This window comes from Dreissena polymorpha, chromosome 9 (genome assembly GCF_020536995.1).
Source record: "Dreissena polymorpha isolate Duluth1 chromosome 9, UMN_Dpol_1.0, whole genome shotgun sequence".
Classification (NCBI taxonomy): Eukaryota; Metazoa; Mollusca; class Bivalvia; order Myida; family Dreissenidae; genus Dreissena; species Dreissena polymorpha.
Genome location: NC_068363.1, coordinates 27,517,618 through 27,805,975, shown reverse-complemented (window position 1 = coordinate 27,805,975; position 288,358 = coordinate 27,517,618). Strand labels below are relative to the sequence as shown.

The window sequence follows — 288,358 nt, the reverse complement described above, 5'->3', positions numbered from 1 at the left end:
GCAAAATCGAATTATAGATTTTGTAAAAAAAGCAGTTTATCAAAATTCTTGTATTGAAATGGGTCCACTTTCTCAATGGTATCGTATACAAATTGGTCTGCTAGTTCAAAAATCTTGTATCAAAATGGGTCTACTTTATCAGAGTTCCGGTATAAAAATGGGTCCAATTTCGGAAGTTTCAGTGGGAAACACCTATATTAAAATTTGGGAAATTACCCCCCCCCCCCTCCCGGGCTCCGTCCGTTATTTTGCAGAATACCCACCCTTGATTGTTTCCTTAGTTTATTTGAAACAAGCGGCATGACGTGTTTTAATTTATAATAATATCGTGCATTTATGTGCAGCAGTATGTAGTATTAGAAACAAATAATAATTATTAGACAATGACACACGGCAGAGTTGGGACGGACGTCTATAATCGGCCTGCTGCGAACATAACGGTCCGGGGGTTATTATGTGGTGTTTTCGTTTTTATTACGTATCATACTATTGTGTTCCTTCACTGATCTGTATTAAACTAGCTCTACGTACTTTTATTTTCATTCAATTGATTACGGAAATAATGACGTATCTAATATGACGTAATTTCTGTGACGAAACACACGAGTTTTAGCTCGACTCTCTGGATTTTATGGATGTCAATTCGGACAAGGAGCTTTATTTAACAGTTTAATATATTTGGGCATCGGACGAACCAAAAACGTTATTTCGGCGTGTGTGCTGTAATGCATAATTGGAGGCTTCGATAGGTATACAATAATTGTAATCTCTCCGACAAGTATAATATCATCTAGAACGTTTTCAAATAAATATAGATAAACGGATGGAAAAACATAAAACAGAATATCACTCACATATCGTTACTATAAATAGTAACAAAATGACCTTGCGAGCGGGCCGTTATTCGTATCTAGCGGGCAAATATAAATTCTATTTGCCCGCTGAGCCGGGCCAAAGTTTCATATCAGAAAAGAATGGGATCGCGCGGCTTAATACTTATTAAAAATGCTTGAAATTTACCGTTCCAAGGCGGTGACCCCAGCTTTATTCTTATTTGTGTTTATGTTGTTTTGTATTGTGCCGTATTGTCCTGTTTTGTACTGTTTTGGCAATCGGTCAATTGCCTTAAATAATAGACCTACTAATTGTTTATAATAATAATTCAATACTACTCCAGCAGCTGGAGTTTCACTTCTTTATGTTATACTGAACAAAATGGCGACTGGCGTTCACATTCAGTCATTGCCTTAGCCAACGGTGATCAATAAAATTAAGCCACAACTCAACGAATGGATCAAACATAATTATTATGACACGTAGCACACAATTTGGATAATACAAATATCGATTGAAACTGAAATTCATCTGTGTGTTAAATCAATGCCTCTATTTTTGTTTTAACAAGGTTCGTCAAACAGCAAAATTTATAGTAAACTACACACCAACCTCGATGACAATTTAAAGCCGGTTCTTATAATAATAAAATAACAAAGATTTGTAATTCCATTTTCTGTTATTCCATCCGTTTATCTATTTTGATTTTAAATCACACTATTTGAACCATTGTCATGATTGTATCGAATGCTAAACACTGTCACCATAAACACGATTTACGAAATCGAATATCGAAGTGATTACAATAATTTTATTTCTATCGAAGCTCCCAAGTATGCATGACAAACACAAAATCCGAAATACGTTTTGGAATCGTTCGATTCTTAAAAAAATATTTACTTGTTAAATAAAAACTCTCTACGTCCGAACTGTTGTCCTAAAATCCAGATAGTCTATGTAGTTTCGTCATTGAAATTATGTCACATGAGGTACGTCATAAATTGCGTAATCAATTGAATGAAAATAAAAGTACGGAAGGATGTAAACATTTTAGCGCAGGACCAAAATAGTATGATATGTGATATAAACGATAACACACGGCAGAGCTGGACCGGACGTCTAAAATCGGCCCTAGCCGCATAATGGCCCTCGGGCCGTTATGTCGGCAGTGGGCCGATTATAGACGTCCGGCCCAGCTCTGCCGTGTGGTATTGTCTCAATAGCACGCCGTTGTTATTTTATTATTAGAAGCATCGGAAAGAAGTTGTGTTCGAGGTAAGTGTTTGGTTTACTAAATATTTTGCTATTTGATGAATCCTGTTAAAGCTCATATGTAGACACCAATCTTATATACAGAAGGGTTCAGTTTCTATCGATATTTGTATTATCCAAATTGTGTGCTACCTGTCATAATAACTATGTTCGATTCTTACGTTGAGTTGTGGCTTAATTTTATTGATCACTATTGGTCTAAGACTGAATACGGACGCCATACGTTCAGTTGAAGCCGCGTGATCCGATTTTTAATGATATGAAAAATCGGGTCAAAACAATTCATATTCGCCCCCTCTATCAGGGTGCAGGATCACGTGACTTTGTGGGGTTCCACCTTTTAACTTTAATGGATGTTTACACGACGGTAAATGGTGCATAATTTTGAATAACTTTTAAAATTATTTTTCTTAAGAATTTCAACTAGTGCGTAAATCATATTTTTATGCTGCTTATGACAATATGAAATATATCGGAATTACTTTATTTTATGAGCCGATGTACGTGTTCAAAAATTCGGAATCTACTGCATTCGTTGTACACGCTTATGCTTTACGCAACGTGAAATTTTGTTAACGATTTCAGACGTGTTCAGTGATTTATTCTTATACCTATTAAGATATCGGTACAAACTGCAAGAGAAACTGTCTTTTATGCACCAAAGATTTTTTTAATGTATTTAAATTACTTTAGATATTTGCAAACATAAAGTTCTTAACTGTGAGTTTACATTCTGTCCAGCCCGTGTGTAAAAACCCGAGAAACCCCGTTGATTCTGCACCTTGATATACGAATAATGATATACGATACAAGATAAGTATTGATGCAAAGCATCAAAGGGAATTTCAGTGTAAAAGGCACTCAATGAAGTTACATGGAACGATGTTTTTTCTACCGTAAATATTAATATATTGGCCGATTATTTTCAACAAAATAGGAAAAGATACTGGTATAACAATTATCTATGACTTTGAGTTATTACCCCCAAATAACCATTATCTATGATGTTGTGTTATAACCCCCAAATAACCATTATCTATGATTTTGTGTTGTAACCCCCAAATATTTCATAGTTCAATTTATTTACATTGGTTTCCTTCTTTTTACTGGCATCCGTGTGCAGTTTTCATTAATGAAACAGAACTGTGTAGATTTAAAAAATCTGCTTCATCTTGTAAGCGTAATTTCATATTTTTCTCAACTTCAAGGGGAGATGATTCTGAACTTATTCTTACGTTGCTCATTTGCGATAGGGTTTGAGTACTCATTGATATGCAAACACTGTAAAAGTTTTGATGTGTTTACGACCCCCCCCCCCCCCCGACCCTCTCACGCATATATTTCATGGGCATAATAAAAACAAAATATGGTTACAATAAAACAGCATATTTATTAAAACTGAAATGTCTACATCAAAACAAATAGTTAACATAGAACACAAATAAAATAATTTGATTCTACTTGTGCTCGAACCTTAGGCCTCTCACATGTGAAGCAAGCGTGTAACCACTACACTACGGAACCGCTTGAAAAATCACCTTCTAGCTAAGATATTAATAAGTGACTGTAGTGTAACGGTTATCAATAAAGCAATGACCGTGTAATCGCTGTCGTCTTGTAAAATTGAAGAAAATACGCGTTAACCAAAACTCGAACAGCAAAAGTCTGCGCTATTGTTAAAAAAAAAAATAAATATATTTTGATTATGTTTTGTTTGTATACAAAATCAGATAGTTTCACCGGTTCGCTTATTTGACCAGTCCCTGTGATCTTTTATTATTGTCCAATCCCTGTGATCAGTTATTGATTAAAAGAATTAGCTTTGAATTATTGGCAATAAATGTTGTAGTAAATGTTATAGGCAAAAATGCAGTACTAATTTACACTAATTTACACAAAAAATCACCACTATGCAAGATATTCTGAGAACAAAAATATATACATTGATCCGTAAAATAACTTCTCCTCCCATAAGCGAAAAAAACGTATTACATACGAGTCGCCGCACTTCAGTGCAACGCCAATAATAATGCATTAATGAAATGATATACTGAGCATAAAAGGAAACTCATTCTAATATCAAGAAATAAAATTTAATTTCTAAATAACTTGATAACTTGAGTTTTTATGGAGACTTTCAATGTGTCTTTTGTTCGTTTTTGTTGACGTTCGCTGCTCTAACCATCCGTAGCGGGAGCGTGTTTGCAAGAAAAAAAAAAGAATACAAAAATGCAATAAATTCAGATAAAACGATAATACATCTTATTGGACAGTTATTTCAATAAACAGCTCAACTTCAATACGAAGACAAGAGCTTAAGTAAGAAAACAGCCTCCTTTGGATTGGTAATCTCCGAAAAACAGTTTTTCGATTCACTATTTCTATCAAGGAAGCCTACGCCATCTACAAAAAATGCCTCCAGTGATTTTAATTTCCAATTGTGATTGTTTATTTCAATTTTAAATCAGACTTAAGATTTTCATTTGTTTCTTACGTATTAAATGTTGTAATTACAAAAATCATTTCTGATTTTTTTAAATAATCAAGTAGGTTTGATTTCGTACTTCAGCTTGTTCAAATCTGCATTGTATACGTGTGTAAAGATAAATTTCTTAAATTCAGAGATGAAGCATCGGTCCAAAGAATTCAATTGCAATTAAAATAGTATTATAGAAACAAAATAGAAAAAAGGAAACTCCGACGATAGCCGAACCGGGGTCTTTTCGAGGTAAATGATATCATCACAAGTATTATTTGTTTTATTATTGTTCATGCGTGCTAAACGCGAGCATAACGAGGCAATAACCGTACACTTAAAGGGGTACGCTTCAATCCATTTAAATCGCTTCTAGTGCGGAAACAAATATATAGCTCGTTACGGTAGTTCAATATATTTATTCGTAGGTAGGTTCCAGGTTATTTTTGGTGATGTATAACCAATATACATTGTTTCACAGTGACAATTTAGCATTATTCCTTGTACGAATTGTTTGTATCACTTATATGGACTACTATGGTCCGTTTGTTATGTCAATATTTTATGTAAGAACGAGTAAAGTGGTGCAGTGTCAAATTAATTAATCATGAGATTGTTTGTTTAATATGTTTGTTAGATATATGCGTTTATCACATCTTATATTGTACGCAATAGGTATTGGTCTTAATTTATTAAATACGTGACAAATACAATACTATGTATTACTTGTGAAAGGGAGATCGGTTTCCCGGGTTGTGACAAGGAAGTAATTTATCACTTTTGGAGTGTTTTTCTTATGGTCAGTAGTCGCGTTCTTACCAGTTTATGCTTCACCCTCGCACTCACCTTCTTCCTCGACGAAAGCTTTCTCATACACGGCTGTGACGTCCTTGAAATGTTGGTACTCGGACACTGTGAAGTGTATCTCGTCCATGTGCTCGCCGATGTACAAAGAAAGTTGATAGAGCTCTTGTTCGGGACGTACCTGTGCTGGCCGACTACATGCGGTCATGATGGGAAGATGAGATACCTGCCATCACGTTGGTCACGTACAGAAATCATTTTCTTGGCGTACAACATATTCTGAGTTAGCTCACGGAAAGTGAGAATTATGTACTGTTGAAAACAACGAGTTGTGAAAGGGGCAAATCCACGCATGACACAGTGGAGACTGAGAAAGGACACAGGACGAAAGATGTATATACTTGCTAACCATTTCTTCGATACAACCTAAACGCTTGTTTCGTGTAGGTGATCGTCACGTGCGAATTAACATTTATTACTACTGATTTAGCTAATAGTATCCACTTGGCTCAGTATGCGTAATTTAAAATTAAAAATGAAGACAAATACAAATTCCCCTAAATCACCGACCATATATTTTCGTTTAGGTGGTCAACATTTACACAACCATTAATAATATTATTTCATGTCCATTATATATATATCTATTATATCTCCATACTTTTTATCACCAATGTTGAATAAGCATTTATTTACCCCACTATTGCATGTCTTATGTTTGTTGTTTGTCTATGTACTAATGTATTTTACAATAAAGTATTTTGACTTCGCTGTTTAAAGACATCGGCGCTTATCTGACACAGGAATCAGTGACAGGCGTTGACTCTAGAAATAGTTACAGAGGCATGATGGTTCAAGGCGCCATACATGTGGATGGTGAGACCGCATGTTATACTTTCTCAACTCTTTAGCAGACCGTATCCGATGGTAGAACCTGTTATTTTCGAATCGTGTTCCGATTGAAACAGAGCGCAAAACAGCATATCATAGCTGACAGACTCTCGACAAATTATATAAAACATTGAAATTGAAGGACCAGACTAGTTCAGTTACATTAATCAAATCCTGGCGTTCATGGTGGATTGATTGTACAAAGCATTATAGGTGGTATTCGTTACAAGAGTTGCGTCTGGACCGATATCAAAATACACCCAGACTATCGATTTAAATACAACCGATACTTCATTTATTCGTCAGATTGCAACAGATCGTACCAGAATGTGACGTTGCGCTTGCGTAATATCAAATGCTATCATCACGATTATGTAGAACAATTATCAATCTCGATAAACAATTTAGCGCAATTGATCTTGTTCGAATTTTCCACGATAGTCAAGATTGACAAGATTGTCTTTAAAATATCATCATACCTGATTAAGTCTGATAGAGTCATCATGATTAGTTCACATTTTAAACTATAATTTCAATCCTTCGGCCAGTATGATACAACCTTCAATCGTGAAGAAAATTTCTTAAGTTGAAACCTAGCATTAAATCGACCTGTATAAATATTGCGATGTGATTTTTACGATTTAATTTGCTACCGTGATCTCGATAAACAATTTTTGCAGATAATTATGTTATCGTTTCGGAACGTTAAAATTGTATCTGAGATTAAAGAGAGGACCGAACCGAAACTCTGATTTAATATGATACCATAATCAAATTTATATCACGATTTCATTCGTGAAGCGAACCTAGCTTTATTAAAAAGATCCTGGAATTTTCGAGACTAACACACGTTTTCTGAAGGATACTTTTAAACAATTGTTGAATGACTTATATTGAATTACTTTATTAGTATTTTAATAGAAAATCACACATTTACATACACACTTTGAATTTGTCATTGCAAGCTAGAATTACTTTTGCTAAAAAAAATATTTTGAATGTATGATTGGGCCGAGCACGTTTCGTTTTTAAATAGGTTTAGTATACCTCATATGATAACGTTCTCAAAAGAAGTGAATACAATTCGCCTAGTATATGTATCTATGGAGATAATGATAGAAAACCGTATCGCTACGTGATGGATGCCTTTATTAAAATTATGATAATATATAAATGTCTAAAGAGTTTTAGATAAGGGATGGCATTTAAAAAGAAGTTCGACCCGTCCGCATCGAAAGGTTCATTCATCTTAAAGCTTTGCAATTTTATAAATAGATTAAAAATTTATTTTATGTCTTTCCTGATTTTTGTCTGGACTTGAGTTAATCCAAGCTTATTGAATTTAGAGTTCAGAAGAGTGAACTGTTTGGATCGAGTGATTGGTCGAGATACTGTGCTCGAGAGTAAGATTGCAAACGTAGCTTTTGCAAATCACGTTTAATGTTTCATTATCGAAACGTATCTTTATTTTTGTGATTTACATTCAAATGTGTTAACGATTTATGAAACAAACCATCTTTCAAACGAGATTGTATGGACATTAACTGGGACGAAACCCCAATTCAATATACGTGATAACGTAAGATAGATTTTTATCAAAAAGTGATTGCAACAAGCTTATTAATAAACATAGCGCGTCGTTGAACGTAAGTTTTCCAGTCAATCGTTTACATGTACACATACAACCAACTTTAAATAAACTGTGAACATGCACAAGTAAAAGCTTTATAGCATTTGATAGTACTTCGTTTTCAAAACGAGTAATTGTCTTGAACATTTTTTATACATTTGAAATTTCCTTTAAAACAATAATAATAAGATCATAAATAAATTATCACTATTATTTTGCCATAGATAAAATAGGTAAATTTATTAAATTATAAAACAATAGGACTATTACATATTGTCAAACTATTATCAATTAGCATAATATATTTTATAATTATTTTGATTTTTTTCGAATGGTCGCTGCTTCATGCTTTTAAAATGGCTTTTTAGAATGAAATTGACCTTCAGGTAGATTTGAAGTATGTTAATGTATAGTAATTGTTATTGAACGGACTGACATTAATATAATATTATGCGTGCATTCTCATTTTGCATATTTAATAAACCTTTCAAACAGAAATTACAAAGCCACATCAGTGCACATACTATGTTCGATAATTCATTCGTTTGTTGGATATTGTTTGCTGTTTTAAGCACATATTAGGTCATATCGTGGAGATTTAGTTAACCTTACCATGTGTCCTTGGGCGAACTTACGTACTCAAGTGCTCTAACGACTATGTGCTCATACATACTTTCGGGAATCATCAGGACATTTTTACCGTACCTAACGAACAAACATGCCTAAGCTTATTGATTTAGAGGAAAAACAATAATCAAAAGAGAAAAATAATATGTTCATGCTTCTAATCATGTGAAATCACGTCCGTACACATAACATCATTAACTTAGGAAAGGAAACAACGAAATATAAAGTTTGGTATGATATACATGTGAAATTAAAGAGCATGGTGTAATTAAAGAGCATGTCAAGTTTTGAATATATCTGCTGAAACGTAATGTTATAACCCACAAAGGTTTTACTGTAACAGAAAGTTTTTTTAAGATAAGTAGTACAGAAAATACACGTCGAATATATTTTAAAATATATTTCTTTTTATATTTGATCGAGAATGTAAACCGCCTCCCATTTTCGCTGAATAGGTCAAGTTCCCCACGGGTACTACTTCCCCTACCCCCACATTTTTCGTACCCATTTTTTGCATATTTTTTGTACCCAAAATGTTCGTACCCATTTTGTTTTCGTACCAAACTTTTCGTACCCACATACACAATTGTGGTGATGTAGATAAACTTAAATTGATGGTTTCATAGCAATCCTCTTCATAAGCATTGCCATACCAGTACTGTCAGTACTTTAGTTATGATAACACGTTTTACCAGTCGGAATATTATTACTGGATGAGTGGGTCCGAATGCTTATGTAGAGGTTAACAATTACAATTGATTGATTAATGTTTAGTAACTGCTCAGCTCGTGCACAATAAGGGTTTACATTTCATACAGATCGGCTTTTATTCGTGATTAGTTTAAAGCGTTTAGAGAGCATTTTGTGTATGTTAAACAAACAAGTCATTTCACGAGCATAAAGTACATTTTTGTATCTACACTGTTAAAAAAAGAGTGTGTCTTTCGGCTTATTGTCGTGGTTTGGCCATGGCAGGTCCCGCCACCCCTGGTATTCTTTGTGTTTCACAGCATGTGCTTGTCCCATCCGATTTCGGTATTTGAGTACACCATAGCTGGCCCAGGCATATTTTACCTCGTCAATCTCTTCCTCTTCTTGACGCATATTAAGGCTTGCAAATTTAGCTTCGTCAGGTCCTGCATTCACGTTAACGTTCGACTTTTAAAGCAGTTTTCTGTTTTTTATTATTCTGTCGTAAATCTGGACAAAAACTTAACAACAATGTGACAATTTTGGGTACCACTGTTTGGTATTTAATTCATTAAAAGCTCTGCCACCTTCTTCTCTTTGAAGAAAGTTTTCACTTGTTTCGCTGTTTCTGTTCCTAGTTTATTTGCGTCTGTATCTGGTATTCCTTTGATCTTTATATTGATCTTTAATCTTTATATTGTTCCGTTTGCTGTATTGCTCAGCTTCATTTTCATCCTGTTTTATCATTTCTTCTTCTCTGTGTGCCTTGCGTATAATTAAGTCGCTCTCTCGAATATTTTGCCCTCTAAAACGTCCCTTATGTTAACTTGTGACTTTAAAAGCTCTAAAAAGAGGTGTTTCATTGTTTCTCTATTTATAATAGTTCTTTCTTATTTGGTTTCCATTTTCATCATCGCGGATTCTACTCGTTCTAGCTTGCTGTTCATTTGTTTCATCTGTTTGATGTCACAATCTGTTCATATTCTTTTGCTTCGATATCTTGTTCATGTATCGCATCATCAATGTTATTTCCTTTCTTATGTTGTTGTTAACGGTTGCTTTTATTTTGCGTCGTGTATTCCGACATACTGTTTTCTAGTTCAATTGTGCTTGAAAACGCTTCGCTTCTTTTTCTTTTACTTTATGTTTCGTTGTCTTGTTCGTTTTTGCCTTTGTATTCGTCTTTGTTATATTCTCGTCGCTGTTCATCTTACTTGCCTGATTGCTTTTGCACCGTATAATTTCGGATATACACGTCTAGGATTGTATTAATTAAGCACTTTAAAAAAGTCTATGTTTGCATATTAAGCATCATTACGCATCATTTTATATTAAATGACAGCATACCTTGAAGTAAGATATTTTTCCAAATCCAATAGTTTTAACCCTAAATTTCAATTTTTTCGATTTTTGTTTGTTTCCAATGAATGATATTTGAACCTTCACAAAGGGTTACACATCAGCAGCAATATAATTTTATAAGTGGAAAACTAATAAGCAAAACACTATACAGTTTTTTTACGTGAAAGTGTGTCTCCTTCTATTTGGCAGATATAAATTGTAGGAAAATTACTTTTTGAAAAATCTTATAAATTCACTTGTTTTGCTGATTAAAAAAGGGCGGGAAAAATATTTTTACTTGTCGTTAGTTACGAAACAGCATTCTCCACTGATAAGAAATTTGAACAAATACTATATGGAAGGGCCTCATGCTATGCTTGGCAATTTATATTCCTATGGATATTTTATTAATTAAATTTGATGGTTACATTCCCACACTACTCATAGAAGCAAAATTCCTTTCCTTTTATCTCTGATGTCGTTATTCTACTATGAAATGGATTATATGTGTAGTTTGTGCAACAAACAGTCAATTTAACACAATCTACATGTAATCTACGTCAAAAGTATTGCTGGATCCAAGTGGACATTTTCACTCATTTGATTTTGAGGCAGAAGATCATTTTTATTCTTTAACAGAAGACGGGACCACTACTGGATGGAGATTTTTTAGTAATTTGAACATACACTGCAAAAACAGGTTTGTATAAAATAAATCCGTTTCTCTCAAAGCAAACTAAAATTGATGCAGATAGCTTGATTTCTTTATTGTAATTCGATTCTTTATTTTTAATTTGTGTTTTACGTTCATGAACATACAAATTGTGACCCGAAACTATCTTTCTGCGGTCACTGTAGTGTATTATGTTGTATTTCTTGTTCCTTGAATTTGACGTGTTAAACTATGTAAATGAAAGCATTGCTTATGTCTTGCTCTGCCCTGGTTTGAAAGCAAGTCAACAATCGCACAAATACCATTTGTGGTAATTTCATGTATCCTATATGAGCTTGCAAGAGTTAGTGCATGTTATTAGGAACAAGGCTGGTTGCTGAACGGTTGTGAATCGTTTATTATAGTACTGTTCTTTTTTCGCGATCGAAGTTCCGAGTTCTGTTTTTTTTAGAAGGCCTGCATTTGGGCGAATATAATGCTCTAATTTGACTGTTTTTTATTCCAATTATATATATAAAACATATTGATCTTAAAAAATGATCATTTACTTGCACAATCTGACATTAAACAAAGGGCGCAAGGAAAATGCCATTGAAATGTTGCCATTTCCTTATGGGGCCTTATGGGAATAGAGGATTAAGTGTGAACTTATGACAACAAAATATGTTACGGTTACACCGATTTGAAGCTGTAAGACGACATAACGTTATGATCTATATGAGTAATTTGAACGAATTAGCAAATTATGCCATTTTGCTATAGCGTTGTGTATATGATTAAAATTAAACATTCTGACTTTACAGAATTTCTCAGCATAGCTCTTTAATGTGCAGCTGTGTTGTACATGGCTCTCAAACGCACTTGTATGGTGGTATAGAACTGCCATGTAGAACATCTTCATTGTTTAAAAAAATATAATTTCCAAGAAAATAGCCTTAGCATTAACAAATAACATATGCATTATATTCAAGTAAGCGAAATACTACTCATGGCAAAGATAAAAATATGTTTGTTTATTGATTATCATAAATCGAAATCGGACAAACAATGTAACGCTTGTTATGATTATCATAGATCTTTTTTTTAATTACCTTTATAGTATCTAAACTTCCGTATTATTCAAACGCCTGCAGAGATAACTAGTAGCCCTCTCTAAGTCAAGGTGAGAGTGTTTTTTTCAATTTTTGTTTCAAAATGGTCACAAACATCACAGTTTCGATAGTAAGTTGATGCAAAGATCTTTTTTCAATAACGATTGAAAGTACCCAAAACTGACGCCAAGATTTTAGTTTCAACGTACGGATTTTTAACGAATTAAAATGTTACTTTATAATTTTCGCATAAGAAAGAAATATGGATAGCCCCGACGCACATATAACTAAACACTAATCATAATGTACATGTATAATGATTTACGTAACAAGGAATTCAACAAACAATAATTTACGTTTGTTTAAGGTATTGCTTGAATGCTTCGGGCACAATCTATTGAGTAAGATTTATATTTTATAACATAGCAGTCCCATTATATGTAATGTATCCCAATTGTAGGAACCTTTATGTTATTTCCTATTAAAACAAACATTGTAATAACGAAAAGCAAACTGTTCAATATTCGTAACGTGTAGTAAATCGTGTTTGAACTTGTTTTTTTACACTATTTTGGTATCGTATGGTTGGTCTATGCCACAATACCCTTAATAGTTATATTGGCCAATTAGTACGAATTAAAGCTTTATTATTAAACATTTATTCAAATGTTATACTTAATTCGCATAATTAATGATATATGTTTCAATATGTATTTAAACATAATGTTAACTGTCCATAGGCATTAAAATATCCGAGTTTTATGTTGAAGACCACAGAGGAGAATAGTACCCTTCAGTGAAGCTATACGCAATGATTATAAAATATTTAAAGGCGCATCTGTTGGAACATTGCAAATCACCTGATGTTCCAAATCATTTCTTTAAATACATCATTACCGTACCAGGAGCATTGGACTTTGGAGCAAATGATTTTATGTTTTATTCAGCATTTCAGGTATGTATTCAACGATAACAAGGGGCAGAATGTACTTTAATAACTGGTATAGAGAATTTTTTCCATATATACGTTTAAACGGTTTTGTTTATATATTTAACTTTCAAATATTGTCTGTTATTCCATGACCTTGGAGTGTTGAGAATAATTAACGCATTATTATGGCCTAAACGAGTGTTTACAGGTTAATTGGTGTGTGCAAACATATAAGGGGCCTATTGTTATTAGTTCATCATACTATTTGCAAACATTAAAACCTACTAAGAATGTCCAGACATGATATTGGAAATGGTATAGGCTGTTGTTTAGCTGATCATGCTCGGCAACTTATGTTTTCCCTTTTGGATAGTTTACAATGTTTGAAAACCCGTTATTATAAAATAGTATCTTGCTACTGGACAGGTCTGTTGAAAATATTTTCACGGTTTCGGGCGAGCTCCACAGGAACCTTTATGGCTCGGTTTTTCGCTTTTCGCTCTGTTTTGTGTCATCGTTTCTTCCTTCAATTCAAACGCAATCAGGATTACGCACAGGGACAGTGGATTGAGTGTATGCATACCGTTTCTTGCTTTAGGATACTTCATTATTATTTCATTCATTACCTGTAGTCGTTGACTTAGATTTTGTTTAAGCGTGGCATAAAACTTCATAATAAAACTATATCGAAACTGTACAGTATTGTGTTCAATATTGATTGTTGAGACAAAACTCATATCTGTACATGAAGATTCAAAGTACGTCTTTTCGAGCTGCCAATTATTTACCCTGAATTTGATTAGGAGCATTAGTTTAAAGTCTAATTAACACTAAATAATATCAGTTATGAAACATATCAGTGGATAAATATGTAAACCATACCATCGTTAACGCTGCATTAAGTTTTGATTTTAAGTTTCACTAGTATTATTATATTACACCTGACATTGTGTTTTTCGCCCGCTACCAATTTGCCCATGCAATCCTCGATGAGCGGCAGGCAAACGTTAGCTTTAGCAGTCCCCTCATTTAATGCCCGATAGTCAATACACCGCCGGACTGAAGCATCTATTTTACTAGTGACGATCTGGTGCCATCTCTGAAATGCTTAAATGACGCTCAAATTTAAAATCCTTTTTAAAAACTCCCTTTCCAGAATATCAAAACAATCCTTTGTTCATCTCGCGCGCTGCTCAATAAGTTTGCCATACCCCTATCGATTGTATTGTTGCAATCAAATAACGTACCAAAGCCGAAATCATTCCGTGCGAAAACGTCTTGGTATGAGCACAGGCACGTTAGCAACTGCTGACTTTGTTATTTATAAAGTTGCGTGATGGATATCAACTTTCTTAAATGTTGTGGGATGCTAGTTTATGTTTTCCCGACTGCATCCGATGCTGTATGATTATCACAACATGTCCTCGTCTGCATTAGCTGGATTGGACACCTGTGTAAATACAAAAATATTGAGGCTGAAATAATCTTTATGGTAACTGGTCATTTCGCATACAGTCGAATTCAGTGTAATTTTATTTAAAGCTGTGTAATTGCCCATGATCTTGAGGAAACTCAAACTCATTACCGGGTCACTGTTGGCTGCACTGACTGTTTTTAGGCATAAGGCACTTGCTGGGTAAATGCAGTAGTCACTAGCCATTTGAAATTGATGGTAATCACCCTTGCAACTGCATGTCATCAATATTTGAAATTGATGGTAATCACCCTTGTAACTGCATGTCATCAATATTTGAAATTGATGGTAATCACCCTTGCAACTGAAATTGATGGTAATTGGGGTTCTTACCCCTTCAAGTATCAGCTTGTCCGACTGCATGCCCATCAAACTATAATGATTTAAACGTGAGAATAACTTGCTGTAGGTACTTGATATTCACTTTTTCACAGAACGAATGTGTATTTCATCTCGGAATTGTAGAGAAAACACAAAACATATTTATTTTAGGCATACATAATTACCAGACGTTTTGTAAATATATTAGATGTTCTAAATCAACTTTAAAGAGTCATCTTTATCAATACAAAAAAGAACAGTGTTCCCTACCAGTATTAATATGTTCTTGGCTATTTTAGTTACCAATGGTAACAGATGGCTTGTGACTTCATTCATAAATCCAGATGATGCACACCAGCTGCATCACAATACGATAGATAAAACACATGTGTACATATTAATACTTTTAAGCGAATATTCTCCTCTTTTGTTTTATCTAAAAACACGTAAATGCTATAATTTCATTTGTATTTTAACACTCATGAAATGTGTTTAATATATAACATGGCGCTATATTCTATGAACTTTTGTTATAGTTACGTATACATATGGTTTGTTCTCCTCAATAAATGGTAATACCATAACGATTATATAATGAAAGATAAAATAATCATCAGAAAATTATTGATTCAATACTTATTGTGTGTGCATCGGTTTAGGTCGCGCTTTTAGGCTCCGGATATAATCAAGAGTTTAAGTAAGTAAACGGAGGAATTACCTCACGATATTTGTATGTGCGTGTGTGTCGGAACATAGACTATGCCCCTGCGATACGGGTTACGTAAAAACGTAAGTATTTTTTATGTAATTTATGGATTTGAGTACAACATTCTACAAGATTCTACATGTAAATTATGTACGCTTTGAATGCATTGACTTTTACAAATCGAGGTTATATAAGCGGATTAGCAGTCACGATTTCCGCGATATTCAACAGAGAAAGTGCATGTGTTCCAGATAGGACAATTATCCCCCAGGATTTACCGTTATCTGCTTAGTATATGTAACTCGTTTAAAGTTTAAATCAGCAAGAGCATAATAACATAGCATTGTCATAGTGAACAATGGGAATCGATATCGTAACGTTCAGAGAGCGCATTGGGACGTTTATAAGCAAGGGGCAACGGAACACTTTCCACGGGATTGATATCGATTACCGCGCATGTGTTAATTCTTCGGATATTGCATATCGTGCACTTGCAATGAGTTTGTTTGTCATGGCGTATTTGTGTTACCACTACTGCCTTGTGACTGCCGCTTATAGTGCGGCGTTGTTACATATGCCCGACAAGGACAACTGCCGCCTCCACCACATCGCAATGCTACAGCAACGTATACGCCTACTCCATGGCACTGTATATCTCGAGACTGAGTTCGTAGCTTTTTGTGTACGATTTCCGGTTTAATGGCAAACTATGTTGCTAATATAGCACAGCGACTGTTTTTGCTCTCCTCTGACGTTGAACTTAACCAAGGGCCAAACGATCTCGATTTGAAGCTTGATAACCTTCTCCAAGCCGTAGCAGCATCAGAGCGTAGAATGTTGTCAGAGATGAAACTGTCTAAAAGACACATAATGGACGTGTTCAACGCTATCCGCATTTACATAACGTACATAAAAAGTGATGTAGATCAGTTAAAATGTAAAAATTAGAAGATTAGCCAAGATCTTCATTCGCTCCATTCGAAAAAGGCTTCCATAACAGACATTGCCGTCAGCAACGAATGTCGAGTAACAGATATTGAATCTTCTTTAGAGATCATGCAACTTGACATAGACGCCCTGCATGACCAGATTGGTAGTAAAGACAACACTATAACCGCTCTTTTTGATGAAATAGAGCAAATCAAACGAAATAAAATAATTACAGCTCGATCAGGGTTGGCGATGATCTTACCTTCAAACAACGGAAAACCTTGAGATCAATACATAAAATGGGTGAAACAGGAAACTTCTTCGAGGGGAAACTCCAAGTCAAAGACAAGCCTATAGAGCCAAACACTAGCTGAACATTCAAAAGCCCTACACAGCCCGTCTCCGATGACTTGCCTGGAACTGAACTAACAACGCCCCGGGGGAAGCGCAACAATAGGTATTAGGCCGACGCCCGTCTGACACTAGAAACGCTAATAATTGCTGCTGGAACATAGACGGTGCCAAAACTAACCTAGAATTTAGTGACGTGCTTCAATATTTAGAGTCATTTAAAATATTTTGCTTATAAGAAACATGGGAGATAGATGATAGTTTTATGGTAAGCACTTTTCCAAACTATACATCATTTCATATTAATGCTTTTCAATATGAAATTAACGGTAGACTAATGGCTGGAGTCTCGGTGTTCGTCCAGTAAGTCTTTGAAGGATTATATAAAACAAATATCTTCCTTATGCAAATTTTGTACCTATCTATAAGATCACCGAATTATAAAGTTGAGGACATCTAGGGTATACAATTGCTTGAACACTCGTTATGTAGTCTGGATGTTGACTTTGGTTATTACCATTTACTTGTCATGGGTGACCTTAATGCGCGGTTTGCAGACAAAAACGATTTTATAGCTAACGATGAGCTCGACAGGTCCCTTTTTGAGAGACCGGTCGGACGTTTTTTCCAGTTTCGGCGATAAACGGACATCATGTGACACAGTCTGCAAATCCCAGGGCCGTTGCTTACTTACGTTTTGCAAAGAGTTCTTATTACTTATTGATAACGGTAGATTAGGGGAGGACAAAGGTATAGACGGCTATACGTATTAGAGTAGCAATGGCAAAAGTGAAATAGTTGTTTACATATATTAAGGATTTTTCAAATGGCGAACAAAGTGAATCTTTTCACCTGCCTCATGAGTTTGGTTTGATTATTGCTATCGATTGTCAACAAGGTAAACCTCACAATTCAAAACCCTACACTTAATATGTTTTTAACGAATTTACATTACCAAATCTGAAAGAGAATATAAGAGCTGTATTTAGTGCTGCGACTGTTAACAACGCTATAAGTAAAATTAGAAATATGTCGGTTGATGTCAACGAGATTGTATATTCGATTGCGATTGATATCAAACACTATGATGTGTTCATGAACGCAATTCCGTTACTTTCCGTCACTTTTCACCGTGGTTTAATTAGGTCTGTCGTAGCCTTAAGTCGGATAAGCTGAAAGCACTTCGAAACTTTCGCGTTACTGGATCAGATGTCGGTTTCAACTTGTACATAGATTCAAAACGTCGCTTAAAAGATGTATGTAAGAAAACTAAATACGAATTTTATAGCACAAAACTCGATGACCTGGTTAAAAGTGTTTAATGTCCGCGATCATTTTGGAAAAAAAAATCTTAACCGAGAGACAAAACGCCATGAACACCGCGAATATATCCGAAAGTGATTGGTACGTACGAACACGTTGAATCCTTGGTAAGCGCGAATTTAAATGGCGGGATATTCATGTTAATCTGTCCAATAACGAACTATGCAAAATCGAAGACGCTTTTTTCAAAGAGGAAATAACGGAAAAAGCAATACTTAATAGCGTAAAAAGCCTAAATGCGTCAAAATGCGCCGGTCCAGATGGAATACCCCCTCAGTTGTTCATCCAAGCGCACGAAACCGTTATGCCAGTAATATTAGCGCTTTTCAGTCGAATATTCTCCACAGTTATATACCCAGATGGCTGAAGTACGGCCAAAATAATCCCAATCCACAAAAAAGATGATATCAGACAGACAGACAGTTTATTTCGACTTGTACAAAGTACATCGTCAACAACACATAATGATAACAGTACAGTTTGTCAATTGTGATAGGAACAAAGGTTTATACAAATTTACAAATCATTTACTAAGCAAATACAGTGGCGTGATTATAAATTAAATATAACAACAACAGACAAGAAAGAAAAAAAAAAGAAAAAAAATGAAAAAAGAGGATGAACAATTAAAGTATTCTTGCATTTAGAATAGATGTTCGTACTTTAAGTGATTCTTTTACATAAAGGCATATATTAATTAGTTCTGTTTTATTATTCGTTTGCAGTAAACTTAAATATTTATACATAGATGGTCTTATATAATAACATGCCTAAATGTATTTTTTTTCTAATGTTTCCAAACGTCGGGCAAATACAAATAAAGTGAAATTCATCTTCAATATCGGTCGAATCGCAACAAATGCAATATCGAAGGTTCCTAGAAATGATTTGTCTCGCATAACGACCGGTTTGAATATGTAATGGGTTGGCTGACCATCTAAGTCTAGTAAAAAGGTATCTCAAACTTCTTAGGATAATGTCTAGGTAGGTCTCATATTCAAAGTTGATTTTAAAACTTCGATAAACATCTAGCATTTAACTGTTGTTTAATGTCCCATACCAGTCCTGTGTAAAGTGATCATATACTCTGCGTTTAAATTCCTCTACAAATGTATTTATATCAATATTAATATTAGTTACATCATCAAATACATAACTGAAACCATAGTCATCAAGCATCTTTTTAACATTAAATATCCAATTATGACAGCCTTTGTGGTAATCTGAAACGGTCAAGTTATATACAGTTTTAATAATGATATTTTTTTATCTACGTATATTAAACCAATATTTAATGACACGTACATATCTATTTATATACATGGGATATCTACCCAGCTCACCATAAACACATGCATTACACGTGTTAAGCTTAACCTTTAATAATCGTTCACAAAATTTCAAATGAATTCTTTCTAATTCCTTAGATTTAGTATAGCCCCAAACTTCCGAGGCATAGTTTAAAATAGAACCAACAAAAGCGTCAAATAGTTGACAAAGTATTTTGGGCTTTAAATCATAGTCATGACATTTAGATAATAAGATATTCATTGCGTGTATTGCTTTACCCGTTAGGTGTTCCTGATTCAATGTAAAACTCCCAGTATAATTAAAAACAACTCCTAGATAATTAAAATCGTTCACTGCTTGAATGACATGTCCATTGTAGGTCCACTTTTCATTGGGCAATAATCCGCCTCTTTTCCTAAATACCATAATCTTTGTTTTCTCTGTATTAATTTTTAATTCCCAAACATTGCTATAATAATGTAGACTATCTAAATGATTTTGAATTTCATCTGGCGATTTACCTACAATGGCCATGTCGTCAGCAAATAACAGTAAAATCAAGACAATGTCATCAATATGCAATCCGGATTGTACATCATTTTGTAAAAACAACTCGAGATCTTCTACAAACAAAGAAAATAATAAAGGGGACATAACCTCCCCCTGACGAAGCCCCACTGCATATGAAAAATAGTCAGAATATGAAGACAATGACTTAACACAAGATTTAACTTTTTTATACATATCCCGAACAATCCTAAGAATTTTACATGCATGAGCTTGTGCTCAAAAGGGTTAGCGCCTGAAAGACTGAGTCCACCAACTCTCTTAACGATATTCAACTCATCCGTTATCCCAAAGGCCCTATATGGCTATGAGCTATGGAACAACAACTCACAAAGTGATCTTGTTCAACTTTCTATTGCACATAACTTTTGCCTGAAACACATGCAAGGGTATGACAGAAGCATCTCAACAGATTATTGCCTGTCAACCCTTAATACCGTCCCGATAGTGAATGAACTGGAAATCAGAAAACTAACATTTTTCGGCCAAATATGCAGATTGAATCCTAAATATCTAGCGAAAGATATCTTCAATAATAGACTTATACGTCACATTGAACTAGAAGGCAAATGCATCGGTTATATCCCTGATGCATACAGGATACTACAAAAGTACGACTTAATGAACGTCTTACGATCATACGTCCAGGATGGAAATTTCCCCACAAAGCGACAATGGAAAAAAATAGTTGAGCGAAAAGTCGTAATGAGCATTACGAACGAAATACAGAGTCGCATCAAAGGCAACGATCAATGGGGAGTAACTGCGCATGTAATAGACTCCAATAATTACTCCCCTCTATGGAGAGTAGCAAAAGACAACCCAAGAATAATTAACGTGTGTAAAACTATAATGAATAGCATTGGTATGTCTGTGTCGAGACAGTATGTACGAGAATGCAGACATTGTTGCCTGAAAACCGTTAATCTCGTAATTCATAAGTTGTCTTATTGCCACCTGTTAGAGGATAAGCGAAAACATTTATGGACAACTCTAATTGAATGCATCGGTATAACGGAATTCTCGCGCTTCATCCACTTAAGTGGATTAGAACAAAGTGCATCGTTGCTGAAAATGATATCTGAAACTGTTGACTCATATTTTGTGCATTTTAAATTGTGCAAGGCTGCTATTTGCATCCTGAACTAGTGTTAGACGCTCTGAGCCAGGTTTTGTGTGTTTTTGTTTTGTTTTGTTTTTTACACATATGTTGACATTTCTATCCATCTATCTATATTAGTGTATTACAGTCTATATTAGTGTATCTTAACACTATATAGCAGCCTTCCGTGGAAGGCGAAACCTATGACACATGTAAAGTATATTCGTCTATTACTAGTATGTCTTTATTTTCGCTTTCGCTTTAAGACATATCCTCGGCGAATAAGTTACACTGAAAAAATTTTATTTTAATTATTATTTCAATGTGATTATTTTCATTAGGAATTAACAATTATTTATCATCTACATAGTTAGTTATACTTATCTTTGTAAATAATTTAATTGAATGTATTGATTTGTTTCATTTATGATCTCATGTGTGTGTATATACTTGATTGTACTTCCTTGCTTGTATTATATGTTATGCTCTTCGTGAATGGAGGAAAAATAAAAGTCTATCTGTATGCCACATTTATACATTTTTAACCATAATGCATTTCTATATATAGTATCAAAACATTTCATCATGTCCACAAAAATAATATATGATCTCTTATTTTCAAATAAATAATGTTTAACAAGAGAATGGAGAATAAATATTGCATCAGTCGTAGACCGCCTTTTCCGAAATCAGAATTGGGCGTCCGAAATAGTGTTATTTTCACAACAGATATTTTCAATACGATTGTTTAAAACGGTTGTAAAGAGCTTAGATAAACAGCTAACCAAAGTAATCCCTCTATAATTATTAACATCTTCTTTTAACCTTTTTGTGCAGAGGGACAATTATTCCCTCGGTCCATTTTTCAGGATAATACCCTGAGTTCAATACGCAATTAAATAAGTCACATACATGCAAGGCTAATATATCAACACTTTCAATAAAATACTCGTTCAAAAGATAATCACTACCGCAAGATTTGTTCCGCTTCAATGACTTAACAGCATTAATGATCTTTTCAACTGAAATTTGATCATCGAGCTCAGGGTAAACATGATTAGGATTATCAAAATCATTACAACTATTAACATTTTTAGCATCATAATTCTTATCATTTGAAATATCTGTGCTTAAATTTTCAAAATACTTTTTAAACTCATCGAGAGTTATTTTGGAAGATGTTTTTGCAGATTTAGATTTAAAATGTTTCCAAAATTCTCTGGGCCTACTTTGGCGTAAATTTGCCAATTCTGACATACGTTTATTATAGTCTGCGTGCTTTTTCTTTCTAACGATATTTTTATAATTAGTTTTTGCATCACACAAATTAGACCTGTTTGTATCGCTTTTGTCAACATAAAACAATTTAAGCGCTTCCAAATACATATTACGGTCGACAATACAATCATGGTCAAACCAATCTTTATTCCTTTTAGTATATCCTTCAAAATAAGTTTCGTGTGAATAAAAACAATCTTTGGCAAACAATGGATCTGCAACATCGCGAATAGTATTAGAAAACTTATCAACCAAAACGTTAATTGAGTCCCTGTCAGGGCAATTTATATTATGCACAATATCATTAAAAGTTGGCAATATTCGAATAATCCCCGAGCGAAATTGTTCACGCAGAGAGTCATTCCATTTATATTTAGTGTCTGATTGTTTTTCTTCGCTATGCAATCTGTTATTGCATAACAATGAAAAGCATAACGGTGCATGGTCACTCCATTCATTAAAACGTTGTAAATAAAATTGTTGTATCTGTGAGAAGCTACTTTCTTTTGTTAAAAGATAATCGATCACTGAACAACCAATATTTGACAAAAATGTGAACTGATCGCTATTACCAATGCGACCATTTACAATGCGAAACGATGCGCCCTTACAAATATCGAGCAATTTCATCCCGTGACTGTTGAGTGATTTATCTAATGAGGCCCTGTCAGGGATATCAATTCGCCTTCTAATTATAGAGGAATCTCACTACTAGACATATTTGGCAAAATATTTACTAACATAATAAATAGACGTTTTACCTTTTTCGCAAATGTTTACTCAAAAATAGACGAGGCGCAAGCGGACTTTAGGGCGGGTTATTCAACTACCGACAACGCCCTAGTGCTTCAGACTTTGATTTATAAAACCTTATCGAAAAAAGCGTCGGAAACTCTAATAAGCGTTTATTGACTTTAAATCCGCATTTGATTATGTGGTGAGAGACAAGTTATGGGAAGTCTTAATTCATTCGAATGCCACAGGTAACTTACTAAATGTGCTAAAAGGGACGTATAAAACCGTGAAAGCGCGCGTTCGTACTAGCGTTGGATAAACGGAGCAATTTGAGAGAAACATAGGCTTAAAACAGGGCTGTTTGGTTTCGCCGAAATTGTTTACATTTTTCATAAACGAACTCATCACGTACCTAAAAAATAAAGGCATACGTGGAATTCAGCTTAAACCGTGCGATATTGAAATTTTCACCCTTATGTTCGCTGACGACGTTGCACTTCTGGTCGACACAGTTGTGGGCCTACAAAGACAACTGAACCTACTTAGCGATTTGTGTACAGATTTTTATTTACCTGTAAATATCAATAAAACTTAAGTTGTAGTTTTCAAGAACGGCGGACGCTTAGCAACAAATGAGAACTGGTTCTTTAACGGTAATTGTTGTCCTTGGAACAGACATTCATTCATGTCGGCGTATCATTTTCCTCGTCCTTGTCACTCACGCATATGGCTGAAGCAAATAGTATTGAAGTCAAACGGGAAATAATCATTATTCTATCATCTGTGTCCAATTATGGTCAACTGCCAAATTCAATTTTCTTTAAAATGTTTGACTCAAAAGTCGTGGCGATTTTACTTTACGGTTGTGAATAATATGATTGTTGCGCTTCAAGTCGAGAGATTACATAGAACAAATACAATGTTATGTGTGTAAAAGATATGCGTGTTTACATGAAAGAACACCTATTTCTGTCACACTTGGTGACTGTGGTCGTTTAAAATTCTGGCTTAAAATATGACAAATGCCTGACTCTAGATATGTACGAAAATGTTACAATAATTTGCTTGATACTAAGGACAATCTAACTGTGAATTGGGCAATGGAAATTAAACATTTATTGCATGAAAACGGGTTTGGATACGTTTGGCACAACGTTCATGTTCCGCATGTAAGCACTTTCTTAAACGAATTTACGATGCGTCTTAGAGACCAATACATCCTATCATGGAGAGAAACTATTAACAATTCACTAAAACTGAGTGTGTATAAACATATAAAGTCATCGTACATTCATGAAAGGTACCTTGACATTCAATGCATACGAAAATACAGGCATTGTTATTCGCAATTTAGATCAGGTAACCATGAACTTGATATAGAGAGGGGCCGGTATTCTAATAATCCCAAACAAGAAAAATTTGTAAAGTTTGTAATTCAAAACAAGTTTAAACGAAATATTATTTTGTTCTTATCAATTCTAATCTGTCCAATGTTTAAGGATATAAGGGCACGATTGATTCATAGTAAATTTCGTTTAAATACCAATGTATTAAAAATTCTTGTATTAATGTCAAGTCAAAATGAAACTCATATTAAGGACCTAGCATCGTATATTTATCTTGCTTTAGTTAGACGTAAGGAGTTACTTACGTTGTAGGGTAGCTACTTATCTTTTACTACCTTGTTCAATATGCTAAATCTAAACAAATTAATGCATGATAATGTTATGTGCACACATGCTTTTGTATATATGCAATTATGTTATATAACTTGTGTCAGGGGCCGGTGGCCTGCATATCACAATAAACCTTTGTTGTTGTTGTTGTTGTTGTTGATTCCATTTGTCAAATGACCTTTTCAAGAAGATTTGTTATAATCCCACAGTGCAAACCTTTTTTGAAATAAACGTTACTATTAAAGACTTTCCCTTTCTCGTTCAGCCTGGCGTATCGTCCGTTCATGAAATACAGACAAACTTACATACTTGTACATACAGACAATTAAGCTATTTAAAAAGTCTTATCAATAATTGAATTAAACCAGTCATGGTATATACATGTATAATATTCAAAATTTGCTAAGGATCACTTTTTATAGTATGCGTAATTTGAAGTTCACCCGTAGCTACATTCAGCCAGCGTCACGCATCAATGATAAATCAATATATAAAAATAAATCAAAAGCACACATTCTTATTTCAAAACCTGCAAAATAACAAATTAAAATGAACGTTATCCAAAATTGAAGATAATGTGTATATAAAAAGTGATCCTTATCAAATGTTGAGTAGTGTATTTAATTTACAAACAAGAAGACGATCAAAGAAAACAACCTGCGATTTATTTACTCAAACATTTAATGACTTGCCCAGGGCGAAATATGGCATCTTAATACTTTGTTTGCTGTATCAAGTAATGGATATGCTAATTTACCCGACCTCCAAACGAAAACTTAGCTTTATTTACCACAAACCTTATGCCGAGTATTCTCTGTATTTTAATGATCACCACGCTGTTGATTTATAAACCAAATAGAATGTTCTTCACTTTGCCAATTGCCAATACATTGGCAAAAAACACGGCTATTTCTAGGTATTATGCCGTTTATTTCGCCTGCATGCTAATGAGCTGTTTAATTTACACGGTTGTCCTTTATCATTTGTTATAAAGCGAAACCATTTATTAATTAATCGCTTATAAGAAAGCATTCATCAATAATGAACACAGCGGTTCAGAAACATAAGTCCGCAAAGCTGTTATTTGGGATAGCCGAAGCTTTTTAGCTTTGTCACATATTGTTCACAAATGCTTGGTACAAGTAGAGAAATGAGTTAATCCGTTGTTAGAAAGCTTTGTGAACTTTCATCCCATGACCAGTCCTTGACAAGCCATGGTGGAGAAAGGCTCAGTGACTGTGCTGTTGGCGTTATTGGGACTCAGTCTCTTAACCAACCGCCGCGTAAAATGCGCGGCCGGAAGTTCCATATCAGGTGAGAACATGTTTTACTTTCTAATGTAAATACAACTTCAGACTTAATATTTATTTTTAATTAAGCATTGTTTAGCAATGCCGATAATGAGGTATACGCAATTTTCCTCTTTGCTTACTATTCAATCATATCATTTGCTTTTTTAAATCAACTTATGTCAAGCGGTTTTAAGCAATGTTTATTTCAAATAATGGCCATAGTATTATCGAATTGTTCACGGTTATGTATAACAATTTTGATAGATATATAATATAATTTCATATTGTTCTTTATTAACCAATAACTTTTTCTTAATTGAAAATCAAATATTATACCTGAGTTATTTATATGAGATTGTCGCTATAATCAGTAAATAGAGAGATACATTTGTTATGCAAATGCCCACTTGTATGAAATCATACTCTCTGACGCGCTTATCTTTTCATGTTGTTTCATAAATGCATAACGCCAGCGCAATTGGACGCTAAACTCTGGGGTATTCCTCTTGGACATAATTTATTCAGTTTTTAACTAAATCTCAGGGGTTTTTTTTGTTTTGTAACTAAATTACGATTCTTCTTGTCACCATGCATATTTGTTTATTGTTTATCGAAATCATGCAAATAATTTGTTACTTAAACTGCACGTCAACAAGAGTTATCTTATTACTAAATGTATGCTTTTGATATTATAATAGTTTTCGTCGCTTACGACATTGTATTTAACAAATAGAGGAATTTTCTTGGGAACGAAGCAGTTCGCCTGAAAAATATATAGTTTAACTCAACATATTCATAAGTACAAAATAATTACTTATTTTGTTATATTTTTTCAACGTTATAATTAGATGATCATTATGACCGCAAACGTTGTGTGGAGGACATGATTATACAGGTTCAGTAATAACGTTCAATTTAATTATTTTTACTGTTTATTTTTAAACAAAGACGGTTTTCATAGTTTCCAATTGTATTATCTTAACAAAGTGTTATATGTTTACAGTGGGTATGTACGATTGTGTAAAATATTTATGAATTTATATAAAATGTGTAAAAAAAATTATTATACATATATTTCAATATAAATTAAAATAAAAGTTAAGAAGCACATGTGTCGAAAAAGCGAAATAAGCCAGATATTTAATTCTGAAATCGAAAATGTTTGTACAGTCGAATTCGCCAGTATGTCTATCATGCATGTACGATGTGAATCTAAATTTAGTTTTACGGATCATTTTAATTTCCTTCAACAATATCTATTCATACGACACACGAACACCAACTCCGATCCTAATAAAACTACGAATGCTTCGGTTATTGCAGGAGATTATGTACGAAGTATCTTCGTCACCATCGGCTCAGGCGTTAATTTGTCTCTGCTGCATGTTATGAAATTTGTCTTCAATGTATACATTTTTCTGGCCTATTTTGTGTTATTGTAACATATGTTTTATCGATATATTACAATTTAACACATATCAAAATCGTGCATACCTACATTAAAATGATGAATAACAAAACAAATATAAGCGAAACAATATGATGATTACGAATATTATTTTGATTGAAAGCTAGTTTCGGATTAAAAGTGGACATAATTGCAAGTTACTTTAAAGCCATATATGTAAATACACAATAATTTAATAGACGCACCAAGTCATAATGGGAATAAATGGTATCAATTTCAGTGATTTCTGTTTCGTTTGTAGCAAATACATTTTATTTTGTAAGTTCAAAATTGCTCGGTGCGAATTGAAAATATACTTAAGTAAAGTTAAACGTTCGGTAATAAAAAATTTCTGAAAAGGTTTTAATTAGTTGGAGAGTGTATTTTTTAATAGACCTGTTTTATTTGAGATAAATGCTATACCTGATACATGGCGATCTGAGATGTTATAACAAAGATACGCCCATCAGTCAGTAGATACATGCTATTCCTGATACATGGCGATCTGAAATGTAATAACAAAGATACGCCCATCAGTCAGTAGATATATGCTATTCCTGATACATGGCGATCTGAGATGTAATAACGAAGATACGCCCATCAGTCAGTTGATACATGCTATACCTGATACATGGCGATCTGAGATGTAATAACGAAGATACGCCCATCAGTCAGTAGATATATGCTATTCCTGATACATGGCGATCTGAGATGTAATAACAAAGATACGCCCATCAGTCAGTAGATATATGCTATACCTGATACATGGCGATCTGAGATGTAATAACACAGATACGCCATTCAGTCAGTTGATACATGCTATACCTGATACATGGCGATCTGAGATGTAATAACACAGATACGCCATTCAGTCAGTTGATACATGCTATACCTGATACATGGCGATCTGAGATGTAATGACACAGATACGCCCATCAGTCAGTAGATATATGCTATACCTGATACATGGCGATCTGAGATGTAATAACACTGATACGCCCATCAATCAGTAGATACATGCTATATATGATACATGGCGATCTGAGATGTAATATCACAGATACGCCCACCAGTCAGTTTAAGATAGTTTGCTTCCGCACATAAATTATTCAATACTTGTTAAATGACATTACGTTCATAAAATTGGTTGCATCTACAATTCATTAGTTTTCGAGCGCCTGTTCATTGTGATTGTTCAGCTATGAAAATTTGAGTGAATTCAACAAACATGAGCCGCGCTCTGTGAAAAGAGGGGTTAATGCATGTGCGTAAAGTGTTGCCACAGATTAGTCTGTGAAGTCCGCACAGGCTAATCAGGGACGACACTTTCGGCCTAAACTGGATTTTTAGCTAAGAAGAGACTTTCTTGAAACGAAAAATATCATATTAGCGGAAAGTGTCGACCCTTATTAGCCTGTGCGGACTGAACAGGCTAATCAGAGACGACACTTTACGCACATTCAAACCCTTTTTCACAGAGCGATGCTCATATATTTTGATATATTATATTACTGGCAGTTCAACATGACAAAGAGCCATGAATCTGTCGAAATTGGTCGCAGCCACCATTGTTTTCTTTTACAAAAAAATCAAAATTAGCGTCATTAAGCTTTCAAAGCTGTAACGTAATCTACTAAGCAGTTACATGTGAGTTATTGTATATCATTGAGTGGATAAAGATAAAACGCAATCGTTATTTCAAAGATGGTACCAGCTAAAATTCCTTTGTAATCGGTCTTCTACGCAATTCAGGCTTTTTAGTTGTAAACGTTTGAGCGAAATACAAGAAGCATTTCGGGAGAAATCGAGCACACAATTTCGCGACTTACGAACGTGCGGAATGATAATGTTTGCTTAATATATCTCTGAAATCTTTAAAACTTTATCCAGTAAATTATCATCTAGCTGTTATAATTAAAATGCGAAACTATGTTCATCTATAAATAGCGTAGAAACAAATATGCCCAAATGCTTGATGGAAATTCTTCTTAACAAAAACTATCACTATAAGTGTGATGTGTTTATATAATTACTTGCAACATATGCAAAGTCTCGTTTTCCAACTGTATTCATTGCAGTGTTAATGATGATGATGATGTGGTTTTGATGATGGTCAATAAATCTAATAGTCAAAACTGGCGTGCAAAGTATATAAGTGAACACTGGCTCAAACCTGGTTCGAACCGAACATTGAATCCTCCATGAACAAACATAAATAAGCCCATCTTTGCCATTTAAATCGATGAATTATAATTTACAAAAACATTGGAGAAAAATACTCTACATACTTTAAATATATACGTGTATGGTGAGTATTTTTCTTAAAGAGCCCTTGGCTTATAACCAATATCCCATGGCTACATACGCTAAAAGCCGGAAAAAAATAAAAATGACTATGAAATATATTTTCATATTTTATAACAGAAATAGCTGTGTAGTTGTTTTTTTATATTTAAACCATGATTGCGTTAGACTATTTTGTAGTCAAGTTCCACATTAGTATAAGTGAAAACAAAATCGTTCCCAATACAAAGCACAAAAACACGAAAATGCAAAAATATGCCTATTTAAAAATGCGTTTTGTAGGAAAGAAAAATATACTTTACTACGATTGCGCAGAATGGGTGCTACTATTTGTTAAAGATGTTGTCGATGATATTTTTGTTTTTTCATGTTGATGAAGGTATGGGCTTATTATGTTAGTATTTTTAATAAGAGCATAATAAACTCGAAAGTTTTTGCCGTTTAAGCATATTCATAACAAACCAGTGTCGTATAAGTGAGCATCGGATATCATTAATTGCTCCTCCTCCCTCCGCCCCCTCATAGACCTTTTTTCTTCCAATACGACATTATCGGAAATGACGCGGATATGACCTCTTTACAAATATATTCACGGACGGGCAATCGATATCAGCCTACTGCATTGTACGCTGTTTGTCAAACAGCTGGTATTATAGGATAATCGGTTATTAATCCCCTTAGGCCTGAAAGAAGCACTTCATGCATCAATGACGTCTATAGTGTGGCGTATGTAACATATCAGTTTGACACTAAACCGTCCACAAATTCTAGGAAGTACTGTAAATTCATGTTGGCCGTGCTCTGTGAAAAGGGAGTTAATACATGTGCTGAAAGTGTCGTCCCAGATTAGCCTGTGCAGTCCGCACAGGCTAATCAGGGACGAAACTTAACGCTCTTGTGGTATTTTTCGTTTACAGAAAGTCTCTTCTTAGCAAAAATCCAGTTTAGGCGGAAAGTGTCGTCACTGATTAGCCTATGCGGACTGCACAGGCTAATCTGAGACGACACTTTACGCACATGCATTAAACCCCTTGTTCACAGAGCACGACTCATTCATATTTGTCGGCACGAAGTTTTGAGTGCTTTTTTAACTAATTTTTCCAATGACACGTAAATTCGCGAAATTCTGTTATTTTAAAACGAATTTTCGTCGATCATTTTCCTATTTCTGTGGTTTATTCTTGCATTAGGAAATCTACTAATATTCATACCTCAAAAAAGGTGGGGTTTTACAATATCATATAAAGTCACACATCAGCGAGTTTAACTTTCACGTGAAAAACTTATAGTATGAGTTGCAGAACTAAAATACTGGAAACGGTGATGCAATACAATCCACTGTCTAAACTGATTTCATCTGCGAACCGATTCTATCGGCTTTAATAAACATGAAAATAGTGTCAATAATAGCAACCCAAATGCCCTTCTTTCTCATTCAATTTTAGAAGGCTGTTGAAACGTCTGCAAAAAAATGTACACCGCTTTGGGAAAACGGGGCTTAATGCATGTATATTCCGCAAAGGCTAATCAGGGCCGACACTTTCCGCATTGACGGGATATTTGTTAGTAAGAGACTTCCTTTAAACCAAAAATTTCCATAAAGGCGGAAAGTGTCGTCCCTTACCGGTAGCCTGTGCGGACTTCACATGCTAGTTTGGGACGACACTTGGGACGCCCATGCATAAAGGCCAGTATTTGCAGGGTAAGGCTTATTAAAACCCTCATACCACTTTGTAAACGACTCATTTTAGCATTATCTGTATGATAAGCGTGTTTACAAACGGACATACGTACATGCATGCATACATATCACAGGTCTCACGGACGGAAAGACATGACGTTAAAGATCATGCGCGCGAAATTAATCGTTTTCGGCGTCGACTGCTAAGGCACTTTAAGAGAGTATCATTACAATTGAACCAAGGTATTTTTCTTCAAAAAGAACACACCATTTTCGCGGATTTAGAAGGCATGAGCATGCGCACACAAATGAGGTAATTTACTAACTAATCTATTTCAGTAACATTCAAAACAATCGCGTCTCTTGAATGTGTATTTATACATAAGCAAGCAAACGCGTTAATCAAAAGTTACATCGATATGATTATTAACCTAGGCAAAGTACTCTTCCTTTATTTTCAGAACTTTGATTAGGCTATTAATCATATTTATGTAATTTTCGGATAAACGCGCTTATCTTCCTTCTGTTACAAAAACAAAATAATCCCCGACATTGATATATTATATATTTGAATATTCGACCACGTTAATTACTTCAATGTTGTTAACTAATCGCGCGTGCAAAAAACATGGTATATTGACGTACTTTAGTAAATAGACGTAATTTTCTAATGGTTCTTGGTAATCCAAATTACCAAGATACAAGCAGTCCGCTGTAACGTATGGTCAAAGCCTTCTGCCTCAGTGTGTTTGAATTGTTTTTAAGTAAAGCATTTTCGCTAAGTATGCCATAAAATTATCCCATTTCCGAATATAAACATGCAAAGTCATCAAGTTACTTTTTATCACCTTATTTCAACTCACATAAAATCATGCAAAGCCATCAATTTTTATATCTGCTCTCATTGCTTTATAAAAATTTTTATATGCAAATCGTTTATTTTTTACATATAACGTATTGTAATAGTTTATTTCATCACGTCTTAGCTCAACAAGAATTGAATGGACCTGTTCACAGATGTTCATGTATTCGCTTACAAAACAAGAATAACAATAGTATTACATAATGATAAAAAAGAAGTTGAAGTACTTGCATGCGCGTATGTGGTTACTTACCTTAACAGCGACCGTCGGAATCACTTTCTAACGCGCTACCAATGGGGCATTCATGATTTTAATATATTACCTAACGCCAGGGTATTAACAATTTTTTATTCTTAAAGCTTTATGGGTTTATAATTATCAATACAATAAAGATAGTATTATTTTTTTCCCGTGTCTTAAGAGTTCTTTTGCTTGTTATATATAATACAAACAATATATTTTTAATCTATCAACGGTATAAGTAAAATTACAGTATGTTTCCACTGTGCACAATTGTAAACTTTATATACCATTATTTTTTGGAAAAACATATAATAGTTTTTCTTGAAGAATAGTTTGTAATAGTTTTTAACTTAAAATGATATATGCAAACTGGTCTCGTGCTTCCGAGGTTTTAAAGTTCCACAAAATGTTTCAAGTTTAAATGATTTACTAAAGTATTGACTAGCTCCACGTATTCTCTGACACCTATTTATTATTTATATTTTTTCCAGGCGAAGGACTCTCGCAAAAAGACCTCGACGCGCTTGCAGAAAAACTGGACATTAAGGTTAAGGTCGTTACCAACATAATCCCATCCGCTCCAAATCACGTTGTCAAGTTAACGCTCGGTAACCATGGTAACGAAGACATACCCAAACAGGGCTGGAAAATGTACTTTTATAGCATGTTTCTCCTTTTCCCAGGCGTGTTTCCAGGATTTCATCACAACGACCTTGACACTGAGCATGTTCGAATCAATATGGTTCAGGGCGATTTATATAGCTTGGCGCCGATGGCTGGATTTCAACCGATTTCACCCGGTAAATCTGTGGAATTCAACATCAGCGCTAGCCTGTGGTCTGTCGCGAGAACGGACTTTATGCCTCGGTGGTATGTAACCTCTGATGACGTCAAAATTAAGCCGCGTATCGTGAAGTGCACTGCGTCTGAAGACCTTGATTTCGTCCAACCATTTGAGGACCTACTCCAGCGGAAGCGGTGGAAAGGGGACCAGTATGAACCCTTCACACCGGAAGTGAGGATGGAGAAGCTGAGATTTAGCCCCGAGAACGTGGTAGGTAATATTGAGTTTCAGTTTTGTTTGGAAATGCAAAGAACCTGAACCCGTGCGTAGATAAATACATAATAAGAACTTCACTTATATCAAGGTATACACAATTTTTGTTGTTTCACATGACGTGCCTTTTTAGTTAAAAGTAAAAAGGTATACATGTATGTGCATAAATAAGCAAACAGTCACGAGTTTGTCCTTGAATGTATAAAGTGTATGCCTATCGGCATATACTTTGGTCTAAATTAACTTTTAAAACTATATGTACATGTTAAATGTGCAACTGATATTACAACTTAATCTTGTCGGCATAAATAAATAAACTTTTAACAGGTAAACATTAATTGCATTTGTTTAGTTTTATTAAATTGTTCTTTTAAATAATACATCATGTTACGATCTTCATTCAAATGGGACAAACAAGATTCTTTAAATTAATGTCGATAGGCGCCAAAATATGTCTGCAGGATCACAGCATTTTTATTGTATTTTCGTTTAAAGGCAATCTCTCCTTAACGAAACTCCAGTCTATGCGAAACGTGTGGTCCCTGATTAGCCTGTGCCGACTGTAACGGCTAATCAGGAAAGACTCTTTACGCACATGCATTAAGCCCAGTTTTATAAGAAAACTTATATGTAATTATAGGCCTCTCTACTGTTAAATAACGAAGTTCCGAAGACATATTTCCTTGGGGAAAATAATTAGTTCAAATACAATTTGTATAATGCTCTTTGGAATATAAATGTATTTCATCTGTATTACTAGATCTACATCATTAATGATTATTTTGTTTTGGATATGTTTTCCTGTTTGCAATAATCATTGGATTTCACTATAAGCTGGATTGTGTTTTTTATACATGTAATTTGAATGTGAAGCCTATTTTACAGTTATTTTGTTTTGCGTTACTTTTTGCTTATTTTCTGGGAAAAATTCAAGATCACACTAAATATTTCTTTTCTATGTATATTGATACTGAGTATGTGATTATACGATAATTTTAAACGTGATTTGCAAGCAAAACAAAATAAGTTTTTATAGTATGGAATTTATGAGACGCATTACAAATAATATTTAGGCCACATACATACTAAAATCAACAAATACTTTGTAAAATAAAGTTTACCCATAAAAAATTCTCGAGATTGGCTTCGGGCAGCGTCGGAAGTACGACGTAGTTCACACGATGTTCGGATATTGTCGCGGGAAATAAAAACGAGCATTTTGTATGTCGTTAAATCTTTGTTACCGGACCACATCTAGCGTTAAAATTTTGCTATAATTGCTAAAAGAAAGAAAACACTGATTTTGTATGGGTTAACTTTATTTATTATTTTTTTACGAAATATTCGTTGATTTTGAGTAACTATGTGACTTTAATAGGTCCCTAAATTCGTCATTCCGACTCCAAAGTCACTACAAATCAACGAGGACAGGCCTACGACGTCATTTAATAAGAACACGTGGAAAGTGTACACGTCCAACGGACTGTTCTCGGAGATGACTCAGTATATCAAAGGTAAAATGCTTGTTTAAAGTCTAAACCTATTTATTATGGCTCGATTGCGTCATGCTGATTAACCGCTCTCGAGTCCGTTTCCTGGGCCTAGAACCAGTACTTGGTGTCTGTGGGAGTGATCTAAAGAACGCTCTCCTAGTGGGGATCGAACCCGTGTGATGCCGATCGCTAGGCGGACACCATATTCACTACGCCACGGCGCCCTCATATTGCTTGTATTATGAGACACGCTCTCGGAAAACTGGACATAATGCATTCCCACACACGTTCCTCTTGTATTGCAATATCCGTTTAAAAGCGTCATCCCTGATTAGCCTGTGCGGACTGCACATGCTCATCTGGGATGTAAATTTATGCAAATTGATAAAGACAAAATTTCCCAGAACTAAGCTTATCATAAGTATCCGGTACTCTGTGTAATTTATATGGGCAGTGTTCTGTGAAAAAAGGTTTAATGCATGTGCGCAAAGTGTCGTCCCTGATTAGAATGTGCAGGCAGGGACGGTCCTGCTCATTTTTGTGATATGTTTCGTTCAAGAAAGTCTATTCTTAGCAAAAATCAAGTTTATGCGACAAGTGTCGTCCCTGATTAGCCTGTGCACACTTAACGCACATGCATTAAACCCCCTTTTCACAGAGCACGGCCCATGTTAATTAGAAAATGACTATATTTAATTCAGTTATGCTCTCGTGTGCACACATTTTGTAACTATTGCACGTGTATATAATACAGTAAAAAAATCAAATTATAAAAAATCAAAGTATAAACATTGCTTTAATTAATGGATTAAGATAAGTAAAAGTGAATGAGTACACTGTTTAAAAGCAAATATTGACATTATTATATTTTAATCATGATATTTTTATTGTCGTTTTGTAATACTCGTAATAATGTACACATTTCTTTCAGCTGTTTACAGGCAAATGTAAACACATATTTATTAGTCGGCATGACATTTCGTGGTTTTTCAAAAAAGATTTTTACAAAACGTAATGTCCTTCGAATTACCATGATTTCACGGTTGATTTATTGTAGCGGATTTAGGGAGGCAATACTAATTTTATTATTGTTAAATGTATTATCGAAAGTGTCGCATCCATTAATTTCTAATAAACTTGCATATGATTTTTACGCAGATGAGCTCGGCGTGAGTATTACAGACACGATAACGCCAACTTACGCTAACGTCATTGTCTTATCATACGCCAACGAATTTGAAAAAGAAGGATACGCGTTAGACGTCAAAAACAGCATCATAACACTCACTTCAAAAGACGCGGCTGGGATGTTCTATGCTGTCCAAACATTAAGCAGCGTAATTTCCGGTACAAAAGGGCGCATACCGGAACTGCGAGTTGTAGACGCGCCGCGCTTCCGTTGGCGTGGGATGCAAATTGATGTCGCCCGAAACTTCCACAGCGTCGTCGACATTAAACGACTGGTCAAAGCGATGTCGATGTACAAGATGAACGTGCTACATCTTCATCTCACGGACGATGAGGGATGGAGACTGGTGATCGACGGACTTCCGGAACTCACCCAGGTAAGCTACGAACATTTCTGGAAATCACATACGCAATTAACGGAAGGTAGGATGTCGCCGTGTCATAGAGGATATTGTGTCTGCCTATCGGCCGGGAGGTCATGGGTTCGATCCTTGTTTGGGAGCGTTATTTCGATCCTCCTAATAGACATTAAGTACTGGTTCTATCCAGGTAAAGGGCTCGAGAGTGTTTCAATATATCTTATGCGTTCGATGCAATCGAGCTTAAAAATAGGTTTAAACTTATCAACGAATTCTGGCGGAAATCACATAGCTTATTAACGAATACTTCCGACGCTGAAGAAATTAAGCAACGAGCATTTCCAGTCTTGTCGTTCTTGCAAGTCGGTAAGAGGGGCATAGTCAGTAATGCTGATGGAAACGTACTGATAATTTCTTCTTAAATTATGCATTATCTGAGACATGAGTATTGTTTGAAGCGCTCGTAGTTTCCCATTCGTAACCCACAATATCGATCACATGCGGAGGACTAAAATTTGATAATAATAATATTTACTTAAGAATACTTGGATACGATTTTAAAGAGCATATACCGATGTCTTAGGTTGGCGGGAAAAGGTGTCACGATTTGTCCGAGACCGAGTGCCTCATACCTCAGCTTGGTTCTGGGCCGTTCCCGGACGATTCCGGCTCCGGATTCTATAACGCCGCAGAATACAAGGAACTACTATCTTACGCTAAGAAACACCACGTAAAAGTAGTCCCCGAATTCGAAATGCCGGGGCACTCACATGCCGCAGTTGCGTCTATGGAGAGTCGATTCCGGAAACTGAACGCTACAGGAAATTGTACTGCCGCCTCACAGTTTCGTCTGAAAGACACTCGTGACTCGTCGTTTTATGCATCCGTGCAAAATTGGATGCATGACGCGATCAACCCGTGTATTGAGTCAACCTACAGGTTTATTGGAAAGGTCATGGACAGCGTTAAAGGTGCGTATGAATATCCTGCAGAACTTTATCTGTTTTACACCACACACCCCTCCCCACCCCACACACCCACACACAACGAGTTTCCAGCATTCACTACCCACATGTATGACTCAAGTATGTTGAAGCAAAACATCGACTTAAAGAGGCCAATTCACACTTTTGTAAAAACAATATTTTGACAAAATAAAAACAATGATTCAGAATCGCAAAGTTTCGTTGTAGTTATAATATTTTTGAGGAAACAGTAATGCGGAACATTTACATACACTAAAATATCCACTTAAGGCATCTTTTGACAATTTATAAACTTGATAAATATAAAGCGTTGCAATGCGAAACGATTTAATAATTTTGAGGGGTCTGTTTGTGTCGTTATATTTTGTGATACTACGAGGATTGCTTATATAGTATAAAATACGTCACTCATTGTATGAGCTCAGATGGCCGAGTGATCTAAGCGATAGACTTTTACTCCAGGTGTCAGTGGTTCGAGCCCTGTTGAGGGTTGCTTTTTTTTCTTTCTTTAATTGTATTCTTGTTTGTTTTTTACTGAGCATTTTAGATACAATGTTTACATTTATCAATATAAAGCATTAAATGACAAACTCCAATACATGCCAAAATCTGTGAAAAGGTCCTTTTAAGGGAAGAAATCCTAGCAAACTCGAAAGCGTAATAATTTATAAACTTGCTTTATATATTAAATCAATCAATCGCGAAAATTGTATATTCGGCTCCGCTCAGTCAGTTGTCAGGTTTCAATAATTTGTTTCGACACAGTTAATTCAAAGCGCTTCGTTATGGAGCATCCACCAGTATCACTGATATTCTTGTTTGTGGAGTGTCATTACCTTTGGGTTACAAATGTGCCATATTCTAAGAATGTTTTCGCTTCAAATAACAAGACAATTGTTTATATTCCTACTTGACCTTTACATCAAAAGAACTAGTTCGCAGAGTTGTAAAATAACAATGCAAAAAAACGGCATAGATTCAACACAGATGGTTTATATCATATTCAAAATCATTCATTAATGGACGATGGAAAAGACAATATAGCACAATGTTAGTACATTCGATTTTGACCCAAAGGTCCCGTGTTTGAATGCCGCCGAATGGAATGTCTTGTTCAATATCTTTTTCTGGAATTTTGTTTTAATTTTAATGTTTTTAAATTAATGTATTTATGATAAATCAAATCTGCGATAACTAAGTCCCTTTTATAACAAATCTTAAATAATAAAATCCACAAATTTGCGCTCACTTAGTTGTTTTCGGCTCTGGTACTGGTTAAAAGTATGTCGGGTACTCTTAAGTACACAACAAAGCACCGGGCAAAGGAAACTATACTAAATGAACCCCGGAGGATGACCGGGCTCCTTTAAGCGTCATTTGCACACCCTTGGGTAACCTTAAGAGCAGTGCACTTAAGTAGTACCTGTGTCGACAATGACCAATAGAGCATTGTTTTCACGGCTGAAGGGACACGTACACAAAGTATTTTAATAACGAATCATAACGCGTCAAAAGCTCGTAGGACACGCACAAGAGCGTTTAAATTGTCATAATTTGTTATAAAATCGTTATTAAATTCCCAGCCCTGCACGCGGACATTCAGCCACTGGAGATCTACCACTTCGGAGGTGACGAGGTGGCTCATGGCGCCTGGGCGACGTCCGACGCGTGTAGCCGCTTCCTGCGTGACAATCCTCCGTATAGGGTCACACATGGTAAGGCGGGACACTTACTGGACTCGATGTTGTTTAAGGGGAATAGCGGGAGACAAAACCGCATTATATGTTCAAAGTAAGATTAGGGTAACACACGGTCAGTCGGGTGAATTTTTGATGTTCAATTAGGAAGGTTTTATAAGGGAACAAACTGTAAGAGGAACTGTACGGTTAGCGCAGTGTTTTGTAGAACCGCTTCACCTTATAAGGAAGTACTATTTCTTGAAAGGAGATAAACTGCTATATAAAGAAAATAGTAAGTTATATTGGCCGCTACGTCACATGGGGTTTGCAACGCCCCCTCCCCAAAAGGACGGATTATATATTGGAAATGATTTTTGTTTTCTGAAAGCCACATATTTATCAAGTATTTTGCACGATGGCGTTTGTAAAGCGACAGCAGTTGGATGGGTGGTTGTAATATAAACTTTATTTCGTGTTCAATGTTCAAACTGTCTCATATTGATTATAGCCATATACTATTGTATATGAGTAATAATGAAAAATGTTAAAACATGTTAACTTGAGTTATTGTCCAATTTTACTTGCACGATTAAAAGCAAAATCTTCCATTTGTCGTTTGACTACTATAATCTTTGCTCCAACAACATTAGGTACTTTGACAAATATGTTTTCGTAAATTACTGAAAATCACATTTTACCATTGTGCATGCTGAATAAACATAAGGTGTTGGTTTTGTGTGTATTACGCAGGAGGTCCAATCCGAGCCAGAGGCTCCATTATGTGTGCACCCGGAGTGTGCCACACGCGCTCTTACATAATTAACTTTCTAGACTCACGCAAGGAGGGACGAATTTTGAATTGTAGCTGCAATTTTCAGTTTTTTCTTTGGTATTGAAAGTGTTGTTGTTGCTGGTTTTTTTTTCACCAAACTCACATTCGCCCTTGAACGGGCATTGAAACCAGGTCGACTAGATGAAAAGCGACTGTACCAACCACTGCGCTAGCCGGACAGTACTATACGGTGTTGGTTAATTTCGTTTTCCAATAAAAAAAATAGTCATTAAAATTCCCACTAAGGGGGGGGGGGGTTCTATTGTCTGCTACTGGGTCTAACAATTATTATATACATGGTCATAGACTGAAGATGCAAATTCTTACTTCGGAGATAGTTCCTTCAAATTTCGAGATTTGCAGTCTTTTATCATTATTAACATAAGCTAAACAAATTAAACAGTTTGTTGAGCTAACGTAACGATATTTCATGTTTGTAACAAGTTATTTATATATAGTATGTGTTCATATCAGCAAGCTACATGCGTTAATGGTATGTTAAGATTGTTTATGTTTGTAACAAGTTATTTATATCAAGTATGTGTTCATTTCAGCAAGTTTATGTGTTTCGATTTTTTATGTGATACATGTGTTGCATGTCAAATTTGTTTCAATAAGGCATCACGTAATAAAAATTAAACACAGCAGTTACAGTTTTGAGTAACCGAAATGAATAAAAAGGCGTACTCCGTTCCAGGTCTGAAAAACTACTTCGTTTCTCGCCTCGCCAAAATGGCGTCGGAACGCGGCCTGAAGCTAGCAGGGTGGGAGGACGGATTCTGGGACGGCTATGATCCACTTCCGGTTGAGGACCTCAACCGGCAAGGAGAGGTGTATGTAAATCCCTGGAACAACATATGGGAGTGGGGCAGCGGAAGTAATGCGTATAAATACGCAAACGCCGGCTACAAGGTATTACATTTCTTTGTGTAATAGTTTGTACATCTTTAGTAGCAATCTTAGTGGTTAAGAGGGGCGCAGACAGAGCAAGAGTAGCAATCGGTTGAGGAAGCGGAGCCAAGTGAATCCCTTCCTTGCCAGTAAGATTTCGTTTGAGACGATTTAACATTTTTAGAATTGAACCTACATGTCTCCTTTGTATCCGGAGCAAGATCTTAACTTCTGTGTTAGCTTTTCATCAAACATTTCACTGAGACTTTGGGTGACAGTGCTAGCAAATATGTTGAGTCCCAAACAAATATGTTTGAGTGACCTGTGTTTTGAAAGAGTAATTGCGGTTAAATTATTATTATCGTTTTAGTCTTTAAAAAATACTCAAATTTATATAGATTAATATACCTCATATTTTCAACAGTCTCCGTGTAATTTCATTTTATATGGAAATGCGGAGGTTAATTACAACGCTATACAAGATAAGTATTGATGCAAAGCATCAAAGGGCGTCGGGAATTTCAGTGTAAAAGGCTCTGGTTGAAGTTACATGGAACATTTTTTTTACTGTAAATATTAATATATTGGCCGATTATTTTAAACAAAATAGAAAAAGATACTGGTATAACCATTATCTATGATTTTGTGTTATATCCCCCAAATAACCATTATCTATGATGTTGTGTTATAACCCCCAAATAACCATTATCTATGATTTTGTGTTGTAACCCCCAAATATTTCATAGTTTATTTTATTTACATTGGTTTCCTTTTTTACTGGCATCCGTGTGCAGTTTTCATTAATGGAACAGAACTGTGTAGGTTTTTAAAAAATCTGCTTCATCTTGTAAGCGTACTTTCATATTTTTCTGAACTTCAAGTGGAGATGATTCTGAACTTATTCTTACGTTGCTCATTTACGATAGGGGTTGACTACTCATTGATATGAAAACACTGTAAAAGTTTTAATGTGTTTACGAACCCCCACCCTCTCACACATATATTTCATGGGCATAATAAAAACAAAAAATGGTTACAATAAAACAGCATATTTATTTCAACTAAAATGTCTACATCAAAACAAAAAGTTAACATAGAACACACATAAAATAATTTGATTCTACTGGGGCTCGAACCTTGGGCCTCTCACATGTGAAGAATGTCACCACTACACTACGGAACCGCTTGAAATATCACCTTCTAACTAAGATATTAATAAGTGACTGTAGTGTAACGGTTATCAATAAAGCAATAACCGCTGTCGTCTTGTAAAATTGAAGAAAATACGCGTTAACCAAAATCGAACAGCAAAAGTCTGCGCTATTTTTAGAAAAACCACAAAATAAATATATTTTGATTATGTTTATTATGTTTTGTTTTTATACAAAACCAGAGAGTTTGACCGGTTTGCTTGTTTGCCCAGTCCCTGTGATCTTTTATTATTTCCCAGTCCCTGTGATCAATTATTAATTAAAAGAATTAGCTTTGCATTATTGGCAATCAATGTTGTAGTAAATGTAATAGGCACACATGCAGTACTTATTTACACTAACTCACACAAAAAATCACCATTATGCAAGATATTCTGACAACAAAAATATATAAATTGATCCGTAAAATAACTTCTCCTCCCATAAGCGAAAAAAAACACACAAACGTATTACATACGAGTAGCCGCACCTCAGTGCGACGCCAATCATGCATTTCTTTTTTAAGATTAGTTGACATTTTTTTCAATTAGTCATGGTACGTCAATTATTATGTTAATTTTGCGTCCCTGTCACAATGAATTATGAATTACATATCATAATTACGCAAAAGCGAACACTGCAACGTCTCCATATTTCAGTATCCTAGTCTACAAATTTAAGTTGCCGGAAATAAATTAATGAGTGAACAAATATTTATTGTTACATGCTGTTACATATAATGAATACAATATTTGACGGAAATGAATACAACCGTCTAGGATGTCAAGTCCAATATGCAACCATACGCTCTTTGAAGAAAAGAAATATACTTAAACGAAAACAATACAATGAACACGGAAAATATCGTCCCTCGAGTGTGAATATTCTAAAAAAGACCATACTATAATCATCAGAAGCACATAATGATGTAGATATTGTTCTATGAATATGTTTGCATTAATCTAATGTTCTAGATGATAAATAAATAATGTTTTAAAATGTGGTTAAGTATATGCTTTCATTTTATTAACTTATTTATGATTATTGTAAAATTATTTATATTTGACGTCAGGAAATTTCGTAGTTTAATAAATGGTAATTTTGTTTGCGAGTGAATTCGTTGATATGTTAATGTGTAAAGAGGAGGAACTCGCGCCAGTCATTTACGAAATCAACGAAAATGAATGTCCGACGAATAACAATTATTTTACAGTATATTTTATTGTAAGATATATTTATACGGATCACTCGATGAATAAGTGAAGTAAATGTAATTATGATTGTTTCAGGTAATATTGAGTCAGGCTACGAACCTCTACTTCGACCATCCCCAAGAACCGGATCCGGAGGAACGGGGGCTCTACTGGGCCGCGCGCTACATCGACACGCGAAACGTGTTTGACTTCCGCCCGGAGCGTCTCTATGACAACATTCGGGTTGACCGGAGCGGCTTTCGGATGGCCAAAAAGGACATCTGCGGATATGACATGTCGGGATGTACAGCGTTGGAAAAGCCAGAGAACATAATTGGTTCGTGATTAAATTAGTCTCGTCTGAGAAAACTGGGCATAATGCATGTGCGTCAAGTGTCGTCCCAGATTAGCCTGTGCAGTTCGCATAGGCTAATCAGGGAAGACACTTTCCGCCTAAATTGGATTTTTGCTAAGAAGAGGCTTTATTTAAACGAAAAATGTCATATGCACAGGCTAATCTGGGACGACACTTGACGCACATGCATTATGCCCAGTTTTCTCAGACGAGACTAATTTACGAATATGCATAAAGTGCAGTTTCCCATCAACAATAAACATGGCTTTTCCTTTACAATATTTTGCTAATGTATTCCCAAAACCGTTGACAAAGGTGTAAAAGCTTATCCATTTAATCAACTCGTGAAACGAATTATATTAGGGAGGATCAAAAATATATATATATAATTAACATATTTCATTATATCTAAATTAAGGCGTACCCTTCTATGGAAATCCACTAATACAAACGTATCACCGAAACTGAAATACTTGCTGAATTGGTAACACTTGCACTTGGAATAATTATTTAAATGAAAAATGTTTCACAAATGACAACATGTTAACGAAACATTTTTGTTAAAAATCATGTTTTATCCCATCATCAGACGTGCATTGTCGAAATAAACCACTGTGGAATAATTTTTCCTCTATTTCGGCATTGCTGAAATATAGCTGTCACGCGCGGCGGAGAATGGTCATATTACTCGTAATCAACTATAAAGTAATCATTTTTATTAAAATCGAATCAGATGCAACAAAACAAACAATTTGATACCAAGATGTAATATATTTTAAATACATAATGCAACTCAAACAGCAAGAAAACATTATTTACAAATATTAAGTGCGCGTACTCGTGACGTCATTATTAACACGTCATACGACACAATGCATGTTCTTTCACGCTAAAGCTGCAGTTGTTTAGTGGTTTTTTTTTCATTATTTCTTAATTGCTGATCGTTTTGTAATGTATTAGGCTCGGCACGATTAAAATAATGAAACAATGTTTGCTTAAAATAACTTTGGGATTTTCCGTGTAGTTCGATTTTCCTATTCTTATTTTAAAGAAATAATTTACGACTAAGAAAATTGATGGGATAAATCGAATACTAGGTCGGTGCCGAATAAAGCAAAAGGCTCGTGGTTAAGATTTTCTAAGCCTCGCAAATTAAACTTTGCTTTATTCGGCACCGACCTAGTATTCTCTATTTATTTGATTGTTTTGAAAACCGGCAAACCGACAAAGATTCACCATCATATGACTGATTGATATTTTCTGTGGTATAAGTATTTTGTAATAATTTGTTATAATTGGAATGTTTCGGAAAAATCGTAATGTAGTTTTTTTTTATAATTTTGTATTATTTTATATTATATTTGTCTTCAAATAAGTTTCGGTATACTGCAGTGTACAAGGTATTACCAGGAATAACTGCATTGATTAATGCGTAAACAATTTTGGTGTGTGTCAGTCACTCATACATGAATGAAATCGTTTACAAAAACACGTTTGATTTTGTTCTCGTTTAAGAGGCATCGGATTATAAGAGGCATACAATTTTTTTATTGAAAAAGTTGCGTCTTGTAGACTGGAAAATACGAAAACAACTTCAAACAATGATTTGATATTTACGTCATGCAAGATGTAACTACAGATTTTTTTAATATCAATTTAATCAGAAGAAACAGTTTGAGGAACAGCTTTTCCTATATATTTGGTCCCTTATTTGCTAAGTTAACTCCAGGAATGCAGGGCGCGCTATGGAGCGAGACAGTGCGCACAAGTGACGAGTTAGACTACATGATATTTCCGCGCTTGGTGGCGCTGGCAGAACGCGCCTGGCACAAGGCAGCGTTCGAGGAGGCGACAAACGTCACTTCCGACGACGAATGGAAGTCGTTCGCCAGAGCAGTCGGAGAACGAGAGTTCGCGCGGTTGGAAAAAATTGGCGTGAAATACAGAATCCCTCCGCCAGGTGGTAGGTAGGTTAACGAACGCGCCCACATGTGTCAAGTCCTTATTTTTTTATAAGAAGGAAACGTCTCATGACTTTGCCCCGGAATGTTGTATCGCAAGACTTGAATATGTGAGGTTGTCATGCACAAACCTGCATTGAGACAATTTCACACAATCAACGAATGTGATGCAAACAATTGGAACAATTCAACTTTGAAGTTTTTCATTTATTTCATACACTCTTACGATAAAAAGAACATTACCAGTAACCAAGGAAACAGAAGACGTATACATTCCGAACATTGAGATTATTACATTAAATTAATGGAGTTTTCGTTTTCATGAATACTCTTGTAAACGAAAATCCAGCTTGCATAGGCTAATCTAAAACGACACATTACGCACATGCATTAAGTCCCGTTTTCCCAGAGCTCGGCACATAAATGTCTTTAATTTCCTATGCAGAGTATTGCCAACCGGACAGATCGAAGTGTCGACAACGTACCCGCAACTGGGAGTACAGTACAGTGCGGATGACGGAGTCACGTGGCAAAATATCGTGCCGAACAGTGCCACTCATATCACTTGGAATAACGGGGACGTGTTGCTACGAGCAACGTAAGATTCATCTGTATTTTGACTTTGTACTTTTATTTTAAAGGGACCTTTTCACAGATGTTGGCATGTTTTGAAGTTTGTCATGAAATGCTTTATATTGATAGATGTAAACATTGGATATAAAATGCTCCAGTTTAATATCAAGAATAAAATTAGAAAAAGAAAAAAGGTAACCCACAGCAGGGCTCGAACCACTGACCCCTGGACTCCTGGAGTAAAGAGTCTACCCCTTAGACCACTCGGCCATCCTTTTGTCTACAATGCCAGATGTAATTTATACTTTATATAAGCAATCCTTGTAATTTCACAAAATATAACGACAACAACAGAACTCTCCAAATTATTAATTCGTTTCGCGTTGCAACGCTTTATAATTTTCGGGGTTTTAATCTTCAAAAGATGCACATGCTTGCTATTTTAGAGCATGGTAAATGTTCAGTATTACAGTTTCCTCACAAATATCATAACTAAAACGAAAAATTGCGAATCTGAAACAACTTTTTCAATTTTGTCTATTGACCCAAACGTGAAAAGGCCCCTTTAATTAACATATAAATACGAAACAAAATAACAACAGAATTATTAGATTTTTACAATCTTTACATTAGTATTATAAACGTCTTATCAATATAAACATCATATCTACTAATAGTTTAAGATTACTGCATGCACATTTGTTAAGAGCCGTAAATTATCAATATTTTAAAATCAAAATTAAATACCTCGATCGATTGGAAGCCTTTGTATTATTGAGGCTCCAGTTCTTGTTTTGGGTATCGCTAGCTCTTTGTGTCCTGAGAAAACATTTTGAGAATGCTTCAAGAAAATGGATCCTTCACGGGAACTTCCGACCACTAGGCGTATACCATATCCAGTTCACGACCGCCACCTCATGCACAATATTTTTAATTGAACATCGGTTCCTGCCAAGACTTCCAAGTTGAAATATTGTATTGAAACTTCATGTAAAGCTATCTTGTTATAACAATACATTGAGTGTAATTTTCTATTGTGTTAATGGGTTCGGGCTCATAGTTACTAACATAGAATACTGGTTTACGTTCAATAACTCAAGAACGAATATATTTATTGTTATCATACCCCTTACGATTTTTATGATGTAAAGGCCATGCTTGGGTAGGCATATGACACACATTAGACCAAGGTTAACATCACTTGATGTGCAGTCTAGGCAACGACTAATGGTGTCTGGGTAATAACTCTTTAAAAGCATGAGGTATTAAAATGAAACTTCGTACATTTTTACATAAACCTGACTTGACATTACAAATAAGAGTTTGGGCATGGTCAATGCCACCGATATATATCATAAAACAGACCCACTGCTAAATAACTAGCATTTATATATGGTCATGATAATATTCACTTGAGATCATGGTTAAATGGATTGCAGAATATTTAGGGTCAAAGAAAACATTGCTGAAAATAGGAAAAATGTTAAAGTAGACGAACGGTTTGTGCTCAATAACTTAAAGCCAAATTAAGCGTGTTTAAAGTTCCTTTTTGTGGGTGTTTTATTTTAATTGTTTTCTTAAATCTTATTTAATAAAAGTTCAAATATTCTGTTTGTTGTAGAAATGCTGCCGGGACGCGCTTCAGTCGGGCAGTAAAACTATCACGAGGTAAAGCAAAGTTTCGAAAACAAAACATTGACATATAAAAATATACGATTATGGGTGACGTATCGCGGCAACTTTTAATGATCATATCACAGATTAACAGTGTGTTGTTATAATACCACTCCAATACCTTGAGAAAAAGAAGAATATATATTTCGATTACAAACATATACGAATATACATTTTGAAGATGAAAACATAGCATCATGATGCGATAAAATGGCACAATTTAAATTCCATGGAAACTCGACTTTAAACAATATCATGCGCATATATCTTTACAATCTTTTTCAAAGATTTATCTTAGATACGCTTTTTAGAGGTGGTTTGACAATAAGAAACATTACTGTGCTCCAGACGGTCGATAGTTTGGACATCGAATTAAAGATTAAAAAATCGAATATTTTCGAACAATGTTAAACGAACTTTACGAATTTTCGAATATCATTAGCTCGGCTGTTTTCGGAGAAAACCCGAGGTATTGTCATAGCCAGCTCGTCGTCCGCCGTCCGCCGTCTGACGTCCGCCGTCCGACGACCGCCGTCCGCCGTAGGCGTCGTGCTAAAACCTTAACATTGGCTCTAAAATCAAAGTGCTTCCACCTACAACTTTGAAACTTCATATGTAGATGCACCTTGATAAGTTCTACACGCCACACCCATTTGTTGGGTCACTAGGTCAAAGGTCAAGGTCACTGTGACCTCTAATATAAAACTTTAACATAGGCTCAAAAATCAAAGTGCTTCCACCTACAACTTTGAAACTTCATATGTAGATGCACCTTGATGAGTTCTACACGCCACACCCATTCTTGGGTCACTAGGCCAAAGGTCGAGGTCACTGTGACCTCTAATATAAAACTTTAACATAAACCTTTATATTCGCTCTAAAATCAAAGTGCTTCTACCTACACTTTTGAAACTTCATATGTACATACACCTTGATGAGTTCTACACGCCACACCCATTTTTTGGTCACTAGGTCAAAGGTCAAAGTCGCTGTGACCTCTAATATAAAACTTTAACATAGCCTCTACAATAAAAGTGCTTCCACCTACAACTTTTAAACTTCATATGTACATTCACCTTCCTCATTTCTACACGCCACACCCATTTTTAGCTTGGATGTTTTCGGAAAAACACGAGGAATTGTCAGAGCCAGCTCGTCGTCCGCGGTCCGCCGTCAGCCGTCCGCCGTAGGCGTCGCGCTAAAACCTTAACATTGGCTCTAAAATCAAAGTACTTCCACCTACAACTTTTAAACTTCATTAGTAGATGTATATTGATAAGTTCTACACGCCACACCCAATTTTGGGTCACTAGATCAAAGATCAAGGTCACAGTGACCTCTAAAAAAATATTCTGACAAGCTTTCGCAGCCGAGCGTTGGCACCCGTTATGCGGTGCTCTTGTTTTCGTATTATCTTCAATCCCTAATTTATATGTGTAAATATGTTTGTATAAAACCAATATTAGGACTCATTTTCCATCAACAATGCTACGCTTCTTGATTGATATAATATGGTTATGATGGAATGCCATGGGTTTCCACTACCGCAAAGAGCATGTACATGAAGTGAATGTGCGCCCTTTTTACACATTTATGGACAATAAAATAGACACATTCACAAGCCATATTGACATTTTATGTTTTGTTCATTTTGTTTCAGTACCTGATGTTATACCATCGGTTTAGGACTTCATGAAATTAAACCGCATAGGCTGACGTCATCTGACGTCGAATCGGGAATCGACACTTGGGGAATAAAAATCATAATGAAGCATAAATTGTGTGACGTTGCCAAGATAATTCAAGATAAGTATTATGCAAAGACAAATATATTCGTAACAACGGATAGTTTTTGTGATGTTATAAGAAAAATTTCCGGTGATGTTTGAGGAAAAGCCCATGTGGCGTTACATGTGCCACGAAATCTATTGAAAAGTCAATGTGACAGTGTCTTGACGACGCCAATTAAAATTGTTGTGAATGACGTTACATGTTATGTTAAAGTAACGGGAACAATTTTTATAACGTCACATTGACAATTCTGAATATATCAACTTGATGGTCTTAGTGACGTCACATATTATATAGCATTTATCTCTGGGAAAACATTTGTGTGTGATTACTTAGTTGTTTTTATTAATAAATTTTATTTTTGTCGTATTTATTTGCTATTAAGAACGTACTGGGATTTTTATGCTAAGGTTTGTTAATAAACATTTCATATACTGAGTTTTATGCAGAGTTTACATTTCCAATAAAGATATAATATCATCTTGTTATCTATAAATAAATACCCTCAAAACCGTATAGATATGAAATTGCTATTTTAATCTTTGAAAATTAGTAACATGTAGACAGGAGCCGGTTCTTTTCTAGACTCGATGTCGGAAAATGATAAATATGTTTATTTTTGTTGTCTGTATCCTATCACAAGACTCACATTATTGCAAAACACACACAAATAAGATAAACCTAGCTGGTTTGAAAATAGACTGCAAACGGCTGTCACGCTCAGCTTGAATGTAGTCTTATTGTTTATTTTCATGAAATCATTTGGATTTCTCAAGTAATTGTGTAAGTGGAAACAGATTGTATAGTTTAGTTATCTTGCCTTTGACCCGACTTACCCAATATATTACCTACAAACACAAATTCAGCACCACTAATCCTTCAAAATAAAGGTTATTAAGCGGCCACCGCAGCATAGTAGAGGCGTCAACCAAATGACACAAGCCCAAAAAATTCGAGTCGGAGTAGCATCATGTGACCTGCCGTGTATTGGTACTGACACGTATCCTTTGTAGTGACGTTGTAGTTGACTCAGTTATCGGTACCGTACACTTCGTCGACGAGTTTGACGCCCTTTCCAGATTTGATTTTCTCTAGTACCATTTGATTTTCTCTAGTAACATTTTCGCAACGCCCGCTGTGCGTTCTCAACCTGTGAACTGAATTGTTCACGTGTCCCGTATCAGAACGTTGTAAATACACACAGGGCGCTTGCAGTATTTATAAACAAAATAACCATAAAAAGTTGTTTTATGTAGTTATGACATACCAAGTGCATTGTCCAACAAGGCTTTTGCAAACATTCATATGTATTTTAATGCCTAAATTGTTAAACACGATGATGCTTGCTTACTAATTATTAACATTTCATTTCATTGTTTACCTATTAAAAGATAAATAGTAAATACTTATAATCAGATAAATATGCTAACGTTCTTCAATCAATATATTAATGTATCACCTTCTGCGTTACTTAATTAACAAGTAAACTTCAAAGTAAACTGTCGTTTCTGATATATGCAATATACTAAAAATAAGAATGTTCTGTTATTATTTATTAAAACATTTATAAGAACGATTATTTTCAGTTCAGACAACTAACAAACACCAATCTTAATCATAGACCTGCGAATTAAATTGCACTAAAATTCATACAACTAGTGTTTAAATTAATTTGTAAAATTTCGCTTGCCCGAAAAATAAAAAAACAACTATCTAATTAAATTAATTTCAAACTATGTGACACATATTTGCAATTTGCAATTTATTAAGTATAATACAGCGTTCTTGCTTAATACTATATTTAAATTTAAAGTCCCAGTGTATTGTATTTTGTTGTTGTTTTGTTTATACGTTCATGCCATCTGCTGTTAAAGAGAGAACATGCATTTTTTTATTAAAATATATATTAAAAGGTAGATACCGTCGACATACCTTTTTGATATTTTCTAAAAATATGCAGGTTTTTTTTTACTCCTGTTAATTTAAAAAATGCTAATGAATATTGTTAAATGTCATCATAAATTGTGTGTTATCTCGTTGCGTATCCTTTTGATGAAAACACACGTTTGACTGTCGCACATAAACGGCCCTATTCTAAGTAAACATTTATCAGATGTCTTCGAATTACTAAAGAATTGATTATGTAATGTGTCATCCGTTCAAACGAAGCAGTAATGCAAGTTTATTTCAAGTTAAATGAGAAAAAATCTGTTTTGATTGTCTTAAGAACTATCCTCTTCATTGAATGCATAACTTATAACAATACCATGTATGGAGTTAGGTAGTGTTATTCGCAACTGCCTATGCCGTAGTTGATGAAACAGATCATGCACTGATCAATTTATGAGCTGACATTTCTTGGAAAATCTCTGGTTTATATCGTTTTACTCTAATGAGAAACTTGTATTCAATTAGAAATGCTCGATTGTTCAAAATCACTTTTCATGTCGTTGTTTTGCACTTTTGTCGTAATTTAATTAACAACATGAGTGTAAACGAACTTCACAATTAAAACCCATCAATATTAAAAAACTCAAGTATTTGGTATGTGCGTTTGTGTTTAACGCATGTTGAACACAGACATACTTATCATATATTAGTAATTGATGAGTAACTGCGATCATTTTGATAAGGTCAATGCTACTGTAAACAAGATGGCGCGTTATATGGAAATATACGCCACGTGGATTCGATTTTTTCTTTCTTCTCACAGCTACTTCAGGAACATGGATTTAGATCAATATCTGAGGAAGTTCCAATCAGGAATGTTTAAATGTATTTGAAGTTGATCGTTTTCACACATTTTGTTTTAAGATTAAAATTGTGCAGTTGTATTTTTGTCGGGTATTGCTTCCAAAATGCATTATCGGATTAAGAAATGTTTGTTATAAATAGAAACATAATATTCGACGGCGTATCACACGTAAAAACTGAACGAATTATTGTCCAGCGATAAGTTCAAATCCTAAAATTGTGTTTTTTCATCAAAATATTCAAGGTTCTAGCCTTCCCAATATATTATTCAGATGAATATTTTGACCATTCTTCATTAAGATTGAGTCATTAATGTTGCTTCTAGAGCGGTATAAGCTTTTACCAAAGTTCGAACCGGTGACATAGTTTTTGTACATATTATGCAAACCAAACTTGTCTTGAATTCTATCAGCTAAATCGAGCATGCGACCACTAGATGTGAGATATAGATTTAAGGGCCTAAAGCCTTTGTGGAAATTGCCAATAGAGTTGTAAAGATTTGTGCCTAAAGAAAACTGGCACCGTGAAGTATATAACAAGCACATATGTTTTAAAAGCGTGGTAAAACTTCGCCTGCAAACTAATTATGTATTCATTACACAACTAAACTGCATATAAAAACGCGTATACATCTAACTATTTCTACTTAAACGAGTGCATAATCTTTTATAGAGATTCAATTAGAATGCTGGCTTTATGTAGTGTATCGTTAAGTACATTTGAATGCAATATCAAAGAAAACTATGAGTATAAAATGGGATTTGGAGACCTTTCAAAACGGTGAAACCCAAAATGCTTGGCACTCGCCGTCCTAATGCGGTGAACTCAGTTTTACTTTTGTGTGTTTATGTATTACTGTGTCTTGTCTTGTGCAGTTTCCCTGTATCTCACTGTTTGGCAACTAGTTCATTTAGAAAAGACTATAATCTTCATTACGTGTTATTTCAGGTGCAGCTGAAGTTTCACTTGGTTTTTTAATCTATAGTCCAAAAGGCCTCATCATTATATTATGCAAAACTATGCAGTCAATTGCAAACAAAATGTGCGGATCAAGACAACAACAAGGAATTTTGGCGTGTTCAAAACATCGTTTTGGACAGTCATGGCTAATGTAGTCTACTCGAATTTGAAGTAAAGTCGACACTATCAACATGTCATAAAGTGTTTTGCTAATGTGAATTGGTATAAGTTAAATGGTAGCAAACCATTACCGAATTACCGAATTGAGCTCAATTGTACCATTTGCTACATGTATACATTTAAAAAACTGAATAATTCAAATTGTGCCTTTTTATTGACATGTTGTTTATGTAAAGAGGCATCAGTAAAGCGAAGTTGATTATTTGGTAAATATATGTTAACAGGGACACACCAAACTGAGACAATCAAACAGGTCATTTTGTTTTGCAAACCGTCCGCGTGCGGCTAGGTTTTGAGCTATAATCCAAAATTAAAACCTTTTATAACAGCTTAAAACCTAATTGAAAAGCCATCTAAATAGTCCCACTCCCATTATTGATATTTATTCTTGATGAAATGATCATTTTTAACTTTTCATTTTCTTTCAATATTTTATATTTATTTGGAAAGAAATTGATTGGCAATACGCGTGTTGTTGTGTTTTATGTTACTTCCTAGTACAATACATTTATCTTTTATTCCCATTGTGTCTTCACTGCGCTTTGGACACTTCATTATTTGTACAAAGAGTTTTTATCGCTTTTTCTTTATGTCCAGAGAATTCAATCCCGTGGTCAGGTAGATCTGATAGACATGCAGTCTTGCTTACTAGGGAAGTTCAAATGGATCATGTTTTACTAGTGCCACCTTACGAAATGTGTTGTCTTAATGCCACTTACTTCGAACGAAAAGATGTGATAACGTCGTATGCCAACTCTTTTATATTGTTGTACTGTTTGGGGCTGCATCAATTCTACAGAGCGTTTATGGATCAGAAGTTTGTTGCCAAACTCAGTATGGTTAATGGAAAACCCAGACATCCACAAAGCCAGGGGTCTGTTGAAAAAGCCATCAGTGACACAAAAGACATCCTTGTATCGCGGATGTGTGACAACAATGCTCGAGATTCGCATGTCGGGCTCAAGTTTACGCAGCAGCATATAAACTGTCCCATCGTGCCTTAAAGCCCCAGTTTGCGGAATATATCGTTGTTTTGCATATAAATCGTATAGCGAGTAATAAACTTTACATAAATTCACTGAAATATTTTTTTTTATCGAGGTTGACATCAAAAACCTGATCGAAATGGGTTTTGAATCGATAAAATAATATATAAATGATCATAAATACATGCAATAGGAAAAATCATTGCAACGTCGCGAGATATGAAAATTATAATGCTATTATTTGCATTATTAGCATATGGAAGATAAATACATAGATTTAGGAAAAACGTAGCGTTGCAACTCAGTTTCCGTCTGTAACAGATGTATTCGCATTTGTTCTTACCTTCTCTCCGCTAAATTCGCCCCTAACCGTCATATTGTTTGTTAAGTTTTGAAGTGACGAGTCGAATCATGAATATTAATCAGGTCGTTTTCGTACTTTCCAGTACTCGACACCAAAATAAAAATCGCTATATTGTTTGTTTTCAATCGATTACAACCGGATTTTCAGTGGTATGCTCAATAAAAATACGTCTTCTTACGATTCTGCCCAAATGTATAGTTATGACCGGGGACTTTAATTAACAAAACCCAAATATTGTACTTACGTCTTCCCGCCTGCCAGATGCAATCATTTAAATACTTCAATAGTTTTAATACTGCAGCCTTTAAACAGTAAACCGGAATTACCGATTCGTCAAAACGTCAACTTGTATATATGTTTTCGCTTTAAAAAATGATACCAGTACGAAAATGTATTGATAAATTATAATTTGAATTGAATGAATTCGTATTCAGTCCATATTAAAGACCAGTGTCAAATTTACTTTAGCTAGCTTTAAACCTTCTCGATTCCCGGTAAGAGACACATTATCTTATTCTTTACTGTTCTTATTTGAATAAAACTTTTAAAAAGTTTAGTGTCAATGCTTTACTATATAACGATGTTATGGCTAATTGGTCACTTCAATCATATTCGTCATATTGCATTATAGCAACAAATGATACTGTAACATATGAGTATGAATGAAGCAATATAATCGTTCATTTTAAGGTTTTCTCATATCTTTTAATTAAACAAAATGCGTACAAAGCCTTTTTATTTAAAACGAATGTTTACACAACAAATGACAAAGAAACAAATGACAACACTAATATTTGTAAAGAGTGATTTTAAACAGAATGCTGTTTTAAACATCATCGAAGATAATGTTATTATCTTAGTCAGAAATGTTTATTAAAAATATCAAAATAAAAGATTCAAAAACAGTTGGCAAGAACATTCTTAATATTCTGCTAAACTCAAAAAGAGATTTGAGTTCCCACTAAGCTGAGTATTTAGAATTTCGGTCCGTTTACGAACAATTTGGAATCTCAGCTATAGGAATATGCACATATTCGTATTGAATCTTAGTGTTGAGTCAGACTAAACACTTATAAACACTTCTTTGAACATCCAATTAAGCATGATGGTCAACACATAGAAAATATTAATAAAAGCAACTAAATTTCTTTCAGCATATTGATTGAGTATGATCGTGATAATATGCCCTAATTTTAAGCCATTGTTAACAACAATTCTACCACGGCACGTGACTTGTTTTCTATATACAAAGAAGGAAAACTACTGTTGGTTATTACCCCGATATACCAACGGTTGTTTAAAGTGACATCACTTTGATTGTCCGCGCACTATTTATGAATGAAGACGACGTCATTTGATTTTATTTGTTGTAGTGACGTCACGTTTTCGCGGAAAAGTGGAGGACGTTCGGTTAATATAATTCTTATTTATAAACTTTAAATCGCGGATAACTTATTAATGAAATCGTGTTAGAATCGAAATAATCGACGGGTAACCGTTGGTTATTGCGGTATTAACCAACGGTATGTCATTCCGATGCTTGTTATCAAACCACTCGGGCTACGCCCTCGTGGTTTAATTCCTACGCATCGGAACTCGATACCGTTGGATATTACCGCAATAACCAACGGTAACCCGTCGATTATTTCTTAATTCTACCACGGCACGTGACTTGTTTTATATACAAAGAAGGGAAACTACCGTGGGTTATTACCCCGATATACCAACGGATATAAGTATGACGTCACTTTGATTGTCCGCGCACTGTTTATGAATGAAGACGACGTCATTTGATTTTGATTGTTGTGGTGACGTCGCGTTTTCGCGGAAAATTGGAGGACATTCGGTTAATATAATTCTTATTTATAACCGTTAAATCGGGGATAATTTTTTAATGAAATCGTGTTAGAATCGAAATTATCTACGTGTAAGCGTTGGTTATTGCGGTAATCACCAACGGTATGTCGTTCCGATGCTTGTTATCAAACCACTCGGGCTACGCCCTCGTGGTTTAATTCCTACGCATCGGAACTCCATACCGTTGGTTATTACCGCAATAACCAACGGTTACCCGTCGATTAAATAACCCACACTTGATTCCCTTCTTTGACTATAGAAAACAAGTCGCGTGTAGTGTTAGAATTGCAAATTCTATAGTTAAGTGTTGAGATATCAAACTCGTTTCATGTAAATGTTCTAGTTGTCATTAAATCAAATAAATTTGCGTTGTAGAATTATCAACAAACAACAAACTAAAATACACATCTTACACATAATATTAAAGGCATATGACTTTGAGAGCACATACTTTAACAAAAGTTAACGATACTTGCGAATAGCACACTTAAATAATATGCATCGGTATAAATAAAGAATAAAAATCAAACCAAACAAAATACTGATTATGTCATGTATCAGGTATACATAGGTAAAACAATCAACAAGAGATAATTTCAAACCAACTACTGTATTTAATGGCGTTTTTGAAAGGCTTTAATAAACTGAGCTCATGGTTATATTTTGTCGACTCGACTCTTTGAATACTGAGTGCAAAAGAAGATAAAAAAGATCAGTTGTGCCTTTAGATAAAACAACATAATTTAATAAATATATATGTTCCTATTAAGTGAATGACATAAAAAAATAAAATGGATACGAGGACACACACCTACATGCATCTTTTCAATAATTATGGTGGATCTAGTGTAAATTAATACTATCAATCATACACAAAAAGAACTAAATCATTTGTCATGAACACGATACATACACGATTATATTGACATTTCATTGAAGCAGTGAGACAATGGGGATTAATTTTGACTAAACCGCATGTTGTATTATTGTAAGGCTCAACAATCAAATCTTTAATACGATATTAAATTTATACTTCTCTCTTTTCATAATCATCTTCTATAAAAAAAATGCAACATACATTAAACACATATACATACCCTAATTCAAATAGTATCGAGATAATATGGTCTCATGCACACTTAAATCAACTTAGCAATACATCATCACTCACTGAATATATATTTGACGCATTATCATGTCGATTATTTTGAACCAATGATATTTGAACGTTTGATGAACTTTTTGTTCAATGCCGAATGACTTTTTTATAAATACCCATGTAAACATCAGCAAAACTGGAAAACATATATGTTTGATACAAAGTTACCATTTCATACGTCTTTAACAATACCTCATATGCATACATTCAAATATTCGAATTATTATTTATTTCTAGTTTAGAAGTTTGAACGATAGTCGAATTTAAATATACACACGGTATAAACAGACACATAGAAAAGTAATTGAACTTGTAAGACATTCAACTAAAACAATAATAAACATTTAAGAAAAAATGTAAAAAAATAAATATGGATTGTATGAATTAGACGGTCAAAAAGTGGACATAAAACATAGCTTTTTGAAAAAAATAACACTATTTAAAAATGAATAAATATAAGCAATTGCTAAAAAGGTGAAAGGTTAAAGTTATGCAAAGTATATATGACCAAATGCAACTTGGGTGAATGTTCATATTTCGACTATCAAAATCATGTTTAGTTAGTCAGTTTAGCTACATGTATTTATTTTTGTTTTTTATCCAGCAAAATGTTATAATAGTTTCAGTGGAGTCATAAACATGTTACAGTTAATCTCCTTGATGCCTCACGAATTTCATTTTAGAATTAATCATGTTTTGTCCGCCACGTATGATACGGTTTAGAAGATTGATGCAAGTATTTAATAAATTAGAAGTGAACTAGATAGGGATATTAATGTGTGAATAATTACAGATATAAAACGATTGTTTTTCAGTATTTTTGTTTACTTTTGGTGTTAAATTAAGTTCTTTTTTATGTAAATTACCCGTTTTAATTTTCAGGTTAATATAGTTGAATCTTTTAGTTCCTGTACATCCGTGAATTCAATTCACCATACATCAAACTAACCCAAAACCTGTGAAAAAAAATGTTTTTAATGTTTTATTGTCAATTAGTAAATTCAGTCTTTGTTTGATGATGAGAAAATGATACTTCTTTCGTATGTTGACACCATGAGGTCAATCAGATCAAGAAGGTCGGTCGTTTTTCTTCCTGAAACGAGTACACATTCAAAGTATTCCATTATTGTTTAACATATCGGAAGTGTAACATGAACATTTGTATTAGGCTTCAATGAATGTACGCTCTATGAAACATATTCATTTACTCACCCGAACCATTAATGTGTCCTTCATATTGTTGCACAGTACGCTGTATCGATTTCAATAAAGAACATGCACACATTTCCAATAAACAGAAAGCGTTCTTCATGAGCTCATTCGGTTGAGTTTGGATGAAAAGTATTTTGGGGTGATCTGGAACGCTTAGAATTTTGCCAATCAGTAAAAGTCCAGTTAAACAGATGTCTGAATCTTGAAGACAATTGATACCGGCTATTTGCATAAAATTATCAACAACATCAACATCAACCAATGCAAATTTATTTCTATATTTGATATCATGTGCAATATCTAGGACCATTCGTTTCCGAGGCCTTTCATTTGAACCAGAAGCAAAGTGATGGCGAAACGTCTCTGTTGTGTAGACCTGAACAGACTTCGCGGAAACGAGGTCTCTCAATTCTTGACCTAGACCAGGAATATAAGGAAAATCCCGCTCGCAAAGTGTAAGTATCTCTTTAATAATTTCACAGCTGTTCGACATGGAACCAAACATGTCGATCCGGTATTCAAATGTGATTATGTCAGAACCCATACGAGGGTCATATGTTAGGTGTATTTCATTAGGTGGGAATGGGTCCCTGTCGCTAAATGGCGGCTCGTCTGATAAGTCTGAAATGAATGCGTATTTTGCAAGTGCATAAACTCATTTAGATATTTGGAAACGATTTGTTTTTTTGTTTGCTTATTTTTTTTGTTTTACTTCTTAACGTATATTTACTATTAAGAGATGCGATTGATAGTTTATATCCGTATGGAAGCACATAAATACCATATATATTATTGTTACATACTGTAATTACTTTTTTGTATCAAACTGAGCTTATCGGTTTTATAATAAATGTTCAATGCTTCCAGAAAGTACACATACCATATTTGCCTTCATACAGTTGTAAAACCGGACTCACTTCATCAGTATGGTGCCCTTTTCCTCTTACCCACTACAAAAAATATTAAATACGTTAATTCGGCAATAAACAGTTTAATAATTTAGAAATAGTATTTTATGTAAAATTCACACTGATCTCATATGGTAAACAATGACAATGAAGAAAGAATAAATTGCCATCAAACGTTCTGTATGTTATTTTTATTTGTATCACACAACATCGTTATCATTTTTTTTAAAGCAAGAACTATTTTGGATGTATTTAGAATAACAAAAAAACACGAAATTTTTGCAACTTATTCAGAAAGTGTGTCCTGCCAAAAAGTCAATATGATTCAATTAATAGAAAGTAATACATTTGATAGCATCATTAATGTGCACAAAATTGAAACATTCTTTATTTTAACACTACAATGTGAAATCAAATTAAGGGATTTTAATATAATGATTTATTCGTAATGAAGAAATTCTTGCAATACCGTAAGCAGACGGCGCATTCCTCTCATAAATGCCATCCTAGTTCTACGTGTATCCCGTTGAGCCTTTAAATCTTATAAACAAGCTCATAATATATACCTCATACGGCTGTATGTATTTATATTATATAGTTCATAAATTGATTAGTTACGCTAAATTAGACTGACATGTATATACACTTGTTTAAAACCACAATGTTATTTGTAAAATCAAAATTACTTAGAGCATTCTTGTGTTACACATTCGTATTCTAAATTATTGGTAATTAAAATTAAAATTATGTTACACAATTCGAATACGTAATGTTAATATAAAATTTTAACTTAATATGTTAGATCGTTTATAATAAACAAAGCGCTGATCTGGTTTAGAACGTGCTAATGTCATTGTACACTGTATGAACTTACGTTATGACTTTAATTTCTCGGTTTCTTTAAATATTCATAGATACAGTCGTTGTACAGTTTCTAACATTGGAACATCAGCTTCAATGACTGAAATGTAACGTTTAAATAATGTTTACTTATAATTCATATGGAACTTAAGTGATGAAGTAAACAAGCAAAGTAAACAGCAAATGTCATATTGCGATGCAATAACAAATTGCAATTTACTTACCTGAAACTGGCTGCTAATCTGAAACTGGTAAGAATGCCACGCATGCTTACAGGAATTAAAGGTGTTTCATATTTATATATTTTATATCTTATTTCATGAGAGAATCAAAATCTAGCCTACAGCGTCCTTCTAATCAATGACCGGTTGGCCGTCCAAGTACAGGGTATACTCTACCAGCCAAGCACGTTGAACCCTTGTCCCTAGCAACCTTTATCTGTTTAACAAGTTTCCGGCGCGTGTCTGATGCCGCATTCAGGAATTATCAAAACATGGAATATGCTATACCCTTCAGTGGTTTCTACTCCTTTGGAACTCGTTCGTGATTCTGAAAATATCAGGACAAATTTCCTCGATTTTCGGGATAATGGGCGGTTAGGTGAACGATGCACTCGCTCAAACCGGGTGGAATTCTACATATCGTTAGAGAGCTTCTAGGCTGACTCCATGTGCTCCTTAAGCTTCCGTTCCGACACTTCCACTGGCTCGTTTCCGGTTGAAATGTCTTCCGAAATGTTCGTAAAGATAAGGTTGTCTCATCGACTACATTTCGAGATAGGTCACCCCCTCTTTAAGCTCGTCACATTGTCTATCAAGATAGCTGACCCTGGTAAACATCAAGGCAGAACCCACATCACCAAATTCTAGCCTATCTTCTTATCGGCTTGCCCGCTCTTCTGTGGACTCAGCCCGATCCTAAATTGCATCCACACCGTCCTTATTTCGTTTGCCCAAGTTTATACAATATCCTCTAGCCATAGGATAATCTCTAGCTTCTTTACCATTGATTGAACCGCAGAACGAGTATCTGTATGGTTACAGTCAGAAAATTGATGACGGTTTGCCACCATCACACGTCATTCCATCCCGTACGTCAATTTCGTCCCCAATACAAAATTTTTCACATGTGTCTTTCGGCTTTCTAAGCTCTGTATTAACACTTCCATGTAAAACCAAGTTTACTTGGTGATAAAGAATCGCTTATCATGACAAAGTCAATTTGCACGATTTCTCACGAGCCTTTATATTGATAAGTTGTTGTGTTGATCCTTAATAAATAACCATGTTTTCATAACTAATTTGTTATCTATGCCTGTTAAGAGGCTATCGCATAATAGTAGTGGTGGTAGTATTAATAGTTGTAGGAGAGGGAATATTATACCGTTTACAGTTAAATTACGTTCGTAATTATGAAAATACACATCTATGAGATGAACGCTGCAATGAACGATCAACAGTATAGTTTCTTAGACCATTATCTAGTAAGATAATTAAAATATACACGATAGTGCTGGACCTATGTGTGTTAGATGTTCGTATGTTTTTTGCGGATTGACGCGCTTTTTGAGTGACGCATTTGACCAATTATTATTTGATCCAGTTATTATGAATTAGTTTCGAAGCAAAGCTGTGTCTGGTTAGTCAAACCCGAAGTTCTCTAAATGTGAATATATGGTATTTTACAGTGAGAGTGCCACTCATTTAGCATTCCGTCCACGACTGTTCCCTTTTTTTGATCGAAATTCAGTTCGCACGTTCTATAAAGCTTGCTGATCGATATCAGGCAAGTTATCTATTTTCGACTTTGCCGCTTAATCATAAAGTTGGCTTGCTTTACGCAGATTGATCTTAATAAGTGTTAAGCTATTTAAAGTGCACATGTCATTCATTGAGTTTATGGATATGCTTCTTCAAATTTATTTTTATGCGATAAAAGTATTACTGAAGTAATAACATGAAAATAACGAACTCCAACTAATAATACAAATAGGTATGATACCACAAGAAAATGAGCACAAAGAAAAAGCAAACGTACTTAACGCTTAAAGCAGCAATGTAATACAGCAGTGATGCTTATAGAGAATACTAGGTTAGCGTTGAATACAGAGAAGTTTATGTTGCGAGGCTTAGAACGCCGGAAGCGCGAGCCTTGGCGAGCGCTTTCGGTGTTCGAGCCGAGCAACATAACCTTCTCTGTATTCAACGCTAATCCTAGTATTCTATTTATCCCATTTGATTTTTTCAACGTGACATTTAACATAAATAGATCTAAAAACCTTAACAATAATTTTAATTCAGTCATAAAAGCGCTTAAAATCTAACAAATGTAACCATGGGTAGTGATATACATGTATTTGTTCTGGTACGCAAAATAGTCTTTAAAAAATTCACACACAAACTGTAAAACAAGTAAAAATATCACCATATGCCTACATTCAATTTTACGCAGTATGCGAATTTTAACACATTACGACCGCGAAAAGAAGATTTTACTTTACTAGAATTCATTTTATTTTCGAAAGAAAATGATCAAAATCCAATATGGCGGCGATTGCTCCTGACAAAATGCTGTCGATGTCAACATACATGTACACCATCGACGACCTACTTCTGGCTACCATAACTTTAAATGTCGCTTTTTATGATTTTTGACTGGCGCGACTTTGTACAGGTCTGTAAATACTAAAAAACTGTACGCTGAAGTTTCTTTAGCTATCGAAGACCTTGACAATTTTGACGAGTAAACAGACAATTGCAGCGACTGACACTTTATTTGACAAAATATACAGGGCAATACGTTTTCCGACTTCGGACGACGAATTTAAGGACGCGCAGAACGTGTTTTTTATATAATGTTATGGGTATGCCGTGTGTGATCCGATGCATCAATGTCGCCCATGTTAAAATAATTTCGCCGAGAACAGGGAACGACAAAAATACAAACAAAAATCAAAACACGTAAGAACTAGTATCTTACCTTTAGTTATCCTTTAAAATCCGTCTAATAATCCATTTAACTCAATAATTGACGATTTTGCATCTAGGGTCTTTAATAATTATTTTAGCATAGTTAAATAAAGACCCTTATGCCATTCTATCACTTTATTCAAATGAGTTTATGAACGTATATTGATAGGTCTTTGGTTGAAGGTCGTATAATTTTGAAGCTTAAGTTTTGTCGACTTTGTTTCTTATGAAAAATCATTCAGTGGTAAAGTAAATATAAATCAAAAAATAACAAAACAAAAATCGTGTAATTTATATTTTATTTCAACATTTCTTTTGGTGAATATGTCATATATATATTTTTCTGCAAAATATGCACATTTTCTTCTAATGGGTGACCTTATAATTCGATCAATGAACCAAACAATATCGACCTAATTTTAGCGCATATCGCATGACGTCATTTAAAAAGTAGTCCGTGCACGCGACAGGTATATTCCACAGTGTTGAAGACAGGCAATTCTAACACGGCACGTGACTTGTTTCCTATAGACAAAGAAGGAAATCAAGCGTGGGTTATTCTGCAATAACTTATGGGCGGAGCTTAATGTTTCGAAAATAGTTCCGAATAAATAAAGAAAATATTGCAGTAAAATGCACGTGCTAAAACCAGCTCTAAAAGAAATGTAATAAATGTAGCATGTATACAAGTGTAATGAAACAACTAATTGTATATTTGGTGATTATTGGCATAACCACGCCTACAAAGAATGTTATTTGTTAGGAAACGTAATTCATAAAACATTTATAGCATGTCAGCTTTTCAGTAGCATCAATAAACGTGACGTCATTAAAGTTCTACGATTGTTGTTTTCAATGAAAGTGACGTCATTTGCAAAATATTTGTAAATGAAAACGACGTCATATGTTTGTACTATTCAATGACGTCACTAAATAGTGAACTTTGTACTAAGAAGTGCGGAGTATTGAAAAATATAGTTCACGTCCTAAAACTTGAACCAAATCAATTAGAATCGTGTTAGAATCGAAATAATATTTTTCTATGATGGTTAGTTGTCGAATAACCCACAGTAAGTTGTATAGATGCGTGTTTTCAAATCACTCGTGCTTCGCACTCGTGATTTAATTCGTACGCATCTATACTCCTTACTGTGGGTTATTCAACAACAAACCATGATAGAAAAATATTATTTCTTAAGTATATTCCACAACGTGTTATACCGTCAATGTCGCGGTGAAAATGGGATAAATTATAATATCTAACGGTTTAAGTCCTGCTGGATGATGAATAACACAACTGACTACTATAAATAGTGTCTAATAAGTAGATGTATTGTCCAGAATGTGCATATAACTATCTTACTACTGGCAATGGACATGTAATGCCTATACCTCAATAGATGAACTCAAACAGATTAAGGGGCCAAAAGTCGTGTGGTGAAATGTATATAGAGTTGACACGACTTGGGGCTAAAACGAACGTTCACCCCTTTGATGTATGCAACAAAAACATGTACATGAAATTCCTGGTGAAAACTTCAACTACAAAAGTATCATTTAATTTATAATAAAACTAAACTTCACATCAAAACACGCATATATCTAACAATTTCTCAGCACTTAATCCATTGCATTCTCAACATGTGCGTGGTTATTATTCATGCAAATGAAATGACTAGACGTAAAAACCAGGAACAGATATAAAATGTTCTCTAAACAAGGTCACCGTAACAATCTTGATGCTTCCTTAATCTGAATGTCGTCAAACTACTTATAAAATTACAGCAAAGTGTGATTGCATAAATTTATATATCTTTCCAATATTAACCAATATTTAATTTATAGTTTTCTTTCTTTTCATAACAAGTTGTTTTTTCTCTTACGATTTTCTTGTATAATATTCTTGCTGTTAGTCATTGGTCGCCCTGTTAAACCTTTTGGGGTTATGACTTTAAAGAACACAAACATCACAAACATACAATTTTAGAGGCCATTGGGTGTAGAATAAAAGCACTCACACACAAACAAGCTTAAACAAAATAGTCAATATTATAAATATACTAAACGCCATTATATAAATTCATATGAGCACCAATATGTATCATGGTATTTAATCAATGTATTGTCAGTTGTTTTCAGCTAAGACATAGTACAGTTTTGTATACATAGTAAATGATTGAACATATGACAAAATAAAGAATCCACGACAACACACAATAACAAATCCATGACATGTCAAGGTAAAGTATCTGTGATATCTCAAAGTATAATACTCATGATAAAACAAAATATACTATGCGATCAAGTACAGAATCAATTAAATATAAAACCATTGTGCACCAAAGAACAGAAACACAGATATGATAACTTAAAAATATATTCAACCTCATTCTAGAAAAACTGGGCCTAATGCTTGGACGTAAAGTGTCGTCCCAGAACAGCATGTGCAGTCTGCTAAGGCAAATCAGGGAGGACAGTTTCCACTTTTATGGAATTTTTCATTCGTCCCTGACTGACTGCACAGGCTTATCTGGAACTACACATTACGCAAATGTATTAATTTCTCTTTCCATAGAATTAGGCTAATTTACTAAGGCACCCAAAATGTCACAAAGTGAAGAATCCAGGAAGTCACACAACCGACTGTGTGACAAACACGCATGACTTGGACCTCTCGTACTCTGTGACGTTGATGTCAAAGTGTTTCTGAATGGTCCGTTTTGGTAGGAGAGGAGTATGCTGTCTCCTTTTTTCTCGTTGAAAGGTCAACTTGACCTGAAGAGACGTGGCCAGGTCTGTCATGCCAAGGTGCTCTGCTCTCTCTGGTGGGTTGTAGAATTTCACTTCTTTTGTGCCGTCTGGTTTTGTCTTCTCGTACTGCAAAAGTACACATGAACTTTATGTTTATTTAAAATATTATCTTTTAGAGCATTTAGTGCATTTTGATTTGTTAGGAATATTCAAAAATTATTTTTAAACAGCAGTATGGATCGATATGGATTGATAAAAGGACCTTTCAAAAGAACATGCTTTTTTTCAATCTTTTCACTTCAGTCAAAGACATGACATACCAGCAAATCATTTGAGCCTCATTATGCGAAAACGGAGCTTAAATGTTCTCCCAGCTTGGCTAGAATTCGGTAAAGGCTTATCAGGGAAGGCAATTCCTAAATTGCATTGTATTTTTTGTTTAAAGGAAGTCTCTTCTTAGCAAAAATCAAGTAAATGGGTAAAGTGTCGTCCCTTATCCCTTTCCCACTCAGAAGCAAAGAAAAAATGGCTACGTACGAACAGCAAAAAACCAGAAACAGCCTGAGAGTAACTTGCAGTCTGTTCAGGTTTTATGCTGTTTGCTGCTCATCAGTATCTAAGGATAGAGACAAAGCCTTAAAACTTGAATTTAGTAAGAAAGGTCTTTAATTAAATATAACTTTCTAAGAGACTACAAATGCATGTAAATACGTTTCCCGGTGGTAAAGGGTAATAAGCACATACTTAGCTGGGATGACACAATAACCACACACATCAAGCCCCATTTTCTCGTTTATAGGTCTCTGAGGTGTAATGGCTAAGGTGTCCACCTAGCAATCGGGAATGTCACAGGTTCGATTCCCACTGAGGGAGTGTTCTCTAAATCTCCCCCCCAAAGACACCAAGTACTGGTTATAGACCCAAGAATTGGACTTGATAGCGTTTCAATAAGCCTGAGGCTTTTGATGCAATCAAGCTATAACAAGACTATTGCCAAGCAATATATGTCCCCTACCGGCTCCACCATTTTCAGAAATAACACCATTGTCAGAATTTTTTATTTTTTTTATATTTGTTGCCATAGCAACCAAGATTTGTGACGTAGGAACAAAATGAAATGACGTGCATAATGTCCATATTGACATCTATCCATGTTTCAAGTTTGATTAACAAATATGCAGAACTTTTAAAGTTATCGCAGAATCCAGAAAAAAACACCATTTCCAGCAGTATTTCTAGTCTATTTGTTGCCATAGCAACCATAATTTTTGACCTAGGAACAAAATGAAATGACGTGCATAATGTCCATAATGCCATCTATCCATGTTTCAAGTTTCATGAACTTTTAAAGTTATCACAGGATCCAGAAAAGTGTGACAGACCGACGGACTGACGGACACACAGAGCGCAAACCATATAAGTCCCCTCCGGTGAAACTGGTAGGGGACAATAAATAGGAATAAACTAAAGTACCTTTTCTTTCCTGATCAAGTCAGCACCAATGTTGGCCAGATAGGAAGCAATGTCTTCTTTTCCGTAGTCTACAGCGAGAAATATCAGGTCTCGATAAGATGGCATCAGCGGGGAGAGCTGTGAATAAATAAGAGCCTACATTCAAAGATCCACTATATAAAAAAGTGTTTCTTGTCGTTGTTATTACAAAGTTGGAGCCAGAATTAACCCTTTCCCACTTAGATACGTATTTTGACGCATTTGTAGTCACTTAAAAATGTAAATTTAATTAAAGACATTTCTTACTTTATTAAAAAATTGTAGGCTTCATTTCCACCCCTTAGATACTGAGGAGTTGCAAACAGCATAAACCCTGGTTTTATGCTGTTTGCCCCTAGCCATTTTCACTTTGCTTCCCTCCCAATCTTAAAAGAAAATATTTTTCCCAAATGACAGCCTGAAAGTTCCTATTTGAAGAATTCAAAAAAATAAATTCATTGTAACATTTTGTTCAAATCCCTATTCAGCACTACATGTTGAAATGTATTTGTTAATAAAAAACAAAGCACCAAAATTCCCCAATGAAAGTCATCACAACACGATTTTTCAGAGTTCGAAGAGCCAAGGACCCATTCCTAAACTGATGGAAAAACACACTGTAAAACTACATAGAAAATAGTGTTGCTCTTGTTTGAATAATGTTAGCAAATAGAAACTGTTGTAATTTCTATAATTCTGAGAATTTCATCTTCAAATGTCTGAATTGATTTGAGTTATACATATAATCAATTTCTACTTTAATATGAAACAATTGAAAACATTAGTTTGATTTGATAAAATTTATAAAATAAACACACATGACTCTGTCAGAAGAAGAAATATTTGTAAACCAAAAAATTAGAAACCAGATAAAAATCCTAGATTTCTTACCACTTTATGTAGAGCTACAATCGGAAAGTTGAGTGTGCGTATATATTCTTGGAACTCTTTAAAGCCTTTCTTCTTAGCTCGAATAATCTTCCTTAGGTCTTCATACTGGAAATACAAGAATGTCATATAGGAAAATTATGTTTCAACAAGCAAATTGGTTGAATTTATATCCCCCCCACCACCTTTTCCACATTTTATATTCAAACACCTATGAAGTTTCATGTTGAAATCTTATAAAATTTCAGAAATATAGCCCTAACACGATTTTTACAGACGGACTGATAGACTGACTGACGGACGGATGGAAGGCGCCAAAACTATATTCCCCAGCCTTTGGCAGGAGATACTTCAAAAGGAGCCAAAAGTCTGATAATATGAAAGCAAGAGTTATGTTTTTTTGCCATTGTACTGTCCGTTTAATGATTTACAGCGATTACGTTAAGAACACTGTTTATAAAGACTCTCAACACATATGTAAAGCTGTATTGAGTATCTCTACGAGACTTAAGAGTTATGAAGTTATTGTATGCAAAAGTAAATCTGAATTTTAGAGTAAAAAAGTACAGGACATTATTCTGCTAAATTGCAGGCAAGAATCATTGAACTTGTCAGTAATCTCACCCAATGACACCAAACATATGGAGTTTCAATTGAATACCTGCAGTATAAAACAGTGATGAACAGGTGAGGCATGTTTACCTTGAGAAATGTTAGACTCACCAATCAAATAACAGAGTTGCACCAAAAAACATACTCCCTGCAGGATTAATATTTATTACTATTTTGTCATAGATAACTTTAAAGGTCCTTGTAAATCAAACACACAAATAGCATAAATATTTTAATTGAAACATCTCAGAGGAGATAATGCTACCTTGTCGACAAGAACAAGCTCCAGGGTCATCCCATAGACAGCTTTCTGTTCCTTCTCCAGCCATCCATGTCCCATGTGCTTTGCTGCAAACTCGTCTCCGGTAAGGCCAAGCTGAAGTCAGTAACCAGACAACGAAGATCACCAAAGGTACATTGAGCCGCTTTCTGGGTATACATGTCTTAATACATGTCCTCAAAGCGTCATCCCAGTCTGCACAGGCTTATCAGGGAAATACTTTTCACTGTCATTGAATTGTTTTGTTTAAAGGAAGTCTCTTGTAAAGAAAAATCCAGTTTAGGCAAAATGTGTCGTTTTTAATGGCCAGTGACTGCACAGGCTAATCTGGTACAACACTTAATACTCAAGCATTCAGCCTATGGACTGCACAGGCTAATTTGGGACAACACTTTACCCTCAAGCATTCAGCCTATGGACTGCACAGGCTAATTTGGAACAACACTTTACCCTCAAGCATTCAGTCTATGGACTGCACAGGCTAATATAGGAAAACACTTAACCCTCAAGCATTCAGCCTATGGACTGCACAGGTTAATTTGGGACAACATTTTCCCCTTAAGCATTCAGCCTATGGACTGCACTGGCTAATCTAGGACAACACTTAACCCTCAAGCATTCAGCCTATGGACTGCACAGGCTAATCTAGGACAACACTTAACCCTCAAGCATTCAGCCTATGGACTGCACAGGCTAATCTAGGACAACACTTAAACCTCAAGCATTCAGCCTATGGACTACACAGGCTAATCTAGGACAACACTTAAGCATTCACCCTATGGACTGCACTGGCTAATCTAGGACAACACTTAACCCTCAAGCATTCAGCCTATGGACTGCACAGGCTAATCTAGGACAACACTTAACCCTCAAGCATTCAGCCTATGGACTGCACAGGCTAATTTGGGACAACACTTTTCCCTCAAGCATTCAGCCTATGGACTACACAGGCTAATCTAGGACAACACTTACCACTCAAGCATTCAGCATAATTATGGACTGTACAGGCTACTTTGGGACAACACTTTACCCTCAAGCATTCAGCCTATGGACTGCACAGGCTAATTTGGGACAACACTTAACCCCCAAGCATTCAGCCTATAAACTGCACAGGCTAATCTAGGACACCACTCAAGCATTCAGCCTATGGACTGCACAGGCTAATTTGGGACAACACTTTACCTTCAAGCATTCAGCCCAGTTTATACTGAATGAGTCTCATATGATCTTACCCAGGCGTTTCAAGGAGAGCTTGCTCAACTTTACTTTCTCCTGCCAGAGTTTGTTTCTTATCCTACGGGACACATAAACTGTGATTTCAAGTTAAAATCATTTTTCTTTATTTAATAACTGGGACCTTGACTGTTGACCTTGAGTAAATCTGCCCAATATGAAAATAATCAAAGCGCTGTAGGCGCTGAAGGCCTGGGGCTAGGTTTAGTGTGACGTAAAATGCATTTAGGATGAATTTCTCCCTTTGTCCGAATTTATACGGATTGACCCTAGCAGTTGAGTGCAGAAGCTCAGAGACTGCAACAAAAGACAATATATGTGTATATACTACAGTGTACATAGACAGTGGAGGACAACACGATACTGGTTGTGAGAACGATAACCTTTTGTTCACTCTACAGATCTGGTAGAGGTTAGTCTACATAGGCGGTGAAGATATACAACAACATCATGGCCGCAAAAAAACTGTTATTGCTGGCGTCAAATAAATACCTTTAAATAGCCTAAAATAGTTTTCTATTACATAATTAACAGATCAGGAAAACACTCATTCTTCCTTTGTAATGTGTATACAAAAGAAAATCCACTTAAGCCCAAGTTTCACTTTTGCCGGTAGAGCCCCGGTCCATCCTGTTTGCTAAAGCCGGTCGACCAGCGAGGATCGGGATGATTCGCAGACATTTTTCAACGCAGTCACACTATTTCATGGTGCCGCCCAGGTTGAAGCCAGTCAACAGCCCGTCAGAGTCCCAGTCAACCCGGACTGGCTATGGTTAATCCCGGTCAAGCCCCGGCAGAGCCCTGGTTGTCGCCGGTAGTGCCAGAGTGAAAGCCGGCAGTGTTCCGGCATAGCCCCAGTTGTCGCTGAAAGTGCCACGGTGAAAGAAGGCAGCATCCAGGCAGAGCCCCGGTATACCATAACACCGCCGGCACTCACAGTGTCTATACCGGCATCAGACCCTGGCAGAGCTACGGCAATGCCCCGGTTTCACCCCGGTCATCGCCAGTAATGCCCCGGCAAAGCTCCGGTGAATGCCCGTGTAATTCCAGCAGAGCGCCGGTTTTCGTATTTACCGTAGCTATACCGGGACTCGAACGGCATTCATTAAAATGAAAGAAAAGAAAATTGTATGAAAAGTTAACACTTTCTGCGCAGATTGAGGGTGTTGACATGTTGATTTTCTCTTATTTCTTCGCATATTTCTAAGTATTGTGGTATTCTGCATTGATCATTAAAGTTTAAATACAATTCACCGTACAATAAATTTTTGTTTGACATTTTCAGTTTTGAACCCCCCAATTTTTTTTCTCCATTTTTTGTGAACCATTCATTTACAAAATTCACTCTCATTCATCTAAATGTTGAACAAACACCACTTTTTTTAGTATGTATTAATAGATAAATGCATAATATATACAAATATGATAGTTTATAACAAAAGGAATAAAGAAAAAATTAACAAACAAGTGATGTGCATCATCCTTCGAAATCGAGAAAAATTGCAATCTCGAGTCACGAGTCTTTTTTTAAAATAAATTGTCAAAAAAAAACACGGCAAAAAGAAATCACAATCTTCGAACATAGAAATCATCTACAATGTATGCTCGAATGAAAAATAAAGAAAACAAGAGCTGTCAGAGGACAGCGCTCTCGACTATTCGAGTGCTTGACAGTATAACATAAGCCATCATGGGAAAATTGTTCAAATTATTCAATAAGGTCAAGGTAATAGTTCAGGTATATTTTCAGCAATCTATTGAACATTTGTAAAGACATAAAGCAAACTAATAAGATTTTTTTTTTTCAAGTTTGATAGCAATAGCTTGGGTGGGATGTTTGGACGGTCCTTCAAAAATAAAGTAAATAAATATTTGTTGTTTTTTTTAAACCATGTTTCAAAGAAAAAAATATTCTTTTTGGGTTGGGTAGGGGGGGGGGAGGTGAGCGGGGGTATAATGTGGGGTGTGGTCATTTATTAGACAATCTTTCAAAAATAAAAATAAAAATAAATTTTGGGGGGCGGGGATTCTGGGTTGGGGCGTGGGGTATTGTTTTGTTTGGGTCGAGTCCATTGTGGTATTCAGGTAAGTGTTGTCTTGTCAAATTATGAAATAAATTGTTTCGTACATAAAGAAGTTATGGCAATTTAACTAAAATTTATTCTTGTGACCTTGAGAGTCAAGGTCATTCAAAGGTCAAGGTCAAATTTAACTTGCCAGGTACAGTACCCTCATGGTAGTAAGAAAAAGTTTGAAAGCAATGGCTTTGATACTTTAGAAGTAAAGTGGATCTAAACACGAAATTTAAGAAAATATTCAGTTACTAAGACAAAAAAGGGCCATAATTCTTACAAAATGCTTGATACAGTTGTCTGCTCTTGTTTATAGATTGGGGTCATGTTGGTAAAAAAGTTGGAAAATATGACAGCAATATGTCAAGGGATATTGAAAATATTTGAGGTTGTACGCAAACTTTAACATAGATTTATCAATAATATGCATATTCTAAATGGAAAAGGGCATAATTCTTACAAAATGCTTGACACAGTTGTCTGCTCTTGTTTATAGATTGGGGTCATGTTGGTTAAGAAGTTTGCAAAATATGAAAGCAATATGTCAAGGGTTTTTGAAAATATTTGAGGTGATCAATAATATGCATATTCTAAGTGCAAAAAGGGCCATAATTCTTACAAAATGCTTGATATAGTTGTCTGGTCTTGTTTAAAAGTTGGGGTCATGTTGGTAAAGAAGTATGCAAAATATTAAAGCAATATGTCAAGGGACATAGGAAATATTTGGGGTGGTACGCAAACTTTAACATTAATAATATGCATATTCTAAGTGAACAAAGGGCCATAATTCTTACAAAATGCCTGATACAGTTGTCTGCTCTTGTTTATAGGTTGGGGTTATGTTTGTAAAGAAGTATGCAAAATATTTAAGCAATATGTCAAGGCACATAGGAAATATTTGGGGTGGTACGCAAACTTTAACATTTGCACGCTCACGCCGACGTGAGTAGGATAGCTCCACTATAAATATTTCATATATAATAGTTGAGCTAAAAATGGGGGTTACCAGTGAAAACTAAAAGTTCCCGCTTTACAATGAAGGTAACCCCCCTTTTCCAGAAACGCCATACTGAATTTGAGATTTTTATATGTGATCATAAAGATGAGCTAAATGTTCAAAAATTATTATAAATAGATAAAAAAAGAGGAAAAGCCTATAATAAACTCATAAACATATAAACATACATACATCTAATATATAATGTGTGAGATGGAACCTACTCAGTGCAGTAAGATATGCTAACCTAGTTTGAAATTGCACGTGAAATGCGTTCTTCTATAAATAAGACTTGAAAATGTTACAGGGAAATAACAACATAAATAATTAAGTAACAAGGCACATTTAATCATTCAATCAAACACGTTTAAAGGAAAATAGATTTATCAGTTTATCAATGACTAGTGATACTAGTGATATTAAACATTAAACTTATTATGACAAACAAAACAAATACACGTTTGTCATGGTAGTTCTTTGAAGAACTTCGACAGGTTGGAATAAGTGTCTCCAAAAGACGCTTGACATTGGTGACCCTGGGCTGACCGTCAGAGTTATTCATTATGAAAATGTTCTTGAGACAATTGCGTTCAAAGATGATTTTGAGATGCATACGGTTGAGTCCAGAGCCATCTATAATATTTATGTTGTTGCAGCATTGAACACATGACTGTAAACAAGAACACTCAGTGACTGCAAGTTCCTAGCTTTTTTCTGGGTTGAATTTGTAGTCCATAATCTGTCTGGTTTCATTTTCCTCCTGCACAGGTAATCAGCATACAATGTATCACTGAAAAGATAACACCATTGTTCCTTTGAAGTTGATATTTGAATAGTACATGTAGTTATATTCAGGCAGGTTCATAAGAACTTCAATAAGTTTCAGTCGAAGAAAATCATGCATAATTGTAAATTGTGTATGAATAATTTTAACCATTTTTATTTATTACAATAAAAACCTTTGGTCTTTTCTTATTTATTTGGCTTCAATAGGCCTTCTTAAAGTTGTTTCTATAAATTGACAATATTGTCTTTATGTTATTTAACAAAACAATCATATACAGATGTCAAATACATAAGCACTTGTATAGGAGTAAGAACTGGCATTAGTGTTTCATGAGAAGTGTGACATAATCCATTATGATATACGTCATCGTTTTTATTTATTCAGACATTCACGACATAGCATGTCATTACACCCTTTTAAACTGGATCAATAAGTAAGTGAAAACACCACATATATACATTCTTCATCCAAATGTTAATACCAAATACATCATTTCATGTATTATCCCTACTGGATATGAAACTGACTATTAAAGTTACATTTTATTTATTAGTTTAAACATTGGTTCTACATTAACAATCACATAAATCAGTGAAATACCTACTTCATTTCCATCTTATAAGCCTGTCTGCTATAAAGGAGATAGTTGAAACTTGATGAATGGTCCTTCCCGCATGTATTTCCATTTTCTTTAAGTTCAATTGATCATTGGAACATACAGTGTTGACAAAAAGTAATTAACCGTTCCTGGACCACCAATGTTGTTGATCATTGCTGAAAAGATAATCAATATGAAGCATTTTAATTTGAATAACCATAATACATAATTTAGGAGCTCATACAAGTAGCAGTCATTGGCATATCATTTTCAGAATAGTAAACTAATTTTAGTATTTGGGACATAATATACTTTTTTGTTGTTTTTTTGAGGAAAACATCATTACTTGGTCATAAAATTCAAATATGCTGTCCTTGATTTCCATGCATTTACAACATAACTTTTTCCTTACATGGCATATTTTCTTTTTCAAAATGAAAGCAAATATGAGCCTGATTATGTGGTCAAAATCACTGACAGGGTGCACTTTTCCTACAAAATCTACTTTACTCCAATTATGAATAATGAAACTGTTATACTTGAAAAATTTTTGGCATAATCCATGTACCTTCCTGTTCCAAGCTTTGTGCAAAACAAGGCATTCCTTTCTTGAAAAGTTGAAGACTCTTCTTTACGTGATGGGTTTTGCCGTACGATAACCCGTTCACATGGCTACAGTCATCACACAAGCATAAATCCACTTTATCCCCTTTTACTTCTCACCAACAATATAAAATGGTGTAAGTGACACGGGTTCTAAACGTTATTCTTCACAGTGGTCAAAATTTTCAACCGTTTGACATCGTATTTCCAGGAATCGTTTTCTTCATAAATATCAACACTGCCATGCATTAGTTGACATTTATCATTAACTCCAGTCACATTAATATGAACAATAATAACACTTTTATTAATCTTTCTCTTTCAATATAGCAAATTGCTTTTTCTTTAAACGACCCAATCTCTCAGGTACAATGTTGGCAATATTTGTTGTCATTGTATTTAGCTTGCGGGTGCTACATTTAGTAATTCATAGCGTATTTATAGAATATTTGTAGTTTTCCTCACATTCCCGGATAACGTACGGAGTGACGGATATGTACGAAAGAAGGCGATATTGCACGAAGTTCATTAGAGTGCTAATACTTTAAAAAATGTATCAGAAAAAAATATCTTCTTACTGTCTCCGTAGACAATCGTATATGTTCAGCCTAGCTAGACCGTCAAGTGAGGAACTTATTCTCGCATGAATATGCAAACACTAATAAAAACTATGTAGCACCCAATGCTTAGAAATTTTGCTTCAATAATATTTTTTTACATGTTTTATGACACTGTCATGTTATATAGTGATGTTCTGTATTTACAATGCGGGTTATTGAGACCTGCGAAGAACTTCTTTGCAGGGACCTATTTGTTTGTATAGGTCCCTCTTCTTTGACTGCGCATGAATGACCGCCAAGTGGTAAATCAGACTTTTGGGAATTCATTCATTCGTGGATGTTTTGGCAGCCAGCCAATCTGACTGTCTCAGAAATTTGTATCATTACTATGGCCTTAGGGCTTCGCCCCAGGCCAAAAATGAAATTGTTGTACAATGTATGCTTTCATCACAATAGCTCACTCTTTCCTGACATATTAAGTCAAAAAGATTTGTCTTCATACAGTAACAGTGACATTGACCTTCACCACACCCAACCCATGTGCTGCAATCCCTTGACATAAGGAATCTATCAAATAAGTTTCAAGGTTCATTACAATGCTAAATTTATTTTTAAATTGTAGAGTAAAAACAATTCTTCACAATAATGACTTTATTGCTTTTTTATTCAAACTTTTGTTTTGTGAAATATTTTTTGTGTTATCTATATTCTCACATTTTGTCACAATATACGTAGCATGTATTATGTTAACTGTGAACCAAAATATAGATATGTTCCGTTCTATCTACTAACATTGACCTAGACCTTGAAAAAATACCCTCCATATGCAATCCAATGTTATATTTGATTAGGCATTCATGTGCATAGTTTTAATACAACCGATCAATGTATTATTGAGTTTCTGAGTGAGAGTCATTTATCTATAATATGCAACAGCGACTAGGACCCCATCTACATCTCAAATTCAGTTATGAAGGAAAGCATCTATGTTTTATTGGAATCCATTTTGCTATTATTAGTAATCTAGTAATCTTGACCTTGAAAACCACACCCATCCCATAAGTAATCCCACGTGAGAGTACAACAGTTTATACCGTATCCTTGATACTTGTGTCTGCACCCGCATCTACAAGTGTCTCCCTGACCTTCTTGCCAAGGTCACCTGGCAGGCAGCATGCAAAGTGGTACGCAGTCTGATTGCACTGAAAGTGAATAAATAAACAATATTAGTGTAGTCCCGTTCTGAGAAAAAGAGGCTTTTCATGTATGTCCATAATGAATAAACAAAGTTATTTAAATGAATGACCCTTGTTCTTGGAAATAAGGGTAAAATTCATATGCATAATGTGTCTTCCCATATAAGCCTGTGCAGTACACTCAGGGTTATCAGGAAAGACATTTTGCGCCTAGACTGAATTTTCTTTGAGAAGAGACTTTCCTCAAACAAAAATTCCACATGCTCAACTTTACACACATGCAATAAACTACATTTTCACTGAGCGCAACTTATATAAATATAAGGTTTAAAAAATTTACGTTTGTAAAATCTCTTTTTTTAAAGTTAGACATATGGAAATAATATTTAACAGAAAAGCATAAAACAGACAGTACATTCACACTTTAAATAACAAGTATACCTCTTGACCTAGTTTTTGACTGCAAATGTCCCATTTTTCCAATCAGCCTAGACATCATCAAGACAAAATTTCTGAGAACATTTCATGAAGATTGGAAACCTAATTGAGATGTTAATTGTGATATCAAGCCTTTTCTTCAATCTATGTAATGATTTAGGTTTAATTGATACATTAATTCCAAAATTGGCTCAGATATCATTGGGACAATTTGTTCTCAGGTGAGCTAAAAATAGAAGTCATATGGGACAATTTATGCTCAAGTGAGCAAAAATAGAAGTTTTATGGGACAATTTATGCTAATGTGAGCTAAAAATAGAAGTCATATGGGACAATTAATGCTCAGGTGAGCTAAAAAAAGAAGTCATTTGGGACAATTTGTGGTCAGGTGAGCTCAAAAATAGGAGTCATAATGTTGTGTTTCTTACACAGTCCAAGGCGTCTATGTTGACATCGTACTGTAGACAAACCAGCATCTCAGCAATGTCATCTCTCCCAAATATCACAGCCTGCATCAGCGGTGTGCGTCTAGCCTGAAATATCACACACATTTGTTCACTGCTTAAAATATCAAATGTGTTTTTTTATTGTTTAAAATATCACATGTGTGTATCAATTGTCTAAGTTTTCAACTTAAAATTTATAATTGTTGTATACATCCTTAAATATCACATCTGTTTGGTTTTTGTCTGAAATATCATTTAGGTGTTCAAACTTATAAAACATCACATTCTTTGTTAATTGTTTGAAATATCACATATGTTTGTTCATTTTCTGAGTTACCGCAAAGGTTAATACATTCTGCAATATCCCATGTATTTTTATTGTCAATGATATCATTCTTTGTTTTTCAATTTTCTGGAACATCATATGTTTTCAATGTATGAAATTTCCCTTTAAAACTTACAGAATAATGCTCCACACATGAACATTAACTTAAGGGCAATAACTCTATTGAATTATATTCTGCAAAAGAATTGGGACAGACTGATGGAAGAACATACAAAAGAAACGATAGAGACACATCCATAACTACAAGCCTCATTTCTTGGGCATGCACAAATATTTCTTTAGTATAAAACAAGAGATGAGTTTGTCAGAAACACAATTCCCCCTATTGCGCCGCTTTGAAGCCATATATTTGACCTTTGACCTTGAAGGATGACCTTGATCTTTCATCACTCAAAATGTGCAGCTCCATGAGATACACCTGCATGCCAAATTTAAAGTTGCTATCTTCAATAGTGCAAAAGTTATGACCAAGGTTAAAGTTTTGATGCCGCTTTGAATATCAAGTTGCTATCTTCAATTTTGCAAAAATTATTCATTATTGCAAAACTTTAACCAAGGTTAAAGTTTTCCACAGAATGACAGACAGACAGACAGAGAGGCCAAAAACAATATATCCCCGATCATTCGATCCGGGGGCACTTTAACCAAGGTTAAAGTTTTCCACAGAATGACAGACAGGCAAAAACAATATACCCCTTATCATTAGATCTGGGGGGCATAAAAACATGTTTGTAATTTGCACACTTGACAAGAAATCATATTTTTTCAAAATTCACACAATTAATGCCTTACTTAAATTAAGCAAATTAAACACAAGGAAGTGAATTTCGCATACCAGTTTTTCATATTGGCTTACTAACATTATAACATTATGTTACTTTACTTACTTATCCCTTTCCCCCATAAGAAGCAAAGTGAAAATGGCTTTTGCAATCAGCATAAAGCCAGAACAGCCTGCGAGTAACAGTCTGTTCAGGTTTTATGCTGTTTTCTGCTCATCAGTAGGGGTCGGAACTGAAGCCTTTAAAACTTAAATTTAGTAATAAAGGTATTTAATTAAATGTAACATTCTTTGGGAATATAAATGCGTCAAAATACGTATCTAAGTCACGTAGTGGTAAAGGGTTACCTTATTTTTTGCAATCACAATCAAGTCTGGTGTAGGGGAGGAGTCAATTATTCTACGGACCTCGGCCTTCGACAGTTGCTCCACGGCGTGATGAAGTTGCCGCACCTCATCCTAGCCAAAGATGATTAAAATATGAAAATAACAAACCCGTTTTACAGGGAAAACAGGGCTTAATGCATGCACGTAAATGTTGTTCCAGCCTTTGCATTCCGCACGACAAATTACGGAAGACTCTTCCCGCCCATAGAAGAGACTTCCTTTATACAAACAATACTTCAAAGTGGAAAGTATTTCCCTGATTATTCTGTGCGAACTGTACAGGCCAATGTTGGACGACACTCTATGAGAATTCATTTAGAATGGCTAAATTATAAAAATCTTTGCCTTGCTCTGTGAAAACGGGGCTTAATGCATGTGCATAAAGTGTCCACCCATTATTAGTCTGTGCAGTCGGCACCAGCTATTCAGAGAAGACACTTTCCACTTTAATTGAATTTTAATTTTTTAGAAAGTCTTTTCCAAACCAAATCCAGATTAGGCTGAGAAATCATACCTGCAAATCCCACCACTGTTTTATCATTTCTACCAGTTTTACTATGAACTATTCATTCTTTGCAGCTAGTTGAACACAAACACATGTCTCAAATAGACTCAAAATGATTAATATTTCTGAAGTCAACTAGCCAATAAACAATGAAAATATCCCATCATACAAAACATGAAAAGTGGTCAAATTGCTACCAAGAAAATAATTTTACTGTAGTACAAAATGTTAAGGGTAATATAAATTAACTAAGCACAGTAAAGCCTCGTTCTGGGAAAACTGGGCTAAATTAATGTGCTTAAAGTATCGTCACAGTTTGGCCTGTGCAGTCTGCTAAGGCTAACCAGGGGGTAAACTTTCTATCCTAACTTGATTTGTGTTAGTTTGAGACCACCTTGAAACAAAAAATATCAAAATATATCACAACAAAATACCATATCAAAACATAACACAACAAAATACCATACAAGTGGAAAGTGTTGTCCCTGATCAGCCTATGAAGACTGCACAGGCTAGGCTGGGACATCACTTTTCACACATGTATTAACTCCCTTTCTTTTCCAGAGCGCAGCTCATTTTCTAGGAATAGTGAAAGAGGGACATGCCTGGAATCTAGGTAACCACTGTATGAACTAGGAATAGTGAAAGAGGGACATGCCTGGAATCTAGGTAGCCACTGTATGAACTGGAGGACATCATCTGTCTTGTTGCCAGCAGCGTAGATAAACGTGTCTCGATACTGGAAGAGTATAACAAAGTTAGCGTAGATAAACGTGTCCCGATACTGGAAGAGTATAACAAAGTTTTATTGTGTGCTTTTCAGTAAAATATTTAATTTTATTTTGTAAAGAAATATCTAAATATATAAGGGATATATATTTTTTACAAAAAAATCACATAATATTTCAATCAACAATATCTCTATATATAACTTATCTTGACACATACACATGCATACAGAATATTCATTAATATTATATTGATAATTATAAAGCAGTGTTTTCTTGATAACTTAGCAAATTTCCTCACAATCTTAGGTATAAGGTTAAAGTACATAGCAATCAATAACAAGAGGGCCTGTAAGGCCCAAAGTCGCTCACCTGAGATAACAAGATTTACATATTATTGGGACAAATCTTCTGACCAAGTTTCATGAAGATAAAAAAATAAACCTCTAGAGTGTTAACAAGATTTTACTATAGCCATGTAAGGAAAAATGCCCCACCCCCTGGCATCCATGTTTTTCAACCAACCGGCATCATTTTTGAACACTTCCAAGATATTATCGGGATGAATCTTCTAACCAAGATCGGACAGTAAATGTGGCCTCTAGAGTGTTAACAAGATTTTACTATAGCCATATCAGGAAAAATGCCCCGCCCCCTGGAAGCCATGTTTTTAAAGCAAACATAATTATTTTCGAACTCATCCAAGATAAAATTGAGACAAATCTTCTGACCAAATTTCATGAAGATTGGACAATAAATGTGGCCTCAAGAGTGTAAGCAAGGTTTTACTAAAGCCATATATAGCCATATAAGGAAAAATGCCCCGCCCCTGGTGGCCATGTTTTTAAAGCAACAAAAACCATTTTCAAACTCATCCAAGATATCATTGGGACAAATCTTCAGACCAAGTTTCATGATGATTGGAAAATAAATGTGACCTATAGAGTGTTAACAAGGTCATACATTTCAATAAAATTTAAAATAAAAGTTAAGAAGAACATGTGTTGAAAAATGCGAAATAAGCCAGATATTTAATTCTGAAAAAAAAAAATGTCTGTAAAGTCGAATTTGCTAGAATGTAAATCATTCATGTACGATGTGAATCTTAATTTAGCTTAATGGTTGTTTTTAAATTCCTGCAGCGATGTCTATTCATATAACACACAAACACTAACTCTGATCCTAATAAAAAGACGAATTCTTCGGTTATTGTAGGAAAATATCTACGAAATATCTTCGTCACCATCTGCTCGGGGTTGCTGCATTTTATGAAATTCGTCTTGAATGTCTTGCCTATTTTGTGTTATTGTAACATGTATTAATCAATATATTACAATTTAACACATATAAAAATCGTATAGTCTCGCTTTAATCATTGGCAAAACGATGCCATATTGTACAGAATCATCAAACAATAAAAAAAATATTCAAAAGTTTGATATCTTCCAGAATGTAAAACTACCATTTATAATTAATTCCACTTAATCTTCTTGTGCTTAAAAAAAAAAAAAAAAAAATGGAGACAACTCTGTCAATTCAACATAATTTTTCAAAAGCCATTTTTCAGTTACTTCCCTTGACATGCTAAACTAGAGTGTTCACAAGCTGCTTTACTATATAAATATAAGGAAAATTACCCCCCCCCCCCAGCGGCCATGCTTTTTTACCGATCCAAACCATTTTCGAACTCAACCGTCATATCCAGTAAACACATGTTCTGATCAAATTTCACGAACATTTGACCAAAAATGTGACCTCTAGAGGGTTCACATGTTTTCACTATATACATATAGAGAAAACTGCCCCGCCTCCTGGCGGCCATGTTTTTTCACCTATCTGGACCATTTTTTAACTTGTGCGAGATATCAATGAAACCAGTGTTTTTACCAAGTTTCATGATGATTTGGGCAAAAATTGTGACTTCTAGAGTGTTCACAAGGTTCCTCTATGGCCATATAAGGAATACTGCCCCGTCCCCTAGTGGCCATGTTTTTCAACGGACCAGAACCATTTTTTAACTCAACAAACATATCATTTAGACAAACATTTTGACAAAGCTACATGATGATTGGGCATCAAATGTGACTTCTACAGTGTTCACAAGGTTTTTCTTGTTTTGACCTAGTGACCTAGTTTTTGACCCAGCATGACCCATATTCGAACTCAGTCAAGGTATCAATGGGACAAATGTTCTGACCAAGTTTCATGAAGATCAGCCAATAAATGTGGCCTCTAGAGTGTTCACAAGGCAAAATGTTGACGACGGACGATGGACAAAAGGCGATCACAAAAGCTCACCATGAGCACGTTGTGCTCAGGTGAGTTAAAAAAATTGTATCTTTGATATTGAGCCACTCTTTGAAAACACGGCTTAAATCCTGTGCATAAAGAATCGTCCAAGATAAGCAAATGCAGTTTTCACAGTCTAATCAGAAACACACCTTTTTGCCTAAACTGGATTTTCACTTAAAAGAGACAAGCTTTAAGACTATCTTTCAATTAAATATAGTATAAACAAGATGTGTTTGTGAAACACAATGTCCCCCTATATGATGTTTGACCTTGTAGGATGACCTTGACCTTGACCCTTCACCACTCAAAATGTGCAGCTCCATGAGATACACATGCATTTCAAATATAAAATTGCTAGCTTCAATATTGCAGAAGTGACATTACATGAGCAATTTTGACCCATATATTTGAGCTTGAAGGATGACCTTGACCTTGACCTTTCACCACTAAAAATGTGCAGCTCCATGAGATACACATGCATGCCAAATATGAAGTTGCTATCTTCAATATTTCAAAAGTATTCATAAAATTAGCGATTTGGGCCACATATATTTGACCTCTGACGTTGAAGGATGACCTTGACCTTGACCTTTCACCACTCAAAATGTGCAGCTCCATGAGATACACATGCATGCCAAATATCAAGTTGCTATCTTCAATATTGCAAAAGTACTCATAAAATGAGCGATTTTGGCCACATATATTTGACATCTGACCTTGAAGGATGACCTTGACCTTGACCTTTCACCACTCAAATTGTGCAGCTCCATGAGATACACATGCATCCCAAATATCAAGTTGCTATCTTGAATATTGAAATACTGCAAAAGTGTACATAAAATGAGCAATTTTGACCCATATATTTGACCTTTGACCATGAAAGATAACCTTGACCTTTCACCACTCAAAATGTGCAGCTCCATGAGATACATATGCATGCCAAATATCAAGTTCCTATCTTCAATATTGCAAAAGTTATTGCAAATGTTAAAGTTGGCGCAAACCAACCAACCAACAGACAGGGCAAAAACAATATGTCCCTCACTACTATAGTGGGGGACATAAAAAGGGAAGTGTTGTCCCTGATTAGTCTGTGTGGACTGCACTGTTTAATCTGGAACAAAACTTTATGCAAATGCATTAAGCCCCATTTTCCAAAAGTGAGGCTGATACTCTTTTTTACATACATTGTGTGTGATCATAAGACTCTCATATCCATCGATACATGCATTGTGTGTGATTATAAGACTCTCATATCCATCGATACATACATTGTGTGTGATCATAAGACTCTCATATCCATCGATACATACATTGTGTGTGATCATAAGACTCTCATATCCATCGATACAACCATTGTGTGTGATCATAAGTCTCTCATATCCATCGAAACATACATTGTATGTGATCATAAGACTCTTATATCCATCGATACATACATTGTGTGTGATCATAAGACTCTCATATCCATCGATACATACATTGTGTGTGATCATAAGACTCTCATATCCATCGATACATACATTGTGTGTGATCATAAGACTCTCATATCCATCGATACATACATTGTGTGTGATCATAAGACTCTTATATCCATCGATACATACATTGTGTGTGATCATAAGACTCTCATATCCATCGATACATACATTGTGTGTGAGCATAAGACTCTCATATCCATCGATACATACATTGTGTGTGATCATAAGACTCTCATATCCATCGATACATACATTGTGTGTGATCATAAGACTCTCATATCCATCGATACATACATTGTGTGTGATCATAAGACTCTCATATCCATCGATACATACATTGTGTGTGATCATAAGACTCTCATATCCATCGATGCATACATTGTGTGTGATCATAAGACTCTTATATCCATCGATACATACATTGTGTGTGATCATAAGACTCTTATATCCATCGATACATACATTGTGTGTGATCATAAGACTCTCATATCCATCGATACATACATTGTGTGTGATCATAAGACTCTTATATCCATCGATACATACATTGTGTGTGATCATAAGACTCTTATATCCATCGATACATACATTGTGTGTGATCATAAGACTCTTATATCCATCGATACATACATTGTGTGTGATCATAAGACTCTCATATCCATCGATACATACATTGTGTGTGATCATAAGACTCTCATATCCATCGATACATACATTGTGTGTGATCATAAGACTCTTATATCCATTGATACATACATTGTGTGTGATCATAAGACTCTCATATCCATCGACCGCCATCTGTGTGAGAGTGTCACAGTCCGAGTCTCGAATGATCCGAATATAGAACTGAAAATATCATCTAAATATAGAACTGAACATATGATCTTAATAAAGAACTGAAAATATCTAAATATTGAACTAAAAATATTATCTCAATATAGAACTGAAATATTATCTAATTATAGAACTAAACATATGATCTAAATATAGAACTGAACATATGATCTCAATATAGAATTAAAAATATTATCTAAATATATTCAGAATGGAAAATAAAAAGGCTCTCATAGCTATTGTGCTTCCCTTAAATTATGCTTGTCTATAAAACCAAAATGGAAGACTATTTAACAAGTAACTAACTAAATGACAGTTCCCCGTGGTGTAGTGGATATGGTGTCCGCCTAGCAACTGGGTTCAATCCTAACTGTGGGAGCATTCTTTAGATCTCCCCCAAAGACACCAAGAACTGGTTCTAAGCCGAGTAAACAGACTTGCAAGCATCGCATAAGCCTAAGGCTTTCAATGCAATCGAGCTTAAATAAATAGGTTTAAACTATTTAACTAGTCTGAAGGGTTATCAAGGCCACTATGTACTGTTTCATATGAGAATATAAATCTAGAGTAGCCTTTCCTTAGGAAAACCAGGCTGAATGCATGTACGTAAGTGTCATCCGAGATTAGCCTGTGCAGTGTGCACATGGTAATCAAGGAGGACACTTTTTGCCTGAACAGGATTTAAGTTTTGAAGAGACAAATTTGAAATGAAACATATCAAATAAGAGGAAAGTGCTTGATTAGACTGCGGACTGCACACTGCAATCTGGGACAATACTTTACACGCATGCATAATAGTATCTGAAAACTTTTGTTTCATCAGTAATTTGCATACCAGTATACAATAATTTGATTTTCAATTGAGAAAATTGCTTTGTTTTCAACTAATGTTTGGTATAAAGATTTTTCTTTAGAATACTGTGAGTGCATTGTGATTTGTTATTGTTCAGTGTTGTGTTTCATATTTTCAATTGCATTTTTCCAATTATAATTATGTCAATTAATTTGAGTCGGTAACATGATGTTTCGGTCTTATCCCAGTCTGGTCCTGCAAGTTTTTTAAGTCCTTATGACCAAATGTCCTGGTGACTAAAAATACTTTAGGGAATGTCTGTGTATTAAGCCCTGTTTTCCCAGAGCAGATGTGAATTGAACATTCTACCTTATCGATCATGTCTACCACATCACGACGCCTGGCAAACCTTGCTATGTCCCTGGGATTACATCCAGTCTGAAACATACCAAACATACCAAACATACAGAAACATACCAAACATACTTAAACATACCAAACATACAGAAACATACCAAACATACAGAAACATACCAAACAACAGAAACATACCAAACATACAGAAACATACCAAACATACTTAAACATACCAAACTTACAGAAACATACATAACATAAAGAAACATACCAAACATACAGAAACATACCAAACATACAGAACCATACCAAACATACAGAAAAATACCAAACATACTTAAACATACCAAACTTACAGAAACATACCAAACATACAGAAACATACCAAACATACAGAAACATACCAAACATACAGAAACATACCAAACATACAGAAATATACCAAACATAAAGAAACATACCAAAAATACAGAAACATACCAAGCATACAGAAACATACCAAAAATACAGAAACATACCAACCTTACAGAAACATACCAAACATACAGAAACATACCAAACATACAGAAACATACCAAACTTACAGAAACATACCAAACATACAGAAACATACCAAACTTACAGAAACATACATAACATAAAGAAACATACCAAACATACAGAAACATACCAAACATACAGAACCATACCAAACATACAGAAAAATACCAAACATACTTAAACATACCAAACTTACAGAAACATACCAAACATACAGAAACATACCAAACATACAGTATCATACCAAACATAAAGAAACATACCAAACATAAAGAAACATACCAAACATACTTAAACATACCAAACATACAGAAACAAACCAAAAATACTTAAACATACCAAACTTACAGAACATACCAAACATACAGAAACATATCAAACATACAGAGACATACCAAACTTACAGAAACAAACAGACTTACAGAAACATACAAAACATACAGAAACATACCAAACATACAGAAATATACCAAACATAAAGAAACATACCAAACATACAGAAACATTAACATACTGAATATATTGGGAATATTGAGCTACTATTTCAAAATTTGCATAGCATAGCAACAGATATAGTTAGAACATTGGGCTAACATGGCAATATTTACAAACACATGTAATGGAAACATTAACATACCATATCAACAGCTAGATATACAAATGTAGCGTGAAAATTAACATACCCTCACCTAAGATAAAGTTTAAGCATTTAAATACCTTTGAAACAGATATGGTGAAAAAATTAATATACCATTGCATAAAACAAAGAGTAAACATAAAAATACCATTGCACAATATTCTTCAAGAATGGCAATACTTTACTGTCACTTTGCCATGGTTACTTACACAGTCTCTCTGTGTGATATCTGTGCCCTTGGTCAACATATACTGGAAGACATCTATAGGCATCTCCCCGTTCACTTTGTCCAAGGTGTACATGAATGCAGTTCGACCACGCTGAAGTCAGAACATAAGTGATGCCCGTTAGAATGAAATTAAGTTACTGTTGTTGTTGTTAAAACTGGGCATAATGCATGAGTGTCAAGTGGCATCCCAGATAAGCCGGTTCAGTCCACAAAGGCTTATCAGGGACAACACTTTCCGGTCTCAGAGAATTTGTTTCACTGCACACACTAATCTCGGATTTTCACCATGCTTGAAGCCCAGTTTTAGCAGAGACCGGCTTAAATGACATTGGTGTTGTTGTTAAAATCATCCAGCAAATTAATATGTTAACAGACAATAACAAAAGTTCATGACCTTTGACCTTGATATGTGACCTTGACCTTTCTTACAGGAGAATTGGAGCTTCACCAGACACGTTGGATGGACAAGGCAAACAATAATTCAGTTATATAACTATTCTGTGAGGCATGTTTAAGATACAAAGAGAAACATGAAACCTGGATGGACAGTACAACACCCACCCAACCGTCCACCAACCTGCCAGTGGAGGGATAGTGCAACTACTAAATGTCCTCTTCTATAGGGCTTTTTTGCCTGATTTTGTTAAGCGGCCCTTGCCCCTTCAATTTGTGAAAAAATGAGTCACGAAATTTTCAAAATTGTTAAAAAAATGACTCTCAAACTTTTGAAAAAAAAATAAAAAAATTTGAGTCGCTAACTTTTAAAAATGATGAAGTTGAGTTGGTTGAGAATGAGTATAGTAAAAGCATGCTTAATACTTGCATAATATTAAAATGTCTTTAAATAATCACTAAACTATTTAATCAAATTTCGAATTGTGAAATGGCCGTCTTTGACAGTTTTAGACCACAAAGTCTGATATTCACAACTAACAAGATCTGTCAGAGGACAGCGGGCTCGACTATTCGAGTGTTTGACAGTATAATGTAAGCCATCATGGAGAAATTGTTCATATTCAATAATTTATTAGATGATCTTTCAAAAATAAAAAAAGGAAACAAAATATATAAAAAAATTGTTGGGGGGGGGGGGGGTAGGGGGTTTGAGAGGTGGGTATAATGTCGTGTGGGGTCATTTATTAGACGATCTTTCAAAAAAATAAAAAAATAAAAAAAATTGGGGGGGGGTGTAGGGGGGGTTGAGAGGGGTAATAATGTGGGTTGTGGTCATTTATTAGATGACCTTTCAAAAACAAAAAAAGTACAAAAAAAAATTGGGGGGGGGGGATGGAGGGGAGGGGGGGCAGGGATTCTGGGTTGGGGTGTGGGATATTGTTTGGGTGGAATCCATTGTGGTATTCAGGTAAGTGTTGTTTTGTCAAAGTATTAATAAAATCTGATTATAAATAAAGAAGTTATGGCAATTTAAGCAAAATGTTCAATTATCTAAGTATAAAAGGGGCCATAATTCTGTCAAAATGCTTGATACAGTTGTCTGCTCTTGTTTATAGGTTGGGGTCATGTTGGTAAACAAGTGAGCAAAATATGAAAGCAATATGTCAAGGGACATAGGAAATATTTGGGGTAGTACGCAAACTTTAACATAGATTTATCAATAATATGCATATTCTAAGTATAAAAGGGGCAATAATTCTGTCAAAATGCTTGATACAGTGGTCTGCTCTTGTTTATAGGTTGGGGTTATGTTGGTAAACAAGTATGCAAAATATAAAAGCAATATGTCATAGGACATAGGAAATATTTGGGGTAGTACGCAAACTTTAACATAAATTTATCAATAATATGCATATTCTAAGTATTAAAGGGGCAATAATTCTGTCAAAATGCTTGATAGAGTTGTCTGCTCTAGTTTATAGGTTGGGGTCATGATGGTTAACAACTATGCAAAATATGAAAGCAATATTTCAAGGGACATTGAAAATAGTTGGGGTAGTACGCAAACTTTAACATTTGCACGCTAACGCTCACGCCAACGCCGGGGTGAGTAGGATAGCTCCACTATATATATTTCATATATAATAGTCGAGCTAAAAATGACCGTTTTGTCAAGTATTGTGGCCTTGCTAGATTTGTGAAATGTTTGTGTCAAAATTGTGAAATGGCTGTCCAGTGCCATTCTAGAAGAAGGAAATAAAGCCATGTTCTAGGGGCATAAAAGTGAACCTGGGAAACATTTAATGGCCTTTTTTATCTTTTGTGAATGGTTGGGATAAATAAAAACTGTGAATTAGTAGAACATAGTTCATGTAACAAGCCTTTCAGAAGAGAAAATTCTTCGACGAGCCTCATTTCCGGGAAAAAATGGTTTGATGCATGTGTGTAAAGTGTCGTCCAGCTTGCACAGACTAATCTGGGACTACACCCTCTGCCTAAACTGGATTTTCCATAAGAAGAAACTTCTTTTTAAAAAAAATACCACAAAAGCAGAAAGTGTTGCCCCTGATTAGCCTGCACAAACATGCATTAAGCCCTGATATTGTTGGTGAACATCACAAAAGGATTACATTCACAAAGAATCCTCATTTTTGTCTTAAATATTTTCACTTAAGAGCAATCTCATGTATTTCATTTCTTTACTTAATAACCCGAATAATGATGAGTCAGATGTTGCCATCTGTTATATCACACTTTCATTATGATGATATTTTGAAGTTATTCTAATGTACCGTAAAACAGTTTGTGTATGAACATCTTGATACTAGAATGAGACATGCTTTGTGAAAACTGGACGGAATTCATGTGAGTAAAGTCTCATCCCGACTTAGCTTGTACAATCTCCCCAGACTTATCAGGGGCTACGTGAGTAAACTTTCATCCCGACTTAGCCTGTACAATCTCCCCAGACTTATCAGGGGCTACAAACTTAGCCAGTACAATCTCCCCAGACTTATCAGGGGCTACACACTTAGCCTGTACAATATCTCCCCAGACTTATCAGGGGCTACACACTTAGCCTGTACAATCTCCCCAGACTTATAAGGGGCTACAAACTTAGCCTGTACAATATCTCCCCAGACTTATCAGGGGCTACACACTTAGCCTGTACAATATCTCACCAGACTTATCAGGGGCTACACACTTAGCCAGTACAATATCTCCCCAGACTTATCAGGGGCTACACACTTAGCCAGTACAATATCTCCCCAGACTTATCAGGGGCTACACACTTAGCCAGTACAATATCTCCCCAGACTTATCAGGGGCTACACACTTAGCCAGTACAATATCTCCCCAGACTTATCAGGGGCTACACACTTAGCCAGTACAATCTCCCCAGACTTATCAGGGGCTACACACTTAGCCTGTACAATATCTCCCCCGACTTATCAGGGGCTACACACTTAGCCTGTACAATATCTCCCCAGACTTATCAGGGGCTACACACTTAGCCTGTACAATATCTCCCCAGACTTATCAGGGGCTACACACTTAGCCAGTACAATCTCCCCAGACTTATCAGGGGCTACACACTTAGCCAGTACAATCTCCCCAGACTTATCAGGGGCTACACACTTAGCCAGTACAATATCTCCCCAGACTTATCAGGGGCTACACACTTAGCCAGTACAATATCTCCCCAGACTTATCAGGGGCTACACACTTAGCCAGTTCAATCTCCCCAGACTTATCAGGGGCTACACACTTAGCCTGTACAATATCTCCCCAGACTTATCAGGGGCTACACACTTAGCCTGTACAATCTCCCCAGACTTATCAGGGGCTACACACTTAGCCTGTACAATATCTCCCCAGACTTATCAGGGGCTACACACTTAGCCTGTACAATATCTCCCCAGACTTATCAGGGGCTACACACTTAGCCAGTACAATCTCCCCAGACTTATCAGGGGCTACACACTTAGCCAGTACAATATCTCCCTGACTTATCAGGGGCTACACACTTAGCCAGTACAATATCTCCCCAGACTTATCAGGGGCTACACACTTAGCCTGTACAATCTCCCCAGACTTATCAGGGGCTACACACTTAGCCAGTACAATATCTCCCCAGACTTATCAGGGGCTACACACTTAGCCAGTACAATATCTCCCCAGACTTATCAGGGGCTACACACTTAGCCTGTACAATCTCCCCAGACTTATCAGGGGCTACACACTTAGCCAGTACAATATCTCCCCAGACTTATCAGGGGCTACACACTTAGCCTGTACAATCTCCCCAGACTTATCAGGGGCTACACACTTAGCCTGTACAATATCTCCCCAGACTTATCAGGGGCTACACACTTAGCCTGTACAATCTCCCCAGACTTATCAGGGGCTACACACTTAGCCTGTACAATCTCCCCAGACTTATCAGGGGCTACACACTTAGCCTGTACAATATCTCCCCAGACTTATCAGGGGCTACACACTTAGCCTGTACAATATCTCCCCAGACTTATCAGGGGCTTCACACTTAGCCAGTACAATATCTCCCCAGACTTATCAGGGGCTACACACTTAGCCAGTACAATATCTCCCCAGACTTATCAGGGGCTACACACTTAGCCTGTACAATATCCCCCCAGACTTATCAGGGGCTACACACTTAGCCTGTACAATATCTCCCCAGACTTATCAGGGGCTACACACTTAGCCTGTACAATATCTCCCCAGACTTATCAGGGGCTACACACTTAGCCTGTACAATATCTCCCCAGACTTATCAGGGGCTACACACTTAGCCTGTACAATATCTCCCAAGACTTATCAGGGGCTACACACTTAGCAAGTACAATATCTCCCCAGACTTATCAGGGGCTACACACTTAGCCTGTACAATATCTCCCCAGACTTATCAGGGGCTACACACTTAGCCAGTACAATATCTCCCCAGACTTATCAGGGGCTACACACTTAGCCTGCACATTATCTCCCCAGACTTATCAGGGGCTAAACACTTAGCCAGTACAATATCTCCCCAGACTTATCAGGGGCTACACACTTAGCCAGTACAATATCTCCCCAGACTTATCAGGGGCTACACACTTAGCCAGTACAATATCTCCCCAGACTTATCAGGGGCTACACACTTAGCCTGTACAATATCTCCCCAGACTTATCAGGGGCTACACACTTAGCCTGTACAATCTCCCCAGACTTATCAGGGGCTACACACTTAGCCTGTACAATATCTCCCCAGACTTATCAGGGGCTACACACTTAGCCAGTACAATATCTCCCCAGACTTATCAGGGGCTACACACTTAGCCTGTACAATCTCCCCAGACTTATCAGGGGCTACACACTTAGCCAGTACAATCTCCCCAGACTTATCAGGGGCTACACACTTAGCCAGTACAATCTCCCCATACTTATCAGGGGCTACACACTTAGCCAGTACAATATCTCCCCAGACTTATCAGGGGCTACACACTTAGCCAGTACAATATCTCCCCAGACTTATCAGGGGCTACACACTTAGCCAGTACAATCTCCCCAGACTTATCAGGGGCTACACACTTAGCCTGTACAATATCTCCCCAGACTTATCAGGGGCTACACACTTAGCCTGTACAATCTCCCCAGACTTATCAGGGGCTACACACTTAGCCTGTTCAATATCTCCCCAGACTTATCAGGGGCTACACACTTAGCCTGTACAATATCTCCCCAGACTTATCAGGGGCTACACACTTAGCCAGTACAATCTCCCCAGACTTATCAGGGGCTACACACTTAGCCAGTACAATATCTCCCCAGACTTATCAGGGGCTACACACTTAGCCAGTACAATATCTCCCCAGACTTATCAGGGGCTACACACTTAGCCTGTACAATCTCCCCAGACTTATCAGGGGCTACACACTTAGCCAGTACAATATCTCCCCAGACTTATCAGGGGCTACACACTTAGCCAGTACAATATCTCCCCAGACTTATCAGGGGCTACACACTTAGCCTGTACAATCTCCCCAGACTTATCAGGGGCTACACACTTAGCCTGTACAATCTCCCCAGACTTATCAGGGGCTACACACTTAGCCTGTACAATATCTCCCCAGACTTATCAGGGGCTACACACTTAGCCTGTACAATATCTCCCCAGACTTATCAGGGGCTACACACTTAGCCTGTACAATCTCCCCAGACTTATCAGGGGCTACACACTTAGCCTGTACAATATCTCCCCAGACTTATCAGGGGCTACACACTTAGCCAGTACAATATCTCCCCAGACTTATCAGGGGCTACACACTTAGCCTGTACAATATCTCCCCAGACTTATCAGGGGCTACACACTTAGCCTGTACAATATCTCCCCAGACTTATCAGGGGCTACACACTTAGCCTGTACAATATCTCCCCAGACTTATCAGGGGCTACACACTTAGCCTGTACAATATCTCCCCAGACTTATCAGGGGCTACACACTTAGCCTGTACAATCTCCCCAGACTTATCAGGGGCTACACACTTAGCCTGTACAATATCTCCCCAGACTTATCAGGGGCTACACACTTAGCCTGTACAATATCTCCCCAGACTTATCAGGGGCTACACACTTAGCCTGTACAATATCTCCCCAGACTTATCAGGGGCTACACACTTAGCCAGTACAATATCTCCCCAGACTTATCAGGGGCTACACACTTAGCCTGTACAATATCTCCCCAGACTTATCAGGGGCTACACACTTAGCCAGTACAATATCTCCCCAGACTTATCAGGGGCTACACACTTAGCCTGCACATTATCTCCCCAGACTTATCAGGGGCTAAACACTTAGCCAGTACAATATCTCCCCAGACTTATCAGGGGCTACACACTTAGCCAGTACAATATCTCCCCAGACTTATCAGGGGCTACACACTTAGCCAGTACAATATCTCCCCAGACTTATCAGGGGCTACACACTTAGCCTGTACAATATCTCCCCAGACTTATCAGGGGTTACACACTTAGCCTGTACAATCTCCCCAGACTTATCAGGGGCTACACACTTAGCCTGTACAATATCTCCCCAGACTTATCAGGGGCTACACACTTAGCCAGTACAATATCTCCCCAGACTTATCAGGGGCTACACACTTAGCCTGTACAATCTCCCCAGACTTATCAGGGGCTACACACTTAGCCAGTACAATCTCCCCAGACTTATCAGGGGCTACACACTTAGCCTGTACAATATCTCCCCAGACTTATCAGGGGCTACACACTTAGCCAGTACAATATCTCCCCAGACTTATCAGGGGCTACACACTTAGCCTGCACATTATCTCCCCAGACTTATCAGGGGCTACGCACTTAGCCTGTACAATATCTCCCCAGACTTATCAGGGGCTACACACTTAGCCTGTACAATATCTCCCCAGACTTATCAGGGGCTACACACTTAGCCTGTACAATCTCCCCAGACTTATCAGGGGCTACACACTTAGCCAGTACAATATCTCCCCAGACTTATCAGGGGCTACACACTTAGCCTGTATAATATCTCCCCAGACTTATCAGGGGCTACACACTTAGCCTGTACAATATCTCCCCAGACTTATCAGGGGCTACACACTTAGCCTGTATAATATCTCCCCAGACTTATCAGGGGCTACACTTATTTTTGCTAAGAGGACACACACAAAAAACACAATTTAAGAGGATAGTGTTGGTCCTGATAAGCCTGTGCAGACTTCACAGGCTAATCAGGGATGACACTTAACGCACATCCATTAGGCCCCATTATCCCAGAGGGCGGTTTAAACTTGTTGGTGACAATCGGCATAAGTACAACATACCTCATCTTTGAGAGTGAAATCAGCCCCTGATTTCAGGACGTACCACATGATATCATGAGGGACATCTTTGTGAAGAACCTCGTAGTATAATGGTCCCTGAAATATCACACTTTAATATGTCAAGAAATGCATGTACTTCATGATTATTTGCAATTTTGAAGAGCAATGAGCTGTCTGATACGTGAGAAGCTCAGTGATTTTTTAACCAAAATTACAGCCTCTAACAGGCTGTTTCCAAATAGCATAAAGTAACCTTTTTATAACAATGTTAAAAAAAAATGACAAACTTTTCCAATAAACTTAATATTTGAATAATTGAGTTTATTGTACAGCGATATAATACAGAAGCACTTTATAACATACATTTTAAAATGCAGTTGAGCATGCAGCTTTAAACAACCTGAATACCGTTATTTACAGTCATATTAACAATTTATCATTTTTTCGAATTTCATAATTTATCCGTCTATTTTTCCAAGAACAAAAGGCACAGGCTGTAAAGTATAAAGCAAAACAATTCACCTGAGCATTGTTCTGGGTAAATGGGTTTAATGCATGTGTGTAAAATGGGTTTAATGCATGTGTGTAAAATGGGTTTAATGCATGTGTGTAAAATGGGTTTAATGCATGTGTGTAAAATGGGTTTAATGCATGTGTGTAAAATGGGTTTAATGCATGTGTGTAAAATGGGTTTAATGCATGTGTGTAAAATGGGTTTAATGCATGTGTGTAAAATGGGTTTAATGCATGTGTGTAAAATGGGTTTAATGCATGTGTGTAAAATGGGTTTAATGCATGTGTGTAAAATGGGTTTAATGCATGTGTGTAAAATGGGTTTAATGCATGTGTGTAAAATGGGTTTAATGCATGTGTGTAAAATGGGTTTAATGCATGTGTGTAAAATGGGTTTAATGCATGTGTGTAAAATGGGTTTAATGCATGTGTGTAAAATGGGTTTAATGCATGTGTGTAAAATAGGTTTAATGCATGTGTGTAAAATATCTTATCCCACTTTTACAGCGAAATCGGTTGATTAAAGCCCCGTTGATTAAATTTCATCTATAATCAACGGCAAGGCTATAATCAATGGCACGAAATGACGTCATCAACTGCCGAACCGGGACTACTTTTTCCCACGCACCTCTTCACCTGTATTTGCCAAGTGCATCAATAATAAAAACAATCTCAAATGTTTGTCAATCTTAATGACCTTAAAACAAAGGAAAGTAGCAAAAAACGAGTTTTTTGTCATTTATTGTCATTAAAACCTAGTATTAGGTAAATTTAACACTATGCAAATAGGTTCTGTTGTTGTTGCTCCCCTTTGAAGAAGTCAGTTCGAGTTGCTCCCCTTTGACCGTAGAAAACAATCGTCTGGACCAAGAAATCCTGTGTTCATTTACAAGATGTACTCGGATATGCGTCCATCTGATTTTTCTTTAAAGCATCTTTTCTACCTGGCAATACGCACAAATGACACTGCATCCCGGTGATTCTTGCGTCAACAATTGGGTGTCAACAAGTTTGGTCAGATGCTGAAGGCCATGGCAAAAGACGCCGGCTTTCTCAAGCACAAGAGAATAACGAACCACTCAGTTCGCAAATTCCTGGTCCAAAAACTTCGAAATGCAAACATTCCACCCACTGAAACCATGGCCATAACAGGGCACAAAAATGTCCAGTCCATAACCAATTATTCCAACATATCTGTTGAACAGCAGCAAAAGTGTTCATTCTTGCTCAGTCCAGTAAATGTAACAATCCAACAGATTCCTCTTGTTCACCTTCACGCACTGAAACTATGGCCAAAATGCAGCCTAGACAACCGATGTCTACCGTCGAACAAGTTGATCTTGATGTTCGCCCCACCCAGTCACTTCACTTGCAAATGTCTTTCTCTAGTTCGAACAACTTTGCCTCACAATTCTTTGGTGCCACTTTCAACATTCAAAATGTTAATGTATATAATTAGCTTAAATACAAGTAATCTTTGTTATTTTGTCACGAAATAACCACATATTATAACAAAGAAGGAAATATTGTGCACCTCGTGATCGACTCGATAGTTTGATATCGAAAGTGAATTGTGTGTGGTGTTAGGCTACGTTGTAAACAAATGTAGTTCCTTGTATATAACAACTTAATGCCATATTGATATCATAAAACTTAAAGATTTGCAATTCAATATGATTAAAATTGTAATAAATAACGCTCGACACTTTGTTACAGAACGATATTCTGATTAAAAAAAAAATGCTTATTTCATCAGCGGTTATTTTTGGAACGCGGAGTAATACACTGACCTTGGTTACACTACAGTCATTATCAAAGTACGACAAACACTCATGAAAACTTATTTTGTTTAAATAAAAATAGTTTACTGAATAAAAAGTGGGATAAATAGAATAATAGGTTAGTGTTGATTATAGATCAGGTTTATCATGCTCGGCACGAAAACGAAAAAGCACTCGCCAAGGCTCGTGCTTTTTGTTTTCTAAGCCTCGCATGATAAACATGATCTATAATCAACACTAACCTATTATTCTCTATATCTCAGATTATCCTTGTGCAGTTTGCACCGGCTTCACTGGGCCGACACTTTCTGACTCAACTGAATTTTTGCTAAGAAGAGCCTTACATAAAACAAAAAATGCAATAAAAGCAGAATGTGTTGTCCTTGATTAGCCTATGCTAACTGCACAGGCTAAACTGGGACAACAAGTTAAGCACATGCATACAGTCCAATTTTCAAAAAAACAAGGCTAATTTGATTTTAACCAAGCAGCCAAATTTTGTATTTATTATCTCCCCTCCCACCGAAGGCACAAAGCGTTGTCATGGAATCACGTTTTCTGAGCTTATAGAAATTTGCAATAATACACATGCTATGCACTAAACCAAAAATGTAAGTTTCAGATGCATAGTGGATATGGTGACCTCCAAGTGATCAGGGAGTCATGGCTTTGATCCCCACAAGCATAGTGCATATGGTGACCTCCAAGTGATCAGGGAGTCATGGCTTTGATTCCCACTCAGGGAGCGCTCTCATCAAGATTCTCCCCGATGACATCAAGTATTGTTGTTTCCCAGAAAATTGACTCCAGAGTGCCTTAATAAGCCTTAGGCTTTCAATGCAATCAAGTCAAAATAAACTAACTTCCAAAGTACCAAAGTTACCCTTTTCCACTAAGAAGCAGTGAAAATCGCTATTTGCAACCAGCTGCGCATTAAACCAAAAAAGCCTGCGAGTTATTATCAGTCTGTTCAAATTTTGCAGTGTTTGCTGCTCAACAATATCTTAGGGTTGGAAATTAAGGCATAATAACATGAAACTAGTAAGAAAGGTCTTAAATTTAATTTGAATTTATACGCGACTACAAACACGTCAAAGTCATAATTGAGTAGCAAAAGGTTAACATCAACAATGCACTCATCTGTCCAAGACAGTAAGATGACTCCTAGATGGACCTACCCAAAAGTAGTTGTTGACCCGTACACTGGTGTTAACATCAGCTCCAGCATCACACAACATCTGCACAAACCGAAGGTCCCTAAACTTGATGGCATACTGAAGTATGTGTCTCTTCACCGATATCTGAAATGTCAACATACTAGAACAATATTGATAAAAAATTCAACTAAAGCTTGAATAAGCACAGGTTTCCAAAAAAATTGATTACAAAAAAGATTCAAAGCTTTTAATCAGTAGATGATTTTTTTATGTGTAAAGGTCAATATTGATTTTGTTTGGCCTGGATCACTGATGTCTATCAAATTAATGCCGCAGCATGTATAAAAGCAAATCTGCATACCTCGTTGAGGAAGTTAACACGACATCGAGTCTTCTTCAAAGCCTCTCGTACTTTGCCATGGTCACCTTCAAATACCCCACAGATCATGTCCTAGGAAAACAAAGTGATGAAGGATTGAAATTATTTGCAAAACATAGTGATGAATGGTTGATTACATTTTATCTTTATTCAAATCAATATGAGCCTTGCTCTATTAACCCTTTGCATGCTGGGAAATTCGTCGTCTGCTAAAATGTCGTCTGCTGAATTTCTAAAAATAGGATTTTCTTCGATTTATTTCAAAGAATATTATCAGAATAGCAAACAGTTTGGATCCTGATGAGACGCCACGTTCTGTGGCGTCTCATCTGGATCCAAACTGTTTGCAAAGGCGTTCAAAATTCGGTTCCCGCACTGAAAGGGTTAAAACTGGGCTTAATGCGTGTGTTGTTCCAGATTAGCCTGCATAGTCAGCACAGGCTTATCAGGGATGACAATTCTGCTTCTATGGCAGTTTTGTTTAAGAAAAAATCTCTTTAAAATGAAAAATCCATTTAAGGCAGAAAATGTTGTCCTTGATTAGCCAGTGCAGACTCTATGAAGACCCTTCATCCACATGCATTAAGCCCCATTTTCCCAGAAAGGCTGATTTAGATGGATGGATGGTGTCTGTTTTAAGCCCCTTACTCTAGATTTTACATTCATGAGAACTGATTCTACCCATGACACACAGTATTGAATTATCTTAAAAGAACCTTACTAATACTTTCAGAGAAATCAAGAATTCAAAAAGTTTTAAAAAAAAAACACATTGGGTAAGGTATATTTTGCTGATTTTATATTTGCAAAAGAAATTGCGCACAGACAATTCCTGTATAAAATATATTTTGGGAACATTTTATTTTGATGTGTTCATGTGTTCATCAATGATGACAACAATGTCATGGAACTTCAAACAAAACGTACCGAGGTGGCCATGTGTTCATCAATGACAACAACAATGTCATGGAACTTCAAACAAAACGTACCAAGGTTGCCATGTGTTCATCAATGACAACAACAATGTCATGGAACTTCAAACAAAACGTACCGAGGTGGCCATGTGTTCATCAATGACAACAACGTCATGGAACCTTAAACAAAACGTACCAAGTCGGCCATGTGTTCATCAATGACAACAGCAATGTCATGGAACTTCAAACAAAACGTACCGAGGTGGCCATGTGTTCATCAATGACAACAACAATGTCATGGAACTTTTTAACAAAACGTACCGAGGTGGCCATGTGTTCATCAATGACAACAACAATGTCATGGAACTTTTTAACAAAACGTACCGAGGTGGCCATGTGTTCATCAATGACAACAACAATGTCATGGAACTTCAAACAAAATGTACCGAGGTGGCCATGTGTTCATCAATGCAGACAACAATGTCATGGAACTTCAGACAAAACGTACCGAGGTGGCCATGTGTTCATCAATGACAACAACGTCATGGAACCTCAAACAAAACGTACCGAGGTGGCCATGTGTTCATCAATGATGACAACAATGTCATGGAACTTCAAACAAAACTTACCGAGGTGGCCATATGTTCATCAATGATGACAACAATGTCATGGAACTTCAAACAAAACGTACCGAGGTGGCCATATGTTCATCAATGATGACAACAATGTCATGGAACTTCAGACAGGCCGCATACTGACGGAGTGTCTGCTTATTCTGAAACAAGTCCAGTGGGCATGTCAATGTAGATCAACATTGGGTAGGTTCTGAGCCTCATTCTGGGAAAACAGGACTAAATGCATGCGTGTTAGTGTCATCCCAGATTGGCATTAGCAGTGCATACGGGCTAATTAGGGACCACACTTTCCGCCTAGACTGGATATTCGCTAAGCAGACACTTCCTTTAAACAAAAGATACCATCAAAGCCCAAAGTGGCGCCCCTGATTCGCTCATGCATTAAGCCAAGTTTTCTCAAAATGAGGCTCATTTCCAAATTCTAAGTTAAAAAAATCTTCCAAAAATTTTTTTAATAATTTAATGCAAGCATTACAACCACAATCAAACAATTACTTATTTTCTCAGTTCCTAACCTTCCAAGAACAGCGAAGGATTATCTAGGACGACACCCAAATGCATTAAGCCCAGTTTTGCCAGAACACGGCTCATATTCACTGTAGGCTGATGAGTATTTTCAACTGCTGATGAAGCCCTTGATGAAATATTTAGTTCTTTTGTGAAAGCTCCAGTGGCTTTAACATTGTTGTCATTTAAATAAAAAAGTTATCACTTACATTTATTTATTATTATCCACTTTTGGTCAGCTAATCCATATTATCTTTACCCCCTCCCCCCCCCCCATTACTAAATAGCTTCAATTAACGTACATATTTGCAATCCACACGAATCCAGCATCGTAGCAGCTGCTTGATTTTGGGGATGTCATGCTCTTTCACGGCTTGGAATATGCCCGGCTGAAGAAGAGGTAAAACAGAATAGATATGTGAGGAATAGGGATTGACATGTTATTAATAACCATATTATGAAACAACTTAACAATACAAACCATGTTGCATCATGTGGCATATACTAAAAACATCTTAGGTTAGCATGTTCTTTAGTCATTCAATTTTTAAGACTGCATTTCATTTTTAAGCTTTATTCTATTGTAACATTTGTGTTTCATATGCAATCCATTTTTACAGTGTATTCCAATTTTTTTTTACATTATCATCCACGTATTCTCTATTTTGCATTGCATTCCATTTTTTACATTGTATTCCATGTGTAAATAAAATTCAAATTACTGATCTCTAAAATACACATAACGATATTAAAACTGATTCTATAAACAATCATAAAATTACCAGTGTGTATTTATTAACAAAAATCCAAAGTTATACTTTTTTAATATCGAAAAATGTTATCATTAAAAAAAGAAAACAAAAAACACCAAAGAACATTTTCATAAATATGAAATATTAAAGTATTAATCAATCTAACAACTACCAAAAGCAAGTTTTAGTTCATTTCATATTAATTCAACAAAAACAAGAAGTTCTAACTTGCTTTCTAGTTTGTAAGTTATTGATTAAAAATTCTGCAATACTGCATATTGCCCATTCGCACTCTAACAAACAATACATTAGTACAAAAACAATAATTATCAAAACAAAACTATTAGGGAAATGCACAGTTTCCAACGTAGTAAACATAGACGGTGTTGTACTTAAGGGACTTACTGATTGTTTCTAGAAATATTAACCCCTCACCACTTAGATACGTATTTTGATGCATTTGTAGTTCCTTAGAATGTTTAATGTAAATTAAGACCTTCCTTACTAGAATCTAACCCTTAGATACTGATTAGCAGCACACAGCATAAAACCTGAACAGACTGCAAGTTCTGGTTTTATGCTGTTTGCACAAAGCCATTTTCACTTTGCTTCTGAGTGGGAAAGGGTTAAATAAAAAACACTTAAACAAGATGCTTTTGTTTTTTATATGACATATATAGCTGATATTAAAAAAAATAATCTAGATAATTTTTTCCATTAATTCTTAACTCATAAATATACAGCCAATAAGCCCCTTTTTCTGTCAACACAATGACATCCTACATAAGCTTCTATCTTCGAACCATTGACAAACAATAAATACTTACACCCTCTTTATAATTAGGCCCAAACAACCGCTATATAAACAGTGAAATGGGAAAACCTTATCTAAGCACTATTAATCCATTTATATCAGACAATTCACAATACTGAATGTTTTACCGTAATTTTGTTGTTTGCCTACAACTACAATATTTGACAAATAAAAACAATGATTTGCCGATTATATGCATTATCCTTACTTTTAATGAAGGTGTTGAACATTGATAAATCATTGTTAATTTCCTTTTAGAGATGAGGTTTAATTGTACAAATTTTCTTTGAAAGGTACAATAGTCACTTATTATTCTTGTTTCACATTAAACTCTTACTTAAACTATATCATTATAGCACATATGGCACAACTAATTTATAAAAGCTAAAGAATAAAATTCAAAACAAACAACCGTATGATCACATATGAACCTCACTCTGTGAAAAGGGGGTTTAATGCATGTGTGTCAAGTGTCGTCCCTGATTAGCTAGTGAAGTCCCCATAGGCTAATCAGGGACAACAACACTTTCTGCTTTTATGAAATATTTTGTTTAAAGAAAGTCTCTTCTTCGCATAAATCTAGTTTAGGCAGAAAGTGGGGTCCCTGATTAGCCTGTGCGGACTGCTCATGCTAATCTGGAACGAAACTTAACGTACTTGCATTAAACCCCCTTTAATCAGAGCAGGGCTCATATAAAACTAAATGTTTTATCTCTATAGATGCCATCATTTTAATACAGAATCCACATGATTATAATTACCATCAGAACTCACAATCTGCAATCTTTCTCAGAATTAACAATGAATGGATTTAAGAACATCAATTTGTTTATGAATATGGTAATATACTGAGACGGGCTCTGGGAATACTGGGCATAATTCATTTGTGTAAAGTCTTCATTTCCAACCCTAAGATACTGATGAGCAGCAAACAGCATAAAACCTGAACAGACTCTGGGTTTTTGCTGATTTGCTTTAGCCATTTTTAATTTGAGTCTGAGTGGAAATTGGGTTAATTGGTAAGAAAACCATGTTAAAATGCTTAAATTCTTGCCAAAACTAAACTGATAGCATAATAGTAAAGATATTGCATTGCTTTCAATGACTGTTCCAAGGCAGTGACTCCAGCTTTAATTATAATAAGAGCCTCATTTTGATAAAAAAAACTGGGCATAATCCATAAGGATAAAGTGTTGTCCCAGAAAAACATGTGAACAGGCTAATCATGGGCGACATTTTCCGACTAGACTGCATTTTTTGTTTAAAAAGAGACGTTATTTAAATGTACAAGTACATACAAACAGAAATCATCACATTACTAGACAACGATTTTGTTTGCCCAAATGGGAAAAGTACCAGTACAAGCTCATTTAGGAATTATGGGTGCAAAAAAACTGAAATTGGAAAAATGCCAGTTGTGAAGCCTTCAGATTGGGAAATTGGAGTACATTTGATTTGTTTCTATGAAATACTTTAAAATTAATAACAAAGTGTTGTAAAATTGTCAATTTTATATAAACTAAGCTCAAATTGTAGAGAATTGAAAATAAACTAAATGTTTCATTATATTAACCAGATTGTTTTTTTCTGGAAACCTTCAATTGAGATTTTTTCTGACAGAAATCAGGAATTTTTTTAGTATTTTCCCATTGGGAAAGTGCTATTTTCCGTTACTTTATAAAGAAGGACAAACATCGCTACTATAAAACAACTTACCAGGGCTGTTAAATTACTTCATAAATTAAAGCATCTCTTCTGTTATTTATGATACAGATAAATGATAAAGAACCTATGCTTATCAAAATAATCAAGTTAAAAATGTATTTACCATTAAATCACTCTTTCATAGCTAGGACTATTGCAAAATGGAATTAAACATATTAAATGTGAATTCTGTGTGCGACTAAAATTTCAAGTCACTACTTAGTTTCTTTTTTTATGAAAAGCTTATCTATGTGCTTTTCAGGTACCGGTACCCTATTTTAACATCTATTACGCAAAGTTCCTACCTCACATTTCAATTTAAAAAATTGGTGTGCTTTAAACAAATTCAGTGGTAGGCCAAAAGTTTTCTTTATAAGAAAATGTTTTTCTCATTTTTTGCATTTAATTAAAATTAGGTGCACTAATGCATGATATTGTGTAGTACATGGTAAAGTACCGAAGAAGCGTACAGTAAAAAGTATGAGAGAGACAGAGTTTCCTGATTATAAAAACACAAAACAATAAATGGATACTACAGGCATATCACGATTCATGTGCATAAAGGGTCGCCCCAGATAAGCCTGTGCAGTCCACCTAAGCTAATCACTGATGACACTGTCCACCTTAAGTGAATTTTTGCTTAAAAGAAACTTCCTTTAAACCAAAAATTCCATAAAAGTGTCATCAGTGATTAGCGGACGGCACAGGCTAATCTGGGGGGGGGGACACTTTTGACACATGCATTAAACCCTAGTTTCCAAAAGCACCCATCAATTTAAAGGCATGATCACATGAATTTTCTGATTATAAAAACACATACATGTATATATATATATTTATAAAAAAACACACATATATATGGGTGCCCAACAGGCTTAGCTCAGTGTTCATGCGACCTTCATCGCCATGGTGTAATGGATTATGGTGTCTGCCTAGCGATCTGCAGTTCACGGGTTCAATCCCTAGAGTAGGAGCGTTCTTTGGATCTCCCCCAAAGACACCAAGTACTGGTTCTTGGCCCAGGAAATGGACTCGAGGACTTTTCAAACAAGTAGTAATTAATTAAATGCAATCAACCAAAATAAATTGGTTTAAACTAAGTGTTCATGCCTTTTACCTTCAATCCAAATAAATAAGTTTTTGATAAAGAAACTCTCTGATTATAAAACTGCATATATGTACATGGGTGAACAGCAGACACATGTCAGTGTAGTCTAACCTTGTATCGCTCAATGATCATGTGCCAGTATTTGTTCTGGGTGCCAAGCTGGTCTGCCCTCTTGCCATCCTGAATGAGATACAAACAAACTGCCGCTTCAAAATACAAATACATGCCTGACTTTTGCTATTAACTTTATAATTTGTGAAAAAACAACAACACTGAATCTATTTACAATAAGTTTTTTTCGAACAACTGCATTTGTTTTTATAAGTTTTTTAATTAAGAGTTTTGCAAAAAGAGAATGCGTCAGTGATAAGCTGTAGCCTTCATAATAAAAACAAGAGCTATCTCCATAGGATGACAAAAGCCCCCAAAAAAAGCTTTGATAGAAGTTATGAGCATTTTTCTAAAACAAAATGCAGATCTCAAAACCTAAACGCGGACCCTAAGTTCAAGGTCAAAGGGGTAAACATTTGTGTGCGTATGGAAAGGCCTTGTCCATATACAAATGCATACCAAATATGAAGGTTAGATCAATAGCAACATAGAAGTTATGAGCATTTTTTGAAACCTAAACGCAAAGTGTGACGGAGAGACAAACGGACTGATGAACGGACAGTGCGATCACTATATGCCCTCCTTCGGGGGCATACAAATTCACAAGATACTAAATGCTTTACAGGGACCTTTTTCACAGATTTTGGCATGCATTGAAGTTTTGGAATTAAATGCTTTAAATGCTTGAAATTGATAAATGTAAACAATAAAACTAAATAGCTCAAGTAACAAGATGCGTTTGTGAAACACAATGTCCCCCTATATGACGTTTGACCTTGAAGACTGACCTTGACCCTTCACCACTCAAAATGTGCAGCTCCATGAGATACACATGCATTTCAAATATAAAATTGCTAGCTTCAAAATTGCAGAAGTGACATTACATGAGCAATTTTGACCCATATATTTGACCTTGAAGGATGACCTTGACCTTGACCTTTCACCACTCAAAATGTGAAGCTCCATGAGATACACATGCATGCCAAATATCAAGTTGCTATATTCAATATAGCAAAAGTTATTGCAAAATGTTAAAGTTGGCACAAACAGACCAACCAACCAACCAACCAACAGACCAACCAACAGACAGGGCAAAAACAGTATGTCTCCCACTACTATAGTGGGGGACATAAAAAGAAAATAATAAAATTAAAGGAAGAAAAAACGTAATCCTCAACTGGGCTTGAACCGCTGACCTTTGGAGTAAAAGTCTAGCACCTCTCAGCCATCCGTGCTCATTTAAAGAGTGTTGTAATTCATAATTTATATAAGCAATTCTCGTAATGTCACAAAATATAAAGATAACAACAGAACTCTCCTAATTATTAAATTATTAAGCGTTTGTAACGCTTTATAAAAAAAGTTATCTTCAAAAGATGCTTGTAATGGATATTTTAGAGAATGGTGTACGTTCAGGATTACTGTTTCCCTGCAAACATCACAACATCATAACTAAAACAAAAATGTGCAAATCTGAAAAAAAATCATTTTTTAAATTTACCAAAACATGAAAAAGTCTCTTTATATAACATTATTTTATCAAGTTCTATGCACCTTTAATAAGATAGATTTCTTGCTGTTTGTTATAGCCTGATGAAATATCATGGCAAGGTTTGGGTCCCATGGGAAAGAATATAAACACATTTTTAGAGGACTACAATTAAATAGTGTTGTTATAGAGGAGGGTTCTTCACTTTATACATTTTTTTGGATCTGGTAATGCATATAAGCAGTGGACCAAAAAAATTTGAACGACTTTGAAAGAGGGTCATGGTCTTGCAAGGATCATTTTTGTGAAGTTTCATAAAAATCTGCCAACCAATTAATGAGATGATTTTGCTTGAAATGTGACAGAGAAACCGCAGTCCTGAAACCTCACAATGTCAGCTGACAAAAATAGTAAAAAAAAATACAAATGGAACTCCATCTGGAAAAACAGAATTAATGCTTGCATGTATAGTGTCATCCCAGATTAGCCTGTGCAGTCCACACATGCTAATCAAGAGCGACTCTTTCCTCCTTACCTGGGTTAATATGGTAAAGAAGAGACTTCCTTCAAATAAAAAAGTCAATGAAAATTTGAAAGTGCAGAAAGTGTTGTCCCTGAAGCGATTTTTTTCATTCTTTATAAAGTACTGGAAACGGAAATTCTCAAGCGGAAAAATTTACCTATTTCCCAATTGCTAACCAAAACATTCCCATTTGAAAGTTTCAATTTTTTTATTTTATTTTTAAAGAAATAAAATGCAATATTTAGTTAGTTAACCTATGCAACTATATGGCTTGAATATAAGTAAATATAATATTGACAACTTGACAACACTTAGTTATCAACTTTAAAGTATTTGGGAGCAGAAAATCAAAGACACCGATTTCCCAATATGAAGACTTCATGATCAGAATTGGCCAAATTTCATTTTTTTTGCACAAATTTTCCCAATAAGGAAGGTACCGGTACTTTTCCCAATTGGGTAACAAAAAAATCAGTGCCCTGCTTATTAGCTTGTGGGAATTGCACAGGCTAAAATGGGACAACACTTTTTGCACATGCATTAAACCCTGGTTTCCCAGAGCAAGGGTCAAATACGGTTCGTGTGAGTTTACATTATTCTTGATGGCTGGGTCAATTCCACACATCATCAGGTCAGTCACTTACATTATTCTTGATGGCAGGGTCAATTCCACACATCATCAGGTCAGTCACTTACATTATTTTTGATGGCCGGGTCAATTCCACACATCATCAGGTCGGTCACTTACATTATTCTTGATGGCCGGGTCAATTCCACACATCATCAGGTCGGTCACTTACATTATTCTTGATGGCCGGGTCAATTCCACACATCATCAGGTCAGTCACTTACATTATTCTTGATGGCCGGGTCAAGTCCACACATCCTCAGGTCGGTCACTTACATTATTCTTGATGGCCGGGTCAATTCCACACATCATCAGGTCGGTCACTTACATTATTCTTGATGGCCGGGTCAATTCCACACATCATCAGGTCGGTCACTTACATTATTCTTGATGGCCGGGTCAATTCCACACATCAGGTCGGTCACTTACATTATTCTTGATGGCCGGGTCAATTCCACACATCATCAGGTCGGTCACTTACATTATTCTTGATCGCCGGGTCAATTCCACACATCATCAGGTCGGTCACTTACATTATTCTTGATGGCCGGGTCAATTCCACACATCATCAGGTCGGTCACTTACATTATTCTTGATGGCCGGGTCAATTCCACACATCATCAGGTCGGTCACTTACATTATTCTTGATTGCCGGGTCAATTCCACATATCATCAGGTCGGTCACTTACATTATTCTTGATGGCCCGGTCAATGCCACACATCATCAGGTCGGTCACTTACATTATTCTTGATGGCAGGGTCAATTCCACACATCTTCAGGTCGGTCACTTACATTATTCTTGATGGCCGGGTCAATTCCACACATCATCAGGTCGGTCACTTACATTATTCTTGATGGCCGGGTCAATTCCACACATCATCAGGTCCGTCACTTACATTATTCTTGATGGCAGGGTCAATTCCACACATCCTCAGGTCGGTCACTTACATTATTCTTGATGGCCGGGTCAATTCCACACATCATCAGGTCGGTCACTTACATTATTCTTGATGGCTGGGTCAATTCCACACATCATCAGGTCAGTCACTTACATTATTCTTGATGGCAGGGTCAATTCCACACATCCTCAGGTCGGTCACTTACATTATTCTTGATGGCCGGGTCAATTCTACACATCATCAGGTCCGTCACTTACATTATTCTTGATGGCCGGGTCAATTCCACACATTATCAGGTCAGTCACTTACATTATTCTTGATGGCCGGGTCAATTCCACACATCATCAGGTCGGTCACTTACATTATTCTTGATGGCCGGGTCAATTCCACACATCATCAGGTCGGTCACTTACATTATTCTTGATGGCCGGGTCAATTCCACACATCATCAGGTCGGTCACTTACATTATTCTTGATGGCCGGGTCAATTCCACATATCATCAGGTCGGTCACTTACATTATTCTTGATGGCCGGGTCAATTCCACACATCATCAGGTCGGTCACTTACATTATTCTTGATGGCCGGGTCAATTCCACACATCATCAGGTCGGTCACTTACATTATTCTTGATGGCCGGGTCAATTCCACATATCATCAGGTCGGTCACTTACATTATTCTTGATGGCCGGGTCAATTCCACACATCATCAGGTCAGTCACTTACATTATTCTTGATCGCCGGGTCAATTCCACACATCATCAGGTCGGTCACTTACATTATTCTTGATGGCCGGGTCAATTCCACACATCATCAGGTCGGTCACTTACATAATTCTTGATTGCCGGGTCAATTCCAGACATCATCAGGTCGGTCACTTACATTATTCTTGATTGCCGGGTCAATTCCACACATCAGGTCGGTCACTTACATTATTCTTGATGGCCGGGTCAATTCCACACATCATCAGGTCGATCACTTACATTATTCTTGATGGCCTGGTCAATTCCACACATCATCAGGTCGGTCACTTACATTATTCTTGATGGCCGGGTCAATTACACACATCATCAGGTCAGTCACTTACATTATTCTTGATGGCCGGGTCAATTCCACACATCATCAGGTCAGTCACTTACATTATTCTTGATGGCCGGGTCAATTCCACACATCATCAGGTCGGCTACATGGCAGCTCTCTCTCTGCAGGGCAGTCACGTGCAGTGCTGTGTTGCCATGCTGCAAGCAGATTTGAACGGATATTTCAACCCTTTCCACTTAGATACATGTACTTTTTTGTTATGCATTTGTAGTCCGTTAGAAATTTTACATTTATTTAAAAACCTTTCTTACTAAATTCAAGTTTTAAAGGCTTCATTTCAAACCCTAAGTTACTGATGAGCAGCAAACAGCATAAAACCTGAACAGGCTGCGAGTTACTCGCAGGCGGCTCTTGCTTTATGCTGGTTGCAAAAGCAATTTTCACTTAGCTTCTAATGGGGGAAAGGCGTAAAACAGTGCTCAGCTAACCTACTAAACTATTGAAGGTCACCTAGCAAGCTGGAGGTCACCTGTCCAATCCCCACTGTGGGAACATTAATTAGATCTCCCGGAAGGCATCAAGTATTGGTTTTACCCAGGAAACATACTCAAGAGCATTTTAATAAGACTTACACTTTCCATGCAATTAAGCTAAAATATTTAAGTTTTAACAACTTACACTATTTCCGGGTATAAAGCTGGGTTTAACCATTACCAAGTGTACATACTTGTGCCAATAACAGAGAATGGTCCTACTTAAAGAGGTAGTTGAAGATTGGTCATACAAATAATTTCATGACTAATAGTCACACAAGATACGTGGGAGGGCTTGGTATTGAACTTGCAATCCTCATACATGTAGTCAAGTGTTCTCATATATGCAGTCCTATATTATATTTATGCGTTAAGTCTGGGACAACACTTAAGGCACATGTATTAAGACCAGTTTTACCAGAGAGCGTCTCAGATCATTGGCTTACCCGATTCTGAGCTCCAAGGTCAATGCCATGTGCCACCAGCGTGTAGAATACCCTGGGTCTGTACATGGTGCACACATAGTGTAGGTATGTGTTGTGTTTCTGTAAAACATTGAGATATGTTACTGGCAGAATGTTTGATATAACAAGCAAATATAATATAAATGGGTTGTGCTACATGAAAAGGGGGTTTAATGCATGTGTGTAAAATGTCGTCCCAGATTAGCTTGTGCAGTCCCCACAGACTAATCAGAGATGACACTTTCCACCTAAACTGGTGGTTTGCAAAGAAGATACTTTTTTTAAACTAAAAACACCATAAAAGTGGAAAGTGTCCCTAATGCACCTGTGCAGACTGCACAGGCTAATCTGGGACAACACTTTACTCACATGCATTAACCCCCCTTTCCACAGAGCACAACCCATATTATATTAATATAACATAGAGAAAAACAGGTTACTGCCCGTTGGTAGTGTAAAATATCAGTTGAGGATAAGAATAAAAGAACTAGCGAGGCTTGCCTAGACTGGCAATCCAAACATGATGATGCCCAGTCTGATATATTACATAAAGATAGGGCAGTACCCTGTTTTTCTCTCTATTATATCTCTACATAAGAATTAACAAAATATATTTGCTTTGATGGTTGATTTTTAGCGGTAATGAATATAAGGTTTGATGTTTGACATGAGGGCACTTTGATGTTTTTGTTGCTTTTTGTTTCTAAGCTTAAGTATATTACACCTGGGTATCAAAGTGTTTGTTTGTGTGGATCTCATTCAGTTTGACAAATAATTATGACTGAAATAGGTTTTATTAATATAAGCAATATTTTAACTCAGTAGGTTGGAATATGTCGACCATGATTATTGGACTTGCATCAACAAGACTGTCTTTACAAATGCAAGCATGGTCAGTACATTTTGACAGAAATGAACATAGTTGTAATGAATAACCAATCAAAACCTTGCATAAAAACAACTAATAATTATGATTTGACATTCCAACTATGGCACCAGCCTTCATGGTTGAATGCACTATGAGCAGAACTCAGAATTCTTGCAAAAAGTAAATGGGTATTATAGCGAAACAAGATTTTAAATTGACTTGTACTACACATCAGTAATTAAGGTAAAATTGAATAAAATTGTTAAACAGTGTAAAAAGTCAAATTTTGTATCCTACTTTCAACTTCTCCACACATTGTTATTAATTTTTAATTTAAAAAATGTTGCTTAATTTTTTCTGCAAGTAATATGTTAAAGATGTGTCGTAGGAATTAACATTTAATTGATGGTGCATTTATTCATTTGTGCATTAAGTATAACCTATTTGCAATAATACATATAAGCCCTGCTCTGAGAAAACCAGAATATATGCATGTGCGCACAGTGACGTCCTAGATTAGCCTGTGCATACTGCACAAGCTCATCCAAGACAACAAATTGTACTTTTAAGGATTTTTCTTGTTTGAAGAAAGTTTCTTCTGAACACAAATCCAGCCTTGGCAACAAGTATTAAGTATCAAGCCTTGGCAACAAGTATTAAGTATCCAGCCTTGGCAACAAGTATTAAGTATCCAGCCTTGGCAACAAGTATTAAGTATCCAACCTTGGCAACAAGTATTAAGTATCCAACCTTGGCAACAAGTATTAAGTATCCAGCCTTGGCAACAAGTATTAAGTATCCAGCCTTGGCAACAAGTATTAAGTATCCAGTCTTGGCAACAAGTATTAAGTATCCAGCCTTGGCAACAAGTATTAAGCTAGTATCCAGCCTTGGCAACAAGTATTAAGCTAGTATCCAGCCTTGGCAACAAGTATTAAGCTAGTATCCAGCCTTGGCAACAAGTATTAAGCTAGTATCCAGCCTTGGCAACAAGTATTAAGCTAGTATCCAGCCTTGGCAACAAGTATTAAGCTAGTATCCAGCCTTGGCAACAAGTATTAAGCTAGTATCCAGCCTTGGCAACAAGTGTTAAGCTTTTGCAGGCTGTAAGACTAATCTTAGACGATACTTTATACACATGCTTTAAGCCCCATTTTCCCAGATTATGGCTCATATAGGTCTGAGAAGGAAATCTTTGTACTTGTGTGTTTTATTTAGAGTATAACATCTCAATATTTATTTCAATGCCAATTATATTTTTCAAAATCATTTTTTATTTTATTCATTAGTTTGTAAAACATGCATTTTTCACATATTCCAGCTTTAAGTCATTTGTATAGCATGCAACTATGTCTATCTCACACCAGGTTTTTAAATGCCAAAATGGAAGTATTTAATAAAACTTTAAGGTAAAAAACTGCGCTTAATACTGTAAAATACAATATTAGGAGCTAAAAACGGCTTACCCTATCCTTAAACAAGATGTTTGCACCTTCTTTAACCAGTCTGTTGACTTCATCTGCATCATCAGCGTGGATGGCCTTGCCAATTGGCGTCTAAATAGATGAAACAAATAAAAACAACTGAGCCCTGCTCTGGGAAAACTGGGCTTAATGCATGAGTGTAAAGTGTTGTCCCAGATTAGCCTGTGCAGTCCTCACAGGCTAATCAGGGACGACACTGTTCATCCTAAAGTGGATTTTTTGTTAGAAGAGAATTCCTTTAAATGAAGAACATTCCATAAAAGTGGAAAGTTTCTTTCCCTGATTAGCTTGTGCGGATTGCACAGGCTAATCTGGGAGTGCACTTTACACACATGCATTAAAGCTTATTTTCCACAAATGAGGCTCAATTAAAAGATCATTTTTTACAAAACATATTTTTTCATTTATTCATTGAATTTTAAGTTTTAAAACCTGTTAGGTGATATACTTTTAATGACACATATACAGCTTAGCTATATAAACTTTTTTTCATCATGAATCTCTTGCCTTTGGAATGAGGATGGCTCGGGTTCAATGCCCACTGAGGCCTTGAGACTTCCTAGCTTTGTTAAACAAATATATCCAGCAATAACAATTAATATGCAGTCTAAAATAATATCTGTTTCCCGTACTCTATTAAAAAGAATAACAACAACAGATTTTAAATGATCTCAAAGGAAACAAGTAAATTTTCCACCTTGCTGTTAAATACTGGAAATAACTATTAAAGTAATTACATTTATGCTTGACATCAGTAGCAACAAAGACTGTATTTTTAGGTCTTTGGAAGCAGTTGTAAAATAATGGCTAAAAAATCTCAACAATTTTGATTCGACTACCTCCCACTGTGTGGGGTCATAAAAGATTATACATACTGCTGCCAGATCCCACATTTGCCCCGCCATTGTAGGTGAACTTTGTCATCAACTGAAAAGTTATACTTCGTTTGTTTTACATTTCTTGAGAATTTTCTAATTCACACGATCAAATTACAAAAATTTACTTATTGAAACATCATGTCAAACCTGTTCAGTCATCATTTTGATTGGAAAACATTAAGTGACAATAAGTGTTTGTACTAATTTTGACATAAATTATTAAATAAATCGTATTATAGACAAATTAACACCAACATACTTTTTTAAAATGATTTTGGTTTCCAATTGGCATTTAGTTAACATGTGTAGCTTATTTTGACCACAAGTTTTAAACCAAAAAATAACAGCTATAGAAGATGAATGATATTCTGAGCAAATAAAAAACATATAAACAATCATAAATATGTCATAATTTACAATTTTACAAATAAGTCAGCGGTCAAATCTATATTAATTGATGAATCTATAGGAAAGACTGATATATCTCAATATAAATCATATGTGAGTAATCTGCGTTATGTTAAAGCTATCCGAAATAATTCATCCGTTTAAATATAACACTAAAGACGTTGTTTATAACGTCATGTTTGTCATGGAAAATATGCTTTCACACTATAAAATTACATAACTATACAAGACTATATATACAATTCATAATATAACAGTTTCTTTAAAGAAATATACCGCTTTATGTATGGGAATGCCAATTTAAAATGAAATTATTCTGTTTCCATCGTAAACAAATGGTTACACAAACATATTTTTGTGCTTTTCGCAAATTGAGGTTAACTATAACTATTTGTTAACAACTGGTGACCATAAAAAGTATATTCAGGCAAGTGAGAAAAGTATATCGATAACTTATTTTGATCGAAATATATATTAAAAAAATAGTCAAAGGACTGTACGATCCGGATGTAAGCCAATTTATAAAGACATTCTTTCACCACCCGTCGCATAATAATCATGTGTGACTGCCGCGACTAACGATGTGCTAGATGTAGATGGGCAACATTCCTTATTTATACGTAGGAAGGTCAAAAACAAATATAAGAAAACAGTGCCTTGGAGTTCGTTCAGCTTATATATGGAATAGTCAAGCCGATAGTATTTTAAATGCAAACACACTTAATACTTTTTAAAAAGTAGAAAAAATGGGGAAACTCAGGACCTTAAATACAATGATTTTAAAGCCGAAATAGTTATACATATAACCGGAAATGACAAAATAATGTTTAACATATTCCAGTCTGACAGGAGAATCCACTTTGACCCTGCATTGGAAAACAACAATAAGCAACAATACGTATGTTTTACCTGTATGTTTCACATTCTCCAATAATGGCGTATTGAATCACGAGAATGTACAAGAGCGGCAAACATTGAACCATGTTCTGGAAAAACAGGGCTTACTGCGTGTGTGTGAAGTTCAACGTATTATTTACACTTGATGTTTCATAAACAATTTAATATATGCTTATAAATGCAGAAGAGCAAGTTCTTAATTTTGTTTTGTGAAGCAAGCTTCACTGAAGACATCTTACGCATAGAAACATAGAAAGGCACTCACAATTATTCATTCAATACAAAACGTAGTGTACATACGAACACACTGGCGTAATACAAAAGACTTGATGCATGTGTCTAAAGTCTGGTCCCAGATTAATATGTCCTATCTGTAAAGGCTAATCAGGGTTAACACTTTCAGCCTCAATGGAATTGTTCGTGCGAAGAAAGTCTCTTCCAAAGAAAATGCGGTCAAGGCGGAAAGTGTCGGCCCAGATTAGCTTGTGCAGTCCGCACGTTCTTATCAGTGACGACATTCAACTGGATTTTCCTTTAGACGAGTCTTCTTTAAAACGATAATTGTTCATAAAAGCAGAAAGTTACCTCCCTGAATAGGCTGTGCAGACTTCACGACGATACTTAGGGTAACCATATGCTAGATAATTGTGGTGTACAATATTATGTATGTCCTATCAGTCCAGGCTTATCAGGGTTAACATTCTCCGCTTCTATGGAATTGTTCGTGCGAAGAAAGTCTATTCTTAGAGGAAAATGCAGTCAAGGCAAATTACTTTCTAATAGGGGACGACACATTCCGCCTTTACTGGATTTTCTCTTAGAAGAGACTTTTTTTAAATGATCATTTTTCATAAGAGTTGAAAGTTACCTCACTGTAAAGGCTGTGCGTAGTTCACGACGATACCTAGGGTAACCGTATACTAGATATGTGTGATGTACAATGCTATACTCTCTAACAAATAATATTGGTTTGCTGGAAGATACGTTTTCAGGTAACGATACTCGTGTTTTATGCCCCCCTTCGAAGAAGAGGGGGTATATTGTTTTTTGGCCTGTCTGTCTGTCATTGTGTGCGTGTGTCCCAAAACTTTAGCCTTGGTCATAACTTTTGCAATATTGAAGATAGCAACTTGATATTTGGCATGCATGTGTATCTCATGGAGCTGCACATTTTGAGTGGTGAAAGGTCAAGGTCATCCTTCAAGGTCAAATGTCAAATATATGGGGGGATAGTGTTGCACAGACACATCTCTTGTTTTTAATTCTTTTCTCGATGTGTGTACATGGAAAGCATTGCTATTCACAAAGCAATCACTGTGTTGTTTCAAGATTGGAGATGATTGTGGGAAATTTGCTCGAAGAATAGTTACAATCAAACAAAAAGTAGCCGTACAAAACGTTTACAAAACCCACTGATCTTTGATTCGTGTAAATTTCATTTCTACATATCGCATTGAAAACAACAAAACCATTCCAAACTGGATGGTGGGTGTCACAAAACTGACCGGATGACTGGGTGTCCTCTAATCATAAGGCGGAGAAAGTGTCTGAAAACTAACAGCTGTTGGTGTCACAAAATGGTCATAGTATTTGTTACCGATACAAAAGACCTGTATCAACATCAAAGGTACAGTAGATGTCAGTAGATCTATCAGGGTTGGGGTATTGTTTGTAAGCATTCATAAAATATATCAGTTCAATTGTTTTTAAAGGAACTAGTATAGTATAAAAGCATTCAGGAGATAAACAATTTGAAGACATTAAGCAAAAAATAAAAACATTATTTGAAATAATAGTTGACAATTCACATAGTAAGGAATCGCAAAATACGCATGCTCATAAGATTGAGTATTGCTTATGTGTCACTATGATCGATTATCAAAACCTCTATTCTTATGCACACCCATGTTTTTAAATCAGGCTTAAAATAAACGCCTACTGACAATGCAGTCATTTGTGGTCTGGGCGTAGCCCCAAGGCCATAGTAATGATACAAATTTCTGAGCTTATCAGAATTGGCTTTCTGCCCAAATCCAAATTCCAAATTGTCCGAGTTACCACTTAATTCATGCGCAATAAAAGTAGTTCTTCGCAGATCTCAATAACCCGCCTTGTAAATACAGAACATCACTATATTACATAACAGTGTTGCTAAGCATTGGCTTCGACATATATTTTATTGTTTGCATATTCAGGCGAGAATAAGTTTCTCACTTGACGGTCTAGGCCGAAAAGATACGAGTGTTTACGGAGACAGTAAGAATAATTTTTTTCTGAGACATTTTTTGAAGACATTATATTTGGTTTTAATAAACCTATTTTAAAATATTGTTATTTTATTTTGCGTTAACAAGACATTCCAGAAAAAAAGGAAAAAAACAACAGCAAATATTCACGATCATTCTCAGAAATGACGAAGTAACCGGGTATGGTATTTCACTGCCCAGATCGAGCGCGCAAATCGAGCGCAAAAAGTTCTACGTGAGACAAATTACACAATCTGTACACAGTTCTTTCTCAGAGTTAGTGGATTTTCTTTTGTATACACATTACAAAGGAAGTATGAGTGTTTTCCTAATCTGTTAATTATGTAATAAAACGCTATTTTAGGCTATTGAACGTGATTTATTTGACGCCAACAATAACAGTTTTTTTGCGGCCATGTTGCTGTTGTTGTATATCTTCACCGCCTATGTAGACACACCTCTACTTGATCTTTCGAGTTGAACAAAAGTTTTTCGTTCCGACCAACAGTATCGTGTAGTCCTCCAACGTCTGTGTACACTGTAGTTTGTACACATATATTGTCTTTTCTTAAAGTCTCTAAGCTTTTGCACTCAACCGCTAGGGTATATCCGTATACATTTTCGGACAAATGGTGACATTCGGACAATACTTCTTCCCAAGCACAATAAATCTAGCCCCAGGCCTTCAGAGCCTACAGCGCTTTGATTTTTCACAGCTTTGGTATGCTCAAAGGCATCTGTGCGACAGAAATTTTCGAAAAAATAGAGCTTACTTGATACTTAGACGTCGATAGTGTGACAGCGGAAGCTATGACATTTAACGTTGGCATCTCATCTAACGGCGACGTCGACGGAAGTAATGTTAATTAAGCGGATATAGAACCGAAGGGTATAACTGTAGAAATATGTTTCATTTTAATTCAAGGGAAGTAATACAGTGACAGCAACAATATGAGTTGTCGTTCTTACGCGTTGGTGCTAGTGAAGGTACGTTGTTTGTTGAGGCACGAGAAATTGATAATGTTCTGAGAAGGATTTCTTTAAGTTGCAAGCGTCTTATACGTTTCACAAAATAATCATTTGTGAGACATTGAAACATTAATAAATATGTACATTGGTTTTGGTCATATTTTCCTAACGTAAAGCAATCGCCATTTCTTTACGTTTTCAGAATATTTAAAACTGCGGTAAATAAAAAAGTAATGCATTTGCAAACATGTATTTGTTTTACGATGACACTCGACTACTAGTTGATTAATTTCATTGCAAAGATATACATGCAGCAATCTAACTGTAATTATTTCACTTGACCGCACACGCAATCACCCATGCTCGCGTGCACATGATGTGAGATGATCCTGGTCGTTCACTGATCATGTATATCATCACTGTATAAGATATATTACGTTATACGTCGTTATAAATGTAAACTCTTACGTAATGAGATCCGTTAGGTTGAACGTCATAAGTTTTGTCATGCATAGGGACCCGACACAAAAAAACAAGAAACCGTCGGAGACGGGTGATGCTCCCCAAAGGTTTGTTTGTCACATTATATGTATTTATTATCGTTGTGTGAATGAATAAACTGGTTATACAGGTTTTTGAAGGTGATATATGTCCAATGGTGCGGAAATCAAGATTTCCTCGTGCACAGATTTGTAGGTTTAGTCATTCGACAGGCAAACAGGGTAGAGCGAAGACTTGATTTAAATCGTTTTATTTATTTTCTCAACCACATTTAATTGTGAAATTTGATTTATTTTTGTGTCGTATTGGAGTTGGCAATTTATTAATATGGGCAGTCAGGATGAGAGGAGAGATCGCTTCGCCGGCGGGGACAGGGCTGGCACAGTAAATGGACACACGTAGCGACCACGTGGTAGCGGTCAAGAAGGTAGGCCCTCGGGGATAGAGGAGAATTGATTGACGTGTTTGGTTTACATATAATACGCACATTGTGAAGAAAAGTAAAATGTAGTTTACTCAAAGTTATGAGTAAATTTATTATTCTCTATTCTCAAAATACTATTAAAATCTCATCATCATTATAACCCATATCATCATCATTATCATTATCAAACAAATAATAAACCAAAGACAAAATAGGAGTGAGTGCTTGTATTTGACAGGACTTTCGAATTCCAGCTCACCATTCCGCTTCTAGCAGAGAATCAGTCCTCTCATCGAAAATCTCCTTCCGAATACTATGTATTTCGCAAATGAACGCCTAAACTACTTTATCACCCTTTCGTTTTCTTGCTCCATAACTTTGCCTGTCAAAAACAACCCTCGAATGGCGTCTCACTAGATGTGCAAATCATATATACCCCAAAACGAAAAACTCGTGCGCTTTCGCGCTAAAACATGCACACAAAACCCGTGCATTATACGCGCTAAACCATTACCATAATCTCTCTTCTAAATAACAAGTATTAAACCATACTATACCGTATTTATCAAACCGAGAATAATTTCATTTAAAGAGAGGCATGTCCTTTTTTTTCGGAAAATCATTGGTGCCAATCCTGATATAATTGACTGTATTGTCGGCGCTTACACATTACCATTCTTACAATTACCTGAAAAATGTGTTTCTGGAAATAACCAATCAGCTTTAAAGCAGATAGATTAGCAGATGTTAACGAGTCGGTGCAGGATATGTAAAATAATGGCTGTATTGAAGAATTAAAAGACATCCCTCATGTTGTTAGTCAATCAAGTGTAGCCTTGAATGAAGCCGGAAGCTGGATTTGTGATCAATGAGGACAAGTCAATATAAGTACCAGTTCAGAGGCTAGAATGGGTAGAATTAATCTGGGATAGCCAAATGTTTTCTTTTGAAATTCCCGATAGAAGAATAACTGATTTTAAAAATACTCTTTTAAAGGTATTTTCTTCCATGCCAATAGTTTCGGCAAGGGCTTTAGCTAGATGTACGGGGAAAATTGTTTCAATGATGCCTGTTATAGGTAGTTTGGCAAGGTAAATGACTAGATATCTTTATTCTGAAATCGTTTCTAGACCGTCATTGCATAGAGTTATAGCCCTTGAACCAGATAGCTTATTTATTTCCGAATTTATATTTTGGTTAGGTCGCATAGATGGCATACAATCAAGACATTTTAGTAATACTACATGTGTCGAAGTTTTAAAAGTTTACAGTGATGCAAGTGGGTTTGCTGGTTGGGCTTATATTGTTGATATGTAAGGTTTCATTTTTCACGATATATGGTTAAATGACGATTGCAATACAAGTTCTACTTACGTGCCTATGGGAATTTTTTAAGAGGGGGGGGGGGGGGCTGTTAAGAGGTTTTCTGACTCTGAATCACGTGTAAAGTTGGTAAAGGTAGGAAGTTCTAAACTTGAGTAACATGATCTAGCACTAAGCATTTTTAGTATGTGTTTGAAGATGAATATAGGACTAGAAATACAATGGGTTCCAAGAGAATTAAACTCCATTGCCGACAGTATAAGTAAAATGAGCAATACAGATGAATGGTAAATCTCACGAGATTTCTTTGAGTATTTAAATGGTAGCTCGGGTCCGTTTTTGATTGATCGCTTGGCTACTTTTAAAAATAGAAATACTTAAAGATATAATTCAAAATTCTTTGATTTTGAAACGGAAGCAGATTGCTTTACACAGTTATGGAGTGCCGATTTGAATTGGTTGATGCCCCTATTTATCTCGTAGGAAAAACAATTTTGCACTTTCTAGAATGCAACGCATATGGCGTTTTGGTGGTACACAGATGGCCTAGTGCAGCATTTTGGCCATTCTCATTTGAGGCTGGTAATGTACAAATGCACTTTGAGAAGGATATTATTGTGTTTGACAAAGGGCAAACTATTTGTATGAGTAATAACCACTCTGTTTCAGTTCAAGACCTTTTTCAAGAAATGTTCTTGCTATTCGAATTTAACTATACTATATGTCGTTTATATGTGAATCGGTGATATGAATGGTTTGACTGTTTTGCTATACTTATGGTATAGTTGGGATTTTTCACGTGTTTATATGTGTAGAAATGATTCAATGGATGTTGTTTTTGTATAGCCATTAAGTATGTATAGAAACCATGTTGGTGTATGTCCGTTTGCACCTGGTGCTTACGAAGTCGTGTACAGTACACGAGGAATGGAATATTTGCAAAAAAGAAAGCAAAAACAGTACTTGCAAAAAAGAAAGCAAGGGTTAACAATAATAGTTTTAAAAGTATAATACTTGCAAAAAAGATAGCAAGGGTAGTATTTATTTCAAATTGGAAAACACTTGCAAAAAAGAAAGCAAGGGAAACGGTTTTGTTACAGAAAGTCAATTTAAAATGTTGGTGTGTGTGTTTCGTGTCTGTCTGCCTCTGGGGTAGACGCGATTGTGTGTGGCATTTCGTGGGCTCATGGGGTTGTGGGATCGTGTGGTCGTTGTAATTCTGGTCTGGTTGTGTTTTCTGATGATGGATTGAAAAGGGCCAATTCTGGGCCGCTGGTTCGGAGGTGCTTAGTGACTAAAGCTGATGTGTAGAGGCTTTGATTCTTTGATTTGAGATTTGTAACGGTGTGTTTGGTGCGTTTTTTGGGGGGGGGTTGGCGGTTTGGGGACTTTGAATTGAAAGGATGCGATACAAGATTTTTTGAGGATTGTGCTATAATTATTATTTTCAAAAGTAAAATGGTTAATTTGTGCAAGGGCGAACAGGTTTTGACATTTTGTAAAACAAATGCAGTTTTATGCCCTGTCTTCTACTTGAAAAAATGTATCTTGGTAGAAACTATTCTAGATATTGCAATATATGTTTCGTTTAGAAACATAACAAATTGTAAGAAAATGAATAAATACATTTTAGTTGGCTCAAAGCAGATGAGTTACAGTAGACAATTAGATGTTTTGCACCACATCTTTCGTGAAATTTGACTTAAACCTAATGTTCACGGGTTGCATTCATTTCGGTCAGGGGAAGCAACTGCTGTTGCAAATAGCGGTGTATCTGATAGTGTTAAAAAAGCATGGGCAGTGGAAGACTGTTGGCGCTTAGGATCGCTGCGTGAGAGAATCGGATGAAACACAAACAATTGTTTCTTCTCGTTTGGATTTGTAAATATATATGGTACTTGGTGTTGTATGTTGTTAGTTGTGCGTTGTTTTTTTGCCCCGTTCTTTTTCTGTCGATAAAATACCCTGCTTGTCATGACACCTAAACAAATGTGTTTGTTTTTATTCTAAATGGTTAGATGATAAATAATTTATGTTTGTCATAAAATGTAATGGAATATAAAACATAAATGTATTTATTATCGTTGTGTGAATGAATAAACTGGTTATACAGGTTTTTGAAGGTGATATATGTCCAATGGTGCGGAAATCAAGATTTCCTCGTGCACAGATTTGTAGGTTTAGTCATTCGACAGGCAAGCAGGGTAGAGCGAAGACTTGATTTAAATCGTTTTATTTATTTAAGCTCTGTTTGTGTGTTGATGTTAATATTATGTTTTATGTGTTTCAGTGAGTTTTATGAGAGCAGACGGATGACTGACTTGAGATAGAAAGGGGCATTGGTTCCGGACATTTTACCATGGGATTTACATAGTTTTCTAAAAAGAATACTTAACGTTTACGATATAGTAACAGCTGATTATTTGTAGATTTCTCTAAAATTAGAGGTTTCAGGAGGTGATGAAGGCACCTAGACACCGGTCTTGAGCCATGGGTCCTCATACGTCCCCTTTGCCATTAAAAGAAAAATGAAAAATGAGCAGTAGGGTTGCGTATCCCGCTCGCGGTTACACCTGAATCGTTCGTTATCACCTATTATTGTTTGGGGTGTACGTGAAGTCATGTGCACTTCTCTTAATTGATGGTAATGCATAAATCTTGTAATTATCGCAGCTGCTTTTATCAAAACTAATGCTTCACTTTATGTACTTTTCGCAAATAGGCGTTGTGGATGGGCATAGGGGGCGTCCTCGGTGCTTTTTGGGCATCGGCGGCGGACGGGCGGTTGTTAGGGCCGTGGCGTCCTTGGTTGGGCTTGTGATTTTGAATTGTGTAGTTAAATTGTGCAATTGTATGATTTTGAGTTTAGGCTTGACGTCTGATGGGTATTAATAATATTCAATTATTCACATGTAACGCATGAGCATGTTTAATGAAACGTATAACGACATGTTCTACAGAATGGATTTAGTATCGTTTCAGTTCTTAAATATATGAGAAGGATGTCGCAACGTTTACTGACGTCTCGAGACTCTTCAACTGAGCGGTGCCATTGGGGTCGATATCTGTTGCTCATTGAACACATACGATCGTCAGAAGATTTGTTTCTTGCATTTATGTGTAGAAAGCCCTGGCAAATACAAACACCCACTCCGTGCGTGTGTTTCAAGAAATAAAATACCCTGCTTGTCATGACACCTAAACAAATGTGTTTGTTTTTATTCTAAATGGTTAGATGATAAATAATTTATGTTTGTCATAAAATGTAATGGAATATAAAACATAATGCACTATATATTCAGATAAAAGGAAAAGTAGTTGGGGGGACAAGAATTGCACTATATGTACAGTTTATAGAAAATTTTAGAGGGCCATAACTCTGTGAAAAATCATCCGACCAGAACCGGCTGATAATATGCACATTTCCTCTTGGTAGTTAAGCTTCCCATAAAGTTTAATTGAATTCCGGTCATTAATTGCTGAGAAATAACCCGGACAAAAATTGTGCACGGACGGACGGACACACACACGCACGGACAGACGAAGCGGCGACTATATGCTCCCCCCCCCCCCAAAAAAAATTTGGGGAGCATAAAAACATGTATGATATAAAATATATAGACATGGACATATTGGTAAAATTACACCGAATTAGTCCCTTTATAATATTACGTCTTATTCGACCCGTTACGTAAGTACTTCAAAATCTTTAAACTCGTTACGTTTAATCGCCATTACACTCGACAGACTGGTTACGATACAAGTTCATGAAATAATTGACCAGTCGCCAAATTATCGATCGCTCCGCCCACATAGTCACGTGGTCTAGTGATTAGAAAACTCCGACAAGCAGATCGCAATTATAGCGGATTACGTGAGGGAAATTCTATTTCTATAATATAAATTATTAAAGCCGCACACTAAACTAAACTGCTTTGTAAAACGTTAATACAATCATAAATACTTTAGAGAGAAATGGCGTAATCAAAATAAATGAGTTAACGGCAGACTGACATTCAGAAGCGTTTCTTATACATATCATATAGGGAGTTGATGAAAAATCCGTTGTAAACATGAGCATTTATTTCATATTGATTTTGAACTTGTATTCAACCGTCTGACAGTGAACCCGGTGGCAATTCATATATAATTTTGAAAATATTTTTATTAAATGCAAATGACATATCCATATCATGATGGGTTTTTTGTTTATTAAAAATGTTTAGATCTTTGTTTTATTGTGTTATTTTAAAAAAGACACCGATTTTTTTTATTTAGATATAAATTAAATTTTGATTGTAACCATAATTTAATACAGGCCTAATTTCGTGGTTTCATTAACAGATAGTCTAATCTGCATTTTATTTCATTTATGTTTAATGCGAACCTGTTACATTTCACTATCAAAAAATGAAATGTTGGTATTACGGTGCTGTTCACGAGCATTCGAATTGAATACATTTAGCATATTATGCATTTGCTTATTTAAAACAAGATGGCCCTTATATGTTAATTGCAATTTTCACATTTCTCCCCGTATTAATATATGTTGTATTAGAAATGTTGTTGTTGTATTATAAGCCGTACATTTTACTTGAAGTCGCTTTAAGCTGGCTAAGCCGCGTTGAAATTACCTTTTTGTTGTTTTTACTTTAGTTAAAACAATATTTAAGTTAAGGTTCATGTAGAGGCTTCATTTTGAAAAATATGGGACCCCAAGCATTGAACTCAAATTTGACTAAAGGAAGAGTGCCACATTGAAAATGTATACATATATGCTTTAAAGGATGTTTTTCCTTCAAACTGCTACCAATTTTGTACATCAACGTATCATACCATCCACAAAATCAATCAAAATACAAAGCGATTTTAACACTAAAATATACATTATTTTCAAAAATCTGAATCCTGTTTATTTCACGTATTTCGGCGGAAAATTATATAACTAGTGAATAATATCGACATTGACGAGGGCAAGTTACGCTTAAATAGTAAAAAAAGTTTACATATCTAGAAATATCAAAACTCGAACACATGTCATTTCATCACCATGGGGGCAGCCATTTGTAAATTCATAACATAGAAAGAAACATGCTAAAAACTAACTCATCGCCTAATTGACATTCCAAACGGTTGACGATGACAAATGCATTGGATTGTAATCTTTCCGTTGATGTTTGCAAACTGCACGATCAGACCTCAAAAACACTCAAAAGAATAACTATGTAAGAAGCATTTCACCAATGTTTACAATTGTTGTCGAATCACCATACTTATATTATTGCGCATAAAATAGTACGCTTACAGACTGACAGAAAGATCGATACGTAACTCCGTTAAATTCATCACGGTATACTATTCTATTGATAATATATAATAACACATCGCTTTAACAATCTAAAAGGAGAAATAATTGTTTTAAACAAAGTTTTTAATAACGAAAGTGAAAACAACGGAAGTTAGATGGATATTCTGTGAGATGCACTTCGGCTCCAGAAAAAACAATACCAATAAACTAAAAAAGACGTGTGGGGGACAATTTTCAGCTGGAAAATATTTGAAATAGGGTAAGTGATGATATCTCTACGTGGTCATTTCTGTTATTGAGTGCGATCTCTTGCTGATTAATGTTAATAGTTGTTTTACTAGTTGCGAACCAACTGTCAAAATATGTTTGTGTTTTCTCAGGTATGTGTATACACATACCCGGTTTTCTCACTACTGCACGTGGTTTCGACCGATTTGTTTTGCACGTTTTTCTACGGAGCACAGCGATGGCCACGCTTTCAAAATGGGTAGAAGTAATCGAAATATAAAATCAATCGGTTTGCCAATTTCTTTATAATTCTTTACAATTTTATATGTCGTCTGCAATCTATTTCAATTTTAGATGGTTTAAATTTGCAATTTGGTTGAGAGGTAAATAACAAAATTGTTAAGCCTTTGAAAAAGAATTGTGACTCTTACTATCCACCATACCTGGATTTTTAAAAAGTAGTTACGTTTTAGTTATTTTTAGAACTTTGTTTAGGAAATTTATCCAAAATAGGCAGTTGAATAAAAACTCATTTGTTGTTTTATGACAATAATTTTCTGTGAAATGTTGCTAACTTGACCTTGTATATGTATATAGCTTTTAGTGTTTTTCCCAGGCCATTTTAGCGTGGCGAAAAGCCACGCCGCCCTCCCGGATCGCCACGCTGCCCTTTTTAAAGGCAAATTTCGCCACGCGCCCTTTTTTTCAAAGGCAAATTTCGCCACGAAATTTGCCTTACGATCTAAGTTGTTCCGCAAAATCAGCTTCCTTGATTGTCTGTGACGCTCCGACTGTGCTTGATTTACTCGAGAGGCGTCAACGTCTAATCGACTATATTTAATTGAGCAGATTTAATCTATAACAGTGCTCGATTAGGTCTTACTGGCTGCCCCAAAGCTGTGAATTAGTCATGCGTGAATAACCCCGTGTCAGTATCAATCGATAATGCCGGAGGCTATGTTATACCAAGCGCACTTTTCGCTCGGCAATGTGTACTCCTCCACGATATAATCATTACTTCGGAGACATTTGATGAAAAACTCGATGTTATTCTTGTGGCAATTGTGCTTTGCATGCATTATTCAGTTATATCAAAACATATTTTTTTACGCATAATTACTTTTAAATTCACAAACAAATTTATTCTTTATCAATTTCGTCTTTAAGATAATTAGATCTAATTATTGAAATAATTACCGAGACGTATACCAATTTAACAAAATACTAATCGCGTATACGATATAACGTTGCTATGCGCACCTGTCGCTTACATCATTTGACATTTTATCAACATGGCGGACTATACAGAATTAAATTGTGACTCGGCAAAAATGGCAAATAACGTCGTAAACGATCGAACTAACGATGGAGATTATACATTAAGAAGGAATAAATGAAATGTCTGTGATAATCAACGATACATAAAAATGTTTTAGATAGCAACAACATAATTTATTTATTTGTAATCTACTCGGTGGATGTATGTCACGGAAACGAGTGTTTGCATATTGTTAGAGATCAATTTACTCGCAATGTTATTTTAAACATCTGTCGAGATTATTGTTAGAAAATGGGATAAGACAAACATGGTTTCATTTATATGTTAGTGGATCTGTGTATAATCAGATTCATATGCATATATTGCTTTATTATGTTTGTCGTGCTGTACAGTTTATTGAAACAGCATGGAACTTAAATGTTCATTGCAAGGTAAATATATTAATATAAATCATAGTAAGTTAAATACATCTATTACCATTAAATGTGCTTGTTTATATGTTATTTTTTCCACAACTGCTTCGTGGAGCAAATAACATGGAACGTTTTTGCCCTTTTTTGCCTAAACTGCGCGCTAAAATGCCTTTTTTGAAAGTAATGCGCCATGCCCCTTTGCCCTCCTGGGAAAAACACTAGCTTTGTATTTATTCAACTTAAGGTAGTGCATATCCTTCCTAACTTTAGATTGAGATTTTGTAAATTAGTGTAAAAATGTATTGGTTTTAAACCAAAATATGAATAAAGCACACAAATATTGAATGTTAAAAATGTGTTTATGTTATTCTATCCGTCTTAAGCTTTAAAATGATATATAGTTTGACCATATTGTACCACATTGAATGAAGAAAAACCAAAGCGAATTTTTAATGAAATTTATCCCCCCCATGAACCTTAACAATTTATAATGATTTCCCTTGTTTATGATCCGCAGAAAATAAATATATAATTGGAAATCATTTAAGTAATTAAATAGTTTTCTTTTCTTGTGTACAGTAACTAACAATGCCTTAATGTTCCTTCATTCTGAGATCCACGCAACATACTGTTATTTATTAATCATCGACAATTACGCTGAGATGTATAAGCACGTGTGGCAATTATTATGTTGCCCAAACTGCTTAATAATATTGTGCATCAAACGGTATAACACGTTTTATAGAACACACACCTGGTGTGGTTAAACTATTAATTGTGTTTGTTTTCTCAGTACTCGTTCATATGTTCAAGAAATAAAGATAAAATAATAACCTTTTATAAAGTATGTATAGCACCTACAATTTTGAATAATGATCGAACAGTAATGATCATGCATTTGATACAAAATCTGTGTAAACTCTTAAAAATTGCGTCCATTCCATATGTACAACACGCTTTGTTTGTCGGACAAAATGGCGGCCAGATAAGCGTTGCTGAGGGGTGTGTGAAAAATCGATATCTGATTAACTGATCGAATAATGTGGGCGGAGCGATCGATACTTTGGCGACTGGTCAGTTAGATACGTTATTTTCAAGTCTCCAGACCCGATTTGATAAACTAGATTAGACCCGTTTTATACGTCAGCACTGTACTACCTGTTATGCTAATGTGTTATATTTTATCATATTACCAGATGAAACTTGATAGCATAACAAGCCTCGCGCTAACATGGTTCTAAGCCTCGCATGATAAACTTGATCTTTATCCAAAACTCACATAATGTTCTTTATATACCTGTTATATTAAACGGTTTAACATCGGTAAATTTTCGTTGAAAACACGAACGCAAGGGGATGCGATATCTTGCCCATCAATGGTTATCATAGGAAGTGTTATTTATCTTCTTGTCCGAAATCTCAAGCTGGATCTTTCAGGATTTTTTAACTGTTATGTTGTTTGTTGTTTGCACCCTTTCTTTATTTGCGTATTAAAACATGATTGAGACAGAGTGGGTTTTGTGTTTATATAGTAGCCGATTTTATTTTCCAAATAATTTTGTTTTTATGTTTTTTTCGGTGTTCTTTCTGTGAAAATATGATATTTTAATCTCCGCACATGCTTATCTAGGACGACCCTTTCCGCGTTCATGGTATTTTTTCATTTAACGGAAGTCGCTTCGCGAAAATCCAGTTTAGGTGGACAGTGTCGTTCCAGATTAGCACCTGGGGCGACACTTCACGCATATGCACAGATTACACAGAATGAGGCTAAATTGATCTCGTCCCACCCAGTCTCATCAAACTGAGGAAGCTGTCAGGAATGACGTCAATATTTGCAATAAGTAAACTGCACAGCCCTATGAGAGATTAAATGACCGTATTGATATGAATTAATGCTTTTAAAACGGCGAAATTCCATGCAACAAATAATTATTAGTATAAATACGTATATACACAGTTCCATTGTAAACTTTACCCCCCCCCCCCCCCCTCCATCCCGTGTCCTTGCATAAATTGTAATAGTCAACGTTAGCTCCTGTAGAATTGGTAAAGAATTAAAATACATGCAACCATTAAACATATTTATTTCACGCATTGAACAAATACACCGTTATGTAATTATATATTATATATTATACATATAACCGAACAGGTTAACATATAATCTATTCTTGCTGTACAGTTGTAATAATACACGGTATTGCAACTTGCACTCTTGATGATTGCCAAATTGAAGCGAAACTTTGCTAACATCCTTTATTTATCACAAAGCGATAAAAAATGCAACCTTGCAATTACGCCTGCGCTGCAACCGGAACGATATGTATGAACGATAGGAGATAAAAGTATGGCGATATTGCCCACATATTAAAACATATGCAAACGTATCAAGATTAATTATATCGTTCAATAACAAAATCACCTATTAAAACAAAACAATATGGTTATGAAATACAATCAAAACATGCATTCAAGTTACCAAATTCTTTCTTTTATTCTGACCAATATTATATTTTATCTACATTCTAAAGAGTTTTCATTCTTTTCGCCATTCTATTGTATACACATTTAGTTGTTTTATATATTTTTATATATTCAGTCGAAAAAAAGGTACATTTTGAGCTTCACGTCTAGAAACGATCGAATTCTATCACAAGTATGTCTATTGACATAACAAATCAACACAAGACTCTCGTCATGCGAAAATGGGTATTATGTCTTATGCGGCCAGCGTAGCTTCAGACCAGCTTGTGCATCTTTATAGAAAGATACACATCCTCGCAGACAGGTTTGGAGACACATATGGCGCATATGGCATAAGACCCTTCACCACATGACGCGGCAAAACTATAACATCAACGAGGCAATACACATCAAATAGCGCTTTGAAAATTCTTGCACATATTGCTAGAACATCAGTAATTGTTTGGCAATTTAAATAAAGGGTTATTATAGTACACATTTTTGAACATTCATTTTTTACATGCAAAACACCAACGTATTTCCGCAAACGTTTGGCTTTGTAAATACGTCCAGAATCAATATTATTATCTATAAACAATAATCTGAACATCACGCACGCACAGGCGCTCATGATATACATACTGAGAGGCCAACATTATGTGTGCAAATCAAAGCTTGTGCAGTAATCTTATAAATTTAAACATGTGACCTCTGCAATATTTCATGATATAGCTCCTTCATGAGCGTGTATTTTAGATTCAGCATAAAAATTCCCCCACCGTACTTCAGGGACCTATACTCATTTGTATCTTTTGTACTTGGACCTTTTGCATATGATCTCATAATACATGACAACAAATACAAAGAAACATAATAAACACTTGTTTGTTAACATAAATGATTTTAACAGACAATATAACAGATAATGATCAACCCACTTACTTCTTAGTCGAATGAATATAATTTTTAATGATATTTGAAGACGATTAAAAATTAATTTCAAACTTTTGATAATGCGGTGTTACTATAACACAGTTTCAATAGTATACAGTGCCTGTCCATTCACGCAATACTTATCCATTACTATTCCATATATAGAATATCTTAAACTAATCATACATAAAAAACAATTAGTAATCATTGTCAATTAAATTCGTAGATTTTCCTTTAAACTACAGCAAATAATAACATATCATTCTAAATATGAGTATATACATATGTATGGGTTTCATTTGGCTACCTTTGTAACATAACATATTTCATATGCTGTTTAACTCATCGAAGTGTTTAAAGGGGCCTTTTCACAGATTTTGGCATTTTTTAACTTATTCATTAAATGCTTTATATCGATAAATGTAAACATTGGATCGTAAAAGCTCCAGTAAAAAATCAAGAATAAAATTAAAAAAAGGAAAAGAACATTGCCCGGACCAGGTTTCGAACCAGTGACCCCTGGAGTCCTGCCAGAGTCCTGAAGTAAAAACGCTTTAGCCTACTGAGCTATTCCGCCGATTACACAAACTTGATATATTTTATACCTTATATAAGCAATCTTCGTAGTTTCACAAAATTTAACGACAAAAACAGAACTCTCCAAATTATGCAATCGTTTCGCGTTGCAACGCTTTATAATTTTTAGGTTTTAAAATCGTCAAAAGATGCATATAATGGCTATATTAGACCATGGTAAATGTTCAGTATTACTGTTTCCTCACAAATATCATAACTAAAACGAAAATTTGCGAATCTGAAACAACTTTTTTCAATTTTGTCAATTTACCAAAGCGTGAAAAGATCCCTTTAAAATCCATTTAAAACTACAATAAATCTTTCGGTAAATAAAAATAAATCGTAAGTGTGTTTACCAATATAAGCTATATTTTGAAACGATATTTTAGCACTGACTTTGGCTTTATTCTTTGAAGACAAATGTGCAGCTTAAATAATATTAAAATATTTGTTAAAAACAAACAATTAATAAAGAATGATCGTTTCTAGCAAGAACACACAATATATTTTGCAAATACCACAGTAACTATTTTTTTTTACCGGAAATAGTTTGTTACGTGCGATTCTGTATACTTTTATATGATTGTATATGCATACAATGTAAGCAGGAATACATTTCCAAAATAAAAATGCTATTTACATTTACAAACAAAAAATAAAGCAACTAGTGTAAAATGCACACAGATATCAAATTCAATTAATATTAACACTTTAAACGGCATAAAGGCCTTACATCATATTTATTATCCGTATTACAAAATTTATGTAAAAACAGTAACCAACAAACATGTAAACATAGTTTGCGTATGGTTTCTGTAATATATCAAGGAACATACATAGTACATCAGACATATTAACAGTTTCAGCAGAAACACATAGAAAACATGAAATATATACAATTCAAGTACAAAGAAACACATAGAAAGCATGTATTTACAGTTTCACACGAAACACATTGATAATAGGTAACTCATAAAATAAACTTTTCTAATTTCCTGCCTGTGTGAAAAATGTCGGGTGTTTTTCAAAAAGCCGTCCTCAGGTACAGGGTCTCAATCAGTGTGTTATGAAATATTTCAAACATTTCCATTCTGCCAGTTTTTACTAAGATCTTGACATTAGGTATGTCCCATAATAATAGTTTAGATTTCGTCTATAATTGAATCAACTCCGAACACAACACAGTTCAACAACTCACACTCTACAGGATGACCTAATGCAGATAGTTTGATCAACAAACTGTACAGCCACTCAGAGGAGCATTCGCCTGTTTGAAGACTAATACATTGCAATGATGCAGGCAGCTGGAGAGCACAATCACCAAAATACGTTCCATATAACAAAATCTTTTCTAATTTAATGAGTGTTGGAAGAATATCTAACGTTTGCGAAACGCAATCATCATTTCTAAGGCCTAGTATCTTAATACTTGTGTCACGAAATATTTCAAACAATCCCTTGCTGCCATTTTCTACCAATATCTCGATATTGGACATGTCACAGGACAAAAGGTTAGATCGCAAGTCAGATACAAATACAGTTGAATCAGCGCCGCAATGTTCTCCATGTGATTGCACCATAACGTTAAAAAACAGTTCACACTGTACATGATGATCTAATTCAGAAAGCTTGATTAAAAAGCTGCACAGCCACTCAGATGAACATTTGCCTGACGCAAGACAGATAGATTTCAATGATGCAGGCAGCTGTAGATCACAATGACCCGTATAGGTTCCCCATAAATAAAGCTTTAATCATTTAAGTGTGGGTAGAATGTTTGATGAATGTGAAACACAATCAGCAGTTCTCAGGTCCAGGATCCCTATACTTGTGTCACGAATTATTTCAAACAGTTCCCTGCTGCCATTATTAACCTGGATGATAATATTAGGCATGCCAAGTGCCAATAAGACAGATCGTAAGTCCGATACGTGCATATTTAAATCAGCGCCGCAATGTTCCGCACGTGATTGCAACAAAAAGTCGCACAGCTCACACCTTACAGCATGATGTAATTCAGTAAGTTTGAGTAACAAGCTGCACAGCCACTCAGAGGAACATTCGCCTGTTTGAAGACTGACACAGTCTAGTGATGCAGGCAGCTGGAGATCAAAATGACCCGTAAAGGTTCCCCATAAATATAGCTTTTCTAATTTGCTGAGTGTGGGTAGAATATCTGATGAATGTGAAACACAATCAGCAGTTTTCAGTTTCAGGATCCCTATAGTTGTGTCACGAAATATTTTAAACAGTTCCTTGCTGCCATTGTCTACTATTATCTCGATATTGGACATGTCACACGACACTAGTTTAGATCGCAAGTCAGATATATGTATATTTGAATCAGTGCCGCAATCTTCTCCACGTGATTGTACCACAAAGTTCCATAGCTCACACTCGACATGATGATCTAATTCAGAAAGGTTAATTAACAAGCTGCACAGCCAATCAGGGGAGCATTCACCTGTTTGAAGAATGATACAGTGTAACGAAGCAGGCAGCTGGAGAGCACAATATCCCGTATAGGTTCCCCATAAATGAAGTTTTTCTAATTTACTGAGTGTAGGCAGAATGTCTGATGTTTTTGAAATACAATCAGCAGTTCTCAGGTCCAGTATCCCTATGCTTGTGCCACGAAATATTTCAAACAGTTCCTTGCTCCCCTGTTTTACTGATATCTGGATATTAGACATGTCATATGACAAAAGGTTATATGTAAAGTCAGTTACATTTACATATGAATCCTCGTCACAATATGCTTCACGTGATTGCAGTATGAATTCACGAAGCGTACACATTATCCGACGATCTGATGTAGACATTTATAACACGAGGATTCTCTCCAACGCAAAATTCAACATTCTACACTCTACGTGATGATCTAAGGCAGAAAGATTGATAAACAAGCTGCACAGCCACTCATAGGAGCATTCGCCTGTCTCAAGAATGATACATTGTAACGATGCAGGAAGCTGGAAAGATAAACGACCCGTATACGTCCCCCATAAATGAAGTTTTTCTAATTTACTGAGTGAGGGAAGAATGTCTGATGTTTGTGAAATGCAATCAGCATTTCTTATGTCCAGGGTCCCTATACTTGTGTTACGAAATAGTTCAAACAGTTCATTACTTCCATTGTTAACAACAATTTCAATTTTAGACATGTCACACGACAAAAGTTTCAATCGATAATCAGATACATGTTTTTTGGAATCAGAGCCGCTATTTTCTCCACGTGATATTACTACAAAGTCCCAGAGCTGACACTCCACATGATGATCTAAAGCAGAAAGCTTAATCAACAAGCTGCACAGCCACTCAGGGGAGCATTCGCCTGTAACAAGACTGATGCATTGTAAAGATTCAGGCAGATGGAAATCGCATCGATCCATATATATTCCCCTTAAATACAGCTTTTTTAGATTCCTGAGTGTGTTGAGAATGTCTGATATTTGCGAAATACATTCATCATTTCTCAAGTCGAGGATCCCTATACTTGTGTCACGAAAGATTTCAAACAGCTCCTCGCTGCCATCTTCTACTAATATCTCGACATTAGACAAATCGCATAGCACTAAATTCGAATGCAACTCACATACAGGTGTGTTTGACTCAGCGCCACAATTTGCGCCATGTGATTGCAACACAAAGTGCCACAGTTCACACTTTACAGGATGATCTAATGCAGAAAGCATGATCAACAAGCCGCACAGCCAGTCCGGGGAACATTCGCCTTCCTGAAGATATGCACCGTATAACGATGCAGGCAGCTGGAAATCAAAACGACCAGTATACGTCCCCCTTAAATGAAGGTGTTCTAATTTACTGAGTGTAGGGAGAATATCTGATGTTTGTGAAATACAATCAGCAGTTCTAAGGTCTAGGATCCATATACTTGTGTCACGAAATATTTCAAACAGTTCTTCTCTGCCATTGGTTACAACAATCTCAATATGGGACAAGTCACACGACAAAAGTATCGATCGCAAGTCAGATAGCTGTATAAAAGCGCCGCATTCTTCTACGCTTGATGACAATACCACCTTTAACAGCCTACATACAACAGGATGATTTAATGTAGAAAGATTGATCAGCAAGCTGTACAGCCACTCATAGGAGCAGTTGAATTCTACGAGACTGATACATTCTAACGACGCAGGCAGCTCGATAGCAAAATGGCCAATATACGTACCCCATAAATAAAGATCTTTCAATTTACTAAGTGTGGAAAGAATGTCTGATATTTGGGAAATACAATCAGCAGTTCTCAGGTCCAGGATCTGTACACTTGTGTCATGAAATATTTCAAACAATTCCTTGCTGCCCTGTTTTACCGTTATATTGACAGTAGACATGTCACATAACAATAGTTCAGAATGCAAGTCTGATACATGTATATTTGAATCAGCGCTGCAATATTCTATACGTGATTGCACTACAAAATTCCACAAAGTACAATGTACACAAGTATCTAATGCAGAAAGCTTGATCAACAAGCTGCACAGCCACTCAGAAGAACATTCGCCTGTCTCAAGAGTAATACCGTGTAACGATGATGGCAGCTGGAGAGCACAACGACCCGTATACGTCCCCCATAAATGTAGATTTTTTAAGTTACTGAGTGTTGGAAGAATGTCTGATGTTTGTGAAACGCAATCAGCAGTTCTCAGATCCAGGGTCCCTATACTTGTGTCACGAAAGATTTCAAACAATTCCACGCTGCCATTGTTTACTAATATCTCGACATTAGACAACTCGCATGACACTAGTTTCGATCGCAAGTCACATACAGGTATGTTTGAATCAGCGCCACAATCTGCTCCACGTGATTGCACTATAAAGTCTCGTAGTTCACACTTTACAGGATGATTTAATGTAGAAAGCATGATCAACAAGCTGCACAACCAGTCAGAGGAGCATTCGCCTGTCTGAAGATATACACAATGTAACGATGCAGGCAGCTGGAGATCAAAACGACCAGTATACGTCCCCCAAAAATGAAGCTTTTCTAATTTACTGAGTGTAGGGAGAATATCTGATGTTTGTGAAAGACAATCAGCAGTTCTGAGATCAAGGATCCCTAAACTTGTGTCATGAAATATTTCGAACAGTTCTTTGCTGCCATTGGTTACTACAATCTCAATATTAGATAAGTCACACGACAAAAGTGTAGATCGCAAGTCAGATACCTGTATATCAGCGACGCGTATGTCTACGCTTGATTGCACTTCAACATTCCACAGCTGACATACAACAGGATTACTAAATGCAGATAGCTTGATCACCAAGCTGCTTAGCCACTCAGAGGAGCAAATGCATTCCACGAGATTGATACTTTGTAACGACGCAGGCAGATTCAGGGAACAATGGCCAATATACGTTCCCGATATAAGAAGCTTTTCTAAATTACTTAGTGTTTGAAGAATGTCTGATGTTTGTGAAACACAATCAGCATTTCTCAGGTACATGTACCCTATACTTGTGCAACGAAAGATTTCAAACAGTTCTTTCCTGCCATTTTCTACCATTAGTTCAATATTAGACATGTCACATGACAAAAGTTTTGAGCCCAGGTCAGATAAATGCATATTTGGATCTGCGCAACATGATTCGTCAACAGAATTCAATACAAAGCTAGAAAAGGCGCAGCTGATAGTATGATCTAAGGAAGAAAGATTTATCAACAAGCTAATCAGCCACTCAGAGGAGCATTCGCCTTCCTCAAGACCAATGTATTGTAACGATGCCGGTAGCTTAAAAGAACAAAGACCAATATATACCCCACATAAGGTAAGTTTTTCTAATGATCTGAGTGTTGGAAGAATTTCTGACGAGTGTGACAAGCATTCAGCAGTCCTCAGTTGCAGGGTATTTATACTTGTGTCACGAAATATTTCGAATAGTTCTTGGCCGACATTTTCTACGATGATCTTTATATTAGACATGTCACATGCCAATAGTTCCGATCGCAAGTCAGTTATAGTCGTATTTGAATCAGCGCCACACGTTTTGTCAATTGATTGCACTACTAAGTTGACAAAGATGCATGTGACAGTATGCTCTAGTACCGAAAGATTGGTCAACAAGCTGATCAGCCACTCAGAGGAGCATTCTGCTACCGCAGTACCGATGATTTGTAACGATTCAGGTAGCTTTAAAGCACAACGACCCACATATGTCCCACTAAGCGTAAGCGTTCGTAATTTACTGAATGTGGGTAATATATCTGATGCTACTATAGTATCATCAAACGTAAGAAGGCTCATGTTTACGATAGGTGTACATCGAAGCAAACCATACAGGTCATTACTACCATGTTTCACGTCTACTAAGATATTTGACATATCAATTGGCAAAAGTTCTGACTGAAATATGGATGTACTGCAATCGGTTACATTCACATCACACATCTGTAATACTACTAAAGATCGTTTCAGGAAAGATAATTTTACAAGTATCCTTTGCAGGAATACAGAAGTACATATAATTTTCGTCAAATCTAAATATTTTAATTTCACAGGGATTTGGATTTCTTCGTTTAATGTTGAATCTTCTATGTTTAAATACGTTAAATTAGTGAGGGATGCAAGAACATCAGATATTGACGATACGTTGAGTATTCCGATAAAATGTACCTCTTTCAGCTTTAAATCACAAAATGCTTGATGTACTTCCGGAGTTACTCTGGCCTTTACACGCTGAAGACAATTCCTCGACTGTTGAAGGACTGTCAGTAGTTCGCTTGATTTTATTGCATTACTTTCTAGAATAAGTGTTCTGACATTGGATACGTTGCCAATTAACAGTAAGTGTAATGCATTTGATTCAGACTCGTTCAGATATGTATTAAAAGTAAAGTCCTTACACTCCAAACAAATATCCTTCTGACCGCTGGCTTTAGCCTCCATGAACCCAGCAATCATCATGCGCTGGAATAAGAATGCTAAAGTTAGGAAATGTGAATTCTGGTCCTTCTCATAAGATTCAGAGTTCCGAATGATTCGAATTGTTTTATAATCAGTGTTAAATGCTGCCATTAACTTAGTGTCAAAATGCCGTATATACCGTCTTAGTGCACGGTTCGTGTCATTGAGGAAGTCTTCATCAGTCAGACGGGCAATAAGTCTATTAGCTGTCTCACAGTTCAGCCCGCACAGATAAACTATTATCTGGCTCATTTCTAATACATTGTACTTATTTTTGCTCAGTTCATTTTCTATAGCATCCGTCTTTGAATGTGCTATATGCAATGCAGCTAGGAATTCCTGGATCGTCTCATGTTGAAAACACATTTGTGGACTACTTAAAGATGCCGATGAATTATACAGTACCGTCAATAAGCCAGCGTCGAGGCAGAATTGAAACTGCTCTTTGGACATAAACTCCAATATTTCCCGTTTGGAAAACAAGAGGGATTTCTCTGATGAAAACGTGAAATGAAATGCAGCCTTAGCAAGTGCATTTAAAATCTCGCGTTGTGGTTCAATAAAGCTCGTGTTCGACAAACACGGAAAGGAAGTACCTTTTCTAAAGTACCCTTCCTCTGCATTTCCTTTCTTAAAACGTAGGTCGAGTAGAATACAATTTATTTCACACAGTGAACCTTTAAAATCGCTATCGTGGATCCACAAGTTTATTAACATTGTCTGCAACCAGGGTGTCGTAAGAAGCTGCATCAATTGACGTTCTTTAACGTACTCAATGAAATCAGTTTGTGTCTTTTGCTTCGCAGAGTGAAGACTGATTAGAATGTTATTTGTTAACTCCTTTGGATCAGTTATCCCTTTTATTTCAAAATGTCTGTCTATTTCAGAATCCTTGATTCGCTCATCCGCCATTACCCATGGTCGTGTTGAAATTAACGATACGCATTTTGTACAGTTTGCTATTAATGGTGAAACGTATTTATGCAAAGGATCAGTCCACTCGTTCAAACCATCCATAGTTATGATGCAGGTCTCTCGTTCCAGGATTTGGTGCAAAAGTTTAAATATAACTTCGCGTTTATCACCCATGTAAATAATGTCGATTATTTGTGTTTTAATCATCTCCACCACTTCACGCTGACCCATTGCATCTCTCAGTGATATGTGAAAGAGAAACTGGAAGTCATTCAATGTATCGACATCACTAAATGTAGCCTTGTGATCAGGCTTTTGCGAAGATGCCTTATCGCACCAGTCAAGAGCAAGTTTGGTAAGGAATGTAGTTTTCCCAATGCCTGGGTCTCCTTGAATAAACACGCGTCGGTTGATCTTTTCATCTTTAAAAAATATATATCTGTATTGTTGAATCGCGTTTTTCATTTCCTTTCGAGACCCGTCTTTCTAAAGTTTAATATGGCATAATATTGGCGACACGAAAATGTCCCAGATAGGTTTGTCATGACCCTCCCGTAGTGGGGAAACAGACACAGTATTTTTTGAGGTTGAATAAAGGCGTATTAAATCTCCGCGAAACTCTGAAATTACAAATGCAGCTTTTAAAGGGACTGTCAACCAGATTGACGAAAAAAGAAAAGTTTTAAAATACCGCCTTTTTGTAAATTATTCGTTTAAATTGATTTAAATATCACGACTGGTATATTACATAACTTGAACAAGAGCTGTCACCATAGGATGACATATGCCCCCTATAAACGCTTTGATAGAAGTTATGAGCATTTTTCAAAACCTAAACGCAGATTTCAAAACCTAAACTCGGACCCTAAGTTCAAGGTCAAGGTCATAGGGGTCAAAATTGTAGGACATAGAAGTTATGAGCATTTTTCGAAACCTAAACGCAGATTTCGAAACCTAATCGCGGACCCATTGTTTAAGGTCAAGTTCACAGGGGTAAAAACTTGTGTGCGTATGGAAAGGCCTTGTCCATATACACATGTATACCAAATATGAAGGCTATTTCTCAAGGGACATAGAAGTTATGGGCATTTTTCGAAACCTAAACACAGATTTTGAAACCTAAACGCGGACCCTAAGTTCAACGTCAAGGTCACAAGGGTCAAAATTTGTGTGCGTATGGAAAGGCCTTGTCCATATACACATGCATACCAAATATGAAGGTTATATCTCAAGGGAATAGAAGTTATGAGCAATTTTCGAAACCTTAACACAGATTTCGATACCTAAACGCGGACCCTAAGTTCAACGTCAAGGTCACATGGGTCAAAAGTTGTGTGCGTATGGAAAGGCCTTGTTCATATACACATGCATACCAAATATGAAGGTTATATCTCAAGAGACATGAGCATATTTCGAAACCTAAACGCAGACGGACAGACAGACGGACAGTCCGATATATGCCTTCGGGGGGCATAAAAAGTTGTTAAGTTTCATATTGTCAGTATATTCGGTAATAAAATTGAACGATGTGAAATCGAACGTACATCGCGAAAATAGGTGACATAACGATATACACACTATAAATAACGCCAGTAAATTGATTATTTTATATATAAAATATATATACATTTCACTACGCTTGCGCAATTTGTATTCCTGGGTTAACTACGTGATGATGATGATCAATTTACTTGCGTTAATTATAGTTAACAGGTAGTTACCAGGGGACCGTTTCTTGTACAATGCGTAACTTTACGGACGAAAATTTACGTACGTATAAAGTTACGTACGTTTTTCCGAATGCGTAAGTGCGTTTCTATAAACCGAACGTAGCCGAAAACTTAGTTGCTTTGCTTCAATACTCTCTAAAAAGGAGTTCGGTGAATGCGAGGACCTTTGAGAAAGCATTTGACAGTATCGTCTGTAAACAACGATTTCACTTCAAACATGGAAGCAGCAGTTAAAAGAGAAAGATCAATTGGTCGATGCAAGAAATAAATGCTTTAGTGGACGGTTTTGTGGAGCACAAAGATGTATTGGAGGGAAAACTGTCAAATAAACAGACATATAAAGAAAAGATCGATCTTTATGAAAGGATAACAAAAAGGTAAATTTTAAAAAGACGTAGGCCCTAACAAAGGTAGCAAGATTGTTCTCATTAGTTTGTATTCGTGAATTTGTCATATTTTACGACCATACTTCTACGAAAATGCATAATAATAATATTACATTAGAATACATTAATGGAGTTTGAAAAAAACAGAGACGTATATAACATCTACGTCTCTGGAAAAAAATAATAACGAATGTTACAATTTGATTGCCAATTTATTTTAAGTATCTTTAATTTGACATCTACTGTTCAACAACAGAGTAAGTGAATACCCAACAAACGTACAAAATCTTTGACATCTGCATAGTTTACTTTCGCTAGCTAAACCTTGACAGTAACGGTACTCTTTTAATTGAACAGTGTCAACAGTCAGTCACTCACTCAAAGATCGATGGAAGAAGTCAAGAAGAAATTGTCGGATCTTAAGACTGGCATAAGGCAACAAGAGAGGAAGAGATTAAGGGAAGCTCGGGCCACTGGAGGAGATCCAGCCATCCCTGATCTAAAAGACTGGCAAGAAAAGGTACACATTATGATTTACATGTACATGTGAACATGATTAAAAAGACCTCTTATGGATTATAAGTAATGCAGTCACACTAATTACGGATATTATGTAAAATCAAAATATATTGTGTGTTTTTATAATTAAAACTGCAATATGTTAATCAATGTTTTCATCTTTTCATTAAAAAACATTGAAAACAGTGTGATATATATGTATTGAGTTCTTTATTATCACTGTGTAATATGGCTGTCATATGATCCATGTTCCTTTATCATAAAAACATGTCCTACAGACTTTACATTATTATTCACAATAGTTGTTATGTTCCTAAATGCGGCAAGTCTAAATATGATATTAAGACATCATTTTAGCTACTGAGTGCACTTACGAAGGTGTCTATTGAAGGATTTTCTGGAATTGACAACTTCAAAGGTAAGATAACTTCAAATCAGTATAATTTCATCAATTGTAGTAAAAAATAGATCACAAATAATTACTGTCATACATTCCATTTGTGTTGATAATTTTAGATTACAATGTGCTCAGTTAGTTGTTGAAAGTTGATTTATTTTAAAAGTTTAATTCATTATACCTCCTTGTTTTAGCAAAACAGATGTAAATTGAAAATAAAACAATTCAATAAAAAAATTCAGTTCAGACGACCTTTATTACAAAAGAAGACGTCTCTGAAGGTATTTGCAAATATTTAAGGTTAATCTTTCACTGAATATGTATTTTCTTTAACCTCGTTAATATTATTACATGCATGTAATAGCTTTTGAATTGTCATGCTCACATTATGTAGCCAAATAAAATATATATATATATATATATATATATATATATATATATATATATATATATATATATATATACATGTATTATCTCCCTGTAATAAGAAATTTAATTTGTATTTGTTTAAGCTAAGATATAAATTAACATGCTTTATTAAATGCAAGATATCCATTAACATACTTTAGTAAATGCATTAAAGTTATTTGACATACTAGAAAATATACAAGACAGTATAATATTCATAATTTAAGGCTTAACTTAAATCCAGTTGTAATTATAAAATGTATTATTGGTAAATTAAATGTGGAATAGTATTTAACTTTTAAATATGTACAAAGTGATTGTTTTATGTTTTATATTCAGATTGCCCAGGTTCATCAAAAGATGACAATGCATCTAAAGCAATAATGGTGCCATACATTGAAAAAGAAAGTGAAGCAGGTAAAGGTATAACTTGAGCATACACATGAATATTCAATTTGTGCAGATCGTAATATTGTTATTAAATATTTTTGGGGGTTAATAAATAACCACTCAAATATCTTTATATCATTATTCATATATAGCTAGTTACATTGTGGTAAAAGAAAATAAGTTCTGTAAAAAAAACATTTGCATTATTTGTTATTATAGAAATCATTACATATTTCTTGTATATGTAGTTGAAATATACTTACAGTAGGGTGAGCTATAAGGCATACATGTTATTCCTTACTATATGACCTAGCCTTTATAAAGATGAGGTAGGGTGGTTGCCTTGTAACAAGGAGTTATCTGGTTCGATCCCTAGTCATGTTTCAAAAGGGGTAACGTAGTGTCGTGAACAATTATCTATTAACATATTTAACTATAAACTTCTTTTCTTTGTTTAAATGCAAAATGACATTATTTTTTAACAGAATCGTCAGAGTCATCAAAATGTGCAAAAAGAAAGACTCCGGTCGATGAAAAAGGAGGTACACCAGACAAAGGTAAAGGAATACAAGCGGGGTTTGAAACAGACTCTGTTATTTTAATTAAAAATATTGTTATTTTGTCAAATAAATTTGTATTTGTACAAAAGGCATATTACATACTTTAGTGATGGCCTTAATATATTAAATATTCAAAACCAAACACAGAATTGTTGTTTTAACCGATTTAATACCCACTTGGTATTTAATAACACACTGAAATGAAACGTAATTAAACATTTTATAATATTTTTATTTAAATTGTTCCATAATAACTACATAAAATGCTTATATTAATGCACTATTATATTTAAGCCAGAAAAACAGATAGAAATACAACCAACAACAACATATTTGGAACGAACAAATGTTTCTTTTTCTGAGAAAACTGGGCTTAATGCATGTGCGTAAATTGTTGTCCCAGATTAGCCTGTTGTGCAGTCCGCACAGGCTTATCAGGGACGACACTTTCCGCTCTTATGACATTTTTCGTTTAAATGAAGTCTCTTCTTAGCAAAAATCTAATGTATGCGGAAAGTGTCGTCCCTGATTATCCTGTGCGGACTGCACAGGCTAATCTGGGACAAAACTTTACGCACATGAATTAAGCCCAGTTTTCTCAGAACGCGACTCAAATGGACAATACTTTATGCCATAACCATAGTTTATGCCTTTGATTTAAATTTAAGTCTTCCATTTTTGTAGTATGATGTCCTTTTTTTGTTAATCAGTCAATCATATGATGTAATGACAATCAAAGTACTGGCAGTACTGGTGTGACGATGCTTTTGAAGAGGATGGATATAAAACATCAATTTAAGTTTATCTATATCACCACAATTGTGTATGTTGATACGAACATTTGGGTACGATAAAAAATTTGGGTACGAAAATTTTGGGTACGAAAAAAAATTTGGTACAAAAAAAATTTGCGTACGAAACATTTTTGGTACGAAAAAAAGTTTAGGGATACGGGGGAGTAGTACCCGTGGGTAATTTGACCCATTGAGCGAAACTGGGAGGCGGGTCACATTCTTGTTCTTGTTCATTAAGTATGGCAATACCTTCATGATGATTCTCAAAAGTAGGTATGAGCACATAGCCGGACCATGTGAGCTCATTCGTATGAGCACTTGACTATCCGAGTTCGCCCACGAACATATGGATAAGTTAACTAATAGCGAAATGACCTTATACATATATATGCTGAAATCTAACAATCGAACGAAATATTAAACATGGTATGTACACTTAGGTGGTTGTGTAATTTCTGTTAGAATATCGTATTCAATATGTAAATTTTAAATGATTGTGCCCGCACTTGAGTTTGTTGCCTTGTTTGAGTCTATACGCGCCTAGGCTGCACCCAGTGTGTGTATTTGTGTTTTTCCAAGGTAATGAGTAAACCTCCGCGCTGAGGCTGCATAATGTTGGGACCCGGAGTGTGTCCAGCACTCCTACCTAATAAGATTAGATTGACGACAGTTGGGGCGAATTTTGAATGATAGCTGCAATTTCCAGCTATTTGTTTTGTACTGAAATACTTTTAAATTTTTTTATATGGTCAAATGCTGCGGGGGGGGGGTGCGATTATCCGGAAAAAAACACCTGTCCGGAATGGTGACCACAAAACAGACAAATTATAACATTGCGCCGGGAGCGGGAATCGAACCGGTGTCGTAAAGGTGAAAAAGCGAACGTCCTTACCTCTGCGCTAGCGGGACGGACAATTACGCAAAGAAATGTTGTTTTATCTATATATATATATATATATATATATATATATATATATATATATATCATAGCAGTGCAGCGTTTACAATTTGCAGGTTCGAAATTGTTCGCATTCTTTAGTTTTGTGATCACGTAAAAAGTTAATTTTACATGTTTTTATTCGCAATTTTTTTACTAAATCGAGAACAAATATCAAACAGAATAGAGAAATTATATAGTTGTTTCATTGGTCCATAAAAATAAAATGGATGTAAAATTACTATTTTGAAATTAACGTTCTGATACACTTATTGAATCTGTTTCCCCAGGATACGCTGTTCTATTAATATTTACCTTTATCAACACGAACGACAACTCTGCTAGGAGAATGTTATCAATGAAAATCAACGAGCAATCTCCTACGCAGTGGCGAATGCCAAGGGAAGTAACTGAAAAATCGAGTTATCTCAATCGGACTGGCTCGGTCTTTTACATAGGTCGCCATTGTAGGTCGCCATTGTGAAGATTTTTTTTACTGGTTATCAAACCTTAGACGATGCTGTTCCAGCATCGTCAAAAATGACAAATTTGAAGTTGAATATCTTTAGTTGCTATAGTGAACCTGCAAACTAATTGATGAATATTTTTTATTTAACAAGAAATTTGACAATGCTACGAAGTAAGAATTTCATTTTTTACCAAATAATTCAGCTGAATTAAATGTACTCTGCAATCAAGGTCTGCAGAAAAGCTGCCTAATCAGAAAATTACAGCACAATAACACATGATCCAGATTCAATTAACTGAGTGAAAATAGTTATTCTATTTTTAGTTACAATGACCTTGATCACACAGGTCCCAGATGCAATCCCATCAACATAATTATGTATGTAAGCTACCTTGCTAAATTGCAAGTCAGATTTATGGAACTTTATCAGTAATCCCACACAATGACCCCCAAAACATGTGAGAAGTTTCAATTGACAACTTGTAATAGAAGCAATGATATTGAGATTTTGCATGTTTTCGAGATACCAAAGTTTGGATGAATAGTATAGCTGGAAATATTCAGTAAACAATCTGTCATAAATTATTGCTATCACATACATGCAAAGAAATAATAAATGTTTTTCAGATGAAGAACAAATTCTGGCGGTAGAAAAAAAAGAAACTCGAGATAATGCGTCAGCAGTTACAAGTACAGGCAGACATCCGAGATGAGCTTCACAAGATTAACTGTTTTTTTCAGTTCTATAAGCAGTGTCATTAATTTGCCCACTCACAACCCAGAACAATAGTATAGTATTCATAAAATGTTAGCAAAGTAAATGGTAGTGTTCAAGTACTCATATAACTCATATGATATGCAAATATTTATGTCAGTTTATACCATAAAAATTTAACAACTTTAAATATATTGTCAATATCCTCCTTTATTGAAGAATGATAAATGTAAGTTCTAAAATATTCAAATGCACTTTTGTCATTTACATCTTTGAAAATTTACATTTTAACCTGCAAATTATTTTTTGTTTTTTGTTTTGTTGCTAGAATTGTTGTTGTTATACATAGACAAGCAAAGGTGTTTAATGAAGACTAATTTTAGAATAAATGCACGACACTTTATCGCGTTTGTACACCATTGGCATTAACTGATCCATTGTAAACTTGGTCATCATGGTCGTCCTCCTCAAATATGGCTGGTAGGGGCACATTCATGTCCTTGCACAGATTGTGAAGTTTCATGCACACACTAACAACTTGTGCAGCTTTTGGTGGCTTGAATAAGAGGCATCCTCCACTTTTGTGTAAACATCTATAAAGACAATATTGCTTGTTTAATTAAATTAAAATTTATATTTGACATGACCTTTATATTTGTCATTATGAAAAAAACTATTTAACAGGTGGCTTTTTTTTCAATTTTGTATAATACAGTACCCTCACATGTAAAAAGTAATAATTTTATAACTGTCTAACAAGGGATTAAAACTCATGTTACATTGATAAATTTTATTGTACATAAACTTGCCTTTACCTCGATTTCAAAATTCCAAAGGCCCTCTTCAGCACCAGTCTTGTTTTTACATGGGCATGGTTGTACCCTGTCTCTTGGGGTGTGCTCCGTTGGCCAATTGGTGTCAGCAGGTATGGTTTTAAGCCATAACCACTTTCTCCTTACAGCCAGTTTTGGTCGGTAGTTGTCAGCCACTGCTTCAACGCACAGTTTTCCATTACTGTGCTATCATGAACTGATCCTGGCCATTGGGCAACAACATCTGTGAATCTGTAACATGCATTTCATTTTAAATTTCATTAATTAATCTTATTAATTTCTGCTAGCATGGTAGTATGAAATAAGCTTTCCTAAATTGTAAAGAATTTTCAACAACAATAATATTGTGTTATCAAAAGCAAAAATGAGATATTATTATTATTTATATATAATGATATTGAAGTATTTGTTATATAGACATATGTATCTTGTTATGTGTGAAATATGATCTTGCTTTATGTTCATCTTATTATGTAATGAAACATGGAATGCATGTTATAAGTTTATGGTGTATAAATGTATTTGTTACTTTTATTGTTACTCCCTATTGTTGTTAATTCTGTGCTGAAAAAGCAACCAGTACCATTTAATGTTTAAGAAACAAATAGGCACGCTCTTTTTTATCCATTATTATCAATGATAAACTGTTAATGGAAAGAACACTGATATTTGAATTGTATAAACATAATAAATTGCAAATATACAATAGAGTACCTCATTTGATGGTCCACCACAGCTTGAACATTTAGGGCATGATATCCCTTCCTGCATACATAGACTTCTTCGGCCTCACTGGGTGCAATGATGGGAATTAGAGTCCCATCGACAGCACCAACAACTTTTGGAATTTTTCCAATCCTGAAGCATCCAGTCTTGACAATTCTTAATTCTTCATTTGATGTAGGGAAATTGATTGTTTTTAGTTTTCGGTCTAGCGCTGCGACCACCTGTAAATAAAAAGTTCTAAACTTCTAATGACATACAATTGTTATAATAACATTTCAATTAAGCCACATGTGTTAATGCGGTTTACGGCGAAATAAAAATAATTTAAAGATAGTAATTCAATATTTATTACAGTACATATTAACTAATCACCATAATCAAAATTTTCAAACCTGTTTTAAAACAAGCCATAATGAATTTTCATCATAAATTTAGTTTTTATTGCAATTATTCAGTAGCATTAAACAACAGTACTGCGGAATGTATGAACCAGTAAAATGTAACATTAACAGTTTGTGTATTTAAATTTTGACTATAACCATTGGTCTAACTTAGCCCAGTGAGTGGGACTTGGGCCTTGAAGGCCGGAAACAATCTCGGCACCTAAGCAACTGAGCTGGTGGCAGGTTGTAAAGCAAACACTACAGATACAGTTTTGTACACTGTACTCATTGAGGACAAATTAATACTTTCATGATATTCATACAAAGAAATTGATCTTGACACTGAACTTCTGCTTATCTCATGCAAATTTAGGGTTAGAATTCCCAGGTACGTCTATGTATATTAAGCTTTCCTGGGGTACATAAGAGTACCCAGGGTACATTTGAGTAGTATCTGAGCCGACAATGACCAATTGAGCAACAATAATTTAAAATTTATAGATTTTTTCCTCCTTAAGCTATTCAGCTTTTAGTATTGTGTAGTTTTATATAAACAGGTTTCTGTCATACTTCGTTTTCCTAAAATTTTACGCGCAATAGGATTTTCCATTTTATCACTTTTACATTGTATGTAACGGGATCTTCATTAATTGTCGTATGACAAATTATTTAATTCTTAATACCGGGCAGTTAATAATTCTGTCGTTCTTCGATTATTGGTCATTATGTGCACCAAGGTAAAACTCCGAGGTGAAACATGCTGTTGATTAAGTCCGATAGAGAAATATTTGTTTGCTGTTATTTTTCTTTTACATGTTTTTGTTCATTTGTTTATTGATTCTATTTAAGTATTATTTGTTTATGTATTAAATAGTTCTGAAACTTCATACATTAAATGCATGATGTGTTCTTCAAAATGGAAAATGCTGTGACAACAACTACACGAGCTAGTCTAAAGGCTAGAAATTTCGGAATCTGCAGAGCCATACGGCTAGTCCATTGTCTAGCCGTACCGGGCCGTACGGCTAGCCTCTTGACTAGACGTACGGGGCCGTAAGACTAGCCACTGCCATATATAATTCATATATTATAGTCGAGCTAAAAGTGCAATTTTACTCTATAATTTAGAAAAACAAATTGTTTTACACATTAAAATGTTTAGTGATAAATCACATATTATGTACATTTCAGTACATGTTTTCAGTGATTTCAAATAACTAGTTCTTACTTTTCAATACATGGTTTCAGTTATTTTAATAAATGGTTCTAACTGTACATACCTGTTTTAAACTTTAGTTTTTATATTATAATTCTGTAGAATGTAACAAATATTATCTCGACAATAACCATTGGGCAAAGTAAGGCAAGTGTTTGGGCCTTGATAGAGGCAACTATCAACTGAGCGGGCGACTGGTTGTAAAACCAAACACACAACAGTACAGTACTCTTTAATCAGTTAGGACAGTATAATATTTTCATGATATTCTTACCACAGAAATCGATCTCGACACGGAACTCCTGCTGATCCCTTGTAGATCCCCGACTTCACTATAGAAATCGCCTTTAGCAAGGTATCTCAAAGTAACTAACACCTGAAACAATAACAATACACAGTTTGTGCCATAAAAAAATAAAGAGACAGCCGTATAAACATTAGTAATCATATCGATCAATAGTGTTGTGCCGGTGCCCGGCCTACAAAACGCGACCATACCTTGTGACTGGGAACCAGTGACAAATTGGTATAGTGCATGCTGGGCAGCACGAGATAGTACGGTCTCTTGTGCACGGGACGTTGAGGTGAGTAGATGTGTTTATGTGCCTATGTCCCTATGTGAGTATTGTGTGTGAAATTGTGAGCCTGCGTATAGGTTATATTGTATTCTATTGTATTATATTGTATTTTATGTGTGTTCAATACGTATTACCTTGGAGGGCCATTCCCAGAAGATAGTAGTGAGTCTGTGACTGTGGATGTGAGTCTGTGAGTTGTAAGTGTTTGCCTGTGATTGTGTCAATGACACGTATTTCCCTGGAAGGCCATTCCCAGAAGTAAAGTGCCATTCCATGACGTGGACGATCCGTAGCCGACGAGTGTCCACCCGACGAGCCGACACGTGAAGCAAGCCGACGAGATTCTTGGAAGACGACGAGGACGTTTGGTGCCATCCTGACGTGGATTCCAGTTGATGTCAACGTGAGTATTATGTTTAGTGTCGTTGCTAGTGATTGTTGTTATTGTTGTAAAACCTGCGAATAGCTAACCGGGTGAAAACACTACAATATGCATATATTACTGTATGATTGAACCATTAATATTAATACAAATTTGTAAACACACTTAAGTTATACACTGCTAGTAAATTGTTTGCAACAATAAAATAAAACTTTTACCCATGTAAACAATGAATCAATAACAATCATAATTTCACTCAGCTTTCGTCGAGTTAGTTTGATAAACTTTCAACTTGTGATGAATATAGCCATGTTAAAAACGAAAGTCGAATGAATTGTCAAAAGCAAAATCGAACAAATCATAACAACAATCGCTTCGAACATGTTGAAATTCTTGTGTAGCAAAACTTAAATCCTCTACACAACATACCGTTGTAAACAATCAACCCAGGATTTCCGTTACAGAAATTTCCCATGCCCTACCGTTTTACAAGGTCTAAATATAGATAAAGGGCTTACATAAACTAAATAGATGTAGCATTCTTAAAAAATTACCAAAGCAAAATAAATAAATCGCATTTTTATAAGAAAATCGCAAATACCTTCGTCATTGAATCCAATGCGTGGTTGCGCTGAGTGCATTCCGATATATCTTCTTCGATTAAATTGTGCACATATATTATCGCTTCCCGTGACAGTCTGTATCGTTCAACGATTTCTAAATCTCTTAATTCATCAATTGGGATGATTCTTATCTTATAAATGCGAGGAAGACGTGTGCGTCTGCGAAATATCGGTACATAAGCCGCCATATTTACGCAAAATAACCGAGTTGCGCGAGCCTTTGAGCAACCGTTACTTTACGTGCAAACTTACGTTATACGTAATTTTACGAAGTTTATAGAAACGCTACTAACTTAACGTTTTGCACTTACGCATGATTTTTGAACGTACGTAGTTCTAAGAAACGGCCCCATGGTAGACATACCCAGTAAAATTGTATAACCTAATATACTGAAAAAATGAAAACTCAACAACTTTTTTCAAGTAATATAATACAGTAGTCGTGATAGTTTAATCACTATAAACTAATAATTGTAAAAAATACGGTATTTGAGAACTTTTCTTTTTTCGTCAATCTGGTTGACAGCCTATTTAAACATTTTTTTTATATAAAATCCAATAGGATTGTTGCAATAATCATTTATCATGTACAACTTGTTTTCAGGACATGTTTTATTGCTGTTGTGTGTTTGAATATTTGTTGGGAAAGGGTAAAATATAATGTTATTAGGATTCTGTCGACACGTTATCCATATTGGTATAACGGTTAAGATGTGCATATATTAACCGGTTAATACCTTCAATATAAGCAACATTACTGTAGCAATAAAATATTCACCACAGTTCATGAATGTGCTTTAAGCCATATATTTTTTTTAAAGATAAACTCCTGGCTAAAGCATAACATGTGATGTATAAATTAATAATTTACTAATATTTCATATACATTATATTTGTGCTGAAAAGCCATTATGGACAATTATACAATTACATGTATGTTGCATTCAAGATCGTAAAACTTAATTTGGTCGTCAATGAATGTCAATTTGTTTGTGTTATGTTTTATATTATACGACCTTAGTCGTTAATTGGTGCACACTAAACTTTATGAGCCACCATATCATTAAAAAAAGATTTATATATGTATGCCATTGTAGTCATTGAGAATACTTGGGAGAAATGATCACCCCATAACGAATAACATACGGTTAACAAATGCTGGTACAGAAACATAAAAACACTAACCAACGTAAATCAGCGGTTTTCTTTATAATATTGGTTTTAAATGCTGTTATTTAATTTCATATCTGAAACACCGACATACAAATGTTAAAGATATTGAATTTACAAAACTTGCATTTTGTAAGTTACTTATCCGTTTACTTTTATATTATACTCATCGTTGTTTTCGACTTTTTTCCTGGCCGTGACAGTGTTATCGCAAGACAACGGATCAGCAAAACATATTTGACTTTCCCTTTCAATTTTAAATATGCAATTAGGCTTTGTTTTTTAAAGTAATATGTAATATTCCTGCAGGAAAAAGTTTATGAAGCAAACGTCAATTATCCTCATACGTTCTCGAACAATGCATGAAGTATGAAGTTATAATTACGCATGTTAGTATGTATTTATTTTTAAATGCATGTCTTATTAGGCTTATACATTAGGATTGATCACAGTGAATTACGCTTCTCAATAAAAGCGCGGATATGGGTCTAATAACAATCACACAAGAAAAACATGCACAGAGGACGCGTTCAGTCCGCTTTTCCTGTTGTAACATTTATCTTTTTAGTTCCAAGCGGATCAAGCCGCCATCAAAATCTCTCAAATTAAAGGATTCCAATGGCCACAACACAGGCAGCTGTGTTAGAAATTCTCCCACTTAATGAAAATTAATTTTAGTAACATCGGCCATCACCTTACGGGACATTAATGAAACAGCTCACTACATGAGCCTGTAAACGACAAACGTTCAACAGGGTCTCCACTCTAACTCCATATTAAGTAAACTTCTTGAGCGCAAACGTTGCATGTGTTTTAGAAAAAGTGATATTGGACTGGTTCAAAATGCAACTCCATGTTTGAAGTGCATGTCAGCTTGAGAAAGAAAATATTGAATACAACTGATCATCCGAATTTCCTTAGTACACCATTGAGGCATAATTCTGCTTACTTTCAAGAAAGACTTATGGATCTTGATGTTGGCCTCACACGAAGAAGTTTTCAGTGATTATCTTGTATAGCAACATATATATTTATGTTTTGCACGAAGAACCTAACCGGTATTATACCCTGCATCCAAACCTTAATCCGACTTTCAAAAAGGGGGCCTAGTTCTGTTTAAAGACTCACCCAGTCATACGTTCGATCATTCACATATGTTAAGTTTTATTTTCATATATGTATTAGATTCAGAGGTAAAGCGTTGTTGGAAGTTAATGTCACCTGAATTTGTATCAACAAAAGGGACATAATTCTGTTTAAGTATAGTTTTTAGTTATGTGCTTTGGTCAGTATCCTCACGTGACGGTCAAGACACATGTAAAGATTCAATCGAATTGAGTATTTGTAGTAGTAATACATATTTGTTCTTGTTGCATTGAAACTTGCATATAAATATCAACGTGCAAGCAAACCTAAAACTGATTTCTGAAAGTACAAGGGGGGGGGGGGGGCATAAATCTACCAAAAGGCTGGTCTACGAAATGGCCAGTGAACTTCAATACTTATCTCATGTATTACAAGTTTCAATTGTATATATGTACATGTAGTAGAAAGAGTGTAATACATTTTTTAAAATACAAACCTTAACCTGAATTTCCTTAAATGCAAAGTACAAAAGTGGGATTAATCTGCTTAACGGTTCATCACAGTTATAGGTCTTGGTAACGTTTATATGGACCATCAATATTGTCTTTCTATAGCTTTAGTAGATATACGGAACGGTATCCTGAAAATTCTAAGAACTAAAACGGGCAATTCTGCTAAATTGCAGTTCATAATTATGAAAATTTGTGAGTGACCTCCCAAAATGACACCGAACAAATGTGTGCATTTTCTAGTGAATATCGGTCGTAAAAATAGTATTATAGATATGTTGCACGCTTACCTTTAAAATGGCATTAAGCAGCGATTGACCCCGACGAATGGAAAACAGAATTAATAGCACTATTCAGTTCATAGTCGAGCTAACACGTATAAATATAAATTATTTGACAATATTTTGTAAGTGCAAGTTTTACCCCAAATTTAAATTTAACAATGATTACTGTATATCGTACCATACACCAAACTATAAGCACCAATTCACTTTTTGATAAAATTTATAAATAAGAAGATACGACAGCCGATATAACATATCAACAAAACTAAATCAAAACAATTATATGCTTATTCTGGTATTTGAAACTTGTATACACATTTTTAGCAGAGTTGCTTTTAGGATTTAACGGTCTTGGAGATCAAATACACAAACAATTTATATTTATAGAATTTTATACAATTTAACAATTAAAATTTTGAAGGAATGTCAAAGCGGCGGCGACTATATTCCCCCTCCCCCCTTCCTTGGAAAGCATACACATATTTCAAAAACGATTTTGGAAAAACCTTACAAACCAACAGTAAATGCAAGTAATCAATAGGATAAAACCCTGTTTGCCAAGTATCATTCAGGGGTGTTTATGTTTATGGGTGTTTAACTTGTTTGTTTAAATTTTAGCAAAAAAACGTACATATGGTTTTGTTTAAATGTTTTTATGTTGGTGTGCCTTTCTTTTTTACCCTTACCAATTATAAGTAACGGGACAATTTGTCAATAACACTATTTGCGTTAAAATAAAAACGGCCACAATGTGACATTTCGTTTTTACAAGGTTTTAACTATTCTCACCTTCCTTCTGTTCCTCATAACGTTGATTCAATGTGTCATTTACATCCTTTTCGGACAATGGCAGATTGTCTAGCTGAATCTGAAACAAAACGGAATTGACACTGACAATCTATTTCAGGTTTTCTTAGAACAAAGCCAACATACTTCTACTATGAAACTATATTTTACTATTAAGGAAAAGACAATTACAATAATATGAGCTAATACAACACGGATACGACTCTCTAAATGTAACGTATTTATACCAACTTACCGTATCAAAGCATGATAATACTATATTGATTGATTATATTGATTGACTATATTGATTTTGATAATTCAATCGTGTTTAAGTAATAAGGAACATTACCCGAGTAAGGTATGCCCGTGCATCCACTGCCGGTTGGAAGTTATTCAGGTGTGCAGTATCATTAAGGAGATTCAAAAGACAATCGAAGAAACTGATCATAACCTGATCATCTGTGTTCATGTCATGTTTATGCCGAAGCTCGTTAACAACATCTCGTGCCTGTAAGAAAAGTAATTTATTCACAAATTACTCCAACACATGCTCTGGTGACAATGAAATAAGTCAACTACACATACGTCAAAATTACCTTCGTGCAGATGTTAGTATTTTGCTGACTAAGATCATCGGTAAAATATTTCTGCATCCAGGTACAGTTGTATATGGCACCAATAATTCCATTGAAGTCTGTCTCGCCGGCACTTGCCTTATCTTTGTAACCCGTGGGAGGCATGTAGCACTTTGCTAGCTCCCAAGAGTCAGTGCACCATTTTGTGATATTCGTATTTCTCCATGACGGGCCTTTCACTGGGGCTTGTTTAAAACGATGGTGGTACCAAATTTGATTACCTATTTCTGAACACAGAAGGCATTGTTTGGAAAGATCAGTACATGAAATACACGTCGTCGTTTCAAGTATACCGTGTTTAGCATGAATGTCCTGTCGTATATGGTTGTAAAATGCTTTAAATCCGAGGTCGGCTAATTGTGCAAGAACTTTACGAGTCGTATCATTTGCAATCCAACACTTTAGCCAATTCTGTTCCTCTTTCTTCCTTAACCTTTCATCCATTTTCACTATAAATACCTCAGCGAAACATTGACGAGAACTTAATGACAATTACATATGTAAATTAAAACTTTATAATTGTTTTTGGAAGTACAGATATATCTTTTTTTCTAGTAGTAAGTTCACACGACAAATATTTGGCTGATTTTTTCTAGTGTATGTTCACACGACAAATATTTGGCTGAGTTGCAGTTTTGATTCTTGAACAGTTTTCAGATTGCTAGACGTATCGTCTGCAAACAGAATACACAGTTCATATTATGGACATGCTTTACAGTTTAAGATTATTTTACCATCACATTATTTACGAGAGAAAACTCTCTAACAAACCTTACGTTTAACACGTGAAACAAAGTTGACTTAAGTCTTAACTTAATATACCGGCAAGGGGCTATTTTTCCTAAAAAATCACATAACATCACAAATAATTTATTTCAAGTTATTTCTATTTATAGTTATACGGGCGTGAAATAGATTGAAACGTTAGCTGTTAATTGTTATGACAATGACCCAATGCCAAACCAAACAGTATGACAAATATGGCATGTAATAGACATCACGCGCAAATCAACACCAACTACACAAACATGAACAACATTAGCGCATTGTAACATAAATACAACCATCCTTCCTACTACTATACTAGCTACTCATGCTATACCCTACATGCCAACATAACACTAAATATGATTTGAAAGGTAAATGAAAAGCATTAAGGGTTTAAATCATTTTTAAAGCATGCCAAACGTAACAATAAGCATTAAAAACCATAAAACATTGATCTCATACAAGGTAACTAGGACAGTCATAAATGTAAAGTTTATTTTTATTATATTCATTTATAATTATTCTCTATTTAAAAAAGTTTCTTTGAAGTTACTATACCCAACCTAGTTTTTTACTTGTTTAGGTTATATTTGAAGCAAGCATAAAGCATAGTTAATGATAACAAATGCCCCTTATTCGTTTGGCAATATAATCTTGATAAGTGATACGATGAGTGTTTAGAATACGTGTTATAATACTGCTCAAACACTACACGGTCTGGATGTGTAACCATTACACATTTAAAGTGTTGAATGTAGCATGAGATAGCGGTGTTTTTTTTTTAGATTCTCAAGTCAAAACTAGCCAAAGACCCAGGGTTAAGATAATTTAAATACACTAACGAAACCAAGCAAACCAATTTTGTTCTTCTCTGAAATCGTTATGCACAGAGGTATAAAAATTGTTATGTTTCGTCATAAAGTGGTCCTTAATGATTTGTTCAAGAAGTGTCTTATCTGAAAATACAAGGCCCAGAAGTTAGTATATGAAATGTTAATTACATTTTTAAAAAGTTGTATTTACCAAGTGTATTCAACAGCAACCATGGGGCCACAACTGGCCTTGCCTACGGGTTCAAACGGGTTGTATATACTTATATAGTAATAAAGCTTTTATAATGCATATTTTCTTCACAAAACACCAAAGGCCCATCTTGGCTATCGTGTCTTTGACTTTGCATGACTCAGACGTGTATTTTATTAAATAAATTATGTATTACTCCGCCAAAGACGATCCCAAGCCCGATGTGTGGGCGTAGGGCTAGCTACCATACTCTGTCGAATCCTTATTTGTACAGAAACGCCAAACAGAATAACAATATACCAGTAGAAGGTTTACCTTTAAGCCGGACGGTGAGAGCCAGTGCCAACTGGAAGCTGCCAAGCCGAAAACCAGCATCTCCATGAGGACCACAACCACCATCGGTACATGAAATTTCAGAACCATGCACGAGACCGGGAAGAAAGCACATGATGAGGAAGTTAAAACCTCACCATCCTAGGAATGAGTGATAAAAGGCGGGTGAGTTCCGATTGTTCTCGCGTCATAAGCAGGAGGATTCAGCACACACCCAGGGGGTAGCCCTAAAGCTGTCCAAGTTGGCACGGAGAACGCTCATCGGGTGGGGGGCGCACGGACCACGGATCATGATCATAACGGCCTCTTTCCATACAAAGGAGATGTTCAACATGGATATAATTCAGTACTACGCCCCGACGAACGACAGTGAAGATGACGAGGACAACTTCTACAAACAAAATGTGAACCTTCATACAAGACAGACAAATGAGAAACATCTTCATTCTAATGGGTGACTTTAACACCAAGATCGGAAGTGACAACAGAGGATATAAGGAGATCATGGTGAATCAAGGATTACGCGAGATGAACGACAACGGTGAAAGATTAGCCGACCTGTGCACCACAAGTAACCTGGTCATCGAAGGAAACGTTTTGCCATCACAGAAGGATACGCAAGTTAACTAGGTTGTCACCACACCTGTAACCGGAGAACCAGATCGACCATATGTTCATCGCAAGGAAGTTTCGTCAAGATGTACGTATCAAGCGAGGAGCAGACGTGGCTTCTGAACATCATCTCCATGGCGCCCGATTGAAACTGAAGCTGAAACAGGGATGGACAGGGGGACCCAAACAGTACCAGCGTTACAAAAAGGCTGGGCTAAAAGACACCTGGAAGCAAGAAGATTTCAAAATCACCCTCTCCAACAACATTCAGATCATAGAGGATCTGCTTGAAGAAACGTTTGATAGAGCAGAAGTGTCAGAGAGTGAAAGTAGCAGTGACCTCAACATGCCAAGAAGTACTGAGATCCAAGTCATACAGCACAAGGAGTGGGTATCAAGAAACGATTCATAAAGTGAAAGAATGACGAGGAAAGAAGGAACGTATCAACCACAGCAGAACATTAGCCGAAAAAGTGAAATCACAAGAATAGTACACTGACGCAAAAACGAGTGCCAAGCGAAGTATAAGAGCAGACAGCGTAATTACCAATATACGCTTGCAATAGAACAAAACTTAGAACCTGTACGCCATCACCAATAGTAAGAAAGCCAAGTCAGAGAGGTCAGTAAGGAGGAAAAGGGAGGAGTGAAAACAGATAAATAAGAGCAGAAGAAGAGGTAGATTGAGAAATTGCAAGAGCTACTCAACTGGCCAGCTCCTGCGACTCTCCGCCCCGGAGATTTCACCAGCTGCATGCGATCTGCCAATCAAGTACTGTGCTCCTACGAATGAATAGATCAGCAGCGCCACCAAGCAACTGAAGAACGGAAAATCTGCATGACCTGAAAGCATAAGCGCTTAAGGCAGACGTCGAAAGCAGTGTGGGGCTAATTTACGCGCTCTTTAGCAAGTTTTTGGATGAAGACGCAATGTCAACAGAGTGGAATTAAGGTTACTCATCAAGCTCCTCAAGAAAGGCGACCAAAGTTCCTGCTCCAACTCCAATCATGCTGTCATCCAACCCAGGAAAAGAGTTTAATCACATCCTGCTGACCACAATGAAAGACGCAGTAGACTCACATCTCCGTGAATACAGGTATTCATCAACACCTTCCTTAAGATCCGCTGGCCAGACATGATTTCCAACGAAGAATTATTTAGCCGAATAAACCAACAGCCCATTGTAAAAGATAGATAGGCCACACCCTTCGTAAGACTGCATGCAACACGACAAGGCAATCTCTCATCTGTAACCCCAAATTAAAAAGGAAGATAGGGCGGCATACAAACACTTGGTGCCGATGTCTGGATTCAGATGCTAAGCAGATGGGTAAAACGTGGGGAGCAGCTGGAGAGACTCCCCCAGAATCAAGACACATGGAGGAAGTTGGTGGCCTATGACCCAGACGGGACCACAAGCGAAAATGAGATGATATTATAAGGTATTGATGGCCCTTTTTACATGTTTAAGTCATGCCACTGGCTTGAACATACTAGTCAGTATAGCTTGAAAATAGACACAAATCTTAACTTAATTTACGCACTTTTTGTATCCTTAAAGTATTAGTTACTCTTGAATCAAACTTTACTGTGGCTTTTTGTGAGAAAAATCACTAAGTTGGCCGTGATTCGACAATGAAAGCATAAATTTCAGTATTGTTGGTATCATAGCAGCGAACTAGAAGCTGTGGCCTGCAAACGACCACAATACTTACAACGGTGACTAGGAAGCAAACATAAAATGATAATGATGATGTTATGCTCACAAAAGCTTATACTTTTGGTACATTTTTCATACACTTCTAAAACTGTGAGGTACGATTGGTACGTAACTATGAATATTAACAAATTAGGAAAAGTTTTAAATTATTTTTATACTTTTTTACATTAAACATGTTAGGAAATTATAAGAATATTCAACAGTAATCGTTTTTGAATAATAAACGAAGGTCAATGATATCCTAAAGTGTTTGGTGATAGAGACATTTGTGGCATTTTTACCTACGCGACCTATCGTACATGTAAAACTAACTAACGGAGACAGATGTTTCCGCCTAGCTTCAGGGTTATACCTTATATTTATTAAATGCTTAAAGCATATGGTTATCTTGCGGTCAAACAATGAAGACCTAATATTAATTACTCACAAACTGCCTGAAAAACATGTGTGGGAGGAAAATATAGACCAATTCGACAGAATGGTTAATAGTTTAAATGTTTAATGACCTAAACCAGTTGGTGCGGGTAGTCACTTTGTCCACTGTGGTCATTATGTATAAGGCCTGGACGAAATTTAACATGTGGCGCCATTTCTTTCGAGAATCGCACAGGACTACATCCCAATTTTTTGGCGTCAGTGGAGTGCGGGACGGAGAGTAATTTTCTTGTTGAAGGGACTTATAATTTGTTGGAATATCTGTTTTAATAATGAAATAAGAAGTAGAATCTAGAAAATATCAATATATAGGCATTTCTTCAGAAAATAAATTGCCATAATACAAACAGGACTTGTTACCTTATTTTGAAATCTTCGGGTAGTTTAAAGGTTGAAGTTACAAGAAACAATAAACACCGCGTGACTTATAAACGAACCTGGAACTTTATTACATACTCAATAGGGATGGGTCGAGAAACGGGCAAAGGGCCACACATGTATTAACAAGAATTTACGACTTACATAATATAATAGTTCCATTTTTATTATTTAAAAATAGTTAAGATTGGGTTCACTCTACGTTTTTCATAACAAATACGTATAGATCATTTGGATTTCTCAAACAAAACTGTATCTTGATGTTTCAAAACCATTTAAAAGGGGCTAAAATGCAAACTTGGATGCAAAAAAACATTATTTGTAATAAAGCAGGCTTATACTTACTATGATTACTAAGATTGTTATTTTTTTTTAACATTCAACGTAATAAAGCAGGTATGTATTTACTAAGATTACTAACATTGTTAATATTTTAAAATTCATACATTTAACGATTTAATGATTTTTTTTAAATTTGAAATCGATTGCTACGAGGTAAATTTTTATTTACAAGTCAGTGCAGATTAAAGTATTTGTTGCATAAATGTGAGATTAACAATGCCTTTAAACAAAGAAGCTTAACCTGCAATGCTCTGACTTAAACGTTCCTAAAGTTTAAATATTGTTTAAATCGTTTGGAGTTTGCTACATACATACACATGCCTATGTGTTGTTTACGGTATTATTGCATCGAAAGTTAATGCAATGTGCGTGTTTTCTTGTTGAAGAAAGTGTGTTTACATCAAAACATGTTAATTTTTCAACGTATGTAGATTTTGAAAAAAGTGACAAAAGTTGAACGACGAACACAACCTTCGCGATGCAGACGCACGAACGTATACAAACATGCATAAAACGTGATTATCGTTCAAATATATGTGAATATCTTTATATGCGGAGACCATTTTTTCGCTTTGAACTGAAAACTGCAGATATCTTTCGTTAACCAGAAAAATAATGTTATAAAATATCACATTAAGCTTTTGAATAATTTCGCGCATTAGAGCAAAAACTCAACCCTGGCGTATATGTGGATTAATCGTCAGACAACAAGATAATTTGGCGAGTTTAAATGGAAGATAGCAATTTACACAATATTTCCGGTTACATTGTACATTTCTAATTCAAATAAATATACCATATATTAACTAAATTAAATAATAACAATAAACTTACAAAGTATGGTGAATTCCAGAGCTCATTTATTGTGCCATTATTTTTAAAATAACTATGATGAACTCGACCTATGCAGCAACTTTTTTTAATACAGATGCAGTTTCCACCCAATCGCGTGCTGAAAAACACCCACTCACCTGACACAACCACGTGATCAATAAGCTAGTCACTGATTGGTCAGACAGCATTACGCACAAAGGATTGTTGTTTCAATGCGTTACTGTGTGTAGAGAACCGAGTTTGAAACTGGTTTATCTGCTAACTATCTTTAAAGTCGTGTAACAGTTTGGCGTTCAACGTACGTGTTTCAATTTTATCAGGAAAATGATAGTGTTCGGGTGAAAACTTCAGTTTCGAGATAGATAGACACAAAGTAAATGCGTTGATTATCACATCAAATTCTTGAGTGTTAACATTATCGACATAACCATTAAATATCTTCAATCAATGTTAACATTTTTTAATATTATATTTTTTGCAATGCGAAACAATGGCAATATATTTTAAACGATATATTATGTCAATATCTTTCTGAAAAGAAACGGATTTGGTTTCTGGAATACTGCACTTAAGTACATATCATTCATAAGTGTATTATAACAATAATACAAGTGGTACACCAAGCAGATCCCTGTTTAACTATGTAAAGATCCAATGGTTTACACCAATTTCTGACATGTTCACAAGAGCAACCACGCTTTTTTACTTATGTGACACTTCAGTGCTCTTTATCATTATGTCACCAGACATATATTTATATTATGTATGGTAGATTAACGTGTAGATTTATATAAAATATTTAATGAATAACAATTCTTTGTAAAGGTAGCAGTATTTTAAATTAGCCGTTATTACCGTCTTACTAGATATGTAGTAGTTACTTTAAGTAATTTTAGTTGATGACAATTAATTAATCTCACAAATTACTCGTGCAGCATATACACCAGTTCTGAGTTGATTTTACAGTTTACCAATCAAATAACTAATTTTTAAATGCATTAACCAATCAAATGTGTCTTTTCAACATGGGGGTGCCAAAAAGGCACATTATTACATCAGTATGTGATCAGCTATTTTACAAGATACTGGCATTTGGAGATAGCCGACAATGACAAAGAGAAATCGGTTTTTCAAGGCGAAAGCTTGGGTCTCTACCAGTGCACCCGTATGCCATTTTGCCTCTGAAAGGCTCCAGCAACCTTTCAAAGGCCGATGGAACCTTGCATGGGTGATTTGAACCTCAAGGAGTGCCTCATCTATTTCGATGACATAATTTTGATTTCCCCCACGTTTGAAACTCTTACAGAAAGACCGGAAGCTTTGTTTAAACGTTTTGCTGCTCATAAAATGAATCTTAAAGCTTTTAAATGTGAGAATTTGTTAGAAGAGGTGAGCTATCTTGGCCACATTGTGTCCAAAAATGGTATCAAAGCTGATCCCGCCAAAACAGAAGTCATTAAAAAATTGACCTGTTCCTAAATCAGTAAAAAAAGTTCGGAGATTCTTGGGTTTTGCTGGTAACTACCGGAAATTCATTGAGCATTTCGCACAGGTTGCACGCCCATTAAACAATATTCTTATTTGCAGTTCTAGATCAAAATCCAAGAAAATAGTCACTTCCAAGTTTATGTGGGGAGAACCACGGCAATGGGCATTTAACACTCTTATCGAGAAGTGTATGCTGACTACACCAAACCGTTCAATGTGCACAGTGATGCCTCCGCCGCTGGGCTTGGTGCAGATTTGTTCTAAAATCAGGATGGGTTTGTCAGAGTAGTTGCATTTGCGAGCCGAAGTCTGAGGACATCCGAGCTGAATTACCATTGAAGTTAACTTGATACGGTCGAAACCCGTTTGCTCGAACTCGCATCAAAGCACCGATTTTGTATGCCTATATATTCATATAAAATTTTGTCGGATGGCGCGAACTCGCTTGGCTCGAATTATCGGTTGGATCGAACTGTTTTCACAGTCCCGGCTACAGTTTTTACACGTTCTTTTGATCGGATGGCTCGAACTCGATTCGGGTCCCAAAAAGTGTTATTCGATTAGGACCGCTTCATTTAAGGCACGCACAAATTGATTTAACTCCAATCGCATAAACTGTAAATCGATTATGACCACTTGTTTAAAGGCACGCAACAATTGATTTAACACCTGTTTGCTAACATGTCATCGACTCAATCGTTAATTGATTTGAGTAAAAGATGGCATTTTGTATAAAACATGTTCTTGTAGATGCTTTATCATAATGGCTGCAACGGCTAAATCGCTAAAAAGCTTCGTTTATCGACGACTGCTACGGAACGCAACAAAGACGGACATAATGTCACTCTTAAAAAAATATAAATAAATAAAGGAATATACTTCTGTCCCGTATGTAATGTGTATACAGTGCGGATGCATGTTTCGTTCTTTAGTGCTCTTTGTTACTTAAAAATGTGCTACGCAAAAATGTGCTGATTATTACTAAATGCTATTTGTTAATTGTATTTGTAACTGTTTTAAATTATTCATAAACTAGGCCCAACCGTTCTTGAGTTATCGTCTGACAACCACCTGGTGGACGGACAGACCGACCGACCGACCGACAGACAGACCGACAGACCGACATGAGCAAAGCAATATACCCCCTCTTCTTCGAAGGGGGGCATAATTAAAGTATTAAGTATATATTTATTTCTTATTAACTTATGAATTCAAAGGCAGTAAGTAGTGCGAAGTAGTACGGAGTTTAAGCAATATGTTTACTCTTCAACTGGAGGTGAAAATGTAATACAGACTTGTTCGTAATCAAAAGTTGATAAGAAATCGGATGGCTCGAATTCCGGATGGCTCGAATTCCGGATGGCTCGAACTATTGTTGCCGGTCCCGGCGAGTTCGAGCCATCGGGTTTCGACTGTATTTTAGCTCTTGAATGGGCGGTCAGTGAGAAATTCCATGATTACTTGTATGGTGTCCCGTTTGATGTCTACACAGACAACAACCCACTAATCTATGTTGTGACAACTGCGCAATTGAACTATTTTGGACATTAGGTGGGTACCTGAGCTGGCAAACTACAACTTAAAATTAAATATCGAAGCCGACGCCCTATCACGACTTAATACATATGAACATAAAGCGACCCCTGAATAATGTTCTGTACGACAGGACGTTGAGCAGACAGTGTAAGCAGGCAGCACTGATACAAAACCAAAACATCAGTATTTAGACCAAGATAGATTTCAGGCCGTCTTGACAGTTCACACTGTAACCAACAAGAGCAGCATTCTGTAAAACAGGATGTTGTTCAGGTTGTTTTGACAATCCATACCGAGACCAAGCCTGAACTCATACAGCATGAAAAAGCAAATGATAATCATCAAACTGCAGTTATTAAGACTAAAGACTGGATAAACAGGCAAGAATCTGACTCAGTTTTATCAGTAGTGCGGCAGTTTGTGGCGTTGGGATCTCTACCTTATCCAGCTCAGAAAAGATCTCTGGACCCATAGGTTCAGAAGTTCAGCAATTTATTCCATAAACTTAAACTGCATAAAGGCATTCTCTTTCATTCACGTGTAGTTAATGGTGATGTTAAAAATCAACATGTGTTGCCTAAGTCAGCACAATTTACAATGTTCAACGCCTAACATGATGACCTTGGACATCAAAGTCATGACCGATCACTGAGTGTCTTTCGAGATCGATTTTACTGGCCAGGAATGGTCAAAGATGTCACACAGTGGCTAAACGGATGCCAGCGTTGCATCCGACGTAACACTGTTCCACATCGAGCAACAGGTTTGTTTATTATTTGCTTGTCTGTCCCAATGGAATTGTTGTGTATTGATCATCTTTCATAAGAAATGACTTAGGTAGGATTTGAAAACATCTTGGTTATTACCGACCATTTTTCAATCGCGACGAAAAACCAAACCGCCTTAAAAACGGCACATGCACTTTTCCATAACTATTTTGTGCATTACGGATGCCCGGAAAAGTTGCACAGTAATCATGATCAAAATTTCCTTTCAAATATCATACAACGACTTTGTAAAATCGCCGGTGGCGGTACCCGGCGAACACACACAACACCTTACCACCCGCAGGGTAACGGTCAGTGTAAATGAGTCATCAGTTGCATCCAAGTCTCCAGCAGACTTAAGTTCAGCGAGACTTCAAAACATCACCATCATCCAGGTCTACACACCTACAGCTGACAACGGAGACGAGGAGATTGAGCAATTTTATAAAAAATTAAAACGCATCGTAGTAAAGATCCCCAAGAAAGACACCCAATTGTACCCAGGCGACCGGAACGTTAACGTTGGACCAGACGCATACCAAGACTGGTAAGGGATAGTATGTAGATTAAGCTTAGGCGAGACAAACGACAGAGCTTCTTGAGTTCGCCAGAAGCCACCAACTCACCCTGACTAATACGCTGCATCCACACAAACCGTCTAGAACAGCGGACCTGATATGCTTCAAACACACACAAGTACACAACCAGATCGATTCCATACTCGCGCCGCAGAAAGATAAGATATATAAGATAAGATAAGCTTTATTTAAAGTCGGCAAGACAGCAACATATACAAAACATTAGCTCATGTGAGCTTTTGAACCGACTATTGTACAACAAGGGTATATGATAAAACAAGTGTAAACCAGCTACAATGTTAAGAGGGTAAGTTACATGATAGTTACACAATTGTAAAGGAGGCTTAGTATTAAGTAAGAAGGCATCATAGTGCACCTAAAAAGTAAAGCATCAAGCAGTTTAAATTAAAAAACCATGATAAATGCCTATCCGCTTATATATAAATGGCTAAATGAGTATCATCTCTATAAGCTAATGGGATGACATAAATAAGTAAAACAATTAAAAAGACTGTTTAAAAATTCTACAATAGGAAAACACAGAGAGACTTGGCACATGAAGCAGATTGGCAGTAGTCATGATTTGCAGCACAAATACAATACATAGCTATAGGCGATTTAAAATTAGATATAAGCAACGACATAAAATCGACACAAGCAACACCATGCAAAAGGCAAAATACACAGGCATAGTATATGAAATACTACATTGACTGCTAACTTAAACACAAAGGGGGGGGGGGGGGAATATGACCGTGCAAAAGGCAACACAAAAATACATATAAGCACATGAGAAATCAAAGCGCTGAAGGCACTGAAGATGTTCGCTATTGCATAATTTAACACGCAATTCATTTTTGAAAATCAATCGCAAGTTTAAAATGAACACACGCCATTCAACTTTATAAAGTGTGTGTCATAGCGCACGGGTCGAATTTTGTGTGCACTTTTTATCATCCTTATTATTTCATAGAAATTACTAAGACAAAATAAAAACATCATGCTTTTTTGGAAGTTCTGAAAGCATAGAAAGTATGATGAAAATGGTTATGAAAACTCAATATAAAGAAAATTTGCAGTCACCATCATATTGAAGGAATATTTTTCTTATATCAAATGACTATCTCACCAAGAATATACATTCATAATGAAAGTTCCGTGTACAAAACTTTTGATTTTTGACACCATATACAAATTCAAAATATACAATAATCTTCGTATATTGTATATGGAGGAATAAAAGTATATAAACATTGCTGCTTATGCTTTACTTGTTACCCGAGCAGTTCACACGGTGTCAACAACGCTAACATAAACATAGGTATAGAGCACTAATGCGCTTTTAGGCGTAGCTGTTTCAGTTTTCATCTTAGTGACTTATACATAACGCCAACAGACACGCATGAATATTTTCGAATATTTAATAAGCTGATTCGAGATACAACCTCTGAATTTTTTTCTACATCACTGCGTATGTGCTCAATTCAAAGGATGTAGCACTGTTCAGTGTAAGGAATTCCGGACTTCTCTCTGTATGCTCAAACGACACAAATTGTGGCCCTGTTACAATTAAGCGTTACAATCCATCTCGCAGAATTTCACTTTCGCCTCCAAGACTGAGAAAACAATCATTAGCGAAATAGTATAGTGTCACGATAAGAGAAAATCGTTTAATTATCATACCACAATGTTTGCCGTACTTGGTCAGCACGTCTGTAAATCATTCCTTAATGTGCGGATAGGCTGCCATTATTAACAAGTTTGCTATTTTGAATTCAATTTTGTATCAAAAAGCATTGTTCTTAAATGTGGCATTTTCAATTCGCAATGAGATTTGTAATGACCCTCGTCATGCGAAAATAGGTCTTATTCCATATGCGCCCATCATATAAATAGCCCACTCAGCTATCCCTCCTTCTGGTAAGGAGAAACATAACATATTGAGTGATTTTAAAGCGAACAGCATCGCCTATGGCCTGACTGCGCAAAAGAACATGTTGGGTTTAACAAACGCTTGCCGAAACGCATAAGACCCATTTTCGCATGACGGCGCTATTGACGTGTGATTTAAATGTTTCGAAAGAAAACTGCGTTTAAATCAAATATAAACATACGATATATTTCGATAGATGAAAAAAGATACTCATAACAAGGCATATGAGGACACATATGAAGTGCTCTCCCGTAGTATATGTTTTATTTACTCACACTAATGTGTGGTTTGACAATGCTAACACACATTTCATGTGGTGAATATGCAGCTTACAAGTGAAAAACACAACACAATAAGTAAAATTTTGTTTAATTGTATTTAATTATTTAGAAAAGTAAATTGCTAACTTTATTTCAAAGTCAGCGTATACGCCGACTACATTTTTAAAAGACATTTATTGTTATAAATATATTTAATATGATATATTTAGTTGTTTTCGGTTTTAGCGATTATAAATCATTTTCGAGGTGTCCTATAGTATGCCTGTAGTAATTGATGAACTCGCATCCAACTGTCTATGTATTGAGAACTGTGAATATAAACAAGCTAAACCTTCTACTAACCTTCACCTTTTGCGTTACTAGCACCCGTAAATACAAAAGATCGCAGCTATCTGTTCAGAACCAAAGAACGTTTTTAGAAATACCCGCTGTAGTAGCATGAACGAGTTTATGAAACAGGTCATTCGTATTATTATTATAAATTGTTTGTTATATTCGGGTTTAGCGATTATGAAACTTTTTTTTTTGTTTTTGTCTATCGTATCGCTGAAGTTATTGTTGAACTTATGTTCAACGTTTTATAAATTGAGAATATAAATAAGCGTCAACTTTTTCCCGAATCTCTCAATTTACGACCTGTACTACGTCATTGAGTTGTATGTGAGAGCGTAACCTATTGCGTTGTTATAACCCGTAAACTTTCCTTTGTTTATCGACAGGCGCATCTATTAATAGCCTCATATCATGAATGCCAAAACGCCCGCGAAAAAAGAACCACGTGACCAAATAGGACGCTAAAAACGCAAATACCATGCGACTACGACTTTTATTATCGCTCCGCAATTCCTTTGAAGCCGGAGCCTTGTGGTTGCTATTACGTAAAGAATTGACCTCTAACTGAAGTAAGCAAAGGAAACGCAGCATCCATTCGACCCATTCCTTCTATGTGCGAAGGCAGATTGAATTTTACTAATGTATGGTTTGCCTATTATAACACACATTATAATGCGGTAAATATGCGACTAACAAGTAAAAAACACTATTATTAAACTTTTTTTTTGAATTAAGTTATTTAGAAACCAAAATTCCAAACCTTATTTCAAAACAGCAAGACTAAATTTTTTAGAGAATATTCTTTTTATATTTAAATGTTTTTTAACAGTTTCAGCGATAATGAAACATTTTTTATGTTGTCTATCGTATCCCTGTAATAATTGTTGAACTCGTGGTCAACGTATTATTAATTGAGACCTGTGAATATAAACAAGCGTAACCTTATATTAGTGCGTTATTCTCACCCGGACTCCCCTTTGTGTATCGCCAGCCGCAGAGTTATGAATGAGCTGAGCGAAAATACTACGTCACGCAGACGCAGCAGAAAGTGGACTATTTTAATCATTCATAAACAATCTCCTCCGCGACACGTACAATACGATCATTGTTTATTGATTCTTTTCTATAAAACACCGTTCGAAAATATTGAATGTAACACGATATTAATATAATGTTTCCATTTGTGAATACACATAATTGGAGTTCTCAAACCTCTTGCATAAATTATACAACTCTTTCTTGCGCGGATACGCAAGCGGGTATTGGGTTAATCATACCTAGGCCGTATCGACCTGAATTTCACATCAAGCACTTAAGACGGTCGCTAAAGCGACCATCTAAAAACCACATAGACTGCAAGCTGAGGCACAAAGGGGGATACAGAAATACATATAAGCACATGTACAATACCACAAAATACAAAGCTGAAACACAAAAGGGGAAAAATATGAAACATGCAGCAAGCAAGCAATACAAAATATATAAAGCACAAGAAATACCACATTTACTGCAAGCACAAAGGGGGGGATAAGAATATGCAGCAAGCTAAACAAAATACATATAAGCACATGAAAATGTGAACTCCAAGAACTGCTCGTCGGTCCTGTTGGTGCTCACCTACCCAGAATCACAGGCTATGCATTTGCAGTCTTTGCCGCTCCAGCTGGAGATCAGGGTCTTAAACTTACTAAAGCTGGAGCAGGTTCTGAAGTGATCTGGGAGTGAGTTCCACAGCTTCGGCGCAGCGTACTTAAAGGAGTTCTTGCCATAAGAAGTGGTTCTAACCGCTGGTACCTGTAATAAATTGGAATATCTAAAATTTATACCTGTTTACTTTTTTACGACAAGGTCTAATTACACAGGAGGGGCAATGTTGTTGACTATTTTATAAGTTTCTATAGCCATGATTTTCATGCAGCGATGGTATGTTTGCCTTTGAGAGTAACATTGAAATACTTGAGGAGTAATCATCGTAAACAAATCAGAGTGCACGCTCTTGAATCTTTTCCATTTTTCTAGTATTGCTTTCTGAGCAAAAGTGCCATGCCAAAGAGCAAAAGTTAAAATTTGATAAAACATAAGTATAAAATATAGTGAGCTTATTTAGTTTGCTAAGGTTGTTAACAATTCTTTTCAAAACATTGACCTGCTGTGCAGCCTTTTTACATATATTACTAACATGAGAATCAAATTTCAGCTTGCAGTCAATGTCCACTCCCAAGAGTTTGACGACTTCATCACATGATATACTGAATCCATCTAAATCGAAAATTGGGGATCTGCTGATAGTTTTTTGGCCTACAGCTATAGCCTGAAATTTGTCAGGATTTGCCTGCATACAATTGAATTTGAACCAGTCAATTAAAATTTTACTTTCATCTTGAAGTACTTGTTTCAGTTCATGAAAATCAGGGGAGTGGAAAGAGAGCGTATTATCGTCGGCATAGTTGTACAGAGTACCTCTTTTAATAAAGTAAAAAATATCATTTATAAAAATATTGAATAAGAGGGGGCCTAGTATAGAACCCTGAGGCACACCCTTGTGAATGTCTTCCCAGGAGCTAACAATACTTCCTATTTTAATCTGCTGCTGTCTGTTGTATTGCTGCTTCTTCCTGTATTTGCGCGATGATTATCTGAGATATTAACTCTATGATTCTACATTCTCAAATCTTTTCTATAAAGAAGGAATGTAGTTGACAATTGTTAATAGTTTTATTTGATCGTTCGTCAAAAAGTTGTAATTCTGTTACTCTTGTATCTTCAATGCAATTGAGTAATTAAATAGTAATTAAATTGAATGCGTTTTAATTCCCTTTTATTATTGTTTAATTTGAGTTACAATGCTATGACGTTAAATTTTATTTACACTTGAATGTATTATGAATATTGCTGGGCCAAGTGTGAGGTTGAGCGCTCTATAACCAGGTTTAAACCCCCAATGCTTTGCATTGACCGTTCCAAGGCGGTGACCCCAGCTTTATTCATATTTTGTGTTTATGTTGGTTTGTATTGTGCTGTATTTTGCTGTTTTGTACTGTTTGGGCAATCGGTCACTTGCCTTAAATAAAGGACCAACTAATTGTTTTTAATGAAAATTCAATACTGCTCCAGCAGCTGGAGTTTCACTTCTTTATATTGACAGGTATGATTTTAAAAGTTTGACAGAGTTTTCTGATACACCATAAGCCTGCAGTTTATGGAGTAGGATATCATGTGGAAGACAATCAAACGCTTTGGAGAAGTCCATTAGAATGGCAGCAACATATTCATTGTGATCTAATGCAAATTTCAAGTCTTCTAGTAATTTAAATAAAGTAGTCTGGCATCCATGATTTTTTCTAAAAGCGCTAAGGAAATTATCAAAAATCTTATCAAAGTAAGAGGACAATTGTTCACTAAGGACCTTTTCAAAGATTTTTGATGGGATGGGAAGAATACTGACTGGTCTGAAGTTTGATTTATCTAAAGTGTCTTTCTTTTTAAAGATAGGTGTAACCTGGGCTTTTTTTCAATTGGTCTGGAAAGATACACGAGTCAATGGATTTGTTTACAAACTTAGTAATAGGTGTAACAAGAGCCTCTTTGCCAGCTTTCAATAATTTCACAGATATCTTATCTACTCCTGTGGCCTTTTTTGAGTCAAATTTGTTTATAATTTTCATAACCTTACTTTCATCAGTATGTTCAAAACTAAACTGTATTTTTGAGATTGTATTCATTTTCTCTTCAATTTGACATAAGCTTGGGTGGTTTTCACAGTCAAAAATATAATCTTTGCCTATGTCCTTAGCTACATTTGTAAAAAAACTCATTAAAAATTTCAGCAACTTCAACATTTTCAGTTACAATAGCATCATTTTCACTTAAAATAATTTTAGTTTGATTGTTTTTTTATTTACGCAACGGTCTATCATCAACAAAGCGAACACAAGAACCTTTGCTATCGCATACATTGGCAGTGACCATGACTGGCAAAGAGGCTCTTGTTAATGGCAATGGGAGTCTCTTCATCAAGCTGAAGTTGAAGAGCAAGCGCATCACAAAGAACCCTCACGTTAGACTTGACTTGGAGAAATGGAAAGATCCTGTGATAGCAGAGGTATTTCAAGCACATATAGGTGGTAAGAAGCCCTGAACATCTTAGACAATTACATCGACTTCATAACCAACAACATCAAGGATGCCCTATTGTCATCTTCTGAATAAGTTCTTGTGATTTAGAGAATGAAGAACAAGCCATGGGTGACGACCGAAATCAGGGACCTATGTGACACAGAAGAGAGCTGAATAATGAGGAGTACATCAGCCAGGACTCAAATTACCAGAGAGCGAACAGGTAGGTGAGGACAAAGATGAAAGAGGCCAAGGAGGAATGGATTGAAAAGAAATGTATAACATTGACAAAGACCAAACATGACCAAAGGCAGCAGTAAGAAGGCCTACGGCAACCTCAAAACTGAATGGGTCAGTGAATGTCATAAACTGAGAAGAAGAATGGATGTCATGAAACAAAACGAGAGAGTGGTTGTCATAAAATTAAACGGGAGAGCGGGTGTCATACAACTTAACGGAAGAGTGGGTGTCATAAAACTTAACAAGATAGTGGTTGTCATAAAACTTAACGGGAGAGTGGGTGTCATAAAACTGAATAGGATTGAGGGTATCAAAAAACTGAATGGAAATGTGGGTGTAATGAAACTGAACGGGTTATTGGATGTCATTAAAATGAACGGAACAGTGGGTGTCATAAAACTGAACAGGAAAGTGGGTGTCATAAAACTGAATTGGAGACTGGGAGTCATAAAAATATAAGGAAGAATGGGTGTAATAAAACTGAACGGGATAGTAGGTTTCATAAAACTGAACGGTCAAGTGGGTGTCATAACACTGAATTGGAGAATGCGTCCTATAAAACTGAAAAAGATAGTGGTTGTCATTAAACTGAATGTGATAGTGGGTGTCATAAAACTGTGCAGGACAGTGGATGTCATAAACTGAATAGGAAAGTAAATGTAATAAAACTAAACAGGAAAGTTTGTGTCATATAACTATATGGAATAGTGAGTGTCATAAAACTGAACGGTAGAGAGGCTGTCATAAAACTGAATGGACGAGTGGCTGTCATAAAACTGAACAGACGAGTGGCTGTTATAAAACTGAACGGGAAAGTGAGTGTCATAAAACTGAACGGGAGAGTGGTTGTCATATAACTGAACGGGATAGTGGGTGTCATGTAACTGGACGGGAGAGTGGTCGTCATAAAACTGAATGGACGAGTGGCTGTTATAAAACTGAACGGGAGAGTGGGTGTCATAAAACTGAACGGGAGAGTGGGTGTCATAAAACTGAACGGACGAGTGGCTGTTATAAAACTGAACGGGAGAGTGGGTGTCATAAAACTGAACGGGTGAGTGGTCGTCATAAAACTGAACGGGATAGTGGATGGCATAAAACTTAACAGGAGAGTGGATGTCATTAAACTGAATTGGAAAGTGTGTGTCACAAAACTATAAGATAATATGTGCACCATTAGCCTGAAAGGTGGAAGTGAGTGGCATTGGAGTAAATGTGAGAGTAGATGTCATTAAATTTAACTGGGTAGTGGGTGTGATAAAACGAGGGAGGGTGGTGAATGGTTAATGATATAATACCCCCGAATTCCTGTGTTCCAGAACCAATACATATTTGAGTGGGGGTGTACGTCACTTGGTCACGTTAGGAGAGATGTTGTGTGGAGGCCCAGTTAGCTCAGTTGGGAGAGCACTCGCCCTGACAGCAAGGTGTCCTGGGCTCGAGTCAAGAACTGGTTGCACAATTTTCTCTCCCTGTGACAGTTTCGTCCCAGAAAACAATGTGCGGACTTAACGACTATACTTAAGGTTAAAGAACTTAAAGACTTGTTTTTAGTTAATAATACTAGTTGTGTTATTCTTTTCTTGTTCTGTGTGAAAGGAAAGCTTTGATATTTAAAAAGAAATCACTGTTATGTTTTAAGATAGGATACTACAGGGGGAAACTTGAGCGAAGAATGGTTACAATTAACTAAAAAGTAGCCAGAAATAAATTGTGAAAAACATTGAAGTTTGATTCGTGCCAAGTTCTATACCCACGGACTGCACAGGCTAATCAGAGATGACCCTTAACGCAGATGCATCAAATGTCATCTGCCCAGGACAAGGCTCATTTGTGGATGCCAGAGTCTGCAAGACTTTCTCTTAAGGGATCTAGTTTGAGTATCCCCACCCATGCAAAGGACCCTTACAGTACAATACCTGTCAGGCCCTCCCTACACTTGACCTGATGTTCTCTGTTATTTATTTTTTTTTAAGTTTTCACTATATGGATATTTAATTTTACTGGAATAAACTAGTAAGAAACCTTGAGGTAAAAATATAATTCACGCAAAACTAGCACATTTCAATGTTTAATGAGTAGATCACGGCAATATACATCGATATACTCATAGAAAATAGTACATATATAAATAAATTATTCATTCACTCGATTAGTGTACTTAAACTTTTCAAAACAATTACTGTTTGATACCAAAAGTACCTGGCATATATTGAAACACAAATAGGTCTAGAAACACCTTTCCTTTTGATACAAAACATATACCAGCTTCTTCACAAAACAATTTTTGCAACATAAACTTAAAAATATAAGTGTCCGTTTTTTTAATATGCAATAAAAATGTTTTTGTTGAAACGAATATGAACTATACAATCTGAAATAAATTTTTAATAAACCATTTATATTTTGCAAGAGTTTTGACAGCTATATCCTTTTAAAATGTGTGTTTCTTATCATACATGAAATGCATGATAATGTTGAAAAGAATCTTCAGTCTCAAATTATCAAGGCATAAACAATTAAACTGAGTCCTCCAAAAGCCAGGCCATATTAACGAATGTGTTCCTAGATTTAAGTTCAAATAGCTTGTTCAAACTATTTGGAATCTTTACTGATATTCATTAATACTTATCAATTTTTTATTTACACTAAATGTAACATAGACCATTTAATAAATGCCTATCAAATCATAAGAGCAAGAATTTGAGCCTGACCCCTGGAAAACAAGATGTGCTAATCTGGGACAGGGTTAGGGTTAGGGTTAGACCCCTGGAAAACAAGGCTTAATGTATGTGCTAATCTGGGACAACACCTGGAAAACAAGGCTTAATGTATGTGCTAATCTGGGACAACACCTGGAAAACAAGGCTTAATGCATGTGCTAATCTGGGACAACACCTGGAAAACAAGGCTTAATGTATGTGCTAATCTGGGACAACACCTGGAAAACAAGGCTTAATGTATGTGCTAATCTTCGACCACACTTTTCCATTTAATGGTATTTTTCATTTAACCCTTACCACTTAGATTAAGTATTTTTACACATTTGTTGTCCCTTAGAAAGTTAAATTTAAGACTGTTCTTACTAATATCACATTTTAGAGGCTTCATTTCCAACCCTTAGATATTGATGAGCAGCAAACAGCATAAAACCTGTACAGGCTGCCAGTTACTCGCAGGCTGTTCTGGTTTTATGCTGTTTGCACATAGTCATTTTCACTTTGTTAATGGCAATGGGAGTCTCTTCTTAACTATAATCTAGTCCAGACCGAAAGTGTCGTCCCTGATTAGCCTTTGTGGACTGCACAGGCTACTATGGAACTACACTTTATGCACATGCATTAAGTCACCTTTTCGATAAGTGTGGAACATCGTATATTGTTTTGTAAAGCAATCTTCATTGAAGGTATCAAACGACTAGAATGTCTCTAATAATTATGCCAACAAAACAAATCATTTAAAAATACAAAAACACTGGTGGAAACCTAAATACTTTTATCCCACTTTTACAGCGAATTTGGTTGATTAAAGCCCCGTTGATTAAATATCATCTATAATCAACGGCAGGAAATGACGTCAATATTTCGATGAAATGACGTCATAAATCCAGCGAAATTATCCAGTCAAACTAATTTTGTTTAAACAAAAAGGTTTACAAAATAAAAAGTGGGATAAATAGAATAATAGGTTAGTGTTGATTATAGATCAGGTTTATCATGCTCGGCACGAAAACGAAAAAGCACTCGCCAAGGCTCTTGCTTTTTGTTTTCTAAGCCTCGCATGATAAACCTGATCTATAATCAACACTAACCTATTATTCTCTATATATCATACAAAGAACTGAATGTCTTTATCTACAGTGCAATGTATTATACTGCTCTGACAGTAACAATTCAATCTCGTTAACATCATCTTAACTCACTTCAAGAGTGGTAATCATGATTTTATTCAAATGAGATAGAGGGAAAAAAGGTTATAAAAGACACAATTTGCACCACATATTTATGTACATAATCAGATCTACTTTTTACATTTGTATAAAGACTTCCATTGGAAAATCAAGTTCAAGAAAAAATGGGGACAAATTGATTATCAAATGAGGTTAAAACAACAAAAACAATACACATAGGTAGGCCACTGACACTAGTATAAGAAACATTGTGGAAAGAATAAACAACAGCTAAGTTTCTAACTGGTTCAATGATACTTGGATACAGTTTCAATTCCAGCAACTAGAGACAGTGCCTATTGTTGTGGCAGATGGTAGCAGTTTAAAAAAAATAATATTTAAGCTTTATAGAACTTATGACCACGACTTGATAAAATAATATTATGACAATTATGACCACGACTTGATAAAATAATATTATGACAACAATTTAAAGAATCCAGTATTCTGTTTTATCACAAAAGCTAGCGTTGACTACAAAAGGGGTCTCTTTTAGCAAAACCTTATGAAAACAAATGCAGTCGTTTTGAAAAAAAAAAGTTAACAAATTCAGTTTTCTTATAAAATAAGTAGCGAAAGCAAACATGTAATTCAAGTCTAACACATTCAATATGTGTTTATCCTGTATTGAACAAGCAACCGGTCACTTGTTTTAAATAAAAGACTACTTGATGGTAACTGGAATATTTGTCCTTCAAATGTTTCCAGAGTTTCATTTATTTAATATGAAAATGTAAACATAGCCAGACTTTCACTATCACTGCACCAACTGTTGAACAAAAATGAAAAAATCTCCTTTAACACAACTTGAAACAAAACTGAGAAAAATATTGCACAAGTGTCAACAACAAAATATAGTCAATAACATACATGTATGGAAAAAAGACAGAATCAAGCAAAACCAAACTTTAGCCAATGTTATAGAATTCTTATGACCATTTAGTAATACATTAATTCACAATTTTGATTGTGTTATTAAAGTGAGATACCACCAATTAGTTGCAGCAATCTTCAACCATTGTGTGTTTACTTGATTATAATCATTTATACATATTTTTTCCCTTCAAACATTACTCCGTAGGGTTAAAAAGACTACATGCCAGAAAAAAATACTCATAACTTCACACATTTCCCATCTTGTGAAAATAAATCTACTTTTACCATGAAAAATGGAGCATCTATAAGTGCATCAAAAAGGTGGGACAGCATAACATGTATAATATAGTGGGTTGAGTGGGAAACTGTTGTATTTACTTAACATTTTTATAGTTTCATACTAAATCCATATACTCTTAATACAAAGGTTAAGTGACTATATACATGTATTTAAATTGTTCATAATTTACAGCAGCATAAATAAGCAATGACCATCAAATAACTACATCCTTGTGAAAAGAATACCTTTAAAGTTGAGACATTGTTTGTATAAAACATATCACTTAATATAACTGGCTTCATATAAAATGTTGGATTCCCTTTCCCATTTATACCTAAATACCTGCTTATTACCTTTAGGGAGATCTAAAGATTGCTCCCTCAGTGGGAATCGATCCCGTGACCTTCCGGTCTCTAGGCGAACACCATGTCCATTAAACCACGGTGACCTTTTTACTTATTTTGATCCTACAGCTTAACATATTTACTGACCAAAAGCACCAATAGGCATTCACTGATTACATTGCTTCAATTGGCACATCACTTTTGTGTCATGGAATTTTAATGTTATTTTTAGCATCAAGTTCAAGCACTTCAAACAGTTAATCAACATCTTGCATTTGAAATGTATGAATGCAGACTTATTTTGCATTATAGTATACAATTGCTTAATATGATTTTATTTACATACATGTTTCTAAGATAAATAACAGAATAACACGGAAAAAAAGACACCTTGACATTCATGTCATAGAATGATACTAGCTTCTTTGAATGGCATGGTCTTTATGAAATCCAGTGTGCAAGCAGCCAAATACAACATAAATAGGTTGTACATTGTACAAGCATTACCATGATTATTATTACAAATGTGTGAGAGTTGCACAAGCATATTTTTTTGTACTATGAATCTAATACTGTGGCACGACAGATATTATTATACCTCACAAGGACATTCTCTTCGTAAATTTCCATCACAATAACTCAGATCGTTCATACATTTTGAATGTTATTTAACACATATGTTAAATATTATTATTACCATGGTAACTCATAATACAATTACCTGAATATTCAGATCTCATATGTTGTTTATGGTTTGATCAACATGAGGTATCAATATAATAATCTTTAAAAATTATCTTCCTTAAATTTAGAATGCACATAATATTTCATTACCAATCAGGTTTATTACATGGTGAAAGGTAAATCACACATCATTTTGATCTTGAACTTCAAAAATTCATTTAATTTATTACATTAAGCTTTATTGATCATTCTGATAGATTTCCTAGCCATATTAGCTTGAAAATGGTTTAGTATTGTGTTTTGTAAAAGAAAAATATCCATGATGTTTTTCATATTTGTTTCATCTCACTTTGTGATTTAATAAAAAGATTAACATCTGTTGAAAATGTCAAAAGTTTGCACAGACATATTGATGACACATTTTCTTTACTGATTATGTGTATTTGGGGACAAACATATACAGCAAATTTAAATAATATTCCTAGCATTAAAACTTTCTCTACAGAACAATGTACAAAAATCTGTGATATAAAATTCAGTTTAACATAAATACGATACAGAACCTCTATATTGTCTCCTGTGGGCAATAACTACAGCTAGACGCTATACTGCATGCCGCAAAGTCAATACCAAATATGATTGCCCAACACTAAACATAGTGGGATATCTAAAATTCGCTATGACAAGAGATGCAAGTGATATAACTCAAAGTCTACACCTTAACAGAAGAGTTGGTTGAATTTCCACATTAGCGATTTACTGATGCAACAACAGGAGGTCTTTTCAAAAAGTCAGACGAAGGAGCACCGCAGCACTGTGGCACTGTAACACTTCCACAACAACAGCTTCTCTCACTTAAACAGTATCTTTATAAAACTGTCCGAGTCACCAGTTAAGTACATTGTAAAACTCACCTAATTTCTTTCTTACAGTTAATTACAAACTGTCCTTTCTAATTTCCAATTGCCACCAGCTGATTTGTCCCTCCACAGCAAAAGAGCCAATGCCAATTGTCAGTTCATTCAATGATTAAAATAAGTTTTAGAGTCACTACCATGATTTCCTATCCACAAACAAGCCCCTCCCCAGTTGTCAAACAAAGCTGCCCACGCTGATCCTAAAAACCCTAAACCCCACCACTTTTGTAACCTGACCCTTGTTGCCCATAAACCACCCTTCCTTCCTACAGTGTCAAATATTATATGCCAAATAAATAGGGTCAAGGTTATCACAAGGAATCTGTCACAAACAAGCCCCTCCACTTTCGAAACACGGATCTTAAAACCCAAGCCCCACCCCTCTGTTGGTCGTTTACCAGCCTCCCACCCTTCAATGTCACATATTATAGGCCACGTAAATCGGGTCAAGCTGATCAGCAAGGAATCCGTCCCTTAGGTGCATCCTTTGTTTCTCCCCACGGGAGTTAATTGGTATCACGCCTGGATCAACCACCACCACCACCCCCACTATCAGGTAGTGTTCCTCTACGACTGCATTCGTTACCAAGGGAACCAGGTCAAGAGCCTCATTTTCGTTGCCGTCCAGTTCCACGACCACCACCAGCAGGTTGGTCCAGGTGAACACAGCACTGTAAAGAGATGGCGAATGTAAGTTTGTTTTCACATACCATACTTAAACATGTATTACCCTCATTTTTATACCCGCAAATTTCAATTTTACAAGTTGGTGAGCTTTATACACTGATTCAACTGATTAAGCAATAGCAAAATGAAAATTTTGTTATGTAGAAGCACTGTATGGAAATGGAAAATGTAAGTTTTGTTTAAACAAATAAGCCTCTCTTTTGAAATCTTTGTCTTATGCCTTGAAGAACTTTATCCCATGCATGTGGGTAAAGTGTCCTCCCAGATTAGCCTGGGCAGTTTGCACAGGCTTATTAGGGACCACATTTTCATTTTTAATAAAAAGTTCAACCTATAGAAAGTCTCTGTTATACAAAAATCCAGTGTAGATGAAAAGTGTCATCACTGATTAGCCTGTGCTGACTGCACAGTATGGCTTATTTCAAAAGAAGTCTTACAACTGAAAAAGTAACATTCAAATGTAGAGTGTGCTACGCACCATTCACAGATCTTGCGGTGAGATCTCAGTACACTGGTCTCTATGTCGATGGGGTGGAACCTCATGCCCCGTAGCATGACTGTCTCATCCAGGGAACCGACCACAAACAGGGCGTCATGGCGACCTGCAGAGGATACAAAAACACTAAATATCTGAGAAAATGTAACATCATTGCAACCTGGAGGAGACAAAACACTAAATCAATGTAGAGGGATACACAACACTAAATATCTGTAACAAGGGACAAAATTGTCACAAAACCAGGTTTTCATTGTGAAAAAAAAATCTGATAAAGGGAGACAACTCAAACTGAACTTTTGAAATGAACAAACAAAATTAACCCCCTTTGTAAGTTTGTTTTAAAATAAATCTATTTTTAGTCGTGGCGACCTTGACATTGGAGATATTGACGTGATTCTTTCATGCGACACACCGTCCCATGATGGTGAACAAATGTGCCGAAATGATTTTAAAATCTCATAATGAATGACATAGTTATAGCCCAGACAAGCTCATTTATGGCTATTTTTTACCTTTGAACTCGAAGTGTGACCTTGACCTTGGAGATATTGACGTATTTTTTTCGCGCGACACACCGTCTAATGATGGTTAACAAATGTGCCAAATGATTTTAAAATCTCACAATGAACGACAAAGTTATGGCCCGGACAAGCTTGTTCCGCCCGCCCGCCAGCCCGCCAGCCAGCCAGCCCGCCCGCATTCGCCAATCTAATAACCAGTTTTTCCTTCGGAAAACCTGGTTAAAAAACCTGGTTAAAAATGTAACATGAGGACTTACAGAGGATACAAGACACTAAATATCTGTCGAAGGATGCACACCACTAAATATGTGTGAAAATGTAACAGCGGTAAATATCTATGGAAGGATATACAACACTTTATATCTGTGGAAGGATACACAACACTAAAATGAGTGGAAGGATATATATAATTAATCTCCATCAAAGGATACACAGCACTAAAAATTTCAGGATGGATACCAACAACTTATGTGGAAGCACACAAAACTCTAAACATCTATGGAAGAATATACATTATATATGTATCCAATCCTGTAGAAGGTGATTAAACACAAATATGTTGAGGTGTAAGCGGCAGCCATGTTTCAAAGCCTGTTTATAATAAGTCTGTCTTCATGTCACAATAAGAAGCTTTGGCATATCACGTTCCTTTTTTTTCTATCATAGGCACATAAAATTCACACGTACTGTAATATACACAGAATCAGCTTTCTGCACTTTTCAAAACCAGCACAATTTTATTCAAATGATAGCGTGTGTTTGATAAAAACTTTCTACATCGCACTATTAAAAATCAAATGCTCACCTCCGTCGCTCTGAGTGAGCTCGGTGCGCCGCACGAAGCCCAGGTAGCCTGTGCGCGCGTATGAGGACTGGGTGTCGCCCGTGGCCAGGCGGGCATCGAAGTGGTCCGGATGTAGGGACTCATCCCCGTATATCGTGAAGTAACCGTTGGCATTGTGTGGACTGCTAACCCAGATCTGGCCGAAAACAACATTTCATTTAGTTTGGTATCAAAATTTTGATGATGTTGACTAATGGATTTTTTGCTATTTTTAGATGGCAGATTGTGAAGTAACAATTGGCAGTGTGCACTGCTCATCCAGATCTGGTGGGGAAAAAACACGGGCTTGTTGTTATAAATGTTTCCTACCAGTATTTGCATTGGTTTCCTTAATAGATTTATGGTTTGTTTTTTTGCCATTAACCGTGACCATGGCGTGGAATGGTAACTCAGACCTTGAGGAAAAGAAAAGAAGATTTGTTTTTACATTCAGTTTCGTATCAAGATTAATATAGATTTTCTTATTTTGTCTTTTTCAACAGTATTTCAGTCATGTAATGTGTTTGTTTTATAAATTCAATTTTGTTTCAAGATTTGAATTGGTTAGCTTATTTCTAGGGCTGTAACGAATACACTAGGTGACGAATACGATACGTATCACGAATACAGGGTGGCGAATACGAATATTTATTCGGGAATATGAATTTCAATGAACAAAAGTAATACTGACAACTTGACATGACATTATATAGTATGAAACTATAAGTATTTGTCAATTTAATTAATTGAGTATCATTGCATACTGAACAAAACACTGACTAGAAGTTCTACAAACGACGTGTATTTGGCAGGCGGGTCAACGATATTTATAGCATTCCCTTTGCTAGGCTCCATGTTTGTTGATAAGTTGCACAATAATTGTCGTAAAGATAAACAAAAAAGAAATTCCATCTGCTAATTCTTTGTGTTTATATTTGAGCATCAAATCACTTGTATTTGCCCGCCATTTTTGTTTATAATCTCACTGTGAAACATAGTGGGTGGGGTAAACATGATGAAAAAACGCTGGAATAAGGAGAACATTTTAATATAAGGGTTTATTGTATGAACCTTCATTTGTAAGGTAAGATTAGATGATTAAACTTTCAAACTCGAAACCACGTTGTTTGTATTTGTCAAATATTTGATTCGGGAGGTGGCGAATAACAAATACGATTCCCCCACAGCCGTATTCGAGTAATTTGAATGTATCGTTACAGCCCTACTTATTTCGATTAATATGTGTTTTTTTTGTCATTAACAACAGTTTTTATTAGTCATTTCAGGGCGGTTATTTAGGCACATGAAAATTGCTACAGGAACACAACACAATCTGGACATCATGAACACTAAAAAAATCTTTGAGCCATGCTCTGTGAAAAGTGGATTTAATGAATGTGCGTAAAGTGTCGTCCCATATTAGGCTAATCAGGGGCGACACATATCGCTTGTATAATTTTAACCCACTTTTACAGCGAATTCTGTTGATTAAAGCCCCATTGATTAAATATCATCTATAACCAACGGCAGGAAATGACATCAATATTTCGACGAAATGACGTCATAAATCCAGCGAAATTATCCAGTCAAACTAATTTTGTTTAAATAAAAAGGTTTACAAATAAAAAGTGGGATAAATAGAATAATAGGTTAGTGTTGATTATAGATCAGGTTCATCATGCTCGGCATGAAAACGAAAAAGCACTCGCCAAGGCTCGTGGTTTTTGTTTTCTAAGCCTCGCATGATAAACCTGATCTATAATCAACACTAACCTATTATTCTCTATTTTTCTGTCACAAAAAAGTCACTTCAAAGCAAAAATCCAGTTTAGGCCCAGTGTTGTCCGGGATAAGCCTGTGCGGACTGCACAGGCTAATCTGGGACAACACCTTACAAATATGCATTAAACACCGTTTTAACAGACCACAGCTCATTTATATTTTACCTTAACAAAGGATTATATCAATCCATCTGTCAATTGGGTACTGCTGTCAATTGAATGCAGCTGTATGAAGCACTACTTTTTTCAGCTAAATTCAGACAACAACTGCTACGTTACAAGCCAGTGATTTTTTTAGCTGTATATTTTACAGCCTATGCCTTTTTGAAAGGGAAAAAAGTTAGACCATGAAAATGTGAAAAAATAATCAGAATTAATATGAAAATAAATAACAGTATACCAATTGTTTATAAGTCCATGTTTAACTGCTTCCTAAGATTTATATTATTAAGTGCTGGGGAATTAAATTGCTGTACAATAAACTCAATAAACCAAATATTAAGTTTATTTGAAAAGTTTGGCATATTTTTGGGTAAATTTTGTTCAGATATTTGGGGGAAAATGTTACTTTTTGCAATTGGGAAACAGCCTGTTAGAGGCTGTAATTTTGGGCAAAGAAAATGACTGCAAGCCTATGACTCACCTCTCCCAGGTGGGAGTCTGCACACTGACCCCGCGTCTCTGGGTTCGCTATGGCAACCTTCACCCCTGGCAACAGCTGAAAATAGAACACACAATATACACGTTTAAATTGCTGTAAAAGAGAAAGGATTACATGCAAAAAGGGCCACGCTGATATATAATGGGCCAGTAAAGATATTGAGAGATCTTGCCTTGGATAGTGGCTGTTCCGGAGATCGTTGAAAGTTAATTTTGTTTATACCTTGGGGGTGTACTGCAAAAGACAAATATATATGAGCCTTGCTCTGTGAAAAGGGGGTTTAATGCATGTGGGTATAGTGTCATCACAGATAAGCCTGTGCAGTCTGCACAGGCTAATCATGGACATTTCCGCCTTAACTGGATATCTGCTTAGAAGATACTTTCTTTAAACAGAAAATACCATAAAAGCAGAAAGTGTCGCCCCTCATTACTCTGTGCTGACTGCACAGGCTAATCTGGGACGGTACTTTACACACCTGCATTAAACCCACTCTTCACAAAGCACGAATCAAATACATACATACTAGCTAGTTCAATTTTGCCTTGAGTAATTGTCCTGTTTTAAATTTACAGATAACATTTAAGCCTCACTCAGGATAATAGGCTTTATCAGGGCTTACTCTGCCAGACTTTATCAGGGCTTACTCTGCCAGGCTTTATCCCAGCTTACTCTGCCAGGCTTTATCAGGGCTTACTCTGCCAGGCTTTATCAGGGCTTACTCTGCCAGGCTTTATCAGGGCTTACTCTGCCAGCCTTTATCAGGGCTTACTCTGCCAGGCTTTATCAGGGCTTACTCTGCCAGGCTTTATCAGGGCTTACTCTGCCAGACTTTATCAGGGCTTACTCTGCCAGGCTTTATCAGGGCTTACTCTGTCAGGCTTTATCAGGGCTTACTCTGCCAGGCTTTATCAGGGCTTACTCTGCCAGGCTTTATCAGGGCTTACTCTGCCAGGCTTTATCAGGGCTTACTCTGCCAGGCTTTATCAGGGCTTACTCTGCCAGGCTTTATCAGGGCTTACTCTGCCAGGCTTTATCAGGGCTAAACTCTGTCAGGCTTTATCAGGGCTTACTCTGCCAGCCTTTATCAGGGCTTACTCTGCCAGGCTTTATCAGGGCTTACTCTGCCAGGCTTTATCAGGGCTTACTCTGCCAGGCTTTATCAGGGCTTACTCTGCCAGGCTTTATCAGGGCTTACTCTGCCAGGCTTTATCAGGGCTTACTCTGTCAGGCTTTATCAGGGCTTACTCTGCCAGCCTTTATCAGGGCTTACTCTGCCAGCCTTTATCAGGGCTTACTCTGCCAGGCTTTATCAAGGCTTACTCTGTCAGGCTTTATCAGGGCTTACTCTGCCAGGCTTTATCAGGGCTTACTCTGCCAGGCTTTATCAGGGCTTACTCTGCCAGGCTTTATCAGGGCTTACTCTTCCAGTCTTTATCAGGGCTTACTCTGCCAGGCTTTATCAGGGCTTACTCTGCCAGCCTTTATCAGGGCTTACTCTGCCAGCCTTTATCAGGGCTTACTCTGCCAGACTTTATCAGGGCTTACTCTGCCAGACTTTATCAGGGCTTACTCTGCCAGACTTTATCAGGGCTTACTCTGCCAGGCTTTATCAGGGCTTACTCTGCCAGGCTTTATCAGGGCTTACTCTGCCAGACTTTATCAGGGCTTACTCTGCCAGACTTTATCAGGGCTTACTCTGCCAGACTTTATCAAGGCTTACTCTGCCAGGCTTTATCAGGGCTTACTCTGCCAGGCTTTATCAGGGCTTACTCTGCCAGACTTTATCAGGCCTTACTCTGCCAGCCTTTATCAGGGCTTACTCTGCCAGGCTTTATCAGGGCTTACTCTGCCAGGCTTTATCAGGGCTTACTCTGCCAGACTTTATCAGGGCTTACTCTGCCAGGCTTTATCAGGGCTTACTCTGCCAGACTTTATCAGGGCTTACTCTGCCAGGCTTTATCAGGGCTTACTCTGCCAGGCTTTATCAGGGCTTACTCTGCCAGCCTTTATCAGGGCTTACTCTGCCAGACTTTATCAGGGCTTACTCTGCCAGGCTTTATCAGGGCTTACTCTGCCAGGCTTTATCAGGGCTTACTCTGCCAGGCTTTATCAGGGCTTACTCTGCCATTCGCCAAATTAGCCAATTGCTACAAATTGACTTATTTGGCTAAAGAAAATTCTATTTGGCTCCAACTTTATCTTCATTTAAACCTAAAAATAGCCAAAAGTAGAAGAATTTTGCTTTTGCAAGGCGAATTTGGCTAAGGAAATTTTTTAGCCAGGGGAAGCCCTGTTTATGCATTTGCGTAAAGTATAGTTAAGTGCTAGATTTGCCAGTGCAGTCCATACATGTTAATCAGGAACGACACTTTCCGCTTTTATGGCCTTTTTTGTTAAAATGAACTCCCTTCTGAAAAAAAATCCAGTTAAGGCGAAAAGTGTCATCCCTATTAAGCCTGTGCAGACTACACAGGCTTCTCTGGGATTACACTTTAAGCATGTGCATTAAGCCCAATTAGACAGAGTGAGGCTAATTTGTATATTGTGATCATAGCTTTAAGATCTCCAGTTGTTTATGCTTATTCATCATTTAACCATTTACCAATAAGATACGTATTTTCACGCATTTGTAGTCCCTTAGAAAGTTACATTTTATTAAAGACCTTTCTTACTAGATTCAAGTTTAAAAGGCTTCATTTCCAACCTTTAGATACTGATGAACAGCAAACAGCATAAAACCTGAACAGACTGCCAGTTACTCGGAGGCTGTTCTGGTTTTATGCTGTTTGCACATAGCCATTTTCACTTTGCTTCTGAGTGGGAAAGAGTTAACTATCTGAGTTCCAAATGTTTTTACAAAAGCACTATTTAAGGTATTGCCAAACAATATCATCTCTGAATAAGCCCCTTAAAGCCACATGGACAATAGGCAATGACTCCCTGACAAAGAGATTTATACCTTTTATGTATGAATTTACAAAGATTTTTTTACAAAATGTGTGTCAACTTACTAAAATGATCTTTAATTACATATTGCATTTTGTATTCATTTAAACACTAACGCCCAGTGGCATTTACTTGTTTACCTAAGATCTGCAGATCAAACAGGACAATCCTTTCCAATTAACAAGAATTTTATTATCTGATGGAATGTAATTCACTGAAGGAATGTTTATACTAAAGGACTTTTATTTAGCTGAAAAAATTTCATTCACTGAAGGAATTATATTCATTAAAGGAATTTTATAAATGAAATGAGTGTTACTTTTAGATGGAGTTTTACTCATTGAAGGGATTTGTTTCAATGCAGAACTTTGTTTCACTGAAAGAATGTATTTACTGAAGGACAGATTTATTCAACGCAGGAATTTTCCATGCATTTTCGCTAAGGAGCTCTAAGAGTGCAAGCCCTGGGGTGGTTTCCCAGAAACATCTTAAGTCATTTTTTAAATAATTTAAATAAACTCAGCCACAAAATGTCAGACTTGCACCCGTGACCCACATGTAGTACCTTTCAAATGTCAAACCTTTCACATATCAAACCTTTCACACGTCAAACCTTTCACATGTCTTTCACATGATAAACCTTTCACATATTATACCTTTCCAGACTCCATGAGACACAGGCTATGTGGACTTCCTTTTTCCACGAGTGTCACCCTGTCGTTACGTAGTGCCCTCAGATCCACGAATACTGTTGTAGGGTCTGGACACGCTGCACCCTGCAAACATGCATGTTCTCATCACTAATCCTGTTAAATACACTATCAATTAAATACTTATATTAAATGCTTATATTAAGTTACCTTTAATAAAGAATGCTGTATATCCTTTAATTAAATCAAATTCTTAACAAGAATGTCCAATTCCTCTACTGCACCATGTCCCCCATATATTTTACCTTTGACCTTGAAGAATGACCTTGACCTTTCCCCACTCAAAATTTGCAGCTCCATGAGATACACATGCATGGCAGATATCAAGTTTCTATCTTCAATATTGCTTAATTTATGGCCAATGTTTAAGTTTGACACAAAAGAACAAACCAACAGACAGGGCAAGAACAATATGTCCCCCAGTATAGACTGGGGGACATAAAAACAATTCATTGCAGCCTCGCTCTGATAGAACATGGGCTTAATGCATGTGCATAAAGTGTTCTTTAAGATAAGCTTGTGCAGTTTGCACAGGCTAATCAGGGACCACACTTATAGCCTAGACGGATTTTCAGATAAAAGAGACTTCCTACACACACCCAAATTCCATAAAAGCAGAAAGTGTTGTCCCTAATAAACCTAGCCAGACTTCACAGGCTAATCTGGGACAGTATTGCACGCACATGCATTTAGTCCAGGTTTCAAGAACAGTGCTCAAATACACTATAAATGAATTGCTTATATTTATGTGCCTTAATATACTATATAGAATGCTTTACATTTTTAAGTTTAAGCAAATTTCTAAGAAATAATTGATTTATGTCTTTGTAGAGCTTTTAAACATTTTTGAGTATTTGGTAAAATTCTACGTACAAAGTCCTAAACCTCACTCAACTGAGGTCACAAAACAAAACAATTTCTGAACCAAAACTCATAAACATTGAGGAAACAAGAGATGTGTTTGTCAGAAACACATTGCCCCCTATTGCGCTGTTTGCTGCTAATCAGTATCTAAGGTCAGGAAATCAAGTCTTTAAAACTTAAATCTAGTAAGAAAGGTTTTTCATAAATTTTACTTTCTGAGGACTACAAATGTGTAAAAGTACGTATCTAAGTGGAAAAGGGTTAACTGAGGTGACAAAACCAAACAATCGCTTAACTAGGGATGTAATTTGAAAGCCACCTCAGAGGAGGAAAATACCAAAAACTCTTACAGGGTTCAATTTTACTCTTCATTTGTTCACAGATAAGCAAAGTTTATACCGGTTAGTAAAATAAATATTTGTAAAAAACAAAAATTGACATTGAAAAGGAGGAAATGAAAGGACCAGAAATCAAAAACCTTTAAACTAAAACTCATACATGTCGAGAAACTCAAAACTCACTATACGACATGCAGATAAAACAAAGGTCCAGGTACACCTACAGGAAAGGAGATCTCAGTGTTCACTCCACATCCAAAGCATGTGCTTACAGCCTGTTGCGGGTGTCCCAGGTCTTTAATGCATATGTGTAACAAGTCCACCCAGATCAGCCTGTGAAGTCTGCATAGGCTAATCAGGAAACTCTTTCTTCTTGACAGGATTTTGGCTAAGACTTCCTTAAAACGCAAAATACAATAAAAGCGGAAAGTGTTGTCTCCGATAAGCCTGTGCAGAGTTCACAGGCTAATCTGGGATGACACTTTACGCACATGCATTAAAGACCCTTTTAGACACATGCAGATAAAACAAAAGTCCACGTACACCTACAGGGAAGGATATCCCGATGTTCACTCTACATCCGAAGCTGGTGCTTACAGCCCGATACGACAGACCAAGGTCACCGAACAGCTTCGTAAACGAGGAGGTCAGCTGGATACGTGGCCGCTCCTCTGCAATAACGCAGCAGATCCGCACGCAGGAGAGGTTCAAACCCTTGGCCTGTACACAGAGAAAAATAAATATTACAGGATAAAAATTATTGTTTGTTGATAGAACAAGAGGGCCTGAAAGGCCCAAAGTGGCTCACCTGAGATACAAAGGAACATTCCTGTTCTATGCAGCCATTAGAACGAATGTTCTGACCAAGTTTCATGAAGATTGGAAAATAATGTGACTTTTATAGTGTTAACAAGTTTTTACTATAGCTATATAAGGAAAAATGCCATGCCCCCTGGCGGCCATGTTTTTCAACCAACAAGAACCTCTGCCAGTAGATAGTGGAGAAATAGTATCAGTGAGTTTGCGAACTCTTCACCTGTCAATAGAGAAGTGATTTTATCTTCTTTTTTTTTACATTCTCCTGTTTATAGGGGATACATATTATCAAGGGGTTTGTAGATAGTTAAAAAATCAAGGGGTTTGAAAGACTTGACCTAGTGGTCCCGCTTAAACCAGTTTCGAACATGGCTTACATTTAGTGAAGATAAAATTTTGACCAAGTTTCAATAATATTGAGTCATAAATATGGCATTTAGACCTGAAATATTTTTCTTAAATTTGACCTAGTGACCCAAGTTTTGATCACACATGACCCAAATTCAAACTTGGCCTAGATATATAATAATTCATGTTCTGATCCAGTTTCATGAAGGTTGAGTGGTCAATGTGGCTTCTAAAGTAGCAACAAGGTATTTCTTAAGATTTCATTTAGTTATGACCTAGTGTTTGTACAAACATGACCCAGATTTGAACTCAGCCTAAATATTGTCAAGATAACAAAATATTTGGACAAAGATTCATCAACATTTGGTCATAAACATGGCCTTCAAGGTTGTTTAAATTTTGCTTAAGAATTGCACTGATCACCGATTTTTTAGAAGCACATCACCAAGATTGGAACAATGCCTAAATATTGTCGAGATAGACATTCTAACTAAGTTTAATTAAAATTAAGTAATAAATGTGGACCCAAGAGTGGTAACAAAATATTTGTAACAATGAACAGGTGACGTTCAGTAAGACAAACACAGCTTTACACTAAGTACCTTGACCTTGTAAACTTTAGAATTAATAATTACCTTAAGAGTGGCAGTGGATGTACCCAGTCCCCTTGTACAAAGGTCCATAACTCCGTACGAGCAGAAAGTGTCTCGCACTGGAATTGCAAGAAAATAGTTCTTCATAGAAAACATACAGGCATTAATTTATTTAATATTTAGCAAATCAATTTATCTTCCAAAAAATCCTACAAATATCCTCTATATAAAGCACCTTTTAAAAGTTTCTAAAAGAAATGGAAAATATTATCATATTAAAGAGTGCTTTACAATGCTTTATTAATGCACATTTCACTAGATTAAAAGTTCAGCAGACTTAACCATTTATTTGATGCGTTTGTAGTTCCTTAAAAAATCTAATTAAACTTGTAATCTTCTTTACTTCAATCAAGTTTTAAAGGCTTCATGTCCAACCCTAAGTTACTGATGAGCAGCAAACAGAATAAAACCTGACCAGACTGTGAGTTACATTTTCACTTTGATTCTGATGAGAAAATGGTAAAGTGGTGGAACTGTCAAGAACAAATCTGTACTCATGAAAGACAATTCTGGAGTATTGCTTCCGAAACTTTTGTATCAACACATGTTTGCTTTACACAAATAGCAATATAATATATTTTATGCTGCATTTTGTTTAAATAAATAAACTGAAGCAACTTCTATTTAGTTTTTATATAAAATAATGAACAAACCACAATTCAATTGGGTATTTTATTATATTTGTTGAACCTTGATATCAGAAAACTTGGCTTATTAAGTCAATGAATGTGTGTTAAGTTTCATCCCATATTAGCCTGTGCAGTTTGCACAGGCTAATGACAGCCGGGACTTTTCTATTTTATTAAATTTTTGGTTTAAATAAAGTCTCTTCTGACTATAATCCAGTGCAGGAAAAGTGGTGACCCTGATTAGCAGGTTCGGACTGCACAGGCTTATCTGGGACGACATTTTACGCAAAAGAATTCAGCACAGTTTTATCCAAACAATGCTCATATATCCTGCATACCTTTGTATTGGCTGACAGCAGTTAGCCACACTGCAGGGTTGGCCTCTACTTCTGATGGCGGTACCAGGATGGAGTGGTGACCAGAGTAGATGCTGAAAACAAAAAAAAGCTACATATATACTTTTACTCCATCTTACACTTCAGTCATTTGTAATTAAGTACTAGTTCAAAACAGAGAACAAAATTTTATCTTTATGCAAGTTTCTGCAGTAACACATTTTTTGGCCAAATTTGATGTCTGAAAGCAACAATACCTATTATAGCTATAAATGTGGGTTAAAAATTGTCACACATTAACCTGCACTGTCCGTACAGACTAATCAGGGATGACACTTTTCGGATATTATAGAACTTTTGTGTTTAAGGATATCTCTTCCAAACACAAATCCAGTATAGGGGGACAGTGATGTCACTGATAAGCCTGTGCACACTGCACAGGCTACTCAGGCATGTTGCTTTACGGTCATGCATTCAGCCCAGTTTCACCAGAGCTTGAACTATGTACATACCTAGCTAAACTCCACAAGGCAAATCCCAGTCCGCTGTATGGATCCAGACACAGACAGGCCTCTCTGCTCAGGTAGAACTCACACTGCAGCTTGATACAGCGACACAGTGCTGTGGCCGCAGCATGAGACATCTGCAATAGTAGGAACAGTATGTACACAATATAGGAAATGGACTTGAGAGCGCTTCAATAAGACTTAGTCTTTTGATGCAATAAAGCTAAAATATATAGGCTTAAAATAAACAACCTTCACCACACAGCTATTCAACTGATAACGCCCCAACAACTGCTCAACTGACCTTGACCCCAGCAAGCATGCCAGTGGTGGAGACACTGAAGTCCAGATAGCACAGCATCTCAGGTGTGGGGGCCTTGTAAACAGCGGTCAACTTCTTCTTGGGAAGGTCGTCAGAGTCGAGCACGGGCGGCCACGCCTTGGGGTCAACCACTGCTATAGCCTCCTGGGGAAAGAAAGAGGAGAACTGGGGTTATGTGGATTAAACATTTGCACATTTAGTGTTTCATTGGCCATTGCCACAGCCTCTTGTGGGCAGATTGAGAAAACATAGTTTAGTGTACTCAGAAAAAATACCTATCAAAGTAATACAATTGAAATGTAAGCAATTATTAGTATTATTTTGCTCTAAATTTATTTATATTCTTATATTTTCTTCTCAAAAGAACACATTAAACCAACAGAATATCTCTATTGTCAGAGAGAATCAATTTGAAGTTTGTACTAGATGTCATGAGTATAACTTGTGACATGTCAAATATTAAAATAGCATTTTAATTATTATTACACAAGACAACAAGGGTCTTATAGGGTTGTTTGTTTCACTGCTGTCTCATTAATGTAAATAACCATGAGTTTACCTTTGATCTTTACCTCTTAGGTTACCATGGGGCAGCATATATGTTGTGCACCTAGCGATTTGGAGGTAACATAAAGTTCTTTAAATCTCCCCAACAGTCACCAAGTACTGGTTTTACCCACTAAATGGACTCAAGAGCCCTTCAATAAGCTTTAAGCAATCAAGCTAAACTAAATAGTCTTAAACTTGTGTACCTTAGCCCTGAGTAGTTTGACTATGTTGGCGTTGGTTAGTATGGCCGCAGACTTGGACACCTCTACTATCATCTTCACGGTGGGGAGGGTGGTGCTAACATTCTGAGGGTGGGGCGGTCGTATCGTCACTGGGACGCAGCCTGCAAGATAACATCCCTTTCTCGCTCATATGCGCAGAAGTGTTCACTTTATATCTCAAACGAAATTTCGTAGCGGGAGCTGCAATTTTGTGATCCTGCTAAGGAATTTCTTAGTAAGTAAAATCAAGATAAAGAGCAAATATCAATACAAAATAAACGCTTATCACTTTCTTGCTGATAGGCTGGAAAGTGAGCTGCATTAAAAACAAAACAAAAAACAGTAATAAAGGGTATGGAACAGCGAAAAATACCTGTCTAAGCATGGACGTCTCTATCTTAATTGTCATGTGATTAACACCCTCTGGGTACAGGGTAAACATATGGTGGAGATTTCATGGCTTATATGGGCCTTTCAATGTTAAGCATTTTCAAGAAGTTGGTAGAAATAGAATAAATTGAGCCTTGCTCTGGGATGCACAGGCTTATTGCATGTGCAGTCCAAGGTAAGCCTGTGCAATCATGTGCCGTACAAGGTAAGCCTGTGCAAACATGTGCCGTCCAAGGTAAGCCTGTGCAATCATGTGCCGTCCAAGGTAAGCCTGTGCAATCATGTGCCGTCCAAGGTAAGCCATGTGCCGTCCAAGGTAAGCCTGTGCAATCATGTGCCGTCCAAGGTAAGCCATGTGCCGTCCAAGGTAAGCCTGTGCAAACATGTGCCGTCCAAGGTAAGCCTGTGCAATCATGTGCCGTCCAAGGTAAGCCTGTGCAATCATGTGCCGTCCAAGGTAAGCCTGTGCAATCATGTGCCGTCCAAGGTAAGCCTGTGCATTCATGTGCCGTCCAAGGTAAGCCTGTGCAATCATGTGCCGTCCAAGGTAAGCCTGTGCAATCATGTGCCGTCCAAGGTAAGCCTGTGCAAACATGTGCCGTCCAAGGTAAGCCTGTGCAATCATGTGCCGTCCAAGGTAAGCCTGTGCAATCATGTGCCGTCCAAGGTAAGCCTGTGCAATCATGTGCCGTCCAAGGTAAGCCATGTGCCGTCCAAGGTAAGCCATGTGCCGTCCAAGGTAAACCTGTGCAATCATGTGCCGTCCAAGGTAAGCCATGTGCCGTCCAAGGTAAACCTGTGCAATCATGTGCCGTCCAAGGTAAGCCTGTGCAATCATGTGCCGTCCAAGGTAAGCCTGTGCAAACATGTGCCGTCCAAGGTAAGCCTGTGCAATCGGAGGAATATTTTTTTTACCCGTTTGAGCCTTAACATTTAGTTCTCTAGATTGATTCCTGACTCACCCACATACAGACATCCGTAGTAGAGGCTATGAGTTCAATACCCAGTCTAGACTGACTGTACCCCTGACAGCCAATACTACTCACCCACATACAGACATCCGTAGAAGGCGGCTATGAGTTCAATACCCGGTCAAAATTGATTGTACTCCTTACAACCACTACTACTCACCTACATACAGACATCCGTAGAAGGCGGCTATGAGTTTAATACCCAGTCTAGACTGATTGTACCCCTGAAAACCACTACTACTCACCTACATACAGACATCCGTAGAAGGCGGCTATGAGTTCAATCCCTGGTGGGTAGAGAAGGGCAACGTGAGCGCCGCTGTTCAGCCGGCCCTTCTCCATGAGAAGGCAGCCGATACGCTCAGCGCGCTTGTGAAGCTGGGAACAAGTTATTGACAGCTGGACTTGAACCTGCAACCAGGAGAATTGTGAGGCGTGCTTAAATGTGAAAGACACCAAACAGAGGCCATTCTTGGACAGCTGATTATCGAAGATTTCATTAAACTTTTAAGTTTTTAACTCTACTAAAAAAAAAGTGTATATAATGGGCTTAAAATGCAGCGTTACTGGCACCTTATCTCTTCTGCATTAAATCAACATTAAATACACATTTAATAATGCTTAAAAATGCAGCCAGAAACTAACTTATAACAGAAGAATTTGTATTTCTTTCTTCTTTTTTTCTGCAATAATAACTTCAGTGTGTTGCAAGTGTATTGCTCCTCTAGAAAAATACATCAACAACAAGAGCACCGCATAACGGGTGCCACGCTTGGCTGCTTAAGCTTGTCAGATTTTTTTTTTTTTTTTAGAGGTCACAGTGACCTTGACCATAGACCTAGTGACCCAATAATGGGTGTGGTGTGTAGAACTCGTCAAGGTGCAGCTACATTTGAAGTTTCAATGTTGTAGGTGGAAGCACTTTTATTTTAGAAGCAATCTTCATAACCTTAACAAAATGTTAAGGTTTTAGCGGACGACGGCAGACACGACGAGCTGGCTATGACAATACCTCGGGTTTTCTCCAAAAACAGCCAAGCTAATAACATTAGTATAGCTGTCTTTTTTGTAAGTGAGTTTAAATTTTTTTTTTTAATGCATTTATACACTTTTCATTTATAAATGCAGAACAAGTACAGAACAAGCAAATTCGTTGAATTGATATCCCCCGCCAATATGCTTCTTGACACAAAAGTGTTATAATTGACACTCAAAAAAGCATTTTTTCAATATACAAAGGGCCATAACTCCGTAATTAACAGATGGTGTACAATGCCATTTGGCGTGCATCATCCTCTTATCCATATATATATACTCATACCAAGTTTCAATGAAATCTGCCAAAGCACTTCCAAGATATGGCTCCGGACGGACAGAAAGACGGATAACGCCAAAACAATATCCCTCCGCCTATGGCGGGGGATAAAAAATACACAAAAGTATTAAATGTGCATTAAATACGGTGCAAATACAGCTGTTGATTTTTATGCACATAAAATAAAAATTAACCAAAACGAAATAACCATAGACTAACATAAAGTGTTTTTTTAAACAAGGTCACAAATCTTACGCATTTATTTTAGCTTCTTTTTTACATTTATGTAGCACAAAACTCATCACGGCAGGGAATTGGGGAACTAAAGGGATGGAATTCTAAAGGGTTTGAATTTCACAATTCATAAGGAAGGACTCAATACATATATAAAATCTATAGGAAAGTGCTTATTCTAATAAATATTATGTCTATATATAGACAGTACATAAAACCTGATGATTTATTTATCGTAATTTTAAATACAAGAATTTTGTAAACTTACTCTACCAATTTGTAAGCTTCCAGAGAAAACACAACTAAAGGTTAAACAGGAGGGCCTTAAAGCCCTAGATCTCTCACCTCAAATATGTAGGAAACAAACTGTGATGTGCAAATTTTGTAACATATTATTTGACCAGTTTGTAAGCTTCCAGAGATAACACAATGAATGGTTAAACAAGAGGTCCTTGTGGCCCTAGATTGCTTACCTCAAATATGTAGGAAAATAACTGTGATGTGCAGATTTTGTAACATTTCTGTAGAAATTGTGTTTTTATATTGGGGGTTTACCCTGAATGACACAAATTAGATATGTTCTGAGACATATAAAAGTTTTCACTTTATATTCATAAAAAAAACAAGTAACCCTATGGGGAGGCCAAATTTGATTTGTTATTTTGTTCACAGTACAAGGCTATATAAATCTTGTGACAACTGGGCGTAGGTAGTTTTGACCACAGGGGCAAGATTTGAACAAACTTACTGAAGGACCGCAATATGATGTTAAGTGTATTTAAAACTTAATCATTTAATGTTATAAATTCATAGTGATAATGAAAACAAATTTAAATGCATCTTACCAGGTTAAGACAGACCAGTGGAAACCAGGAAGTAAATTCCATGTTAGAAGGAAGCATAAGGTCACAATATACTAAATACTTTCCCTATATAATTCAATGATAATTCAACAACTTGAAGTGAAAATAAATGCAACATTTTGCACATAGAAACCCCATAGCCATACCTTTTCTTACAGGGCATTTTTAGCTGAATTGTTTTAAGCAATAAAAAAGATATGTCATGTATAAACCAAGAAAGAACTTGACACAAATACAATTTCACTGTTTTTGCAAATTCTTTTTTCTGGCCGTTTTCTAGCGGAATGTAACCTTTTTCAGTGCAATTTTTTACTTTAGTCTCTAACTTTATCATATCTCTAACATAATCATATTTCAGTGATTAAGTAGTGAACACCTATTCATGCCTTATCACTATCTCCAAAAGATAAAACCAGAACAAAAGTGTAAAACATGGCTTTCAGTAAACTATGATTTTTTTAGAGAATCATGTTACCCATGACATGACCAGTTTTGACCTGAGGAGCATGATTTGAACAAACATAGAGGACCACTAGAGGATGCTACACAGCAAATATTAAACCCATGACCCCTGTGGTCTTATAGTAGAAGTCTTTTGAACTTGTTTTTTTTTATAAATATATTTGAAGCTTCTGTGACCTTGATATGCAATGGACAAGAAATATTTAAACAACTTTGTAAGAGATTTACCTGAAATTCATTCCTGTAAAATTTCATAAAATATGCAAAGCAGCTCAGGTGGAGAATTTGTAAGAAGAAGAACAACATGGTATCTATAAGCTCACTCTGAGCACTATGTGCTCAGCTGAGCTAAAATGTTTAAATGAGATTAACAACTGACACTATTTATTGATTGTTCCATCTTCCTGTTATTGATGCATGCAAAAAAAACACTCACACACCATGTAGAAAAATCTGCACCAAACATTATTACATGCTTCCCTGTTGTTACTGTTTTTGTTGTTAATTAAGCCAAAGATGTTTCATAACCACAAGAAAAATAAGCCGCACCAAATGTGAGGTGTGGTGCTCAGGAATGATACATTTCAGACAAGGCAGCCAATCAAATCATCTGATTCAAAATAGGATAGCCAATGCAATGCAAGGAATAAATGCATTCCAATTTATGATTGGTTAAAACATGACCAGATGACATGTGCATATCAGAGAGGCAACCAATGAGAATTGAGGTTACAAACAGGTGTTAGGTGTTGTTACCTGGGGAGGCCAGGCTTTGCCTGACTGACCATGCTGAAGAAATTAGCAGTAAAAATAAATAAGCCTCACTTTTGGAAAACGGGGCTTAATGCATATGCGTAGTGTCGTCCCAGATAAGCCTATCCAGGGACAACACTTTCCATCTTAACAGGATTTTTGCTGAGAGGAGATCTCCATTAAGCCAAAAAAAAACTTAAAGCAAAAGTGTCATCCCTGATTAGTCTGTGCCAACTGCACAGGCACAGGCTAATTTAGGCCGACACTTCACTTACATGCATTAAGCCGGGTTTTCACATCCCTAGGCTCCTTTAGAAAATAAACTCTACAAAGAAGGAAGAAACACAGAAAATAAAAAAAGAAACAAGAGTTAACATAATGAATTCCATTTTTAATTCAATCCTCATGCAGGCATTGATTTAAAAAATGCCGCAGAGACAAAGAAATCTTAGTGACATTGACAACTCAGCACAACATAATTAAAACAAACTTGAAACAAGACATTAACAAAAATATCGAAGAGTGTTTAAACAATAGTTGAACAGTAAAAGGGTATCAAAATGGACATCACTTTTATTTGAGCCTTGATCTTGCAATACAGGCTTTAATTAATGTGCGTAATGTTTGTATACTAGATTAGCCTGTGCAGTCGCACAGACTTAATAGTGACGACACTTTCCGCCTTAACTTTATTTTTCGTATGCAAGAGACTTTTTTTAACAAACAAAAAAAGGAAAGTGTCATTTCCGATTAGCCTGCGCAGATAGCACGGGTTAATCTTGAATGACACTTAACGCACATGCGTTAAGCCCAGAGCAAGGCTCAATTTCAAATTGCTCAAAGGGAAAACACTCTTACCTTAGAGTTGAGCAAAGTAAACAGATTGTGGTCCGGAGTTGTCTGTGCACGATACTTGAGTATCTCTGTCAAGAACTGGTGCTGAAACAGTATAAATGTAAAAAAATTCATGTAACTTAAGACTTAAAGTATTGCATTCCTTACAGGCTAATTAGTGACAACACTTTCCGCCTAAGAAACTTTCTTTTATTACTAAAGCAGAAATGCAGTCCCTGAATAGCCTGTGCAGACTACACCAGGCTAAATGCATGTGCATTAAGTGCAGTACGCACAGGCTAATTAGAGATAACACTTTCCGCCTCAACAGGAATTTCACAAAGAAGAGACTATAAACAAAAAGTTCAACAAAAGCCAAAAGTGTCGTTCTCGATTGGCCTGTTCAGACTGCACAACGCTGATCTAGGAAGATTCTTTATGAACATGCATGAAACCAGATATTCTCAGAGTGCAGCTCATATCAACGTATTTGTCTTACTACTGATATAATTGATACATACAAACATATAACCTATTTTTTTTTATTGAAATCAATTGGTCCATAGTTTAAATACTACTATTATCAATCAAGGAACAACATTTTAATGCAAACATTCTAGAAACCCACACAAGTTAGTACAACTAACAAGGAAGTTCCTACATGTAGACCTTATATTAATATGGCTTAATACTCAGTTAACATCATGTACGAGTATAAAATTATCAAATTACAGTTTTCAAAAACAAATCAGCTGATATTCTGTTTTTAGAACACATAAAATTAAAATCTTAAAACTGACTTATTTTAAGTTGTGAGCGTTAGCTCACGACTTTTACAGAGCATGTTTTGCAAATCAGTATGTGCTTAGAAGCCTTAGCTACGCTAAGAACCGTAACTCACTATGCTAGGAACGATTACCGCTCCCTGTCTGCACTGCAGACAAAGAATGCTTAGGAGCGTCTGCATCTACTACTGCGGTGAGTGTATTTACCAGCTTGTAAGACGACATTGGCCAGTCTAGTGTTTATCATTGAAATCTGTATATATTGGCTGCTTTTAGGGAAAACAGGGCTTAATGCATGTCAAACAAGCAAATTCGTTGAATTGATATCCCCCGCAAATATGCTTCTGGACACAAAAGTATTATATTTGACACTCAAAAAAGCATTTTTTCAAGATACAAATGGCCATAAATCCGCTATTATCCGATGGTGTACAATGCCATTTGGTGTGCATCATCATCTTATCCATATATATACTCATACCAAGTTTCAATGAAATCTGCAAAAGCACTGCCAAGATATGGCTCCGGACGGACAGACGGAAAGACGGACGGATGGAAAGACAGACGGAAAGACGGACGGACAACGCTAAAACAATATCCCTCTGCCTATGGCGGGGGATAATAAGATAAGCCTGTGCACACTGATTAGCCTGTGCAATGCGCACAAGCTAATCAAGGACGACAACAGGGAACAACTTCAGTGCCTTCAGCGCTTTGATTCCAATATGTCGCCCCTTTGGTGCAAAAAGGTGCCATGTGCCTTCTAATTTCAATGTCATATGGTATTTTTTGCACCAAGGGGGCGATATCAATGGTTTTATTCACAAAGCAAACTGTTAAATTTAATGATTTTATGATATAGATACACAGCCCATCACTCACTTTCTTAGACCCGTCTCCCTCCTCGTCAGCCATACTCAGTTCCCTCCCCTGAGCCCAAGCCATACGGGCCCCTTGCACAATATTCCCGACATGCACCGCGCTAGGCGTGACGTCCCTGTCCGGCCTGTGCTCCCGAGGCTTAGGCAGGTTGGTGACACAGGTGTGCGGGCACATTAACACATTGGCGGGATGCAGGGAGCCGTCCAGGAACTTCTTGCGAGTCTCGTGCAGGTGGATACCACCCAGGGGCGTCTGAAAAAATAAATAAAAAACATCAGTGATAAAACTTTGTCAATGTTTGTTACTCTTTAGCATGTAATTTTGTATCCATTATTGGCTAGAAATTATCTGTTCGGGTCTGCAATGGCTGCAAATTTATAGGACCTCTTGACAGCCAATAAATTTGACTGATGGTATAGGTAGATACAGCCAAGAGGCGTCTGGAACAATGGAGGACTGTTACTGGTACATATATCTTGAGAATAAAAACGTGACTGAAATTTGTTTCAGTGATCCAGCTAGGCTTAAATGGCAAGGTAGGTACAGAGAACTGCTTTCACCAGGTCCTGTCCTGCCCCCTTGAACCTCATGCCCTTTTTTGATTTGATCACATAATTATGAAGATAATTTTTTACTTTAAGTTACAATTAATATACTCATTGTTATCAGTAAAACTATTTCTATTATTTATTGAACCAATATTTTAAATGAAAATAAATGTAATTTGTAATATATTTGAATATAACACATGCTACTATGAAAATATTCGAAAAGATAACAGAAGCACACCATCTAAACTGCCCTGTTGACAAAAGATCACCCTTTCCTTCTAAGATCCTTGCTGGATCAACAATTGTTTAATTAGATTACATGTATATATTGTTATTACATTACAGGTATATATTGCTATTACATTGAAGAAATATCTTGCTATTTGATTAAATAAATATCTTTCTACAACATTACAGATACATTTCCCTTTTACATTACAGGTGTATCTTATCTTGTTGTACTTCCAATGTTCAGCCCCCACTGTCCTTTTCAGCCTTGGCCCTTTTCATCCCCCATGTCCTTTTCAGGCCCCCTGGCCCTTTTCTGGTCACCCCGGCTCTATTTAGGTCACCCTGAAAAGTCATGCCCCTGTTGTCATTTTCAGAACCACTGGCCCTTTTAAGTCCCCTTCCAATTTTTAGGTCACCCTGGCTCTTTTCAGGCCCCTGTGCCTGTTTTCAGGGCCCCTGACCCTTTTAAGCCCCTGCAAATTTGTAGGTGACCCTGGCCCTTTTCATGCCCCTGTGCCTGTTTTCAGGCCCCCTGGCCTTTTTAAGCCCCCTGCCAATTTTAAGGTAACCCTGGCCCTTTTCATGCCCGTGTCCATTTATATGCCCCCTGGTCCTTTTAAGCCCACTGCCAATTTTAAGGCCACCCTGGCCCTTTTCAGGCCCCTGTGCCCATTTTCAGGCCCCCTGGCCCTTTAAGCCCCCTGCCAATTTTTAGGTCACCCTGGTCCTTTTCAGAACCCTGTGCTTAGGTGACCCTGGTTCTTTTCCGGGACCAGCGCCTGTTTTCTGGACCCCAAGCCCTTTAAAGCCCCCAGCCAATTTTAAGGTAACCCTGGCCCTTTTCATGCCCGTGTCCATTTATATGCCCCCTAGCCCTTTTAAGCCCCCTGCCAATTTTTAGGTCACCCTGGCCCTTTTCAGGCCCCTGTGCACGTTTTCAGACCCCCTGGCCCTTTCAATCCCCATGCAAATTTTCAGGTCACCCTGGCCCTTTTCATGCCCCAGTGCCCTTTTCATGCCCCCTGGCTCTTTTCAGGCCCCCTGCCCCTTTTCAGGCCCCTCTGCACCATTTCAGGGCCCGCTTGCCCTTTTCAAGTCCCCCCCCCTCACGAAAGGTCTGGACTTACCTTTGGCAAGTAGTTGGGAGGGACCAAGGCCAGACAGTACACCCCCACTTGGTGTATGCTATCTACGGCCTGTAACACGCGGGACATCCACTGGAAACTCTCCTCCTCCGGGCAGTCCGGCCTCTGCTCTGCTATGATCACTATCCGCTCATCCTTCAAGACTTCTATGGAGAACACTGCTATCCTGTATGTGGAGGAAACATTTATCCATTAAGCAATGCTTATCAATGTCTCAGTTGTGTGATCAATCAATTGCGCAATAGTAAATAGCAATCCTTTAACACTTCTATGAAGAGTCCTGCTATTCTGTAAGTGGAGGGGGGGGGGGGAATTGATAAGAACCAATTATTAACATGATATATGAGCCTTGCTCTGTGAAAAGGGGGTTTAATGCATGTGCGTGTAGAGTCATCCCAGATTAGCCAGGGACGAAACTTTCCGCTTGTATGATATTTTTTGCTACTCAGTTTTGTATCCAGTAGGGATAAATATAAATTACACAGAACAAATTCCACTCTTGTCTAATATATTTCGCCTACATAGGCTTTTTCAAAGTTTGTTTTAACAAATAAACTACATTTTCTTTCTGTTTCTCAACAAAACCAACTTTGAAAAAGCCTATGTAGACAAATATATTAGACAAGAGTGGAATTTGCTCTGTGATATTTTTTGTTTAAAGAAAGTCTCTTCTTAGCAAAAATCAAGTTTAGGCGGAAAGTGTTGTCCCTGATTAGTGTGTGCGAACTGCACAGGCTAATCTGTGACGACACTTAACGCACATGCATTATAAACCATTTTCACAGAGCATTTCTCATATATTTTTTTACAAATAATATAATGTAAGTGTATATTAGATCAGCTCGTTTTTATGAAGCACATTTCGGGTACATGTAAGAAACAGCAGTTATATATCACAGAAATAGCCCTTTAATACACATCACAGAAAAATTGTACATGACTACATAAGGGCCATGATCTGTGAAAGGGAGTTTAATGCATGTGCGAGATAGTGTTGTCTGAGATAAGTCTGTGAAATCCGCACATGCCAATCTGGGACGACACAATCTGTTTTTGTAGAATGTTTTGTTTTAAGTTACTCTCTTCTGAATAAAAATCTAGTTTATGCAGAAGTGGCAACCCTGATTAGCCTGTGTGGGCTGCACAGACTAATACATGATACCATCTGCCCTTTTTCAGGCCTGCTGCCCCTTTTAAGGCTCCATACCATTTGTTTAGTTTTGCTGAAATCCTAAGTAACAAGAGCACCGCCTTGCGGGTGCAGACCGCTCATCTATTTTCTTTTTAAAGGTGAAGGGACTCTCATTTTAATCACAAAGGAGGGAGGGGTGGAGTGAAGAGGGGTGTATAGTGTCGGGGCATGGACATTTATTTACATTATCTTCCAAAAATGCGGAAACAAAATGAAAAAAAAATAAATAAAAAAATCGGGGGGTGGGGGGGGGGGTGGGGGGTGGGGGTTATTCTTGGGTGCGATGGTTCGGCAGTATTTCAAACATAAAATAATAATTTGTGGTTTTTAACCGTTTCAAAAAAAACAAACAAATAAATTGGGGGGGGGGGGGTATAGTGTAAGGGTGTGATGGTCATTTGTGAGATGATCTTAAAAAAAAAAAAAAAAAAAAAAATAAGGGGGAGGGGGGGATTGGGGGGGGGGGGGTTGTCAAAGTATCAATCGAATCTAATCATAAATAAAGAAGTTATGACAATTTTAGCAAAATTTAATAATTTGACCTTGAAAGTCAAGGTCATTCAAAGGTCAAGGTAAAATTCAACTTGCCAGGTACAGTAACCATATGATAGCATGAAAGTATTTGAAGTTTGAAAGCAATAGCCTTGATACTTTAAAAGTAAAGTGGATCGAAACACAAAATTTAACCATATATTCAAAGTTACTCAGTCAAAAAAGGGCCATAATTCCATAAAAATGACCACCAGAGTTATGCAACTTGTCCTTTTACTGTACCCTTATGATAGTTTGCGAGTGTTCCAAGTATGAAAGCAATATCTATGATAGTTTAGGGGTAAAGTGGACCAAAACACAAAACTTAACCAAATTTTCAATTTTCTTAGTATAAAAAGGGCACATAATTCTGTCAAAATGCCCGTCAGAGTTACATTACTTTGCCTGCACAGTCCCCTTATGATAGTTAGTAAGTGTTGCAAGTATGAAAGCAATAGCTTTGATACTTAAGGAATAAAATGGACCTAAACACAAAACTTAACCAAAATTTTCAATTTTCTAAGTATAAAAAGGGCACATAATTCTGTCAAAATGCACGCCAGAGTTATCTAACTTTGCCTGCCCAGTCCCCTCATGATAGTAAGTAAGTGTACCAAGTTTGAATGCAATAGCATTGATACTTTCTGAGAAAAGTGGACCTAAACGCAAAACTTAACCAGACGCCGACGCTGACGCCGACGCCAAGGTGATGACAATAGCTCATAATTTTTTTTCAAAAAATAGATGAGCTAACAAGAAAAATACAAGGGTCTGAAATAACTGTTCCCTGTGGATAAACTTCATGGGTTAAAAAGGGAACATTGTTTACAGTGCCCCCTGCCCTTTGTTTAATATGATAAATCTGTAAGTGTCAAGACAGATGATAAGCTCACCGTCCTCGGTAGATAAACTTCATGGGTTCCACAGCGAGCACCGTGGCGATGATATCGTCTGTGTTGTGGCGTCTGTTGGAGATCTGCATCAGTCCTTCCTTGCTGCCGCACACAAATACCAGACCTCCCTGAATACAGATATATAGAATGATAGGTCAGTGTATGTTTGTACTTGAATTCATTCAATGACTTTTACACTGTAAAGATTTCCAAGAAGTGAAACTGAAAATGGAAGGCAAAACAATACAGCGTTCAAGATAAGCTGCGTATCAGCGTAAAATACGCATTAGAAATATCACGATACGCTCAATTTATTATTTCCGCGCGTACATTTAAGCAAGCCAATCTAGACTTACGCAAATGATGTAAATTCTGCGTACAACGTAAACAAAAAATATAAACAGCTGATTGTCTTTCGCCAAAATATGAGACTGGTTATCGTACAAATTAGAGCTAATTTGTGCGCTGGATTGTAGAAATAGTTAGCCAGTCGGTATGTATACTCTGTATCATATAGACGCATGGTAAATTTAGTATTAATTTATTTAACAGACAGTCAAGCGCTTATGTGTTTATTAAATTACATGAAGAGGTCAGCATGGCTTCTTGGAAGCCAAAACAAATTACTAATCTCAAAGTAAAATTGATTCTTTTTATACGGCAAAAGTTGTATCGAGTAAAAACATTGTACTGCCAATACTGTCCATTTAAGATGAAATAGGGTCACTTATACTCACATCAATTGTCGTCTCAGGTACCACTTTAAAGCATACCCGGTACAGAAAATATACTAAAAGGTACCTCAGAGTATGGCCAGGTGAATTTAAGCATATTTTCTGTACACGTGGTATATTGCAGTATATTTAAGAGTACCTGGGATGCTTTTAATTAGTACCTGAGACAACCAATCAAGTGTCACTTACTGGTCCCAGGAATCCCAGAAGGCCTGTCCGCACGTACAACCGGTCCCCAGCTAGCTGACCATCACCATTCAATGGCTGCACCTGCAAAAAGGGAACCAGCTTAGGAACCATCTTAGAAAAACATGTGAGCCTCGTTCTGAGAAAACTGGGCTTAATGCATGTGTGTTAAGTGTTGGTCCAGATTAGCCTGTACAGTCTGCACAGGCTAATCAGGGATGGCAGTTTCAGCTTTTTATTGTATTTTTCGTTTAAAAAAAGTCTCTTCTAAGAGAAAAGGCAGAAAGTATTGATCCTGATTATGCAGTGTTGACTCACCAAAAGGTCAACACTTTTGTTTGGTTTACTTAAACCTTTTCTGATATTGAGTTCTAGGCAGCTTACTCCTCAAAGATACAAAATATTAAATGACTGCAACAAATAGAGCAAGTGTACCTAACCAAAAACTCATGCATCTTTATATCCATCATTGGAAGCCCCTACACAATATCAAGGCCATGCAAATGTACTGATTGCTATCAAATTGTATTTTACCCTAAGACCTTCTTATTCAACAAACAAATCATGGAATGGAACATTATTACCTGAAAGTGTTGGAACATAGGCAAAGTAAAATAGTAAAACAGGTCGCCTTAGCATCATGGATATATTGTCCGCCTAGCAACCGAGAGATAACAGTCTCAATCCCCACTGTAGACTTTCTTTCGATCATTCAAGACACCAGGTACTGGTTCTAACCAGGAAACAGAGTAAAGTGTTTTGATAAGACTTAGGCTTTTGATGCAATCCGGGGACCAGGGCTTTTTTTTTCTGTTTTTGTAAAGCGGCCTTGGCCCCCCATTTTGTGAAAAAATGAGTTGCAAACTGTTTACAATTGTGAAAAAATGAGTCGCAAACTTTCTAAAATTGTGAAAATTTGAGTTGCGAAAAACGGCCATTCTCACAAAAGGAAAAAAAGCCCAGGGTACAATTAATAGGATTAAACTAAACTTGGCCCATTATACAATACCTGGAATGTATTAGAGGTGATGCCCTGTAGGCCCCAGTATTTCACGCCAGTGTAGTTGGAGTAGACACACAGTTCACCGACCTCGTCTGTCTTACACAAGTAGGTCGGTCCATCCACCTTCACCACCACCATCACCGCTGAAATGGGAAATTCAAGATCATTCAACCTCCACAAAAATAAGTGATACCACAGTACCTTAAACATATTTGCTATTTATATATGATTGTCCACTAAATATCCAGTCCTGAGCCAATTTAATACCAAAATTGTAAGTCAGCTACTAGATATTCCATGCTTACGCCTGACAGGCTAGTGTAAATCTCTATCATTGGTAGCCCGGTATAATGACAGATATCCCTTAACAAGATTTCATTGGGACAAATGTTCTAAGCAAGTTTCATGATGATAAGACTCTTAATGTGGGCTCTATAGTGTTAACAAGGTTTAACTACAGCCATATAAGGAAAAAGGCCAAACTTTTGGCCATGTGTTTCAACCAACCGCAACGATTTTCGAACTCATCAAGAATATCATTGGGACAAATCTTCTGACCAAGTTTCATAAAATCGGACAATAAATGTGGCCTCTAGAGTGTTAACAAGGCAAATATTGCCGACGCACAATGCACACATCACGACGGACAAAAGGTGATCACAAAAGGTGTGCTAAACACACAGTTGCCATAGTTACGGCCCCTCACCTCCAGGCATGACCTGCCCACAGTCCTGTAAGGTTAGAGAGGTCAGGCTGTTCTCTGTATCCACCCTGACTACCCCGTGACTCAAACCCTGCATGGACAGGATGCCCCGCCCTGTGGCACTGGAACTGGTTCTACCCGGCCTGAAAAGGGAGGCAAATAGGTAATAATGAGAAAGGGAGGTTTCACGAAGGTATAATGGTGTACTTTGAGTTGATATGCAAAACACGACTGTTCAGGTTCGATCCTTTAATTCAACTGCCCGTCAACAACAATACAAATATATATGACGTCAAATAATAATAATAATAACGCGCTAATACGCGGCAACCGCCAATCAACGTTACGTCTAAAATCTCATATAATATTCACGACAGGAGGTAATGGAGGTAATAATGAAACTGATTAAAGGGAAGAAAATGAGGTAATAATGAGAAAAGGGAGGCAATTGAGGTAAGAATGAAACTGATTAAATGGAGGCAAATGAGGTAATAATGAGCAAAGGGGGGCAATTTAAGTAAAAATAATTGATTTTGATAAAAGGGAGGCAAATGAGGTAGTAATGACAAAAGAAGACACATGTGGAAATAATGAGACTAATTACATGTTCTTTGGGCTTATTCAATACATTGTCCTGTTGGACTGGATCTTGTTTTACCCAAATGCATTTGCATTCCATGAAACCTAAGATCTGTTCTAAGGTGTGTCTTAGACAGACACACAATGCCCCATACTGTGCCGCTTTGATACATTTTTTTATCTTTGACCTTGAAGGATGACCTAGACCTTTTATTTCACCACTCAAAATGTGCAGCTCCATGAGATACACATGCACACCAAATATCAAGTTGCTATGTGAAGGGACATAGAAGTTATGAGCATTTTCTGAAACCTAAACGCGAAACCTAAATGCAAAGTGTGACGGAAGGACAGACGGAAAGACAGACGGACGATCCGATCGCTATATGCCCTCTTTCAGGGGCATAAAAAACTTCATCATTACTACATTTAAGGATCACTCTGGGAAAACAGGGCTCAATGCATTAGCTAAGTGTGGTTCCAGACCAACCTGTGCAGTCCGTGCAGGCTAATTAGAGACGACAGTTTCCACTTTAATTAATTTTTTTTGTATCAAGAAGTTTATTTTAAACAAAAATCCAGTCTCTGCGGAAAGTGTTGTCCCTGATAAGCCTGTGAATACTGCACAGGCCAATTTTAAAACAATTCTTTATGCACATGCATTTATCCAAGTTTTCCCACAGCATGGTTCAATAATGATTTTACTTAATACTAAGCAGTGTCATCATATGCGCTGTGGTGAATAATGACACATACCAAACTTCTTACCTGCGCACTGAGACAGTGAGGGCCTCTGATGAACTAGCACAGGGACATATAGACTCTGGCTTCAAACCTTTTGACTGGAACGCGTTGAGGAATGCATCACACGAGGTCAGAGACCCTACAAACAGAGACGATGTAATAACCAGGGCCTGTATACACCAACTCATTCATAGACTTACGCATTAACCCTTTCCCACTCAGAAGCAAAGTAAAAAAGGGTACGTGCAAACAGCATAAAACCAGAACAGACTGCGAGTAACTGGCAGTCTGTTCAGGTTTTATGCTGTTTGCTGCTCATCAGTATCTAAGGGTTGGAAATGAAGCCTTTAAAACTTGAATCTAGTAAGAAAGGTATTTAATAATCACATATACTTTGCTTACAAATACAATAAGAACAGACATAAACTAGACACTTGGTCATATGGCATAAAAAAATAAATCCCCTTAAGAGGTCACTGATTCAATCCCCAGTGGGAGAGTTCTTAAGATCTGCCCCAAAGACACCAAGAACAGGTTCTTCTCAAGAAACGGATTGACAGCTTTCAAGCTAAAATAAAGAGGTTCAAAACTAAAACTTACAAGGGTTGGCCCCATCGCCAACAAATAGAAACCTATTGAAGTTGACCCAACACACATACACACTACTAAAGAGGGGACATAATAATCTCTACTTACAATGGCTGGCCCCATTGGCCACCAGAAGAAACCTCAGGGAACTTAAGTTGACCCTATATGACCCCCCGACACACACACAAACACACATTACAAAGAAGATTAATAATCACTTCTTACAAGGGTTGGCCCCATCGGCCACTAGAAGAAACCTCAGGGAGCTAAAGTTGACATCCTTGTGGTCTTTCTGTGCCAGCAGGCCCCAGTGCATGTCCCGGGACTTCACCACCCCTACTGCAGCTGAAACACAGAAAATATTTTAGGTCGCCGTCAATAAGGTGTCTTCCTAATGACCATGCTGACACATTTTAAAGTTTTCTTGGAATTTTTGGTATAAAAGAAGTCTGTTCTAGACAAAAATCCAGTAAAGGCGGAAAGTATCGCCCCTGATTAGCCTGTGCAGGAAAGCATCGCCCCTGATTAGCCTGTGCAGGAAAGCATCGCCCTTGATTAGCCTGTGCAGGAAAGCATCGCCCTTGATTAGCCTGTGTGGACTGCAAAGGCTAATACGGGACGACACTTTATGCACATGCATTTAGCCCAGTTTTCCCAAAGCTTATTTGTGCCTGTAGGACCTAGTGCATGAACCAGGATTTCAACACCCCTACTGCAGCTGAAACACAGGGGACAATTGGAAAATGTATGACAGATACACACAAATGGAAATTCTATTCTTCTTGATTTTCTCACAAAACAGGGGGTGGTTAAATTAACATACTCATGCTTTTCCTGAGTATGGTTATGTTAAGTGTTAATACTTAATGACAGAAACTAACAATTGTCCTTTAGGAATCTGAAGTAATAGGATAAAAGATGCAGAAATCCTCTGATCCTTGTTCCAGGATAAAGAGGCGTTCTAGATAAGCCAGTGAAGTCCGCATAGGCTAATCAGAAATGTAACTTATGCTTGTATGAATTTTGTTGTTTAAAGGAAGTCTCTCATACTCATCAATCCAGTTTAGGAGGAAAGTGTCATTCTGAATAGCCTTTGCAAACTTGCACAGGCTATTCTGGGAGGACTCTTAACGCACATGCATAAAGCCCAGTTGTATATTAGAATGTATTAAGCCCAGTTGTATATTAGAATGTATTAAGCCCAGTTGTATATTAGAATGTATTAAGCCCAGTTGTATATTAGAATGTATTAAGCCCAGTTGTATATTAGAATGTATTAAGCCCAGTTGTATATTAGAATGTATTAAGCCCAGTTGTATATTAGAATGTATTAAGCCCAGTTGTATATTAGAATGTATTAAGCCCAGTTGTATATTAGAATGTATTAAGCCCAGTTGTATATTAGAATGTATTAAGCCCAGTTGTATATTAGAATGTATTAAGCCCAGTTGTATATTAGAATGTATTAAGCCCAGTTGTATATTAGAATGTATTAAGCCCAGTTGTATATTAGAATGTATTAAGCCCAGTTGTATATTAGAATGTATTAAGCCCAGTTGTATATTAGAATGTATTAAGCCCAGTTGTATATTAGAATGTATTAAGCCCAGTTGTATATTAGAATGTATTAAGCCCAGTTGTATATTAGAATGTATTAAGCCCAGTTGTATATTAGAATGTATTAAGCCCAGTTGTATATTAGAATGTATTAAGCCCAGTTGTATATTAGAATGTATTAAGCCCAGTTGTATATTAGAATGTATTAAGCCCAGTTGTATATTAGAATGTATTAAGCCCAGTTGTATATTAGAATGTATTAAGCCCAGTTGTATATTAGAATGTATTAAGCCCAGTTGTATATTAGAATGTATTAAGCCCAGTTGTATATTAGAATGTATTAAGCCCAGTTGTATATTAGAATGTATTAAGCCCAGTTGTATATTAGAATGTATTAAGCCCAGTTGTATATTAGAATGTATTAAGCCCAGTTGTATATTAGAATGTATTAAGCCCAGTTGTATATTAGAATGTATTAAGCCCAGTTGTATATTAGAATGTATTAAGCCCAGTTGTATATTAGAATGTATTAAGCCCAGTTGTATATTAGAATGTATTAAGCCCAGTTGTATATTAGAATGTATTAAGCCCAGTTGTATATTAGAATGTATTAAGCCCAGTTGTATATTAGAATGTATTAAGCCCAGTTGTATATTAGAATGTATTAAGCCCAGTTGTATATTAGAATGTATTAAGCCCAGTTGTATATTAGAATGTATTAAGCCCAGTTGTATATTAGAATGTATTAAGCCCAGTTGTATATTAGAATGTATTAAGCCCAGTTGTATATTAGAATGTATTAAGCCCAGTTGTATATTAGAATGTATTAAGCCCAGTTGTATATTAGAATGTATTAAGCCCAGTTGTATATTAGAATGTATTAAGCCCAGTTGTATATTAGAATGTATTAAGCCCAGTTGTATATTAGAATGTATTAAGCCCAGTTGTATATTAGAATGTATTAAGCCCAGTTGTATATTAGAATGTATTAAGCCCAGTTGTATATTAGAATGTATTAAGCCCAGTTGTATATTAGAATGTATTAAGCCCAGTTGTATATTAGAATGTATTAAGCCCAGTTGTATATTAGAATGTATTAAGCCCAGTTGTATATTAGAATGTATTAAGCCCAGTTGTATATTAGAATGTATTAAGCCCAGTTGTATATTAGAATGTATTAAGCCCAGTTGTATATTAGAATGTATTAAGCCCAGTTTCATACCCCTAAACATTCCATTTAAAAAGTTGGTGTTCATTATACATTGATGCAATAAATTTCCACAGACTTTATAGAATTATTCATTAGAAAACTTTCGACTTTGGAAAATCGGGTGTGCGTTCTTCATGGTTGCATGTAACACATGATAAAGTATGATAATGGAAATAAAATAACTTGTGCAGTGTTTTAATCCAATGCATACCTTTGTATTTTGTAATCATTTTCATCCACGAGGCAGGATCCACCTTCATGAGGGAGTACGGAATAAATATCACATGCATGCCGTTAAACACACTCTGAAATTGGAGAGTAAGGAAAGGTTAAAGGAAATTGTTATCAAATTGTAATCTAATTGAGCCATGCTCTGTGAAAAGGGGGTTTAATGATTGTGGGTAAAGTGTTGTCCCAGATTAGTCTGAGAAGTCCGCACAGGCTAATCAGGGACGTTACTTTCAGCTAAACTAGATTTTGCAAGAAGAGACTTTCTGTAAACAAACAAGATATGTGTTTGTCACAAACACTATGTCCCCTTTCGCGCCACTTTGAAGCTATATATTTGACCTTCGACCTTGAAGGATGACCTTGACCTTTCACCACTCAAAATGTGCAGCTCCATGAGATACACATGCATGCCAAATATCAAGTTGCTATCTTCAATATTGCAAAAGTTATTGCAAATGTTAAAGTTGGGGCAAACAAACAAACACACAAACAAACCAACAGACAGGGCAAAAACAATATGTCCCCCACTATAGTGGTGGGGGACATAAAAATATCATCAAAGTGGAAAGAGTCATCCCTGATTAGCCTATGCAGCTAACGAGAGATTTCATTAAAGAGATTATGTTATAGGTCATAAGTGATTGTTGGTGCTGTTTCCAGGCATATGTGTTTTTGGCCCTTAGATTGAAGATACTCTAAAGTGTCCCAAGTCATATAGTAAATACTGGTACATCTAGAAAATCATATCTAGTAAGACATTTAAATGTTACCCAATTTTTCAATATCCAAGTATCTTTTGAATTGTTTTAGATTAAAAGACAAAGAGAAATAAAGTATGAACATTAAAACAATTGCGGTAACATCTGTCGTAACACATTGTCACATAAGAAAATAATACCCACAGGGGCTAACCCATATCATCAAAACCTAATTTGAGCCTTATTCTGGGAAAATGGGGCTTAATGCATGTGCATAAGTGTTTTTTCCAGATAAGCCTGTGCAGTTAGCACATGCTTATCAGGGACGTCTTCACAAGCTTATCAGTGAAAATACTGTTTGTCTAAACTGGATTTCTTCTAAAAAGAGACGTTTTCAAACAAAAATGACATAAAAAGAGAAAGTGTTGTTCATGATAAGCATGTGCAGACTGCACAGGCTAATCAGGAACAACATTTTACGCACATGCATAAAGATAAGATTTCCCAGAAAGAGGCTCAGCTACAACAAAAACAACATCAACTTACACATAAAATGCCATGCCACAGCCCTACGTCTCTTTTGAAATCCAGCACACACACCATCACCTCTCCTGAAAGATAGACAGTGACAATGGCTCAAAACAAGAACTGAACTGTTCATATGTGGAATAATTATATATTTATCTTTGAAAATGAGAACCATATTTTAACATGTATTATGGGTAGTTGTATACCCTCAATTATTAGTTTTAATGGGTTGGTGCATGTCATAAATGGATACAAGGTGATTTTGACATTAATTTGTGAAAAAATTCATTGTTCTAGCGTAAATACCCATGGTTATACATGTTAAAGAATGGTATATAAATACAAAATAAGGAGTTTTGAACATGAATTAAAGCACACAGATTTTAGCCAAAGTTATTTTATAAACACCCATATTAACAACAAAGTTTTCTTTACAGACTGATATACAACGATCATTCAAACATCAACCTATTCTTGCTCAGAAGCAAAGTGAAAATGGCTAGCGGTATATGCAGCCAGCATAATACCAGAACAGCCTGCCAGTGACTCCAAGTCAGTTCAGGTTTTATGCTGTTTGCTGCTCATCAGTATCTTGAGAGTTGGAAATAAAGCCTTTATAACTTGACTCTATGAAGAAAGGTCCTAAATTTAATTTGATTTTTTTAAGGGACTACAAACGCATCAACATGTATCTGAGTGGGAAAGGGTTGATATTATATAGTGAAAATACAAGATGAGTGTATACCCTCAGTGTACTTGCAGGCCACAGTCAGTATGATTAATGAAACACAACACAAGTTCCTACCCTCTGTATAATTGCAGGCCACAGTGAGGGTGCGACAGTGTCCCAGGGCGCCATTACGGGTAACAGTGACACCCACCGTACTACCATCCTTCCCTGTCGTGTACTGAAACATCACACGTACAGCATAATTTATGAGTCTCACTTTGGGAATACAGGGGGCTTAGTGCATGTGGGTTAAGTGTTGCCCCAGATACACCTGTGCAGCCCCAGATACACCTGTGCAGCCCCAGATACACCAGATACACCTGTGCAGCCCCACAGGTTGCCCCAGATACACCTGTGCAGACCCACAGGTTGCCCCAGATAAACCTGTGCAGCCCCACAGGTTGCCCCCGATACACCTGTGCAGCCCCACAGGTTGCCCCCGATACACCTGTGCAGCCCCACAGGTTGCCCCCGATACACCTGTGCAGCCCCACAGGTTGCCCCGATACACCTGTGCAGCCCCACAGGTTGCCCCGATACACCTGTGCAGCCCAACAGGTTGCCCCCGATACACCTGTGCAGCCCCACAAGTTGCCCCCAATACACCTGTGCAGCCCAACAGGTTGCCCCCGATACACCTGTGCAGCCCCACAGGCCTATCATGAACAACATTTTCGACCTAAACTAAATTTTGGCTTAAAAAAGACTTCCTTTAAGCAAAAACTAGCGAAAAGTGACATCAGTGATTAGCCTAAGCAGACTGCAGAGGCTAATTTTGTATGACACTCTACCCAAATGAATTATACCATAACAGTGCTACCATTCTAGCCCAGTGTGTTCTGAAACAACACATGTATACCGCATAAATATAAGGGTACTATATCGTCTTTGAAATAAATTAATAATAATATTTTTGAGCCTTACTCTGTGAAAATGGAGCTTAATGCACATGCATAGTGTTGTTGCAGTTTAGCCTGTACAGTCCGCACAGGCTAATCAGAGACGACACTTTCCGCTTTTGTGGAACTTTTTCGTTTAAAGGTCTTTGCTACAATTGTTGCCAATTGTTTGCTCAAACAACAGATGTGTATTATATGTGTAAGAATCTTTATGGTCTTTGAAATAAATCAATTATACTTTTGAGCCTCCCTTTTGAAAACTTGGTTTAATGCATGTGTGTTAAAGTGTTGTCCCAGAATAGCCTGTGCAGTCTGCACAGGCTTATCAGGGATGACACTTTCAGCTTTTATTTAAATTTTTGTTTAAAGGTCCCTTCTTAAACAAAATCCATTGGAAACAGAAAGTGTTGTCCCTGTTTAGTCTGTGCAGACTGCGCTGGCTAGTCCAGGATGACACTTTACGTACATAAATTTGCCTGGTTATCATAGAGCAAGACTCATATACATAAAAGGGTTCCTTATGGTCTTTGAAATAAATATTTTACAATATATATTCATTTGTTTGTTCCCACTTGAAAATGTGGTCAATATTTAACCCTTTCCCACTTAGAAGCAAAGTGAAAATGGCTATGTGCAAACAGCATAAAACCTGAACAGCCTGCGAGTAACTAGCAATCTGTTCAGGTTTTAAGCTGTTTGCTCCTCATCAGTATCTAAGGTTCGGAGATAAAGCCTTAAAAACTTGAAAAAAGTAAGAAAAGTTTTAATTTAAATATAACTTACTTAGGCACTACAAATGCGTGAAAATACGTAAATAAGACGTAAACGGTTAACAACAGAATTTCAGAACAAGGATTGTTGCAATATGTAAAAAATGCCAACAAAACATATGCTTGTCAGGAAAACATTAACACATGACCTTTCACCTTGAATTTTAACCTTGACCTTTGACCAAGGGTATCTGGTTGTATGTTTATATTGCTTAGTCGTGAGGAGTAATAATCTGAGGTTAGATTAACGATGTCCACGCATTTAAAAAAGAAAGAAAAAAAAATCAGGATATTTGAGCTTGAATTGTAACTAACAAATTTCTCAATATAAGGATAATACACGTTTTCGAGGGCATGATCATCTGCTGGCGCTCGAAAAATCCGTTCCTGCCAGGAACGGATTTTGAGAGCGCCCGCAGATGATTATGTCCGAGAAAATGTGTATTTTCGCTATTATTTCATAAACAAATCACACATACCAAAATAATTTGAAATAACATTGAAAACAATATATTTTGTTCATTCGACATCGACACAATAATTTGATTATTTCAATACAGATCAAGGTTGTGTTTTACATATGCCTCACTCCGTCATCATCCGAAATGACGAGGCTTTACCTTCGGATAGGCACTTTTCGATTTAAAATGTGTTAAAACAGTGGATTAATGCAAAGTTGAAATGCAGCCGCGCAAAGTAACAAAGTGAGGAATTATTTTGGAATTTAAAGCAGGAACGTTGAAGGTACATAAACACTTACATTTACAGCATAGTCTTTTGAAAGTGTTGAGTAAATAACCTTAACTTCACTGATGTTGCCAATAAAATAAAGCTGTTGTCAAGAGAGTGCAGATGGTATAGCTTAAAAAGTGGATTGAAATAGTCATTATCCCTGCATGCATGAGGAAACTGGTGCTAATTCAGTTCCCCATTTATGCTTGGAAAGTCGTCGAAGGCAGGAGAAGGGAAGTAACTGCGCGTGGACCAGATTATGAATATGAAAAACACATAACAGGGCTTGAACGGCACGTGAATCACATCGTTAATACACGATTTCTTCTGTTCAAGCCCTCCTTTTGCCAAGTTTCTGCACCCCACCAGAGGGCATTATAGATAGAGTTTATGCAATAATATGTGTAAAAACATTCTGAACTAATTGTTATTGCCCTACTGAGCGTTTTGAGGCTGTTTTTGATTCAAGACTACAGTGTGTATCTTATTGGTATTATTTGAGCCATGTTCTGGGAAAACAGGGCTTAATGCATGTGCATAAAGTGTTGTCCCAGATTAGCCTGTGCAGTGTGGACAACACTTTCTGCTTTAATTGATATTTTTTGTTTAAAGTAGTTCTCTTCTAAACGAAATTCCAGTTAAGGAGGAAATCGTTGTCCTGGACTAGCCTGTGCAGCCTACACAGTATAATCTGGAACAGCATTTGAGCACATGTATTAAGCCCAGATTTCCCCGACCGCACCACATATTATATATTGTCATGGTTACCGTATCCGAGCGACTCTGTATCTCCTTGACCTCTACGTAACACGGTACGTCCTCGGAGGCTTTTGGAGGTGGCTGCCAGTCTTTGGGCATCTTGGACATGCTGTCTGTGGACAGCCAGGCAAGACGAGGCCAACCTTTATAACCATAATCACAATATATGTGATAGAATTTTCAGCAAGCACATAATTTGTAATAAAGTTTTATCTGAAATGTCAATAATTCAAACAAGAGCACCGCAAAACGGGTGCCACGCTCGGCTGCGAAAGCTTGTCAGAATTTATTTAATTTATTTTTAGAGGTCACAGTGACCTTGACCTTTGACCTAGTGACCCAAAACGGGTGTGGCGTGTAGAACTCATCAAGGTGCATCTACATATGAAGTTTCAAAGTTGTAGGTGGAAGCAATTTGATTTTAGAGCAAATGTAAAGGTTTTAGCACCACGCCGGCGGACGGCGGATGGCAGACGACGAGCAGGATATGACAATACCTCGGGTTTTCTCCCAAAACAGCCATGCTAAAAATATGGGGGTAGCTTTATCAATGCAAATCGATGAAACTACAGGAAATAATGTGTTTTTTTTACCTGTGATTCAAAAAGAGTTTTCTTCTTTCTGATTCTAATAGAATGTAATTTCACCTCTGATTCCAAAATGTTTTTTCTTACTTCTTATTCAAATAGTGTATTCTCACCCCTGATTCAAAGAGTGTATTCTCACCTTTGAACTGTACGATCTCCCCACTGGCAGTCTTGGCCAGACCCTTGAGACACGCCTCTGAGGTGAGAGCGTGGTTCACATTGAGACTGCCCAGCATGAAACCCACACCCTGGCCTCCAGCGTCCTGAGAAATATAAGGAAATAAAACGTGGAGAGTAATTAGTCTCCTGCATCCTGGGAAATATAAGGAGAATAACGTGGAGAGTAATGAGTCTCCTGCATCCTGGGAAATATAAGGAGAATAACGTGGAGAGTAATGAGTCTCCTGCATCCTGGGAAATATAAGGAGAATAACCTGGAGAGTTTGAAAATTAGCCAAGCTCTAGGAAAAGAGGGTTTTATAAATATGTGATAAATGTCGTTCTAGATTAGCCTGTGCAGTGTGTACAGGCTTATCAAGGACAACACTTTCTGATTGAAGGCTTTTTTTATATATAAAAGAAGTCTCTTCTTAGCTAAATCCAGTTTAGGCGGAAAGTGTTGTCACTGACTGCAGACTGCACAGGCTAATCTGGGACATCACTTTACACACATGCATTAAGCCTTTTTTCCCATGGTGCATCTCAAAATGTATGAGCACCACCTACCCGTCTGGAAGTTGGTACCTCCACTGGTACTGGAACCACAGCCGCCATTACGCAGCCATAGAAACCAATGATGAAAGATATTGGGTCGTTGTTTGGGTAAACCAAAGCCACCTGCAAAATGGAAACAATTACTGTAAAATTATTTATATTCATCAGCCTGATTTTTTTTGTTTTTGTGATAAAGTACATTTTCATAGACAAAATTTCTGATTTTTGAAAAAAGAGAAGATTTGTATTATCTGTTTGTGTTAATGTTGTTGATCAGTAATTGATTTTACATTGTTACAAAACATTATCTTTTAAAATTACTGAATTAAGACAATATCATGCACATCAGAACCAAGAGGGCCAACATGGCCCTAGTTTGCTCACCTGAGAGAAGTCGGTTCATTCAATCTTTGCCAAATGTCAAACTTGACCTAGATATTGTCCAGACAAACATCCTGGTCAAGTTTCATCATTATTTCATCTGCGAGTCATGATCAATGTACCTATGAAGTTTCATGATCCTAGGCGTAAACATTCTTGAGTTATCATCCGGAAACCATTTTTCTAAGTTGAGTCACTGTGACCTTGACAGCCATTGTATACGTTTTTTGGCACTGTGACCTTGACTTTTGACCTAGTGACCTGATAATCAATAGCGGTCATCTGCGAGTCATGATCAATATACCTATGAAGTTTCATGAACATAGGCATAAGCGTTCTTGAGTTATCATCCAGAAACCATTTTACTATTTCAGGTCACCGTGACCTTTGACCTAGTGACCTGAAAATCAATAGGGGTCATCTTGAGTCATGATCAATGTACCTATGAAATTTCATGATCCTAGGCATAAGCGTTCTTGAGTTATCATCTGGAAACCATTTTACTATTTTGGGTCACCGTGACCTCAACCTTTGACCTAGTGACCTGAAAATCAATATCATATACGAGTCATGATCAATGTACCTATGAAGTTCTTGAGCTATCATAGGGAAACCATTTTACTATTTCAGGTCATCGTGACCTTGACCTTTGACCTAGTGACCTGAAAATCAATAGGGGTCATCTACGAGTTATGATCAATGTAGCTATGAAGTTTCATGATCCTAGGCCTAAGCGTTCTTGAGTCATCATCCGGAAACCATTTTGCTATTTCGGGTCATCGTGACCTTGACCTTTGACCTAGTGACCTGCAAATCAATAGGGGTTATCTGCGAGTCATGATAAATGTATCTATGAAGTTTCATGATCCTAGGCATAAGCGTTCTTGAGTTATCATCTGGAAACCATTTTACTGCTTTGGGTCACCATGACCTTGACCTTTGACCTAGTGACCTGAAAATCAATAGGGGTCATCTGCGAGTCATGATCAATGTATGTATGAAGTTTCATGATCCTAGGCATAAGTGTTCTTGAGTTATCATCCGGAAACCATTTTACTATTTCGGGTCATCGTGACCTTGACTTTTGACCTAGTGACCTGAAAATCAATAGGAGTCATCTGCGAGTCATGATCAATGTACCTATGAAGTTTCATGATCCTTGGCATAAGCGCTCTTGAGTTATCATCAGGAAACCATCTTGTGGACGGACGGACCGACATGAGCAAAACAATATACCCCCTCTTCTTCGAAAGGGGGGGAGGGGGATAATGAGAAAACTGCCCCCCTCCCAGCAGCCATGTTATTCAACTGACCGGAACCATTTTTTAACTCAACTCTCGTATCAAGGAAACCAATGTTCTGAGCAAATTTCATGAAAATTGGGCCAAAAATGTGACTTCTACTGTGTTCACATGTTTTCACTATATACATATAGAGAAAAATGCCCCGCCCACTGGCTGCCATGTTTTTTCACCAATCCCAACCATTTTCAAACTCGTCCGAGATATCAAAACAAACCAATGTTTTGACCAACTTTCATGATAATTGGGCAAAAATTGTGACTTCTAGAGTGTTTACAAGGTTTCTCTATAGCCAAATAGGGAAAACTGCCACTAAATACATATAGAGAAAAATGCCCCGCCCAGTGGCGGCCATGTTTTTTCACCGATCTCGACCATTTTCCAACTCATCTGAGACATCAATTGAACCAATGTTTTGACCAACTTTCATGATGATTGGGCAAAATTTGTGACTTCTAGAGTGTTTACAAGGTTTCTCTACAGCCAAATAAGGAAAACTGCCCCACCCACTGGCGGCCATGTTTTTCAACGGATCAGAACCACTTTTGAACTCAACCAAGATATCATTAAGACAAACATTTTGACAAAGTAACACGAAGATTGGGCATGAAATGTGACTTCTAGAGTGTTTACAAGGTTTTTCTTTTTTTTTGACCTAGTGACCTAGTTTTTGACCCGGCACAACCCAGTTTGGAACTCGGCCGAGATTTCATTGGGACAAAGCTTCTGACCAAGTTTCATGAAGATGGGACAAGAAATGTGGCCTCTAGAGTGTTTACGAGCAAATGTTAACAGACGGACAGACGGACATACGACAGACAAAGACCGGTCACAAAAGCTCACCTGAGCAATCAGGTGAGCTAAAAAAAACTGTATCAATCCTCAAAAACTAATTTATACATGCTATGCCTATTTTGTAGTTATGATAATAGCACTAGTAAAGTCACCAGAACATACTGAATATTGGTAACCTAAGGGCCATAACCCTCCAAATTACCCTTTCATAATTTGTGTCACTATTGAGTTCAACAGAGGATCCATTATTCATTATTTCTGTAAGAAAAGGAAGATACCATCTGATACACTCTTTTTCTGGCTATTTTGGCTGACAGTGTATTACCATTATTGTTAGAATTGAAGTCTTAACCCTTCACCACTCAGATATGCACTTTTTGAACATTTGAAGTCCCTTCAAACTAAATTAAATCAAATTAAATTAACTACTTTTTATACAATATACAAGTTTTAAAGGCTACATTTGCAACCCTAAGATACTGAGAGCAACAAACAGCATAAATCTTAACCCTTTGCATGCTGGGAAATTTGTCGTCTGCTAAAATGTCGTCTGCAGAATTTCTAAAATTAGCATTTCTTCGATTTTTTTCAAAGAATACTATCAGAATAGCAAACAGTTTGGATCCTGATGAGACGCCACGTTCTGTGGCGTCTCATCTGGATCCAAACTGTTTGCAAAGGCCTTTAAAATTCGGTTCCCGCACTGAAAGGGTTAACAAACTGTGAGTTACTCACAGGCTGTTCTGGTTTTATGCTGTTTGCATATGGCTATTTTCACTATGCCTCTGAGAGGGAAATGGAGGGTTAAAGAATGTTTGAGGTCAAAGGACACTACTCTGTCACTTACCCTGTCCCCTGGTTTGATGGGTGATTCTCCCCCCTTGGTTCCAACCTTGTTTAGGAGGTGGTAGGCAACCTTTAACGTTTTACTCAACAGTTTGCCTACAAGAAAATTATATATAAATAATTTCATCTACATAAAAGCGTGCAAGAAACAACTTTAAGGTTTGAGGTAAACTTTTAGATACAATTGTCCTCGAAAAAAGCATAAATTTTAGCATATTTTAAATCTGAAATGTGACAATGACAAAAACGACACACTAAATATAATTGATACAAACGATAAAAAAATAAAAATAAAAAAAATATGCAAAAACAACCTGTTCTATTTGATATTTCCCTAGGGTGTTTTGTATTCCTTTTGCCATGACCAATACTTCAGCTAATATTTGAGTGGTGTTCTTTGTCAAAAAGGAGCTTAAGCACTCGTCCTGTTAACATTGTGGGGATTTTTCAATTTAGCAAGTATTAAATAAAATATAGTTTTTTCAAATCACATGTTTTTCCATTTAAATCATTGTCATACCGTTTATTAAATAGTTTTAATGACAAAAACTGATTTAATTTATTCAAACTGCAAATAGTGTGATCTGGTCAAAAGAAGGGCTTAGCGGGGGTCCAAGAGGGCACGGTGGGACCTTGGGGCTGCATGTTGCAGTACCCTTCTGTTTGAACTTAGCTGGAGAACAGACCATATGAGTGTGATGATGGGTTATATTATAACTCAGCATATGAATGGGTGCGATTAAACCCTTAACCACTTATAAATGCACTTTGATGCGTTGGTAGTCCCTTAGAGAATCTAATTAAATTTAAAATCTTTCCAAGATTCCAGATTTAAAGGCTTCATTTCCAACCTTAAGATACTAATGAGCAGCAAGCCGCATAAAACAAGAACAGACTGCAAGATACCCCCAGGCAGCTCTAGTTTTATGCTGTTTGCACATAGCTATTTTCACTTTGCTTCTCTGTGGGAAAGGGTTATGAACCACGTAAGGGGAGGAAAATACCCTACACCCTTTGCAAGGTTTAGCTGAATACTCCATTTCTATAAATATCCAGCAAAAAATATAACTATCTGTAAAAAAGTTACACAAAGAAAGGCAGAGCACAAGCTGACACGAGGAAAATCATATCCCTATGATATGTTTGTTGGTTTATCACGCACCATATGTGAGATTGACGGTGGGTTTTCCATTCTGATCCAGGACAGTCACTGCAAGAGCCTTGTAGGTTGAGGATCCATATCGGTGGAGTGCAGCCTCCAAATTCCGTGGCAACCCAGAGGGCACCTGCAAAAAAATTGTTTTATTTAAAGCATAGAGATTGCATTAATGGACTTGTCAATAAGTTTTAAAGGTATTCTAAGCTGATGACCATATACAGGGGTTTTTTTTAGAGAAAGGGGAAGACGCTGGACGCTGGGTGAAAGGGGAAAAAAGAGTGCGAAAGAGACATATTAGGGGAAAAAATAAAAACTGTTCATTTCAATGTCTATAACTCATCAAAAGAGGCTTGTCTCCGTCCTTTTTGTTCTTAAACACATTTAACACGTATTAAAGTCAAAGTCCTTAATTAAGTTGCAGGTGTAGATCTAATTATGGGAAATGTTTTCAACTATATTTCTGTACTGGGGCCGGGGGACGATGTCAATTTTGTGATTTCAATTTCATGATGAATGGGTTGACGATCTTGATCTGCTACAGTATTGGAAGGGAAAGGAGCAGCAGCTGCCGATTGTCTACTTTCACTTTCACAATGTTCGATGTTGATTACCTCAGAATCCTGATGGGTTATAACGGTTTTCGATGATTCTTTCTTAAAAAATGCCTCGATGCGTTCAGTATCTTCCAATTCCGAATGTTTTATTTTGTTTGTGTAAGAACGCCAATTGTGAGACATTTTTTTCTGTTTTCACGTTTATATCTTGGCTTGCACATAGCCCGGATGAAAATTTGACTGGTTTCTGGTAATTTATTGACGAAACACCCTTCTCGCGCAAGACCGGTATCCAGTTAAATAGTCACATGATTATTACGATTAGTTGCCCAGCTTACATAACGTTATTTAAGAGCTATATTTAGAATAACTGGGATTCCCAGATTTTTTGTGTTCGTCTGGAGAAAGAGAGAAAGATCGTTGTACATGGTGCAAATTGGATAATTGTCGAATGCCCAAAGGAAAAATAAACATTTCTTTGAGAGAAAATATTATATTTTGGTGAAAAATGATATTTTTGGTGGGGAAATTGTATTTTGAGGGGAAAAATTCTGGTAGGGGAAGACGCCGAATATCGGCGTCACTTTCTTAGTAAAAAAAAACCCTGATATATATCACAAAATACTGTCAATGCGGTTTATATTGTAATGACATTTGATTTTTTTTAAATATTGAACTTCTGAATTATTGCAATAACCCAAACGTTCAATCTCCCAAAGTAAGCAAAGAAATAGCCAGCATGGCTTAGAATATTAAAGAAAAAGTCCCACAGTGAGTACATGAAAATTGCCCTAGTTACCAAAGCATCCAAGTGAGTATAGGAAAATTGCCCTAGTTACCACAAGCTGGTCCCCTGCCACTGGTGTCAGTGTGCTGCCCTCTGGTTTTGGTGCATTGGGATCTGCTGGAGGGGCTGCAAAGACAAACCAGGGGATTGAGTTTAAACCTATTTTAAGCATCGCGGTGGGACAACGGCCTTGATGATTGTTTGTACAGTGTCATCCCAGTGATTCTTTTTCCCATCAAAATGAGCCTTGCTTTGGGGAAATGGGGCTTCATGCATGAGCGCAAAATGTCAGTCTAGATTAGCCTGTGCTGTTAATTGCAGGCTGTTCTGGTTTTATGCTGGTTGCATATAACCATTTTCACTTTACTTCTGATCTTTGAAATTAGGCCACTTTTTAAGAAGTTCAGAGTTATATCATATTAACATTTTACATGTCTTATGTTTAACATTTCTATTTTTATTTAAATTATTTAACAGCTTGAGTATTAAAATGATTTTAAAAGTTTATATAAATATCTTTATGATGCAAGACTTTCAAGAAAAATAGAGAAAATATTACAGAGAAAATATGCAATGATGAACACACTTAGATGTTTCTGTTATAATGCCCTTCACAGATAATTTTACAACAGGTCTTGCAAAAAAATTAATCACACCCTTTGATGTAACTAGAGCTTTGTCTCAAAGATGACACAAACACATGCATCTCTTTGTAACAGGCCTAGCAGCCAGGCCCAATGTCAAGGGCACATAACTCAGGGAAATGTGAATAACTGTTCACAAAAAATTGTGTCACATCTACAATGGTTATGACATATATTACAAGTTTTAATTCAATCATTTGAGAAATAAAGAAGTAGATTATAGCATAACATTAAAAAGAAAGTACCAATGATACATTTGATAAGAGCTACTTTGAAAAGCTTTCAAGCTTCAACACTAACAATTTGTTAACATATCTGTTAACATATCATATATGTAGTATGCTTAAAATAGATACATAAACAGAAATGCATTTTTTTATTTTTTGAAAGCAACGACAAATATATCACAAGACCAGCAAAATACTCTGGTCCTTTACAACAAGCATTTTGATAGGTGAAGACATTCATACATCAGATGCAACAAGCATTTTAATTGGTTTATTGTTGAAACTATCACTACATATTAAAAGCAGAAGGCATTCTGATTGGAGGATTGTTCAACCAATCAAGCATAAGATAGAATGGGAATCTTGAAACATCAGCCCCCTAGTGAATACACACTTTTTGAGAAGCTGGCTTACCTAAATAATGTCCTAAAATAAAGGTTTCAGAACATTAATTGAAATATACATTATTCCATAGCATCAATTATAGGGGTTACCGATCGATGGCTCAACAGTGTTACATTTTCAAACGAAAGATTTTCTATTGATGAGAATCTGTTAAATGTTGCTTTATACAAAATTTTATTGTTTATAATGTAATTGAACAAGTTTATTTTTAAAATCATAGTTCATAAACAAGACATGGTTGATGGGCCAAAGGTGCCCCCCAATTAAACTTTTGTTATCAAATTTGACCTTTCAGTTCTTAAGTGTGACCTTGTCATTTGAAGAAGGGAGACCAGTTTCACAAGCAACAGGCTGTCTAATGATGATTCACATTTGAACCAAGTTATTAAGTCTGTCAACAAATAGCAAAGTTACGTCTTATACAGGAATCTTAGGACGGACAGTCATACAGGCTGACAGATAAACTGTGACTACTATATGCTGTCTTCTTTAAAGAAAAGTGCACCTGGATAGATGTAAGAATTGTAAGAGTTTTCAAATAAATCTGCCTGAAAAACCACTATTCATAAGCGCACTATCGATAAATATACTGAAATAATGTCAAACGTTCATTAATATTTGGGATTTTTCTTGATGCAATTACAATTTCCCCCCTGGCCGGGCATAATTTTTAGCATAATTTACATTTTCTTTCACCACAACTAATACATCTTTGTTACTCAACGTAACGTTTCTGTGAAAATATTAGTTAAAACAACGCGCTACACACAACAAAACAAAGAGTATTAAAGATAACTTTCAGGAAAGTGTCGCAATAATATACCTTCCAAAGCATGGTCGTCATCTTGGAAATACTCGGGCAATGGTTTTCTTTTAGGTCTCTGAAAAAACAGGTTGTATGAAGTCATAGAAGAAATAATGATAAAGTATATATGAGTCGTAAAATGGGAAAATGGGTTTTAAGGCATGTGTGTATTGTTTTGTCCAAGATTAGCATGTGCACTTGCTGACTACACAGGCTTATTTGGGACGACACTGCACATGCATTGAGCCCAGTTTTCCCAGAACTAGCTCATATGAAATATCCATATAGATCATTGTTTGTTTACATAAGTCTATGATGAGTCCCAAAGTGTGGTAATATGGAGTTGGAAAATAGTGAGAAGCATAAAACAGACTTCCTACTGTCAACTTGTATTTTAAGGATAGATAAAGCATGTATTTTGTGATTTTTTAAAACAGGTGTATAATAAAAGAAGGGAATCTTCAGCTGTACAATCAAGAGGGAAACCTTTCATGGAAAAACAGGTATCAAATGCAGTTCTAATTTTAACAAGCAAATTAGTTTTATTGATATCCCCTGCCAATATGCTTCTGGACACAAAAGTGTTATATTTGACACTAAAAAAAGCATTTTTTTCAAAATAAAAAGGGCCATTACTCCATTATTAACAGATGGTGTACAATGCCATTTGGCGTGCATCATCCTCTTATCCATATATATACTCAAACCAAGTTTCAAAAAAATCCACCACAGCACTTCCAAGATATGGCTCCGGACGGACGGACTGATGGACGGACAACGCCAAAACAATATCCCTCTGCCTATGGCGGGGGATAATAATCATATAAAGCAGTCTCAGGATACAGTTCTACATTCATGGGTTTTTGCATACCCTGTTTTACCCAACCATATTCTAAAATGCAATCAAATGTGTTTTAATGATATTTGATCTCCTCTACATTTCAATGTTTAACCCTTTACCACTTAAATACGTTTTTGAACGCATTTGTAGTCCCTTGGAAAGTAATATTTAATTTAAGACCTTTCTTACTAGATTCAAGTTTATAAGGTTTAATCTCCAAAACTTAGATACTGATGAGCTGCAAACAGCATAAAACCTGAACAGACTGTGAGTTACTTGCAGGCTGGAGTTACTCGCAGGCTGTTCTTGTTTTATGCTGTTTGCACATAGCCATTTTCACTTTGCCTCTGAGTGGGAAAGGGTCATATCATTAACACTTTTGTCCTAGCAACAGTGGCACACTGGTTTCCTAGCAACAGTGACACACTGGTTTCCTAGCAACAGTGGCTCACCTTTAATGTGTTCATCAGCTGCTGTATCTTGGCTGCAACTTTGCCCTGATTTCTGGGAGCTGAAATTAAAAAAAAAATGTAAATAATTAAGGCAAAAACACAATAAAATGTGGGTTTAGAGCAAAAGTAACATACTGAGTTAGGGTCAGGGTTAAGTTAAATTTTCCAAACAGTAAAACCTTTAAGGCAGTCATATTTCAGTCACAACAAATCAAACTATTTTTTAACAAATAATAAGTCAGTTAAAGAATTACAATTAAACAGAGATTGCTAAAAACCTAAGGGTCTCATAATTATGGCAGATTATTCCCAGAATAAGAAACCTAAACATAATATTGTTTGGCTTTACAAAAGGAATATTCTCAATGACTTTCTTGATTTTCCTCTAACCGCTTCTTGGATTCAAAGTTATCTTTAATTTGTTTTGAAGAGACTCACTTTAAACAAAACATTCTATTAAAGCTGCAAGAGTAATCCCTGATTAGTGTCTGCAGACTGCACAGGCTAATCTGGAAAAACACTTAACCCTTTGAATGCTGGGAAATTTGTCGTCTGCTAAAATGTCGTCTGCTGAATTTCTAAAATTAGCATTTTCTTTGATTTTTTTCCAAAGAATACTATCAGAAGAGCAAACAGTTTGGATCCAGATGAGACGCCATGCTCTGTGGCGTCTCATCTGGATCCAAACTGTTTGCAAAAGCCTTCACAATTCGGTTCCCGCACTGAAAGAGTTAATGCACATGCATTCAGCCCCAATTTACAAGAGCATGTCGACGATTGAAAACCTATGATTTATTGAGACTCTTGAGTGTGTTTCCTGGATAGAACCAGTACTTGATGTCTTTGGAGCAGATTTCTCTGAGCAGGGCCCTAATAGGTTTTAACTAAAACTTAAAGCCCTCACAGTCTGTGTCCCCGTCCATGCCTACGTTGCCTGCCACACGGACAGACGGCACGCCCCGCCCCACACGGTCGGCATGGCGACTGCTCTTGGCGTTGTTGGTGACGTCAGGAGGCTGCGAAATGTGCTGTGCTGCAATGGAAGAGGAACATTTGAATTAACCATTTACCCCTTATAAACGAACTTTGATGCGTTTATAGTCCCTTAGAAAATCTAATTAAATTTAAAATCTTCATACTAGAATCAAGTTTTAGGCTTCATTTTAAACTTTAAGATATTGATAAGAAGCAAACATCATAAGACCTGAACCGATTGCAAGTTATTCGCAGGCTGTTCTGGTTTTATGCTGGTTGCAAAAGTTATTTACACTTTGCTTCTGATGGGGAAAGGGTTAAAACAAATGTCATTTCCTATTGGATGTAAATGTAGTTGATTTATAAAAATGCAACTTTGAAAAAGCCAATTAAGGCGAAATATATCAAGAGAGGTTGAGGATTTGTCTGTGTCTATTTCGTATTCGTAACCTACTGGATACAAAACTTAATATTAAAAAAGATATGCATGATTTTTTGTTTGTTTTTTTTGGTAGAAATGTAAAAAGTTGTTTGAAGAAGTTTCCTCAAGTTTTGAGTCTGACTCAACCCATATAAGGAGGAATACGTGCATATTCTTATAGCTGATATTTGAGTCTGACTCAACCCATATGAGGAGGAATACGTGCATATTCTTATAGCTGATATTTGAGTCTGACTCAACCCATATGAGGAGGAATACGTGCATATTCTTATAGCTGATATTTGAGTCTGACTCAACCCATATAAGGAGGAATACGTGCATATTCTTATAGCTGATATTTGAGTCTGACTCAACCCATATAAGGAGGAATACGTGCATATTCTTATAGCTGATATTTGAGTCTGACTCAACCCATATAAGGAGGAATACGTGCATATTCTTATAGCTGATATTTGAGTCTGACTCAACCCATATGAGGAGGAATACGTGCATATTGTTATAGCTGATATTTGAGTCTGACTCAACCCATATAAGGAGGAATACGTGCATATTCTTATAGCTGATATTTGAGTCTGACTCAACTTATATCTTATATGAGGAGGAATACGTGCATATTGTTATAGCTGATATTTGAGTCTGACTCAACACATATAAGGAGGAATACGTGCATATTCTTATAGCTGATATTTGAGCTTGTTCGTGAGCTGATGGACATTCTCAATACTAAACTGAGTAGATACTCAAATTAAATCTTCTGGTTTGAGCTCAAATAATGAAAATGGTCATAACAATGGGTAATGTTCAAGGAGATATTGTAAAATAAACCTGCATAATTGTTTCATCATGATTGGGCCAAATATGTGATCTCTCAAGTGGAAACAAGCGTGGGTCAAAAGTGTGGCCTCTAGAATGGTAATGAGCTAAAAGATAACAATTAAAAACACACAACGCTGGACATATTATATTTACGTAGGTTCCACTAAATAGGGAAATAAACTATATGTTGCACAAACAACAAGATGTGTTTGTGAAACACAATGTCCCCCTATATGATGTTTGACATTGTAGGATGACCTTGACCTTGTGAAGGATGACCTTGACCTTTCACCAATCAAAATGTGCAGCTCCCTGAGATACACATGCATGCCAAATATCAAGTTGCTATCTTCAATATTGCAAAAGTATTCATAAAATAAGCCATTTGGGCCACATATATTTGACCTCTGACCTTGAAGGATGACATTGACCTTGACCTTTCACCACTCAAAATGAGCAGCTCCATGAGATGCACATGCATGCCAAATATCAAGTTGCTATCTTCAATATTGCAAAAGTATTCATAAAATGAGCGATTTTGGCCACATATAATTGACCTCTGACCTTGAAGGATGACCTTGACCTTGACCTTTCACCACTCAAAATGTGCAGCTCCATGATCCATGAGATACACATGCATGCCAAATATCAAGTTGCTATCTTCAATATTGTAAAAGTATTCATAAAATGAGCGATTTTGGCCACATTTATTTGACCTCTGACCATGAAGGATGACCTTGACCTTGACCTTTCACCACTCAAAATGTGCAGCTTCATGAGATACACATGCATGCCAAATATGAAGTTGCTATCTTCAATATAGCAAAAGTTATTGCAAAATGTTAAAGTTGGCGCAAACAGACAGACCAACAGACCAACAGACAGACCAACAGACAGGGCAAAAACAATATGTCCCCCACTACTATAGTGGGGGACATAAAAAGTAGTTTTTTTAAACTATTGTGATTTTTAGGCAGGCATAAAAACAAGAGCTGTCAGAGGACAGCACGCTCCACTATTCAAGTGCTTGACAGTATAACGTAAGCCATCATGGGGAAATTGTTCATATATAATAATTTATTAGACGATCTTTCAAAAATAAAACAAGGGCTGTAAAACATGCATGCCCCCCATACGGGCTCTCAGTTGTAGTGACAGCCATTGTATGAATATGTTTTTTGTCACAGTGACCTTGACCTTTGACGTAGTGACCTGAAAATCAAAAGGGGTCATCTTCGAGTCATGATCAATGTACCTATGAAGTTTCATGTTCCTAGCCATAAACGTTCTTGAGTTACATGTATAATCGGGAAACCATTTTACTATTTCGGGTCACCGTGACCTTGACCTTTGACCTAGTGACCTGAAAATCAATAGGGGTTATCTGCCAGTCATGATCAATGTACCTATGAAGTTTCATGATCATAGGCATAAGCGTTCTTCAGTTATCATCCGGAAACCATTTTACTATTTCCGGTCACCGTGACCTTGACCTTTGACCTAGTGACCTGAAAATCAATAGGGGTCATCTGCCAGTAATGATCAATGTACCTATGAAGTTTCATGATCCTAGCCATAAGCGTTCTTGAGTTATCATCCGGAAACCATTTTACTATTTCGGGTCACCGTGACCTTGACCTTTGACCTAGTGACCTGAAAATCAATAGGGGTCATCTGCGAGTCATTATCAATGTACCTATGAAGTTTCATGATCCTAGGCATAAGCGTTCTTCAGTTATCATCCGGAAACCATTTTACTATTTCGGGTCACCTTGACCTTGACCTTTGACCTAGTGACCTGAAAATCAATAGGGGTCATCTGCAAGTCATTATCAATCTACCTATCAAGTTTCATGATCCTAGGCATAAGCGTTCTTGAGTTATCATCCGGAAACCATTTTACTATTTTGGGTGACCGTGACCTTGACCTTTGACCTTGTGATCTGAAAATCAATAGGGGTCATCTGCGAGTCATGATCAATCTACCTATCAAGTTTCATGATCCTAAGCATAAGCGTTCTTGTGTTATCATCCGGAAACCATTTTACTATTTTGGGTCACCGTGACTTTGACCTTTGACCTAGTGACCTAAAAATCAATAAGGGTCATCTGCGAGTCATGATCAATCTACCTATCAAGTTTCATGATCCTAGGCCTAAGCGTTCTTGAGTTATCATCCGGAAACCATTTTACTATTTCGGGTCACCGTGACCTTGACCCTTTGACCTAGTGACCTCATAATCAATAGGGGTCATCTGCAAGTCATGATCAATGTACCTATGAAGTTTCATGATCCTAGGCCCAAGCGTTCTTGAGTTATCATCCGGAAACCACCTGGTGGACGGACCGACCGATCGACAGACCTACCGACCGACAGACATGTGCAAAGCAATATACCCCCTCTTCTTCGAAGGGGGGCATAAAAAGGAAAGAAAAAATAATAATTTCTTTCTTTTTTTTGGGGGGGGGGGGTTGAGACGGGGTATAATGTGGGGTGTGGTCATTTATTAGATGATAAAAAAAAATGGGGGGGGGGGTAGGGGGGGAGTAGGGGGGGGGTGAGAGGGGGGGTATAATGTGGGGTGGGGTAATTTATTAGATGATGTTAAAAAAAAATGGGGGGGGGAGGTTGGGGGGGGGTAAGAGCTGAGAGGGGAGTATAATGTGGGGTGTGGTAATTTATTAGATGATGTTTAAAACAAATATATTTTTATTTGGGGGAGGGGGCTGGGGGGGTGGAAGGCATTTTGGGTAGGGGCATGAAGTATTGTTTGGGTTGAATCCATTGTGATATTCAGGTAAGTGTTGTTTTGTCAAAGTAATAATAAAATATGATCACAAATAAAGAAGTTATGGCAATATAAGCAAAATGTTCAATTATCTAAGTGTAAAAGGGGCCATAATTATGTCAAAATGCTTGATACAGTGGTCTGCTCTTGTTTATAGGTCGGGGTCATGTTGGTAAACAAGTATGCAAAATATAAAAGCAATATGTCAAAGGATATAGGAAATATTTGGGGTAGTACGAAAAGTTTAACATAGATTTATCAATAATATGCATATTCTAAATATAAAAGGGGCAATAATTCTGTCAAAATGCTTGATACTGTTGTATGCTTTTGTTTATAGGTTGGGGTCATGATGGTAAACAAGTATGCAAAATATGAAAGCAATATGTCAAGGGACATTGAAAATATTTGGGGCAGTACTCAAACTTTAACATTTGCTGCATATTCTAAGTGGAAAAGGGGCCATAATTATAACAAAATGCTTGATAGAGTTGTCTGCTCTTGTTTATAGGTTGGGGTCATGTTGGTAAACAAGCATGCAAACAAGGGCTGTTTGTAAAACATGCATCCCCCATATGGGCTGTCAGTTGTAGTTGCAGCCATTGTGTGAATACGTTTTTTTGCACTGTGACCTTGACCTATGACCTAGTGACCTGAAAATCAATAGGGGTCATCTGCCAGTCATAATCAATGAACCTAAGAAGTTTCATGATCCTAGGTGTAAGCTTTTTTGAGTTATCATCCGGAAACCATTTTACTGTGTCAAGTCACCATGACCTTTACCTTTGACCTAGTGACCTGAAAGTCAATAGGGGTCATCTGCCAGTCATGATCAATGAACCTATAAAGTTTCATGATCCTAGGCGTAAGCGTTCTTGAGTTATCATCCAGAAACCATTTTTCTAAGTTGATCACTGTGACCTTGACCTTTGACCAAAAGACCTGAAAATCAATAGGGGTCATCTGCGAGTCATGATCAATGTACCTATGAAGTTTCATGATCCTAGGCATAAGCGTTTGTGAGTTATCATCCAGAAACCATTTTACTGTTTCGGGTCACCGTTACCTTGAGCTTTGACCTAGTGACCTGAAAATCAATAGGGGCCATCTGCGAGTCATGATCAATGGCCCTATGAAGTTTCATGATCCTAGACATAAGCGTTCTTGAGTTATCATCTGGAAACCATTTTACTATTTCAGGTCACCGTGACCTTGACCTTTGGCCTAGTGACCTAAAAATCAATAGGGGTCATCTGCAAGTCATGATCAATGTACTTATGAAGTTTCATGATCCTAGGCATAAGCGTTCTTGAGTTATCATCCGGAAACCATTTCACTATTACGGGTCATCGTGACCTTGACCTTTGACCTAGTGACCTCAAAATCAATAGGGGTCATCTGCGAGTCATAATCAATGTACCTATGAAGTTTCATGATCCTAGACCTAAGCGTTCTTGAGTTATCATCCGGAAACCATATGGTGGACGGACATACGGATATACAGACATACGGACATACAGAGATGGACCGACATGAGCAAAACAATATACCCCCTCTTCTTCGAAGGGGGGCATAAATATGAAAGCAATATGTCAAGGGACAATGAAAATAATTGGGGTAGTACGAAAACTTGAACATTTGCACGCTAACGCTAACGGAACAGAAACGCCGGGGTGAGTAGGATAGCTCCACTATCTATATTTCCAGAGGGTCAGATAAGATGCGTATTTGCGTTAAATACGCATGAAAAAAATAATAATAAGCATGACTTAAAATTTTGATGAGTGAAGAAACTCCTGGCTAAATTCGGATCACGCATCGTGTGCAATTTAATGCGTAATAGCCGTTTTATATATGCATATAAATTAATGTAAACATGACTAGTTCCCATCATTGTGTCCACACAGGTAAAAACGTAGTGACATCACCATCTATGTATAGAATTTGGTTCCCAACCTAATGTACTTCGCAGTCGAACGATATCATTTCAGTTTGGCCCACAATGAAGGCCGATGTTGACACAACGGGCTTCCCGCTGCATTGTTGAGAATTGATATACGCTTACGATGAAAACATTTGATATCACATTCGATAAAACCCGAATCGCCCAAATTCAAGCATATCATTTTTGCTATCAGTAAATCTCTTGTGTGGCACTATGGAAAAACCTTTTTCCTTCAAACCCTTTTTAAATGGCAGACGAAATACACATATAATAAACAAGTTTTGTGGGCCAAGCTTAGAAGATTTTGATCGTGGCTGTACAGTGTGTGCTAAACAGTGGCTTGTCAAATCAAGACAGAAAAAGAGACTAATGGCGGCTTATAAGCAAAGGGCAAATACAACAGAAAAACTGTTATATAAAACAAAAGGGATTGCTTTGTGTACAAGACTGCTTGTAATAGCGAGTTAACACTACATGCACAATGTATTATTAATTCTAATCGTTTGAACATAAATACTCCTTAAAATTATCGGATTTTGAATTATACACATCAATTAAAAATTTCATGAGTGAAATACCCCTCGGCTGAAAAATTATCTGGAGCTCTGTATATTTCATATATAATAGACGAGCTAAAAACAAATGAGATAGGGAATGGGGCCAATTTTGAGCACCAAATTTGCCCAAAAACCCACTGCAGTGAACATACAAAGTCTGGAGCTCTGCATCACATCAGCGAGGGCCTGCCTCGACGTGTTCCCGGGGATCTGATACTTGACGTAGGCGGCGCTGTGTGGTCTCTCGCCACGATCAGAGTGTTGCCGCGGAGATGCACCGACGTCTGAGAAGGACGAGGAGGAGCTTGCTCCGCTATCCCGGGCTCGAGCCCCACGGTGGAAATTCCGACTGGCGGCATCTTCGTCGTATACGCTGTCATCATCCGAGGAGGAATCTGAGAAAAAAAGAAACTTATCTTTAAATCTCATTTTGCATTTGAGCCTTGGTCTTGGAAAATGGGGCTTAATGCAAATGTGCATTTTATTATTATCCCTGACAGAACAGGCTAATCAGGGACGAACCTTTTTGCTTTTATTAAATTTTTCTTTTGAAGATAGTCTCTTCTTAGCAAAATGAGGATAAGGCAGAATTTCTATCCCTGATAACCTGTACCGACTGCACAAGCTAATCTGGGATGACACGTTACCCAAATGCATTAAAGCGGTACTGCATTGTATGTGTTGTATGAATAGATATCGTTGCAGGAAATTAAAATGATCCGTAAAACTAAATTTAGATTCACATGGTACATGCATGATATACATGCTGGCGAATTCGACTGTACAGACATTTTCGATTTCAGAATCAAATATCTTGCTTATTTCGCATTTTTTGACAGAGGTTGTTCTTTACTTTTATTTTAATTTATATTGAAATATATGTATAATAAGTTTTTTACACATTTTATATAAATTTATAAATATTTGACAAAGTTGTGCAGTCCCGCTTTAAGACCCTTTTTCCCACAGCAAGACACCCGTGCATCTCTGTTATTGTTGATGCCACATCAAAGTCAGTCATTCAGACAAATATACCTGTGCTTGATTGCCCATGTGCATATGCAAATGTCCACACACTGCAAGAAAATTGTGCAAATTATTTAGACACAATAACTAACTAAATGAGAGGCTAACTGACAAGGAAATGATTCTGAGATCATTATCCAATGCAATTGTGATTTGTTAATGATATTCCAAAATCCTACCATAACACGCTTAAATTGAAACCAAAAATCCTGGAATATTTTATTAGCAAAACGCAAATGAAAAGCACAAAGCTTTTCTTTCACCCTATCAGACCTAACTAGCCAGCAATAAATAGACGTTTGAACTATCAACCTCCCATGTCATAACACCAAGGTTACAGCTGTTCCAAAACCCTCCCCAAGGCCAATGTTTACAGCTGTTCCAACACCCTCCCCAAGGCCAACTTTACAGCTGTTCCAACACCCTCCCCAAGGTCAACATTACAGCTGTTCCATTACCGTCCCACGTCATGAACAACTCACCTTGGCGACTGTCTCTAGGTTTTTGCTGACCGTGGTAATTCACAGAGGTGCGCTTGGATGGCAGAGGCATCACAGGGATCTTTTTGTTGTGTTGGGCCAGCGCCTGCATGACGGCCTCAGTGCGGATCTCTGTACAACACCAAGCCATGAGTGAGAGTGTGTCACACGGAAATCAGTGCAACCTAGCCCTAACACAGCAAATCTCGAAACAAACAAAAAATCAATTTTGGATTTTGTTCTTTCTTATATGAGGTATGAACAGTTTATTGTTGTGATACACAGTAACAGTTAATATACCACTTGAGACATATTTTTTAACATTACGTGTTATCTTGTGTCCCTTACATGTATTATATCCTTACAAACGACTAGCTGGAGGCATGCAGTTCAACCAGTTTGCAGAGTTCTGCAAGGAGATTTCGAACACTTTTTCCAGCAAATATAAGTTTACATGATCTGCTATCTTATGATCACAAAATAAGTGAGCGTAGACAATAGGGCTTAATGCATGTGACTAAAGTAATGTCCCACATTAGCATGTGCAATCCTTTAAACAAAAGAAACCATAAAAGCAGAAAGTGTAGTCCTTGATTAGTCTAAATGAACTGCACAGGCTAATGTGGGACTACACTTTATGCACATGCATTAAGCCCTGTTTTCCCAGAGCTTGGCTCAAGCTTGTTTTGCTTGAGCTCGACTGTATCAGCATCAACCAACAGACAGCACGACACAGCTGCCTGAGCCATTCACAGACTGTATCAGCATCAACCAACAGACAGCACTCCCAGCTGCCTGAGCCATTCACAGACTGTATCAGCATCAACCAACAGACAGCACAACCCAGCTGCCTGAGCCATTCACAGACTGTATCAGCATCAACCAACAGACAGCACTCCCAGCTGCCTGAGCCATTCACAGACTGTATCAGCATCAACCAACAGACAGCACTCACAGCTGCCTGAGCCATTCACAGACTGTATCAGCATCAACCAACAGACAGCACAACCCAGCTGCCTGAGCCATTCACAGACTGTATCAGCATCAACCAACAGACAGCATGACCCAGCTGCCTGAGCCATTCACAGACTGTATCAGCATCAACCAACAGACAGCACAACCCAGCTGCCTGAGCCATTCACAGACTGTATCAGCATCAACCAACAGACAGCACTCCCAGCTGCCTGAGCCATTCACAGACTGTATCAGCATCAACCAACAGACAGCACGACCCAGCTGCCTGAGCCATTCACAGACAACAGTGGATTTCTGCTAAACATTCAGTTCCAGGATCATATTTGGTATACACTTTATTCCCACTATTTTTATTATAACGCCCCATCCTTATAAACATATTCCAACCAGAACCTATTTTTTATCCTACTCAAAACACCCATTATTCTCACAACACCTCCTCATTCTATTAAACCCTGAAAATAAAACCATTGTAAGTTGTTTTACATTTAAAGAAAGGTCTTCATTTTATTTGATTTTCTAAGGAACTACAAACAGGACAAACAGGGTATCTGAGGGTTAAAGGATCAACACCCATCAGGAAAATTTCAAGCCCACTGGTGTGTGCATTTTTTTTCCTCCTTACCAGAAAACACCACTTCCCCAAATTGGAAACTACAAATTTCCAAATTGCAGTCAACAAAATTCCTTATTCACAATTTCTATAAAATAAAAATAAATATAAAATAAATTATACATAAAATGCAACATTTAGTTAGTTTCCCTATGCAGCTCTATGGTTTGAACCTAAGTAAATATAATATTGACAGCTTGTCAACACTTAGTTATCAATTTAAAAGTATTTGGGCAAAAAAATCAAAAACACCAATTCTCAAATGTGAAGACTTCACACTACCATTTTTCCCAATTGGGCTGATACAAGGACTTTACAATTGGCCAAAAAATGCTGTTTTTTAATGAAATATACAGCAGGACTTGAGTCTCACTCTTTACTTGAAATGTTCCAGCATTGAACAGGTCCTAAATATACCAGCATTGAATGGGTCCTAAATGTACCAGCATTGAATGGGTTCTTAATGTAACAGCATTGAATGGGTCCTAAATGTACCAGCATTGAATGGGTCCTAAATGTACCAGCATTGAACAGGTCCTCAATGTACCAGCATTGAACAGGTCCTAAATGTACCAGCATTGAACAGGTCCTAAATGTACCAGCATTGAATGTGTCCTAAATGTACCAGCATTGAATGGGTCCTAAATGTACCAGCATTGAACAGGTCCTAAATGTACCAGCATTGAATGGGTCCTAAATGTACCAGCATTGAATGGGTCCTAAATGTACCAGCATTGAATGGGTCCTAAATGTACCAGCATTTAATGGGTCCTAAATGTACCAGCATTGAACAGGTCCTAAATGTACCAGCATTGAATGGGTCCTAAATGTACCAGCATTGAATGGGTCCTTAATGTACCAGCATTGAATGGGTCCTAAATGTACCAGCATTGAATGGGTCCTAAATGGACCAGCATTGAATGGGTCCTAAATGTACCAGCATTGAACAGGTCCTAAATGTACCAGCATTGAATGGGTCCTAAATGTACCAGCATTAAATGGGCCCTAAATGTACCAGCATTGAACAGGTCCTTAATGTAACAGCATTGAACAGGTCCTAAATGTACCAGCATTGAACAGGTCCTTAATGAACCAGCATTTAACAGGTCCTAAATGTACCAGCATTGAACAGGTCCTAAATGCATGTGTACAACCAACAGTGAATTGCAACATATCTTTGAAACTGTGCAGCGGTGTTTGTGAGTGCAGCTGTACTACAGCCCAAAGCCATGGTTAGAGACATAAAACCCCAACTTCACTGAGACTGTGTGATTTAAATGTACGTGTAGATATCTTTGAGTAAGGTTATTAAGACCCTGTATATCTAAACAAACATCCAAATATGAACTATGTCATTCGAAAATGGGTGTTATGCCATATGTGGCCAAGGAGCTCTATAATCGCCTGTGATTAGTGAACAGACTGGCTCCTGACCAGACTAAACAAATGTGCAGGTATCGGGAAAACCAGGCTCAATGCAAGTGCGTGTCATATATCAATCTGCGCAGTCCGCACAGGCTAATCAGGGACGACACTTTCCGACTAGACTGGATTTTTGTTGAGGATTAACCTCCTTCAAGTAAAAAATCGATAAAAGGGGAAAGTATCATCCCTGATTAGCCTGTGCTGACTGTACCGGCAAATCTGGGACAAAACTTCACGCGCACACATTAAGCCCATTTTTCTCCCAGCGTGGCTCATTTTATGCAGATTGGACGAAAACTTATGGATTAAGAGAACCTGACCTATGTATGGTACATGTACATTAATAATAACATGCTTTTAATAGTCCCCTCTTACATTGTTCTACTGAATCATAAGAACTTTGACATTTATAAGAAGGGTTTCTCTTCATCCAATTACTACATACAACTTCATCAACATAAATATATATGATTCTATTATGCACACCATATTATGAATCAAAAGTGATTACATTACTTAAATCAATTCAAATGTCACTTTATTAAAAGTGCCATGTAAAAATGAATGGGTGTGTAAATGAATAGTTAGGAAAAAAACCACTAACATTTGAGCATAAAACAAGACAAATATGAAGGCTGTACTGGTGTGTACATACATATAAAACTAAGTATTTATTAAAAATTATAATGACTAAATTATTAAATAAAAATCCATAAAAATAATATATAATAAAATAAAAAAATAACATAGAAAACTGAGATCAGATTTTAATATCTTTTACAAGTAAAACACCATATTTAAAGTTCTTAACACTAAAAACTAAACACATTACACAAAACGATGCTTTCTAATAAATCCAAAACTTTACATACCAAGATAAAGATTTCCTATAAATGCACATGTCCATTATTCATTTAAATCAACAGCTAAATAAGGTACTCCTCGCCAAAATATTTCAACCAAAATTTGCACATACATTGTATCTGAAAACTTAACACTGTCTGAATCACCATAATAGGTTTGGGGCAAATGTAATAAATATACCAAGCAGGTTTTTGCAACTTCCTTAACATTGTTAGGGTTGGGTGTCTACGCTTCAATTAATATTCACAGTTAATTAACCGTGTCTTGGCTTTTGTGTTAAATAAGTCACGCAAATGACAAAATTTGATTTAAGATATTTATCAAAACAAAGTTTAACATGTTTCCAGTTAACATATTAATAATTAACTGTTTTCTAAATATTAATTAACAGCTACAAAATAGTTATTTGACATTTTTTAAAGGCACAGTTTTATATCAAATTTACATTCCTTGCTATTTTTATAAGTAAAAGTTATAAACAAATGAAGACAAACATCTACAATAAGTGGGGAAAGCTAAAATATTTTGGTGGAAACCTGGACTTGCTCAACAAAGGAATGTTTACACCAAACAAATAGGCCTTACTCTAACATTTTGCAAAACAACAGCTGTGTTTGTGAAACACAATGCCCCCACCCTTATATTTGACCTTTGACCTTGACCTTTGACCTTAAAGGATGATCTTGACCTTGACCTATCACCAACTCAAAATGTGCAGCTCCATGAGAAACACATGCATGGAGGCATAAAAAATCATTTGTATTCTTGGGACATTTTGTTGATCTCAGCGGTTGACACATCAATATATTAACAAACACGGAAAAAAATTGACTCTCATTCCTCTTCATGTTTTGTAACCAAAATTTATGAATAAAAGTGCCATTAACTCTTTCCCCCATAAGAAGCAAAGTGAAAATGGCTTTTGCAACCAGCATAAAACCAGAACAGCCTGCAAGTAATTCGGAGTCTGTTCAGGTTTTATGCTGTTTGCTGCTCATCAGTAACTATTAAAAAGGGTTGGAAATGAAGCCTTTAAAACTTGAATTTAGTAAAAAAAGGTTTTTAAGTAAATGTAACTTTCTAAGGGACTACAAATGTGTGAAAATCTATGTGGAAAAGGGTTAAAAAATACTCATTTTTTTAACAAGAAATTTCATGCTGACAAATATATAGTTTATTTTACAGAAGGTCTTACTCTAAAATTTTCCAAAATAGTCAATCAATGGCTTTAACTCAGCACATTAAAATTTTCAGGCAACAATTTTTTTTGGCACTAACAACCTTTTTGCTTATAAACCACATCAAATCATTGGAAAATATCAAACAAATGTAAATACAGAACAGTCTCTTTTGCATCAAAGACCACTTTTAATGACCAACCCAATGAAGTCCTTGCAATAATATAATATGAGCTTTGTTCTAGAAAAACAGGGCTTAAGTGCCTTCCCTGAGTAGCCTGTGAGGTCTGCACAGACATATCAGGGACAACACTTTTCGCCTCAAGTGGATTTTGTTAAGTGCACAGACATATCAGGGAAACACTTTTCGCCTCAAGTGGATTTTGTTCAGAGGAAACTTCCTTTACATTTGTTTTTTCTTAACCCTTTGCATGCTGGGAAATTTGTCGTCTGTAAAATGTCGTCTGCAGAATTTCTAAAATCAGCATTTTCTTCTATTTTTTTCAAAGACTACTATCAGAATAGCAAACAGTTTGGATCCTGATGAGACGCCACGTTCTGTGGCGTCTCATCTGGATCCAAACTGTTTGCAAAGGCCTTCAAAACTCGGTTCCCGCACTGAAAGGATTAAGCAGGGAGTGTCACCCATGGTGATCTGGGACGACACTTTATGCATATGCATTAAGCCTGGTTTTCCCAGAGCGAAACTCAAATGATTAAATGTCCTACTACTAATCAATTACTCTGAAAAAAATAGGCCACACAAACTTTTGATCAAGTCACAGGGAACCATATCAAATGAAAGCACAAATGTTGGATTCCAGACATTCCACAATGTGGTTTCCATGACTACCTGAGTGGTATCTGTTGTCCTCCCGGGTCAGCCTGCGCTGCGCACGCCTCTGGGCTGAGGTCTGCGGACTGGGCTCACTCGGGCTCGGAACCTCTAGAAGTAGAATATTATGTAAGTAAATGAACGTTGAGTGTCGTTCCAAATTAGCCTGTGTAGTCCGCACAGTCTATTCAGGCACAACACTTTCTGCTTTTCTTGTATTTGTTTGTTTAAAAGAAGTCTCTTCATGGAGAAAATCCATTTTGCAAGGAAATTGTCTTCCCTGTGGTCCACACAGGCTGATCAGGGATGACTCTGCAGAAACTTAATTTGTAGATTAGAAGAGACTTTGTTGAAACCAATACCATAAAAGCAGAGAGTATCGTCCCTGATTAGCCTGGCCCTGAGAAGACTGAAAAAGATATTCTGTGACAACACTTTACATACATGCATTAAGCCCCATTATTCTGTGACAACACTTTACATACATGCATTAAGCCCCATTATTATGTGACAAAACTTTACATACATGCATTAAGCCCCATTATTCTGTGACAAAACTTTACATACATGCATTAAGCCCCATTATTCTGTGACAACACTTTACATACATGTATTAGGCCCCATTTCCTCAGAGAGAGGCTAATATGGTTACATCATTATTTTGATTTCAACAACAATTGCTGCATTTATTTTGATGACCAAATCCATCATAACTAAGCATTGGGCTTTTTCGTTCAACTTTGGGGCCTGAAGGAGGACCCATTAGCAATTGACAACCGTATATGTTTTTCCCAAATGGGTTACACAAATTCCCAATTAAAGGTTAAAAAAAAGACAATAAAATCAATAAATCTCACAAATTTAGTTCATCTCCCATCAAACTCTATATGTTTAATCTTAGTAAATTTATTCACATCACTTTTATCATAAATTTTTAAGCTTTTGTTAATAAAAAGACAGCAACATTTATTTCCCGTTTTAAGCCAAAACGAAGCAATTTTTCCCAATCCAAAGGGACCCATTCCCAAAATGGTGAGAGAAAAAACCACTTCTTAGCACATACCAGCTAGGTCCTGAGTACTGACACTTAAATCCAGATCCAACTGCGGGTATTCTTTCATGCGAATGAACTGCTCCATTTCAAGATCATTCAAAATCAGACCAAAATCTCTGTAATTCCTAGCAGGATCCATGGTAACAATAACACAGCAAAAAAGCTCTCGCTATTTTCTACAATTTCACAGAGATATGACCAGATTGGCACGAGTCTTTGAGCTCTGAAACACCTTCCAAACAAGGACCAATTTTAATAGTGACACAAAATGCATGGAGGAAACACGTCCAAGGAAAATCTTGCATTAATGTATCAAGTTCGATTTGTCCCACTTAGAATTAACTCCAAATTGCATGCTACACCCCTTATGGACACTTGGCGTTTCATCACGCCATTCTTTCTTCAGAACTGTTAATTCTGATGATAAAAGCACCTCTCCACTAAGGCTTTCGAACATTCCAAATTTGCAGCTACATTCTAAAGACATATCAAACAGAATACAAAAGACTTCATCTCATTTGGTCACAAGATAGTCCCTCGACTATTCTTCCACTTTGATAGTATGTGTTGTTTTTCACCATTTTGGGAATGGGGCCGGGTCCCTTTGGATTGGGAATACAGCGTCCTTTTGACTAAAATTGGGAAATTTATATTGTTGATTTAATGCTTACAAATACTTTATAATTGATTATAAAAGTAATTTCAATATTATATTGACTAAGGTTTAACTTATTTAGCTGGATTTGGAGATGAATGATATGTTTAGACTTATTAAACAAAAAATTGTTTTTGGAAACCTTCAATTGGGAATTTTAAGGTTCCATGAGGGAAAAATATATACTTTTTTCCATTGGGAATGGGTCCCCCCTACCGGACCCAAATATGAACAAAAAGAAACACTTGTATGTCATTTTCTTTCAATCACCTGATATAATGACCACAAAAACAATACTTAAAGTTGACAACCTGTAGAAGTTATATTGTATAATGTAAACTTAAAACTTAAAGATTATAAATTAAAACAATAAATTTGACCAAGCCAAGAAATCTTATTTTCAATTTTTTTACCAAATCAATTAGGGTGACTTTAACTTTGGTAAGTAAGTTACGCACACAGAAAATGACAGGCTAAGCAGAGACCATTGTTCTATTTATTTCTACCAGAAACGTTGACCTTACTGGCTGGGATGTCATGCTAGATCAGCATATAAACTACTTGTAGTCTTGTACCTGCTGGTACGATTTTTGGGGAGAAAGTTTGTAACTACAATAGAAACAACACAGTATATAGACTCTATATTTTATTTCAACACTAAGATAATAAATACATACACCAATTACATAAATGAAAACTCACTAAAACTTGTTGCATCATAACATGTCTAGGCTAAACTCCACTTTCCCCCAAGATTGTCCCACTTCCTGACTTATAAATCTGCCTACCCTCCCATATAGGTCCCTAACATTAACCCATTTATGCCTAAGTGGACTCTCTCATCCTTCTAAATTGGATCAATTTATTTCCAAAATGAGGGATGTCTAGTATTTCTATATTTAGAATATTTCTTACAAAAATTCCTTTAAGCAAACAGCGCAGACCCTGATGCATAATGCGGCGTCTCATCTGGGTCTATGCTGTTTGTCAAGGCCTTTTTTCTAGACGATAGGCATAAATGGGTTAAGTTTGTATACTTAACATTAAAACACTACACATTTAATTTCAGCATATCTCAATTCTGACTAAAGTTATTTAATACTGTCTTGAAATTACACTGCTCCGTATCAGGGGCGCTAATTCTTTACTAAATATGGCACCTTTGAAATATTTTACATAAACACAAGCTAAAAATGGTGCATATATAAATATATTTTTCGTAAAGAAGACTGATATAATAAAAGATGTGAACTGCAATGCAAGGCTTGACTTTTTACCCTTTGCATGCTGGGAAATTTGTCGTCTGCTAAAATGTTGTTTGCTGAATTTCTAAAATTAGCATTTTCATCGATTTTTTTTCAAAGAATATTATCAGAATAGCAAACAGTTTGGTTCCTGATGAGACTCCACGTTCTGTGGCGTCTCATCTGGATCCAAATTGTTTGCAAAGGCCTTCAAAATTCGGTTCCGGCACTGAAAGGGTTCAAGTAGTTTTAGTACATTATAAGATTAGGAATATATGAGCCATGCTCTGTGAAAAAGATGTTTAATGCATGTGCAGAGTGTCGTCCCAGATTGCAGCAGTCCGCACAGGCTAATAAGGGACGACACTTTCCGCTTTAATGATTTCTTCTGATTAAATAAAGTCTCTTCTTGGCAGAAATCCAGTTTAGGTGGAATGTGTCGCCCTGATTAGCCTGTGTGGAATTCACAGGCTCATCTGGGACGACACTTTAAGCACATGCATTCAAGTCTATGTAAAGCAACATATTCAGAGAAAAGCAAAAATATGAAAAAACTAAATAACTCTTTACCTTTTCCCACTTAGAAGCAAAGAGAAAATTGCTAAGTGCAAACAGCATAAAACCAGAAACTGAACAGCTGGCGAGAAACTCGCAGTCTGTTCAGGTTGTACGGTATTTGCTGCTCATCAGTATCTAAGGGTTGGAAATGAAACCTTTAAAACTTGAATCTAGTAAAAAAGATCTTGAATTAAATTTTTAACTTTTTAAGGGACTACAAATGTGTCAAAATACGTATCTAAGTGGTAAAGGGTAAAAACTACAGTATTAATATCACTGACAATTTTGTTTGACCCCTAAACATTTCAAGAATGGGGTCATTTGACATCAGATTTTTTATATGAGCGGAGCTCTGCGAAAAGGGGTTTTAATGCAGTCTGCACAGGCTAATCAGGGACAACACTTTCTACCTAAAATGGATTTTTGCTAAGAAGAGACTTTCTTGAATCCAAAAATATCATAAAAGCGAAAAGTGTTGTCCCTGATTAGCCTGTGCTGATTGCACAGGCAAGTCTGTAATGATACTTTACGCACATGCATTAAACCCCTTTTTCACAGAGCACGGCCCATATCTATTAAGATCCCTGCCTACATCTAAGAATTGATAGGTGAATACAGGCCATGATTTTTCTACAATCATATGATCGATCATAGATCAGAGCTTATCATAACATCGGCTGCCCTGATAAAGTCTAGACCTGTTAAACCTGCTTGTTCCAGACAGTTAAATGCTCATAGTAAGGTGCTAAAGTGTTATATGTGTCTGATGTATGTGGCTCATGTACAAGTGTTTCGCACTCGTCCCTAAAAAGCATTAAATGTGCAATATCCATGGGGTTCTCACATTTGTGGCACTTGAGTGGGCGTTAATTCGACTTTTTCTATTGAAGAAACTTCTGTTTGCATTACAGTGCTTTATTTTGTTAAAATTTAGGGCCGGTATTCGGCCTCATTCCCAATGAAATAATATATATGTTTTTACCAAACAGGACGCAAATTTCCAATTAAAGGTTTCAAAACAAAACAAGAGCACTGCATAATGGGTGCCACGCTCGGCTCTGGGTGCAGTTTTGAACAGATGAAAGCTTGTCAGATTTTTTTTTGATTTTTTTTTAGAGGTCACAGTGGCCTTGACCTTTGACCTAGTGACCCAAAAAATGGGTGTGGAATGTAGAACTCATCAAGGTGCAGCTACATATAAAGTTTCAAAGTTGTAGGTTGAAGCACTTTGATTTTAGAGCCAATGTTCAAAACCTTGAGAAAATGTTAAGGTTTTAGAACGACGCGGACGACGACGGACACGACACGACACGACGAGCTGGCTATGACAATACCTCGGGTTTTCTCCGAAAACAGCCGAGCTAAAAATTATATTTTGTTTGGATTTCAAGATAAAGTTCATCTCCCATCCAGTTCTATAATTTGAACCTTAGTTAATATAATATTGAAAACATTTTTATTCTCAATTTGAAGCATTTGTAAGCAAAACAACAACAACACTAATTTCCCAATTTTAGTCAAAACGCTGCGATTTTTTCTAATCCAAACGGACCAGCCCTATTCCAAAAATGGTGGAAAAAAACTATGCATTAACATGATCATTATCTTTAAATTTAAGCCCAATTCACAAAGTGGTGATAATACATTACACATCTAAACTCATGTCTTAAACATTTCAATAAGTGTTTTTAGATGTGTCTTACAATATGAAATTCTCATTAATTTTTCATACTAGGCACATAAGAAGTCCAAGTATGATTGCTACATCACATGACCTTTCCACCCATGTGTCATTAAACAGCTGTGCTATTGTAATAAATGTATGTGCTTATTGTTCACTACTTCCTTAAATTCAAATGACTAAGTCATGAAATATCATGGCCATGTTACATAAAAAGCTAAATAGCCAATAAAGGTTTTGAAGAATGAATGCTGGGATATATTAATGGATGGATGGATGGATGGATTGATGGATGGTGGATGGATGGTGGCTGGATGGATAAATGATTGGATGGATGGATTGATGAATGGAAGGATAGATGTATGGATGGATGAATGGATGGATGGATAGATGGATGAATGGATGGATGAATGAATCTGAGTTGATCATGGAGAGAAAAATGTATAATTTGATAATTCATCAGTCAATGCAAGTGAGTGAGCTAGTAAATTAATAAATGAATGCAATAAAAAACATATACTATAAATAAACTAAAATTAATTAATGATTAAAATCATTAATTACAGATTTATTTACAATAATTAAATATGTACATACATCTACAGGCACAAATAAAGCCGAGACTCTTTTTGGATAAGGAATGGGTATTTGAACATGAATCTAAATCCTAAAAGTGTAATTCGAAGTTTATTTAGGGTTCATCAGCTTCTTCATAGAGTGAATTAATAGGGTGGACCTGCCCATGTGACCTTCAGGGGAAACCCTAAGGACACAATCCCTTAATTATATAGCACAAATATCCATTAAATATAGATAATAACATGAACTGGTATCAGCTAGCTGTGACTGGTATCATTGTTGAAGATAACACACATGTCAAAGGAACAAGAAGACAGCAAACCACTGCAGTTCATCAGCATATTGGAATTGTTGATCTTATATATGGCTGTTTTGTGAGATGAACAATCATGTTTTTTCAGGTTACTCAATAAACCTCTCAAACATACCGCAGAGGCAGATATGTATGATGTTGGCAACTTATCCAAAATAGTTATTATAATACTGATACGCAGAGCTCCAGATAATGTTCTTTAAGACATAAATACACATTTAATTTAATAATAAAGCTATTTGGATTCGAAATAAAATATGCTTTAAAATATGAACTAATAAAACTTAAAAGAGTCATAGGCGCTCGATGTCAATTACAATGTTGATTTTTTAATTTATTGATTGATTTATTTTTTAGCTACCCGTTGTTTATTATAATGCATACACATACTAAATTAATAAAAATCTTCCGACAAAATGTCTTCTTAAAAAAAAATAGTTCCACTATGTACATAGATATTGACAAGGTAAATCACTCGCCATTTTCTAAAGCAACTGAAGTGCGTCATTATGCATAACTAGAGCTTTGTCACAGACATGACGTATACCCCCACATGCTGCATTGATACAGACTATTTTGCATGCTGTCCTCACAAAACAAGAGAAGCTTATTTATGGCGATTTTTAATAATTATTATGGCATAATCATTTAGGACCATTTTTGACCTTTGAACTCAAAAGTGTGACCTTGACCTTGAAGATATCTATGTAATTCTTTCGCGCGACACACCGTTAAACGATGGTGAACAAATGTGCCAAATGATTTTAAAATCTCGCGATGAACGACATAGTTATGGCCCAGACAAGCTCATTTATGGCCATTTTAGACCTTTGAACTCCAAGTGTGACCTTGACTTTGGAGATATTGACGTAATTCTTTGGCGCAACACACCTTAAATGACTGTGAACAATTGTGCCAAATGATTTTAAAATCTCACAATGAACGACATAGTTATGGCCCGGACAAGCTCATTTATGGCCATTTTTGACCTTTGAACTCAAAGTGTGACCATGACCTTGGATATGACGACGTTATTCTTTTGTGCAACACACCGTCCAATTTTGGTGAACAAATGTGCCAAATGATTTTTAAATCTCACAATGAACAATATAGTTATGGCCCGGACAAGCTCATTTATGGCCATTTTTGACCTTTGAACTCAAAGTGTGACCTTGACCTTGGAGATATTAACGTAATTCTTTCGCACGACACACCATCCAATGATGGTGAACAAATGTGCCAAATGATTTAAAAAACCTCACAATGAATGACATAGTTATGGCCCAGACAAGCTCATTTATGGCCATTTTTGACCTTTGAACTCAAAGTGTGACCTTGACTTTTGAGATATCGATGTAATTCTTTCGCGCGACACACTGTCCAACGATGGTGAACAAATGTGCTGAAAATCTCACAATGAACGACAAAGTTATGGCCCGGACAAGCATTTTACCTTTGAACTCCAAGTGTGACCTTGACCTTGGAGATATCGACGTAATTCTTTCGCGTGACACACCATCCCATGATTGTGAACAAATGTACCAAGTCATTTTAATATCTAACGATAAGTGACATAGTTATGGTCCAGACAAACTTTTGGTTTAAAACGCACTAAGTGACCCTGTGACCTAGTTTTTGACCCGGCATATTCAAACTTGACCTAGCCATCATCTAGATACAACTTCTGACCAAGTTTGGCGAAGATCGGATGAAATTTTCGAGACAGACAGACCGACAAAGTGACTCCTATAATAATTAGCCCCCATTATCAGTAATGGGGGTATAATTAAATTGCTGTTACCCCGCCTGCTTATTGACATGCGCGGCGCATAAAAAAAACAACATTGTCATTGACATCGAGCGCCTTTAAATGAGTTTGATATTTCTTGAAACTGCTCATACATTTTAAACATTGAACAATTATTTAAGCATACAAGCGTTGCGCCGCTTTCCTGAGCCAAATTAGCAAATGTTTATTGGGTCGATTGGTAAACAAAGATCAACATGAAAAGAACACTCATGGTTCATGAGAGCTTGATATTCTATCAAAGTCAGTTCACTTACTGGACTCTAATACAGTAGACTCTCTGTAAACCGGACGGTCTCGGGACCGGCCTAATCGTCCGGTTTTCAGAGAGTTCCGGTTTACCAAGAGTTTTCATATTGCCGAAATATACACGGTATTCATTGTGTACATAATCAGATAAAAATAAAACAAATCGTATACATTTACATGTACCATGTGATAACTGTACGCAGGTACTGATGATGTTAATTGCATTCTTAAAAAATGTGTTTTTAATCGATTAAAGGCAAATACTGATGGATGGATATTTAACAGTCATATTTCTAACAGTTTATCTGACAAACAAACAAACAACCATTTCAGCGTTAAAAACATGGCTATAAGATTCTAAAATACCCGAGAAGATCTCAAGAAAGTGATCGTCGCAACGGCATGCATTAATTTCTTAATTTAGTTGTTTATCATAGGCGATAATAAATAATGAATAAAACGATCGAGTCAATCACTTTTTGGTGTTACCGCACGTCTATTATAGACATTCACAGTTTGTTTACATTACTTAATCGGAATCCCATAGCGCGGTAATGACTTGACACCTTTATGGTTTGTTTAATCCCATTATCGATAATTGCGCGAGCAAAATGTGACACCGCACTCGGTTTGCCGACTAGGTATTGTTATTTTCACGCCTCGGGCATCTTGAGAATTTAGACCGTCCGGTATACTCAATGTATTTTACGTTGAAAATGACAAAATTTACGGAGATACCCGTCCGGTTTCCGGTTTTCAGAGAGTTCGGTTTATTCAACATTTTTTAACAAAGAAATAGAAGGAGAAAATACGGGACTGGCCCGACCGTCCGGAATCGGGAGAGTTCCGGTATTCCGAGAGTCCGGTATTGGCAGAGTCTACTGTACACCCAAATAACACCTTGAAGTAAACTGTATTGGCATGCAAAATTGCAAATTGTAATAAAATTAATTGATCATTGCTTTAAAGAATTCAATTGAGATTAAATCATGGATTCCTCAGAGCTCTGGAATCATTTTGACAGTGCTGTAAGAAAGAAAAAAATTGGAATGAAACTTCTTTCTTTTTTTCCAAAACAAAAAAAAATACTTTTTTGTGGACATGTACATTCCTGGATTTGTGACTTTGGAAAAAAAAAGGGAATTTGCGTAGGTCGTTTTCAAATGCGTTTGATTTTAATTATTGTATCCGTCATCCCAAGAAATCAATAAAAATAAATATCCAAGGAAATATAATGAATTTAAGTTATAATGAATTTCATTCCCTTTTAGCTTATGCTATGTCAAAGGGAAAATCACAACAGAACTAGTTTTTAAACAATTGGAATTTGTTCAAACAAGCTTTATTATACATTTTTTTTTCTTTGTAGATGAATGCAGGTCATAAACAGGTCATTATGTTTTAGAAGCCTGAACTATTGGCCTTTAAAAACGTTGTTAACTTATATACATCTACCAATACAAAAGCTAAGAAAAAAGCAAAATTCATCATCAAACGAAATGAGAACCTCTTCGCATTAGATGGATGAACAATTCCGGAATGGGGGCAACTACTTGAAGCAAGTGCCTATTAAAATACAATTCACACAAGTGTGCATTGCTGCTAATGGTTGTGGGGCAAACTAATAGTGTCATGTCTCCTAAAAAGGTTACACACAACACTAACCCTAAACACAACCCTGAGGCTGTTGAGCGAAACTGAAACCACAAAATCACAGATGCTTGTTATTTGTCATGCAACTGTACATTTGTTTCTTTCTTATTTCTTTATTCCCTTTCTTTTAGAAAACAGAGCTTAATGCATGTGCAGTCCGCAACTAGGCTTATCAGGGATGACACTTTCAGCTTTTTATGTTTATAGGAAGTCTCTTCTTGGCGAAAATCCAGTTTATGCAGAAAGTGTCATCCCTGATAATAGCCTGTGCAGACATCCCTGATAATAGCCTGTGCAGACATCCCTGATAACAGCCTGTGCAGACATCCCTGATAATAGCCTGTGCAAACATCCCTGATAATAGCCTGTGCGGACATCCCTGATAATAGCCTGTGCAGACATCACTGATAATAGCCTGTGCGGACATCCCTGATAATAGCCTGTGCGGACATCCCTGATAACAGCCTGTGCAGACATCCCTGATAATAGCCTGTGCAGACATCCCTGATAATAGCCTGTGCAGACATCCCTGATAATAGCCTGTGCGGACATCCCTGATTATAGCCTTGCGCCATCCCTGATAATAGCCTGTGCGGACATCCCTGATAACAGCCTGTGCAGACATCCCTGATAATAGCCTTGCGCCATCTCTGATAATAGCCTGTGCAGACATCCCTGATAATAGCCTGTGCAGACATCCCTGATAATAGCCTGTGCAGACATCCCTGATAATAGCCTGTGCAGACATCACTGATAATAGCCTTGTGCCATCCCTGATAATAGCCTGTGCGGACATCCCTGATAACAGCCTGTGCAGACATCCCTGATAATAGCCTTGCGCCATCTCTGATAATAGCCTGTGCAGACATCCCTGATAATAGCCTGTGCAGACATCCCTGATAATAACCTGTGCAGACATCCCTGATAATAGCCTGTGCAGACATCCCTGATAATAGCCTTGCGCCATCCCTGATAATAGCCTGTGCGGACATCCCTGATAATAGCCTGTGCGGACATCCCTGATAATAGCCTCGCGCCATCCCTGATAATAGCCTGTGCAGACATCCCTGATAATAGCCTGTGCAGACATCCCTGATAATAGCCTGTGCGGACATCCCTGATAATAGCCTTGCGCCATCCCTGATAATAGCCTGTGCAGACATCCCTGATAATAGCCTTGTGCCATCCCTGATAATAGCCTGTGTGGACATCCCTGATAATAGCCTGTGCAGACATCCCTGATAATAGCTTGTGCAGACATCCCTGATAATAGCCTGTGCGGACATCCCTGATAATAGCCTGTGCGGACATCCCTGATAATAGCCTGTGCAGACATCGCTGATAATAGCCTTGCGCCATCCCTGATAATAGCCTGTGCGGACATCCCTGATAATAGCCTTGCGCCATCCCTGATAATAGCCTGTGAAGACATCCCTGATAATAGCCTGTGTGAACATCCCTGATAATAGCCTGTGTGGACATCCCTGATAATAGCCTGTGCTGACATCCCTGATAATAGCCTTGCAGACATCCCTGATAATAGCCTGTGCAGACATCCCTGATAATAGCCTGTGCGGACATCCCTGATAATAGCCTGTGCGGACATCCCTGATTATAGCCTTGCGCCATCCCTGATAATAGCCTGTGCGGACATCCCTGATAATAGCCTGTGCGGACATCCCTGATAATAGCCTTGAGCCATCCCTGATAATAGCCTGTGCGGACATCCCTGATAATAGCCTTGCGCCATCCCTGATAATAGCCTGTGTGGACATCCCTGATAATAGCCTGTGCGGACATCCCTGATAATAGCCTGTGCGGACATCCCTGATAATAGCCTTGAGCCATCCCTGATAATAGCCTGTGCGGACATCCCTGATAATAGCCTTGCGCCATCCCTGATAATAGCCTGTGTGGACATCCCTGATAATAGCCTGTGCGGACATCCCTGATAATAGCCTTGCGCCATCCCTGATAATAGCCTGTGCAGACATCCCTGATAATAGCCTGTGCGGCCATCCCTGATAGTAGCCTGTGTGGACATCCCTGATAATAGCCTGTGCAGACATCCCTGATAATAGCCTGTGCAGACATCCCTGATAATAGCCTGTGCGCCATCCCTAATAATAGCCTGTGCGGACATCCCTGATAATAGCCTTGCGCCATCCCTGATAATAGCCTGTGCGGACATCCCTGATAATAGCCTGTGCAGACATCCCTGATAATAGCCTTGCGCCATCCCTGATAATAGCCTGTGCAGACATCCCTGATAATAGCCTTGCACCATCCCTGATAATAGCCTGTGCAGACATCCCTGATAATAGCCTGTGCGGACATCCCTGATAATAGCCTGTGCGGACATCCCTGATAATAGCCTTGCGCCATCCCTGATAATAGCCTGTGCAGACATCCCTGATAATAGCCTGTGCAGACATCCTGATAATAGCCTGTGCGGACATCCCTGATAATAGCCTGTGCAGACATCCCTGATAATAGCCTGTGCGGACATCCCTGATAAAAGCCTGTGCAGAAATCCCTGATAATAGCCTGTGCGGACATCCCTGATAATAGCCTTGTGCCATCCCTGATAATAGCCTGTGCAGACATCCCTGATATAGCCTGTGCGGACATCCCTGATAATAGCCTGTGCGGACATCCCTGATAATAGCCTTGCGCCATCCCTGATAATAGCCTGTGCAGACATCCCTGATAATAGCCTGTGCAGACATCCTGATAATAGCCTGTGCAGACATCCTGATAATAGCCTGTGCGGACATCCCTGATAATAGCCTGTGCAGACATCCTGATAATAGCCTGTGCAGACATACCTGATAATAGCCTGTGTGGACATCCCTGATAATAGCCTGTGCAGAAATCCCTGATAAAAGCCTGTGCGGACATCCCTGATAATAGCTTGTGCAGACATCCCTGATAATAGCCTGTGCAGACATCCCTGATAATAGCCTGTGCGGACATCCCTGATAATAGCCTGTGCGGACATCCCTGATAATAGCTTGTGCAGACATCCCTGATAATAGCTTGTGCAGACATCCCTGATAATAGCTTGTGCCGACATCCCTGATAATAGCTTGTGCAGACATCCCTGATAATAGCCTTGCGCCATCCCTGATAATAGCCTTGCGCCATCCCTGATAATAGCCTGTGCAGACATCCCTGATAATAGCCTGTGCGGACATCCCTGATAATAGCTTGTGCAGACATCCCTGATAATAGCCTGTGCGGACATCCCTGATAATAGCTTGTGCAGACATCCCTGATAATAGCTTGTGCAGACATCCCTGATAATAGCCTGTGCAGACATCCCTGATAATAGCCTGTGCAGACATCCCTGATAATAGCCTGTGCAGACATCCCTGATAATAGCCTGTGCAGACATCCCTGATAATAGCCTGTGATATTAACACAGCAAGGCTCAAATATAAATCTGTTTTATCAACAGAAAGAATTATATGCATTTAAAATAATCTTATGATTTATTTCTTTGGTGCATATTTAAGTTTTTATTCCTAAATTTATTAGTATTATTAAATAATTAATATGTACTATCATAAAAATTCAAAGTATGTTTTTTTGCCTTTTTTCATTTAATTGTAATGTAAACTTTCTACAAAATTAATAGAAATTATCTTATCCAGTTTCAAGGCAACATGGGATAAAAACAATCATACACACTGTAAAGTAATGTAAATCAATTACACATAACTAAGCAAGATACAAACATTTGACCAAATGACTTTCTTAAATTACAATCAATCAATGCAGACACTGTCCAGTTTTAGAGCCAGCCTTAATTGCCTAATGATGTAGACATCATATAAGTATCAAGTCTGGCCAGTAAAGCTGTCAATCAAATTCTTGTTGATTCATTTACATTTACATCTGGACAAGTTATCAGACAAATTAGGTAACCAAAATAAATACCACAGTGTACCTAATGTCAGTTAATGGCCCCAAAAATAACTGTACAAATGGGGTGATATAAGAACCACTTCAGGGAGGAAAATACCATACCATGGTTCAACTAAACTCTTCAACTGTATTATATATATGAAGCTCCAGAAAAGTTAACGACATTTGTCAAATTAGTTTTACATAGAAATGAAGGAAAATTGATGAAAGCAGGAGAAATTACACCTCTGTATACATTTAAGATTTCAGTACATCCAAATAGAAGAACATTCAATTGTATGAACTTGAAATGAAAATATGCAATTTTAATAATTTATTAAAGAGGCAACAAACAACTCCTAAAACATATGAGCCGTGCTCTGTGCAAAGGGGGTTAAATGCATGTGCGTAAAGTGTCGCCCAAGATTAGCCTGTGCAGTCTGCACAGGCTAATCAGGGACAACACTTTCAGCCTAAACTGGATTTTTGCTAAGAAGAGACTTTCTTTATAATACAAATATTATAAAAGCGTAAAGTGTCGTCCCTAATTAGCCTGTGCGGACTGCACATGCTTATCCGGGACGACACTTTACGCACATGCATTAAACCCCCTTTTCACAGAGCACAGCCCATATATTTTATTTGTAATCATTATGATTCATTCCACAACACACACAAAAAAGATTAAAAAAAAGAAAGAAAAAAAGATGAAAGACTGGTAGTATACCTTAACAAGAAAAAAACTTTAAACTTTTGTTGTAAATGTACAACATCTTTCTTTACAAATATTATATGTCTAGTAATAAAATAAGGATAATTATGCAATTCTTCATTGGCTTACCACGGAAGAGAAAAATTAACTAGGCCATGTCTATATAACACTCTTGTTAGCAATTACCTTAAAAAAATCATTCAAATCATTAAATTATCTGAATTGGCGGCTGGCTCATCATGCAGTTTATTAGGTTTCAAATACTTGGTGGACTCAAAAGATATTTAATAACATATGTTTCTTGTTTAATAACGCTTCAAATATGATTTTTACATAAAATACATCCTGCAAGTAATTATTTTCAAAAGAAAATATTAATTTCATTGATTCATTTAAGTAAAACTTAAGTTAGTCTTGATATTACAAGGTTTAAGGACGTCATGAATCCAATTGTTGCAGTTCTTTTGCTGTTTTTTAACTCATCTCTAATTTCATTTCAATAAAAAAATGCAAAAATGTCAATATTTGGACATTGCTCTTCATTATTGTTGAAAGAGTGAACATAATTATAGGTCAACAACTATTAGGAATGGAAATAAGTAAAACAAGGAAGTATGCAAGTTTAAACACTTGTGTGTATGGTATAATTTAAACTAAGTGCTTGTTATATTTAGCAATCTATTACTGCAAAATCTATTATATTCGTCTGCATAACAAATTTCTGTGCCTTTTTTATTGACTGTTTTGTGAATGCTAATATTCATGGATTTATGATTTTGGAAAAAAATGGAATCTGCATGGGTCTTATTCAGATGTGTTTGTGTTCAACAATTTATCAATCAACCCACAAAATCAACACAAATTAATGTTCTATGAATAACAAATGATCTTACAGTATTACAATTGCAAAAACACTTTCAATAATTTGTGTCACAGACTTAAAAGTAGGGAAGCACTTCAAGTCCATAGTGTCAGGGCCAAATGTTCAAGATAGAACGAGATACAACAAAGCTGCAACACTCTACCTTTTGCTGGCTGGGCCCGTGAGTAAGGCTGTAACAGTCTCTGGCGCTTCTTCTCATAGCCCTTCTGAGTTATGTCCCCTGAAAACAAAGAAACATTAGTTACGTCCCCTCAAACAATATCAACCTTATGAGTTATGTCCCTGAAAACATAGAAACCTTAGTTACAACCCCTCAAACAATATCAACCTTATGAGTTATGTCCCTGAAAACATAGAAACATTAGTAACGTCCCCTCAAACAATAGCAACTTTATGAGTTATGTCCCTGCAAACATAGAAACCTTAGTTACGTCCCCTGAAACAATATCAACCTTATGAGTTATGTCCCTGAAAACATAGAAACCTTAGTTACGTCCCCTCAAACAATATCAACCTTGTGAGTTATGTCCCTGAAAACATAGAAACCTTAGTTACGTCCCCTCAAACAATATCAACCTTGTGAGTTATGTCCCTGAAAACATAGAAACCTTAGTTATGTCCCGTGAAACAATTTAAGTATAAAATAAATAAATGTGTCTCGCTCTGAGTAAACTTGTATTTATGCATGTGCGTAAAGTGTCATCCCAGATTAGCCTGTGCAGTCAGCACAGGCTAATAACTTCTTTTTAGATCGAAGTTGTAAGTGACTGCTGTTCAATATTTGTTATATCACATTTCAAAATATTTAACGCATTCCAGCAATATTTAAGTTAAGAATTTACTTTATCATTGAAAGATTTCAACATATACTATTTTCTATTATGCATTATGATTGCTTGTTTAACCACGACATAAGGTTAAAAAATATTCTTGGAGCCTTCTGTTTTGTTAGTGTCATAGTTACTAAAACACATAGTAAGGGTGTAACAACCCTATATTTCTCATTGCTTTATATATATTCCTTATAATATTTCCAAGAACGTGGAAATTGGGAAACGCAATATAATTATAATTTTATTGTACCGTATTTTCCCTTGTTTAGCGCGTGGTTTTTTACCTCAAAATTTCAAATAAAAAAGTTTGTGCGCATTATACATTGATTCAACGCTTTCCTGGCTGCTAAATTGCAAAAAATTCATTTCGTAATTGTAAATATTCATAATAGACGCCATTTTTTATTCCAGAAAACTACACCCTAAAATCTTACAGACTGAAGGGGCAGTTGTCGAAACAACAAAACGTCGGTAACGGCAGATATGAACGGAGAAGCATGAGTTATTTACAACAAATATAATGTTTGAATAAAGTATGGGAACATTTATTCGTCTGTGTTTGTGCACTTCTACGGTCCGGCCATTTTCAGTCCGATTAGGCAGCTTACGTTGGACTGGTACAGTTGTTTTTTTCATTCAAAATCGGGTCCGGTAACCGGACCCATTCCCAATGGAAAAAAAGTATATATTTTTCCCAAATGGGAGCTAAAAATTCCCAATGGAACCCCCCAAAAAAAAAAAAAATTTTTTTTTTAGATCAATATTTTGTTCATCTCCCATCCATATTAGATCAACCTTAGTAAATATAATACTGGACACACTTGTATCCTCAATTTTGAAGCATTTGTGAGCAAAACAACAACAACACTAATTTCCCAATGTTAGTCAAATACCGCGAATTTTCCCAATACAAAGGGACCCGGCCCCATTCCCAAAATTGTGGAAAAAAAACACTGCTACCAAAGGTACATGTATTTTGTCTTTTTTTTCCGGTAACAGTAGATGTGAACAAGGACTTCTTAAGTGTTTTCCAGTTTTATTCAGGTTTTTGGCGCCTTCATTGTTCACCACATTCACGCATGTGTAGTGCGACAAACAATAACCCAACTTGTCCAACATAATAGATAAACAGTTTTACGTCAAAACTGACATATCTCAACAACTGTAGCCCTGTCTCCAATGCGCCACGAAGTTTTTATTCAGCATTCAAATTTAAAGCCCATGCTTTCCCCAAGGAAGAATGACACAATGTACATGAATTCTTATTTTCTCACGTTTTACACGAAATGCACGTGGACCGTTAATCTGTTGCTAGAAAATTACAAAATTGTCAGAAAAGTATAGTGCTATGCAATCCATGCTCCTAATCATAATGACGCTTCCTATTTTGAATGCTTAATTAAGCTTTCCAATGCTGCGGATTATTGGATTGTGCAATAGTAAAATGGCGGCCATTTTCAGTCCGATCTGGTGGTTTTATTGTCTTTAAATATTTTGAATTCCATTTTTGCATTAATAAAACAGCCTGCGCGCTATACATGGGTGCCCGCAATACAAAGTAAAATTCGGTAATTTTCATCATTGGGTGCCCGCTATACAAAGTAAAATTCGGTAATTTTCATCATTGGGTTTTTACACCATGAAAATATGTTTAGACAATATTATGCATGCAAAGCACAATTTCCACGAGGATAACACCCTGTTGTCATCATCAGTCTCTTAAGTAACTTGCCACGATTATATTGTGGAGGAGTACACGGTAGGAACTGATTAGTGTGGTTGATATGACAATGCCTACAAACTGCAATAAACCACTGATATTATCGATTGATAGTGACACGGTTCATTCACGCTCAAATGATTCACAGCCGGTGCGATCTTCAGTACCTTGGGGCCTAAAAACGTACAATGTGTACAAAAATGTGGGTATTAAGATAATTTTTATAGTAATAAGAAATTGTTTAGCGAAGTTAATTTACTACAGCAAAAATATAAGTGAAAAAAACGGCCACAATCGTTTAATAGTTTGCATGTTACCCTTTTACTACACGTACAGACAGTGACAGGGAACAAAAAAAAACAATTGGATTCTTTTGTTTTTGTCCATGTGACACAATAATATAGAATGAGCAGAATGATTTTTCGGATGCACAAAAGTTCGGACATTCTGATCTTGTTAAACAAAAAAGGAAATCAATTGATTTTTTTTTAATTCAAAGATGATTGTAAAGGAGTCCCACGCACTCCCCTGACGCAAAAACAAGGAATCCGAGTCTCATTTTAAGGAGTCTCAGACTCACGAACTCCCGTTAGTGTCGAACGCTGTTTATACTTTAAAAAGTATAAAACTGCGAGTAATACATGGTTTAGTACGGTAAAGAAAGTGGTCCTTATGAAAACTATATTAACAATTATTATGAATCTAGCTCAAATGACTTATCAGAACTATTTTGTTTGACCTGTCTTATACTTACATGTTAGTAAAAATCTTTTCCTTTATACATTACTATATTTTAACTAGAAATGGCGCGGCAGAGGCCGACGCGTATCCCCACGCCGAATGTTTGACCTAGGTGTGCCCCAGGGTTGGTAATGGGGCCATGCATAGCTGAGATTGACCGTATTGTCATAAGAGAAGTTCATCATCAATTAGAAGTGAATTGGTGTAGAAATGAAGAAGTTATAGTAAAAGGCAATTTTGGGTGGGTGTGACATATGTGGGCAGGGCGCCCCAGGGTTGGTAATTGTGCCATGCATAGTTGAGATTGACCGTATTGTCATAAGAGAAGTTCAGTATCAATTTGAAGTGAATCGGTGTAGAAATGAAGAAATTATAGTAAAAGGCAATTTTGGGCGGGTGTGGTCTATGTGGGCGGGGCCCCAGGGTTGGTAATGGGGCCATGCATAGTTGAGATTGACCGTATTGTCATAAGAGAGGTTCAGTATCAATTTGAAGTGAATCGGTGTAGAAATGAAGAAATTATAGTAAAAGGCAATTTTGGGTGGGTGTGGTCTATGTGGGCGGGGCGCCCCAGGGTTGGTAATGGGGCCATGCATAGTTGAGATTGACTGTATTGTCATAAGAGAAGTTCAATATCAATTTGAAGTGAATCGGTGTAGAAATGAAGAAATTATAGTAAAGGCAATTTTGGGTGGGTGTGGTCTATGTGGGCGGGGCCCCAGGGTTGGTTATGGGGCCATGCATAGTTGAGATTGACCCTAATGTCATAAGGGAAGTTCAGTATCAATTTGAAGTGAATCCGTGTAGAAATAAAAAAGTTAAAGTAAATGGAATTTTTTGGTGGGTGTGGCCTATGTGGGCGGGGGCCCCAGGGTTGGGATTGGGGCCATGCATAGTTGAGATTGACCCTAATGTCATAACAAAAGTTCAGTATGAATTTGAAGTGAATCCGTGTAGAAATGAAAAAATTATAGTAAATGGAAATTTTTGGTGGGTGTGGCCTATGTGGGCGGGGCGCCCCAGGGTTGGGAATGGGGCCATGCATGGTTGAGATTGACCGTATTGTCATAAGAGAGGTCCAGTATCAATTTGAAGTGAATCGGTGTAGAAATAAAGAAGTAAATGTAAAATATCCTAAAAAAATGAGTGATAATTTCTGACGCGGCCCCACCCCAACCGCTATAACTTTTGACCCAGGGGTCAGATCAAAATTCCAAATAGTGCAGGGTCGCACATATGCTCATAGCTACCATGTGTGTAAGTTTCAAGGTTCTAGTGCTTTTAGTGTAGGAGGAGATAGTGGCCAGGACGGACGGACGGACGGACAGACGGACGGACGGACGGACGGCGGAGATAACCACAATATCCCCACCTTTTTTTCAAAAAGCGTGGGGATAACTATTTTAGTTTAAAATTTCTGTAGCATGATGATGAAATCCTGTTGGGTGACAAACTATAAGAGATTTCACACGGTCTTAGTGTCTCCTGATACTACAATTTTATCATTAAGGAAGTAAAAACCCAAACAATTGCATGCTGGAGACACTCTCTATAAAGATATGATTATTTCCCACACCACCCACTTGAATGAGTGTATCTTATACATCCTTTCATTTTGTCATTGTCATTTTCACTCTTGGAAAACAAGGCTTAATTAACCCTTTCATCCATAAGTAGCAAAGTGTAAATGGCTTTTGCAACCATCATTAAACCAGAACAGCCTGCGAGTAACTCTTATGCTGTTTGCTGCTCATCAGTAACTAAGGGTTGGAAATGAAGCCTTTAAAACTTAATTTAGTAGGAAAAGTATTTAATTAAATTTAACTTTTAAACAGACTACAATTGCATCAAAATACGTATATAAATGGTAAAAGGTTACTGTGTGTAAAAGTGTTGTCCCAAATTAGGCTTTTGCATCCTGCGCTGTTTAATCAGGGATAGCTTTTTTCACTTGTATGGATTATTTTATTAAAAGGAGTACTCTTCTGATAGAAAATCGAGTCTGGGTGGAAAGTGTCATCCCTGATTAGCCTGTGACGACTACACAGTCTTATATTGGACTTATATTGGATATTTATGCTCATGCAATAAGCCTGCTTACCAAGAACGCGACTCATTTGAATGCTCAGGGTGTGGATTTGTCCCATTGTAACAGCGTCAGGGATCTTTAGAGATTTTTAGAACCAGGGGTCAAATGACCCTGTGCTTGAAATTTAAAACGGGTCAAACAACTTTGCAGGGGTCGAAGAAATTTGCAGGGGTCAAAATACTGAAGTCTAGAGTTTTATCTTTCTGCATATTTGTTAAATCCTCTTCAAATGTTTTATTTAGTATAAGTTTGAGAGAAATGCTGTAATGCAAAAAATAGAATGTGTATTAACCCATTCATGCCTAGCGTCCTGAAAAAAGGACATTGCAAACAGCGTAAACTGTCATTTACATGCGGCGTCTCATCTGGGTCTGCGCTGTTTGCTTAAAGGAATTTCAGTAAGTAATATTCTAAATATAGAAATAAATATACTTGACACCCCTAATATTGGAAATAAATTGATCCAATTTAGAAGGATGGGAAAGTCCACTGGGCATAAATGGGTTAAATGAACTCTATTAGAGAGCTAGCTTCTGGGTCCGTTGATGCAGGGCTGATCTGATGAGGTTTCAAATGTGTGACAATTTCTGCCTCAATTGAAATTACCGGCACTAGTGCCTCGGTCCTATCACAGTGGTCGGTAACCGTCCCCTCACAACCAGGGTAAGCTGGTTCACAAGTACAAAGTGCAAATGCTTTTGTCAGTACATGTAACGAAAAACTGCCCTATTTGGGGAGGAAACTTGACGGAGAAATAATTTCAAGAGCAATCCCCACCAGTGTTTTTTAACCATTTTGGGAATGGGACCGAAAGCTGGATGGGAGATTTAGAAAATGTTAAGAACTAAAAAAAAAGTTTTTTTATTGAAACCTTCACTTGGAAATTTTTAGGTCCCATTTGGGACAAATATCTGTTTTTTTCCATTTGGAATGGGGCCGAATACCAGACACAATTTTGAACGAAAAAACACACTGCGCACACAAGTTGAGAGTCTGGGCCGGCAATCGCACCCAATATTCTCAGATTTGTTTGCCAACAAGTTTTGAAAAAGAACCTTGTAGAGTGACACAAACAGCACTATACTTCTAGTATCAGTGTATGCATATTCGAGGCTTTTTTCCTTCTTTAGCAAGGGCCTGACATGTATATAGGCCCCTTTCCCCCACGAGAATGGCCCCTTCCCTTAAGAGAATTTCTTTGAAATTATGCAATTTTCCCAAATGTCAAGCTTACTTTGGGAAACTGCTTCCCCTTTTCAAGTTTTGTTGATATTGTCCCATTGGTGCAAAAAGGTACCATGTGACATTGAAATTAGAAGTGATTTTTTTGCTTTTTTTTTGTAAAAGCCTGTGCCATTTGGATTGGGAAAATTAGCGCGATAAACCATGAAATTGGGAAAAATAGCGCGATAAACCATGAAATCGGGAAACATTAAGCATTATAATATAAATATGATTACAAGAAGAGAATTAAAATTGTTAATTTTTGACAGCATTTTTATATTATAAAGCTGCTTTAATGTCTTCTTACAATGAAGACAATGTTTAGTGAATATCCTTCCACATGCAAATTAAACTTGCAATAATCTATCAATCCATACAAAAGACACACAAATCTTACCAGACATGAGGTCCGACAACTTTTAAAATTTACTTGACCTCACCACATTTTACCGGACCTCGTTATTCTTAAACAAACAATAAAGAACACCTTTTGTAAAGTTATATGAAAACATATAGTTTAACTTTCACTTAAAAGTGAAGAAAGCTTTGTGATTTTTTATACATAACAAGTAACTTTGAACGGCTATGTAAAACATAATTTGTCTCTGAGAGAGTAACCACGTGACGATCAAGATGGGGACGTCCTGGCCAAAACAGGTATTTTTTGCCGTTTTATACCCTTTAATATTTGTGCTTGTTTTTTTAATTCATCTCACTTTCCAGTCATATCAGTAAGAAAGTGATCAGTGTTTATTTTGTGTTAATATTCCCTTTATATCTTGACTTTACGCGCTACGAATGTTCTTAGCGGGAGATGTTATTTTGTGATCCCTCTTAGAATTTTGGTCATTTTTTTTAACTAGTAAAATTCAAGTTCAAACACTTGAGACTAAGTTTTGTAGCCTACGTTACAAAACAAGCTTTAATATTAGACTGGTTTAAGAATCGCGCTTTGAGTTTGTTACCAGCAAAGACAGCCAGTTTGCCTTGTTTGTAAAATCTGTTTCATTTTAAAGATAAATAAATAATCTATCAGTAAAATCAACATAAACCATTCTGTATTTTTTTAACATATTTATAATTTCAAGTTATTTTTATTCACAGGTTTCCATATTGTTGTGTTTTTTTTTGTCGGACACGAGGTCCGACAGTTTCGGAAATATTACCAGACCTCAGCAAATTTTATTGGATTTGTCCGAGGTCCGACGTCTTTCGCATGGGTTGAATCTATAGATTCTTAAATATACAATTTAATCATAACCTTTAAAAGAGTATTAATTTAATTCATCATTTTTTAAAAATTAACTACATGTACCATATGGTGAAAACAAATACAGTATTAACAAACACCTTTAACTTGTGTTCTTGTTGCGTTAATGATGTATTAAATGGAGTTAAAATAATATATTTAACTTGTTTACTTTTCAATATGTTGCACTTGACAACCTCAGTTCAATGCTATTTCAGTAAACTGTACAGTGTGACAAACATAATAAAGCAGAATATGCATATGAATCTGATTATACACAGATCCACTAACATATAAATCAAATCCTGTTTGTCTCTTTCCATTATCTAACGATACTTGTCTTAAATGCGTTAACTTTGTGAGTAGACTGAACTTCAATTTTCCAACACCGATTTCCATGACGCACATTCACTGTGCAGATTTCTAATAAATATTTGTTTGTTTTTTATCAAACGTATTTTGCGTTAATTGACACACGCATTAAATTATTACCTAATACATGTAACCATATGATATCCGTTGTTAATTTGAATGTTATTTATCATTTTCGCCGCTTATCACAAATTTCTCTTCTGCTTGCCGCCATCTTGGATGTGTGTAAAAACAATACTGCTCAATCGGGATACTTCGACTATCGTCGGTATCTTCCGCAATATAGAGAGAGATATGTGGATAGCAACGTAAAATCGTATTCGGCTTCATTCGCGAACATTCGCAAGTCAGTTGTAGTTTGGCAACGACTCGACAAGCTTGATCAGCACTCTTTATACGAAATTATCGCTAAATGACATTGTTATCTTAATGGCTATCTTGGGAAAATGTTGTCATTTTTTGGGAAATTTTGGTCAGGTATGATTTTTGCAATTGGGAAGCAGCCGAATATCGGCGGTAATTTTGGGCAAAAAAAAATCACTGCTTTTTGCACCAAGGGGGCGATATTATTTTCCTCAAAATGGAAGGCCAGGCTTTTTCCCCAATCATGAACAAGAGCTGTCAGAGGACAGAGCGCTCAACTATTCAAGTGCTTCACAGTATAACGTAAGCCTTCATGGAGGGGGGGGGGGGGTATAATGTGGGTGTGTGGTCATTTAATAGATGATCTTTCAAAAATATGGAAAACAAAAAAAAAATTGGGGGGGGGGGGATTCTAGGGTGGGGCATGGGGGGTGGTTTGGGTGGAGTGCATTGTGGTATGTCAGGTAAGTGTTGTTTTGTCAAAGTATGAATCAAATGTGCTCCTAACAAAGAAGTTATGGCAATTTAAGCAAAATGTTCAATTATCTAAGTATAAAAGGGGCCATAATTCTGTCAAAATGCTTGATACAGTTGCTCTTGTTTATAGATTGGGATCATGATGGTTAAGAAGAATGCAAAATATGAAAGCAATATGTCAAAGGACATAGAAAATATTTGAGGTGGTACGCAAACTTTAACATAGATTTATCAATAATATGCATATTCTAAGTATAAAAGGGGCAATAATTCTGTCAAAATGCTTGCTACAATTGTCTGCTCTTGTTTATAGATTGGGGTCATGTTGGTTAAGAAGTTTGCAAAATATAAAAGCAATATGTCAAATGACATAGGAAATATTTGGGGTAGTGCGCAAACTTTAACATTCGCACGCTAACGCTAACGCTGACATGAGTAGGATAGCTCCACTATATATATTTCATATATAATAGTCGAGCTAAAAAGGCCCTGATATTTGTCACTATGAAGTACCTACTTGAAGAACGTGCAAAAATCTCTTCTTTTTTTACCTTTTTCTGCTAAATTGCATGTCAGAGTTATGCAACTGGGTCATTGACCCCACACACAAAACACATGTGTGAAGTTTCAATTGAATACCTGTATTAGAAACAGTGTATGAAACATACAGCAGGAGATCATAATTATTAGCTACCATCGGAGAGTAACTGAGTAACAGCCAGAGGAACATTTTCTTCCCTGCTCTACCAGCTCTATCACTGATGTAGATACAGATAACAGCTGGTGATGGAAACCCAACACCCTTACATGAATTGGGCTTATAAAGCTGTAAGGAGCTTGTTCAGCTTGTCTGCAGGATCTAGCACTTTGAGGACTGAGCAATTCTTTTTGCCCAATTGATCAAAAGTACTAGTACCAGCCCATTTGGGAAAAAATAGCACGAAAACCCCTGAAATAGGGAAAGCTTGGGTCGTGAAGTCTTCACATAGGGAAATTGTGTATTTGATATTTTGCTCACAAATACTTTAAAATTCATAACTTAGTGTTGGCAAGTAATCAATATTACATTCTCTTAGGTTCAAGCCATAGAGCTGCATAGGAAAACTAACTAAATGTTGCATTTTATTTAAAAAAATATATATAAACAAGATGTGTTTGTGAAACACTATGTCCCCATATATTTGACCTTTGACCTTGAAGAATGACCTTGACCTTTCACCACTCAAAATGTGCAGCTCCATGAGATACACATGCATGCCAAATATCAAGTTGCTATCTTCAATATTGCAAGTGTACATTAAATCAGCAATTTTGACCCATATATTTGACCTTTGACCTTGAAAGATGGCCTTGACCTTGACCTTTCACCACTCAAAATGTGCAGCTCCATGAGATACACATGCATGCCAAATATGAAGTTGCTATCTTCAATTTTGCAAAAGTTATGGCAAATGTTAAAGTTTGACGCAAACAAACAAACACACAAAGCAACAAACCAACAGACAGGGCAAAAACAATATGTCCCCCACTATAGTGGTGGGGGACATAAAAATTAAACATTCAATACGTAATTGTTTTGACAGAAATTGGCAAATTTATAGTTTTTCCCAATGGGAGAGTGCTGTTTTCCAGTTCTTTATAAAGAAGTAGAAAAATCGCTGGTACATGTACTGACGAGTTTTGTTACAATATGAAATTCCAAAGATATCCTCATTCCTCCATTTATTTTAAACCTATTTACTTTAGCTAAATTGCATCAAAAGCTAAATGCTTATTGAAACACTCTTGAATCCATTGACTGGGTAGAACCAGTACTTGATGTCTTTATGGGAGATATAAAGAATGCTCAGACAGTGGGACTTGAACCCATGACCTCTCTGTCACTAGTTGAACATCATACCCGCTACAACATGGTGATCCTTATTTTACCAAGTTGGCTTCCAATGACACAGGCTATAATCTAATTTTCAAATTAACCAGTACATGTAGATACTCAGTCTCAAGTTAATCATGGCTAGAGCTGACCAATAATGTAGGGGAAATCTCAGTGATTCTTTTCCTTGTTATTTATCAGCCTGTGACTTTTTGGAATGGGAAAGCCTGAGTGTTTACTGTGAGGAAATAGGAAATTAAAGAAATTTTATATAAGTGGGAAATGATAATTGATACATGTACATAACATCAGTTTATTTGCTTATCAGTAAAATACAAATTACAATGTTAAACTGACATTATATACAGTGATTTCAATTGAAGCAGAATCCTGCATTTTGATGCAAGCAAGTTGCAATTTTCTCATTTTTGACTCCTGCAAAAAATTAGCCTTGCATCATTTTGACACATTTGTTCCACAATCCAATTTGAAAATAGGACCAAACATGATCATTTATGGAAATAATAAAGCTTTTGTGAAAATGTTTTATTCATTATTATGATAAATAAGCCATTCAAAAAACCTTACACCTGCATTTAGGATCATTTCAAGTTAATTCAGTATTTTGACCATTATCATTTTTATTTTGTTCCCTCATTATTTTTTTGACCTAGGGTCATTTTGACTCCTGGTTTTCAAAATATACTGAAATCCCTGATATAAAATGTAAAGCTACTTTAGGATCTCCTTAAACAAGTTAGTAACCAGAGCTTTGTCACAGACGTGACATATACCCCCACATGCCGCATTGACACAGACTATTTTGCATGCTGTCTTCACAAAACAAGAGAATCTAATTTATGGCGATTTTTAAGAATTTTTATGCCATTATCATTTATGGACATTTTTGACCTTTGAACTCAAAGTGTGACCTTGACCTTGGAGATATCGATATGCGACACACCGTCCAATGATGGTGAACAAATGATTTTAAAATGTCACAATGAACGACATAGTTATGGCCTGGACAAGCTCATTTATGGCAATTTGACCTTTGAACTCAGTGTGACCTTGACCTTGGTGATATAGATGTAATTCTTTCGCGTGACACACCGTCCAATGATGATGAACAAATGTGCCAAATGATTTGAAAATCTCACAATGAACGACATAGTTATAGACCTTGACCTTGGAGATATCGACGTAATTATTCTGCGCAACACACTGTCCAGAGATGGTGAACAAATGTGCCAAATGATTTGAAAATCTACAATGAACGGCATAGTTATGGCCCCGACAAGCTCATTTATGGCCTTCTTTTACCTTTGAACTCAAAGTGTGACCTTGACCTTGGAGATATCGACGTAATTTTTTCGCATCACACACCGTCTAATGATGGATACAAATGTGCCAAATGATTTTAAAATCTCACAATGAACGACATAGTTATTGCCCGGACAAGCTCATGTACATGTATGGCCTTTTTTACCTTTGTACTCAAAGTGTGACCTTGACCTTGGAGATATTGACGTAATTTTTTCGGGTGACACACCGTCCAATTATGGTGAACAAATGTGCCAAACAATTTTAAAATCTCACAATTAATGACATAGTTATGGCCTGGACAAGCTCATTTACGGCCATTTTTGACCTTTGAACTCAGTGTGACCTTGACCTTGGAGATATTGACATACTTCTTTCACGTGACACACCGTCCAATGATGATGAACAAATGTGCCAAATGATTTGAAAATCTCACAATGAGCGACATAGTTATAGCCTGGACAAGCTCATTTATGGCCATTTTTTAGCTTTGAACTCAAAATGTGACCTTGACCTTGGAGATATCGACGCAATTATTTCGCCCAACACACTGTCCAGTGATGGTGAACAAATGTGCCAAATGATTTTAAAATCTCACAATGAATGACATAGTCATGGCCCCGACAAGCTCATTTATGGCCTTCTTTTACCTTTGAACTCAAAGTGTGACCTTGACCTTGGAGATATCGACGTAATTCTTATGCGTGACACACCGTCCAATGATGGGTACAAATGTGTCAAATGATTTTAAAATCTCACAATGAACGACATAGTTATTGCCCGGACAAGCTCATTTATGGCCTTTTTTACCTTTGAACTCAAAGTGTGACCTTGACCTTGGAGATATTGACGTAATTCTTTCGCGTGACACACCGTCCAATTATGGTGAACAAATGTGCCAAACCATTTTAAAATATTACAATAAATGACAAAGTTATGGCCTGGACAAGCTCATTTATGGCCATTTTTGACCTTTGAACTCAAAGTGTGACCTTGACCTTTGAGATATTGACGTAATTCTTTCGCGCAACACACCATCCAATGATGGTGAACAAGTGTGCCAAATGATTTTAAAATCTCAAAATGAACAACATAGTTATTGCCCGCATAAGATTTCGGGACAGACAGACCGAGCTACCAACAGACAGACCGACAAATTGACTCCTATATAGCCCCCCATTACCAATGGTAATGGGGGTATAACCGTTACCAATGGTAATGGGGGTATAATAATGTTCTGTTACTATTCTTTTTTTGGCATTTTGGGGAAATATTCTATTGATTTTTGGGGAAAATGTATATTTTTTGTGATTTGGAAACAACCTTATTTTGGTGGTGATTTTTAGCTAAAACAAGAGCTGTCACCATAGGATGACATAATGCCCCCTATAAACGCTTTGATAGAAGTTATGAGCATTTTTGGAAACCTAAACGCAGTTTTCGAAACCAAAACGCGGACCCTTAGTTCAAGGTCAAGGTCACAGGGATCAAAATGTGTGTGCATATGGAAAGGCCTTGTCCATATACACATGCATACCAAATATGAAGGTTATATCCCAAGGGACATAGAAGTTACATGTATGAGCATTTTTGGATACTTAAACGCAGATGTTGAAACCTTAACGCGGACCCTAAGTTAAAGGTCAAGGTCACAGGGATCAAAATTTTTGTGCGTATGGAGAAAAGTCTTGTCCATATACACATGCATACCAAATATGAAGGTTATATCTAAAGGGACATAGAAGTTATGAGCATTTTTCGAAACCTAAACGCAGATTTTGAAACCTAAACGTGGACCCTAAGTTCAACGTCAAGGTCACAGGGGTCAAAATTTGTGTGCGTAAGGAAAGGCCTTGTCCATAAACACATGCATACCAAATATTAAGGTTTTATCTCAAGGGACATAGAAGTTATGAGCATTTAGCGAAACCTAAACACAGATTTTGAAACCTAAACGCGGACCCTAAGTTCAACGTCAAGGTCACAGGGGTCAAAATCTTTGTGCATATGGAAAGGCCTTGTCCATATACACATGTATACCAAATATGAAGGTTACATCTCAAAGGACATAGAAATTTTGAGCATTTTTCGAAACCTAAATGCAAAGTGTGTCGGACAAGAGATTTTAAAAACTGTTTGTGTTTACCATATTCCTGAGGGGCAGAGAGGGTTGCAAAACAGAAGCAGCACCCTGACAGTTCAGTCTAAAAATAGTAAATTTGTCCTTGCTCTGGAGACTGTCCTTATATCCTTTATTTTCACGCATTTGTAGTCCCTCAAAAGTTACATTCAATTAAATACCTTTCTTACTAGATTCAATTTTAAAGACTCTAAAACCCTAAGATACTGATGAACAGCAAACAGCATAAAACCTGAACAGACTGTGAGTTACTCGCAGGCTGTTCAGGTTTTATGCTGGTTGCAAAAGACATTTTCACTTTGCTTCTTATGGGAGAAATGGTTATATCCTTAACCACTACTAGTAGAGATCTAGGTTGTCTGATCAGGATCTTTATTGTTGATTACATACTGATAATCTCATATGTTCCTAACAGTTCTATTAAATGTGTGGGCATCAGACAAAATTGGTAGCATACTTAATTGAGCAGGCCTCTAAGAAAACCCAGGCTTAACCCATTTATGCCCAGTGGACTCTCCCATCCTTCTAAATTGGATCAATTTATTTCCAAAATTAGGGATGTCTAGTATACTTATTTCTATATTTATAATATTTATTACTAAAAATCCTTTTAGCAAACAGCGCAGACCCAGATGAGACGCCGCATCATGCGGCGTCTCATCTGGGTCTGCGCTGTTTGCAATGTCCCTTTTTCCAGGACCCTAGGCATAAATGGGTTAATGTATGTGCTCAAGCTATTGTCCAGATTAGCTTGTGAAGTCCGCAATGATAAAACAGGGACAACATTTTCGGTCAAGAACAGATTTTTGTTTATAAGAGACTTAATTTAAACAAAAACTTCCACAGTTCTGCGTTTTGCATGCACAATGCATCATTATCATATACCTATTTAAATCACCCACTAAACTTTTGTCATTAAATTAAACAAAATACATGCAAATATGCCTTATATGTTCCATATTGCTTGGTCCAATTAAAACAAAACATTTCCCAGTGATTTTATTTGCTTTTTTTGTTACAGCCTGTGCCATTTTGATTGGGAAAATTAGCGCAATAAACCATGAAATTGGGAAAAATAGCGTGATTTTAAACCATGATATTGGGAAACATTATAAATATGATTATAAGAACAGAATTAAAATTATTAAAGTATGTTTGACAGCATTTTTATATTATAAAGTGCTAATTTAATGTGTTCTTACAATGAAGTCAATGTTAAGTTAATATCCTTCCACATGCATATTGAACTTGCAATAATCTATATAGATTCTTAAATATACCATTTATCATAACCTCTTTAACAGTAAGAATTTAATTCTGTATTTTTTTTAAATTAAATATCTTATGGGGAAAACATTAACAAATATTTAAAAAAAACACGCTTTAGTGGTCTTGCTATGTCAATGATGTATTAAATGGAGTTAAAATAATTTATTTCATTTCTTTACCTTTCAACATCTTGCACTTGACATCCTCCGTTCAATGCTATTTCAGTAAACTGTAAAGCGTGACAAACATAATAAAGCAGAATATGCATATGAATCTGATTATACACAGATCCACTAACATATAAATTATATAATGTTTGTCTCTTTCCATTTTCGAACGATACTCACCTTAAATGCATTAACTTTGTGGGTACCGGTAGACTAACGCCAATTTCCCAACACTGATTTCCGTGATGCACATTCACTGTGAAGATTTCTAATAAATATTTGTTGTTTTTTAATTCAGTGATTTTTTTTGCCCAAAATTTCAGCCGACATTTGGCTGCTTCCCAATTGCAAAAAATGACGGTTTTTCCCAAAAATTTGATAAAATTTCCCCAAAAAAGACAAAATTTTCCCAATAAGATAACAATGTAATTTAGCAATAATTTTGAACAAGTGCCGATTGAGCTTGTCGATTCGTCGCCGAACGACAACTGACTTACGTATTGTTCGCGAATTTAGCCGAATACGATTTTACGTTGCTATCCACATCTCTCCTCAATATTGCGGAGGATATTTCAGTCAGGTGGATATTTTTGGAATATTATTGTATCAACTGTGAAATACGAGGTAAGTTATTCCTTTTAGTGCGTTTACGGCGTCTATTTTCACGCGTTTGATTTGATAAACTCTATTATCCAAATGAAATACAAATTATTTTTTCCCCAAATAAGATCAAATTGCCCTATTTTTCCCATAAAAAAAGGCTGTGGCCCCTATCCCAAAAGGGATGTTTTTGTCCTGTTTGTAAAAAAAAAAATAACAACATTAATTTCCCAATTTAAGGCAAAGGCACAGGTAATTTCCAAATCCAAACGGACCCAGCCCCATTCCCAAATTGGTGAAAAAAATATTATTCACACATATCCGGCTATATATTACCACTGGGATGAAACAGCTCCCTTTTTTTATAAAAAATAATTGGCATGAAAGGGCAGTGCTACAAAACACCATTAACCACTAACTACCATCAAAATATATAATAACATTCTTGATTGAAACAATAAAAAATACTAAACTGTTGTTTTTTTTGTGAAACTGAAGCTGAAAAAATAATGCTCTGTGGGTTTACCAAAGGTGCTGAATAAATCATTAAATGTACATTTTTTATTTCAGTATTTATTTATTTATTGAAGTAATATGTGCACATATTTGTGCCAAATATATTCCAGATCAATACTCAAAATATTCCTACACATTGGCATTCCAACTACACAAAGTCTTGCAAGAGTGTTAATGACAATAATGTTATTGTAATGTTAACTTATTAATGAACAGTCACCACTCCTTTGTTTGAGCAAATACTTTTTCAAAGGTGTTGGTTATCGATTTACTAAGGCGATGGACTAAATCTCATGTAGTAATTATTGTGACATAGAGAAAGTTTTGTCTGTGAGTCAACGAACCGTAGCTGCTGTGTAAACTTTGTGTCTGACTCATTTGACAGATAAAGCATCTGCATGTCAATAAATAGGATCAATTACCTTCCGAAAGTTCCAACTCAAGCTCGGCCAACTTGAGCCTTACATCCTCTGGCACTTGCAAACCCAGAGTGTCTACTTCAGCCATCATCATATAATCCAACAAAATCCTTTTTTCTAAATGTGTAATCAACTTTCATCGGTAGTCGCCATATTGGATATTCAGTGAAACCCCACCTCGCTCTCGCGATGAAGTCCGTGAATTCACAAATTATTCACTGCTTGATTTTCCTGTGAGACTCTATTTTATAAACCGGTTGTATAGACCAGTTTGCGCATTTTATCACTTGTACTCGAAGCTTTTCAAAACAATTGTTACAGATTGTAAATTATAAATAAAACAGAATTTACATTCTTTTTTAAATGACACTCTTGCCTTTCTTTCTATATAGATTTCAAGAATATGCATATTTTACAATAGTTGTCTGAAAATAAAGATGCATCAGTAAATTAGATTTCATGTTTGCTCAAAATGTGTGTTCGCAAATGTATGTGTATGTAAGGTGTACATAAGGTGTACACGTTATTTCTAAACATGAAATACTACTCAATTACTAAAAATTCGCGATATCTCACCTTCTTTGCCACGTACTTTCACTGACATACGGAATGCGATGATCAAAACTGTGATTTATCTACAACTTTTCTGACCAGAACACACAAGCCGGTACCATCATCCTGGACTTCAGTAAGGCTTTCGACACGGTCCCACACCGACGCCCGATAATCAAACTCGAGAACTACGGAATCCGAGGTAACCTTTTCTTCTGGATCTCAATCTTTCTCATCCGCCGAGAAATGTGTGCTGTTGTTGACCGGGAGATATCACATCAAGTACCAGTGGGCTCCAGAGTTCCTCAAGTGAAAGTGCTAAGACCGTTTTTATTTTTGTGCCATAAAAAAGACCTGCCAGAGAGGATGAAGTCACAGATCTGTATTTTTTTGCAAATGACTTATTTCTTTACAAACCTATAAACTCTTTTGAAGATCATGTAATTCTACAAAATGACCTAGAAAACATTAAGAAATGGGCCACCGAATTCAATGCATAGAAATGTTATCTTCAAAGTTCCAAACACAAACCTCGCTTCTTCTATAATATTAAAAAGATCTCACCCAAAGAGTATAAGAAAACCCCTAGCTTGGTATTACTTTATCAGAAGACATTGAATGGAAAACCTACATTGCCAATATAACAAAGCCGACTAACTCTTCCCTTGGAGAAGAAACCTCAGTCACTGCCCTTTAGACTGCTGAAAAATGCCTACCTAGCACTAGTCCGTTCTAAACTAGAATATGACAGTGTGGTATGAGACCCTCTCCACCAAACAGACATTGACCGCCTAGAGGGTGTCCAACGATCTGTCGCAAAGCTCATCACCAGAGACTTCCGCTCCAGACAGCCTGGTTGTGTCTCAGAAATGCAACACAAGTTGAAACTCCCACCACTCCAAGACAGACGTGCCACAGGTTGACGCTCTTGTACAAGGTGGTGAACGGGCAGATACCGGCCATTTCCATTGAACGCTACCTTAAGCCACTATAAGGCCTAAACGTACCATAAGGGCTAAGAACGAGGACTTTGTAACTAAAAAAAATAGTGTGTAATTTAGTGAACAATAATTATAATTGCTTTGAAACGATACCAGCAAAAGCAACTTTAAAAATTCAATATATGTTAAAACTGTGATTGTTTGGAGCAAATTAAATGACATGTTTAAAGACAGTGTATCTATATAGCATACGTGTTAAACGGCGCACTCCGCTCCGTCGAGTAAAAGCCAGAAGTGATTTGTTTGACATTGTATCCATCCAGATCTAGATCCAGATTAGCGCTAAAGGCAGATGTATATCTAATCCGAAATTCACTTGATTATATCTTATATGTCTTAAAATATTCTCAATCTCAGAAGGGACAGTGGGACTAGCTTTCCAAATGTTGTCAATGAACAGTACAAAAATGTATTTTACGGGGTAGTTGTCTAACCCACAGGTGGTTAGCGTGTGGCTATGATATTAATTAGTGAAAACATCATTTTGAATGATAAATAATCATATTATAACGAACAATCAACTTTTCTGAAAAAAATTCACTATCATATATATATATATATACAAGGTACCCAACTCAAAATAAACCGAAAACGGGATGCATCGCTTTGAACAGCCATAACTTCATCAATTGTGCAGCGATTTTAACGATCTTGGTCTTATTCAATGCAGAAATGAATTTGCTTTCTAGAAATGTATATATATTGTTATATTTCTACACATACTGGGTCAAATTTTAAGAAATAACACGATACACAACTCGCGTAACCTACTTTACACCGATCAGACAGAATTAATGAAAGAAATCTTCAGTGTAAAGACACACCTTCGCATTGGACCAATGGAATCACTCGTGTGTTTAAAATGTCGGTTAGTTGAAATGTATGTAAACAAAGGTTTCAAACGGGGCTGGACAGTTAGTTTTGATGCATGATGCAACGGAAAGTACGGTAAGAATGTTTTTTTTCATACGTATTATTGAATTATGGTATCGGGGTCCGTGAACTTTGCATGGAAAATGCCCTTTACTCCGTGAAGATTTCATTCATTTATCCGGTCTGATCGATGTTAAGTAGGTCACGCGAGTTGTGTATCGTTTTTTTTCTTAAAAGTTGACCCAGAATTCACGATGATAGGGCGATTACCACAACTATTCCGCTCACCGTCAAAATTTTATACTTCTGACAAGAGCACCGTATCCTTCTGACGAAAAGAAGCATGGCGAACAAAGCAATATCAGGTAAGTGGGTGACAAAATGTTTTATTATAAGACACTGCAAAATGATTGCCACTTGCGAAGCACTCCATCGAATTTCTGAACAAATATGTCGTCTATTTAATAATTTACCAGTCGTGAAATATTTAGCATGACTTTGAAAAAGTGTTTACAAAAAGTCGTGTCGCGCTCGACACCATTCGTACTTGTGAGAAAAATGTAATAATCAGATGATTGTCGATGTGTCAGACCTGATGTGACAGACTTAAATCATTGTATATATATATAAAGAACATGCCAAACGAACCTGTTTGTTTAAATATCTGTTAAATGCCTATTTTTTTGGTGAAACATGCATCACTTAGATAAATATCGATGCACCGCGCAACACTGATTATAAACACCGTATTTATATTCCGTGTCACTGCAATTCGTGGCACTGCTAACTTCTGCACATGGTTTTAAATGATAACCTAGAACGAGCCATCGTATGCTGAATTTATTTACGATAATCTTCCATTTATAAAAGTTTCATGTCACAGAATTGATCTTGAAAATGATGGACTGCTTGCACCAAAAAAGGTTCACCTGGATCGATTGTCTTTCTTTCCAGTACGCGACGGGTGCATGTTTAAGTCTCAGGTTTCAATTTATCTATATTGTTTTGGTAAAATACAATCATTATTCATAATTATTTATTTATTTATTGAATTCAGATTCATAATTAGTAAAAAAGATGTCCAGCTAGGATTATGGATGGCATAAGCAAATTTTGGGGTAAAACTAACCGAAGGAAATAATAAATTTAGTTATGTATTGAGTGTACAAAGTGATGTTGCATTGGTTAAATTTACTGAAATATGAATTTGATATTTGTGACCAAAACCAAAGATGTATACCAAAGATGCTCTCGACTTCTTATATCAGAAACAAAGCGGTAACAATTATAAAAAAAACTTTTTCGAGACTGTCTATAGAAGCTTGTGAGTGCATGTCTACATAGATAAGACATTACAGCGCGGTCCGTTTTAACGAGATGTAAAGGGTTCGAATCAACGGAATCATATATAGTTATTTCCATCAAGTATTAGAAAAAAACAATTGAAAACCAAATATTTTCAAAGTACATTGTAATATTCGGCACCAGGAGGAAAAAGTCTCCATTTCTTGTTTTTTGGTTTATTCAAACATAAATTTGGACGTCTCTTCCTTCTGAAAGATATCAGAATAAAGCGGTGCCTAAAATCATAAAGATGCGGTGCTTTTACGGACATTGTTGAGCGGTGTTCATATTTCTATAATGTCAGTGTTGAGCGGTGCATACATGCTAACACGTGTACATGTAAAAAAATTACAGTTATATTTAATAAAGCATGCCATAATGTGTTGTAAATTGATTCTTCTACCACAAAATACCGTTTAACAAAAAAAAAACACTTTCATTTAAAATGTTTAAAATCTGCAAAAATACGATTTTTCGCGTCATGAAAGTCAATTCTTTCACGACATGCTCAAATTGTTTTCACTATTTTAAAGTTAATAGCGACTCAATTTTGATGCGATAAACGGCAATAAGTTGTAAAGTATATACTTCGTTCGATGGAATATCTTTTTATTACCAACTAACCTTCTTTTCTCGTTTTTTTTCTTTCATTTCTGGACTCGCTAAAAAGTTTGCGGCCATGTTTTTGACAGAAGGATACGGTGCTCTTGTCAGAAGTATAAAATTTCGACAGTGAGCGGAAAAGTTGTGGTATTCGTCCTATCACCGTGGAATTTGTAAAAAAAACGAGATCGTGAAAATCGCTGCACAATTGATGAAGTTATGGCTGTGCAAAGCGATGCACCCCGTTTTCGGGTGATTTTGAGTTGGATACCTTGTTATAGGCTATATGTATATTTGAAAGTGATTTTTTTTTCAGAAAAGTAGATGTTACGTTATAATATGATTATTCATCATTCAAAATGATAATTTCACTAATAAATATCATAGCCACACGCTAACCACCTGTGGTCTAATCCAGCTTTTCGCATGAAATAACCTTACGCTACAGCTAATACAGAAAATTGGGGAAAATTTTCCGCAAACAGACCCGCATAAATTAATCCTAATATTTGTTTGGCTGATTTCAGAAAAAAATCCCAAGAACACAGGTCATATCACTGCGTCCTTTTGGAATTGAATGAGTACAACTTATAGGATGTAAAACCGTTCATTGAAGGAAAGGTCGAACTAGTCTGTGAATGTTCATAAGCATGAAGACAACAAATTTTGTATAGTTACAATTACGCTCGAAGCCCCATCTCGTAGAATTTCAGGTTCAGTACTTGGTTAGTGAATTGGCAGGGGAAGACAGAACGGACAATTCATAATCGCCGTATGCTTATAACCCAGTATTGCTTTCAAGATATAAATTCTAAGGAAATAAATGAAATAATACCAATTGCTAAATGCCACCTTTTGAATTGTGGGAAGCAAATGAATTAGTATCATGTACTGATATGTTAAAAATCGATTAATTATCTAACCACACATATGTTTATTTCTAATTACATGAGTGCGTGAAAAATATTGTATCTTTTTAGTAAACAGACGATTAGGCGGTATGCATAATTTATATAATCCAATATATACGTGACAACAGAGCGAGATTTACAATAATAAATGGTATAAACTTATACAGTGTATGCAATAATTTTTAAAAGTTAATTAAATTATCCATTCACAACGGATAAAATATAAACATGTGATTCACGTTGAGCATTATTTAGTATATAATTTAAACTACATGCAATAATATGAAATTTTCTATTTTGAACTCCCATGTTTGCAATTGATGGCGGATATCTTTAAAAAATGTTTCAAATTAACGAAATTTGATTATTTTCACACAATTGTTCAGACTTAAACCTTTCTGACGCATCGAACGTATCGGATTTCGTTATGTCAATACATTGTAGGATACGTCATTTTGAACTTACCTATAGACAATGGATAATGTCCATGAATTAGTCACTTCTTCATGTGGAGTCCTCCTTCATTCGATGTTTCTTCGCTATCCACGACATCTTCCGGAGGTGCTTCGGCCGAGGGTGATCAAACCTCGATCAGACACTGATTAGCTGTCCACTGATGCTCTCTCATCTGCCCTAACCATTTTGAGGATGATACTGCTTGCATGCAGCCATCTGCTATCACCCTTCTTCTTGCCATTCCAGTGATACCAAATACTATGTAGGCCTTTCAGAGTGACTGCCCTGCGAAGACCCGACTGCCAGCCTCGACAGGGAGGTTCTTCAAATATGACAGTGGAACATTTTGTCCCGCACTGTGACATATCGTCAAGAAGTGATACACTTTGTAGGACAGTTCGACAGCCGGACACTTCGTCTTAAAATGGACACTTAAAAAGCAAGACCCTTCGTATTTACATCTGGCATTTCTACAGTACGACACTTCGCTAATGAGATCTTAATCAAGTTGCAGGATCAACGGGGTTCACAGAGGTATACACGCGGACTTGACAGAATGTAAACAGTTTCTTTTTGCAAATATCTCAAGTTTTTGATATGCATTTGCAAAAATCTTTAGCGCATTAAAGGCGTGTTTACATTCATGAACGTTTAATTGTGAACCCCACAAGGTCACGGGATCCTGCACCCTGTTCACTGATTATGTTATTTAATTGAAAAGCATTTTGTTGCCTTGCCAAATGAATGCAGGTAAGGATACTCTATCGTGGTGTGCTCCTTTGTCTGATGTGCTCCTTTGTCTGACAATTTGAAAATTTTAAAACTATGGTGTGCTCCTTTGTCTGACAATTTGAAATTTTTAAAACTATGTTGTGCTCCTTTGTCTGACCATTTGAAAATCTCAAAACTATGGTGTGCTCCTTAGTCTGACCATTTAAAAATCTCAAAACTATGGTGTGCTCCTTTGTCTGACCATTTGAAAATCTCAAAACTAGGGTGTGCTCCTTTGTCTGACCATTTGAAAATCTCAAAACTAGGGTGTGCTCCTTTGTCTGAACGTTTGAAAATCTCAAAACTATGGTGTGCTCCTTTGTCTGACCATTTAAAAATCTCAAAACTATGGTGTGCTCCTTTGTCTGACCATTTGAAAATCTCAAAACTATGGTGTGCTCCTTTGTCTGACCATTTGAAAATCTCAAAACTATGGTGTGCTCCTTTGTCTGACCATTTGAAAATCTCAAAGCTATGGTGTGCTCCTTTGTCTGACCATTTGAAAATCTCAAAACTATGATGTGCTCCTTTGTCTGACCATTTGAAAATCTCAAAACTATGGTGTATACCTTTGTCTGACCATTTGAAAATCTCAAAACTATGCTGTGCTCCTTTGTCTGACCATTTGAAAATCTCAAAACTATTCTGACCGCTCCAAGCCCCCCACCCCCACCCCACCCCTTTAAACGTGTACAATTTGTTTGTACAACAATGAATCAATGCAGTGGCAATACAACAAGTGTTGGAAGAGGCACGTTTATGCAAATACAATATTGAAAAAAGCGTCAACAAATGGAGAACGCATTTTCAACACGAAATTACACGTATTACAGAGATAACGTTAGATGTGTTGCACATGTTTTTGCCATCTTTGATTGAATTGTTTTATTGCGCTATTGCTCATATTGTATATATATTTTTTTCAATCTTGAAATAGCATGTGCTGAAAAAATGGAGAAAGTTCCTCTCAGTGCAACCCATAGGACGGTTATTAACAGAAATCGTCTGAAACTATTTCATAACAAATTATCACATTATGGTAAACAAGAAATATCTTTAAAAACATATTCGGTGTATATCCTGACTTTGAAATAAAGTTAGAAAAATACGTTTTTAAAAAATTAAGTTGCAAAGAAAGGTTTATATTTTTGCATTTGTTAGTCGCATATCAACCGCATGAAATGTGTGTTAAGTGCACGCGTATTCAAACGTCACAATAGTGTCTGTTGATAAACAATATACTACGTGATATAACATTATGTGTCCTCACAATGGCGTTTTATGATTTTATTTCTTTACAATGTTAATATTTGATTAGATTTATGTTGACACATTTAAATCGCACTTTCACAGCCGCGTCATGCGAAAATGGGTCTTATGGTGTTTCGGCCATCGTAGCTCAAGTGCGCAGTCTGGTCAGAAGCTGTGCTAGCCGCTTTAAAATTTGGTACCTCCTGACCAGAGTGCGCAAGCTGTGCCATAGCAACGCTGGATGCGTATAGCATAATACCCATTTTCGCATGAAGCGGATCTTTTAAAATCTTTCTGCTTCTTGTAAATGGAACATCCAAGCGCAACATTTTTCGATATTAAATTTAAATCAAACTATGTTATTTATAACAAATTGATGGCAAATTTCGGTAGCCACTTCAGGCTTTCAGGAATAATTTCCAGACAGGCTAACCGAGT

At 36.4% G+C, this 288,358-nt stretch overlaps 5 protein-coding genes and 1 long non-coding RNA gene across 46 annotated transcripts; 2 read left to right on the top strand and 4 right to left on the bottom strand.

Annotated features, from left to right (window-relative positions):
• The first annotated feature begins 26,227 nt into the window (after window positions 1-26,227).
• On the top strand, window positions 26,228-49,960 carry LOC127845929 (beta-hexosaminidase-like). Its single transcript, XM_052377108.1, has 12 exons — window positions 26,228-26,327; window positions 33,335-33,897; window positions 35,279-35,414; window positions 36,552-36,958; window positions 37,524-37,911; window positions 39,510-39,641; window positions 41,135-41,349; window positions 43,808-44,048; window positions 45,796-46,033; window positions 46,473-46,625; window positions 48,222-48,268; window positions 49,935-49,960. The coding sequence occupies exons 1-12, from the start codon at window positions 26,228-26,230 to the stop codon at window positions 49,958-49,960; spliced, it is 2,646 nt and encodes an 881-aa protein (XP_052233068.1).
• A 15,862-nt stretch (window positions 49,961-65,822) lies between these two features.
• LOC127843770 (uncharacterized) lies at window positions 65,823-116,853 on the bottom strand. Of its 23 annotated transcripts, XM_052373526.1 has the most exons (23): window positions 116,760-116,853; window positions 116,073-116,124; window positions 115,180-115,269; window positions 112,828-112,926; window positions 111,947-112,045; window positions 107,269-107,337; window positions 104,359-104,388; window positions 103,082-103,168; window positions 102,329-102,412; window positions 100,706-100,795; window positions 100,366-100,488; window positions 96,894-96,989; window positions 89,118-89,228; window positions 87,744-87,812; window positions 86,504-86,593; window positions 81,905-81,985; window positions 80,703-80,813; window positions 79,210-79,314; window positions 78,242-78,349; window positions 70,283-70,393; window positions 69,409-69,513; window positions 68,500-68,616; window positions 65,823-67,152 (listed from the first exon to the last, which is right to left on the bottom strand). In XM_052373526.1, exons 2-23 carry the CDS (start codon window positions 116,100-116,102, stop codon window positions 66,907-66,909), a joined length of 2,151 nt encoding a protein of 716 aa, XP_052229486.1. In that variant the 5' UTR covers window positions 116,103-116,124; window positions 116,760-116,853; the 3' UTR covers window positions 65,823-66,906. The 23 variants fall into 23 exon arrangements, with proteins under 23 accessions (XP_052229486.1, XP_052229488.1, XP_052229487.1 ...); XM_052373528.1 differs by lacking the exon at window positions 102,329-102,412; XM_052373527.1 differs by lacking the exon at window positions 104,359-104,388.
• On the bottom strand, window positions 75,329-76,705 carry LOC127843773 (uncharacterized). The gene is made up of 3 exons (XR_008032330.1): window positions 76,553-76,705; window positions 75,991-76,160; window positions 75,329-75,389 (listed from the first exon to the last, which is right to left on the bottom strand). It is a non-coding gene; the product is annotated as an uncharacterized LOC127843773 (long non-coding RNA).
• Window positions 116,854-132,142: 15,289 nt separating the features above from the next.
• Window positions 132,143-165,008, bottom strand: LOC127843769 (putative nuclease HARBI1). 7 transcript variants are annotated; one of them, XR_008032329.1, is made up of 9 exons: window positions 164,853-165,008; window positions 163,370-163,559; window positions 158,368-159,080; window positions 158,121-158,279; window positions 157,772-157,850; window positions 153,063-153,384; window positions 152,625-152,726; window positions 150,740-150,988; window positions 150,113-150,256 (listed from the first exon to the last, which is right to left on the bottom strand). XR_008032329.1 is itself a non-coding variant. In XM_052373523.1 (6 exons), the coding sequence occupies exons 3-6, from the start codon at window positions 158,848-158,850 to the stop codon at window positions 153,149-153,151; spliced, it is 957 nt and encodes a 318-aa protein (XP_052229483.1). In that variant the 5' UTR covers window positions 158,851-159,080; window positions 163,370-163,559; window positions 164,853-165,008; the 3' UTR covers window positions 152,758-153,148. The 7 variants fall into 6 exon arrangements, 5 of the variants coding, with proteins under 5 accessions (XP_052229481.1, XP_052229482.1, XP_052229485.1 ...); XR_008032328.1 differs by having other exon boundaries at window positions 150,740-150,972; XM_052373523.1 differs by lacking the exons at window positions 150,113-150,256; window positions 150,740-150,988; window positions 152,625-152,726 and having other exon boundaries at window positions 152,758-153,384.
• On the top strand, window positions 143,731-150,014 carry LOC127843772 (uncharacterized). Its single transcript, XM_052373551.1, has 6 exons — window positions 143,731-143,994; window positions 144,361-144,523; window positions 144,880-144,940; window positions 145,667-145,744; window positions 146,203-146,274; window positions 149,105-150,014. Exons 1-6 carry the CDS (start codon window positions 143,873-143,875, stop codon window positions 149,188-149,190), a joined length of 582 nt encoding a protein of 193 aa, XP_052229511.1. The 5' UTR covers window positions 143,731-143,872; the 3' UTR covers window positions 149,191-150,014.
• Window positions 165,009-178,182: 13,174 nt separating the features above from the next.
• LOC127843967 (disco-interacting protein 2-like) lies at window positions 178,183-280,348 on the bottom strand. 13 transcript variants are annotated; one of them, XR_008032483.1, is made up of 40 exons: window positions 280,162-280,348; window positions 262,926-263,003; window positions 247,505-247,597; window positions 241,600-241,728; window positions 240,244-240,486; window positions 233,472-233,600; window positions 232,568-232,626; window positions 231,293-231,350; window positions 229,246-229,319; window positions 227,856-227,979; window positions 226,695-226,789; window positions 223,383-223,493; window positions 222,796-222,919; window positions 222,079-222,212; window positions 218,985-219,087; window positions 218,198-218,262; window positions 216,934-217,027; window positions 214,181-214,300; window positions 213,392-213,506; window positions 212,048-212,187; window positions 211,348-211,484; window positions 210,342-210,422; window positions 209,419-209,546; window positions 206,785-206,968; window positions 204,876-205,127; window positions 203,233-203,313; window positions 202,378-202,410; window positions 198,993-199,158; window positions 197,369-197,508; window positions 196,599-196,760; window positions 196,301-196,431; window positions 195,792-195,883; window positions 194,807-194,883; window positions 193,551-193,727; window positions 191,752-191,871; window positions 188,129-188,203; window positions 185,687-185,861; window positions 184,340-184,463; window positions 178,980-183,845; window positions 178,183-178,936 (listed from the first exon to the last, which is right to left on the bottom strand). XR_008032483.1 is itself a non-coding variant. In XM_052373886.1 (39 exons), exons 1-39 carry the CDS (start codon window positions 280,250-280,252, stop codon window positions 183,593-183,595), a joined length of 4,767 nt encoding a protein of 1,588 aa, XP_052229846.1. In that variant the 5' UTR covers window positions 280,253-280,348; the 3' UTR covers window positions 178,183-183,592. The 13 variants fall into 13 exon arrangements, 5 of the variants coding, with proteins under 5 accessions (XP_052229846.1, XP_052229848.1, XP_052229849.1 ...); XR_008032482.1 differs by having other exon boundaries at window positions 178,183-178,979; window positions 179,023-183,845; XR_008032487.1 differs by having other exon boundaries at window positions 178,183-178,840; window positions 179,023-183,845.
• Window positions 280,349-288,358: the final 8,010 nt, after the last annotated feature.

What these genes read in the sequence shown, in the direction of transcription:
- LOC127845929 (XM_052377108.1), top strand. Translation starts at nt 26,228, where the DNA reads ATGGTGGAGAAAGGCTCAGTGACTGTGCTGTTGGCGTTATTGGGACTC. An exon ending in AAAGCCAGAGAACATAATTG is followed by an intron (nt 44,049 to 45,795) that starts GTTCGTGATTAA and finishes AGTTAACTCCAG; the next exon opens with GAATGCAGGGCGCGCTATGG. An exon ending in ATCCCTCCGCCAGGTGGTAG is followed by an intron (nt 46,034 to 46,472) that starts GTAGGTTAACGA and finishes TTTCCTATGCAG; the next exon opens with AGTATTGCCAACCGGACAGA.
- LOC127843772 (XM_052373551.1), top strand. Translation starts at nt 143,873, where the DNA reads ATGCAAGAAATAAATGCTTTAGTGGACGGTTTTGTGGAGCACAAAGAT. An exon ending in TAAAAGACTGGCAAGAAAAG is followed by an intron (nt 144,524 to 144,879) that starts GTACACATTATG and finishes ACATCATTTTAG; the next exon opens with CTACTGAGTGCACTTACGAA. An exon ending in TGAAAAAGAAAGTGAAGCAG is followed by an intron (nt 145,745 to 146,202) that starts GTAAAGGTATAA and finishes ATTTTTTAACAG; the next exon opens with AATCGTCAGAGTCATCAAAA.
- LOC127843967 (XM_052373886.1), bottom strand. Translation starts at nt 280,252, where the DNA reads ATGATGATGGCTGAAGTAGACACTCTGGGTTTGCAAGTGCCAGAGGAT. An exon ending in TGACGACCATGCTTTGGAAG is followed by an intron (nt 229,320 to 231,292) that starts GTATATTATTGC and finishes TTGTCTTTGCAG; the next exon opens with CCCCTCCAGCAGATCCCAAT. An exon ending in GGCCGATGGGGCCAACCCTT is followed by an intron (nt 213,507 to 214,180) that starts GTAAGAAGTGAT and finishes CTCTGTTTGTAG; the next exon opens with GGTCTCTGACCTCGTGTGAT.
- LOC127843770 (XM_052373526.1), bottom strand. Translation starts at nt 116,102, where the DNA reads ATGGCGGGGCAAATGTGGGATCTGGCAGCA. An exon ending in ACCTTGGAGCTCAGAATCGG is followed by an intron (nt 112,046 to 112,827) that starts GTAAGCCAATGA and finishes ATCTGCTTGCAG; the next exon opens with CATGGCAACACAGCACTGCA. An exon ending in TTGTGATTGCAAAAAATAAG is followed by an intron (nt 79,315 to 80,702) that starts GTAACCCTTTAC and finishes GTGATATTTCAG; the next exon opens with GCTAGACGCACACCGCTGAT.
- LOC127843769 (XM_052373521.1), bottom strand. Translation starts at nt 142,352, where the DNA reads ATGAAAAACGCGATTCAACAATACAGATATATATTTTTTAAAGATGAA.